Genomic DNA, 288358 nt, shown 5'->3' on the forward strand with positions numbered 1-288358 from the left:
AATCACCACAAGAAGTAAATGTCACCAGAGAGCATCATTGTAAACATATTGATTCCCTTCAGGGACTTCAAATTTGTCGTCATCAGGGACATGAACAATATCCTCAGGTGCACTGAATGACGTCAACTTTCCATCTTTTTGAAGTGTTAGGCAATTCTGAAAGATAAATCTTTGGTGAAAGTTAAAATTGGATTTCATATTTATTTCTGCACCAATATTTATGATTCTTTATTATATATGTAAAAAGTTCAAGGTATTCTTTCAACAGCTCTTTATAGGTATTACAGCAATCTCATCGATAAATGACTTGAACAGATTGTTACGAATACAAATGTGAAATGAAAATGTAAAAATATGTATTGATGGTAAAATACACAGAAGCCTTATGAATGTTCTTGAGCACAAATTACTATCTTTTGACTGTTTCACTGACAGTTTGTTGCACTTGATGTTCTTGGGTTCTGTTTCTGGGTCAGAGCTTGTTGATTTGTTGGGTCTTCCCTCCTTCGTTGAAACTTTTTAAAGCTAAGAATTCCACACCGGTTGGTTATGTCTGTTTCTCTGTTATTGTTTCACACTCTGTTTTTATTTGTGTATTGAATCAATTCCCCAGTCTCATCCATACATTTGTGGTGTGTATTGTATAATTAGACTTTGCTCCTCGATGTGCTTGTTGTTTACCGAACTGGATTGGAAACTGTCTTCCTGATGGAAAGCAAAGAGTAGTCTGAATGTCAGTATGACACAGTGCATTCAGAAAGTATTCAGACCCCTTCACTTTTTTCACATTTTGTTATGTTGCAGCCTTATGCTGTAATCGTTTAAATTCATTTTTTCCCTCATCAATCTACACTCAATACCCCATAATTGCAAAGAGAAAACAGGATTTTAGAAAGTTTTGCAAATTTATTAAAAAGAAAAAACTGAAATATCACATTGACATAAGTATTCATACCCTTTGCTATGGCACTTGAAATTTCGCTCAGGTGCCTCCCATTTCTCTTGATCATCTTTGAGATGTTTCTACACCTTGATTGGAGTCCACCTGTCGTAAATTCAATTGATTGGACATGACTTGGAAAGGCACACACCTGTCCATATAAGGTCTCACAGCTGACGATGCATATCACAGCAAAAACCAAGCCATGAGGTCGAAGGAACTGCCTACAGAGCTCAGAGACAGGATTGTGTCGAGGCACAGATCTGGGGAAGCCTACAAAAAATATCTGCTGCAATGAAGGTTCCCAAGAGCACAGTGGCCTCCATAATTCTTAAATGGAAGAAGTTTGGAACAACCAGGACTCTTCCCCGAGTTGGCCACCCGGCCAAACTGAGCAATCAGGGGAGAAGGGCTTCTGATGATTCCCATCCATCTGATGATTTGAAGTGTGCCATTGCTGCACCCACTGGCTTGGCTGCTTTCAATGTTGGTGGTGTGACCATTCACCGGCTGTTTCAGTTACCAGTAGAGCATGAAGGCAAGGAAGCAGGCTACTGGTCACTGTCTAAAGCAGCCCAGAAAGTCCTGAAGAGCACACTTCGTAGCTTGAACATTCTGATCACTGATGAAGTTTCAATGGTTTCCAGCCTCGACTTGGCATGTATTCACCTGAGGCTGGAACAACTGTTTGGGGGAGATGAGTGGTTTGGAAAGATCGGTGTCCTCTTTGTTTTTTGATTTGCTCCAACTGCAGCTAGTCAATGGCAATCCTGTGTTTGAGGTGATAGACAAGAAGGCTATGTGCCACAAACTGGGATGTGTAACATCTTTTAACATTTGGAATGACTCTGTAGTGTATGATGAGCTCACCATCAATGAACGACAGAAGAAGAATGGCAAATTCTCGTCTATGCTGGATTGTGTGAGATGTGGTTGTCTGACTGAAGAAAGCATTGCTACCCTTCAAGAACAGGTTGTTGATGGCACAGTCTTGGAAACCTTTCATGATCTCCAGAATTCAGGAATGAGTCCAGTCTGTCTCTTTCCCAATCGAAAACAGTGCATTAAGGTGAATCACGACATGCTTAATCAGTTGGACTCTGAAAAGCATGTAATACAATGCACCGACGAGGTTGACAAAACTAAAAGTACGGCCAAGTGGCATGACAAGGCAACTAAACAGCTGAAAAACCTCAATAATGACTGCAACAACAAAGCAGGACTGGAAGCTGTTTTGAACCTAGCAGATAGGACAAGAGTCAAGCTCAAGCGCAACATAACATTTCTCCATGCATGGCTGGCGGACTTCCTCTCTAGTCGTAGTCAGCGTGTGGCCCTGAATGGGTTTCTCTCATCTCCCCTTCCTGTTCAGGCTGGAGTTACCCAAGGCAGTGTTCTGGGCCCTGTTCTTTTTCTGGTCTTCATCAATGATCTCTCTGACTCTCTTGAAAATCCTCTCTATCTCTTTGCTGATGACTCCACTCTCTGCCGCTCCATTCCTCATCCCTCAGATCGGCAGGCTGCAGCCTCCTCACTCTCTGCAGACCTGGACAAAATCACAGATTGGTCAAACAAGTGGAACATGTCTTTCAATCCTGACAAATCTCACACTCTTAATATGTCTCTTCGAAAAGACCGACTGGACAACCCTCCCATCCACTTTCTGAAAAATCCTCTCCAAGAAGTTCTGTCACTCAAGCTTTTGGGTCTCACTATCTGTCATGATCTTTCCTGGGAAAACCACATTTCAAATCTGGCCTCCAAAGCCAGTCGCCGACTGGGCAGTGGGCATCCTCCGTCGTGCGAAGTCCTTCCTTGGCACACCTGAGCTCCTCACCACATACAAGGCTTTCATCCACAGCTCAATGGAATACTGCTCTCCCCTCTGGGATGGTGCTCCTGCCTCACACCTAGCTCGTCTTCACGCTGTGGAAACCAAAGCTTTCAGAATCATTGGAATCTCCCGCGATGAAGCTAACTCCGAGGGCCTTTCACTTACTCACCGTAGGCAGGTTGGTGGCCTTTCTGTCTTCTCCCGACTCCTCCCAGGCCTTCCTCCCCCAGCTCTCTCTGGGCTCTGTCCCCCAAATATTCCTGCAGGTCGCACAAGATCTGCCTGCAACCCTCTTATGGTTAAACTGCCAAAATCAAGACTCTCTGCTCAGCTTCACTCTTTCATTCCCCTTTTCTCCTGCCTCTGGAACAAACTCCCTCACTCTCTTCAATCCCAATCCTCCCCCCAAGTCTTTAAAACAGCTGTTCACCACCATCTATTATCTTCTCCCATCCAAAACCTTGATCTTTTCTACCCCCGCTAATTTCACCCCAGATCCACTTTTTGAAATACCAACTTCTTTTCTGGAAGTCCTTGCAGTGTCCTTGTGTTTTGTGCTTCTCCCACCCCCCCCCTTCCCACACCTCCTTCCCCCAAGTCCTCTCCCTCCCACCAGATCTCCTGATGTCCATGTTCTCTGCTGTTGTACTTGTGTGCTTCCCTCTCTCTCCCCATCTTGTCTCCCACTCTCTTTATTGTATGTTTTGTGTGTCCGTCTTTTTTGTGATTGATGTTAGCTCTTACACGAGCCTCGATCTTGTGCACAAAAAAAAAAAAGTGTCAAGGAGATACCCCGATTGAGGGGACTCTACAGAAAAGACCTTCCCTTGTATGACATCCCTGCTTCATCTGCCACCAAAAAGTGCAAGCTTATTGGTGTGTGCCAAAATGACGAGACAGCTGCAAAAAAGCAACGTTCTTCTGCTGCAGAGCGAAAGACTTCTAACTCTGCTCAGACTGGAATTGACAAAGGTAAATCTACGTTGCAGAATGAGAAGCCACAAGGAAACACTGAGCCTGAGCAGAGAGTTTGGCCATTTCGATTCCACTCAGTTGATGCAGAGTGGCAGCGCGATGCTTGTGCAGCTTTATGTCTTCCGTTGGAGAAACGAAATGGAGTGAGTGCTGGTGGTCGTGACTCTCCTCTCACTCGTCCAGACATGCATAAGATCAAAGGTATAATGCCAGATGGGAAATGCATGTTCCGCTCATGGTCATATGTCGTGACAGGTTCTGAAGACCACCACGAGGCAGTCCGTGATAAAATAGTCCAGCACATGAGAGATATTGCCCCCTGTATGCTGGGACATATCAAAAGCTATTTGGGACTGAGCACTTGTTCAAACAAAACCAAACTGGTTTTCCCACATCCGCTTGAACCAACTATTAGACATCTTAGTGAATTTGAAAGATTTTTATGGTTGTTAAATTTTATTTTATTTTCCCAAACAGGTAAAAAAATCATTCATTTACATATTTAGAAAACAAGTCATCTATTTTTTTTTCAGGCTTTTTTAGAAACTCTATATTTTATCCTGAGTTCAGGTTTAATTTTGAGATAATCCATTATTTTATTTATATAATATCTTGTGTTGATATATCCCTGAGAATGGCAGTCAAGAATAGCAAGTAACATCAATCCATGAAACATTACCTTAATTTTTTCTATCTCTTCCATTGTTAGAAAAGGTGTATTATCGCCCTCATACTTAACATTCATTTCTCTTATTAATCTTGTAAAGTAATTCGTTTTAGGAGTAATTTTGAAATAGTTGTTTCTTTTTATATTTTTAAATCATCATTAATTAAAAGATAATCACAGAATAAACATTGTTTATGGGCTTTCGGCTCTGTGTTTAATCCCACTCTATCACATGCCGGACAATTCTCAAATTTATCATATGGAGTGTCAGGGAATTCAAGAGACTCAACATCTGCTATATCGTTTAGCATCAACATATTTATTCAGTAAAACTTTACTTTAAATAAATTTCATCTTCACTATAATCAGTGCTTTCATCATCATCATCATTATCTATAAAACTACTTTAATAATTCTCATTTGAACACAAACTCTCAGTATCATAACTGTCTTCTGTTCCAATAGAGATACTATCATCACGATCATAATTCCCAGAATCTTTATTTGAAAAAAAATAAATAAATTATATCTCACTCCACAAACACGATATATCGCTCCACAAACACTATATCTCGCTCCACAAACACTATATCTCGCTCCACAAACACGATCTCTCGCTCCACAAACACGATTTCTCGCTCCACATTATTTGAATAATGACTCATATTTAATTAGTAGAAAAAACATTACCATCTATATCCATATACATTTTTTCATTTACAGATTCAACGACTACATTTTGAATATTAAAGGTAATTTCAAAATGGTTCTTAACTACTGCTGAAAAAAATGTCATTTCACCTGATATATTAACATCCTTCATTTCATCAAGATTTACATCTTTAGGGTTGTTAAAAAAATACTAATTTCTCCATGCTTATTATTAATGGTTTATCTTCTCTTTCTAAAGCTTCATCCATCAGGGTTTTCTTTTCTGATACTTTTACTTTTTTCATTGCTTTTTCGAGCTTTAAATATATTGCTAAAAGTAGAGGTGAAACTTTTGTTAGAGCTACTTTAATTCATGTTCTTCCAGATATATTAAAAACCCTTCCACTGAAGTAAATTGAAGAACTCAAATTATCACTCATAATTGGTTTTATCCAGTAGTTGTTATAATCATCTTTATTCAATTTTACATCCTTGACATATTTCTCAGTATATTTTACAAATGTAGAGATTGAGTGAAACTTGTCCTTTGTGTCTGAATACATTGTATTTATTAAGTAAAAAAAGTTGGTGAGTAAAATGGTCTCAATCCAACGGATTCTCCGAAGAAAATTTTAGTTTAAGCACAGATACACCTATAAATTAAACGAAATTTTCATCAAGAAAATTTTAGTTTGAGTAAAGTTTTACGATATAAATACGGTGAATACAACGTATTGTGATGTTTGCAATCGTGATTATAAATACTGTATTATAAAAAACACCTTCAAACCCACAAACACACATTCAATCTCTTTCAACAAATATCTCCACTTGAACGAGAAACAAAAGATTGTGATGTCTGCTCTAAAGATGACTTCAAGGGTAGTTATAAGAAACACCTTCAATCATGCAAACATAAGAACAATGAAGAAGGGATACTTGGATACTCAATTGAAAACAGTGATGAAGCATTTAAAGGTCATATAAAAATAAGAACTTTTCGGTTTAAAGAACGAGCACCGACATCAATAGCTGAGTCAATTGATATGGTTAAACCAACTATTGAAACAAATAAAAAACACATTAAGTGAAATAAAAACTTTTAAGTTTTATATGGGATTAGAAATGAATAATATGGTAAGAGAGGGTGATGAAAAAACATCCTATATGAGAACAAACCCTCTATTTATCACATCATTCCAAGATTTTTTAGTATGTGATGTTTATGATGAACTCAAAAGACAAGAAGTAGATGTTGATAATAGTGTGGTAGGTAGTGGATTCGTTTTTAAAAATATTATCTTTTTAGATATACACATCTTGAAATCAGACCCTCTTAGTGCTTCTTATTATATTGATTTACCAAAAGAGATGGAGCTTAAAAGGGCTGTTGTTAATATTAAAAACAATGATAATAAATGTTTTCTATACTCTGTTCTTTCTCACCTTCACCCACAGAAACTTAATCCTAACAGGGTAGGTCATTACTTACCATATATTAATGAACTTAAAAAGATTTGAACTTTCCAATGTCATTGACAGATATTCCAAAATTTGAGAAAAATAAGAATCTATCTGTTAATGTATATGGATTCATGGATACAAACAATGTTCAGATGTTTAAAATGTTAAATAACTATAAAAATGATGAAACACACATTGACCTTCTGTGTTATAGCTCGGGAGAAAATTCACATTATGCTTACATCAAAAATTTATCAAGATTAACCACTTCACAAGTAGTCAATAGAAAATGTAAAACATATCTCTGTAAGCGATGTCTCAACTTCTTTCATACGAAAAATCGATTAAACCAACATTCTAAATATTGTAGGAATCATAAATCAATGGTAATTAATATGCCAAAAGTAGGTTCAAACATATCATTCAAAGATGTCAACAAATCTATAAAACATCCATTTGTGATATATGCTGATTTTGAAAGTATCCTTGAAAAGATAGATACAGCTTCTCCAAATCCAGATCAATCATACACAAATAAATATCAAAAACATACTCCTTGTGGTTTCAGATATTATATCAAATCATCTGTTGGTGATGAATACAACAAGTTAGAACTTCATAGAGGAGAAGATGCCTCTCGTGAGTTTGTAAAAAGATTAGAAAGAGATTGTGTTTGATTAACACAGATAATGGAAAAGACACTTAAACCAATGTGCTTAACAAAAGAAGAGAAAAGGAAATTTAGGAAAAATAATATCTGTCATATTTGTGAGGAGGAAATTAGTGAAGGTCTAAAGGTCTAAAGAGACCATTGTCATCTCACTGGTAAATATAGAGGTCTGGTTCATCAAAGTTGTAATCTCAATTTTAAACTTCCCTCTTTCATTCCAGTCTTTCTTTCAACACATACTATGACACACATCTATTTATAAAAGAATTGAGATAAACACCCAGAGACATTTCATCCATTCCGAACACAAACCAGAAATACATCTCATTCATAAAAACAATTCATACATCTCCCATAACTCACATTCGATTTCTTGATACATTCAAATTTATGTCAAGTCCTTTGTCTAATTTAGCATCGAATATTAAAAGGTTTCCTAATCTTAAATCACATTTCTCAAATCAAGAAGAGATTGAACTCTTATCACAAAAGGGAATAATTTATATCCTTATGACTATATGGATTCATTTGATAGGTTTAATGAAACACGGCTTCCTTCTAAAGAGAGATTTCATAATAGATTGAATAAAACAGATATAAGTGATACAGATTATACACAAGCACAAAGTGTTGGGAAAAAGTTTAATATTAAGAACCTTGGAGAATACCATGATTTGTTTCTTAAGACATGTTCTTTTATGAGCTGATGTATTTGAAACTTTTAGAATAGTCTGTCATAATAAACGTTCTTGTGGTTTTGACCCTGCTCATTATTATACAGCACCACGATTAGCTTGGAGTGCTATGTTGAAAATGATTAAACAGGATTTGGAATTAATCGGTGATGTTGATATGCTGTTGATGATCGAGAAGGCTAAAAGAGGAGGAATATCTCAAGTATGTTCAAAGAGATATGCCAAAGCAAATAATAAATATCTTCCTAACTATGATATGAAAAAAGATAGTTCTGAATTGATCTATTATGATGCTAATAATCTTTATGGATGGGCTATGTCTCAATCTCGACCTTATGGGAAACTTATATGGGTTAAAGAAAACATCATGAAAGAGTTTTACAAAACATCATTATATCTTCTCAAAAGGAGTTAGACAAAGCAGAAGTTGGGTATTATTTTGAGGTTGATTTAAAAACGATCCAGAAGAACCACAACAAAAACAAAGACCTGCCCTATCTATGCCCCTGATAAATAAAAACCGAGAAAAGAATGGCTCAGCGGTTATCAATAATCATTATTTTAACTAAAGGAAAGCCTACAGAGAAGCTACTTACTACATTATATGATAAAGAAACTTATGTTCTACATCAAAGGAATTTGAGACAATATTTGGCTGCTGGTTTGAGAGTATGTCGATTTAACCGACATCAATAGCTCATTCATAAATGAACTTTTGTTAGAGTAAAGACAATGGAATTGAACATACTTAAGTTCTGTGTGTTTAGTCTGGTTTGTCGGTTAAGGAGTATACCTGTGAACATACCAGGAAGTTTGTGTGCTAGGTAGTTGTCGGGATTAAAGATAACAGCCCTTGTGTGTCAGACCTGGTAATCAAACCTTTGTCCCTTAAAGACGATTCATAAAGTTCTACAGTTTAGACAAAGTCATTGGTTGAAAACATATATTGATTTTAATACAAAGAGAAGAACAGAGGAAAAGACAGATTTTGAGAAGGACTTTTATAAATTGATGAATAATGCTGTATTTGGAAAGACAATGGAGAATGTTAGAAACAGACAAAATATAAGACTTTCTACATCTTGGAAGCAAGCATCTAAATTAATTAATAAACCCAGTTTTCAAAGAGTAGAGGTGTTTTCAGAGAGTTTTTGTGCCATCTATTTGGTTAAAGAAAGTATTGAAAGGGATAAACCTATTTATATAGGAACATCAATTCTTGACTTGTCAAATTTATTAATGCATGATTACTTTTACAATAATTTGAAGAGGAGATATGTGGATGATATTAATCTACTATATATGGATACAGACAGCTTTATTTTGAAAATAAATACAGAGGATATTTATCAGGATATGTCTCAGGATGTTAATATTTATGAAACAAGCAATTATAAATCAGATACCAAACTATTCTCTACAAAGAATAAAAAGGTTATTGGAAAGTTTAAAGATGAATTGGGTGGAAAGATAATGAGTGAATTTGTGGGATTGAGAGCAAAGGCTTATGCTTATAAATTTATTGATAATAATATTGAAAAGAGTGATAAAAAGTTAAAGGGAGTAAAGAAAAATGTAATCAAAGAAACAATAAACGTTGAACATTATTACAACTGTTTAACCTTTAAGAAAGAAGTGTATAGAAAACTGAATACAATAAGAAGTTATAAACATCAATTTTATATTCAGAAGAGGTAACTAAAAGGCATTGGGGGCTTTTGATGATAAGAGGTTTATTTAAGACAATGGAATTGATAGTATGCCTTATGGATATAAGCTTTAAGATTCGTGATAAGATAATATAAGTGTTAAGATAAATATAAGAGTTAAGAAAAACATAAGTGTTAAGATATTGTTATGTCGGTGGGGTAGAGCAATATCTAGAGTCAGGTAGATGTGAACAGGTAACATGCTTCGTCTGTCGCGATAAGGAATCTGCCCTGTAATAAGTTCTGTGTGTTTAGTCTGGTTTGTCGGTTAAGGAGTACACCTGTGAACATACCAGGAAGTTTGTGTGTTAGGTAGTTGTCAGGATTAAAGATAACAGCCCTTGTGTGTCACACCTGGTAATCAAACCTTTGTCCCTTATGGCAATGCATACCCATATAAACACTTAGATAGGACCTTTAGCACACACAGTAATTAAATCCCCCTCCCTTACAACGACTTTGGAAGAAGCCAGACCGGGGCACCGCCGGGTGGCCGCCATCAGCAACATCGCATGCCCAAACCACAGGGAATGTGTGATTGGAGGGAAGGAACTGGAAGGTTCGGTGGAAGGCACTGGTTGGTGGCGTGCCAAGGCTGACGTCACCACCCAGGTTAAATAAAAAAGGGCATGCCATACAACCTTTTCTCTCTTGCTCTCTTGCGCTGCATGTCTCTGGATGTCTTGGTCATTTCTGGCTGTCTTGCACTGCACGACATTTTAGCAGCTCTAGCTCTGTCTCTTGCACCCTCTTTGGTCTCTTGGCACTGCACGATATCTCTCTGAGCTTGAAGCTCTTGCGCTTCTTCTGGGTCTTGAGAGGTCCTGGTGGTCGTTGGTTCACCATCTGCATGGTGCGGAAGCGAGGCTCGGTGCTGTGAATGGGCGGGACCTCGTGTGCAAACGGCGAGGGCATTGGCTCGGGGCCTAGCGAAGCGTGCGAGGCGGACGGAGGATTTTCTCCGCCCCAGAGTTTGGAGCACCATTGGACGATACACTGCAAGGCGACGGACAGATAAGACTGCACCCTACATTCACAATTACACGGCGATTTCTTTTGTTCATTCATTCCTGTGTCCTGTTGTTGAGTCTGGTGTGTGGGATCCCAATTTAGGAGCATTATTTTATCATCATCGCGTTTCATTGTCTCGGGTTCTGGAATAAACGTGTTTCTTTTTGTGCATTGAATTGGGTTGTCATTCGTGAGTTCATTAATTCCCTGCAGGATCGAAGCTGCAGTCGGCACGCTCCAGGTAAGTGCTTTTGCCGCAGCTGCCACTTCCCTTCTTCCTCCCGCGCTACATAATTAAAATCCGTGTTTGATCGTCGCCTGCCGTAAAGCCGTTTTGGTCCATCCGTGGTCCCTGGTATTAACCGGAGGGATTCGCACTACAATATTTAAAAGATAAGTATAAGTGTTAAGATATACATAATAAGAAATAAACAAGACCAAAAGTCTAACAACACCGGGCTTGTAAAATATTATAAACCACAAACACATATGATTAGCTTTTCAAACCATCACTAATGCTGTTTATAACATTAAACAAAGAAATTTGGAGGAATCTCGACATCCGTGGGGTAAGTTTTACTTGCAGAAATGAGGGAAGATCTACTGTAATCAATATACCCCACAAGGGTTGGAGGTGTGCTCATTCACCAAGCAGCTAGCTAGCGCTTGCCAATCCAGCCGTTCCTTAACGATTTTGAGTGCTTGCTCGATTGCTTAAAACAAATTGCGATCTCTCCACAAGAAACTTGGTAAATGAACACACATCTAATGTTCTTGAGACCCGACTATAGATCGACTGTAATCTATCTGTAATCTACAGTAATCTACTGTAATTTATCTATAATCCCAAAGATGAATGGCCCTTCCTGCCACTCCCGTAGTGAGTGGGTATACTTGTAAATTCAAATGTCTGTCGGTGCAGTCAGCCATTGTAATGACCTCATAGACGTAATGACATAGCGGACACAAAACTGCCGCTGCTTTAATATGTAGAACATTGTAGGGGTTACCCCATTGGGACATAATCCACAGGCACGGGACCAGTGGGGCTATTGATTGTATGGGCGTGGCGTGCGATCGGTTGTTGGAGCCATGCCCCCTAAAGAGGGAGTTGCGTTATAAAAGATGCGTGAGTTCCGGTATGTGTGAGATCTGTTGGAATAAAGGAGCTTTGAACAGCTGAAAAGTGTCTCGTCCTCTCATCATCCACAACTCCTACATTGGTGACCTCGTCTTGCTCTCGACGTTTACGGAGCTTCAAACGAACATGGCGACAAGTGCAGTTTCGATTAAACTGCCAGAGTTTTGGGAACGACAATCGGCCGTCTGGTTCGCACAAGCTGAGGCTCAATTCGCCATTCGGAGCATTTCTGCCTATGACACGAAGTATTATTATGTCGTGTCTGTGCTCAGCTGCTCCACTGTGACCAGAGTGGTGAGCCTTCTTCAGGATCCTCCTAAGGACCGCAAGTACGAGACGCTAAAGGCGCTGCTGCTCGTAACCTTCGAGTGCACTGAGGCCGAGTGCGCCCGCGAACTACTTTCTATCCTTATGATAGAAAGTAGTTAAGGAGTATACCTGTGAATATACCAGGATGTTCGTGTGCTAGGTTGTTGTAGGTATTAAAGGGAACAGCCCTTGTGTGTCACACCTGGTAATCAAACCTTTGTCCCTTATGGCAATGCATACCCATATAAACACTTAGATAGGCCCTTTAGCACACACAGTAATTAATCCCCCTCCCTTACAACGACTTTGGAAGAAGCCAGATCGGGGCATCGCCGGGTGGCCGCCATCAGCAACATCGCGTGACCACACCACAGGGAATGTGTGATTTGGAGGGAAGGAGCTGGAAGGTTCGGTGGAAGGCACTGGTTGGTGGCGCGCCAAGGCTGACGTCACCGCCCAGGTTATAAAAGAGCGTGCCGGATGACATTTTCTCACTTGCACTCTTGTGCTGCATGTCTCTGGATCTCTTGGTTATTTCTGGCTGTCTTGCGCTGCACGAAATTTTAGCAGCTCTAGCTCTGTCTCTTGCACCCTCTTTGATCTCTTGGCGCTGCATGATATATCTCTGACCTTGAAGCTCTTGCGCTTCTTCTGGGTCTTGAGAGCTCCTGGTGGTCGTTGGTTCACTATCTGCGTGGTGCGGAAGCGAGGCTCGGTGCTGTGAACGGGCGTGACCTCGTGTGCAAACGGCAAGGGCATTGGCTCGGGGCCTAGCGAAGCGTGCGAGGCAGACGGAGGATTTTCTCCGCCCCGGAGTTTGGAGCACCATTGGACGATACACTGCAAGACGACGGACAGATAAGACTGCACCTTACATTCACAATTACACGACGATTTCTTTTCTCATTCATCCCTGTGTCCTGTTGTTGAGTCCGGTGTGTGGGATCCCAATTTAGGAGCATTATTTTATCATCATCGCGTAATTGTGAAATGAGGGTTCCGGAAATGAGGTTCCTGTGAAAAAGCTGTGAAATGAGGGTTCCGGAATAAACGTGTTGCTTTTTGTGCATTGAATTGGGTTGTCGTTCGTGAGTTCATTAATTCCCTGCAGGATCGAAGCTGCAGTCGGCGCGCTCCAGGTAAGTGCTTTTGCCGCAGCTTCCACTTCCATTCTTCCTCCCGCGCTACATAAGTAAAATCCGTGTTTGATCGTCGCCTCCAGTAAAGCCGTTTTGGTCTATCCGCGGTCCCTGGTATTAACCGGAGGGATTCGCACCACAATATTTAAAAGATAAGTATAAGTGTTAAGATATACATAATAAGAAATAAACAAGACCAAAAGTCTAACAACGCCGGGCTTGTAAAATATTATAAACCACAAACACATATGATTAGCTTTTCAAACCATCACTAATACTGTTTATAACATTAAACAAATAAATTTTGAGGAAGCTCGACATCCATGAGGTAAGTTTTACTTGCAGAAATGAGGGAAGATCTACTGTAATCAATATACCCCACAAGGGTTGGAGGTGTGCTCATTCACCAAGCAGCTAGCTAGCGCTTGCCAAGCCAGCCGTTCCTTAACGATTTTGAGTGCTTGCTTTGAGTGCTTGCTCGATTGCTTAAACCAAATTACGATCTCTCCACAAGAAACTTGGTAAATGAACACACATCCAATGTTCTTGAGACCCGACTGTATATCGACTGTAATCTATCTGTAATCTATCTATAATCCCAAAGATGAATGGCCCTTCCTGCCACTCCCGTAGTGAGTGGGTATACTTGTAAATTCAAATGTCGGTCGATGCAGTCAGCCATTGTAATGACATCATAGACGTAATGACATAGCGGACACAAAACTGCCGCTGCTTTAATATGTAGCACATTGTAGGGGTTACCCCATTGGGACATAATCCACAGGCACAGGACCAGTGTGGCTATTGATTGTATGGGCGTGGCGTGCGATCGGTTGTTGGAGCCATGCCCCCTAAAGAGGGAGTTGCATTATAAAAGATGCGTGAGTTCCGGTATGTGTGAGTTCTGTTGGAATAAAGGAACTTTGAACAGCTGAGAAGTGTCTCGTCCTCTCGTCATCCGCAACTCCTACATTGGTAACCCCGTCTTGCTCTCGACGTTTTCGGAGTTTCAAAAGAACATGGTGACAAGCGCAGTTTCGATTAAACTGCCGGAGTTTTGGGAACGACAAGCGGCCATCTGGTTCGCACAAGCTGAGGCTCAATTCGCCATTCGGAGCATTTCTGCTGACGACACGAAGTATTATTATGTCGTGTCTGCACTCAGCTGCTCCACTGCGACCAGAGTGGTGAGCCCTCTTCAGGATCCTCCGAAGGACCGCAAGTACGAGACGCTAAAGGCGCTGCTGCTCGTAACCTTCGAGCGCACTGAGGCCGAGCGCGCCCGCGAACTACTTTCTCTACCCGGGCTGGGCGATTCCAAGCCGTCGGAGCTTATGGACCACATGTTGTCTCTACTGGGCAACCACCGACCATATTTCCTCTTCAAAGAACTGTTCCTGCAACAGCTGCCAGGTCAGGTGCAGACAGCCCTGGCCAACTCATCTGTTAAGGATTTCCGCACCCTGGCCAGGGAAGCAGACAAGTATTTCTCTGCCAGCCAGCAATGTAGTGCGGCCACATGGGACCCCGGCCCCGTCGAGCCTGTGCCGCTGGCAGACACCGTCGCGGCCGCCATTACAGCCCAGTGGCAGAAGGCCCCAGGCTTGTGCTTTTACCATGCCAGGTTTGTTTCCAAGGCCAAAGCATGCCGGCCACCCTGCAGTTTCAGCGAGTCGGGAAACGGGATGGCCGGCACCCGTTAACTGCCATGAGCGTCGGCCGTTCAGGCAGTTTGTTGTTCATTTCAGACACCGACTCCGGACGTTGTTTCCTCTGCGAAACAGGGGCCCAGGTGAGCGTTCTACCTGCATCGGCGTTGGACCGGGAGGCCGGGAGTCACGGCCCCGCCCTGGAAGCCTCCAACGGCAGTGCTATTCAGACTTTTGGCAAACGGACTGTGGCACTGTGCTTGGGTGGGCAGCGGTTTACATGGGATTTTGTCACGGCGAAGGTGTCCACCCCCTTGCTGGGCGCTGATTTCCTCTGCGCCAACGGCCTATTGGTGGATGTTAAAAATCGGCGGCTCTTTAATGCAGAGACATTCAGTTCTCTTCCATGCTTGCTGAGCAGGTCCGCCTCGACGAGGCTTGCGTGCACACTCTCGACCTCTGATGAGTTCGTCCGCCTCCTCCCCGAGTTCCCGGCCCTTACACGGCCCACCTTTTTGGCCGTTGCCGTCAAGCACGGGGTGGAGCATCTCATTCCGACCACTGGCCCACCGGTCTACGCCCGGGCTCGACTCTTCGACCCGGGGAAACTCGCTATCGCAAAGGCGGAGTTCGACACGTTGGAGCGTCTTGGCACCATGCGACGGTCCGACAGCCCATGGGCCTCGCCTCTCCACATTGCGCCGAAGCCGGGTGGCGGATGGTGCCCGTGCGGGGATTATCGCCGCCATAACGACGCCACTACTCCTGACCACTACCCAATCCCGCACATCCAGGATTTTTCTGCCCACTTGGCTGGTAAAGTTTTTTTTTTCTAAGGTGGACCTTGTTCATGGTTACCACCAGGTCCCAGTCCGGCCGCAGGACGTTCCTAAGACCGCGGTGACAACACCGTTCAGGCTTTTCGAATTCCTACGTATGCCTTTTGGGCTCAAAAATGCGGCCCAGGCTTTCCAGCGCCTGATGGACAGCGTGTTGCGGGATTTGCCGTTTCTGTTCGTCTACCTGGACGATATCCTCATCGCCAGCGCTTCCAGGACGGAGCACATGCTTCACCTCCGAGTGCTCTTTGAACGCCTCAGTCAGCACGGCCTTATCATTAACCCGGCCAAGTGCTTGTTCGGGGTGGCTTCAATTGACCTTCTCGGCCACCTCATCACAAAGGAGGGGACTGTCCCACTGCCGTCTAAAATGGAGGCTGTGAAAGTTTTTCCACGCCCCCTCACCGTCAAGGCCCTGCAGGAGTTTTTGGGCATGGTGAACTTTTACCATCGTTTCGTGCCCCGTGCGGCCCAGCTGATGCGGCCCCTTTATGAGGCCCTCAAGGGCAAGCCTACCAAACGTGCCATTGACTGGACCGAGGAGATGGCCACGGCTTTCACGGATGCTAAACTGGCCCTCGCCAGTGCAACCATGCTGGCGCATCCATCGCCCGATGCACCGATTGCTCTCACCACAGACGCTTCAGACTACGCGGTTGGCGCCGTGCACGAGCAGTGGGTCAACGGGGCGTGGCAGCCGCTTGCTTTTTTTAGCCAGCAGCTCCGCCCTAACGATGAAAGTACAGTACCTTCGATGGTGAACACCTGGGCCTCTACCTAGCTGTCAGACACTTCAATTACCTGTTGGAAGCCCGCCCGTTCACAGCGTTTGTGACCACAAGCCCCTGGTTTTTGCCATGGCCAAGGTCTCGGAGCCATGGTCTGCCCGTCAACAACGCCAGCTCTCCTTCATTTCCGAGTTCACGACGGACATCCAACATATTGCTGGGAAGGATAATACGGTCGCCGATTGTCTCTCCCAGTCCATAGTCGGCGCGGTCCACCTGGGAATCGACTACGCCCACATCGTGGCTGATCCAATCGCCGACCCGGAGGTCCAGGCCTGCAGGGCGGCGGTCACGGGGCTTCGACTGTCTGACGTGCCGTTCAAGGACACGGGCACCACGCTACTGTGCCATGTTTCCTTGGGTCAGCCTTGCCCCGTCGTACCCACCAGCTGGAGACAGCTGGTGTTCGATGCCGTCCGCGGTCTATCTCACCCGGGCAGGAAGGCGTCGCAAAAGTTGGTGGCAGCGAAGTTCGTTTGGCACGGGCTCAGGAAGGATGTGCGCGACTGGGCCAACACCTGCGTCGAGTGTCAACGCTCCAAGGTGCATCGCCCTGAGCGACGGTTTGACCAGATTAATGTGGCCCTGGTGCCTTACGATGGGCCTTTCCGCGTTCTGGAGACCGGGGACAAGTCCTTCGTGGTCGACATCGGCAGCAAACCGGACTACCTTTCGGTGGACCGCCTCAAGCGTCAAGCTCAAGCCACTTGGACCTAGACCAGCCCCCTCGTTTGGCTCAACCCCCGAATACGGACATTGCCCGTGCGAGTGAATTCTGTGGGGGCGCATGTAGGGGTTACCCCATTGGGACATAATCCACAGGCACGGGACCAGTGGGGCTATTGATTGTATGGGCGTGGCGTGCGCTCGGTTGTTGGAGCCACGCCCCCTAAAGAGGGAGTTGCGTTATAAAAGATGCATGAGTTCCGATATGTGTGAGTTCTGTTGGAATAAAGGAGCTTTGAACAGCTGAGAAGTATCTCGTCCTCTCGTCATCCGCAACTCCTACAACATTATATATTTTAACCTCCAGTATGTTTGCAGTCACTATGAAGGGATTTAGTGTTATGATTAGATTTACTATAATATTAACGTTACGTTATCATTATTTCGAAAATGATATTACTATCAAATAACCGAGGTGAATTCCTCACTTCCTCGGTTATTAATCTTAGTGCCAAACAACGCTCATCACTGATCATGAACCATACACCGCTTCAATTCATTAACCTTCCATTCATAACATTGGAATTAAAGTATTATGGTTATATTTACTATATAATTATTATTATTACGAAAACGATACTACTGAAACGATACACTACTGTATTAAGAAACCTGGGCTTAATTTGTCCGAAGCGGTCCAAAGATGAGTCGTAATGCCTAAGGCCTATACATACCGTATTGCTGGAAGAGACATAACGCCGATGCTTTCGATATTTGATGGTCATTTTAACAATCGGTTTGTTTGTGTTTTACACTGAATGAAAAACGTGAAGGTAGAGCATGGCGATTGTGATATTTGACTGGTTCGACGATATGTTTGGCCTGAACGGCATATAAATCAAAATGGTGGAGTGTGGAGAGTCAGCCGCATACGCCGTAATGACATCAGACGTAATCACATCACCCTGTGATGTGACCACATCCTCAGCTCTGATTGGTATACGTTTGAGGAGACAAACATACATGCATACATACGGACAGACAAACACTATTCTAGATGGCTCTGCCTGATGGGCTATGCCGTCTAAAAAGGAATGGGGTGGGGGGGGGGGGGGGGGGTCAACAGGCTACCACGACCTTTTTTACTGGTATATAAATGATAGAACCAAGCAATAACCAAACCAAAGAGTGGTGAAAATCACAGCCTTGGTTTTTAAATGGAAAGCATAACGAATGTGAAAAATATCAAAGTCTTATTGAAGAAATAACAGGGGTAAAAGTAGATAAAACAAATAAGTGGATAAATTTAAATACGAGTAAGTTAGATGCTCCTCCCAGAGGAGTCAACATCCTTGAATGGACAGAAAGTTTTGATAGTTATCAAAAGTTCAAGGGAAAAATAATTTACTATAATCTAAAAATGATATGTGGCTCAGGTGGTGCTCATATAAGAGCAAGAAGAGAGGTTTGTAATTTCATCTCTGCCCAACAAAGAGACTTAAACAAAGAACCAAGTTCAAACATACTATTTATCAATATTCTCGATGGTGATGAGTTCAATAAGAAAATGAAGTTATTCCCTAAAATAGAACATAAACAATTATTTGTTGACTCTCTATATGAGTTCAAAAGAAAATATGGGGTCCATTGAGGATTTAACCTTTGTTAATGGTTTAGATGGGAAAGGGAGAAATAGCCGGATGTTTTTGGTTTTTCGGTGGGTGGTCCATAAGTTACAAAGCATTTTCCCCATTCACTTACATGTAAATTAGGTATGTTTTAGAACCCCCATTTCTCTACTGCCAACCCAATTCAAAACACCTCACCACTACGTAATTCAAAACACCTCACCAACACGTCATTCAAAACACCTCTGCACCACGTGATTCAAAACACCTCACAACCGCGTAATTCAAAACACCTCACCACCACGTGATTCAACACACCTCACCACCACATAATTTAAAACACCTCACCACCACGTAATTTAAAACACCTCACCACGATGTAATTCAAAACACCTCACCACCACGTAATTCAAAACACCTCACCGCCACGTAATTCAAAACACCTCACCACCACATGATTCAAAACACCTCACCACCACATTATTTAAAACACCTCACCCCCACCTAATTTTAAACACCTCACCACCAAGTAATTTAAAACACCTCACCCCCACATAATTCAAAACACCTCACCCCCACATAATTTAAAATACCTCACCCCCACATAATTTAAAACACCTCACCCCCACGTAATTTAAAGCACCTCACCCCCACCTAATTTAAAACACCTCACCACCACGTAATTCAAAACACCTCACCACCAAGTAATTCAAAACACCTCACCAGCACGTAATTCTAAACACTTCACCACCACGTAATTCTAAACACCTCACCACCAGGTATTTCAAAACACCTCACCACCATGTAATTCAAAACAGCTCACCACCAAGTTATTCAAAACACCTCACCACCACATAATTCAAAACACCTCACCACCAACTATTTCAAAACACCTCACGACCACATAATTCAAAACACCTCACCACCAAGTAATTTAAAATTCCTCACACAACAACACAACATGCATTTTAAAAGGCAATTTTCCCTGCTAGAGCGGGGGTTAGCTCACCACGTGATTACCACGTGATTTATAATTTAAAATTCCTCACCACCAAGTAATTCAAAACACCTCACCACCACGTGATTGAAAACACCTCACAGCCGAGTTATTAAAAACACTTCACAACCACGAAAACAAAAGTTTGAGGGAGTAGTTCAGTGACAACGCAGACACTGTCCAGATATGTAGATATATAGATAAATGACTGTACCTGAGTTGCTGTTTTGTCATGGTTTACACCAATCATAATTCAAACAATTATTTTGCACAAATGTATTTGTAATACACGTGATATTACATTTTATAAACAATTGAAGTTGATGACTTAAGTAAAAAAAAAAAAAAAAAAAAAAAATTCCCCAAAAAAATACAAAAATATATTTCAACATTTTTCAAAAACAAAATACCCTTAGGACATACACACCGGAGAGGTAGGTGCCTACCAGAAGTTTGGTATGATTTCACAAAAGTTTGAGGGAGTAATTCAGTGGCAACACAGGACAAGACAAACACTGCACAGATATATATATATATATATATATACAGACTTGGCATTTAATATGGAATATTTTTTTTGTGGGGGTGAACTTACTTTTCAAGATGACTTAGAACCAAAAGTTCATTGGAATTATGTTGAAATTATTCTAGATTTTGTTAATGTGCCCTTTAAAAGAAACAAAAACCACATTTGACATTTCGAAACAAATAAATTGATCCTTGAAAGTGATGTAAACTGATATCGAACTCAATTCGCGGAGAGTACTGTGTTAAACTTCTGTACGTTTTCCAGAAGTATCTCTTTATTTTGCACATTAGCCAATTTTTTTTTCAACAAAAACAAAAGCTAAATTATGACTGGGATTACGGACAGTAAAATTACGGTTCAGTACTTCGTGTAACCCCCACGAGCATTCAGGAGAGCACGTACACGTCGAGGCATGCTGTTCACGAGATTTGCCAAGGTTTGGACAGGAATCGCTTGCCATGCAGTGACAATAGTCTGCTGCAATTCACACACAGAGGCAGGCTGCTGGTCCAAGTGGTCGATTTGACGTGTTAATTCTGCCCACAAGTTCTCCATTGGATTCATATCCGGGGACATGGCAGGCCACTCCATATGCTCGACACCACGGTCAGCATGAAAGTGTTGGATCATGTGAGCATGATGAGGCCGTGCATTGTCATCTTGGAAGACAACGTTTCCTCGAAAGGCTGCACGAGCAAATGGAAGCAATGTTTCTTCCAGAATGACCCTGTACTTGAACTGGTTCAGGTTTCCATTCAGAACAACCAGGTCAGTTTTGCCCCTTGCATGAAAAGCAGCCCAAACGGTCACCCCACCACCTCCAGCTTGGACTCTTGGCACTATACCATCTTCGTTGTGGGCTTCATGCACTTGTCTGCGCACTCGGACGCGGCCATCTTGACGATAGACCAGAAATCTAGACTTGTCACTGAAAGTCCCGTGATTCCAGTGTCCTGGCTGCCATTGACGGTGCTCTCTGGCCCACTGCAATCGGTGCTGGCTGTGTTGTCTGGTCAGGCGTGGCTTTCTCAGGGGACGCCTGGCACAATAGCCTGCTTGAACCAGTCGTTGGTTGACTAGCCTTCTGGATACAGGCACATTTGTCAGATGCTGCCACTCAGCCCTAAGCCGATTAGCTGAATTGGTACGGCCATTGCAGACTAACCGGTGCAGCTGGCGATCATCTCTCCTTGTGGTTCTGCGTGGACGTCCTGGCCTCGGTATTGGAGTAGGGACACCCCTCTGAGCATTTCGTTTCAGGATCTTTGACACCTGACCTTGAGTGATGCCATACTGCCGAGCAATAACACGCTGTTTCATGCCAGAATTTCGTAAAGCCACCACTCCATGACAAACAGCATTGTCAAGTTGACGGAACATCTCCAGAGGAAGCGGCAATAACTTTTGTAGACGTGCAGCAGTTGTTTTCCACTAATACAGAATGCAACAACCCTTATATACCCGATTGTGAAGCCAATCGTCAAATGTACCTTTCCTTACATTTTGTCACGCCACCTGTGATATAATCCTGTTATTGACTTCTTGCTGCGAAAGACAATCAGTGACATGGTTCTTTCAACAAAGACATCACCGGAGGGTAAAGAAACTCACCAGATTGATATACTGAGTGCAGAAAGTAAACCCAAGTCAAGAAAATATATATATTCCATATTAAATGCCAAGTCTGTATATATATACAGACTTGGCATTTAATATGGAATATTTTTTTTGTGAGGGTGAACTTACTTTTCAAGATGACTTAGAACCAAAAGTTCATTGGAATTATGTTGAAATTATTCTAGATTTTGTTAATGTGCCCTTTAAAAGAAACAAAAACCACATTTGACATTTCGAAACAAATAAATTGATCCTTGAAAGTGATGTAAACTGATATCGAACTCAATTCATGGACAGTACTGTGTTAAACTTCTGTACGTTTTCCAGAAGTATCTCTTTATTTTGCACATTAGCCAACATTTTTTTAACAAAAACAAAAGTTAAATTACGACTGGGATTACGGAGAGTAAAATTACAGTTCAGTACTTCGTGTAACCCCCACGAGCATTCTGGAGAGCACGTACACGTTGGCGCATGCTGTTCACGAGATTTGCCAAGGTTTGGACAGGAATCGCTTGCCATGCAGTGACAATAGCCTGCTGCAATTCATGCACAGAGGTCGGCTGCTGGTCCACGTGGTCGATTTGACACGTTATTTCTGCCCACAAGTTCTCTATCGGATTCATATTCGGGGACATGGCAGGCCACTCCATATGCTCTACACCATGGTCAGCAAGAAAGCGTTGGATCATGCGAGCACGATGAGGCCGTGCATTGTCATCTTGGAAGACAAAGTTTCCTCGAAAGGCTGCACGAGCAAATGGAAGCAATGTTTCTTCCAGAATGGCCCTGTACTTGAACTGGTTCAGGTTTCCATTCAGAACAACCAGGTCAGTTTTGCCCCCTGCATGAAAAGCAGCCCAAACGGTCACCCCACCACCTCCAGCTTGGACTCTTGGCACTATACAATCTTTGTTGTAGGCTTCAGGTACTTGTCTGTGCACTCGGACGCGGCCATCTTGACGATAGACCAGAAATCTAGACTCGTCACTGAAGATCACGTGATTCCAGTGTCCTGGCTGCCATTGACGGTGCTCTCTGGCCCACTACAATTGGCGCTGGCGGTGTTGTCTGGTCAGGCATGGCTTTCTCAGGGGACGCCTGGCACGACAGCCTGCTTGAACCAGTCATTGGTCGACTAGCCTTCTGGATACAGGCACATTTGTCAGTTGCTGCCACTCAGCCCTAAGCCGATTAGCTGACTTGGTACGGCCATTGCGGACTAACCGGTGCAGCTGGCGATCATCCCTCCTTGTGGTTCTGCGGGGACGTCCTGGCATCGGTATTGGAGTAGGGACACCCCTCTGAGCATTTCGTTTCAGGATCTTTGACACCTGACTTTGAGTGATGCCATACTGCCGAGCAATAGCACGCTGTTTCATGCCGTAATTTCGTAAAGCCACCACTCCATGACAAACAGCATTGTCGAGTTGACGGACCATCTCCAGAGGAAGCGGCAATAACTTTTGGAGACGTGCTGCAGTTGTTTTCCACTAATACAGAACGCAACAACCCTTGTATACCCGACTGTGAAGCCAATCATCAAATGCACCTGTCCGTTCATTTTGCCATGCCACTTGTGATATAATCCTGTTGTTGACTTCTTGCTGCGACAGACAATCAGTGACATGGTTCTTTTAACAAATAAATCACCAAAGTGTAAAAGAAACTCACCAGATTGATATACTGAGTTAAGAAAGTAAACCCAAGTCAAGAAAAAAAAATATATTCCATATTAAATGCCAAGTCTGTATATATGTATATATATATATATATATATATATATATATATATATATATATATATATATATATATATATATATATATATATATATATATATAAATATATATATATATATATATTGTTACGGACGCGGTTTAGATGTTACTTTGGGCCGAGCGGATGGTCCACCGCGACCGTTACAGGATCCCCGATTGGCCCGACTCCCCCAACATTGACCAGATCGCACCACAGATATTCAATTTGGAAACCTCTAAAGCGACCGAAAGAGAAGGAAGAGAGAAGAAGACAGAGTACGGAGGAATAACAGGCTTTATTATACACACAAGCAAAAAGAAGGAGCGATCAAAATTATTTACAAGCAATGGATGGAAGAAGCAGTCACACAGTGCATCGTTAGCTTATACTAGTGTATTGACTTAACCCCAGGACAACGATTAGGACAGACGACGTTCACACTTACACGGGGGATATTGCAGGCAGGTATGGCTTGAGGATTGATGGTTGTTTTTGGGAGGCAATGGAGGGTCCAGCGTGGATTGCTGCCTGGCGCGTCCTTTTCGTGGCCTGCGACCCCTTAGCTGCCCCCTTAGCTGCAGCGCAGTTGGTCGCACGATGGCTCGCACACACCTGCTCGTTCAGGCGTCTTCCTTCTCCCCAGCAACAATGAGCGACAGCAAGCAAGAGGACGGGGTCAGAGCAAGAGAGGCAAGAGCAAGAGGGTGGAGCAAGAGGGTGGAGTGCGTCCCGCGGCGGCTTATATTGGTTTCCTCACCGAACCTTCGCGCACTTTCTCGGGGGTTCCCGCTCCGCCCTCTCTTAGCCAAACCCCTTGTTCTGGGTTGGATGAGCGGGGCCGACTTACTCCTCCCCCCTATGACGAGGGGGGCGACCCGTCTTCTCTAGCCACTCCCCTTGTTCGTAATGGCCGCAAATGGCGAAAACCGGTCAGCAGCTGCAGGTACTGCGCCGTCACGTTGCACAGCAGTTCAGTACTGCAATAAACGGTTGCTGTGAAAGCTCAAGTGGGGGAATCCCTGGCACTTGAGCTGCCATGGATCATCGGAGGGGCCTATGCTTTATTTCGTTTGATGCAATGCAGAGTCAATCTAGTGGGAAACACATATTTAGCCTACATAGAATAAGGAAATAAACTATTTAAAAAGATATATCGTGGCCTGTGTGTAAGGTTCATGGAATTAACTAGGAGGACGGCTGCGACCATTATTTACATTACGAGGGTGTTACACACGACAAAACCATACTTTTCACATTCGTTACACTTTCTCCAAAATTGTTACACTTCTCAAAACCGTTACACTTCTCAAATTCGTTACACTGCACCCTCCTTTCTTCAGGCCCGTACTCGGGCCTACAAAACTTTAACTGAGTGTGACACGTAGGTGTAATTCCCTCTACAATTAACCTGACCCTGAGTGTGACAATCTTAAAACACAAATAAGTATGTCCCCCTATTGCATTGCACCCTGTCTAACAGACTCAAGCCCACAGCTAACCGAATTACGGAATTGTTCTCAAACTATACATTTACGGTGGGGAGCATTATTTACAGTGACGTTATTTCTTATTTACAACGCAACCCAGGACCTGTGTTTTTTTTTTTTTTAGGGAACAAGAAAAAGAAATTCCTGTTGGGAGGGAGGAGACAACACGCATTGCATCGATGCACCAGTACCAATACCACCAAAGCACCCAAAAGCACCACCAAGCACCAAAAGCACCACTCGATGCACAGTCACCACTGTTCTTAATAAACACAACAAAACAACTGGTGGTGGTCTTCTCTTTCTCTGCTGGGCCGATGTTCTTCCCGACGTCTTCTGGCTTCATGTGGCCTACTTGGAAATAATAAAAAGCACAACTTGTGTTCATTTTTATTGAGGGCCTCAGGGCCAACGAAGGGTGGTCCACCTGTTTGGCATAGGTGCCGCCTTACCGAGGTCCGCAAGCAAGATTCCCTGGCCACTATGGCCGGTCTCCAACAGAGGTGCCCTGCCCCAGAACCTGGGGTCCATCAAGTGGTACTTGGCCGCAGAACAGCGGTCCATAAAGTGGTACATCAACGCAATGCATGCTGGTTCTGAGAATCTCGTGCGCACAATGGCCATCTCACGCACGCTCCCCTCGGCACCCAATGGTGCACAGGTCCTCAAGTGGGAGACAAAAGGGGGGAAGACAAATGAGCGAGGGGTAAGGTCACAAGGGTACACGTCCATAAAGGCAATGCAGGGTGAAGTGCGTACGGAGAGCGAAGTGAGAAAAACTCGTCCCTACCGTACGTCACCCCCCCTGTCACCTACACTACCCTTGCCCTCACCCCATATTTACAAGAATTTACACCTTTACAAATTCGTCACTACGTCTTGTCTTCCCCATCTTTCCCTTCTACACCAAATTCGTCTCCAATCCCTCTACTTCAAAATTTGCCATCACCAATTCATCATCAATCCTCATAAGGAGGGAGAGATGGAATTACACACAATGTCACACCCACGTCATGATGCGTCTCACAATCCAAACATTTGCATCATAAAAAATACTCAAAACATGGCATGGTGTGGAGGTACGTCATCTTTACTTCAGGTGAGTGCATGTAGATGGTGCGAGGAGACTTCAATCCTAACTATCCTCTAAATGACTTTAACACCCTTTACACTACCCGGGGTCTTTCCCTGCCAATTCATTGGCCACTTACTCTATGGGTTCTAACAACCAATTCCCATTGACCAAACTGTGGTGCTTCTCAATTTGGGGTCTCACTCCCCCGATTCATCTCCCGGTGCCCTTGCACAATTTCTGGGCTGTGACGTGTAGCTCTCCCAGCAGGTCTACCCACCTGCACACCTCCACCACTGTAGTTGCCACCCGAGCTTACCTAGCTCCTCACCCTAACCTAACTAACTGGGGAAGACCCCTCCTGGCTCTGTCACCCCACTCGGTGCCCTCTGGCACTGGGCTACCCGGGTCCGTCCTCCGGATCCTCGGGCCCCATCCACAACAACTACCGGCTCCCAGAGCCCACCTGCGGCCTCACCTGGCCGACATCCTCACAGTGGTGGAGTGCCCAAACCAACTACACACACTAACAGGCTACACGCCCAGCCATTTCCACAACACTAATGCACCCATCCAAACATCATTCTTCCACTCGCACCACAGATGCCAATATCCAACCACAATTTACCTATACCCTCTACCTAACACTTACACTACCCACCCCGGGTATTCGTGATGGGGGTCCACTCTTCCCCCATTCACACCTTCGCACCATCCACTCCACTCCACAATTTCCACCATACTCACTCCACGACCATCCATTCCAATACCCCATATATTCCACACTCCATGTATTCCACACAACCGTTTTCCATACCTGTTGTTGCACACCTGTGCACTCACACCTGGTGCCACCTGCACCCTCCTCCTCTTCCTGGACCATTTGGTCAGCACAATACACAATCACCTTCACTCACTCATACACTGCTCCACACACCTGTCCAGATGCACACCTGTGCAATCTCACCTGTTCAATCCTCAAACACACGGCATCATCTGAACTACCTGTTGCCCTGCTAACTTAGTGCTCCCCGTCTTCCCTTTAAACTAAGCACATACCACGTCATTATCATCCACACTAATCTACCTGCGTCCCCACTACAGGTATCCTTGTCACTAACTAATCTTAACGTCACCTAATTTCATCTTCGCTAGATCCCTACACACGATATCCTAACCCACCCGGGCTAGTTTTCACTGCCATACACCCCATAAATCTAGTGCTCCTTTGCCCCCCCTCCGTGAGGGATGGTGGATTTGCCATCCCACCACATCGGGGGTCTCTCACTATAAATTTTGTTCGTCCAAATTCAATAAATCAAAAATTTGCCAATCACTCTACCATCATCAAATTTTGCTTTTTTTCTAATTTCGGGGCCAAAACACTATCCTCATCACCCGTCTACTTATTAGATCCTCTCGGTGCGCCAATTCCCTTCTAAAGCTCGGCTTCGTACAGCCGAGCAATGAACGCGGGTTCTTTGGTGCCGGCGGCTGGATGCGTCCGGCACTCGGTGCAGGGACGGGGGCTTACCCGCGCCGAGATCCCACGCACCACCTCGGCGCGGAGCCATCCAATGTCCCGATCTCGACCTGCCGGAACATCTCAATAAAAAGTGGTCGCCATGACGACCCTTCCTATCGGGCTGCCCGCTCCGCCTAGTGGAGCCCGGACGCGGCCGTTCCAAGCGAGGCACAGCGTGGATCGCGTACGGCGGTCCTTTCGAACCCGCCGTGGCTCGGATCCCCGCTGGTTCTCGCGGCACGCGAAGCCCGGCACGCACCGAGGGCCCGATTCGGCTATAAGTCGCTCTAACCGCTAACCCGGTTACCGTCGATGCCTCACCTGCATGCTTACACGCATACGCTACCCCTTTCTTGCTCATACCTCCAGCTGTTCCCATGCTCCTCGTACCTTTCCTTACACACCTCGGTACACTCATTCCGCTCACAGACTTGGTCACACACCTGACCACCGAACACCTTGGCACACATTCGTCGCTCGCACACCTCACCAACACACCTCTTCGCGCCCCCTCCTCGGTCACCTCCTCTGTGACAATCACAGGTGTGCTCTCACTCGCACACCCAACCACATGCCTCACGACCAACTCAAGTGTGCATTCCCACACACGCTCTACCATTCCAGGTGTGCATCCTTGTCCATTCCAGGTGTACATCCTCGCTCACCTGTCACAACCAACTCACGCTCCGTGTCACTCTCCCTACTTTCACCTCCACTTTCGGTCACGCACTCACCCTTACTCTTGACAGCGCACTCTTTTCTCATGCCCCTGTCCGTTACACACCTTTCTCGCGCATCCTCTTGCGCACACTCTTTCGTTACATCCTCTGTAACTCTCACCACAGGCGTGCATTCTCCTTCACTCTTGACAGCGCACTCTTTCCCCATGCACCTGTCCGTTACACACCTTTTTCGCGCATCCTCTTGCGCACACTCTTTCGTTACTTCCTCCGTAACACTCGCCACACCGCGCTTCCATATGCTCCCTCGCACACGCGCTACGACCGACTCACTCTCGACAGCACACTCACTGGTCGGCACGCACTTTTTCCTCACACACCCCATGGTCGGACATTCTCGCACACCTCTTTTTTTCGCACACCAGACCTGTCGCACACTTCACCAACGGCCTTTCACGAACATCCGGATCCAAACCAATCCCCAAGCCGACTGAAGCTTTCCTCACATCATATACATTGCCGAATATTTCGCCACTCACCTTGGCACCTCGTCTCCGCACCTCTTTTACCACCTGCAAACTTTTTATTTGGTTAGTGAGCACGACATCACGATTTGAGCACCGACCTTGTACATATTCCATCACCTCCTCCTGTATTTCTCTCTTAGTTTCTGTCCGTCTCTTCTTAATTTCACTCACCTCTTCTTCCACTTCCTCTAATTTTTGCTTCACCTCTTTTATTTCCCGGTGCGTCTCCTCAAGTTCGTCCTCTAAGGCTACCGTGACCGTCTCTATGTGCATCCTCACCTGCCGGTCCTTTGTCTCCATTACCTCCGTCACCTCGTCCAACCTCGTTGTCAGTCCCTCACGTACCATCTGACATTGCCTCTGTGTCGCTATCAAGTCATTTTTAATTTCTTTTTGTGTCGCCTTTAACCCTCCTAGTACCGCAGTGTTCCTTTGAACCTGCTCCACTAACTCCGTTTGTCCCTCTGTCAGCTGTTCCACCTCCTCCGTCAGATCTTCTATTCCCCCTTGTACCTTTGCCGTCCCATTTCTCACCTCTTTCTCCATACGCTTCTCACCTCGCTTTACCTCCTCGCGTAGCCCCGAAACCTCCTCACTTACACCTCGTCGTATCCCCTCTTTCATCTCCTCCATCTCTTTTGTAGATGCCACCCTCATCTGTCCCAATTCATCCCTCTGAGCATCCAGTTTACTTTCTAACCCGATTTGCACCTCCTCTATCTGGTTCCCCATTCGTTTGATTTCCCTGGCAGATTGTTCCCCTATTTCCCGCAATTTGTCTTCCATCCTATTTTCTAACCCCATTAACCCATTTTTCACCCCCTCTAACTGATTCTCCTGGGCAGCCATTCTATTTTCCACCCACGTTAACCCATTCTTTACCTCTTTTATCCCATTGTCTAACCCCTCAAAATTATTGTCTAACTTCCCAAATTTCTTGTCTAACCCCTCAACGGTACCCCTCGCTTCGTCCCTCATTACCCCCATTTGGCCCTCCAATCGCTCACCCTGAGCATCCATCCCTTTGAAATTATCGTCTGTTTTTACCATAAAGGCCATCATCTGTTTCATAAACAGGTTCCAATTCATTGGCATCTCGGGTTCGGCTACCGCGACCATGGGCGCGGCTAAATTTGGTTCCGCAACAACCATGTGCGCGAGGACGCCATCTTGTGCGCCCGAAACCTCGTGCGCGAGAGCGCCATTTTGTGCGTCTGATACCCCCTCAACCACATCCTCCATATACATTTCCCCGAGGTCCTGGGTTACCCCTAACCCGTCTATCTCCCCCACCGACATCCGATCGCCTTGATTGTCCATGGCGCGATCTCGGGTTTTATAAAACAAAATTTCGGCAGCTCGTAATTTTGACCAAAATTTTTTTTTCCTACACGTTTTAAAAATTTGGTTCGGGCCTCGAATCCCACTCCTCGACACCAATTGTTACGGACGCGGTTTAGATGTTACTTTGGGCCGAGCGGATGGTCCACCGCGACCGTTACAGGATCCCCGATTGGCCCGACTCCCCCAATGTTGACCAGATCGCACCACAGATATTCAATTTGGAAACCTCTAAAGCGACCGAAAGAGAAGGAAGAGAGAAGAAGACAGAGTACGGAGGAATAACAGGATTTATTATACACACAAGCAAAAAGAAGGAGCGATCAAAATTATTTACAAGCAATGGATGGAAGAAGCAGTCACACAGTGCATCGTTAGCTTATACTAGTCTATTTACTTAACCCCAGGACAACGATTAGGACAGACGACGTTCACACTTACATGGGGGATATTGCAGGCAGGTATGGCTTGAGGATGGATGGTGGTTTTTGGGAGGCAATGGAGGGTCCAGCGTGGATTGCTGCCTGGCGCGTCCTTTTCGTGGCCTGCGGCCCCTTAGCTGCCCCCTTAGCTGCAGCGCAGCTGGTCGCACGATGGCTCGCACACACCTGCTCGTTCAGGCGTCTTCCTTCTCCCCAGCAACAACGAGCGACAGCAAGCAAGAGGACGGGGTCAGAGCAAGAGAGGCAAGAGCAAGAGGGTGGAGCAAGAGGGTGGAGTGCGTCCCGCGGCGGCTTATATTGGTTTCCTCACCGAACCTTCGCGCACTTTCTCGGGGGTTCCCGCTCCGCCCTCTCTTAGCCAAACCCCTTGTTCTGGGTTGGATGAGCGGGGCCGACTTACTCCTCCCCCCTATGACGAGGGGGGCGACCCGTCTTCTCTAGCCACTCCCCTTGTTCATAATGGCCGCAAATGGCGAAAACCGGTCAGCAGCTGCAGGTACTGCGCCGTCACGTTGCACAGCAGTTCAGTACTGCAATAAACGGTTGCTGTGAAAGCTCAAGTGGGGGAATCCCTGGCACTTGAGCTGCCATGGATCATCGGAGGGGCCTACGCTTTATTTCGTTTGATGCAATGCAGAGTCAATCTAGTGGGAAACACATATTTAGCCTACATAGAATAAGGAAATAAACTATTTAAAAAGATATATCGTGGCCTGTGTGTAAGTTTCATGGAATTAACTAGGAGGACGGCTGCGACCATTATTTACATTACGAGGGTGTTACACACAACAAAACCATACTTTTCACATTCGTTACACTTTCTCCAAAATTGTTACACTTCTCAAAACCGTTACACTTCTCAAATTCGTTACAATATATATATATATATATATATATATATATATATATATATATATATATTGTTACGGTTTTTAGAACCTTCACTAGTAGATTTAGTAAATGTATCCCTTATAAATATCCCCCTGTAAATATTCCCATCAATTGGCTTGTTAAAGATCGCTCCATAGTTAGTCCAAGAACAACACGTAGCGAACCACAGGACCTCTTCCAAGTTATCTCATTATTATGTGTTTCAGTTTAGGATCTGTTCCCAGTAGTTGAATCTGCGTTGCATTAATCAAATAAGATAGGCCCCTTTCAATTCCCCAATCGCCTCACCCACGTCTCCGCAAAGTAACAGCCAGGCAGCGTTCACTGCTCTTTGGTTTGGCTCGTTTGATTGCCCCAAGCCGCCATTAGCCATGCGGTCAAGCCGAGAAAGAAGGGGGCGGAGCCGCCAGATCACGGGTGTGGCAAGTCGACTGGTCATCGGAGGTGGAGTCAGCAAGCCCTTACCGGCCAGCCAGCACCGCGGTGAGCCAACTGGTAGGCGTGCCCTTGGAGCCCGCGGCTTGATTTCCAACACAGCAATAAAAAGGGCTGCAAGGGACTGCTTGGCGAGTTGAGTGAGGGAGTTTAGTGAGAGGGTTCCGAAGGAGTTGGGTGAGAAGGTACGAGTCGGTGAGAAGGCACGAGAGAGAGAGGTTATCCGGCGAGTGGGTCCGTGACGGCGACCACAATACAATCGTCAACTGACATTGGCCTGGCAGTGCGTGTGAAAACGAATGCGTGGAGCGGCGGCTGGCTGTTCGCCTCGAGCCGGTAGCATGGACTGGAGCCACCTTCGACGCTGCGCACTGGCCCGGACTGGCCTCCCCTCTCACCTGCACGGACCTTCTCCTTCTTCCAGTGATTCCTGCCTGCTATTCCCCTTTCGTGCGAGTCTGTGTTTGTGCTGTCTGGGAATTGGTAATTAAGACTGTTTTAAAGCTTGCCCTGTGTATCTTCTTCTTCTTCGTCCTGTATATTACTTTCGTTGCTCTTCCTTTGGTTTGTTGTAAATATTTAATAAACTAGGGCATGCCCGTACTATATATAAGCTAGGATGTGCCCGTACGTGGGTGCCCGTTCCTTGCCAAAAAAAAAAAAAAAAAAAAAAATTTGTGTAGGGGTGTGTGTGTGTAAACATCCTAGGGCGTGCCCGTACGTGGGTGCAAAAAAACATGCGTGCAAACAACAACAAAAAAAAACTTTGAAACCACGTGGCAGTAACGACCACAGAACCCCCCCCCCTCTATTTACATGAATGGTTTGGTCCATTCGCAACGACCACAGAACCCCCCCCCCCCCTCTATTTACATGCAATGGTTTGGTCCAAAGCGAACGGTTTGGTCCATTCGATGTGATTCGATGATTCGATGTGAATGGTTTGGTCCATTCGCAACGACCACAGAACCCCCCCCCTCTATTTACATGAATGGTTTGGTCCATTCGCAAAGCCAAAGCGAACGACCACAGAACCCCCCCCTCTATTTACATGAATGGTTTGGTCCATTCGCAAAGCCAAAGCGAACGACCACAGAACCCCCCCCCCCCCCCCCTCTATTTACATGAATGGTTTGGTCCATTCGCAACGCCAAAGCGAACGGCGAACGGCTAAATCGCCATAGCTCGGTAAGTACTTTCCGATTAATTACAAACCTTGAAAAGGCACATCCTCGGGTCCCCAGCAATATACCTGGCAAGTTTCAAGTATATCGGACCCGTGGTTGTCGAGAAACAGCGGTCACAGACACACAGACACACAGACAGACACACAGAGATTGCTGGAATTATAGATAGATGTCTGTTATTTCTTACCCTTTTGGTTTCATTCTTCCCCGATTGCTTTCGTCTTTTCTTTCGATTGAATACCTGTGGCACGATTTGGCCAACGCTTTATAATCGGGTTTAGTCTCTTGTTAACGGCCTGAGTCGTGGCTCGCTTTGCTCGGCGTGTCCATTACAGTCACGGCTCGGGCGGGGCTCATTTCCTCGCTTACCAGAAGGCGCTGGTACTTAGGTCATAGGAATAATTGGCCTACTACCCTATTCAGTGCTGACCGGAAGTGGCGAGATAGTTCCAGGACTCGGACGGCCAGCTTAAAAGACGAGGGGATTAAACCCCTCTCGGTAAGGGGAGTGCCGAAACCGAGATCCGTAACAATTGGTGTCAGGAGTGGGATTGGACCCGAACCAAATTTTTTCGTCCATCGGGAAAAAAAAATTTGGTCAAAATTTGGAGCGACCGAAATTTTATTTAATACCACCAAATTGAAGTCGTGCCATGGATGATCAAGGCGATCGGATGCCGGTAGGGGAGGTAGAAGAGGAGTTAGAGGCAATCCAGGACCCCAGGGGGGAGGAGAGCAATGAGGGTGCAGTAGCGTTTGTTGCAGGCGCACAAGATGGCGGCGCCTCGCACGTGGTTGGGGGAGCACAAAATGGCACCGCGCAAGTGGCCGCGGCAGCCGAGCCCTCGGCTCTAGTGAATCTGGACCTATTTATGATACAAATTAAGGCCCTCATGGTCAAGACGAGTGAAGACATAAGAAATGACATGGGAAGCCAAATTGGGGGCCTAGAAAACCAAATTGGGGGATTAAGGAAAGAGATGGGAGAAATGAGGGCTGATAGTGAGGGAATGGAAAGTAGAATGGGGGAGCGATTAGAAAGCCAAATTGGTGGCCTAGAAGTCAAATTGAGGGGTTTAGACAACAAAATTGGGGGGCTAGAAGGCAAATTAGGGGGCCAATTGGAGGACGTGGGTAGCCAAATTGGGGAAATGAAGGACGGATTAACGGGGTTGGAAAATAGAATGGCCACCCAGGAGAACCAAATGAAAAGGGTGAAGAATGGGTTAGAGGGGTTAGAAAACAATATGGAAGGCAAATTGAGGGAAATAGGGGAGCATTCCGCCCGAGAAATTAAACAGATGGGGAATCAGATAGAGGAGGTAAAAATCGGGTTAGAAACCAAATTGGACACCCACAAGGGGGATTTGGAGCAGATGAAGGCGGCATCTACGAAGGAAATAGGAGAGATGGGGGAGGATATAAGGCGCGGGGTGAGCGAAGAGGTCGCGGGGGTACACGAGGAGGTAAAGCGGGGTGAGGAGCGCATGGAGAAAGAGGTGAGGAACAGCACGGCTAGGTTACAGGGGGGCATAGAAGACCTGACGCGGGGAGTAGAGCAGCTGACAGTGGGACAAAAGGAGTTAGGGGAGCAGGTAGACAAGAACACGGTGGTAATAGGGGGGTTGAAAGCGATGCAAAAAGAGATCAAGAAAGAACTAATAGCGACAAAGAAGGAATGTCAGACGGTACATGAGGGACTGACGAGGAGGTTAGAGGAGGTGGTAGAGACAATGGAGATGAAGGAACGGGAAGTCAGGACGCCCATATAAACGACCAAGATGGCCTTAGAGGAAGAAATTGAAGGGGCGCACCGGGAAATAAAGGAGGTGAAACAGAAATTAGAGGAGGTGGAAGAAGGAGTGAGCGAAATCAAAAAGAGACGGAGGGAGACTAAGAAAGAGATATAGGAGGAGGTGATGGAATTGGTGCAAGGTCTGTGCTCACAGCGTGATGATGTGCTTACTGACCAAATAAAGAGTTTGCAGGTGGCGGAGGAGTGAAGGAGAAGAGGCGCCGAGGTGAGTGGCGATATGCTCGGAAATGTATATGGTGTGAGGGGAGATTCAGCGAGCTTGGGTGTTGGTCTAGACCCGGGCGTTCGTGAGAGGCCGCTGGTGAGGTGTGCAACTGGTGCAGAGTGCGTGGAAAGAGGATGTGTGCAAGGATGTCCGACTATGGGGAGTGCGGAAGGTATTTGTGAGCCTGGGTGTGCGGCGGTGATCGGGTGTGTGCAAGAATGCACCCTCATGAGTGGTACGGAGTATGGACCGGGAGAGGGTGCGCAAGAATGTGCGCGAGAAATGTGTGTAACAGAGGAGTGCATGATAACAGAGTGTTGTGGTGAGAGTGACACGGAGAGTGAGATGGATGAGGTGCGGGTGCGAGGAGGCACATCTGAGTTGGTGGTTAAGCGCGTGATTGGGTGTGTAAAAGAGTGCACACCCATGGTTGTCACAGAGGATGTGACCGAGGAGTGGGCGCGAGGAGGTGTGTTGATGAAGTGTGCGAACGACGAGTGTGTGCCAAGGTGTGCGGTGGTCAGGTGTGTAACGAAGTCGGTGAGCGGAATGAGTGTACCTGGGTGGTGTGTAAGAGAACGTGCAATAACAAAGTACGTGGGATGTATGAGCGGCATTGGAGCGCCGGGCTTGGTGAGTGTGAAAAGGGTTGCATATGTGTGTGAGCATGCGAGTAAGGCATCAACGTTAAACGGAGCAGCGGTTAGACCGACGTTTAGCCGACGCGAGCCCTCAGTCCGTGCCGGGCTTTGGGTACTGCGGGAACCGGCGAGGGTCGTAATCACGGTGGTTTCAAAAGAACCGCCGTGCACGATCCGGGCCGGACCCCGCCCTGCATGGTCGCATACGCGCTCTGCTAAGCGGAGCGGGCGGCCCGGTGCGAGGGAAGGTAGGAATGGTCGGGACGGCGCCCCCTTGTGGTAGCGGCGTTCCGGCCGGGCGAGATTGGGCCATCGGGCGGGAGACCGAAAGGCTCCGCGCCGAGGTGAACCTTGGAATCTCGGCCCGAGTAAACCTCCTCCCCTGAACCGAGTGCCGGACGGACCCAACCGCGGTAGACAAACCACCCGCATTCATCGCTCGGCTTTGCGAACCCGAGCTTTGAAAATGTAACGATGCACCGAGGCTCAAAGTCTAATGGACAATGGTAGGGATAGTGAATTTGATTGGCAAATTGGATTGGTAAATTTGATTGGCGAAGATGATTGGCAGTAAAGATTGGCAAATTTTGATTGGCAAGAATTGGATGGGCAAAATTGATAGTGAGAGATGCCCGATGTAGAGGGATGGTAAATCCACCATCCCTCCCATCCCCGGGCACATGAGCTATAGTTTTATGGGTTTATGGCGGTGAAAACCTAGCCAGGGAGGGTTAGGTTATTGATAGGAGTTAGAAAGATGACCATAGGTAACTGTAGGGTTAAGTAGCGACATGATACCTGTAGTGGGGACGTAGAATAGATTAGATGGATTATAACGACGAGGGAGCGCAATAGTATAAGTGGCGACTGGGAAGCGCGAGTTTCAGAAGGGGGGTAGTCAGCTTAGACGATGCAGTGTGCGTGAAGGAGGTGATTGAGCAGCGTATTGTAAAAAGTGTGAGTTGAGTATGTAGTATTGAGTGAATGGTCCTGAAGGGAAGACGGGTGCACCAGCCACCCAGTGTGTGTGAGCACAGGTGTGCAAATACAGGTGTATGGAGAATGGTAGAATGGAATAGATGGAATGGAGTATGGAATGGATGGTGTGGAGTGAGTAGTGGGGAATATGTGGAGTGGAGTAGTTGGTGCGAAAGGAGTGGATGGGGAAGATGGACCCCTTCACGAATACCCGGGGAGGGTAGTTTAAGAGTAGGTTGAGGGTATAGGTAAATTGTGGTGGATATTGGCATCTGTGGTGCATGTGGTAGAATGGTGTTTGGATGGGTGCATTAGTGAAGTGGAAATGGCTGGGCGTGTCGCCTGTTAGTGAGTGTAGTTGAATGGGCACTCCGCCACTGTCAGGATGTCGGCCAGGTGAGGCCGCAGGTGGGCTCTGGGAGCCAGTAGAGTTGTTCAGTGGGGCCCGAGGATCCGGAGGATGGACCCGGGTAGCCCAGTGCCAGAGAGGGCACCGAGTGGGGAGAGCGCCACAGGGCCTTCCCCAGGTAGATAGGTTAGGGTAAGGAGCAGGTAAGCTCGGAGGCAACAACAGTGGTGGAGGTGTGCAGGTGAGTAGACCTGCTGGTGAGCCACACGACCCAGCCTGGAAATTGTGCGAAGACACAGGGAGTTGAATCGGGGGAGTGAGACCCCAAATTGGTGAGCACCACAGTTTGGTCAATGGGAGTTCGGTTCTTAGAACCACATAGTGTAAGATGGCCAATGGTTTTGCAGGGAAAGACCCCGGGTAGAGTAAAGGTGTTAAAGTCATTTTGAGGATAGTTAGGATGGAAATCCCTTCGCACCATCTGCAGCCACTCACCTGAGGTGATGACATGACTCCACACCATGGTTGTTTTGTGATTTTTGCAAATATTTTGGAATGGTGAGACGCATCATGCCGTGGGGGTGAAATTGTGCTTGTTTGTTCCATCTCTTCCTCCTTATGAGGGATTGATGATGAATTGGTTGATGGCAAATTTGGATTGGAGGGATTGGTAACCATTTTGGTATTAGGGGAGATATGGGGAAGATGAGACGATAGTGACGGATTTGAAAATTGTGTAGAGTTTTGTGGATACGGGGTAAGGGCAAGGGTAGAGTAGGTGACAGGGGGGGTGACGGACGATAGGGACGAGCTTTCTCCGCTCACTCCCCTGCGTACCTCACCTCTGTATTACCTTGTTTGGATGTGTACCCTTGTGACCTTGCTCCGATGCTTGCTTTGTTCCTTTCCTTCCCCACTCACAGCTTGTTCATTTTGGGTCCGGGGGGGGGGGGGGTGCAGGTAGCTGCATTTGTGTACCCGAGCCGCCGCTGCATAGCCTGCCTGGATCGATACACCACCTTATGGACCGCATGACTTGTGGCCTAGCCCCACCATATGGACCACACGTTTCTGTGGCTAAGCACCACACCCTTATGGACCCCACGTGTTGGGGCCTGGCCCCTCTGCTGGGACCGGCCATGATGGCCAGATAAGTGTTGACTTGTGGACCATGGTGAGGTGGCCCCTTTTGCCCAACAGGTGGACCACCCATAGTTGGCCCCTGTGGGCTCTAAATAAAAATGGATGCGTTGTGTGCCTTTTTATTATGTCAAATAGGCAGCAAGCCACAAGAAGGACAACATCAGGAAGAAACATCGGACCGGCAGAGCAGAGGGAGCAGAAAGAAGAACCGGTCAACAGTTTTTTGTTTTTTTTTAAATGTGTGTGCAATTAGCACTGGATGGTGCTTTGTGTGTTCATGGTGCTTATTGGTGCTGATGGTGCTTTGGTGCTTTGTAATGCTCTTGTGCTCGGGGGTGCACTGCAATATCAATTGTGCATCCCCGGGCACTTGAGTATGGTGTATCGATGCAGTGCAGTGCATGCTCTTCCTCTTTTTCAGGAACATCTTTTTGTCTCCCAAAATGACAAGTCCTGGGTTGCAGTGTAAATACAAATTAGTGCTTTGTAAATAATGCTCCCCACCGTAAATGTGTAGTTTGAAAACCATTCCGTGATGCGGTTATCCTGTGGGTGTGAGTCTGTTAGGTAGGATGCAACGTAGCAGGCGGGACATACGTAGTTGTTTTAAAACTGTCGCACTCAAGGGTAAGGTTAATAGTCGAGGGTTATTACACCTGAGTGTCACATTAAGTAAAGTTAGTTCAGGTCGAGACGAACCTAGAGGAAAAACGGGTGCTGTGTTACGGTTTTTAGAACCTTCACTAGTAAATTTAGTAAATGTATCCCTTATAATTATCCCCCTGTAAATATTCCCATCAATTGGCTTGTTAAAGATCGCACCCTAGTTAGTCCATGAACAACACGTAGCGAACCATAGGACCTCTTCATAGTTATCTCATTATTATGTGTTTCAGTTAAGGATCTGTTCCCAGTCGTTGAATCTGCGTTGCATTAATCAAATAAGATAGGCCCCTTTCAATTCCCCAATCGCCTCACCCACGTCTCCGCAAAGTAACAGCCAGGCAGCGTTCGCTGCCCTTTGGTTTGGCTCGTTTGATTGCCCCAAGCCGCCATTAGCCATGCGGTCAAGCCGAGAAAGAAGGGGGCGGAGCCACCAGATCACGGGTGTGGCAAGTCGGCTCGTCATCGGAGGTGGAGTCAGCAAGAACTTACCGGCCAACCAGCACCGCGGTGAGCAAACCGGTAGGCGTGCCCTCGGAGCCCGCGGCTTGATTTCCAACACAGCAATAAAAAGGGCTGCAAGGGACTGCTTGGCGAGTTGAGTGAGGGAGTTGAGTGAGAGGGTTCCGAAGGAGTTGGGTGAGAAGGTACGAGTCGGTGAGAAGGCACGAGAGAGATAGGTGATCCGGCGAGTGGGTCCGTGACGGCGACCACAATACAATCGTTAACTGACATTGGCCTGGCAGTGCGTGTGAAAACGAATACGTGGAGGGGCGGCTGGCTGTTCGCCTCGAGCCCGTAGCGTGGACTGGAGCCACCTTCAATGCTGCGCACCGGCCCGGACCGGCCTACCCTCTCACCTGCATGGACCTTCTCCTTCTTCCAGTGATTCCTGTGCTGTCTGGGAATTGGTAATTAAGACTGTTTTAAGGCTTGCCCTGTGTATCTTCTTCTTCTTCGTCCTGTATATTACTTTCGTTGCTCTTCCTTTGGTTTGTTGTAGATCATTAATAAATGTCTGTTATTTCTTACCCTTTTGGTTTCATTCTTCCCTGATTGCTTTAGTCTTTTCTTTCGATTGAATACCTGTGGCACGATTTGGCCAACGCTTTATAATCAGGTTTAGTCTCTTGTCAACGGCCTGAGTCAGGGCTCGCTCCGCTCGGTGTGTCCATTACAGTCGCGTCTCGGGCGGGGCTCATTTCCTCGCTTACCGGAAGGCGCTGGTACTTAGGTCATAGGAATAATTGGCCTACTATCCTATTCAGCGCTGACCAGAAGTGGCGAGATAGTTCCAGGACTCGGACAGCCAGCTTAAAAGACGAGGGGATTAAACCCCCCTCGGTAAGGGGAGTGCCGAAACCGAGATCCGTAACAATATATATATATATATATTGTTACGGACACGGTTTTTGGATGTTATTTTACCGAGCGGTGGTGTATTTAACCGCGTCCGAACAGTTACTCCCCGATTAGAACCCGATTCCAACCGAACGTTGACTAATCGCGCTACAGATATTCAATTGGGAAACCTCTAAAGCGACCGAAAGAGAAGAAGAGAGAAGAAAGACAGAGTTTGGAGGAAGAACAGATTTATTATACACACACAAGCAATATTTTAGAGCGACCAATATTATTTACAGCAATAGATGGAAAAGAGCAGTCACACAGTGCATTGTTAACTTATTCTATTTCATTTACTTAATCCCCAAGACAAACGAGTAGGACAGGACGTTCACACTCACACGATGGATATTGCAGGCAGGTAATGGCTCGAGGTTGATTGCTTGAGAGGAAGGCAAGGTCGGAGGCAGCAGCTTTCAACCCCTCGCGGTTTTGGCGGGAAAACCTCCGTCGCGTATCCGCGGCCGTCACGCGCTGGCTCGGCACACCTGCTCCTCTTCCTGGGGTGGAGCCGTCTCCCTCCGTTCAGCGCGTCTCTCCAACGACAGGGGATATTGCAGGCAGGTAGGTAGGGCTTGCGGTGGATTGCGCTCCTCTTCCAGGTCATCCCCCAGCGTATCTCTCAAGGCCTCTCCTTCAAGCAGTTCCTTACATTCGCTTTTATCACCTCCGGCCGAATTAAGCCGCCGGCTCCGAGGGCACGCCTACCGGGTCACTCACCGCGGTGTTGATTGGCTGTTAGGGCCGGTTCACTCCTGCCCTCTTCTGACGAGGTGGAGCCACGCCTTTCTTCTCCAACCTTACCTCGTGGCCAATGGTGGTTGAAGAGAAAAACCGACCAAAATGCGGAAGGCAAATGGAAGGGAGGTTTTGGGGAAATTGGAAGGGCCTACGCTTATTTTGTTTGATACAATGCAAAGTCAATCTAGTGGAAAACACATACTTAGCCTACATGGAATAAGGAAATACACTATTTAAAAGATATATCGTGACCTGCGTGTATGTTCTATGAAATTAATTAGGAGGACGGCTGCGACCATTATTTACATTACCAGGATGTTACCATACCAAAACCATACTCTTCACATCCGTTACCCTTCCTCCAAAATTGTTACACTCCTCAAAACCCGTTACACTCCTCAAAACCCGTTACACTTCTCAAAACCCGTTACACTTCTCAAAATCGTTACAATATATATATATATATATATATATATATATATATATATATATATATATATATATATATATATATATATATATATTGTGTTGCGGATATGGGATTTGGCCTCCATCCATATCCGCTTGTAAATATTCCCCTATTTCCCCAATACTCCCCAACTATCCCCAATCCCCCATTCCCTAGTCCCATTGTCTGTAAACAACACTCTGTAGCCCCGACCTTCCCCTTTTTCCCCCATTAAATGTCGTGCCCAGGTTCACCGCATCTCACGTAGACAACTATAGGACATCTTGCTAGTTATTCTTAGTCTATGTCAGTTAAGGACTCGTTTCCATTAATTCTGACTCTTCGTTGCACCAGAATGTGATTGTATGGCACCAGTAGTAAGTTTAGGACCTCCCAATACCTCCACGCATCTCTTCCTCATGAAACCACAACACCAACAACAACAACAGCGGCGCGGGGAGTGCGCGTCCTCACTCCGGCTTGGTTAGCCGCCATTGACCATGTGCTCCGACGGGGTTACAACTCAGGGGCTGACTGTCAGCTCCTCGTCAAGGGCGGAGCCCGGTAACCCCCCGCACCCAATAAGAAGCGGCGGACCGATTCCATCTGGGGCGGAGCTAACGAGCCGAGGGCATGTCACTCCCCGCTGGACAAGCGCAGGAAGACGGAGGTGACGTCAGATGCGCCCCAGCCACGAAGAAGAACGGACGCCACCTCCAGCGCGACGATACCTACCCGCATCTTTGGACCGGACTGGGTCGATTCTGCCCCTGAGCCAAGGTGCACCTTGAGCCATCGATTCTGCCCTTCCTTGCCATCAATCCCTGTGTGAGTCAGTCTTGTCCCGTTTGTCTGTGGTCTGTCGGGTATAAGATAAGACCGTGTATAAGTGCCCACCTTTCTGTGCTGTACCTCTTGTGTCGTGTAATCTAAACGTTCTGCATATCCCATATTATATCCTCCTCCGGAGGTCTTGAGAACTGTACCCCTGGTGTCGTGTCATTTAACCCAGCCGTTGTGTCCTTTCCTTCATTGATCTAGCGTAGCGCGATTCGGCCAACGTTCGAGTATAATCGGGTAAACTGTGCGAACACGGCGGCCATTCCGCTCGGCCCATAATAACATCCTAATAAGTCGTGTCCGTAACAATATATATATATATATATATATATATATATATATATATATATATATATATATATATATATATATTGTAACGAATTTGAGAAGTGTAACAGTTTTGGAGAAGTGTAACAATTTTGGAGAAAGTGTAACGAATGTGAAAAGTATGGTTTTTTTGTGTGTAACACCCTCGTAATGTAAATAATGGTCGCAGCTGTCCTCCTAGTTAATTCCATGAAACTTACACACAGGCCACGATATATCTTTTTAAATAGTTTATTTCCTTATTCTATGTAGGCTAAATATGTGTTTCCCACTAGATTGACTCTGCATTGTATCAAACAAAATAAGCGTAGGCCCCTTTCAATTTCCCCAATCATCTCCGCTCTCCAAAGTTCCTTTCAAAAGCGGTGCGAGTGGTGTTCAATCCCGCAAGCCGCCATTGCCCATGTGCTCATCTCGGAGAAGAGGGGGGTAGGAGCCGCCAACTCACAGGCGTGGCACGTCGTCATGATCAAAGGAGGAATCGGACAGCCCTAACAGCCAACCAGCACCGCGGTTAGCGACCCGGTAGGCGTGCCCTCGCAGCCGGCGGCTTGATTCCGCCCCGAGTAATAAAAGCGACTGGAAGGGACTGCTTCGGGAGATGACATGAGAGAGGACATGAGAGATGAGCTGTGAGCTGTGAGCTGTGAGATGAGAGACGCTCCAAACCAAAAAGGAGAGATACTTGGAGAGGAAACGAGCTTTGAAGAGATGCGCTGAGAGGAGGGAGACGGCTCCACCAGAAGGAGAGGAGCAGGTGTGACCGAGCCAGCGCGTGACGTCTACAGCATCAGCAGCGTCGACGCGACCGAGGGTTTTCCCGCCAAAAACGCGAAGAATTGAGAGCTGCTACCTCCAGCCCTGCCGGTTGCAGGGACCTGACCCTGCCTCCCTCTCCAGCAACCCACCTCCGCCAATCCTGCCTGCAATTTCCCCCGTGTAAGTGTGAACGTCGTCTGTCTTGAATGTTGTCCTGGGGTTAAGTAAATTGAATAGTATAAGTTAACGATTCACTGTGTGACTGCTTCTTCCATCCATTGCTTGTAAATAATTTTGGTCGCTCCTTCTTTTTGCTTGTGTGTGTATAATAAATCTGTTCTTCCTCCGTACTCTGTCTTCTTCTCTTTTCCTTCTCTTTCGGTCGCTTTAGAGGTTTCCCGATTGAATATCTGTGGTGCGATCTGGTCAACGTTGGGGGAGTCGGGCCAATTGGGGATCCTGTAACGGTCGCGGTTGGACCATCCGCTCGGCCCATCATAACATCTAAACCGCGACTGTAACAATTGGTAGTCAGGAGTTGGGATTCGAACCTGGGACTAAATTTATTTAGCCCAAATTTTGGACACCAATTGTGTTATTACCGTAACAATTGGTGTCTGGGAGTGGGATTCGAGGCCCGAACCAAATTTTTAAAAGGTGTAGAAAAAAAAATTTTTTGGTCAAAATTACGAGCTGCCGAAATTTTGTTTAATAAAACCCGAATTTTGAGATCGCGCCATGGACAATCAAGGCGATCGGATGTCGGTGGGGGAGATAGACGGGTTAGGGGTAACCCAGGACTTAGGGGAAGAAAGGGAGGAGGAGAGCAATGAGGAGGCGGTTGAGGGGGTATCAGGCGCACAAAATGGCGCTCTCGCGCACGTGGTTGAGGGGGCCACGGCCGCGGAACCAATGAGCGCGGTCCAAATGCAAGCCTTCATGGCCCAATTCATGGTGGAAATGCAGAAAAAAAACGACAGTATGGAACAAATGGAAGACAGAAGGAGGGCTGATAGTGAGAAAATGGAAAGCAGAATGATAGGGGTAATGAGGGACGAAGCGAGGGGTACCGGTGAGGGATTAGACAAGAAATTTGAAGGATTAGACAAGAAATTTGAGGGGTTAGACAACGGGATAAAAGAGGTGAAAAATGGGTTAATGGGGTTAGAAAATAGGATGGAGGACAAATTGCGGGAAATAGGGGAACAATCTGCCAGGGAAATCAGACGAATGGGGAACCAGATAGAGGAGGTACAAATCGGGTTAGAAAGTAAACTGGATGCTCAGAGGGATGAATTGGGACAGATGAGGGTGGCATCTACAAAAGAGATGGAGGAGATACGACGAGGTGTAAGTGAGGAGGTCTCGGGGCTACGCGAGGAGGTAAAGCGAGGTGAGAAGCGTATGGAGAAAGAGGTGAGAAATAATACGGCTAGGTTACAGGGGGGAATAGAGGGTCTGACAGAGGAGGTGGAACAGCTGATGGAGGGACAAACGGAGTTAGTGGAGCAGGTTCAAAGGAACACTGCAGTACTCGGAGGGTTAAAGGCGACATAAAAAGAAATTAAAAACGAATTAATAGCGACACAGAGGCAATGTCAGATGGTACGTGAGGGACTGACAATGAGGTTGGACGAGGTGACAGAGATAATGGAGACGAAGGACCGAGAGGTGAGGATGCACATACAGACGGTCACGGTAGCCTTAGAGGACGAACTTGAGGAGACGCACCGGGAAATAAAAGAGGTGAAGCAAAAATTAGAGGAAGTGGAAGAAGAGGTGAGTGAAATTAAGAAGGGACGGACAGAAACTAAGAGGGAGATAAAGGAGGAAGTAATGGAATTGGTACAAGGTCTGTGCTCGAATCGTGATGTGCTGCTCACTAACCAAATAAAAAGTTTGCAGGTGGCAGAGGAGGTGCGACGACGAGGTACGGAGGTGAGTGGCAATGTATATGATGTGAGGGGAGATTCAGTCGGCTTGGGGGGTGGTGTAGACCCGGGTGTTCGTGAGGGACCAATGGTAAGATGTATGAATGGTCCGGAGTGGATGGACAGGAGAGGTGTGCGAGAATGTCCGACCATGGGGTGTGTGAGGAAAAAGTGCGCGCCGACCAGTGAGTGTGCTGTCGAGAGTGAGTCGGTCGTAGCGCGTGTGCGAGGGGGTACATGGAAGCGCGGGGTGGTAAGTGTTACGGAGGAAGTAACGAAAGAGTGTGCGCAAGAGGATGCGCGAGAAAGGTGTGTAACGGACAGGTGCATGGGGAAAGAGTGCGCTGTCAAGAGTAAGGGGGAATGCACGCCTGTGGTGAGTGTTACAGAGGATGTAACGAGAAAGTGTACGCCTGTGGTGCATGTTACAGAGGATGTAACGGGAGAGTGTGTGCAAGAGTGTGCGCGAGAAAGGTGTGTAACGGATGGGTGCATGAGGAAAGAGTGCGCTGTCGAGAGTAAGGGTGAGTGCGCGACCGAGAGTGGAGGTGAGAGTAGTGAGAGTGACACGGAGCGTGAGTTGGTTGTAACAGGTGAGCGAGGATGTACACCTGGAATGGAAGCATGCACCCCTGGAATGGTAGAGCGTGTGTGGGAATGCACACTTGAGTTGGTCGTGAGGCACGTGGTTGGGTGTGCGAGTGAAAGCACACCTGTGATTGTCACAGAGGAGGTGACCGAGGAAGGGGCGCGAAGAGGTGTGTTGGTGAGGTGTGCGAGCGACGAATGTGTGCCAAGGTGTTCGGTGGTCAGGTGTGTGACCAAGTCTGTGAGCGGAATGAGTGTACCGAGGTGTGTAAGGAAAGGTACGAGGAGCATGGAAACAGCTGGAGGTATGAGCAAGAAAGGGGTAGCGTATGCGTGTAAGCATGCAGGTGAGGCATCGACGGTAACCGGGTTAGCGGTTAGAGCGACTTTTAGCTGAATCGGGCCCTCGGTGCATGCCGGGCTTCGCGTGCCGCGAGAACCAGCGGGGATCCGAGCCACGGCGGGTTCGAAAGGACCGCCGTATGCGATCCACGCTGTGCCTCGCTTGGAACGGCCGCGTCCGGGCTCCACTAGGCGGAGCGGGCAGCCCGATAGGAAGGGTCGTCATGGCGACCACTTTCTATTGAGACGTTCCGGCAGGTCGAGATCGGGCAATTGGATGGCTCCGCGCCGAGGTGGTGCGTGGGATCTCGGCACGGGTAAGCCCCCGTCCCTGCACCGAGTGCTGGACGCATCCAGCCGCCGGCACCAAAGAACCCGCGTTCATTGCTCGGCTGTACGAAGCCGAGCTTTAGAAGGGAATTGGCGCACCGAGAGGATCTAATAAGTAGACGGGTGATGAGGTTAGTGTTTTGGACCCAAAATTAGAAAAAGGCAAAATTTGATGATTGGTACGGTGATTGGCAGATGATTGGCAAAATTTTTGATTGGCTGAAATTCGGTGTGCCAAATTGATAGTAGGACCTCCCCGATGTGGTGGGATGGCAACTCTGTCATCCCTCACAGACGGGGGGGGGGGGGGGCAAAGGAGCACTAGCTTATGGGGTTGATGGCAGTGAAAACTAGCCCGGGTGGGTTAGGATATCGTGTGTAGGGACCTAGAAGATGACATTAGGTAACGTTAAGGTTAGTTAGTGACAAGGATACCTGTAGTGGGGACGCAGGTAGATTAGTGTGGATGATAATGACGAGGGAGCGCAATAGTTTAAAGGGACGACTGGGAAGCGCAAGTTTCAGAGGGGAGTAGTTAGATGAGATGATGCCGTGTGTTTGAGAATTGAACAGGTGTGATTGCACAGGTGTGCAACTGAACAGGTGTGTGGAGCAGTGTTTGAGTGATAGTAGTGGTGATTGTGTATTGTGATGACCAAATGGTCCAGGAAGAAAGGAGGGTGCAGGTGGCACCAGGTATGAGTGCACAGGTGTGCAACAACAGGTATGGAGAATGGTTGAATGGAGGACAGGTGTATGGAATAAATGGTATGGAGTATTGGAATGGATGGTCGTGGAGTGAGTATGGTGGAAATTGTGGAGTGGAGTGGATGGTGCGAAGGTGTGAATGGGGGAAGAGTGGACCCCCATCACGGATACCCGGGGCGGGTAGAGTAAGTGTTAGGTATAGGGTACAGGTAAATTGTGGTTGGATATTGGCATCTGTGGTGCGGGTGAAAGAATGGTCTTTGGATGGGTGCATTAGTGTTGTGGAAATGGCTGGGCATGTAGCCTGTTAGTGTGTGTAGTTGGTTTGGGCACTCCACCACTGTGAGGATGTCGGCCAGGTGAGGCCGCAGGTGGGCTCTGGGAGCCGGTAGTAGTTGTTGTGGATGGGGCCCGAGGATCCGGAGGACGGACCCGGGTAGCCCAGTGCCAGAGGGCACCGAGTGGGGTGACAGAGCCAGGAGGGGCTTTCCCCAGTTAGTTAGGTTAGGGTGAGGAGCTAGGCAAGCTCGGGTGGCAACTGCAGTGGTGGAGGTGTGCAGGTGGGTAGACCTGCTGGGAGAGCTACACGTCGCAGCCCAGAAATTGTGCGAGGGCACCGGGAGATGAATCGGGGGAGTGAGACCCCAAATTGAGAAGCACCACAGTTTGGGCAATGGGAATTGGTTTTTAGAACCCATAGTGTAAGTTGGCCAATGGATTGGCAGGGAGAGACCCCGGGTAGTGTAAAGTGTGTTAAGGTCATTTAGAGGATAGTTAGGATTGGAGTCTCCTCGCACCATCTGCATCCACTCACCTGAGATGAGGTAACTCCACACCATGCCATGTTTTATTATTTTTCATTAATGCAAATGTTTTGGATTGTGAGACGCATCATGACGTGGGTGTGACATTGTGCGTAATTCCATCTCTCCCTCCTTATGAGGATGGATGATGAATTGGTGATGGCAAATTTTGAAGTAGAGGGATTGGAGACGAATTTGGTGTAGAAGGGAAAGATGGGGAAGACAAGACGTAGTGACGAATTTGTAAAGGTGTAAATTCTTGTAAATATGGGGTAAGGGCAAGGGTAGTGTAGGTGACAGGGGGGGTGACGTACGGTAGGGACGAGTTTTTCTCACTTCGCTCTCCGTACGCACTTCACCCTGCATTGCCTTTATTGACGTGTACCCTTGTGACCTTACCCCTCGCTCATTTGCCTTCCCCCCTTTTGTCTCCCACTTGAGGACCTGTGCGCCATTGGGTGCCGAGGGGAGCGTGCGTGAGGTGGCCATTGTGCGCACGAGATTCCCAGAACCAGCATGCATTGCGTTGATGTACCACTTTATGGACCGCTGTTCTGCGGCCAAGTACCACTTGATGGACCCCAGGTTCGGGGGCAGGGCACCTCTGTTGGAGACCGGCCATAGTGGCCAGGGAATCTTGCTTGTGGACCTCGGTAAGGTGGCACCTATGCCAAACAGGTGGACTACCCTTAGTTGGCCCCTGAGGCCCTAAATAAAAACGAACACAAGTTGTGCTTTTTATTATTTCCAAGTAGGCCGCATGAAGCCAGAAGACGTCGGGAAGAACATCGGCCCAGCAGAGAAAGAGAAGACCACCACCAGTGTTTTGTTGTGTTTATTATGAACCGTGGTGACTGTGCACCGAGTGGTGCTTTTGGTGCTTTGTGGTGCTTTTGGTGCTTTGTGGTGCTTTTGGGTGCTTTGGTGGTATTGGTACTGGTGCATCGATGCAATGCGTGCTGTCTCCTCCCTCCCAACAGGAATTTCTTTTTCTTGTTCCCTAAAAGAAAAAAAAAAAAAAAACACAGGTCCTGGGTTGCGTTGTAAATAAGAAATAACGTTACTGTAAATAATGCTCCCCACCGTAAATGTATAGTTTGAGAACAATTCCGTAATTCGGTTAGCTGTGGGCTTGAGTCTGTTAGACAGGGTGCAATGCAATAGGGGGACATACTTATTGGTGTTTTAAGATTGTCACACTCAGGGTCAGGTTAATTGTAGAGGGAATTACACCTACGTGTCACACTAAGTTAAAGTTTTGTAGGCCCGAGGGCGGGCCTGAAGAAAGGAGGGTGCAGTGTAACGAATTTGAGAAGTGTAACAGTTTTGGAGAAGTGTAACAATTTTGGAGAAAGTGTAACGAATGTGAAAAGTATGGTTTTGTTGTGTGTAACACCCTCGTAATGTAAATAATGGTCGCAGCTGTCCTCCTAGTTAATTCCATGAAACTTACACACAGGCCACGATATATCTTTTTAAATAGTTTATTTCCTTATTCTATGTAGGCTAAATATGTGTTTCCCACTAGATTGACTCTGCATTGTATCAAATAAAATAAGCGTAGGCCCCTTTCAATTTCCCCAATCATCTCCGCTCTCCAAAGTTCCTTTCAAAAGCGGTGCGAGTGGTGTTCAATCCCGCAAGCCGCCATTGCCCATGTGCTCATCTCGGAGAAGAGGGGGGTAGGAGCCGCCAACTCACAGGCGTGGCACGTCGTCATGATCAAAGGAGGAATCGGACAGCCCTAACAGCCAACCAGCACCGCGGTTAGCGACCCGGTAGGCGTGCCCTCGCAGCCGGCGGCTTGATTCCGCCCCGAGTAATAAAAGCGACTGGAAGGGACTGCTTCGGGAGATGACATGAGAGAGGACATGAGAGATGAGCTGTGAGCTGTGAGCTGTGAGATGAGAGACGCTCCAAACCAAAAAGGAGAGATACTTGGAGAGGAAACGAGCTTTGAAGAGACGCGCTGAGAGGAGGGAGACGGCTCCACCAGAAGGAGAGGAGCAGGTGTGACCGAGCCAGCGCGTGACGTCTACAGCATCAGCAGCGTCGACGCGACCGAGGGTTTTCCCGCCAAAAACGCGAAGAATTGAGAGCTGCTACCTCCAGCCCTGCCGGTTGCAGGGACCTGACCCTGCCTCCCTCTCCAGCAACCCACCTCCGCCAATCCTGCCTGCAATTTCCCCCGTGTAAGTGTGAACGTCGTCTGTCTTGAATGTTGTCCTGGGGTTAAGTAAATTGAATAGTATAAGTTAACGATTCACTGTGTGACTGCTTCTTCCATCCATTGCTTGTAAATAATTTTGGTCGCTCCTTCTTTTTGCTTGTGTGTGTATAATAAATCTGTTCTTCCTCCGTACTCTGTCTTCTTCTCTTTTCCTTCTCTTTCGGTCGCTTTAGAGGTTTCCCGATTGAATATCTGTGGTGCGATCTGGTCAACGTTGGGGGAGTCGGGCCAATTGGGGATCCTGTAACGGTCGCGGTTGGACCATCCGCTCGGCCCATCATAACATCTAAACCGCGATCCGTAACAATATATATATATATATATATATATATATATATATATATACACATATAGATATACATACATACATACATACATATATATATATATATATATATATATATATATATATATATATATATATATATATATATATATATATCGGCCTCACCTGGCCGACATCCTCACAGTGGTGGAGTGCCCAAACCAACTACACACACTAACAGGCTACACGCCCAGCCATTTCCACAACACTAATGCACCCATCCACAATACCATTCTGCAACCGCACCACAAATGCCAATATCCAACCACAATTTACCTATACCCTCTACCTAACACTTACACTACCCGCCCCGGGTACTCGTGAAAGGGGTCCACTCTTCCCCCATCCACACCTTCGCACCATGCACACCACTCCGTACCACTTACTCCATGTACTCCACACACCTGTACTTGCACACCTGTGCTCTCATACTTGGTGCCGCCTGCACCCTTCTCTCCCCAAGCACATTCGCGCTGATCCACCACACTCACTACTCATACACTGCTCCACACACCTGTCCAGTTCTCACACAGCATCATCTCATCTAACTACTCCCCTCTGAAACTTGCGCTTCCCAGTCGTCCCTTTAAACTATTGCGCTCCCTCGTCATTATAATCCACACTAATCTACCTGCGTCCCCACTACAGGTATCAGTCACTAACTAACCTTCACGTCACCTAATGTCATCTTCGCTAGATCCCTATCAATATCCTAACCCACCCGGGCTAGTTTTCACTGCCATACACCCCATAAACTATAGCGCATTTGCCCCACATGGGAAGGGTGGCAGGGATGCCACCCTTACCCACCGGGCCCATCGCTCATCAATCCCCCAGTCCTCTGGCACTAATAAGCCCCCCTTATTCAGAGGTACTGGGTCCCGCCTCGGCATCTAAAGCCGAGGCAATCCACGGGGGCGCCTGCTCGCCGGTGTAAGGCCTTATCCGGTCGGCGTGGACGATCCGAGGGAGGGCTCGTGGCCCCATTTTGATTTTTACTACCACGTCACAGACTTGCGACAGGACGACCCCCGGGCCTTGCCAGGGAGAGGTGAGTTTCGGGCACCTACCCTTCCTCCTCCGGGGATTGAAGAACCAAATCTTCATCCCCGGAGTGTACTGACTCCCCTGGCTCCGGTGGTCGTACCTGCGCTTCATCTTTTCCCCCGCCAGATGGAGTTGGCGGCGGGCGAAGGCATGGACTAGCTCCATGCCTACCTCTAGGTGACGTGCGTACCCCTCCATCGGCGGGTTAACCACTGTGTCTGGCACGGGACCGCATAGCAAGTCGGCGGGAGCCCGTAACTCCCGCCCATACATAAGCAACGCTGGACTGCATGCGGTGGCCCCGTGCTGGCTGGTTCGGTAGGCCATGAGCAAATAAGGGAGATGTTCGTCCCAGTCATCCTGACGGGTGGCGGTGAACAGTGCCAGTTGTTGGATTAAAGTTCGGTTGAATCTTTCCACCATCCCGTCAGATTGAGGTCTTAAAGGCGTTGTTCTGGTTTTCCGAATTGACAGGAGACTGCACACATCTTTTAGCAATTTGCTCTCAAAATTTCGTCCCTGGTCGGTGTGCAACTCCTGTGGAATCCCATGCCGGCACACAAATCCTTCCACGAAGGCCTGCGCTACCACCCCTGCTTCTTGGTTGGGGAGGGCGTAGGCCTCCGGCCACTTGGTGAAGTAGTCCATCACAAAGAGGATGTACTTATTACCTAGGCGGGTGCGGGGTAGTGGGCCTAGGATATCCATGGCCACCCGCTCTAGGGGGGCCCCCACCTGGTGTAATTGAAGGGGGGCCCTCATCCTCCGTGCTGGTCCCTTTTTGGCAGTACAGGCGTCGCATCTCCGACACCAGTCCTGTATGTCGCGCCCCATATTCACCCAATAAAACCTCCGGCGTACCTGCGATGTCGTCTTTGTCCTGCCCAAATGGCCGCCGGGGCGGGTACCATGCACCTGTTGCAATATATCGGTCTTAAATTTATTTGGGACTACCACCAGCCAGGAAGTTTTATCAGAGGGAACCTCCACCCACTTGCGATACAAGATGTTATCCTTCAATTCCAGGGTTTTCCACTGAGCCCAATACGCCTTGGTCTGTGCCCCGAGGGGGGTGACCTCTTCCCCATTAGGTCTTTGCCCCAATTTGACCCAATTGAACACTGGCCCCAGGACAGGATCCTCCTGCTGGGCCGTGCTCCATGCCAAAGTTCCGAATTCCTCATCTGCGGTTAGTGGCAAAATTGGCCCTCTCACCCGGGTTGCCCGGACAACGAGGGTCGGGTCCGAATCGCCCAATTGTTCCCTCTCCTCGTGTCTCGCACAAAATTTGCAGTTTTCCCCCAGACAAGGACGCCGAGAGAGTGCGTCCGCATTACCCTGGGCCTTCCCGGCCCTATGGGCCACATCAAAATCGTACTGCTGCAACTTTTCCAACCACCTTGCAATTTGGCCCTCTGGTTCCTTGAACCGAAGGAGCCATTGCAAAGAGGAATGGTCAGTTCTAACCAAAAATTTCCGCCCGTACAAGTACGGGTGGAAATGGTTCATGGCAGCCAGCATAGCCAATAACTCTTTGCGAGTGACGCAATAATTTCGCTCGGGCCTACTTAAGGCCCGACTATAATAACCAATCACTCTCTCCACGCCCTCCTGTGTCTGAGACAAAACTGCGCCCAATCCTTCCTGGCTCGCATCCGTGTCCAGGGTAAATGCCCCGTTGCTAGTGGGGTAAGCTAGAAGGGGTGCGGATGTTAGACACCCCTTCAATTTTTGGAAGGCCTCGTGGCACTCCCGTGTCCAATTAAATCGCGTCCCCTTCTCCGTAAGCCGGTGGAGGGGACGGGCCAACTCCGCAAATTTCGCCACAAAGCGCCGGTAGTAGGAGCAGAGTCCCAAAATTCCCCGCACCTCTTTGATGGTACGTGGTGCGGGCCACTCCTCTACCGCTTTAATTTTGTCTGGGTCCGTTTTTACCCCCTCTTAACCAATGACGTGGCCTAAATAGGCCACCTCCTTGGCAAACAAGGTGCACTTACTCGGGTTCAGCTTCAACCCTGCCTGTCTGAGGCACCCGAACACCTGGTCCAAATTAGCTACTGCCTGGGGGAACGTTTTGGCATGTACTAGGACGTCATCCAGGTACACCAGGCATGATTGCCATGGCATGCCGCCTAGTACATGCTCCATCAATCTTTCAAAGGTGGCGGGGGTGTTACACAAACCAAACGGCATCACAGTAAACTGATACAGTCCCTTACCTGTGGAAAATGCCGTTTTCTCCTTCCCTGCCCTATCCATCTCCACCTGCCAATACCCACTCTTGAGGTCCAAAGTTGAGAACCAATTTGAGCCCGCAACGGCATCGAGGGTGTCATCAATCCTTGGCAGGGGATACGAGTCCTTGAGTGTCACGTTGTTTAGCTGGCGATAGTCCATGCAGAACCGCGTGGTCCCATCCCTCTTTTTGACCAGCACAACAGGTGACATCCAAGGACTTCCCGAGGTCTCGATCACGCCTGCGTCGAGCATTTTTTCAACCTGCTCGTCAGCTTCCGCCCTCTTGCTCCAAGGGAGCCGTCGGGCGGCCTGACGAATAGGCCGGGCCTCACCGGTGTGGATCTGATGTTTCACCAGGCCCGTACGTCCAATATCCTCGGTGGACAGGGAGAAGAGGTCCAAATGGGACCCAACCAGTTTGTGTAAGGCCTCCCTCTGGGTACCTCCCAACTCTACGCTACTACGATTTACCATCTCGCAAATGGGATCGGGCCAATTCCTACTTCTTATTGAAGGCTCCCCCCGGGGCCGGCTCGGCTGGACGTTCTCGCCCCTCACTGTCGCGACTTCCTCAACTGGGATGCAGCCAGCTACCCTCGTGCCCCTTACTATAGTGCGTGGTTCTGTACTTATATTTATTACTCGGACGGCCACTACCAGTCCGTCCGTTTTTACAAGGGTGCGGCCCACGATTAGACCCGGTATGGACTGCGCTGCCACCGGTTCGACCAGGCCGCAGGACTCCTGCCATGTTGGGCGAGCTGCCCACCGGGCCGGCACTATCGCCTCGGCCCTTGGGGGGATGGTCACGGCCTCGGAAGCCTCCAGCTCCGCTCTCTCGGCCGTGCTCACTCCCCCTAACGGCAGCTCTTCTACTCCCACCTGCAGGATCCCCCGGCACAAGTCGATTTTACAACCGCTGGCAGTCAACAAATCCAACCCTATTAAACATGGGTCGCACACCTCCGCCACCCAAACATCTATCTCCCTCCTTACCGACCCTAACTTGAGGGTCACAGAACCACGCCCTATGATCGGGGCCGTTACCCCGGTAGCAAGTTGCAAACGATAATTTTGCAGGCGCTGGATCTTATCCCAGCCACCTGTGCTCGAATCAAGGACCACAGGGCTGATGATCGTGGCGCTAGCTCCTGTGTCCACTACGGCGTCTACCCCCACGCCGGCAATTTTGCATCTGATTGTCAGGCTACCGGTTCCAATTTGGCCACAATAAATGACCTGTCGCGTCAATGAGGGCTCTCCTCCATCCTCTTCTGCCGAACACCGCCCTACGTGCCCGACACCTTCTAGTTTCCCGGGGTCTGGCGGGGGGGTGTCTGGGGTCGGCTAACCCGCTCCCCCCTGGGCGGAGTTGAGGACCTCAACCGCCGGGGATCATCCCGGCGCGTGGCTCGACAGTGCCACGCCAGGTGACCCAGACGGTTGCAAGTATAGCACCTCACCTGATAAGGTGCTTGTCTCCGGAATTCCAAATTTCCCCCCCTGAAGGTCCGAATTGGATTACCCGCTCGTGGTCCACCGCGGGCCACCTCCGGGGCCGCCTGCCATGGTCCAGGTCCCGCCAGGCGCTGGTCCACCAGCCTCCGGACCATGCCCGCCAGGTCAGGACTCACGTCGGGGGCGGGCCCCCTAAGGGGTCCGCCCTCCATCGGAGGTCCCACCTGGCGGACCGCCATTGCGTGACGCTCGCTCCCCCAGGCCAGGGGCCTCGCTGCTTCCCAACGGGCCGCAGCGTCAGCCGCCTGGCTCAGAGTCTGCGGGCGCCACATGGCGAGCTGTTGCCGGAGCTCAATATCCGGGAGGACCTGGATAAAATGGTCCAGCGCCAGGCTTTCCCGGGAATCCGCTGCCATGCTAGCATGTGCGATCCCCACTGCACGGCGAATGTCGTGGGCAAGTTCCCCGATGGCTTCCTGGGGCTTGCGTTTTCGCAGCGCGAGCTGAGCTTTAACAAGCTCGCTCTGCTGTTCAATGCCGAATCGATTAATTAGGGCGTCGCGGAGGGCTGGCAGGGTGAGAGCACCCGCTGGTAATGCCGTCAGCACCTCCGCCGCTGCGCCGCGCAATGCGGCCACCAGGTGTACTCCACCTTCGTCCTCACCCCAACCGTTGCCCTTACACACACAGTCAAACTGCGCCAGGTACGCGCGTAGATCACTCTTGCCGTCATACGGCGCGAGTGGGACCTTGTGGGACCACCTCGTATGCGAGTCGTTGCCCGCCTGCCGGACCCCATGCGTCGCCCCTTGCGGGGTCAGCGCGGGGCCGAACCGGCCGGGCCCCCACAGTACATTACCCCCAAGGGGCTCTCGTGCCTCCCCTGTCCCGCTAACAACTACCCCCGTTGGTGTCGATGCATGGGTCACACTTCCGCAACCCGCTACCCATTCCATACCACCACAACCTTGCTCACCCACACCTCGCACCTCTCGTTCCATACCCTCCGGACCAGCCATACACCTCACTCTTGGCCTCTCACGAACATCCGGGTCTATCTCGACCCCCAAGCTTATTAAATCACCTGGCGCATCATACGCACGACCATATTGGTCACCACTTACACCGGGTCCTCTTTCTCTTCGCTTCTCCTCCATCACCTGCGAATCCCTCATCCGGTTAATGAGCACATCATCACGATCCGAACACAGACTTTGGACCAATTCTTTTACTTCCTCCTTTATCTCTTTCTTATCCTCTCTCCGTCGCTTCTTAATTTCGCTCACCCCTTCTTCCACTTCTTCTAATTTCTGCTTCACCTCCTTCATCTCCTCGTGCGCCCCTTTAAGTTCTTCCTCTAACTCCACTTTATTTTTTTCTATGTGCTCCCGCACCTCCCGCTCTTTAACCTCCATCACCTCTACCACCTTGTCCATTTTCCTCGTCAGGTCCTCATGTACCGCCTGACACTCTTTTTTAATTACCCCTACGTCCTTTTTCATCTCCTTCTGTGTCAATTTTAAACCCTCTATTACCGCTGTGTTCTTCTTTACCTGGTCCCCCAACTCCTTTTGTCCCACTGTCAGTTGTTCTACTCCCAGCGTCAACTCCTCTATACCACCTTGCAATTTTACAGTCCCCTTTCTCACCTCCTTCTCCATGCGCTCCTTACAGTGCCTCACCTCCTCGCGCACTCCTCCGACCTCCTCACTCACACCTCTTCTGATCTCCTCTCCCATCACTTGCATCTCCTGCCCAGATGCCACCCTCATCTGCTCCATTTCCTCCCTGTGAGCATCCAGTTTAGTTTCTACCCCCATTCTGACCCCCTCTATCTGCTGCCCCATTTGTTTAACTTCCCTTTCCGCTTGGTCCCTCATGTCCCTCAATTTGCCTTCCATACTGTTTTCTAACCCCTCTAACCCCTTTTTCATCCCTTCCATTTGATTCTCCTGAACGGCCATTCTGTTTTCTACCACCATTAACCCCTCCTGTATTTCCCCTAATCTATTGTCTAATCCCTCTATTCTACTCCCTAACCCCCCGATCTGGGCCCCCATGTCCTCCCTCAATTTCTCGCTATTGGACCCCATGTCCTCCCTCAATTTCTCGCTATTGGACCCCATCCTTTGTTCTAACCGTTGGCTATTGGCCCCCATGTCCTCCCTCAATTTCTCGCTATTGGACCCCATTTGGCCCTCCAATCGCTCACCCTGAGCATCCATCCGGTTCCCCATTACCCCCAATTGCTCACTCTGCAGTTTGAGGGATGCCTGCATTTGCACCATAAATTGCTCCATGAGGGCCTGCATTTGGGCCATCCCTCCCACTTGTGCAGCGGGTGCGGCCGCCGTAGCTATGTGCGAGGCGCCATTTTGCGCGCCCGCAACCTCGTGCGCGAGGCCGCCATTTTGCGACCCTGCCACCCTCACTGCTTCGCTCTCCTCATGTCTCTCAATTTGGTCCTGGATCGACCCTGCCTCACTCTCCTCTACCGGAACCCAGCCGTCTTGATCTGCCATAGCGCGACTTTCAAAATTCGGGTTTTTATTTTTGTAAAACACAATCAAATTTCGCCGTTATAATTTCGAGCGCGTTTCACGCGCTCGGGTCCAATCCCACTCCTGACACCAATTGTTACGGACACGACTTAGATGTTATGATGGGCCGAGCGGAATGGCCGCCGTGTTCGCACAGTTTACCCGATTACACTCGAACGTTGGCCGAATCGCGCTACGCTAGATCAATGAAGGAAAGGACACAACGGCTGGGATTAAGGCAACGACATTTAATGGGGGAAAAAGGGGAAGGTCGGGGCTACAGAGTGTTGTTTACAGACAATGGGACTAGGGAATGGGGGATTGGGGATAGTTGGGGAGTATTGGGGAAATAGGGGAATATTTACAAGCGGATATGGATGGAGGCCAAATCCCATATCCGCAACAATATATATATATATATATATATATATATATATATATATATATATATATATATATATATATATATATATATATATATATATATATATATATATATATATATACAGACTTGGCATTTAGTTTGGAATTTTTTTTTTTCTTGACTTGGGTTGACTTTCTTAACTCAGTATATCAATCTGGTGAGTTTCTTTTACACTTTGGTGATTTATTTGTTAAAAGAGCCATGTCACTGATTGTCTGTCGCAGCAAGAAGTCAACAACAGGATTATATCACAGGTGGCGTGGCAAAATGTACGGAATGGTGCATTTGACGATTGGCTTCACAGTCGGGTATACAAGGGTTGTTGCGTTCTGTATTTAAGTGGAAAACAACTGCTGCACGTCTCCAAAAGTTATTGCCGCTTCCTCTGGAGATCGTCCGTCAACTCGACAATGCTGTTTGTCATGGAGTGGTGGCTTTACGAAATTACGGTATGAAACAGTGTGCTATTGCTCGGCAGTATGGCATCACTCAAGGTCAGGTGTCAAAGATCCTGAAACGAAATGCTCAGAGGGGTGTCCCTACTCCAATACCGAGGCCAGGACGTCCCCACAGAACCACAAGGAGGGATGATCGCCAGCTGCACCGGTTAGTCCGCAATGGCCGTACCAAGTCAGCTAATCGGCTTAGGGCTGAGTGGCAGCAACTGACAAATGTGGCTGTATCCAGAAGGCTAGTCAACCAACGACTGCTTCAAGCAGGCTATCGTGCCAGGCATCCCCTGAGAAAGCCACGCCTGACCAGACAACACCGCCAGCGCCGATTGCAGTGGGCCAGAGAGCACCGTCAATGGCAGCCAGGACACTGGAATCACGTGATATTCAGTGACGAGTCTAGATTTCTGGTCTATCGTCAAGATGGCCGCGTCCGAGTGCGCAGACAAGTGCATGAAGCCTACAACAAAGATTGTATAGTGCCAAGAGTCCAAGCTGGAGGTGGTGGGGTGACCGTTTGGGCTGCTTTTCATGCAGGGGGCAAAACTGACATGGTTGTTCTGAATGGAAACCTGAACCAGTTCAAGTGCAGGGCCATTCTGGAAGAAACATTGCTTCCATTTGCTCGTGCAGCCTTTCGAGGAAACTTTGTCTTCCAAGATGACAATGCACGGCCTCATCGTGCTCGCATGATCCAACACTTTCTTGCTGACCGTGGTGTAGAGCATATGGAGTGGCCTGCCATTTCCCGGATATGAATCCGATAGAGAACTTGTGGGCAGAATTAACGCGTCAAATCGACCACTTGGACCAGCAGCCGACCTCTGTGCGTGAATTGCAGCAGGCTATTGTCACTGCATGGCAAGCGATTCCTGTCCAAACCTTGGCAAATCTCGTGAACAGCATGCCTCGACGTGTACGTGCTCTCCTGAATTCTCGTGGGGGTTACACGAAGTACTGAACTGTCATTTTACTGTCCGTAATCCCAGTCATAATTTAACTTTTGTTTTTGTTAAAAAAATTTTTGGCTAATGTGCAAAATAAAGAGATACTTCTGGAAAACGTACAGAAGTTTAACACAGCACTGTCCATGAATTGAGTTCGATATCAGTTTACATCACTTTCAAGGATCAATTTATTTGTTTCGAAATGTCAAATGTGGTTTTTGTTTCTTTTGAAGGTCACCTTAACAAAATCTAGAATAATTTCAACATAATTCCAATGAACTTTTGGTTCTAAGACATCTTGAAAAGTAAGTTCACCCCCCAAAAAAAATATTCCATATTAAATGCCAAGTCTGTATATATATATATATATAATTAGACTACTAACTCAATCATTTATGAAATAAAAAACAGCACGTCATATTATTGTCGGGTTTTAAATAAATGATGTTGGTTCGGATGTTGTGTCGTAACCGTTGTCATGATAACAGCGAATATAGCGAGTGGCAAGCTTCAGTTGTTTTTTCTGTCCCCGATCCAGCGTTTTGTGGGGTCTGGAAGCGGTTTAGGGCCGTAAAGTAGAAGTCACGAGTCCAAACGGCTGCAATGGAGTGAGATGGGATTGCTGGAGGGGAATGGTCTCTGTGCTTGTAAACAAGGCCCTTAATGCTTCCAGGAGCACCGTGGCAGCTCTTTTCCTGCATGATGCTATGTCTGTAAATGGAACCTTTTATTAAAACTTGCCGGAGCCGTATTCCATCTTTACACCGTGTGTTGCACATTTGTGCTTGTGACGTCACTGTAAAGTTGAGTAATGGTTTTGCATTCTTTGAGGACGCGTTCTTCGGGACTGTTAGTGCTCCATGTTCTCCCATCTGCGATACACTCGATTTTTATTTGTGATAGCTGCCCCAATCCTTGTTCTATTTATGACGTTGACTGTGACAACATGATGTTGTCATATTATTCACGGTTTTTCTGGCACCGAAAATAAATGTCCTTGTCTTTTTAATATATAAATATACGTCCAAACCTTTTCACAAAGCGTAATAGATGCACGATATAATACTTGGTGCATGGTGTACTGCTGCACGGCCTGCACCTGAAATTTTCACACGCTCCAGCATTCAAAAGTAAATAAAGTGACCCAACTCATGACGTCACATCGTGTGGGCGTGGCTTTGCTTTGCTGTGGGCGTGGCGCTCCGCCTCGTCTTTACGGGAGCGTCAGTTAGGTTGACGTGAGGCTCTGTTTGGGAGTGGACCTTTGGGATCGGGCTGTGCTTTAGCGCCCATGTTAACGACTTTTGTGACACCAGACGTTTCGTTGTTACTCATTACTTTTGCGATCTCGTGCTTCCGGGTCCCCATCTTTCCCTGAGCCCACCCCATGCCCAATCGCATCCTCCAGCTTGAGAGTATTTTCACACTGACATCGGATCAGGGAGGTGAGTGCGAATTGCATTTAACTTCCGCCTTTATTGTGTAAGAGTCGAGGGCCGCTTCGGCCCTTCGTTCACTCTTGACCAATTATTCCCGGTCTTGAAAATTGATATAAAGTGTCAAACGAATGTTTGGATGACGAAACCGCGATTTGTGACGCACGTGGTTGATACACGCTTGTGGAATTTGTATCACACTTCGGATAGGGAAGAGGAGGAAGGATATGGGGTGCGGGAGCGGTGAGATGGATGGATGAAGGGAGGTTAGTGAGATGGGGATAGAGGAGAAGGGAGGTAGGTGAGTTGCGGATAGAGGAAGGACAAAAGTAGGTGAGAGGGGATAGAGGAGGGACAGAGGTATGTGAGACGGGGAGAGAGGAGGGATGGAGGTAGGTGGGGATAGAGGAAGGACGGAAGTAGGTGGGGAGGGGGACAGGGGAGGGATGGAGGAAGGTGAGGGATGGATAGAGGTATTTGAGGTGGGGATAGAGGAGGGATGGAGGTAGGTGGGGATAGAGGAAGGACGGAAGTAGGTGGGGAGGGGGACAGGGGAGGGATGGAGGAAGGTGAGGGGTTGATAGAGGAGGAAAGAAGTATTTGAGGCGGGGATAGAGGAGGAAAAGAGGTATTTGAGGCGGGGATAGAGGAGGAATGGAGGTAGGTGAGGTGAGGATAGAGGAGGGATGGAGGTCGGTGAGGTGTGGATAGAGGAGGGATTGAGGTAGGTGAGGAGATAGAGGAAGGATTGAGGTAGGTGAGGTGCGGATAGAGGAGGTATTGAGGTGAGGATTGTGGAGGGATGGAGGTAGGTGAGGTGTGGATAGAGGGAGGACGGAAGTAGGTGAGGAGGGGTATAGGGGAGGGATGGAAGAAGGTGAGGGATGGATAGAGGTGGGGATAGAGGTATTTGAGGTGGGGATAGAGGAGGGACAGAGGTAGGTGAGGTGGGGATAGAGAAGGAAAAGAGGTATTTGAGGTGGGGATAGAGGAGGGATGGAAGTAGGTGAGGTGGGGATAGAGGAAGGACGGAAGTAGGTGAGGAGGGGCAGGGGAGGGATGGAGGAAGGTGAGGGGTTGATAGAGGAGGGACAGAGGTATTTGAGGCGGGGATAGAGGAGGAATGGAGGTAGGTGAGATGGTGATAGAGGAGGGATGGAAGTAGGTGAGGTGGGGATAGAGGAAGGACGGAAGTAGGTGAGGAGGGCGATAGGGGAGGGATGGAGGAAGGTGAGGCGTTGATAGAGGAGGGACAGAGGTATTTGAGGTGGGGATAGAGGAAAGACAGAGGTAGGTGAGGTGTGGATAGAGGTAAGCAGGTTGAGCGGACATAAGTGAGATGGGGATAGAGAGTGGGACGAGGGAGGTTGGTGAGACGGGTGCATGATGATATGGGTGGGTTGAAACGGGGGTAGATGATGAGGTGGGTGAACGGGGGAAGATGAAGATGATGATGATGATGATGATGTAGGTGGGTAGGTTTGAAACGGAGAGGATGATGTGGGTGGGGTGAAACATTGTTCGAGGTTGAGGGGGAACAGTGTTAGAGGTTGGGTGATGGGGGTTCAATGTTGTTGTACAATGTACATGTTGTATTTTCTTTGGGATAATGTAGCAAATATAAGGTGTTCCAGGTTGCTCAACATTACTGCTCATCAATGCCATTTTAACAATCTATAAAACCCTTATCTGTGACGTCCTGTTTCACACGCCACTTAAACATTGAGGGACGAATTTACGAAAGGAAAGGCGTTTATACTATATAGTTTACACTATAAATTATAGTGAGTGTCTTGTTAACACACGCCGACCCTAAGGCAGGCCTTTGACGCCTACCCATTAAACCCTGACAAAAACATCGTTGACTTGCAGAGCTATTCGCACGTCTAAATAGCAATTTATGAAGGGAGATAAACATCCGATTCGTTGTGCGCGTCTAAACAGCCGATTGGCCTGTTTTGGCTCCGCCCATATCTACAACATCCTATTGAAATGATGCACCTGCATAGAATCGCAACGCTACGACCAATTGCTGGAGGGGATTCAGCGTATTCCTCCTCATCGTAGGTTGATCCAGGTGGTGGTGGGTGGATCGTAGGTTGATCCAGGTGCGATGAAATGAAACTTCACCACAACCTTTACCACCTGTGATGTACCAAAGTTTGTTCACGGCATTAAAAAAATCTTCCCCTTTGGGGGACTATGGCGGGGTTGCCCCCCCAAATCGGTGTTCGCTTTCTTCTCAGAAACTACACAAGCAATTCCGATGAAACTTAACCACAACCTTCATCAGCCGTGATGTACCAACGGTTGTTCACGGCATTAAAAAGATCTGCCCCTTTGAGGATCTTCCGGTGGGGCTAGAGTAGGGTGTGTTGGGGGGGGGGGGGGGGGGTTGCCCCCCAAAATAGGTATTTTCTTTCTTCTCAGAAACTACATATGCATTTCTGCTGAAACTTGACCACAACCTTAATCACCTGTGTTCTACCAAAGTTTTTCCTGGCATTAAAAAAATCGGGGTCTAAGGTGGTCTATGGGGGGCTTGCCCCCGAAAATAGCTATTTGCTTTTTCTCAGAACCTACACATACAATTTTGATGAAACTTAACCACAACCTTCATCATCCGTGATGTACCAATGTTTGTTCAAGGCATTAGAAAAATTGGGTTCTAAGGAGGTACACGGGGTGGGAGGAGGAGGAGGTGGGGGGTGAGGGGGGGGGGTTGCCCCCCAACATAGGTATTTTTTGTTTGTTTGTTTAAAGTCTTTTGATTCTACATGCTGCCTTGTCTTCTATCAAGCATTGACATGCGTTTAAATACCTTTAGTCAGTGCAGTATACTGTTTATTCTACCACGGGGCATTGCCCCTATGTTTTTAATTTTGTCTTGTCATTTTCCCAATTTACAACCTCCACCATCTCCCTTCCGCCTACCCTGCTGTGTACTTGACACTAATATGCAGTTGTTCTTTTGAACGTTTGATATTCCAGCTATACCAAAGTACATCTCCTAACAGGTGTCTTGTATGGACTGTCAGATATAATTATTAATCTATCCTTGTGATACATTGCCACAATAATGTGATATAGAGTAAGATGCTTGATTCAATGGAGGAAGACAACTGCATTCTGTCTTAGCGACTTGCGGCTGCAATACATCATATGGTATCATTCAAAAAATTGGGTTGGCTTGTTTGGCATTCCCATCTCAGCACATTGCTCATTCCTGGAATTCTATATTACAATCCCATGATGTTTTGTCCATGTTGTTGACTAATTTGGTTTTAATTAATGTTAAAGTGTGTGTGTGTGTGTGTGTGTGTGTGTGTGTGTGTGTGTGTGTGTGTGTGTGTGTGTGTGTGTGTGTGTGTGTGTGTGTGTGTGTGTGTGTGTGTGTGTGTGTGTGTGTGTGTGTGTGTGTGTGTGTGTGTGTGTGTGTGTGTGTGTGTGTGTGTGTGTGTGTGTGTGTGTGTGTGTGTGTGTGTGTTCGTGCTGCTATAACATTAGTCCCAGATACTATTGTTGCGGATCTCGAGCCCGTCAACGTACTGAGGGGGGATTAAGCCCTGCTCCCCCTCGGGCTTTCGAGTCCACTAGGCCGCTACCCACTTTACACTCGTGGGGCGCATTGCTGAGCAATTCCAACCGCCAAACCCACAGCGAGCACGTGGAAGGGTTTGCGGTCAATTACCTGAGTACCTTCGATACACGTGTCGCTGCGAGGACGGGGGCTGGACCTCACACGAGTCACACTGGTCTGATACGCCCGAGCGGTTTGCGTGTCACGTAACTCGTGCCATTAATTACTAGGAATCCGATCGAGCAGTTTTATCTCGTGCAATTCGAGGCCAATGGTGAAAAGACGTAAACGGCCAAGTTGGGAACAACACAGGTTTATTAACAATTGTACAATGATCAGAGCAAAGAGACACAGGAGAGAAACCCTTCCGTTCTTACTTACGTTTTCCCAGACAAGGGCCCTCGGACTCACTCGGGGAAAGGGAGGAAGAAGAGGATGCGCTCAAAGCACGGCCGCTTGGTGCAGCTCGCCCCGGACGGCTCGTTGGGCGTTTCCCCTTGGTGATGTTCGCGGCAGGGACGTCGGCTTCAGCCGTGCACGTACGGGAATCCCCGCAGCATGTCCCGAAGTCAGCCAGGTGAAGCGCACGTGCACGGAGTCCAGGCAGGGAGATTGCCGGAGTACAGGGCCATGAGAAAGATTGGCCTGTGAGAGCATTTCCCAAGAGAGCGAGGGCAAAAGAGAAACCAGAGCCAGGGAGAACGGGGCAGCAGAGAGCGGGGGCAGAGAGACCTGGGCAGAGTGCTGAGAGCTTACAGCTTGCTCGGGGGTCTGGGGCAGGTCTTATATCCCCCCGGAGCCCCACTAGAATGTTCCATGGGCCTCCACTGGCCGCCGGGGGTCACGTGTCGTGATAGCCCCCCATCAGTTACTCCCCTTAGTCCTCATTGGCCGTCGTTGTTGGCCACTCCCCTTTAGCCCCATTGGCTGTTTGCTGCTTGCCAGCCACGCCCTCCGACTCCTCCCTCGGGCCTCCTCGACTTGTCCTAGGCCCAGCACATGGCATTCCAGACCCAATGAGGCCTACCCTTACTTACCTGCCTCAACGCATACTAACACTGGGAAGGAGACTATACTTCACATTTAATAAGAAATAACTGGGTAAAGCGAGGCTACATGTTGTGGTGCAACTAACTAAAAGGGGGGTTGCCTTTATTCTCAAAACCACAACACAACCCCCCTCTCTGACCAGACTCACCCCGAGTCGACCCCAGTCGGAACGACCGGTAGAGTTTGGCATGCAATTTACAATTACCATTAATGTGACACATAGATGTAATCCCCCTAACATTTATTCTAACCCATGTGTGTGACATTCCTTACCCTAGATATGTCCCTCCTGCATTGAGCACCTACTCTATCAGACTCACACCCACAACTATCCATGTATTTTCGGAATTTTCAAACTAAACACAGCCGGTGGACACATTCTTATATGTACAAGCACAGAACTTAACCTTTATTTACAATACCATGACCCAGGACCTGCACTTTGAGGAAAATAATTGGAGGAAGGAAAATCAAGGCACTTGCTGCTTGCATCTTGCATCTTCTTGTCTTGTGTGTGCGGGCTAACAAAACCGGCTGGCCCTGACCGGCATACAGGCCATGTGAAACATCAGGACCATCTAAGTCTTCACATCTTCACAAATGGCACACAATTGCACACACTCTTTTCTTTTCTTTTTTCCCCCAGCAGGGCCACTCGTCACATGGTCCAACTGCGTGGCGTCAGTGCCACTCAACAGGTGGTTCGAAGGTGCAAGATGAATTGCAGCAAGATGCTGCACAGCAGAGGTGCGGGGCCACAAGGCTTGTGGTCCATAGGTGCAAATGACTTGGCAGCAAGGTGCTGCATAGGTCGGCCTCCAAATGGTCCTGGGGTGGGGAGGGAAGACAAGGCGCAACAAGCAAACAGAAAGCACACAGTGGCACACGAAAAACAAGGTGACTAGGCACCACCATACCTGGTGCGATGCGAGGGACGCGGCAGAGCGAGCGGAGCAAGCTCGTCCCTAACTGTCCGTACCCCCCCCCCCCCACAGTTGGCTACACTACCCTAGCCCCCCTTGTATTTACAATCCGTCTCTACGTCTTGTCTCCCATATCCCCTCTAACTCCAAATTCGTCCCCAAATCCCTCCCAGGAAGGAAGGGATGGAACAAAACAACGTCTCACTCATGTCATGATGCCTCTCACGTCACAAAGAGCTTACAGAGCCCTGGTGTGAAGCACGTCCTCCTCGGTGAATGGCTGTGGATGGTGCGAAGGGATCTCACTTCCTAACTACTCTACTGACATTACACATCTTAACTACCCGGGGTCGTACCCTGCCAATCGGCCTCTTTAAACTATGTGGTTCTAAGAACCCGAATTTCCATTGCCCACACTGTGGTGGCCTCTGAATTTGGGTGTCACCCCTCAAATTTTCTCTCTGTGCCCTTGCACAATTTCGGGGCTGGGTCGTGTGGCTCCACCAGCAGGTCTACCTACCTGTGCACCTCCGTCACTGAAGCTGCCTCCCGAGCTTGCCTGCTCCTCAACTACCCTAACTGGGGAATGCCCTCCCTGGCACTTACCCCCTCGATGCCCACCTCGGCATTGGGCAACCCGGGTCCTTCCCTTGGATCCTCGGGCCCCACTCACACTCTAAACTAACCGGCTCCCAGAGCCTACCTGCGGCCTTACCTGGCCGACAAGCTACTAGCGACGGAGTGCCTCAATAATCACACTCACCAATTAAGCCACACGCCCAGGCATTCCACCGTCTCCTGCACCTCACAAAACACTACTTTCCACTCCCCGCACCACAGGTGTCAATATCCATTCAATTTACCGATGCCCTCTACCTGGCTTTAAACTACCCCCCAGGCTTTCGTGAATGGGTTCCCCCCCCCCCCCCCCCCCCCAATTCAATCCTTCGCACCATGCATTCCACAGCAAGCATTCTCACACCATTGATCTTGCACACCATTTATTTCCACACACCTTAACACAATTCCATCCACACTACTACGCAATTCCTCAAACACACAGCATCATCTATCTAACTAATTTCCCCCTATAACGCATGCTTCCCTCGTCGTCCCTTTACACTGTGCACACCCTTTGTTAACAACCACCTAAACTCTCTACGTCCCCTCTGCTGTTCAGGTGTCCTACTTTATTCTCAGTCCCTAAGGTCTTTTAAATCCCTATCATTATCCTAGCCCTCCCTCGGCTAGCTTCGGTGCCCCATGGAGGCAAACATTGCTGCCCCTCCATGGGCCTAACACTGCCATCCCCCTAAACTAATGCTCATGCCCCCCCCCCCCCCATGGGAGGAATGGTTACACTACCATTCCCCCACATGGGGTACACTACTCTCCCAGTCCTCTACACTACGAGCCCCCATCTATGGAGGTGCTTTGTCACAGCTCGGCCTCGAAGGGCCGAGCGATCCATGCGGGTGGTTGGTCGCCTGTATAGGTTTTTCGTCCAGCATTGACGATCTGAGGGGGGAGGGATTGATGGGCCCAGGTGCCGGGCTCCATCCCTGCGCGGGGCCCATCAGTCCCACGCGCGATGACCCAACCGGCCACGATCCGAGCACCTCACCCGATAAGGTGCGTGGCTCCGATAACCCATACCTCCCCTCGAACCCGGCCGACCGCCCTTGTCGCCATATGGCGCCAACCATACCGTGCGGTGCCGGAGGCACGAATCGTGCACGCCGGTCCTTGCGAGACCGACGCAGCACCGATTCCCTCCGGTCCTTGCGGCACACAACTCATTGGGGGCTCGCATACGCTACTCGTCCCGCTAAGCTCTACCCTGATCGGTGTCGATGCCTGGGCCGCGTCATCACACCTCTGACCCACTCCGCACTCGCACACCCAGGCGCACACGCGCCCCCCACACACTCAGTTATCGCACACGCATGTGCACACTCTTCTTTTGCACACTCAGTTATCGCACACGCCGGTGCGCACTCTTCTTCCACACACACCGGTGTGCACTCTCGCTCACACTCCGGTGCACATTCCCGCTCCACCCACTCCGGTATGCACACTCTCTCCCCGCACTCCGGTATGCACTCCCTCTCACACTCTGTAACACTACCACTCGCACACCGCACAATGGGCCCTTCACGACTGCCCGGGTCTCGCCTCTCTCCCAAGCTCGCCGAGCACCCGTCCGCACCAAACGCATTCCCGCCATTTTTACTCACCTAGGGGCTCTCCTTCCCCTGCTTCTCCGCCAGCACCTGCAAACTTTTTATTGGGTTAGCAAGCATGGCATCACGGCGCATACACAAACTTTGTGCATGCTCCATTACCTCCTCCCGTGATTCACTCCGTCTCTCCCGTCTTTTAAATTCCAATTATTTCTGCTTTTTCCTCTTTTATTTCCCGGTGTGCCTCCAAAATCTCCCCTTCTACGCGTTCCTCGCACCGCTTCACCTCGTCGCGTACCACCGCGACCTCTTCGCTTGGCTTACACCCAATCTCCTCCCCCATTGTGTCCATCCGAGTACTCATTTTATTCTTCTCACATCTCGCCTCCTCCCTCCTATTCATTTGATCCAATGTTTCGTTCATTTCCCGTCTTGACACTTTCATGATCGCTAAGAATTGCGTCATGAATGATTGCATGTTAAACTGAGCTTGCACAGCGGGCTCGGCTCCGCCGCCACGTGCGAGGTGCTGCCATTGTCTTTACCTACTGCCGCACCCTCATCAATTTCCCTTTCTACCAACTCTTCCTGCTGGCCCTGGGTCATTAATTCTTCCCTATCTCCTACTCCCACCGGCATTTGGTCGCCTTGGCCAGCCATTGCACGAACTCAATTAAATTTGGTTTTAAAACTAAATTTTGTACGCTCATGATTTCGAGTACGTGAAGCGCACTCCAGGTCCAAATATCCCACTCCCGGACACCAATTTGTTGCGGATCTCGAGCCCGTCGACGTACTGAGGGGGGATTAAGCTGTGCTCTCCCTCGGGCTTTCGAGTCCACAAGGCCGCTACCCACTTTACACTCGTGGGGGCGGATTGCTGAGCAATTCCTACCGCCAAACCTGCAGCGAGCACGTGGAAGGGTTTCCGGTCAATTACCCGAGTACCTTCGATACACGTGCCGCCGAGAGGACGGGGGCTGAACCTCACACGAGTCACGCTGGTCTGATACGCCCAAGCGGTTTGCGTGTCACGTAACTCGTGCCGTTAATTACTATGAACCCGATCGAGCGGTTTTATCTCGTGCAATGCGAGGCCAATGGTGAAAAGACGTAAACGGCCAAGTTAGGAACAACACAGGTTTATTAACAATTGTACAATGATCAGAGCTAAGAGACACAGGAGAGAAACTTAACTGTTCTTACTTACGGGCCCAGACAAGGGCCCTCGGACTCACTCGGGGACAGGGAGGAAGAAGAGGGCGCGCTCAAAGCACGGCCGCTTGGTGCAGCTCGCCCCGGACGGCTCGTTGGGTGTTTCCCCTTGGTGATGTTCGCGGCAGGGACGTCAGCTTCAGCCGTGCACGTACGGGAATCCCCACAGCGTGTCACAAAGTCAGCGAGGCGAAGCGCACGTGCAGGGAGTCCAGGCAGGGAGATCGCCGGAGTACAGGGCCGACGAGAGAGATCGTCATGCGAGTGCGTTTCCCAAGAGAGCGAGGGCAAAAGAGAGACCAGAGCCAGGGAGAACGGGGGCAGCAGAGAGCGGGGGCAGAACGCAGAGAGCTCAGAGACCTTCTACCTTAGAGCTTCCAGCTGAGAGCTTGCTCGAGGGTCCGGGGCGGGTCTTATATCCCCCTGGAGCCCCACTAGAATGTTCCACGGGCCTCCACTGGCCGCTGGGGGTCACGTGTCGTGATTGCACCCCATCATTTACTCCCCTTAGTCCTCATTGGCCGCTTGCTGCTGGCCGCTCCCATTGGCCGCCGTTGTTGGCCACTCCCCTTTAGCTCACATTGGCTGTTTGCCACTGGTCAGCTACGCCCTCTGACTCCTCCCTCGGGCCTCCTCAACTTGTCCTAGGCCCAGCACATGGCATTCCAGGCCCAATGAGGCCTACCCTTACTTACCTGCCTCAACGCATACTAACACTGGGAAGGAGACTATACTTCACATTTAATAAGAACTAACTGGTTAAAGCGAGGCTACATGTTGTGGTGCATCTAACTAAAAGGGGGGTTGCCTTTATTTCCAAAACCACAACACTATTAAAGAAAAAGGTAATTTGGGTCGATTATGATCCCTTAGTACATGATAGGTTTTTGTTCCTCGTCGCACCGCGGAGCGAAAGGGGGACTATGGTTTTCCCCTCCGTCCGTGTGTGCGTCTGTCCGTGCATGCGTGTGTGCGTGCGTGCGTTGAACCTTGTGAGCGGAATATCTTGAAAAATAAAGAACTACTAACTTATAATCCGGTGTGTGGGTGTATCTAGTCATAAGGAAGAATGCTATTGAAAATTGGGTCGCCACGTCAAAATCCAAGATGGCCGCCACTATATCTGAACCTTGTGAGCGGAATATCTTGAACAATAAGTGAAATACCAACTTCTAATCTGGTGTGTGGGTGTATCTCGGCATAAGGAAGAACGCTATTGAAAATTGGGTCGCCACGTCAAAATCCAAGATGGCCGCCGCTATATATAACTGAACCTTGAGCGAAATATCTTGAAAAATAAAGAACTACAAACTTCTAATCTGGTGTGCGGGTGTATCTACGCATAAGTAAGAACGCTATTGAAAATTGGGTCGCCACGTCAAAATCCAAGATGGCCGCCGCCATATATGTCTGAACCTTGTGAGCGGAATATCTTGAACAATAAGTGAAGTACCAACTTCTAATCTGGTGTGTGGGTGTATCTCGGCATAAGGAAGAACGCTATTGAAAATTGGGTCGCCACGTCAAAACCAAGATGGCCGCCGCTATATATGTTTGAACCTTGAGCGAAATATCTTGAAAAATAAACGAACTACTAACTTCTAATCTGGTGTGTGGGTGTATCTCAGCATAAGGAAGAACGCTATTGAAAATTGGGTCGCCACGTCAAAATCCAAGATGGCCACCGCCATGTATGTCTGAAGCTTGTGAGCAGAATATCTTGAACAATAAGCGAAGTACCAAGTTCTAATCTGGTGTGTGGGTGGGTGTATCTAGGCATAAGGAAGAACACTATTGAAAATTGGGTCGCCACATCAAAATCCAAGATGTCCACCACCATATATGTCTGAACCTTGTGCGCGGAATATCTTGAAAAATAAATCAACTACTAACTTCTAATCTGGTGCGTGACTGTATCTAGGCATAAGGAAGAACTCTATTGAAAATTGGGTCGTCAGGTCAAAATCCAAGATGGCCGGCACCATATATGTCTGAACCTTGTGAGCGGAATATCTTGAAAAATAAACGAACTACTTACTTCTAATCTGGTGTGTGGGTGTGTCTCCAACCCACTCGCAAATATTATCGACTCTTCCATGCTTCCTGCGTCTTCCACTTTGTCAACTCACATCACTTCACCGACGGGGGACCTAGGCGTAACGCTTGTCTTGATTGGTTGAGCTTCTGTATTGTAATCCAGTGATGGCAGGTTCAAATCTTAACTCCACTGGGAAGCCAATGGCAAACCACCCACTGTTTTTCATTTTGCATAAATATGCTTTGGCAGCATTATCATTGTCATGGGATAGTACTTGGACCTGCTTTTGGCCAGATAACAAATTATGCACTTGCAAAGAATCAAAGCACCAAATGAGATTTGTTGGATGGAATTCAGCGCATTGCTCCTCATCGTAGGTTGATCCAGGTCATCTTGCTATAGATTCAGCAGCCAATGAAATGATTCCTTTGAGAGTCTAACTCTGGCCAAATTTGATGTTGTCATGCTACTTCGTTGCATCTGTCCTCAAAGATTCTCAATGCACGTCGTGAACTTCCTTATTTCTATCTATTATAAGGGGATGTGATGACAAAATCTATTCTATTCCATGTAAATCTATTCCAAATAAAATAGGTAACTATTCTGTCTGTCATATACTCATATTTTGGATTCCGGGGTAACCTTCCTGTTTGTGAGGCATTCCAGACTGAAATGTTGCAGTAACTTCCAGATTATGCAGGAAATTTATTGTTGCTTTGCAAAGACGTTTGAAGAACGATTACATCGTCAATGAAATTGCCACAAAAGCTTTCAAAACATTTTTGGTGAAAATGTGATTTTTAAAAGGACCATAAATGTGTCATTTTGTTTTTGTAAACTGTTGAGAATAAAAGGATCATTATTGCACCCTCATGTTATTTTAATTTGGTTTATATTTATTTAATTACTTATTTGATTGTTTATGACCTCTGCCACCGAAGGTGGATGGAGGTTATGTTTTCACCCCTGTCTGCCTGTTTGTTACTTGCGAAAATCGAAGATTTTTAAAGTATATTGCTTGATCGTGGGTGTTATTCTGTCTGTTTGTTACTTAAGTATGTTGATCGGTTTGTTTGTTTGCCTGTCAGATTGCCTGTAGTTGTCTATCGGTCGCAATTTTAAAGCAATCTTCACAAAACTTCACGAAATGGTCGAGTACCGAAAGAAGCCTATTTATTTTTGAGCCCAAAAGGTCAACACAGGTCAACAACTCTCGATTTTTAAAAAATCATCAATTTTCATCTGATTGACTTGAAATTTGACCGGGATTTGCATATCAGCTCACTGAATTCAACCACCAATTATTTTTGATGTCAAATAGATCAAAAAAAGGTCAACATCAGCCAAAAGGTCAACATAGGCCGGATTTCTAAAATTGTCAATTTTCATCTGATTGACTTGAAATGTGAGGAGGATTTGCATATCACGTCACTGAATTCAACCACCAACTATTTTTGAGGTCAACATAGGCCTTATGTGGAATTTCTAAAATCCTAAATTTTCATGCAATTGCCTTGATATTTGAAGAAAATTTGCATATGAGGTCAGCACCAATTACTTTTGAGGTCAAAAGGTTAACATAGGCCTGATTTCTAAAATTGAGAGATAGGGTCAAAAACTATATACTGCATATCCATGATATCTCAAAGTTGTGACAACTTATGACAAAATTAGGCGGATTTGAGTTGGTTAGGTGACAAGAACAAGCCCATTTGATTTTAGTTCAGATCCAGCATATCAGTAGGATACAAAACATGAACTGTTCAGCGTGGCGGAGGTATGCACTCTAAAAAGTGCCGTTGTACTTTGTTCTGTTTTACCAGGCGTCATTCTGAGTCATTAAAAAAAAAATTTTGTCTGTCATTCGCCTACAGGTCACGTTTTTACTTCGGTCTTCATGAAGCTTCACCACCTGGTAGAGTTGGTCATAAGCAAAAAGCCTCTTGTTTTGAGGTCAAAAGGTCAACCTTTTCAAATTTCGAAAATCCTAAATTTTCATCCGATTGACTTGAAATTTGAACAGGATTTGCATATCAGGTCACTGAATTCAACCACCAATTATGCTTGAGGTCAACATAGGCCAAAAGGTCAATATAGGCCAAAGGTCAATAACTTAGGTGGAATTTCAAAATCATCACTTTTCATCCTATAGGTGTTGGTGAGTTGGTGTTGAATTCAATGACAAATTATGAAAAGCCTCTTCAAATTTAAAGTCAATAGATTGACTTTAAATTTGAAGAGGATTTTCATAATTTGTCATTGAATTCAACACCAAGATGAGAGCAAGGCTGAATACCAGACTGTTGAAAGCTTGCAATATGTCCAGAAAAATGGCCCTGATCTCATTACTGATATTGAGGGCCTCCATCCATTGTTGGAAGAGTAGAAGCAGCATGTCCAGGATGGCGTGACCAGGTCTGAATCCGAATTGATGATCTGAGATTAGGTTGTTGGAGAAAAGCAATGATTGTATGTCAACAGTGATTATGGATTCCATGACCTTGCTGATGATTGGAAGCAAGCTAATTGGTCTGTAGTTAACCAAGAGAAGCAAAGCTGATTTTTAGGAGAATTGAGCTGATGCCGTTCGGTCCAGTTGCAGTCAGAGTCGAGGGTTGTCAGAAACATTCCACCTTTTCAGTCGCAAAAGACACACGTTGCATAAAATCATCAATTTTCATCTGATTAACCCGAAATTTTAACAATTTGTACATTGGGTTACTGAATTGGTTCACCAATCAAAAGCTACAAGCCAATAGTTTTTTTTTATCCAAAGGTCAAGGTTGCATAAAATCGCTAATTTTCATCTGATCAACTTGAAATGTAAGCAGTATTTTTGAATATTGGGTCATTGAAGCCTATTGTTTTTGAAGTCAAGTTCACCTAAAATCGTCAATTTTTAAAATATTTTTACCTCTGCCACAGAAGGTGGATGGAGGTTATGTTTTCACCCTCGTCTGTTTGTTTGTGGACAGATTCGGATGAAATTTGGTGGGCAGGTGTTTGGGTGTGTGACATGGACGAATTGATTAGATTTTGTTGAAGATCCGGATCCGGCACTGGACGAGAATTTTTTGAAGTGATTCTTCACCACTGAGAGATACGACCAAAAACGATACGTAGCACGATATCTCAAAAAGTTGTGAATGGATTCAGATGAAACCTGGTGGACAGGTTTGGTGTGCGACGAGGACGAATTTACTCCATTTCAGTGAAAATCCGGATACGAGTTTTTGTTTACATTTTTTAAGTGTTTCTTCACCATTGAGAGACGGTGCCAAAACTATATATAGCATGATATCTCAAAACGTTGTGGATGAGATGACAAAACTTGGTGGATGAGTTGGTTCGGTGGCAAGAAGAAGCCAATGAAATTTTGGTTCAGATTTCAAATTTTTTGGTTCAGATTTTTTTTTTTTGGTAGCCAAATTTTTTTGGTTCAGATTCAAATTTTGGTTCTTGCTGGAGGTATGTGCTCTACCGAGTACCCTTCTAGTTGTTAGACGTTTTCATCATGTTTAACTAACATATGGAAGAAGAGGTCGTCTGCATACATAGCAGATGCAGATGGACTTTGCATTTTCAGAAGCTTTCTAGTTTAAGTTTGCATCCCAAATGGCTAACAAACTGATACTCGTAGTTTGTTTTCACATTGATGTCACACACTTGCATATAGATTTGTTTAGGCTATCTGTGTTTTTAAGTGCAAACAAATAGTACAACGTAATAATTTGAACCTTGTCATGTTTTACTCGAGCCATTACTTGATGCAAATTGGTCACGTTGTTGATCTCGTTATTGTGGAGGTAATGTCAAGTTCAAATTGGAATTAAGATATTTTTGCTTGTGGCCTTGATGTCCCAACCTGATAGGCATGCATGGCCTTTGTTTCATCCCTGCAAATATATTTAGATTGAAATGCGTTCCTGGGAATTATTTTCTGCAAAAATACATGGCTGAACTCTTTTATTCCTCATTTCTCCCATCTACAGAACCACCTTCCAAAGACTGTTCTGTCTCACTCTTCCCTCCTGGACTTCATGCACCACCATCTCTTGTCATCCCCAATTCTGACCAATGATCTTTATTACCCCCATTAACCTTTCCTAACTCAACCAACTTACTTGCTAGTTTTAGTTTCCTCCCTCCACTGCCTCATTTTTTTTTCCTGTTCGTTTATTCCCTTGATGTTTTTTCCCACTGTCAGTTCTGCTTTGCTCTTTCATCATCCTCACTCCTGTAAAGAAAAATAAAAAGACAGCAGGTGCTGATTTGTTGTTTGTGTATAAGAAAAAGCAAAGAAAATGCATATGAGAAATGTAATACATTAAAGTGTGTTTTTATGTGCCTTATTTGAAATATAATGTTCATGGTATATGCAGATTTACAGGCAACCTCGTTTTGCACAACTATTTCTTTGTCCGTAAATCTTCTTGCTGGGCCTCCCCTGCGCCTTCTTGCTGGGCTGTCCTGGCCATGCGTCGGGGCCAGCGGCGCTGGGCAACGCTTGGCAAGGCTGCGCTGCTGTTTGGCATCACCTGGGTTGGGTATGTTATCATTTTCTGCACAGTAGAATTGTACTTGAAAATGTTGGGAAATGAAAGGAATGTAAGATTTGAGCAATGGTCCTTCATTTCATCATTTTTCACAATTGCTTTCACAACCTTTCTTTTCACAATTGGCCATAGCACATTAATGTTAGTGAGTTAAATTTCAGTACATGTACTTCTCAAAAATGGATCAAAATTAAATGTCGTATTTGTTAATTTCCTTGCTGTGAAACGTTTTTGTTTTTTTTCCTACTTTCAAAACTATGGCATTTGCCATAGCAATATATGTGCCGTTTATTCTCTCATTTCTCACCTCAAGGCAAATATATATATATATATATATCAGCATGACATCGTCTGGACTGGATGGTGCTTAAATCAAACTTTGTTATAATAATAATGATGCGAGGTTGAATTAAATTTATCTTTCACCATCCTCTGCAATTCCTTCCTAGGTACATAGTTCTGAGTCGCACAGGGACACACAACTATATCCCACCGACGACACCTGGCTCTGTTGACCTGTCGCAACCACTCTACAAGAAACAATCACCCGACGAGCTAGCAGCCGGCGAATGGGGCCATGCTGTGAATTTGGGTTTAGGTGAAGGCTCATCGGAAAAACATCTTGAGGATGAAAGTATAGAGCAGTATGCTCTGAACGTCTACGTTAGTGACCGCATCTCCTTACATCGGCACATCGCTGATCGTCGCATGCACGAGTGAGCTCTACCTCACTTTAATTCAGTGGGAAGTTCATGGTATTGTCACGAGCAACACATTTTCAATTAGTGATGCTCAATGTATGAAACTGATATTGACATGTAATTTTTGTTTTTATTTGCAGGTGCAGAACGAAGCATTTTGACTACAGAAACTTGCCCACTACATCTGTAGTGATTGCTTTCTATAATGAGGCCTGGTCCACACTCCTTCGTACTGTGCACAGTGTTCTTGAGAACTCACCGGCCATCCTGCTTAAAGAGCTCATTCTGGTGGACGATTTCAGTGACCGACGTAAGATGCGATTCTCTATTATTATTATTATTATTTTTTTTTTTTAACAGAAGATTGAGGCTCGTGTAAGAGCGAACATTAATGACAAAAAAACAAACAAACGCCACATAAGACATAATAAAGGGAGTGGGAGACAAGATGGGGAGAGAGGGGGAAGCACACAAGTACAACATTTGAGAGCAGGGACATCGGGAGATCTGTGGGAGGGAGGGGGATTGGGGGGAGGAGGCATGGGAAGGGGGAGGGTGGGAGAGGTAAAAACCACATGGACACAGCGAGGACTTCCAGGAAAGAAGTCGGTATTTCAAAAAAGTGGATCTGGGGTGAATTAACGGGGGTAGAAAAGATCAAGGTTTTGGTTGGGGGAAGATAACAGATGGTGGTGAACAGCTGTTTTAAAGACCTGGAGGGAGGAGTGGGATTGAGGAGAGTGAGGGAGTTTGTTCCAGAGGCAGGAGAAAAGAGGAATGAAAGAGTGAATGTGAGCAGAGAGTCTTGATTTTTAGCAGTTTCCCCAGAAGAGGGTTGCTGGCAGATCTTGTCTGACCTGTAGGAGTATTTGGGGGAAAGTGCACAGACAGGGCTGGGGGGGCTAGGCCAGCTAGGCCATAGAGGCGTCGGGAGAAGACAGAAAGACCACCAACCTGCCTGCAGTGAGTGAGTGAAAGGCCCTCAGAGTTAGCTTCATCGCGGGAGACTCCAATGATTCTGAAAGCTTTGGTTTCAACAGCGTGAAGCCGAGCTAGGTGTGAGGCAGGAGCACCAGCCCAGAGTGGAGAGCAGTATTCCATTGAGCTGTGGATGAAAGCCTTGTATGTGGTGAGGAGCTCAGGTGTGCCAAGGAAGGCCTTTGAACGACAGAGGATGCCCAGCCGGGCGACTGGCTTTGGAGGCCAGCTTGGAAATGTGGTTTTCCCAGGAAAGATCATGGCAGATTGTGAGACCCAAGAGCTTCAGTGACAGAACTTCTTGGAGAGGATTGTTGAGAGAGTAGATGGGAGGGTTGTTAAGAACGGCCTTTTTGGAGAGACATAGTGAGGGTGTGAGATTTGTCAGGATTGAAAGACATGTTCCACTTTTTTTACCTGTCTGTGGTTTTGTCCAGGTCTGCAGAGAGTGAGGAGGCTGCAGACTGCCGATCAGAGGGATGAGGTGAGGTATGGAGCGGCAGAGAGTAAAGGCATCAGCAAAGAGCTAGAGAGAATTTTCCAGAGAGTCGGAGAGATCATTGATGAAGACCAGAAAAAGCACAGGGCCCAGAACACTGCCTTGGGAAACTCCAGCCTGAACAGGAAGGGGAGATGAGAGAAATCCATTCAGGGCCACACGTTGACTATGACCAAAGAGGAAGTCCGCAAGCCATGTGGGGAGATTTCCATGGATACCATAGGAGGAGAGTTTGGTGAGCAGAGCGGGGTGCCAGACCGTATCGAAGGCACGTGATATGTAAAGGGACAGCTCTAATTTCCTGTTTGACATTGAGGACCTCCATCCATTGTTGAGACAGCAGAATCAGCATGTCCAGAGTCGAGTGACCTGGTCTGAATCCAAATTGATGATCAGATATCAAGCCATTGGAGAAGAGGAAGGATATGATATCCGAAACAATGATGGATTCCATTACTTTGCTGATAATTGGGAGAAGGCTGATTGGTCTGTAGTTGCAAGGATCTGTTTGTTCACCTTTTTTGTGTAAAGCGGTAATGTTGGCTGATTTTCAAGCTGATGGCAGATGACCTTGAGCAAAAGAGAGGGTGAAGAGAATAGAGAGAGGGTATGAAAGAGCGGCAGAGCAGGATTGTAGGACCCGTGGGCTGATGCCGTCTGGTCCAGTTGCAGAATTAGAGTCGAGGTTTGACAGAAACTTCTCCATCTTGTCAGGAAAGAAGGACAAAGAGTCCAGGAGCAGCTCGGTACGACTGGGTACTGTTGGTACAGAGAGAGACGGGTTTGGGACACAAGATTTTAAGTCAACCACAGAGTTGATGCATTCAGCTTTTTCTCATGTGGAGTCAGCTGTGTAGCCATTTGATGTAATGGAGGGGGAACAAACACCAGAAACAGATTTGACAAGATGCCACCAGGATCTGGAAGAGGGAGACAGGTTTGAGAGTTCACTCTTGACAGTAGAGAGGTATTGTTTCTTGGCTCTCCTGAGGGTAGACGCACACTTGTTCCGAGCTTTGTGAAAGGAAATGAGATTGCCTTCCGTTGGATTTGCCTTCCAGGAGGCAAAAGCTAGTTGTTTCAGGGCAACTGCTTCACCACAAGATTTCGTGTACCGTGGACGGGAGGAAGGTTATGACAACTGAAGACGAGATGGGATAAATCTGTGCATGAGAGAGAGCAGTTTACTTTGGAAGAATTCCCAGGATAAGTTGATGTCAGAGGCAGTGGAGATGGGAAACCAGTCCACATGATTGATGGCTGCTTGAAGACCGTGCCAGTTGGCCTGAGTGAAATGCCAGACTTGTCGGCACTGAGGAGGCTCTCTGAGAATGGCCAGAGAGATGTCCACTTTAACAAGCACATGATCAGAAGAACCGATTGGAGCAGAAGAAGAGCAGCAGACATTTGCAGGGATGTTTGTCATAACCCAGTCTAGAAGAGAAGATGCTCCATTGACTGATATCCGGGTCGGGAAATTGACAGATTGTGTCAGTCCCAGTGAGTCGCAGAAGTCCTTTGCTGAGGTGCCATGGCTGGTGAGAGAGGTACCCACACCCACCCAGCTGGCATGATTACAGTTGAAATCACCACATATGAGGAAGAGAGAGAGAGTTGGGTTGAGTAGTTAGAAGTTGGTCCATGTTATCAGACAGCGAGATGTAGATGGAGACATCACTGTTTGGTGGACGGTACAACACACATATGAACAAAAGGTGAGAGCAAAGGGGAAGCCATAGCCAGAGGTACTCCTGGGGGTGAGGTCGAGAGAGGGCAGTGCAGGGAGAGCGAGGAAGAGAGTTTTTGATAAAGATAGCAACCCCACCACCAGGACGAGGCTCAGATATATCATACGGGAGGGAGTAACCCGGGAGAGATATTAAGGAATCGGAGACATCTTGAAGGAGGAATGTTTCTGTTAAGCAGATCAAGTCTGGTTTGTCAGAGATCCGGTTAGGGGAGAATTTATCAGGTTAGGGGAGAATTCAGATCAGGTTAGGGGAGAATTTAGGAGGAGAGGGGTGAGGGGGGAGTTTAGGAAGGGAGGGGTGAGGGGGGAGATTTGAAGTGGATGGGGGAAAGGGGAGTTTTGAAATGGAGGAGCGAGGGGGGAGTCTAGGAGGGGAGGGGTGAGGTGGGAGTTTAGGAGGGGAGGGGCGAGGGGGTCTCTGACCTGTATGGAGAGATCAGTCAAGTTTGAGCGAAGGCCCCGTCCCGTATGTTTGAGGTCCATACCATTAAGGAAGAGGAAGGGGGAGCATTGGATACAGGACAGGGGAGGGGAAGGGAGGGGAGGGGAGAGGTAGGGTAGGATGAGGAAGAGGAAGAGGAGGAGGAGGAGGAAGAGGAGGAGGAGGAAGTAGGAGGAGGAGGAAGTAGGAAGAGCTGTTCATAGTGTGTCAGAAATTTCAGAAGAGCTAGGAGAAAAGGAAGAATGAGGCGGACAAAAGGTTTGATGATGATTGGATGAGGCACAGTGAGGTGTTGTTTGAGGCGTGGGGGGAGCAGAGTGAAGAAGAAGGTTGGAGGAGATGGAGGTAAGAGTTGGAAGGGAGAGGATGATTTGAGGAGGAGGAGGAGGAGGAGGGGTGGGAGGGGAGAATTGGAGAAAAAAGGAGGTTGGGGAGATTTGAAGTGGAGGGGTTAGGGGAGAATTTAGGAGGAGAGGGGTGAGGGGGGAGTTTAGGAAGGGAGGGGTGAGGGGGGAGATTTGAAGTGGATGGGGGAAAGGGGAGTTTTGAAATGGAGGAGCGAGGGGGGAGTTTATGAGGGGAGGGGTGAGGGGTGAGGGGGGAGTCTAGGAGGGGAGGGGCGAGGTGGGAGTTTAGGAGGGGAGGAGCGAGGGGGTAGTTTAGAAGGGGAGGGGTGAGGAGGGACTTTAGGAGGGGAGGGTCGAGGAGGGATTTTAGGAGGGGAGGGGTGAGGAGGGAGTTTAGGAAGGGAGGGGTGAGGGGGGAGTTTAGGAGGGGAGGGGTGAGGGGGGAGTTTAGGATGGGAGGGGCAAGGGGGGAGATTTGAAAGGGATCGGTGAGGGGGGAGGAGTGAGGGGGTAGTGTAGAAAGTGGATGATTAATGAAAAACGAACATTTATTGCAAAATGAGTTTCTTTTGATTTTCGAGTCAGAGATCCGTTTGAAAAGTTGGAGGAGGGATGGGATGCAGTTGAGTTTAGAGAATGTCGGAAGGAAGAACTGTAATCGATTGAATTTTTATTTCAAATGAAGAGATTTGGTGTGCAAATCGAAAACAACCTTTTAAAGAAGAAGAAAAGTGTGTTATAATATACAACAGAATGCAACACTTCAGGGGAAACTTTTAACATTTTAAAACTAAATGGAGAAAACTATCTTGGGAAATTCCCTAAATGAGGGCATTAAGGATTCGGGCACAGGTTCAGAAGCAGGAACAGAAGAATAGGAGATTGACAGCCAGGAGAGCAGAGAACGAAGGAACAGGAGGTTTATAAGCAAATGTGTTGGTACAGGAGGTGAGGCCTACTTTTTAATTTTTTCGTTAATGTTTTTTTTGAAGGTTAGGTGAAAGTGGATCAGAGGAATAAGGATAAAGTTGAAGAAGTATGGTGAGAACTGGAATTGGAAAGGTGTCGGCTGGAGAGGATTGAGTTATGAGGGAAGGAGAGAAAAAAAATAACGGGTGGGGCGAAACATGTGGTCGAAGAACGAATGAACACGGGGAGAGAAGGAAATTAGATTTTTTTTTTTTTTTTTTTTTAAATTAAGACTTTAAACAAAGGGTAAGATGTTTGGGGAAGTATGGGGTGAAAAAAAGACTGGAAAAAACTGTGAGAGAACGAAAGTAAATGGACAACAAAGCTTCGAGGCCTGGTAAACCAGGCCTGAAAAACGTGGCAGGAACCAACCGCGATTATACACAGCCTCACAGAATCTTGTTTCTCACAGTCTGAGAGTCCTTTAGGTGCTTTTTTGCAAACTCCAAGTGGGTTTTCATGTGTCTTTCACTGAGGAGAGGCTTCCGTCCGGCCACTCTGCCATAAAGCCCAGATCGGTGGAGTGTTGCAGTGATAGTTGTCCTTCTGGAAGTTTCTCCCATCTCCACACAGGATCTCTGGAGCTCAGCCAGAGTGACCATCGGGTTCTTGGTCACCTCTATTACCAAGGCCCTTCTCCCCCGATTGCTCAGTTTGGCCGGGCGGCCAGCTCTAGGAAGAGTCCTGGTTGTTCCAAACTTCTTCCATTTAAGAATTATGGAGGCCACTGTGCTCTTGGGAACCTTCAATGCAGCAGAATGTTTTTTGTAGGCTTCCCCAGATCTGTGCCTCGACACAATCCTGTCTCTGAGGTCTGCGGGCAGTTCCTTCGACCTCATGGTTTGGTTTTTGCTCTGATATGCATTGTCATCTGTGAGACCTTATATAGACAGGTGTGTGCCTTTCCAAATCATGTCCAATCAATTGAATTTACCACAGGTGGACTCCAATCAAGGTGTAGAAACATCTCAAAGATGATCGAGAAATGGGAGGCACCTGAGCTAAATTTCAAGTGTCATAGCAAAGGGTATGAATACTTATGTAAATGTGATATTTCAGTTTAAAAAAAAAAAAAAATTTGCAAAACTTTCTAAAATCCTGTTTTCTCTTTGTCATTATGGGGTATTGAGTGTAGATTGATGAGGGAAAAAATGAATTTAAACGATTTCAGCATTAGGCTGCAACATAACAAAATGTGAAAAAAGTGAAGGGGTCTGAATACTTTCTGAAGGCACTGTAACTAGAAACGCACAGTAGGCACTCACACCGTAAAATAAAAATACAGTTTTGACAAAAATGGCAAAAATTCTTAACCTTGGTAGCGTGGAGAGCTTGGAAAAACACACGACCTCGCTGGCAAGACCGGAAGCCAAATTATCGGGTTAAGTTATCTAGTTAACTTGTTTATCTTTGCTGGCTTCTCTTTGTTTTTGTGCCCCCCTCCCACCCGCACTCCTCCTTCCCTTCTTCAGTATTTGTTTTCAAACTTACTCTTTCTGTTTCTACTTTTATTTCTATGTTGTGATTATTTATATCACTAGGGCATGCCCGTACTATATATATATCTAAAATTATATCCCCCCCCTCTATTTACATGAAATGGTTTGGTCCATTCGCAAAGCCAAAGCGAACGGCTTGCGAGTACGGTGACAATCCCCCCCCTCTATTTACATGAAATGGTTTGGTCCATTCGCAAAGCCAAAGCGAACGGCTTGCGAGTACGGTGACAATCCCCCCCCTCTATTTACATGAAATGGTTTGGTCCAAAGCGAACGGCTTGCGGAGTTTGGTAAAGAAATCGCCATAGCTCGGTAACTACTTGTCCGATTAATATGAAACCTTGAAAAGGCACATCCTCGGGTCCCCAGCAATATACCTGGCAAGTTTCAAGTATATCGGACCCGTGGTTGTCGAGAAACAGCGGTCACAGACAAACACACACACACACACACACACAGACATACACACAGAGATTACTGGAATTATAGATAGATTACCAACAATGTTTTATTGTGGTGTTTTCAGCTTTGAGTCACAATTTTCACAACTTGTATTTTTGTGTTGTTGATTAATCCCTGTTGCAGAAACGGTGCCATCATTGAGTGTTGAGGTCCCTGCTAATATCCTGCCTATGAGATACTTTCCTCTCCCTCTTCAATTTACTTCCTCTCTTGTCTCTCATTTAATTTTTTTCTCCAATGTTCTCTTTGCATTTTTATATCGTACTTTTTTCTTCTGTTCTCGTATATCATTTCCAAAAATAATGCAAGTGGTATAAGACTAACAACAGGGTTGAGGGGCAAAAACATGGAGACGTAGAGAAATAGGAGTTATAGGGAGGACACAGGGGGTGATCGAGAGCTGCAAACTCTCAATCACAGAACTGAAAGGAAAAACTTGAAACCTGGAGAGAGGTGGGCATGGGTAGGGTTAATATGTGAAGAAAACATAATTGTTGTGGATGGGGGTTATTTGAGATTGTGGTGGACAGCTGTCTTGAAGCTCTGGGGAGAAGAATGCAATTGAAGAGAGAGAGAGGAAGTTGATTCTATCGGTGAGAAAAAAAAAAATGAACTAGTGGAGGTGAGCAGTGAGTCTGGATTTTGTGAGTTTCATCGGAGGGGGGTTATTGCCAGACCATGTATGCCCTGCAAAAAAAACTTGGGGGTGGGGAGAAGGACAGAGCATGGAAAGCACAGAGGGTGCAAGACCAGAAAGGAGGCGGTAGAATACAGACCCCGCACCTGTCTGCAATGTGAAAGTGATCGGCCGAGGACTCTACTTAATCACAGGAGATACCAATGATTTTGAAGGCCTTGGTTTCCATGGCATCAAGCTGAGCAAGGAGTCAAACGGAGTTGCCAGCCCAGAATGGAGAGCAGTATTCTATCATTATGCATATGAAGGCCATGTAGGTAGCTAAACGGTCAGATGTACCATGGAAAGACTTTGCATGATAGAGGATACCCACTCAGTGACTGGCTTTGGAGGCCAACTTTAAAATGTGGTTTTCCCACTTTAAAATGTGGTCTGAAGACCAGGAAGAGGTTGCTGCCTGCCTATCTGAAGGGAGAAGGATGTTGTAGCTGAGGATGGAGTCATCATCAAATAGATAAGATTTTCCAGAGTCAGAAAAATAGTTGATGAACATTAGGAATCGGACTGGGCACAAGACACTGCTTTGGGAAACTCCAGCCTTTAGAGGGAGAGTAGATGAGCGGATCCCATTGAGAGCCATGCATTGGCTACAAGAGTAGAGGAAGTTTGTAAGTCATTTGTGGAGGTGCCCTTGGATGTCATAGGCAGAAAGTTTGGGGAGTAAGTTGCAGTGCAAGACTGTATCGAATTCTCTAGATATGTTTCATGTCTGAGATTGAGGGTCTCCATCCATTGTGTTAAGATAATTATAAGCAGCATGTCCAGGATGGAGTAACTGTGTCTCAAGCTGAACTGATCGTCTGAGATCAGGGCGTTGGAAAAAAGGAAGGATTTGATGTTAAATGGCATGATTGATTCCATGACCTTACTGATGATTGGAAGTCAGCCAATAGGCTTAGTAGTTAAGGGGATCAGTTTTTGTACCATGTTTATATAATGCAGTGATGTTTCCTGACTCCCAAGCCCATGGAAGATGACCTAGGACTGACTAGGCTAGGGCAAACAGAACTTTTCTCCCTCTTTTGCCTCTCTTTTTATTTGTTGGTTAGTTTGTTCCCTTTGTTTCATCCCTGCTTTCGCCTTCCATCTCTTGCAGTGCTTTGGCTTGTGTGTGACTTGTTCACCCCATGTGATCTTTTCCTCCCTCTCCTCTCTTGATTTCAGTCTCACTACTACCCTGTTGTTGGAGTTTCCCCCTTTTAATTTTGTTCCCTTCAATTCTACACTCCCTCTTCCATGAGCCTTGACCATGTATACATAAAAACAGAGCATAAAGAGGATGTGCAAGTACATCAGAGCAGGCTTTTAGGACATGTGAGCCCATGCTGTCCAGTTCAGTTGCAGAATCCGTCAATGGTTGTGAGAAACTTTTCTACCTTCTCAGGTGAAAAAGACACAGACCAGAAGCAGTCAGGTGTGACTAGGTGTGGTAGGTACATGGGGTTGAGGGGTTGGGGACACAATATTTGGAAGCAAACACAGAACATAGGCATTTGGCCTTCTCACAAGGAGGGTTTTCCGTGGTGCCAATTGAAGGGAGGGATGGGAAAGAGGTTGGGGGGCGGGGCGGGAAAGGGGCGCACTTCCGAGACAGACTTGACAAGATACAACCAGGTTTGAAAAGTAGTCTTGAGGTTGGCCAGATGGTGTTTTGGGGGAAGAGAAGAAAAGTTGTTTCAAGAGAACTGAGTCACTGCAGGATTCAATGTATCATGTACAGGAGGAAGTGTATTGATAACTGAAGACAAGATCGGATGAGTCTGTGCATAAGAGAGAGAGCTGGTTTCTGTGGAAGAATGGAAGTGTTATTATCAGGGACAGCAGATGCAAGAGACCAGTCCTGAAATGAGATGGCAGCTTGCATTCCCTGCCAGTCAGCCTGATTGGACTACCATGACTCACCGATGCTGAGGTGGCTCTCTAACATTAGCCATAGATATGTTGACACTCACAAGTATGTGATCAGACAAAGCAATTGGAGCAGAGAAAGAACAGGTGACATTGGCAGGAAAGCTTATCCTTACCAAGTCCAGAAGGGAGGGTTTTCCGTTAGCATAAATCCATGTCGGAAAGTTTACAGATAGAGTCAGACCGTTGGATTCACAGACATCCTTTGTAGCAGTGCCATTGTTGATGAGAGAAGTACCAACACCCACTAATTGGCTTAGTTCCAGTTATATTCATCACATATGAGCAAGAGAGTTGGGATGGGCAGTTAAAGGTTTGTCCATGTTTAGAGGTGGAGGTGGTGCAGTGGAGGGGTTATAATTTTACCAGCATTCTTGATGATGAAATAGGGCTTGATTCACTTCTAAGCAGCAAAATATCTGTGATGCCTTTTGGTTTTCATAGTTTATAGAATGCCTGTTAGAGAAAGGTATGCTATGAGCTGCTTCCTTTGAGGGTACATGCATATAGCAGTGTAAAGGTATTTGGTGCACATTTATAATGAGAGGTCAGGTAATCAAGAATAATCCTGTAAAGACCTTGCAAAATCTTTACGTTGGTTTGTGAGATGGCCCTCGTCTTTTTGTTTTCTTTTCCCTCTTACTACATTCTGTTTGAAATCCAGTTGCGATGTCAAGCCATTGATTCTTCCGGTGAGAAAATTGGCTCAAAGCATGTATTTCAACTCTATATTTGTGGAAAAAGCCAAGATCCCTAATCCTCCGTTTTTCTGTAGCAATCTTATCTTACCCCGACACCCTTCTTAGAATACACACTCAAAGATGTAAGTTTACCTCCCACCAAGTTAGGGAAATTTGTGGTCCAACCTTACCTCGTCTGCTGCTGTTAGGTTTGTTCATCTGCTCTGTCTACTCCTCTTTATCATGACGATTCCCAACGTGCATCACATAAAATTTACCTTATTGACTACAGACCAGTCATCCTTCTTCCTGGCACAAGCAAAACAATGGAATTGCTCATTGTAGCAGACCTCAAAACTCGTTTCTTCTCTTGTATCTTGTCTTTGCTTATACCCATGGCATTTCAACCTAGATATGCTGCTACCTTCTATTTCAACAATGGATTGATGCCTTGAATCACAAACAGGAAATTGGGGCCATCTTACTGGACATCCCCCAACCATCTGTTGCTCTTTGGCACCCTGCCCTGCTTCCTGTTAGCTAATGGTATCGAGGGTGCCCTACTGGACTGGGTTTTGCATTTTCTCTGTGCTCACAGGTGATTGATTACTTTGGATGGTGTTTTCTTTCATATTCAACTTCAAGAGCCATGTATCCATTGAGGATTTGTTCCAGGACAAATCCTTTTCTTGGTCTGCCTCAATGACCTCCATAACTGGAAAATGCCTTCTAACTTTCTCGCCAGCTGTACTTGTATATCGGACATTTACTTGCTTTTCTATCAGATTGACAGAGAGCGATGCTGCTGCAGCCAATCTGAAGAAAATGAGCAACTGGTTATTTGCTTGTAATGCCGTATTTTGTCTTTGAATGCCAGGATGTCCCACACATTCACTTGGTCACTCCTTAAGGATCTGCTGGCAAGTCCTCCAATCTGTTTCTATTGTTCTGTCATTGGTGTTCCTGAGCTTCACAATCGACAAAACCTGTTTTCAGCAGATCATATCGGAAGGCAATGGCAAACCACCCAGTATAACCCTTGCCAAGAAACTGCTTTGGCAGCACCAATGCCCTGTAACAGAGTATGGTAATCAGAATCAGAATGGGTATAAGTATGGTTTGGGTTGGTAGACATAATTTGCTTTTTCCTGCATCTTTATTTCTGATTTGAATGGCTGTGGTCCATGTGGATACATCATGAAAAGCCACAGAATCAGCAACCCCTTTCTGTTTTGTTTTGTTCCCAGAGTCTGTTCGCTGATGGAGGTATTTCCTAATGTTTTTTCATTGCAGGAAATTTTGAGTGACTTTCCTGATGGTCGATTTCTTCACCCTAACTTCTTCCTTCAGAAATATTGCATAAACTATCACTTGCATAATTATGTCGCACTTTCTTTTATGTCTTTAGCGTACTTAAAGAGCCAACTGGAGGATTACTTGAGCAAGTTTGACCGAGTCCGCCTGATTCGAGCAAAGCGCCGGGAGGGTCTTGTGCGTGCACGGCTCCTGGGTGCGATCCACGCTACGGGTCGTGTACTCACGTTTCTCGACTGCCACTGTGAATGTGCACCTGGCTGGCTCGAACCACTTTTGGAACGGTGTGTTTGCCATTCGCCGACTTGCTCATCTGATTCACTACCTATTTGTTTTCTTGTGTGTGTGTGTGTGTGTGTGTGTGTGTGTGTGTGTGTGTGTGTGTGTGTGTGTGTGTGTGTGTGTGTGTGTGTGTGTGTGTGTGTGTGTGTGTGTGTGTGTGTGTGTGTGTGTGTGTGTGTGTGTGTGTGTGTGTGTGTGTGTGTGTGTGTGTGTGTGTGTGTGTGTGTGTGTGTGTGTGTGTGTGTGTTTTTTTTTCACTATCTTAAACCGATCTTCATGAAACTTCACCAAATGGTAGAGTTCGTGGTCCGACGAAATCCTATATATATTTGAGGTCAAAAGGTCAACATAGGCCAAAGGTCAACCCACTTTTTTTCAAATTTCTAAAATCCTCAATTTTCCTCTGATTGACTAAAATTTGAATAGGATTTTCATATTAGCACACTGGATTCAACCGCCAACTATTTTTGAGATCAGCACAGGCCAAAAGGGCAACATAGGCCAAAGGTCAACAACAATTTGGAATTTCTAAAATCCTCAATTTTCATCCGATTCACTTGAAATTTGAAAGGCATTTTCATATCGGCGAACTGAATTCAACCACCAACTATTTTTGAGAGCAACATAGGCCAAAAGGTCAACATAGGCCAAAGGTCAACCACTTTTTTTAGAATTCCTAAAATCCTTAATTTTCATCCGATTGACTTGAAATTTGAATAGGATTTACATATCGGCTAACTGAATTCAACCACCAACTATTTTGAGATCAACGTAGGCCAAAAGGTCAACATAGGCCAAAGGTCAACCCACTTTTTTTCAAATTTCTAAAATCCTCAATTTTCCTCTGATTGACGATAAATTTGAATAGGATTTACATATCTGCCAACTGAATTCAACCACCAACTATTTTGAGATCAGCGTAGGCCAAAAGGTCAACATAGGCCAAAGGTAAACGACTTTTTCGAATTTCTAAAATCCTCAATTTTTATCCAATTGACTTGAAATTTGAAAAGGATTTTCAAATCAGGTTAGTGAAACAAACCAACAACTATTTTTGAGGTCAACATAGGCCAAAAGCTCAACATAGGCCAAATTTCTAAAATTGTCAATTTTCATCCGATTAATTTAAACTTTGAAGACGATTTGCATATCAGGTCACTGAATTCAATCACTAATTTATTTTTGAGGTCAAAAGTATGCTCTACCGAGTGCCATTCTACTTTGTTCTGTTTTGCCAAGTGTAACTCTATGAGTGATTTTTGATTTGTGTTTGTTTGTCTGCTCACTTATTCTTTGCTGACGACTCTACTCTCTGTCGCTCCATTCCTCATCCCTCAGATCGGCAGTCTGCAGCCTCCTCACTCTCTGCAGACCTGGACAAAATCACAGACTGGGCAAACAAATGGAACATGTCTTTCAATCCTGATAAATCTCACACTCTTACGATGTCTCTCTGAAAAGCCCGACTGGAAAACCCTCCCATCCACTTTCTGAATAATCCTCTCCAAGAAGTTCTGTCACTCAAGCTTTTGGGTCTCACTATTTGCCATGATCTTTCCTGGGAAAACCACATTTCAAATCTGGCCTCCAAAGCCAGTCGCCGACTGGGCATCCTCCGTCGTACGAAGTCCTTCCTTGGCACACCTGAGCTCCTCACCACATACAAGGCTTTCATCCGCAGCTCTATGGAATACTGCTCTCCCCTCTGGTCTGGTGCTCCTGCCTCACACCTAGCTCGTCTTCACGCTAGTTGAAACCAAAGCGTTCAGAATCATTGGAATCTCCCGCGATGAAGCTAACTCCAAGGGCCTTTCACTCACTCACCGCAGGCAGGTTGGTGGTCTTTCCGTCTTCTACCGACTCCTCTCTGGCCTTGCCCCCCCCCAGCTCTCTCTGGGCTCTGTCCCCCAAATATTCCTACAGGTCGCACAAGATCTGCCTGCAACCCTCTTATGGTTAAACTGACAAAATCAAGACTTTCTGCTCACCTTCACTCCTTCATTCCTCTTTTCTCCCGCCTCTGGAACAAACTCCCTCACTCTCTTCAATCCCACTCCACCCTCCAGGTCTTTAAAACAGCTGTTCACCACCATCTCTTATCCTCCCCCATCCAAAACCTTGATCTTTTCTACCCCCGCTAATTTCGGTCCCCTTGTGTTTTATACCTCTCCCCCCCCCCACCCCCCCCTTTCCCACGCCTCCTGCCCCCAAGCCCTCTCCCTCCCACACTTCTCCCTGCTCTCAAATGTTGTGGTTGTGTGCTTTTCCTTCTATCCCCATCTTGTCTTCCGCTCCCTCTTTTTGTATATTTTGTTTGTCTGGTTGATTTGTTTGTGAAATAAATGTTAGCTCTTTCACGAGCCTCGATTCAGTATACAAAAAAAAACTTTAAAAAAAACTTGCTTTCAGGTCACAATTTGAAACCGATCTTCACGAAACTTCACCAAATGGTAGAGTTCGTGTTCCAACAAAATCCTATATATTTTTGAGGTCAAAAGGTCAACATAGGCCAAAGGGCAACCACTTTTTTCAAGTTTCTAAAATCCTACATTTTCATCCGATTGACTTGAAATTTGAATAGGATTTTCATGTCAGATAACTGAATTCTCAAGCACCAACTATTTTTGAGGTCAACTTTGGCCAAAAGGTCAACATAGGCCAAATTTCTAAAATTGTCAATTTTCATCTGATTAACTAAACATTTGAAGACGATTTGCATTTCCAGTCACTGAATTCAACCACTCATTGTTTTTGGGGTCAAAAGGATGCTCTACTGAATGCAATCTACTTTGTTCTCTTATGCCAAGTGTCGCTCTTTGAGGGATTTTTCATCTGTCTGTCTGTCTGTTTGTGAACGAGATATCTCAAAAAGTTGTGGATGGTTTCGGACGAAATTTGGCAGTGATGTAGTGTATGTGACAAGGACGAAATTATTAGATTTTGGTGAAGATCCGGATTCGGATCTGGCTACTAATTTTTTTTTTTTTACCTGATTCTTTACCATTGGGAGATGGGGCCAAAAACGACACATAGCAGGATATCTCAAAAAGTTATAGATGGATTTGGACGAACCTTGGTTGAACGGTTGGGTGTCTGACAAGTATGGTTCGATTTGAATAAATTTTGGTGAAGATCTGAATATGATTCGGATATGAGACTTATTTAAAGCCCGCTTGCTCATCCCTCAACTTGTTGTCAACTCCATTTCTAATTCTGTTTATCAGCACTGTTTCCCATACTTTACTTGGAACGGATATTAAAGTAATTCTTCTCCAATTTCCACATTTCGAAAGATCGCCTTTCTTTGGCATCTTGACAATTAACCCCTGTTTCCATGCTTCAGGTACTTCCTCTTTATCCCAAATAGTTTCGAACAAGTTGTCAAGCCATTCCTCTGTTGTGTGTATGTCCACTTTCAATAATTCAGCAATAATTCCATCCTTGCCTCCATATTTACCTTTTTTAAAAAAAAAATTTTTTTTTTTTGTATACAGAATCGAGGCTCGTGAAAGAGCTAACATTTATCAAGCAAACAAAGTACAGTGATCCCTCGTTTATCGCGGGGGTTATGTTCCAGAACCCCCCGCGATAGCCGAAAATCCGCGAAGTAGCGACCATATTTTTTTTTTTTATATATATATATTTTAAAGCATTATGAACTCCCCACACTCTTATTAACCTTTCCCATACTCTTATAAACACTTCCTATACTCTTAAACACTTTTTACACTCTTAAACATACGTAATTTTAACAACATATAAAATTCTAATGGGTACTCACCATTGAAGATACTGTAGCTACCCATGGGTTCCCCAAGCAAGACCAGCATCAGAATCTCCTTGCTCCAGCCGGTGACGTCACCGGCGGGGATTCCCGGCGCGAGAGTGGCTGGTCACGTGACCGCTAAAGCGTGCCGCGCTTTGCGGGTATAATCAGCTACACCTGTTGATCACGTGACCACCGAAGCACGCCACGCTTGAGAGGCGTGGCTTTCGGTTTCTGGTTGTGCTTTATAATGCAGCCCGATAAATGGGCTTTTCAGTGTTCCCGAGTTGGTTTTGAGAATAAATATCTTCTCGGACGAGTTTGTGTCTTGCCCGTCATTTCGTCCGTATCAAGCAAGAGCCCCGGCTCTTCAATACTACAACTTGCGTGATGAAGATGATGATGAATTAGCTGTGCAGTACTGATGACGATGAAGGTGATGACGATGATGAATGTACTGGCGTTTTCCATACGCACGACTCTTTGTCTACCCTTCTACTGTACACTATGTACAGTATTTTATTTCTTGTAATATGTTTTAAATACTGTATTTTTCTTATTTCTTTACGTTTTTTAATTTTTTAGGCTAGAAAATGCTTATTTTACCACAAAAATATTTAAAATAATAGTATATAAAAATACATTTATACCGCAAAATCCCGCGATATAGCGAAAAATCGGCGATATAATTTTACATATACTAGCGAGAAAAACCCGCGATGTACCGAAGCCGCGAAAAGTGAACCGCGATATAGCGAGGGATGACTGTATATAAAAAGGGGAGCGGCAGACAAGATGGGGAGAGAAGGGGAGGAAGCACACAAACGCAACATTTGAGAGCAGGGACATCGGGAGATGTGTGGGAGGGAGAGGGCTTGGGGGGAGGCAGGATAGGTATAAAACGCAAGGACACCAAGGACTTCCAGGAAAGCAGTTGGTATTTAAAAAAAGTGGATTTGGGGTGAAATTAGCAGGGGTAGAAAAGATCAAGGTTTTGGATTGGGGAAGATAAGAGATGGTGGTGAACAGCCGTTTTAAAGACCTGGAGGGAGGAGTGGGATTGAAGAGAGTGAGGGAGTTTGTTCCAGAGGCGGGAGAAAAGAGGAATGAAGGAGTGAAGGTAAGCAGAGAGTCTTGATTTTGGCAGTTTAACCATAAGAGGGTTGCAGGCAGATCTTGTGCGACCTGTAGAAATATTTGGGGGACAGAGCACAGACTGGGCTGGGGGGGCTAGGCCGGAGAGGAGTCGGTAGAAGACGGAAAGACCACCAACCTGCCTGCAGTGAGTAAGTGAAAGGCCCTCGGAGATAGCGTCATCGCGGGAGATTCCAATGATTCTGAACGCTTTGGTTTCAACAGCGTGAAGACGAGCTAGGTGTGAGGCAGGAGCACCAGCCCCGAGGGGAGAGCAGTACTCCATTGAGCTGCGGATGAAAGCCTTGTATGTGGTGAGGAGCTCAGGTGTGCCAAGGAAGGACTTCGCACGACGGAGGATGCTGAGAAAGTAGATGGGAGGGTTGTCCAGTCGGTCTTTTCGGAGAGACATCGTAAGAGTGTGAGATTTGTCAGGATTGAAAGACATGTTCCACTTGTTTGCCCAGTCTGTGATTTTGTCCAGGTCTGCAGAGAGGGAGAAGGCTGCCGACTGCCGATCTGAGGGATGAGGAATGGAGCGGCAGAGAGTGGAGTCATCAGCAAAGAGATAGAGAGGATTTTCAAGCGAGTCAGAGAGATCATTGATGAAGACCAGAAAAAGCACAGGGCCCAGAACACTGCCTTGGGGAACTACAGCCTGAACAGGAAGAGGAGATGAGAGAAACCCATTCAGGGCCACACGTTGACTACGACTTGAGAGGAAGTCCGCCAGCCATGCGTGGAGATTTCCATGGATACCAAAGGAGGAGAGTTTGGTGAGCAGAGCGGGGTGCCAGACCGTATCGAAGGCACGTGATATGTCGAGGGAGACAGCTCGAATTCCCTGTTTGGCATTGAGGACCTCCATCCATTGTTGAGACAGCAGAAGCAGCATGTCCAGAGTAGTGACCTGGTCTGAAACCAAAAAATCTTCTGCATCTTCTTTATTTTTGTTCTTGTGCTGTGCTGATTTGTGCTGATTTCTTCGAAAGCGGGATCACACTCATATATATATATATATACATACATATACACACACACACACACACACACACACACACACACACACACACACACACACACACACACACACACACACACACACACACACACACACACACATATATATATACACAAAGAATTAAGTTAAGCACCCCCCCCCCGTTTTTTTACAACCTCGCACATTACAAGTTTGTTGTCGTCAAAACAGTGTAATATACCCATGATATTGCTATATTTTCTGGAGAAGTGATATTATGGTCACATAAAAACATAACAATCATGCCGTTTTCAATATTTTATTCTGAATAATTTAAGGTGAAATTTTTTGGGAATTTTAGGCATATTTTCACCTCAATTTAAGTATGGAGCTATAGGTCCATCACGGACAGTGTGGATGACGTTTATGTTTTCTAACGTACAGTCATTGTTCTGAGAAGACCTCTAGCGATCTTTGCGTCAATAACGTGTGTAGGACCCACGTGATCGGATCACTGACTCAACCCTACGTCTCATAGACCCTGTAAGCCGTCGTATGCGTTGCTGTGGCAGGTTGTTCCATTCCCGATGTAATGCACGTTCCAATTCATCCAGATTGGCTATTGGAGGGACCATCTTCGCAATTTGTCGTCCCAACATGTCCCAAACGTGCTCGAGGGGGTTCAACCTGCCACAGCAACGCATACGACGGCTTACAGGGTCTATGAGACGTAGGGTTGAGTCAGTGATCCGATCACGTGGGTCCTACACACGTTATTGACGCAAAGATCGCTAGAGGTCTTCTCAGAACAATGACTGTACGTTAGAAAACATAAACGTCATCCACACTGTCCGTGATGGACCTATAGCTCCATACTTAAATTGAGGTGAAAATATGCCTAAAATTCCCAAAAAATTTCACCTTAAATTATTCAGAATAAAATATTGAAAACGGCATGATTGTTATGTTTTTATGTGACCATAATATCACTTCTCCAGAAAATATAGCAATATCATGGGTATATTACACTGTTTTGACGACAACAAACTTGTAATGTGCGAGGTTGTAAAAAAACGGGGGGGGGGGTGCTTAACTTAATTCTTTGTGTATATATATACACACACACAGTCACGTGAAAAAGTAAGTACACCCCATGTGAAGTTTTGACGTTTTCAACATATTTCAACGTACAGCTATTTGATCTTCATTTCAACAATATTGATAGATAAAGGTGATATAATATAACAAATATCGTGAAACATTAATTTACATTTTGTAGTCCATTGTATAATTTAAATAAATGCAAATTTCGCATGTGGAAAAAGTAAGTATACCCCTACATTTTTCACTACTTCAAATACCTAAAATTAGAATCAGGTGCACCAGCTCAGGTGCAAATGATGAGAACATCGTCAGAGAGGATGGTAAATCCTCTCTAAAAAAAGGGGTGAGTTGCTTGAAGGATGAAGTGGGACAAATCGTTGTGGACCCAGATGGAATTAAAGGAAGATAGAAAAGATATATGGAAATGCTGTTGAATATAGAGAATGAATTGGATGGCAACATAGAGAGTAACCCAGTTTTAGGACCGGCAGAGAAGATAACTGAGAAGGAAGTTGAGGAAGCGATAAAAGCAATGAAGAGTTGAAAAGCGGGAGGGCCGACGGGAGTTGTGGGAGATATGTTGAAGGCAGCAGGAAGTTGGGGTGTGAAGAGAATGACAGAGATCTATAATCTGGTGGTGAAAGGGCCGCATTCCAGTGGATTGGGAACTGAGTACCCTCGTCCCTCTATACAAGGGGAAAGGTGACCCTCTAGAGTGTGGCTTGTACCGAGCGATAAAGTTATTGGAGCATGGAATGAAGGTATTGGAAAGGGTGTTGGAGAGGAGGATAAGGAAAAAAGTGAAGATCGACGAAATGCAGTTTGGATTTATGCCAGGAAGAGGAACGACAGACGTGCTTTTTATTGTGAGGCAGTTGCAGGAGAAGTACATGGAGAAGAGGAAGAAGTTGTTTCTTGGGTTTGTTGATCTGGAGAAAGCATTCGATAGGGTTCCATGCAAAGTATTGACATGGGCAATGAGGAAGTTAGGAGTGGAGGAATGGTTGATCAGAGTAGTGATGGCAATGTACAAAAGAGCGCGCACAGCTGTAAGGACGAAGGACGGGAACAGTGGTGAGTTTGAGGTGAAGGTGGGAGTGCATCAGGGGTCGGTACTAAGTCCACTACTATTTGTAGCTGTGATGGAGGTGCTGGCTCAGAACGTAAAGGAGGGTTTACCGTGGGAGTTGTTGTATGCAGATGATCTGGTGTTGATTGCGGAAAGTATGGATGGACTGAAGGAAAAGATGAACACGTGGAAGGAATGTATGGAGACAAAAGGTCTGAAGGTGAATATCGGAAAGACGAAGGTGATGGCAAGTGGTAAAGCATGTGGTGAGGTGGAAAGAACTGGGAAGTGGCCCTGTGCTGTGTGTAGGAAAGGTGTCGGAGTGAACTCCATTCAGTGTACAATGTGCGCTGAGTGGGTTCATCAAAAATGTAGTGGTCTGAGAGGGTCATTAACCAGTGTGGCAGCTACATTCAAATGTAAGGTGTGCACAGAGGGAGCTGCAGATGGAGGAAATGTTGAGTTGGATCTTGGAGACGGCGTGAAGCTGGAAGGTGTGAAAACATTTTGCTACCTCGGAGACATGCTGAATGGAGAAGGTGGGTCAGACTCGGCAATGGTTGCTAGAGTGAGATGTTCATGGAAGAAGTTTCGGGAACTGAGTGGCGTGCTGATGAGGAGGGGAGTGTCGTTGAAGCTGAAGGGAAAGGTGCATGCTGCATGTGTGAGAAGTGTTATGATTTATGGGAGCGAGACATGGGTAATGAACGTAGAGCAGCAACGAAGGTTGGAAAGGGTGGAAATGCGAATGGTTCGATGGATGTGCAGAGTATCGTTGAGAGAGAGGAAGACGAATGATGAATTGCGAAAAATGATGGGAATAGAGCCTGTGATTGATGTTGTGAAGAGGAACAGGTTGAGATGGTTTGGTCATGTGTTGAGGAAGGATTAAAGTGACTGGTTGAGAAGAGTGATGGACATGAATGTAGAAGGAAGTAGAGGATGGGGAAGACCGAGAAAGACTTGGCCAAAGATGGTGGAAGAAGAAATGCGGGCAAGGGGGTTAACAAGGAGAGATGCAGAAAATAGGGCAAGATGGAGAAGATTGTCATGGGGACCGCAAGGCTAACCCCCGCTCTAGCAGGGAAAATGGCCTTAAAATGCATGTTGTTGTTGTTGTTGTTGTTGTTGTTGTTGTTGTTGTATAAGGCACCGTCTTTCGGGGCGCGAAATGGCGTCGCTTGGAGAGGGAGGTCGCAAAATGAACAGAAGGGCCTACTCCTTATTTAATTGATGCAAGGAAGATTCAACTATTGGAAACACGGCCTAAACTAAAACACATAATAATGAAATAACTGAGTTCCTATGGTGGCCTACGTGTTGCTTGTGGACTAACTAGGGGTGCAACCTTTAACTTTTACTGTCATATTTACAAGTGATTATTATTTACAACAAGTGTGGGTTCTAAAACCACAACAATATATATATATATATATATATATATATATATATATATATATATATATATACGTATATATATATATATATATATATATATATATATATATATATATATATATATATATATATATACAGTGAAACCTTGACTTACGAGTGCACCAACTTACGAGTTTTCCGAGATACGAGCCGTCGCTCGGGCGGTTTTTTGCTTTGAGATGCGAGCCGAGATCTGAGTTACGAGCTTACGCCACCCGCCACTAGGTGGCCCAACAAGCGTTCCGGTCACGTGGTTATCTTGCCGTGCAAGCATCTCTGCCGTATATCGCTGCTGCTTTGTTTTCGCATGTTGGTTATTTTGGAAAATTTCTTAGTTTTAACCATGGGTCCTAAGAAATTGAGTGCCAAGGGCAGTACTGAGAAGAATAAGAGGATGATGTGCTTGGATATAAAACACGCAATCGTCGAAAAACATGAGCGAGGTGTGCGTGTTGTCGACTTGGCGAGGCAGTACGATCGTAGTACTTCTACGATATGTACGATTTTGAAGCAGAAGGAGTCTATAAAGGCTATAACGCCAGCCAAGGGCGTTACGATTATTTCAAAGCTCCGGACCTCTATCCATGAAGAGATGGAGAATTTTCGAAACATTTTGAAAGGGAGGAAGAAACAAACCTCGTTGGACAGGTTTTTATTGAAACGCCCTGCAAGTGAAAGCGAGGAAAGTGTTGTGAAAAGGGCAAAAGTTATCTCCTCCACCTCCGCCAGCATCTTCGTCTGGTCTTCAAGGTAAATACACTGTAGCGCGATGCTGCGCGCGCTAATGCTTACGCAAGGAGTAAGCGGACAACGCGGTTCATACAAGAGTCTTTATTCAAACTGCAGCACTAGGCTGCTCAAGGCTGCGCGCCCCGTCTATATCCTGAGGCCACGCCTCTCTCCCCGGCGTGGCCCACCCCCACTTGGTGTGCGGGGTGATGTCACCACGTCAGTGCTTTCGTGTCCGCCACAACACTTAATAAAACCAGTTTATTTCTTTACATTGAAGGAGTCTGGACTCCAGCAGAATACGGATAAAAGGATGGCAAGGCACAAACTCGTCCGAGAAGATGTTTATTCGTAAAACCAACTCGGGAACACTAAAAAGCCCGTTTATCGGGCTGCCTTATAAAGCAAAACCAAAAACCCAAACCGAAACCGAAAGCCACGCCTCAAGCGAGGCGTGCTTCGGTGGTCACGTGATCCACAGGTGTAGCTCATTATACCCGCATGCGCGGGATGCTTTGGCGGTCACGTGACCAGCCACTATGGCGCCGGGGATCCCCGCCGGTGACGTCACCGGCTGGAGCAAGGAGATTCTGATGCCGGTCTTGCTTGGGGGACCCATGGGTCGCTACAACATTCTCTTTTATTATGAACAGTATATACGAGGTCGTGCTTGTTTATACATTATTTGTTATTTATAAAGTACATTTTTCTTATTTAAAAACACGTAACTAAAAAAATTGGTGTGGTTTTTTTGGGGGGCTGGAACGGATTAATAGCATTTCAATGCCTTTTAATGGGGAAATTTAATTTGAGAAACGAGCAAATTGAGTTACGAGCTCGGTCACAGAACGAATTAAACTCGTAAGTCAAGGTTTCACTGTATATATATATATATATATATATATATATATATATATATATATATATATATATATATATATATATATATATATATATATATATATATATATATATATACGTATATATATATACGTATATATATATATATACGTATATATATATATATACGTATATATATATATATACGTATATATATATACGTATATATATATATATACGTATATATATATATATACGTATATATATATACGTATATATATATACGTATATATATATATATATATATATATATATATATATATATATATATATATATATATATATATTGTTGCGAATATGGAATTTGGCCTCCATATCCGCTTGTAAATATTCCCCTATTTCTCCAATACTCCCCAACTTTCCCCAATCCCCCATTCCCTAGTCCCATTGCATGTAAATAACACTCAGTAGAGCCGACCTTCCCCTTATTCCCCCATTAAATGTCGTGCCCAGGTCCACCGCACCACACGTAGACAACTTTCGGACATCTTGCTAGTTATTCTTAATCTATGTCAGTTAAGGACTCGTTTCCATTAATTCTGACTCTTCGTTGCACCAGAATGTGATTATATGGCATCAGTAGTGAGTTTAGGACCTTTCCCATACCTCCTCCCATCTTCTTCCCCGTCTACAACAACAGAGGGGCGCTGCGCGGGGGGGAGTGTGCGTCCTCCCACCGGCTCGGTTCGCCGCCATCGACAATGCGCTCCAGACGATGCGCTCCAGACCATGCGCTCCACGGGGTTACCACGAAGGGGCTCCTTGTCAGCTCCTCGTCAGGGGCGGAGCCGGTAACCCCCCCCCGCACGCACCCAATGAGAAGCAACGTGCCGATTCACGAGGCGGAGCTGACGAGCTGAGGGCGTGTCACTCCCCGCCGGATATACGCGGCCACGTAGCGGACGTGACGTCAGATGCGCCCCCAGCTTGAGCAGACAAGACGCCATCCGAGCGCTGCGACCTCCCCGCATCTCTAGACCGGACCGGGTCGACCCTGTCCTTGAGCCAAGAGTGCACCTTGAGCCATCGATACCCGCTTTCCTAGCCATCAAACCCCGTGTGAGTCAGCTTTGTCCCGTTTATCTGTCGTCTGTTGGGAATAATATAACATTGTGTCTAAGTGCTTGTCTTTCTATGTTGTACCTCTCGTCCCTGTAATCTGACCTTCCGAACGAATATAATCTCCTCCGGAGGTCTTGAGAACTGAACCCTGGGTGTCGTGTCATTTGAAACCCAGCCGTGTCTTCTTTTTCCTTATTGAGCCAGCGTGGCGCGGCTTCGTCAACGTTCGAGTACAATCGGGTAATTTGTGCGGACACGACGGCCATTCCGCTCGGCCCACCTTAACATCAAAGTCGTGTCGGTAACAATTGGTGTCAGGAGTGGGATTCGGACCCGGGACTAAATTAGTTAGGCCCAAATTTTGGGAGGGAAAATCGAGCCGGAGCGCGTACGGCGCTCGACCAAATCGATCCGGAGCGCGGTCCCGCGGTTACTGCGCTCGACGAAATTATAACAGCAAAATTTGGATTGGTGTTACGAAACTCGAATTTTGAAAGTCGCGCTATGGCGGATCAAGACGGCTGGGGTCCGGTAGGGGAGAGTGAAGCAGGGTCGGTCCAGGACCAAATTGAGGGACGCGAGGAGAGCGAAGCAGTGAGGGCGGCAGGGTCGCAAAATAGCGTTGTCACGCACGAGGTGGCCACGGCGTCCACGCCCGCGGCAGCGCCCCTGGTGGATTCGAACCTTTTCCTCCTGCAAATGAGGGCCCTTATGGAACAAATGGTGGGAATGAGGGCTGATAGTGAGCGGTTGGGAAACCAAATGGGGGTAATGAGGGACGAAGCGAGGGGTACTGGTGAGAAGGTAGACAAAAATTTTGAGGGGTTAGACAATGGGATAAAAGAGGTGAGAAATGGGTTAATGGGGGTAGAAAATAGAATGGCTGCCCAGGAGAATCAGATAGAGGGAGTGAAAAATGGGTTAGAGGGGTTAGAAAACAGTATGGAAGGCAAATTGAGGGACATGAGGGACCAAGCGGAAAGGGAAGTTAAACAAATGGAGCAGCAGATAGAGGGGGTCAGAATGGGGGTAGAAACGAAATTAGATGCTCACAGGGAGGAAATGGAGCAGATGAGGGTGGCATCTGGGCAGGAGATGCAAGTGATGGGAGAGGGGATCAGAAGAGGAGTGAGTGAGGAGGTCGGAGGAGTGCGCGAGGAGGTGAGGCACTGTAAGGAGCGCATGGAGAAGGAGGTGAGAAAGGGGACTGTAAAATTGCAAGGGGGTATAGAGGAGTTGACGCTGGGAGTAGAACAACTGACAGTGGGACAAAAGGAGTTGGGGGAACAGGTAAAGAAGAACACAGCGGTAATAGAGGGGTTAAAATCGACGCAGAAGGAGATGAAAAAGGACGTAGGGGTAATTAAAAAAGAGTGTCAGACGGTACATGAGGACTTGACGAAAAAAATGAACAAAGTGGTAGAGGTGATGGAGGTTAAAGAGCGGGAGGTGCGGGAGCACATAGAAAAAAATAAAGTGGAGTTAGAGGAAGAACTTAAAGGGGCGCACGAGGAGATGAAGGAGGTGAAGCAGAAATTAGAAGAAGTGGAAGAGGGGGTGAGCGAAATTAAAAAGCGACGGAGAGAGGATAAGAAAGAGATAAAAGAGGAGGTAAAAGAATTGGTCCAGAGTCTGTGTTCGGATCGTGATGATGTGCTCATTAACCGGATGAGGGATTCGCAGGTGATGGAGGAGAAGCGAAGAGAAAGAGGACCCGGTGTAAGTGGTGACCAATATGGTCGTGCGTATGATGCGCCAGGTGATTTAATAAGCTTGGGGGTCGAGATAGACCCGGATGTTCGTGAGAGGCCAAGAGTGAGGTGTATGGCTGGTCCGGAGGGTATGGAACGAGAGGTGCGAGGTGTGGGTGAGCAAGGTTGTGGTGGTATGGAATGGGTAGCGGGTTGCGGAGGTGTGACCCATGCATCGACACCAACAGGGGTAGTTGTTGGAGGGACCGGGGAGGCACGAGAGCCCCTTGGGGGTAGTGTACTGTGGGGGCCCGGCCGGTTCGGCCCCGCGCTGACCCCGCAAGGGGCGACGCACGGGGTCCGGCAGGCGGGCAACGACTCACATACGAGGTGGTCCCACAAGGTCCCACTCGCGCCGTATGACGGCAAGAGTGATCTACGCGCGTACCTGGCGCAGTTCGACTGTGTGTGTAAGGGCAACGGTTGGGGTGAGGACGAAGGTGGAGTACACCTGGTGGCCGCATTGTGCGGCGCGGCGGCGGAGGTGCTGACGGCATTACCAGCAGGTGCTCTCACCCTGCCAGCCCTCCGCGACGCCCTAATTAATCGATTCGGCATAGAACAGCAGAGCGAGCTTGTTAAAGCTCAGCTCGCGCTGTGAAAACGCAAGCCCCAGGAAGCCATCGGGGAACTTGCCCACGACATTCGCCGCGCAGTGGGGATCGCACATGCTAGCATGGCAGCGGATTCCCGGGAAAGCCTGGCGCTGGACCATTTTATCCAGGCCCTCCCGGATATTGAGCTCCGGCAACAGCTCGCCATGTGGCGCCCGCAGACTCTGAGCCAGGCGGCTGACGCTGCGGCCCGTTGGGAAGCAGCGAGGCCCCTAGCCCGAGGGGGCGAGCGTCTCGCAATGGCGGTCCGCCAGGTGGGACCCCCGATGGAGGGCGGACCCCTTAGGGGACCCGCCCCCGACGTGGGTCCTGACCTGGCGGGCATGGTCCGGAGGCTGGTGGACCAGCGCCTGGCGGGACCTGGACCATGGCAGGCGGCCCCGGAGGTGGCCCGCGGTGGACCACGAGCGGGTAATCCAATTCGGACCTACAGGGGGGGGAATTTGGAATTCCGGAGGCAAGCACCTTATCAGGTGAGGTGCTATACTTGCAACCGTCCGGGTCACCTGGCGCGGCACTGTCGAGCCATGCGCCAGGATGATCCCCGGCGGTTGAGGTCCTCAACTCCGCCCAGGGGGGAGCGGGTTAGCCGACCCCAGACACCCCCCCGCCAGACCCCGGGAAACTAGAAGGTGTCGGGCACGTAGGGCGGTGTTCGGCAACAGAGGATGGAGGAGAGCCCTCATTGACGCGACAGGTCATTTATTGTGGCCAAATTGGAACCGGTAGCCTGACAATTAGATGCAAAATTGCCGGCGTGGGGGTAGACGCCGTAGTGGACACAGGAGCTAGCGCCACGATCATCAGCCCTGTGGTCCTTGATTCGAGCGCAGGTGGCTGGGATAAGATCCAGCGCCTGCAAAATTATAGTTTGCAGCTTGCTACCGGGGTAACGGCCCCGATCATAGGGCGTGGTTCTGTGACCCTCAAGTTAGGGTCGGTAAGGAGGGAGATAGATGTTTGGGTGGCGGAGGTGTGCGACCCATGTTTAATAGGGTTGGACCTGTTGACTGCCAGCGGTTGTAAAATCGACTTGTGCCGGGGGATCCTGCAGGTGGGAGTAGAAGAGCTGCCGTTAGGGGGAGTGAGCACGGCCGAGAGAGCGGAGCTGGAGGCTTCCGAGGCCGTGACCATTCCCCCAAGGGCCGAGGCGATAGTGCCGGCCCGGTGGGCAGCTCGCCCAACATGGCAGGAGTCCTGCGGCCTGGTCGAACCGGTGGCAGCGCAGTCCATACCGGGTTTGATCGTGGGCCGCACCCTTGTAAAAACGGACGGGCCGGTAGTGGCCGTCCGAGTAGTAAATGTGAGTACAGAACCACGCACTATAGTAAGGGGCACGAGGGTAGCTGGCTGCACCCCAGTTGAGGAAGTCGCGACAGTGAGGGGCGAGAACGTCCAGCCGAGCCGACCCCGGGGGGAGCCTTCAATAAGAAGTAGGAATTGGCCCGATCCCATTTGCGAGATGGTAAATCGTAGTAGCGTAGAGTTGGGAGGTACCCAGAGGGAGGCCTTACACAAACTGGTTGGGTCCCATTTGGACCTCTTCTCCCTGTCCACCGAGGATATTGGACGTACGGGCCTGGTGAAACATCAGATCCACACCGGTGAGGCCCGGCCTATTCGTCAGGCCGCCCGACGGCTCCCTTGGAGCAAGAGGGCGGAAGCTGACGAGCAGGTTGCAAAAATGCTCGACGCAGGTGTGATCGAGCCCTCGGGAAGTCCTTGGATGTCACCTATTGTGCTGGTCAAAAAGAAGGATGGGACCACGCGGTTCTGCGTGGACTATCGCCAGCTAAACAACGTGACACTCAAGGACTCATATCCCCTGCCAAGGATTGATGACACCCTCGATGCCGTTGCGGGCTCAAATTGGTTCACAACTTTGGACCTCAAGAGTGGGTATTGGCAGGTGGAGATGCATAGGGCAGGGAAGGAGAAAACGGCATTTTCCACAGGTAAGGGACTGTATCAGTTTACTGTGATGCCGTTTGGTTTGTGTAACGCCCCCGCCACCTTTGAGAGATTGATGGAGCATGTACTAGGCGGCATGCCATGGCAATCATGCCTGGTGTACCTGGATGACGTCCTGGTACATGCCCAAACGTTCCCCCAGGCAGTAGCTAATTTGGACCAGGTGTTCGGGTGCCTCAGACAGGCAGGGTTGAAGCTGAACCCGAGTAAGTGCACTTTGTTTGCAAGAGAGGTGGCCTATCTAGGTCACGTGATCGGCCGCGAGGGGGTAAAAACGGACCCAGACAAAATTAAAGCGGTAGAGGAGTGGCCCGCACCACGTACCATCAAAGAGGTGCGGGGATTTTTGGGACTCTGCTCCTACTACCGGCGCTTTGTGGCGAAATTTGCGGAGTTGGCCCGTCCCCTCCACCGGCTTACGGAGAAGGGGACGCGATTTAATTGGACACGGGAGTGCCACGTGGCCTTCCAAAAATTGAAGGGGTGTCTGACATCCGCACCCCTTCTAGCTTACCCCACTAGCGACGGGGCATTTACCCTGGACACGGATGCGAGCCAGGAAGGATTGGGCGCAGTTTTGTCTCAGACACAGGAGGGCGTGGAGAGAGTGATTGGTTATTATAGTCGGGCCTTAAGTAGGCCCGAGCGAAATTATTGTGTCACTCGCAAAGAGTTATTGGCTATGCTGGCTGCCATGAACCATTTCCACCCGTACTTGTACGGGCGGGAATTTTTGGTTAGAACTGACCATTCCTCCTTGCAATGGCTCCTTCGGTTCAAGGAACCGGAGGGCCAAATTGCAAGGTGGTTGGAAAAGTTGCAGCAGTACGATTTTGATGTGGCCCATAGGGCCGGGAAGGCCCATGGTAATGCGGACGCACTCTCTCGGCGTCCTTGTCTGGGGGAAAACTGTAAATTTTGTGCGAGACACGAGGAGAGGGAGCAATTGGGCGATTCCGCCCCGATTCTCGTCGTCCGGGCAACCCGGGTGAGAGGGCCAATTTTGCCACTAACCGCGGACGAGGAATTTGGAGAGTTGGCTTGGAGCACGGCCCAGCAGGAGGATCCTGTTCTGGGGCCGGTGTTCCAATGGGTCAAATTGGGGCAAAGACCAAAGGGGGAAGAGGTCACCCCCCTCGGGGCGCAGACAAAGGCATATTGGGCTCAGTGGCAGACCCTGGAATTGAAAGGCAACATCTTGTATCGCAAGTGGGTGGAGGTTCCCTCTGATAGAACTTCCTGGCTGGTGATAGTCCCTGACAAATTCAAGAACGTCATATTGCAACAGGTGCATGGTACCCGCTCCGGCGGCCATTTGGGCAGGACAAAGACAATATCTCGGGTCCGCCGGAGGTTCTATTGGGTGAATATGGGGCGCGACATACAGGACTGGTGTCGGAGATGCGACGCCTGTACTGCCAAAAAGGGACCAGCACGGAGGATGAGGGCCCCCCTTCAATTACACCAGGTGGGGGCCCCCCTAGAGCGGGTGGCCATGGATATCCTAGGCCCACTACCCCGCACCCGCCTAGGTAATAAGTACATCCTCGTTGTGATGGACTACTTCACCAAGTGGCCGGAGGCCTACGCCCTCCCCAACCAAGAAGCAGGGGTGGTAGCGCAGGCCTTCGTGGAAGGATTTGTGTGCCGGCATGGGATTCCACAGGAGTTGCACACCGACCAGGGACGAAATTTTGAGAGCAAATTGCTAAAAGATGTGTGCAGTCTCCTGTCAATTCGGAAAACCAGAACAACGCCTTTAAGACCTCAATCTGACGGGATGGTGGAAAGATTCAACCGAACTCTAATCCAACAACTGGCACTGTTCACCACCACCCGTCAGGATGACTGGGACGAACATCTCCCTTATTTGCTCATGGCCTACCGAACCAGCCAGCACGGGGCCACCGCATGCAGTCCAGCGTTGCTTATGTATGGGCGGGAGTTACGGGCTCCCGCCGACTTGCTATGCGGTCCCGTGCCAGACACAGTGGTTAACCCGCCGAGGGAGGGGTACGCACGTCACCTAGAGGAAGGCATGGAGCTAGTCCATGCCTTCGCCCGCCGCCAACTCCATCTGGCGGGGGAAAAGATGAAGCGCAGGTACGACGACCGGAGCCAGGGGAGTCAATACGCTCCGGGGATGAAGATTTGGTTCTTTAATCCCCGGAGGCGGAAGGGAAGGTGCCCAAAACTCACCTCCCCCTGGCAAGGCCCAGGAGTCGTCCTGTCGCAAATCTGTGACGTGGTCTTTAAGATCAAAATGGGGCCACGAGCCCTCCCTCGGATCGTCCACGCTGACCGGATATGGCCTTACACCGGCGAGCAGGCGCCCCCGTGGATTGCCTCGGCTTTAGATGCCGAGGCGGGACCCAGTACCTCTGAATAAGGGGGGCTTATTAGTGCCAGAGGACTGGGGGATTGAGGAGCGATAGGCCCGGTGGGAGAGGGTGGCATCCCTGCCACCTTTCCCATGAGTGGGGCAAATGCGCACTAGCTTATGGGGTGTATGGCAGTGAAAACTAGCCCGGGTGGGTTAGGATATTGTGTGTAGGGATCTAGAAGATGACATTAGGTAACGTTAAGTTTAGTTAGTGACTGATACCTGTAGTGGGGACGCAGGTAGATTAGTATGGATGATAATGACGTGGGAGCGCAATAGTTTAAAGGGACGACTGGGAAGCGCAAGTTTCAGAAGGGAGTAGTTAGCTGAGATGATGCTGTGTGTGTGAGAATTGAACAGGTGTGATTGCACAGGTGTGCAACTGGACAGGTGTGTGGAGCAGTGTATGAGTAGTGAGTGTTGTGGATCAGCGCGAATGCGCTTGGGGAGAGAAGGGTGCAGGTGGCACCAGGTGTGAGAGCACAGGTGTGCAAGTACAGGTGTGTGGAGAGAGTTGGAGTAAGTGGTACGGAGTGGTGTGCATGGTGCGAAGGTGTGGATGGGGGAAGAGTGGACCCCCTTTCACGAGTACCCGGGGCGGGTAGTGTAAGTGTTAGGTAGAGGGTACAGGTAAATTGTGGTTGGATATTGGCACTTGTGGTGCGGTTGCAGAATGGTGTTGTGAATGGGTGCATTAGTGTTGTGGAAATGGCTTGGCGTGTAGCCTGTTAGTGCGTGTAGTTGGTTGGGCACTCCACCACTGTGAGGATGTCGGCCAGGTGAGGCCGCAGGTGGGCTCTGGGAGCCGGTAGAGTTGTGGATGGGGCCCGAGGATCCGGAGGACGGACCCGGGTAGCCCAGTGCCAGAGAGGGCACCGAGTGGGGAGAGTGCCAGAGGGCCTTCCCCAAGTAGTTAGGTTAGGGCAAGGAGCAGGTAAGCTCGGAGGCAACTGCAGTGGTGGAGGTGTGCAGGTGGGTAGACCCACTGGGAGAGGTACACGCCGCAGCCCAGAAATTGTGCGAGGGCACCGGGAGATGAATCGGGGGAGTGAGACCCCAAATTGAAAAGCACCACAGTCTGGCCAATGGGAATTGGTTTTTAGAACCAATAGTGTAAGAGGGCCAATGGTTTGGCCGGAGAAAGACCCCGGGTAGTGTAAAGTTGTAAAGTCATTTAGGAAATAGTTAGGATTGATGAACCTGTCGCACCATACGCAGCCACTTACCTGTGGTGATGATGATGACTCCACACCTGTGTTTTCTTTGTTTGTTGCAGGAAATGAGATTGCTGTGTGGATTTGTGAGACGCATCACGACGTGGATGAGACATTGGGGTGATTCCATCTCTCCCTCCCTAGGAGGGACTGATGATGAATTGGTAATGGCAAATTTTGATGTGCAGTTGGAGATGGCAAATTTTGATGAGAGTTGAAAATGGCAAATTTGATTGGTTAGGAGGGAGAGAAGACGAATTTGGTTTATGGGAGGAACGGGGAAGACAGTAGGGATGTTTGTTGATTTGTAAAGTAGATGTTTATGGGTAGTGTTGTGTTTTGTGGATACAGTAAGGGGTAAGGGAGGGGCCATGTAGGTTACCTGGTGGGGGGGGGGGGGCGTACGATAGGAACGTACCTGTCTCACCTGGTTCCCATGTGCCCCCAGTGTGCATCACCTTACATTGCGTGCACTTTTGCGCCCTTACCACCTTACTCACTTGTCTGCTTCTTTTGTCTCCCACCTCCGAGGATCTGGCTTTGGGGTAGAGAGAGAGGAGAGAGAGGTGCTGGCTGCGCAGTTGTGGGCCTGCACTTTCGCTGTTTGCTGCCGGGATCGATACACCATATGGACCGCAATGTTTGTGGCCACCCACAATGGACCGCAGTTCGTTTGCGGCCAAGCACCACCCGGGGATGGACCTATGGGTCAACGTGGCACCTATGCCATACAGGTGAACCACTTTTAGTTAACACCAAGTGCACCACAAGAAGAGCAAGAGACACCTGCAGGGTTAGGGGTTGTCGAATTTATTTTTATTCCAATGAACAATGGTGACTGCACCGATTGGTGGTGGGGTGGTGCTTTTGATGCTCGGGAAGGGTGCTCTGCACGTTATTAAAGGCCGTCGGCCACAGAGCACTCGTGGGTTGGTGTATCGATGCTGGCAAGCGCGCTCTCTCTATGCATAACATCTGCATGTGTTCCTCCAAAAACAGGTCCTGGATCGTAGTGTAAATAGCAGCGTAGTCGTGTAAATAATGCTCCCTACCGGCTGTATGTTTAGTTTGCGAATTCTTTCCGGATTCGGTTATCCTGTGGGTGTGTTTCTGTGAGGAGAAGGGTGCAACGTCGCAGGGGGACATATTTACTCATTTGTGAATATCTGTAAAACTGTCGCACTCAGGGTAGAGTTAATAGTAGAGGGAACTACATTGCGTGCCACACTAAAGTAGGTAAAAATTTATCGGGTCGGGACGCCCCGAGGGTAGAGAAGGGTGCAATGTTGCGAATATGGAATTTGGCCTCCATATCCGCTTGTAAATATTCCCCTATTTCTCCAATACTCCCCAACTTTCCCCAATCCCCCATTCCCTAGTCCCATTGCATGTAAATAACACTCAGTAGAGCCGACCTTCCCCTTATTCCCCCATTAAATGTCGTGCCCAGGTCCACCGCACCACACGTAGACAACTTTCGGACATCTTGCTAGTTATTCTTAATCTATGTCAGTTAAGGACTCGTTTCCATTAATTCTGACTCTTCGTTGCACCAGAATGTGATTATATGGCATCAGTAGTGAGTTTAGGACCTTTCCCATACCTCCTCCCATCTTCTTCCCCGTCTACAACAACAGAGGGGCGCTGCGCGGGGGGGAGTGTGCGTCCTCCCACCGGCTCGGTTCGCCGCCATCGACAATGCGCTCCAGACGATGCGCTCCAGACCATGCGCTCCACGGGGTTACCACGAAGGGGCTCCTTGTCAGCTCCTCGTCAGGGGCGGAGCCGGTAACCCCCCCCCCGCACGCACCCAATGAGAAGCAACGTGCCGATTCCACGAGGCGGAGCTGACGAGCTGAGGGCGTGTCACTCCCCGCCGGATATACGCGGCCACGTAGCGGACGTGACGTCAGATGCGCCCCCAGCTTGAGCAGACAAGACGCCATCCGAGCGCTGCGACCTCCCCGCATCTCTAGACCGGACCGGGTCGACCCTGTCCTTGAGCCAAGAGTGCACCTTGAGCCATCGATACCCGCTTTCCTAGCCATCAAACCCCGTGTGAGTCAGCTTTGTCCCGTTTATCTGTCGTCTGTTGGGAATAATATAAGATTGTGTCTAAGTGCTTGTCTTTCTATGTTGTACCTCTCGTCCCTGTAATCTGACCTTCCGAACGAATATAATCTCCTCCGGAGGTCTTGAGAACTGAACCCTGGGTGTCGTGTCATTTGAAACCCAGCCGTGTCTTCTTTTTCCTTATTGAGCCAGCGTGGCGCGGCTTCGTCAACGTTCGAGTACAATCGGGTAATTTGTGCGGACACGACGGCCATTCCGCTCGGCCCACCTTAACATCAAAGTCGTGTCGGTAACAATATATTGTAACGGTTTTGAGAAGTGTAACGAATTTGAGAAGTGTAACGGTTTTTGAGAAGTGTAACAATTTTGGAGGAAGTGTAACGAATGTGAAAAGTATGGTTTTGTTATGTGTAACACCCTCATAATGTAAATAATGGTCGCAGCCGTCCTCCTAGTTAATTCCATGAAACTTACACGTAGGCCATGATATATCTTTTTAAATAGTGTATTTCCTTATTCCATGTAGGCTAAATATGTGTTTCCCACTAGATTGACTCTGCATTGTATCAAACGAAATAAGTGTAGGCCCTTTCAATTTCCCCAATCATCTCCGCTCTCCCAAAGTTCCTTTCAAAAGCGGTGCGAGTGGTGTTCAATCCCGCAAGCCGCCATTGCCCATGTGCTAATCTCGGAGAAGAAAGGCGTGTCTCCACCTCGTCATAGAGGGGAGGAGTGAGCCAACCCCACTTGGCCAACCAGCACCGCGGTTAGCGACCCGGTAGGCGTGCCCTCGCAGCCGGCGGCTTGATTCCGCCCGGAGTAATAAAAGGGACTGGAAGGGACTGCTTCACCAGATGAGAGATGAGCGAAGAGGTGACATACGAAAAGGAGCTGTGAGCTGAGCTGTGAGCGGTGAGAGGCGAGACGCTCCAAGCCAAAGAGGAGAGGAAACCAGCTTTGGAGAGACGCGCTGAGAGGAGGGAGACGGCTCCACCAGAAGGAGAGGAGCAGGTGTGACCGAGCCAGCGCGTGACGTCTACAGCATCGGCAGCGGATACGCGACGGAGGGTTTTCCCACCAAAACCGCGAGGAATTGAGAGCTGCTGCCTCCGACCCTGCCTCCCTCTCCAGCAATCCACCTCAAGCCCTACCTGCCTGCAATATCCCCCGTGTAAGTGTGAACGTCGTCTGTCCTACTCGTTGTCTTGGGGTTAAGTAAAATGAATAGTTTAAGCTAACGATGCACTGTGTGACGGCTTCTTCCATCCATTGCTGTAAATAATTTTGGTCGCTCTTTCTTTTTTGCTTGTGTGTGTATAATAAATCTGTTCTTCCTCCGTACTCTGTCTTCTTCTCTTTTCATTCTCTTTCGGTCGCTTTAGAGGTTTCCCGATTGAATATCTGCGGTGCGATCTGGTCAACGTCGGGTGGAATCGGGGAGTAACTGTTCGGACGCGGTAATACCAACCGCTCGGTAAAATAACATCTTAATCCGGGATCCGTAACAATATATATATATATACACAAAGAATTAAGTTAAGCACCCCCCCCGTTTTTTTACAACCTCGCACATTACAAGTTTGTTGTCGTCAAAACAGTGTAATATACCCATGTTATTGCTATATTTTCTGGAGAAGTGATATTATGGTCACATAAAAACATAACAATCATGCCGTTTTCAATATTTTATTCTGAATAATTTAAGGTGAAATTTTTTGGGAATTTTAGGCATATTTTCACCTCAATTTAAGTATGGAGCTATAGGTCCATCACGGACAGTGTGGATGACGTTTATGTTTTCTAACGTACAGTCATTGTTCTGAGAAGACCTCTAGCGATCTTTGCGTCAATAACGTGTGTAGGACCCACGTGATCGGATCACTGACTAAACCCTACGTCTCATAGACCCTGTAAGCCGTCGTATGCGTTGCTGTGGCAGGTTGTTCCATTCCCGATGTAATGCACGTTCGGGACATGTTGGGACGACAAATTGCGAAGATGGTCCCTCCAATAGCCAATCTGGATGAATTGGAACGTGCATTACATCGGGAAGGGAACAACCTGCCACAGCAACGCATACGACGGCTTACAGGGTCTATGAGACGTAGGGTTGAGTCAGTGATCCGATCACGTGGGTCCTACACACGTTATTGACGCAAAGATCGCTAGAGGTCTTCTCAGAACAATGACTGTACGTTAGAAAACATAAACGTCATCCACACTGTCCGTGATGGACCTATAGCTCCATACTTAAATTGTGGTGAAAATATGCCTAAAATTCCCAAAAAATTTCACCTTAAATTATTCAGACTAACATATTGAAAACGGCATGATTGTTATGTTTTTATGTGACCATAATATCACTTCTCCAGAAAATATAGCAATAACATGGGTATATTACACTGTTTTGACGACAACAAACTTGTAATGTGCGAGGTTGTAAAAAAACGGGGGGGGTGCTTAACTTAATTCTTTGTGTATATATTAGGGTGGTGCTCAAAATAATTTTTTTTAAATATTTACTGGGACATGGCTTTATGTTGTTCCTTTTGTTCCAAAATGAAAAGACACCAAATATGAAAGCAATCTGATTTTATTTAGGGGTGCCACATCAGCCTTCAAACTAAAGGTGTCTACAAAACTTTTCTATATATGGATCGAAAGCAAAACCAGAAGTTTGTTTTATGAAAATCCACCCTCCACTCACTTTCTTTGTATTCTAGCAAACACAAGTTACAATAGCTGCACATATATTGCTATGAAAACTCAAATTCAATGATAACAATCCAAATGTTCAGTTCATAAAATGAAGAGACACCATATCACATAATATTAAAAAACCCAAATATAATGAGAAATGTAACTCCTATTTCTGGGCCTGTTTCACCACTGTTGCCTTCTTGGCATCGGGGTACATCTTCCTGTGAGCAGCAACAACTTGGAGCAGAGCTTGCTTTTGCTCTTCATCCTTTGTAAGGAGCTTATTGTAGTCTTGTATCAATGCGACACCCCTTTCTGCCCTGTCGTTCACCACGACTAAGCCACTGGCGGCTTTCTTTGCTTCCTGAAAGCTGGTTTCTTGCTCCCATGAACCAGGATCCTTATCCATCCAATCAGTTGGGGTCCCTAGGATGCTGAAGAAATGCTTGGTGTGTTTTGTTATGAGGCCAGCGATTGACAGGGTGGTTCCTCGTTTGATAGCTGGTCTCTTTGGAGAGGGGTTTTCACCGTCATTTTTCAATGCTTCAATCATATTGATCTTGCTTTCTTTGTCAATTCTGGTGTCAAAGAATGCAAATGCCACTAGTACTGGGCTCATGTACCACGTGTGGCGGCCAAGTGCCTTCAAGGCTGCCTGAGCCATCTTCTGATTGATTTGTTCAAACTTTTCCAACTTCTTGAAGAGGTTAATGTCATTCAGGGGAGCCTCAATAGCTTGTGGAGCCCGAAACCAAGCCTGTACATACACAAGGCAGACAAAAATGTTGAAGGCTCGGAGTTCTCTCGCCTCTCGAAGTGTCAAGTGGAACTCTGACTGAAACATGAACACCTGTAGTGAATATAGTGCTTTTGCCATCCATCTGGCTCTGTGCATTGCTCCTGGAGCCATGATCCGGATTCCACGAGGTGGGATTCCTCCCATGTAGATGACAGTCAGTTCTAGGAGTTCACGATAATCATCTCGTGGCTGCTGATCTTTCAAACACACAAGAACGTTTTTGCTTCCCACACAGTGTCTACAGATCCCATTGAAGCCTTCCTCTCTGAGAATTGATCGTGAAGAAACTTCCTGTCCTCGGGGTTGGTGATTATGGCCTCCGAATCTGCATGCCTAAGATCAAACGTCTTCTCCAAGGAGGCCTTGAAGGATACTTCCTTTTTCTCTTGGGTCGCACCACCCCGCTTTGCACCTTTTTGGAGGCTCCTCCATTCTTCATATAGCCTCTCCAAACGATGGATGCAGTGCTGCTCCGTCGTTGTAGGTAGGTGAGCTTTTTCCCAGAACTTCACAACCTCTTCAATGGTGAGGGTTGCACTCTCCCGGGCAGTGCGATTCTCCTTCTTCAGGTGATGGAAAAACAGGACAAGAGATTGATGCACAGTCGGGAGCTTGGCACCTTTGATGGCATCTCCAGAAGTGGACCCAATGAGATACACATTATCCTGAGCCCGAGTTTTCAATGAAACACTGGTACTAGCACATGCCATATCTGCAAATTAAGCAAGAATGTGGGTAAAATCCTGTTAATTCTTACTCCACAGGGTCACTCTCTACAAAAGAGCCACAGTCAATAAGTTAGGCCTACATATTACACACTAAAAAAGCGTACCCCTGACCCCGGGAACCTGTACAAAACATGCATGAAAATTGCCCAGATAGTGATCATAGGAAGTTTCAAAACTGTATGTATAATATATTGTATATATATAATGTATAATGTGTATTTATGTATATTTATTATTTAATGTATATTTACTATATATTTATTTTTAATATTATATTTAATGTATATATATAATTATGTATTTATTTTGTGTATATACAGCCAAAAAAATGGGAATTCCTATTTTTGCATGGGGGAAAATTTATCACTGATGTGGCACCCCTAAATATTATTGGATTCCATTCAAATTTGGTGTGGTTTCCTTTGACACCAAAAGGAACAATAATAGACCATGTCCCGGAGACAATCTGCATTTTGATTTTTTGAAGCCCACCCTAATATATATATATATATATATATATATATATATATATATATATATATATATATATATATATATATATAATATATATATATATATATATTTGTGTGCTCCTGTGTCCATCACGCTTTGTAAAGAGTTTCTGTTGTGCTTTTGGAACCGCTACCTTAAACTTAAAGTTTCAAATCCTGCTTCTTCCTCTTCCCTCCTGGAAAGACAGGATTTGAAAATAGGCATTTTAATGATTAATCGGATGCTATTTTTTGTTCCAAGTCACTACATTATTACCTTTCCAACCAAGTAAATGTAGTATTATTCTATTATAGCAGGAACCCTTTGCAATAAAACCACACTTATACACACATCGTCGTCATCGTCATCATCATATGTGATGATGAAATTTTATCTCTGCCTCTCAAACCTCGACTGGATTCCATAATAACATGCATTATGAATTTGAAGTTCAACAACAATTTCATATGCAACAACATGCACATGCACCAACAATTTTGCACATGCACCAACAATTTTGCACATGCAACAACAATTTTGCACATGCAACAACAATTTTGCACATGCAACAACAATTTTGCACATGCAACAACAATTTTGAACGGAATACATAAATTTAGAAAGTACACACTGTAAAAAGTTTACCGGTGCTTGTTTACACTTGGTTATTAACAATCAGTGGGCTCTCGATCACATGCCCTTTATAGGCAAAATATAATATCGTGAATTGATGTGATGCTCTTCTTGAGTGAACTACTTGGTCATTCTCTTCCATTTATATTCTCTAATTTACCTTCCTTTCTCTCCAATCCCCATTTTCTTTTCCTTTGCATGCAGAATTATGCAAAATGAGAGTTCTGTTGTTTGCCCAGTCATTGATACCATAGACTGGATGACGTTTGAATATTACATGCAGACGGGTGAGCCAGCTATTGGTGGTTTTGATTGGCGTCTCACCTTCCAGTGGCACAGTGTGCCAGAGTATGAGCGCCAGAGAAGATCATCTCGTGCTGACACCCTCAGGTAATGAGTCCAATAATTGTTTACTCAAGCACTTGGCCTATGGAAAAGTAATTGCACAAAGCATAGTTTTATTGAATGTTTTTAAACCTTCTTAGGTCTCCAACAATGGCAGGGGGTCTTTTTGCTGTAAGCAAACGCTACTTTGAACACATTGGCACATACGATGCTGGAATGGAGGTGTGGGGAGGTGAGAACCTGGAGCTGTCCTTCCGTGTGAGTAGCACCATCTGGAAGATACCCACACCCAAATCCAAATTGTATTGGTATCGAAGCCAGTGGCCATTTGTAAATGGGAGAAGGGAGGGGGAGGGGGGGAGGGGAATGGAGGGGAGGAGAGGGTGGAGGGGGAGGGGGTGGAGAGGGGGGGGGAGGGGAGGGGGAGAGGAGATGGGAGGGGGAGAGGAGTGTGGGGGAGGGGGAAGGGGAGGGGGAGGGGGGTGGGGAAGGGGTAGGGCAGAAAGGAAGGGGTAGGGGGAAAGGGAGGAGCTTGGGGGAAAGGGAGGGGAGGGATGGGGAAGGGGTGGGGCAGAAATGAAGGGGTAGGGGGGAAAGGGAGGGGCATGGGGGAAAGGGGAGGGGGTGGGGAAGGGGTAGGGCAGAAAGGAAGGGGTAGGGGGGAAAGGGAGGAGCATGGGGGAAAGGGAGGGGGAGGGGAGGGGGATGGGGAAGGGGTAGAGTGGAAAGGAAGGGGTAGGGGGGAAAGGGAGGGGCATGGGGGAAAGGGAGGGGGGGAAGGGGAGAGGGTAGGGTGGAGGGGGGAGGGGAGGGGGGAAGGGAGGGAGGGGGAGGAGGGAAGGGGAGGGGAGGGATATAGATGGTTACTGGCAATTGATCACATCCACAAATGATGTAATCCACACAATTTATGTACTTTACATAACGTTAATAGAATACATGGCCGTGTAGATGGGAAATACAGTTTGTTTGAAATAAATCACAAATATCAGATGAAAGTGAAAAAAAAACCTATGTGGTGTGAATGGCAATGTTCCTCGCTGAAAACTGAATTACGTGCGAATGCATAACTGTGAGATTATGGCGGCAAAGTTGGAACATCACGTGATCGCTCTGAGTGAATCAGCGCGCTGCTCTGCGACCAGCTGAGATTCCGTGTATAATGTTCCTCGCTGAAATGCGCTGAGGTAAATATGAATAAAAAATTCGATATATTTTCACTTTTATGTTTTGGCTAACTCGCGCGCTAGAACCTGACGAAGATCCTGAGCAAGGATCGCTACGTTATGCTAACGCTACGTTACGCTACGTTGCTACATTATGGCTAAAAATATGGATCTAAAGATGAAAGAAAAAAAACCTATGTGGTGTGAATGGCAATGTTCCTCGCTGAAATGTGAAAAAACTGTTTTTTGTTTTTTTGTATACTGAATCGAGGCTCGTGAAGGAGCTAAAAGAGGGGAGAAGAGGGGGAGGGGCGAGCGGAGAGGGAGAAGAGGGGGGAGGGGGAGAGGGGAAAAGAGGGGGGGAGGGGGAGAGGGGAGAAGAGGGGGAGAAGAGGGGGGGATGGGATGGGAGGGAGGGGAGCGGAGGGGAATGGGGGGGAGGGGAGGAGAGGAGAGGAGAGGGGGGAGGGGGAGAAGAAGAGGAGGGAGGGAGGGGAGGGGGGAGGAGAGGAGGGAGGGGGAGGTGAGGGGGAGGGATGGGAGGGGGAGAGGAGTGTGGGGGAGGGGGGATTGGGGAGGGGGGATGGGGGGAGGGGGAGGGGGGTGGGGAAGGGGTAGGGCAGAAAGGAAGGGGTAGGGGAAAGGGAGGAGCATGGGGGAAGAGGGAGGGGGATGGGAAGGGGTGGGGCAGAAAGGAAGGGGTAGGGGCGAAAGGGAGGGGCATGGGGGAAAGGGGGGGGGTGGGGAAGGGGTAGGGCAGAAAGGAAGGGGTAGGGGGAAAGGGAGGAGCATGGGGGGAAAGGGAGGGGAGGGGGAAGGGGGTTGGGTGGAAACGAAGGGGTAGGGGGGAAAGGGAGGGGCATGGGGGAGGGGGAGGGTAGGGGGGAAGGGGAGAGGGTAGGGTGGAGGGGGAAGGGAGGGGGAAGGGAGGGGAGTGGGACGGAGGGGGAGGAGGGAAGGGGAGGGGAGGGGTAGGGAGGAGGGGGGAGGGGGAGGTCCCCGCTGTACGTAGCGAACGCATAACTGTAAGATTATGGCGGCAAAGTTGGAACATCACATGATCGCTCTGAGCAAATCAGCCATGCTGCTCTGCCATTCCGGTCATTATATTCCTCGCTGAAATGCGCTGAGGTAAAAATATGGTTAAAAAATAAAAAATAAAATTATTTTAATAAATTTTTAGGTCGACCATGTTCGTACCAGGCTCAATGGCCATGTTTGTGCCAAATATCAAGTTCGTGAGCCTCTCCGTTTAGGAGTCTATCGGTAACATTACACACACACACACACACACACACACACACACACACACACACACACACACACTGTTTTATATATATATATATATATATGTATATGTATATGTATGTATATGTATATGTATATGTAATGTACTATGTATATATATGTATATGTATATATATATATATATATACATATATCGGTCTATCGGCCAGGGCCCGGGAAACTAGGCGGTGCAGGGCGGTGATCGGCAGTAGGGGATGGAGAAGAGCCCTCATTGACGCGACAGGTCATTTATTGTGGCCAAATTGGTACAGGTAGCTTGACAATTCGGTGCAAAATTGCCGGCGTGGGGGTAGACGCCGTAGTGGAAACAGGAGCTAGCGCCACGATCATCAGCCCTGTGATCCTTAATTCGAATGCAGACGGCTGGGATAAAATCCTCAGCGTCTGGAAAATCATAGTTTGCAGCTGGCTACCGGGGTAACGGCTCCGATCATAGGGCGTCGTTTGTAACCCTCAAGTTAGGGTCGGCAAAGAGGAGATAGAAGTTTGGGTGGCGGAAGTGTGCGACCCCATGCTTAATAGGGTTGGATTTGTTGACTGCCAGCGGTTGTAAATCGATTTGTGCCGGGGGACCCTGCAGGTGGGAGTAGAAGAGCTACCATTGGAGGGGGTGAGCACGACCCCGAGAGGATGGAGCTGGAGGCTTCTGAGGCCAGTGACCATCCCTCTGAGGGCCGAGGCCATAGTGCCCGGCGCCGATGGTCAGCTCGCCCCCGACATGGCAGGTGTCCTGCAGCCTGGTCGAACCGGTGGCAGCGCAGTCCATACCGGGTTTAATCGTGGCCGCACCCGCGTAAAAACGGACGGGCCGGTGGTGGCCGTCCGAGTAATTAATATTAGTGCAGAACCACGCACTATAGTAAGGGGCACGAAGGTAGCTGGCTGCACCCCAGTTAATGAAGTCGCGGCAGTGAGGACGAGAACATCCAGCCAAGCCGGCCCCTGGGGAGCCTTCAATAAATAGTAGGAATCGGCCCGAGCCCATTTGTGAGATGGTAAATCGTAGTAGCGTAGAGTTGGGAGGTACCCAGAGGGAGGCCTTCCATGAATTATTTGAATCCCATTTGATATCTTCTCCTTGTCTCCGAGGATATTGGACGTACGGGCCTGGTGAAACATCAGATCCACACAGGTGAGGCCCGGCCTATTTGTCAGCCCGCCCGACGGCTCCCTTGGAGCAAGAGGGAGGAAGCTGATGAACAGGTAGACAAGATGCTCAATGCAGGTATCATTGAGCCCTCGGGAAGTCCTTGGATGTCACCTGTTGTGCTGGTCAAAAAAAAAGATGGACCACGCATTTCTGTGTGGACTATCGCCAGCTGAACAATGTGACACTGAAAGACTCATATCCCCTGCCAAGAATTGACGATACCCTCGATGCCGTTGCGGGCTCAAATTGTTTCTCAACCTTGGACCTCAAGAGTGGGTATTGGCAGGTAACATCACATGATCTTCTGTCTGGACAGGGAAGGAGAAAACGGCATTTTCCACAGTAAGGGGCTGTATCAGTTCACTGTGATGCCGTTTGGTTTGTGTAACGCCCCCGCCACCTTTGAGAGATTAATGGAGCATGTGCTAGGCGGCATGCCATGGCAGTCCTGCCTGGTGTACCTGGATGACGTCCTGGTACATGCTAAGACATTCCCCCAGGCTATAGCTAATTTGGACCAGGTGTTTGGGTGCCTCAGACAGGCAGGGCTGAAATTAAGTCCAAGTAAGTGCACTTTGTTTGCAAGAGAGGTGGCCTATTTAGGTCACGTTATCGGTCGCGAGGGGGTAAAAACCGACCCAGGTAAAATTACAGCGGTAGAGGAGTGGCCCGGCCCGCACCACGTACCATCAAGGAGGTGCGGGGATTTTTGGGACTCTGCTCCTACGACCGGCGCTTTGTGGTGAAATTTGCAGAGTTGGCCCGGCCCCTTCACTGGCTTACGGAGAAGGGGACGAGATTTAATTGGACATGGGAGTGCCAAGAGGCCCTTCCTAGCATTGAAGGGGTGTTTGACATCTGCACCCATTCTAGCTTACCCCACTAGTGACGGGACATTTACTCTGGACACGGATGCAAGCCAGGAATGATTGGGCGCAGTTTTGTCTCAGACACAGGAGGGCGTGGAGAGTGTGATCGCTTATTATAGTCGGGCCATGAGTAGGCCCCGAACGAAATTATTGCGTCACTCGCAAAGAGTTATTGGCTATGGCTATGCTGGCTGCCATGAACCATTTCCACCCGTACTTGTACGGGCGGAAATTTTTGGTTCGAACTGACCATTCCTCCTTTCAATGGCTCCTTCGGTTCAAGGAACTGGAGGGCCAAATTGCAAGGTGGTTGGAAAGTTGCAGCAGTACGATTTTAATGTGACCCATCGGGCCGGGAAGGCCCATGGGAATGCCGATGCACTCTTCGGCATCCTTGTCTGGGGAAAACTGCAAATTTTGTGCGAGACACGAGGAGAGGAGCAATTGGGCGATTCTGCCCCTATCCTCGCCATCCGTGCAACCCGGGTGAGAGGGCCAATTTTGCCACTAACCGCAGATGAAGAATTCGGAACATTGGCTTGGAGCACGGCCCAGCGGGGAGGATCCCGTCCTGGGATGGGTGTACGAATGGGTTCGATTGGGACAAAGACCTAATGGGGAAGAGGTCACCCCCCTCGGGGCGCCAACAAGGCATATTGGGCTCAGTGGCAGACTCTGGAATTGAAGGAGAACATCTTGTATCGCAAGTGGGTGGAGGTTCCCTCTGAGAGAACTTCCTGGCTGGTGATAGTCCCTGACAAATTTAAGAACACCATATCACAGCAGGTGCATGGTATCCGCCTCCGGCGGCCATTTGGGCAGGACAAAGGCAACATCTCGGGTCCGCCGGAGGTTCTTTTGGGTAAATATGGGGCGCGACATACAGGACTGGTGTCGGAGATGCGACGCCTGTACTGCCAAAAAGGGACCAGCACAGAGGATGAGGGCCCCTCTTCAATTACACCAGGTGGGGGGCCCCCTTGAGCGGGTAGCGGTGGATATTCTTGGTCCACTACCCCGCACCCGCCAAGGTAACTAATACATCCTCGTTGTAATGGACTATTTCACCAAAGTGGCCGGAGGCCTATGCCCTCCCCAACCAAGAAGCCGGGGTGGTGGCACAGGCCTTCGTGGAAGGATTTGTATATCAGCATGGGATTCCACAGGAGCTGCACACACGATCAGGGTCGAAATTTTTAAAGTCAATTACTAAAAGATATGTGCAGACTCCTGTCAATTAGAAAGACACGAACAACGCCCCTAAGACTTCAATCTGACGGGATGGTGGAACGGTTCAATCGAACATTGGTCCAACAACTGGCCTTGTTCACCACCACCCGTCAGGACGACTGGGACGAACATCTCCCGTACTTATTGATGGCCTACCGATCTAGCCAGCATGGGGCCACCACATGCAGTCCAGCGTTGCTTATGTATGGGAGGGAGTTGTGGGCTCCCGCCGACTTGCTATGCGGTCCCGTGCCAGACACCACTAACATCCCGCCGAGGGAGGGCTATGCACATCACTTAGAGGAAGGCATGGAGAGGGTACATGCCTTCGCTCGCTACCAGCTCCAGCTGGCGGGGGCAAAGATGAAGAGCAGGTACGACCACCGGAGCCAGGGGAGTCAGTACGCTCCGGGGATGAAGATTTGGTTCTTCAATCCCCGGAGGCGGAAGGGTAGGTGCCCAAATCTCACCTCTCCCTGGCAAGGCCCGGGGGTCGTCCTGTCGCAAGTATGTGACGTGGTCATTAAGATCAAAATGGGGCCAAGAGCCCTCCCTCGGATCGTCCATGCCGACCGGATAAGACCTTACACTGGCGAGCAGGCGCCCTCGTGGATCGCCTCGGCTTTAGTTGCCGAGGCGGGACCCAGTGCCTCTAACAAAGGGGCTCTCGTAGTGCCAGAGGACTGGGGGAGATAAGGGGGGAGATGCCCGATGTAGGGGGATGGTGGCTCTACCATCCCTCACATCCATGCCCGGGCACATGAGCAATAGGTTTATGGGGTTATGGCGGTGAAAACCAAGCCAGGGAGGGTTTGGATAATGTTAGGGACTTAGAAATGACTTTAGGAGACTTGAGGTTTAAGTAGTGACATGGTACAGGTAGTAGGGGACGTAGGTAGATTAGCTGGTTGATAATGACGTGGGAGTGCTTAGTATAAGGGAAGACGGGGAGCACGAGTCTTAGAAAAAAATAGTCAGTCAGAAGATGCTGTGTGTCTGAGCCGTAGTGGTGCGCATGAAATGAGGAATTGTGAGGCAATGCTCGGAAATGGTGTGTGTGTGCGTGTGTGTGTGTGTGTGTGTGTGTGTGTGTGTGTGTGTGTGTGTGTGTGTGTGTGTGTGTGTGTGTGTGTGTGTGTGTGTGTGTGATTGTGTGTGTGTGATTGTGCATTGTATTGAGTGAATGGTCCTGGAGGAAAGGAGGGTGCAAGTGCCACCAGGTGTGTGGGAAGCAGGTGTGCAAGTGAAATACAGGTGAATGAGAATGGTTGTATGGAGTAAATGGAATGGAATGTATGGAGTAAATGGAATGGAAGGGTGTGGAGTGAGTGTGGTGGAATACGTGGAGTGGAGTGTGTGGTGCGAAGGAGTGGATGGGGGAAAGATGGACCCCCTTCACGGACACCCGGGGAGGGTAGTTTAAGAGTAGGTAGAGGGGATAGGTAAATTGTGGTGGATATTGGTATCCCTGGTGTTGGGCTAGCGGCTAGGGTGCCGGCTTAGGATCCTAGGATCCTGGGTTCGAATCCCGGTCAATCGCTGAATTAACGCCAGGGGGGTTGACTCAGCCTGTCATCCTTCCGAGGTCGGCAAATTGAGTACCAGTTCACTGGTAATTCCCTGCTTGTCGTTAAAGTCGGCAAAAAGGGTTGGCGTCAGGAAGGGCATCCGGCCGTAAAACATTGCTTCAAAAAGGGGACCGAAAAACAACAACAACCACAGTTCCTGAAAAAGGCCAACCCCCGCTTGCGGGGAAAAATGGCCTCTAAAGGTGGTTTTTTTTTTTTTATTGGCATCTGTGGTGTGAAAGTAGCAGAGGACTGCTTTGATTGGTGCGTGGGCGAAATGGAATGGCTGGGCGTGTGGCCTGTTAGAGGTGTGGTTGGTTGAGCACTCCGCCACTGTTAGTCTGTCAGCCAGGTGAGGCCGCAGGTAGGCTCTGGGAGCCAATAGTGTTCAATGGGGCCTGAGGATCCAGGGACGGACCCGGGTAGCCCGATGCCAGAGGGGGCATAGATGGGGAGAGAGCCAGAGTGCCTTCCCCAAGGTAGGTTAGGGTGAGGAGCAGGTAAGCTCGGGTGGCAACGTGCAGTGGCGGAGGTGCGCAGGTAAGTAGACCTGTTAGGGGAGCCACACGACCCAGCCCTAAAATTGTGCGAGGGCACAGGGTGCAGAATCGGGGGAGTGAGACCCCAAATTGGAGAGCACCACAGTATGTTCAATGGGAGTTCAGTTCTTAGACCCACATAGTGTAATGATGGCCAATGGTTGGCAAGGAAAAGTCCCCGGTTAGTGTACAGTGTGTTAAAGTCATTTAGGAAGTAGTTAGGATTGAAAATCTCTTCGCACCATCCGCATCCACTCACCTGAGGTGATAAGACTCCACACCGGTTTGTGCAAATGTCTGGGGTGTAAGACGCATCACGACGTGGGTGGACATTGTTTATATTCCATATCTTCCTCCTTAGGAGGGATTGATGAGGAATTGGGATTGATGGCAAATTTGGTTTAGAGGGATTGATGACGAATTTGGATTAGCGGAGATATGGGGAAGACAGGACGTTAGCGACGGATTTGTAAATTGTGTAAATACGGGGTAGGGGCAAGGGTAGGTTAGGTGACAGGGGGGGACGGGGACGTATGCTAGGGACGAGCTTTCTCCGCTCGCTCTCCAGCGCCCTTCCTGTCTGCATTACCTTGTTTGATGTGTACCCTTGCGATCTTGCCCCGCTGCTTGCTTGTCCTCCTTCCCCCACTCACGGATTTGTTCAATTTGGGCCCGGGGGGAGTGCGCAGGTAGTCGCAGTTGTGTGCCAGCACCTCCGCTGCCTGCCTGCCTGGACCGGTACACCAACTTATGGACCACACGTCTTGTGGCCTACCACCATATGGACCACATCTCTGTGGCCGAGCACCACACTTATGGACCCCACACTTTGGGGCCTGGCACCTCTGCTGGAGACCGGCCATTGTGGCCAGCGAAATCTTGCTTGCGGACCACGGTGAGGTGGCACCTAAGCCATGCAGGTGGACCACCCTAGTCGGCCCCTGCTGGCCGTAATTTTAAAAAGTGGACGCGGGTTGTGCCCTTTTATTTTTAAATAGGCAGCAAGCACGAACAAGAACATCAAGGAGCATCGGCCCAGCAGAGCAGAGAAGCAAGAAGACGCCATTGGTTATCTTTAACAAATGTGTGTTTTGTGCACTGGATGGTGCTGACTGTGGTGCTTTTGGTGCTTTTTGTTTATTGGTGCTTTTTGTTTATTGGTGCTTATGGTGTATCAGTGCAGTGCAGTGCATGACTCTTCCTCTTTTCAAAAAATCTTTTTGTCTCCCAAATGGCAGGTCCTGGGTTCGCGTTGTAAATACCAAGTAGTGTCTTTGTAAATAACATGCTCCCCACCGTCAGTGTAGTTTCAAAATTAATTCCGCAATTCGGTTATTCTGTGGGTGTGAGTCAGTTAGATAGAATGCTTCGCAGCAGGCGGGACATACTTAATTGTTTTTAAAATGTCACACTCAGAGTGAAGTTAATAGTAGAGGGTTACCACACCTAAGTGTCACATTAAGTTAATGTTTTTTCGGCCTGGGACGAGCCTGGAGGAAACGAGGGTGCTGTGTTGCAGTTTTTAGAACCCTCCAATTTGTAAATAATAATCCCTTATAAATAATCCCCTGTAAATATCCCCTCTTCTAATGTTAAAAGATAGCACCCTAGCTAGTCCATTTTGCAACACGTAGGACACCATAGGACCTCAGTTATTTCATTAGTATGTGTTTCAGGTAAGGCTCTGTTCCCAATAGTTTGAATCTACGTTGCATTAATAAAATAAGGATAGGCCCTACAGCTCCCTCAACATCAGTGCGATTGGTTTTCTGACCCGTGCGACACCATTACGCACGCAGTCATCGTGGAAAAGAAGGGGGAGGAGTCAGCCAAGCGCCAGGGCCAAGGTGTGGCCCTGTCAACGCCTCATCAAGGGGCGGGACCGGTGAGCCCTCGTGACCAACCAAGGCCGAGGCGAGCTCACCGGTGGGCGTTTCCAAAAGGTAGGTGGCTTGATACGCACACGCCCAATATAAGCGCCGCGGCGGACTACTTCAGGGAGAAGGAGAGAGGAGCCCCAGACGATCAAGCAGGAGAGAATTGTGAAGAAGGCCTTGGTGGTGTTCATGAACTTGTTGGAGGCGCGTGCCGCAAAAGAAGGGTTGGAGAGGGTTCGCTAGCACGACCATCCAGCTATTACGTACGCGAAGGATCCCAGCTTTCCCCCCGCTGTATATAATTGTCCGGTCGCGTTCAACGACACGCGGAGCTGGTTGCCGGGTTTCTCCTCGAACTCGGAGCATGGACCGGAGCGCGAGGTTGGAGCCAGACCTCGACGCCTACCATCTGCCTGGACCCTTCTCTTCCTTCCCACCATCCCTGCCATTCCATCCTTTCGTGTAAGTGTGTTTGTTCTGTCCTGGGCGTGTTAATTAAGACTGTGTAAGCTTGCCCTGTGTCCTTTTATTTCCTCTCTTGTATGTTCTTGCCCTTTCGTTTCCTCCTTAATCATTACTGTATGATTTTGTTCTTTCTATTTGTTCTTTCAAACAAATTTGTTCTGTTTCTTTCTATTTCAAACCATATTTGTTCTTTCTTTACCCCTTGGTTTCTTCTCATCTGATCACTTTCGTCCTGTCCCCAATTGATATACGTGGCACGATTTGGCCAATCGCTCGGAATCGGGTTAGTCTTATTGCTAACGGCTCGAATCGCGGATTGATAAACTGCTCGGCAAATTCCATCTTGTCCATGGTTCGAGCGGGAATTATCTCCCTGCTTTGCAGAGAGATTGGCTCAGGTATTTGGGAGATTACCCTGACCAATCACCCTGGCAAATCTCAACCCCGCAAAGGAGCGTTATAATTTCCAGGACCGGGAGGACGGCCAGCTTAAAAGGACAAGGGGATTAACCCCCCCTTGGTAACGGGAGCGCCGACCCCGGATCCACAACAATATATATACAGTCATACCCCGTTTTACGCCATTTCGGCCTACATCAAATCCGACTTTATGCCACTCTTCTGGAGTAAATTTCAGTTCGGTGAACGTCATTATGTGCGACTTTACGTCACTCCTACGGACGTGAAAAAAAATAATTTTTCCTTAAAAATATATTTAAAATAAATAAAATAGTACATACATTAACAATAAAAGAAGCTAAAAAAACAATTTAAAATACAATAAGAAGCACATTAAAATGTAAAAAAAATGTACGTACAGTATACTGTACGTACGCGTAGCTGCTGGTTGTCATTCAAAACAGAGGCGACGTACAATATTCCTTTACTGTGTCTGTGTTAGCCATGGGTCCTAAGAAGGATAGTGCTCGTGTTTCCAAGCGTAATGTGGTTACGATGGAAGATAAGTTAAATCTGATTAAAAGGTATGAAAAAGATGAAAACGTGTCGGTGATAGCGCATAGACCTTATCGCGAATCGGAACCGCAATGCGTCATGGGATCGGAAAGGGGCAATAGCGCCGCCGGCGGTCGCTGTCACTTTGACAGACTGCTTGTTTACATTGACACACTACGTGAGCCTTACCACTTTAAACTACCTTTAGGACTTTTTTACTGTGACAAATTAACAAATTAACTGTGAACTGTGATCAGCTCATGAGCCAGTATTTGCAAGCCAAGGACACCGTCGCAAAACTGAAAGCCGCCATTGCAGTATGTAACAAGAAGCTTGCTGTTTCGGACATAGCAAACTGTGATGAACTTGTGAAACTTTATACAGGTTTACCTAGTTATGACCTGTTTAAGTGGTTATTAGCAGAAGTATCCCCTCATGCACAGAACCTTCATTATTATAAGGGGAAATTATCAATGGAAGACAAGACCTGGCAAATAAACAATACTACAAAACTCGGAGTTAAGCGATCTCAATCTTTCGAGGATCAACTACTCATGACACTCATGAAGCTTCGGCTTAATCTTCGCGAGGAGGACCTCGTATTTCGCTTTGGATTAGGACAAAGCACCGTCTCCCAAGTTTTGTTCGCAAGTGTACAGCCAATATAAGTCAAGACCTACTCTCAAGTGCCTTGTTGGTATTACACCTAGCGGAACAATTTCATACATTTCCAAACCTACAGGAGGAAACACGTCGGACAAAAAAATTGTAAAGATGACGAACATTGTAGACAAGTTCCAGCCCGGCGATATTTGTATGGCCGATCGAGGTTTCAACATTCAGGAACTGTTCTTGCATAAGCAGGTTGTTTCTCTTCTCCAATGGGAACCCCCCTTTCCCTCAAATATTTATTTAAATCGCTGGATTTTAATGCCAAAAAACCGCTGAATTTCTTTCACATTAGCCATCTTCCTTTCCGTAAACACAGCGTCGATCGTAGACAGACGCTTCCTCTTCTGGGTTCGTGTTTACCTTTGCCCCCTTTTCGATCCTATCATGCTTTGTGGTGGAGCGCCCTCTGTTGATATTTACCGATTCAAGATAAGGTCTATGCCTTAGGGCTGCCACGGTCGATGGTATCGACCATCATTCATGATGGGGAACGTAATCTCGCATACGTCACTGAAAAAGCGCCGCCGGATAAGACTGCTAAAATGTGTGTTTGTGTTCAGAAGAGACGCCATGTTTAAGGTGAATAACATACTTATTAATTTTATTTATTATTCTTTACAAATTCATTTATTAATTGTGTTCATTACTCATTAAAAAATATGACTGAAATGTGTTTTTAGTGTTCTTTATGGTTTAGCGATAGTTATATACTTTCGCGAGTTATTTACTCGAGTTTTACGGTGTTTGACTTCATTTTAAGGCATTTTTAAGGCATTACGCCCGGTTTACGTCAAAAACGAGTTACGTCACGGCTTATGGAACCAATTAATGACGTAGGCCGGGGTATTACTATATATATATATATATATATATATATATATATATATATATATATATCTATCTATCTATCTATCTATATCTACCCGGGGTAATTGATTACTTGACAGCTGATTAGTTGTTCCCTCCAATTATGGGTGAGAAACTTTATCTTGATATAAAATGTAATGGTTACAGGCCTTCAATGGCCAAACATGCCCATGGGGTGGGTAGTGACACAGGAGGTCTCCATAATTTGCGTGCGTTTGGGCAGTTAAAACCGCACGACGACTGCTGGTGAAAACCGTCTGGCAAGAATAGCTGAGCAGAGCTTTGTAGGTGGTCTACTAATGGATGCGTGAATCCAAACTGCCGTTAACAAGATAATCCCCAATTCTATATGCGCTATCGAGTTCCTTCCCCATGACCAAAAAAGTGGTTCTCATTAACGAGGGTTTATTCACAAAATGGGGCGGGAAAAAGGGAGAGAGAACAGGACGGCACACATGGTAAATCAAACTGAAACAATTTAATTTTTTTTTTTAATACTCATGGTTCCTTGACTGCTTAAATACTCAACTTGCTCGCTCAAGTGGGGAAAAGCACATGACACTCAGTGGGAGATTGATTCGATAGAGATTAGAGAGGATTGAATAGAACCTGTCTGCAGCACGATGCGAGACAAAAAGCTGCGTGGAACTGCAAAGCGAGAGGCCGCAGAACCAGCCAGAGTGATCGTGCAGCCACCAGACAGACAGACAGATAGACAGTGAGCGCCATCTCTCGTCCTCTTTCATAGTATTTCATGAGACCAGATTTACCACACATGGCAATCACCCATAGATATCGTGCGAGAATCACGTGTCTGTGCTGATTGGCTTGTGGGGCTGGTAATTTTCTGATTTTTCTGACGTTGTCGGCGAGTGACACCATCTCTTATCCTTGCCACGTTCTTGTTGCAGTGTGTGGGAAAACACAAATATACAGATTATACACTGGGGATGTCGGAGTGTAAGGAAAAGGAGGATAAGGCCTTAGAACACATTTGCTTTGGAAGAAAAGAGTTCACTCAACATACTTGACACTGCCTCTTTAATTTCAGAAATTATGCTTATGCTGACATGTACTTTGAAATAGCGATTGCAAAGTGAGCCCCCAAACTAAATATGTAACAATCCCGAGTCTGGGTTAAAGACCATGTGTGGTTGACTATTTATCATAAGCACAACTCCCCCCCCCTACTCTAGCCTGCAAACATTACATGAAAATGCCCATTCATTCCCGAGTCTGTGTTGAGAAACTTTTTAATACGTTCTCAGATTAAGCACTGCACTTAAACTTTATGCCAATAATTCTAAATTAATGATTTCCAAAAGGGATGGAGAATGACTCTTAGGGGGGTAATGGCTTGAAGTAGGGGAATCATATGTCTTTATTCCAGAAGTTCGAAGTTAACCTCCCTCCCGGCAGCTCCACCAGTACGTTGCCAATCAGCCCACATAGCTGGCACAATAACTGATCGTGTTGACCGTCTGACAGGCAGGAAGTTAAGTGTTTTACATGCAGACAGCAGTAAAAGGCAGGATGGCTGGCTTCACCCTATTCTAACTAGTCCTTATCTGCCCCATTGAATGAATGAATGAATGATAGTTTTAAGGCCATTTTCCCCGCTAGAGCGGGGGTTAGCCTTGCGGGCCCCATGACAATCATGGTTCCCTGTTTGAGGCAATGTTTTTTTTATGGCCGGATGCCCTTCCTGACGCCAACCCTGAATCGCCTCTTACGATGCGCAGGGATACGGTGTACCTATTCTAAACCGGGGTACACACCGTGTTCATTCATCCCAGCAAGCTGGTACTCAATTTGCCGACCTCGGAAGGATGACAGGCTGAGTGAACCCCCCTGGTGTTAATTTAGCGATCGACCGGGATTCGAACCCAGGATCCTAGGATCCCAAGCCGGCACCCTAACCGCTAAGCCAACACCAGGCTCTTATCTGCCCCATTAATCCCTTTAATTATACCTCTAACTATCCCCTTCCCGAGAGGACGCCCAGGCATGTGCAGGGTCTAAAAGGGTTGAGTGGTGTGACCTCACCTGGCTCACTAGTGGAGTGGTTCGATAGGAGTGTACATATCCATTCGTTACTACTCATTTCGGCCTCAATGGGCCCTCACAAACACCAATTGCTCTACTCCTGTTCTCTCCAATGCCCAAAGACGTCAAATGGTGCGAAGGGGAAGCATTTCTACTCTAACCTAACATTTTGTATATCATCTGCTTCACTTTACCTTTACATCCCCCTTTAGATTGTGATTCTGACCAATTGCACCCACTACTCCACATGATGGTACCATTCGTGAAGTTTGACCTCACATTCTGTTTTGCTTACATGTGCTCCAGAACAATGTGGTTGCTGGGCAGTATGGCCTCTTCTGCAGGTTTCTTGCCTGCTCTACAATGTGGCACTGTAAACTCCTGAGTATTATCACTCTCCATAAGAATCATTGGGTGTCCTCTGTGGCACCCCATACCATGTGGTCTCTGGTACTTCCATTCCAGATCCTCTCCTGGGTACCCGGGCCTTCAACAATAATAAATAATTGGTTCAAATTCTTAGGTTCAAATTATATTCACTCATCTCATCATTCATTCTTCCATTCATCCACAACATTGTTGGGACTAGGGAAGGGAAGGGAGAAGGAGGAAGGCATTCTAATCCGGAGGGGAAGGGGAGTCGCGTTGCCACCATTCAGAGGGATCACACAGCTGCCGGGGTCACACAGCCAGCCAAAGTTTGCGGCCTCCAGGTGCTGCGGTTTGGCCATGAAAGAATACCGTACAAACACACAAACATTTGGAAATATGTTTATAGATTAGAATGCGAGTATGTCTATAAAATACATACTATAACACCACATAAAACATGTCCTTGTGTGGGACTGCAATCCTTTGCTGCTCTTTCTCCTACTTGTTGTATCATGCATTTGAGAGAGGAGGTGAGCTTCCTTGAGTTCATAAATGTATTCTTAAAGTTTATTCATTTTTCTTTATTTTTTATATTGGTGATCTAAGGTATAGCTTATGGTATAGCTAAATTTGTTAAGAATTGGTTTGTGTGTGTGTATGTATATAAGGTGGTTGCGATGAGGTGTAGAAAACACCGCATAGCTTTCCAAACTTTATTTGGTGCTTTATAAAGGTGCACCACCAATTGCGTTCATGTGCAATGAACTGAAGGGTGTTCGAAACATTTAATATTTCACCCCGTAAACCATAAGCTTAATAAACTTCATCAACTGATTTTCTTTATTGTTGTTTCATCCTCCTGTATCAGGTGTGGCAGTGTGGTGGTTCTCTTGAAATCCTGCCTTGCTCACACGTGGGACACGTGTTCCCCAAGAAGGCACCGTATGCACGCCCGCGCTTCCTGCAGAATACAGTGCGTGCTGCCGAGGTTTGGATGGATGAATACAAGCAGCACTTCTACAATCGTAATCCACCTGCACGCAAGGTAGCCGACATGTGCTGCATTCTTCCTTTGCTTCTTTATTTCCTTTAATTATGTCAAGCAAACTTTACCATACTTATTACCAAATGTTTTCCATCTTCAGTAGTTGTATGTGGAACCCAAAATGTACTTCGTATACATCAAATGGAAAAACGACTAATATAACTATGCTTATCGCACACCTCCTTCGTATTGAAATGGAATGAAACACCTTTAGAGGCCATTTTTCCCCGCAGAGCAGGGGTTGGCCTTTTTCGGGCACCGTGGTCCCCTTTTTGAAGCAATGTTTTATGGCCGGATGCCCTTCCTGCCGCCAACCCTGTTAGTCGCCTCTTGCGACACACAGGGAATTACCAGTGAACGGGTGCTCAATTTGCCGACCTCGGAAGGATGACAGGCTGAGTCAACCCCCCTGGTGTTAATTCAGCGATCGACCGGGATTCGAACCCAGGATCCTAGGATCCCAAGCCGGCACCCTAACCGCTAAGCCAACACCAGGCTTTATTTACAACATACTGAAATAAATTAAAAAATACAGATGATGATGTAAACACTGTCAAACCTTGAAAGTACCTTCATTGCTGGTAGTAAGTGCAACTCTTGCTTTTTTTGCACATTGTACACCTCCTTAATATTGGAACAGCATATTATCAATCATTTATCTCCTGAAATCTGACACATTATGTAGCATCAATCATGTGTGCTATTTAATACTGGACATTAATAAACGATGGAACATTGTTTCATCGAGATATGTAATGATTGGAGTGTTCATTTTGTCTTTGGTAAGTAGGATAGTTAATTGGCAGTGTTCTCAAATTGTATTCAACGAAACATTTTGGTTTTACCAGCAGAAGGCACTGTATCAAGAAGCACTCCATATTTCATAGTTGAGGCAGATTTTATATCCGCATTGATGAAGTTAATTATCATATGCCGTCCTCGGAAAGAGTTGGCCATGCATTTGGCTGCTACCCTGGTCAAATAATTATCATACTCTCTCTGTGTTCAAAATTTCTTGTTGGGATTATTCTTTTGGGACTCTACAGCTCACTTCACCGCCATGGCTTGCAGCCCACTGCCCAAACAGCTTGTGATGGTCCCTTTTAAATCTGTGAAGTGCTCTCTTTGTTCGTTTGTGCCCAAGTCCTCTACCTGGCCTTGTCTTAACAGAAGGTTTTGCACCATACGATCTTATCCTATTCTGCTTTAACGTTTACACTCACCACAATCTCGACACATTTTACAATATGACTTACCTCTGGCAATTCCCCGAACAAAGACGTAAATCTAAGCTACTTTATTCACATGGTCCATACTATTCTTACCATGTTCTAGCTGTGTATCCTCCTCCACCCCCCACCACATCCCCTTCCACAGAACAAGATATTGACAGGGTTGTAACACAGATACCATGTAAGGTACAGATTATAGTGTTACACAAGTTGGAATTTGATAGGCCGAAATATTATATTTTGTTTATAATCGTAAACTGAGAAGTGGAAGGATGCTGGAAAGGGGGTACAGCAGTATTAATTTCAGGTTTTAACATGCGAGGTAAAGGATTATTTGTGTTCAGGTTAAGTTCAGTATTGTTGAATGGTTCTGATGTATTGAACTTAACTTTGCCAGGAGCGTGTAGGTGATCTGTCATCCCGTAAGACCCTGCGTGAGCACCTTTCCTGCCACACCTTCAGCTGGTACCTACAGAACATCTACCCAGACTTGCATGTGCCCCAGGATAGGTCTGGTTGGCATGGTGCGGTGAGTCTCCTATTACTGCCAAAAACTTCTTTTTTTTTTTTTTTTACCTCATTACAACCACCCGCATAAAAACTACTTTTCATTGTATATGTTGGAACCCATCTGTGGATCGGTCCCATCGGCCGATGGGTCTGACCCATCTGTGGATGCACGAGAAATGACAATGCAGACCCATCGGCCGATGGGTCTGCGCCATCTGCGGATGTGTTGTTCACCTTGAAGGAATGTGTATGCATCAATGGTGGCAATGTATGCATCAATGGTGGTATGTTTATTTGAAATGTTTATTCAAATATATTTTTGAAATTATTTTTGAAATTTGAAATTTGAAATGTTTATAAAGCAGTCCGTGACATGTGGTTTGTCGATAACCGTTTGTCGATAAGATAAAAATAAGATAATGTCGCTCCATTTAAAAACGCTGGTCTACTTCGCTGGTGGCACTGGCAGACTCAGCTCTCCATTGTTTATATAGCAATTCCTGGCATTTTATATAGCAACACAAGTAGTGTAATAATGTTGCTTCTGGGACACCTCCGTTTAACATGGGAAATCCCTATCTAATGTCATTTACCCCCTTGTCTTTTTCAAAAATCATAAACACCTCTATTTCTCCCACCCTCATCTTTATGAACCTTTTGTCTGTAGTACCTATCCTTAATGTTGTTCATTAGACCACGCATAAACAAATATTTGTTTTCTCTTATAGACCTATCATCCTTCTTCTACATATCATCTGGCAGATTAATCTTTGACCCACTCAAACATTGACCCATTCACTTCCATATTAATTCTTTCCCTCCCTCATTGCCCCTAAACACCTATATTTCTCTCACCCTGTTCTTTACGAACCTTCTAACCTTTTGACATGTTATCCTTATTCATTAGACCACTTAAACACCTGTGATCCTTCTGACCTCATGGACCTTTTAACCTTTTACTCTTAATATCATCTGGTGAATATAACCCACTCAAACAACGACCCTACAAATATTTGTTTATGCGTGGGAAATAATTTAATTCTCCTACAACTCTCTTCACCATCTAATACATTAACAAAAAATATGTTTGAGTTTGGTTCTTTATTAAGATATTTTAACTGAGCTAAGATAAAATGGTAAACCTCCCTCAATGTTCTTATTTGAGCGCCTCCAGTGCCACACACTTTTTGGTAGGCTCTGCCCACCTTTTGTTAAGCTCCGTCCACTTTTTGGAAAAACCCCGCCCACTTTTTGGTAAGCCACGCCCATCTTTTACTAAGCCCCGCCCACTTTTTGTTAAGCCACGCCCACTTTTTGCTACGCCCCGCCCACTTTTGCTAAGTCCCACCCACTTTATAAACTCTTCAGCATTGTATCATTTCCAGGTAATACATAACATCATTTTCAGGGAATTTCCATCACATCATTTCCAGTTAAGACACGCCCAGGGAATTTCCACAGGAAATGACACACACCCAGCCCTTCTTATAAAAGGCACCGACCACACAGGCTTTTTCAAACACGCTTTCTGCTTCACTTGAGAATGGACTCCTATGCCGAAATGGAATGGGATAACTTTGCTATTCCTTGGAGTCCTACTACCTGTGTAGCGCTCAACCTTCAGATTGATGAACTGGACTCGAACCTCTTGTCGATGGAGGAAATTGTATCTGAGCTACGAAATGAAAATTCTACTTTTAACACAACTTGGGATAAAGTTATTTTTTTGTTTGAAGATCTTTTGAACAACCAAGACCCACAGAACGAGTTCTACCTTGATGACCCAGCCAAAGAGTTATACCTTGGAGATCCACAAAATCCTGAAAAAGAGTTCTACCATGATGATACTTATTGTGAGTTATCAAAACAAAACCCACTGAACGAGTTCTACCTTGATGACCCAGCCAAAGAGTTATACCTTGGAGACTCACTAAATTTGGGAAAAACAAATTATGAGGTCTGCCTAGATGGTTCTAACTGTGGAGCCTACCTTGGAGACTCACTAAATTTGGGAAAAACAAATTATGAGGTTTGCCTAGATGGTTCTAACTGTGGAGCCTACCTTGGAGACTCACTAAATTTGGGAAAAACTAATTATGAGGTCTGCCTAGATGGTTCTAACTGTGGAGCCTACCTTGGAGACTCACTAAATTTGGGAAAAACAAATTATGAGGTCTGCCTAGATGGTTCTAACTGTGGAGCCTACCTTGGAGACTCACTAAATTTGGGAAAAACAAATTATGAGGTCTGCCTAGATGGTTCTAACTGTGGAGCCTACCTTGGAGACTCACTAAATTTGGGAAAAACAAATTATGAGGTTTGCCTAGATGGTTCTAACTGTGGAGCCTACCTTGGAGACTCACTAAATTTGGGAAAAACAAATTATGAGGTTTGCCTAGATGGTTCTAACTGTGGAGCCTACCTTGGAGACTCACTAAATTTGGGAAAAACAAATTATGAGGTCTGCCTAGATGGTTCTAACTGTGGAGCCTACCTTGGAGACTCACTAAATTTGGGAAAAACTAATTATGAGGTCTGCCTAGATGGTTCTAACTGTGGAGCCTACCTTGGAGACTCACTAAATTTGGGAAAAACAAATTATGAGGTCTGCCTAGATGGTTCTAACTGTGGAGCCTACCTTGGAGACTCACTAAATTTCATAAAATTAGGAAAAGAGTTTTACCTTGGAGACTTTGAAAACTGGTTTCGTTTTGGAGACTCTGAATGGGGGTTTTGTTTTGATAACTCGGAATGTGATACCTATCTTGGAGACTCAACAGGATTGTGGTTATACCTTGGGAACTTGGAAAGTTGGTTTTATTTTGGAGACTCTACCTGTGGGGTACATCTTGGAGACTCTTTGCATTCTAAAGCAATGAACAATGTTCTTTGTTTAATGACGCTTGATTTAAGCAATATCAAGAAAGTTCGAGGAAGAAAATGCTGGAAAATTCTTTCTTCCCATTTCTACTTCTTCAAACTTGAAAGCCTTGAAAGACAGAATTGGAGGAAGAGGAAAAAAAATAAAAATGAAATACGTATTTAAAAAAAGAAGAAAAAAAAAGAAATACGTATTTTTAAAAAAGAAGAAAAAAAAAGATTATGTTAGGGTTAGGGTGGGATTTTGAATGTGAGGGTTAGGGATTAGGTTGGGTTAGGGATGGAGTTGGGTTAGGGATGGGGTTGGGTTAGGGTTGGGATTTTGAATGTGAGGGTTAGGGATTAGGTTGGGTTAGGGATGGAGTTGGGTTAGGGATGGGGTTGGGTTAGGGTTGGGATTTTGAATGTGAGGGTTAGGGTTGGGATTGGGTTAGGGATGGGGTTGGGTTAGGGTTGGGATTTTGAATGTGAGGGTTAGGGTTGGGGTTGGGTTAGGGATGGGGTTGGGTTAGGGATGGGGTTGGGTTAGGGATGGGGTTGGGTTAGGGATGGGGTTGGGTTAGGGATGGGGTTGGGTTAGGGATGGGGTTGGGTTAGGGATGGGGTTGGGTTGGGGATGGGGTTGGGTTAGGGATGGGGTTGGGTTAGGGATGGGGTTGGGTTAGGGATGGGGTTGGGTTGGGGATGGGGTTGGGTTAGGGATGGGGTTGGGTTAGGGATGGGTTGGGTTAGGGATGGGTTTGGGTTAGGGATGGGGTTGGGTTAGGGATGGGGTTGGGTTAGGGTTTGTATATTATTATGACTCACTCACACATACACACACACAAAAGTTAAGCCCCAACTGAAAAGTTGAGGGATTCTGTGTTTGGGGTTCACAGATTTAAAAACGTATCCCCATTATACACACACAAAAGTTAAGCCCCAACTAAAAAGTTGAGGGATTCTGTGTTTGGGGTTCACAGGTTTAAAAACGTATCCCCATTATACACACACAAAAGTTAAGCCCCAACTGAAAAGTTGAGGGATTCTGTGTTTGGGGTTCACAGATTTAAAAACGTATCCCCATTACATTTTATTTATTTATTTATTATTTTCAAGGGTATTATCTGCTTACTTGTGTTTTTTGTAATTCTTGCGAGTAAAATGAACCCAAGATTTCTTCTCCATTTAAATCATATAATTTGTAGGTCCAAGGAGCTGTATCCATTACATCAATGATTTTAAATAATTCACGAGTCCATTTTTGTGTATAACCTTTCTCAAAATGACTTTTCCATTTGTATATCCTTACAATATCACCAACTTTAAACTTGGGCTTTCTCAAATTAATCTCCTTTTCATATTCTAATTTTGTAAATGTTTCCGATGGTTTTGATTTTGTTGATGAATGAACTGTATTGTTGTAATCATCTACAATATCCTGAATTAAATACACCCATTTTTGAGAACCGAGTTCTGTGAATTTTTTATATAATTTCTCTTTCAAAGTACGATTAAAACGCTCAATAACAACTGCCTTTCCTTCATTAAAGGTGCTGTATAATTTAATACCCTTCCCCTTAAGAAATTTCATGAATATTTTGTTATAGAACTCTGTTCCCTCATCAGTCCATAACTTCTTTGGTTTCCTTTTATCCCGATCAAATATTAGCTTAAAGGCTAACATTAAAGTATCACCCCTTTTATTTTTTAAAGGGACAACCCAGGCAAATCTACTCCTCAAATCAATAACGGTTAAAGCATACCTGTATCCCCTGTCATTATTCAATTCAATTAAATCAGCGGACCATATGTGGTCGGTGTATTTAGAATAAACCTTCCTTCTTTTAAACTTTGTGATTATAGGTTTGTGTAATTCTTCAGCCAAAAGCTCCTCAGTCTTGATGACATCATTAGAGCCTAATAGTTTTTTGAGGAATAACCAAGACCAAGTTTCAATTTAGCATTTATCAAATTTCTCACAATAAACCTATCAACTTTCTCTCTCAACGTTGGATTTTGTATCAAAGACAAATTATACAACATTTCGCTGTCGGCTTTATGTTTTTCAGTCAACGTAGTGGTTTTCCCATAAGCAATATCATGCTTCATACACACTTCGTCAACCCTATTTGTAGGTTTAGACCAAGGTTTAGGATTGTCAGCCTCATCTAATCTTTTATCCAAGTTTGTTCCTGGACCACAGAAAGAATACCCTGGAAGGTGTAATTCCCCTGGAATTCCAGTTGTTGTAAATTTACTTCCTGACAGAAACTTTTGTATGTCTCCTCCTCTTTTAGGAGAGATGAATTGGCACTTTTTAGAGCCACATACTTGACATATTCCTTTTTGATAAACTCTATTATTTTTAGCTTTAACATAAGAGATATTTTTAGATTTAGTTTTCTTTTTACATTTGAGACAATAACTCATATTTATTTATCAGAAAAATTCCGACAGAGTATCAAAACCTTTTTGGTTTTCAACATATACATTTCAATCTTTATTTTTAAAACATAAAGAATCCTAAGGAATGCCTTCACTCTCTCCTCCATTTATTTACAAATAAAAACTAACTAAAGTCAATGACACCAACATCATCAATCACATAATCTTTTCCTTCTTCTTCTTCTTCTTCTTCACCACTTTCTCGTTTAAATCTCCTCCCTGAAATTGAAGACATTGACGTTCTTATTTTTGAAACTATTATCTTCATAAGAGTTGTTAATTCTTTAATTTCCTCTTCGGTGCGTTGAGATTGATTTATTTGCTTTAATACACTCAATCTTTTATGAATCTCAATGATTTCCATCTTTTTATATTTTTCCTCCCTCTCTCTTTGCTCCCTCTCCTCCTCCTCCATTTTCTCCCTCTCCTCCTTCTCCTTTTTCTCCCTTTTCTCCCTTTCCTCCTTCTCCCTTTTCTCCCTTTCCTCTTTCTCCTTTTTCTCCCTCTCCTCCTTCTCCTCCTTTTTCTCCCTCTCCTCCTTCTCCTCCCTCTCCCTTTCCTCCTTCTCCTTTTTCTCTCTTTCCTCCTTCTCTTCTTCAACTCCTTCCTCATCCCTTGCTACCCTTGAGTTTGAACCCCAAAGAATATTATACATATACTCATCTGGATTTTGAGATATTCTTGTATCTATAATTATTTTTCTCATAATAGGATACCAATAAGATTTGTTGACGATTTCTAAAAGAGTTTTATATTTCATAACTTTGAGAAGTTCATTTTTATTTAATATTTTAAACAAGTCTCTATTTGTGGGTTTAACAATATCAGTATAAGGCCAGTTTTTAATGACAAAATTCCCATGTATATGCTCCAAATCATAAGGTATGTAATACCGAGCACCCTTTTCTTGTAGGTATCCTTGAATACAAAAATTATAATTCTCTTGTAGTCTTCTTCCTGCCATTTATGTATCAGAAATATATGTGAGATTAATATTATGACAGGTAATACCACCCCATCTTCCCACTACCAAATCGGTTTGTATTCCTCGGCTTTCTATCCTTATCTCATTACCTTCCTTCTTTGTCATGCGAACCATCGCTATACTATCATATATTTTTCTTTTCTTAAAATCACGTATTTGTTGTTTACTAATTGTACTTCCACATAAATCCTTATCCTCACCAAGTGGATAATATTCTTCTTTACGAGACTGATTTAAATCATGTAGGTCTTCTATGTTTATTGAAAAAGACCAATTATACCCTAAATCAGGCATATCATACCCCCATTTATTAATTCGCATATTAACTAAATGTCCTTCTTTATAAAATTCAATTGTAAGCAGGTAGTTAAATTCAATGAGGAAAGGTGTATGGTCAGTATAACCAGGTGTTGTGGTTGTAAATTTTACTTCTTTCACAAAACGTGCTGTTTTCTTTAAAAATATATATTGTGATAAATCACTTAATCTAATTAAGTCATTCGCATCTGTAGGGTTTGGATAATTGATTAATTTATAAGTATTCTTCATATTAATATTTTTACTTACACTATATTTTTGTCGTTCAGCCTGTGCCTTTGTATAATAATTTGATAAATCAATATCCTGAGAGGATTTTCCAAAGATAGAACCATCTTTTCCAACATAAGTCATTTATATTAGATTAAAAATGATATCATAAAAATTTTCATTATTGTTGAGTTGAAATAATACATATAAACATAATTGACCACAACATTTAGAATTAATTTCTTGAACTTGAAATGTTTGATAAACACCATTCTGTAAGAATTGTATTACTTCAACAGGTGGTGGCATACCATAACTATCAAAATAATATTTATCCTGACTATTATGAATACAAACCCAATGAGAACCATTCTGTGTGTCTAAATTCATAATAATATTCTTTGTATTCTTATTTATATGTATTAATTCATCTCTCATACAAATAACCACATTATCAATTTTTAGTGTTTTACAATACTTAGCTAGTTCTATATTTGACGTTGTATTCTTTCCAAATTGTTTAAACCATTTATCCATTTATTTATGAGAAAGATACAATCCATTACCCCGTTTAGTTAGTTTAACACCCGCTTGAGCGATAGAGGAAAGCATATCTCCAACCAACAATCTAGCTTTATCAGGTAGACTTTCAAGTTTTTGAGCAAAATCTACAATTACACCACTTCCACTAATTTGTTTCTCCAACTCCTTGTTATGTCTTTCCAATTCTTTTTGAGCTTTTAGTTGTGCCTTCCTTTCGTTAGCAGTTTTTACCGCTGCTGAAATACCACCAGTCAATGCTCCCGCCGCACTTAAACCAGCAAATAAAGGAATTAGAAACGGGAGAAATCCTCCTCTTGACTCGTCTATTGAATATTTCTTTAACATAGGTTTCGTCATTTTAATTTTAAGTGATCCAACATCATTTAGTGTTTTTACTTGTGTGTGTGTGAGTAAAACATCAATTCTTACAGCTCCTTTTCTTTGAATTGTATTAACATTAATAATACAAGGCTTTTGATTTTGAATACAAGATGTTAATTTATTAAGATTGATTTGATTAACATATACCCCAACCATTTATTTATGAGAAAAAACCTATGTGATATTAATCATAACACCATTATCTGTATTAATCTGTAATTCTGTTTCCTCCAAAAGCAAACAATATGCATTAACCTCTTCACTCTCCCCTCTTTCAATGTATAGAGAAGTATCCACTCGATTAGACTTTATAGTTTCCTTTTGAGAACTCAGGTCAATTGTGTAGATTGTATAAAGTTTTTGAAACGCAACCATATCCAAAATAGGATCATTATTACCATTACTTTCACACACCTTTTGGTAGGACTTGTAGGCTTCCGCATAATCATTTTTTTCCCAATCAATTTCCAATCTATCTCGCGGATAAAATGTGCCATCAAGAGAAACCCGAAGTTGTTTCACCTTAGCATTATCACTCAGCGCATTATTCTTATTAGTACCATCCTCTCCATCTGGTTTTTTAAAAATGAGCCAGAGGTATCGTGGCTTTCCTTGAAGAACACCCAAATTCCAAGTGTAGGTAGTGTGTTCCAGTTTAACGTGTTGACATCTTCTTTTAAGGTATGATACATTTAGCGGTTTCTTTGAGTTAAGTCTTCTATTTAACATCTCTTCCGTTTTAAGATTAGGAGTATATTCACTGATATACCAACACAAATCATTAATAACAAATTTATTATTTTCTCCAAAAGCATTTTCAACCCCAAAAAGCAATCTATTTACATTATCATTCCTTTGTAGTTGAAATCTAATTTTAAGCCCATACAAAACTTTATCATAATCACAAAATCCAAATATACCTTTCAGAGGTACTGCTACGGTAAAACTATTCTCAGCTTTTGCGTCATCATTATACATTGACTTCCTTTGACTATAACCAGGGTCTGCGTTTGTACCCGTTGACATATCAGGAATAAAACCTTCAACAGCTCCCTTACCCATTCTATCACTAAACGAATATAGTGTAAATTTCATCATTTCAGATGTAGCAGAGACATAATCAACCGCTTCAACCTCTTGTGTTCCAATATACAGGCGGACACTGTCAAACATTTTCCAGAAGAAATCATTTACGAGTGTAGCATTAGTATTATTCGCAGCCTTAGTGAATTTAAATTTACACAGCAAGAAACTATCAGCTAGATTCAAGTAAGTTTGTTGATTATTTATTTCAAAACTTTTTGTTCCGTTTGAATTCCAGTCTGTTCCTGTTATAGCATTTACCTTAAAATAGTCTTCCTTTTTAGTGGAGTTTGAAATGATAATCGTATCATCCAAATCATAGATACTATCAATCGCTTCCATACTTGTATTTATATAGCATTAAAATTGTTGAAACCCTGACCCAAGTATTTTAATGATTTTTTGTCGTTCTTGTGAAGATAGTTGAGTTTTACCTTTTTTTATTTCTTTGATTGCTTGTAATTTATGAGACTCCTTTTGAGCATCTTTTATACTCTTTATAGCACCCGCAACGGAGCCCACGGCAGAAGCAGTTGAATCAATTAGGTCTTTATGTTTAAGGATGGTTGAACCAATACCCATTAGAGTATCAATTATCCCATCTCCTTTATTTCGAAATTGATGACCTACACCTCGTTGTCTCTTAGGTTTATAGTATCCTCTACCCACATACCTTGTATAGTCTGGTGAAAGGAACATGCCCTCCCCTGTAATTATTTTATATTTTCCCAACTCGTGTTTTCTCACAATAACCATTATTTATTTATTGAAAAACTTCACGTAGGTGAATTCTGATGGATATAATTTCATCATTAAAGGATATCATACGATTATCTTGGTCGGTTATCCTAAAACTTACTCTGTATATGGTTTTTCCTGACACAGGTAAATAGACAAGATTTTTTGGTTCCATATTAAATTTATAACCAATCGGGGTTGAGTATGCACTGAATGAAAATATTGTATTTGTTCTTATTCCATCGTTATAAGCACCATCAATCAAATCACAATGAATTAATACTGAATTTATACCGGAGGATATTTGGATAACATTATCACTGTAAAACGTCCCGTTAGTTTCAATCTTTTTTGAAGAGAAACCCAATAGCTCTCTAAACGAATTTTCAATCGTGAAATCAACTTTATAATTATTTTTAAGTTTAATAGTTGATTTTGAAGTGTGTGTTTGAATATCTATTACAATATTTTTTGGTTCATCACCTTTTTCTTTCATAAGGCGAGAGACTTCTGAAGATATTTGAGAAATCTCGTAAGCTCCAGGTGAAACGGTTATAGTTTTATATCCACTTCCTGGATTATAACTAAACTTGTTGTTTTTCTCTGTGATATTAAAAAGGGTATTGTAAGTTTCCATTGACAACAAAGATGCCTCATATGAGGTAAGGGGGTCAAGTTGTAGTGGGTAAGGGAATGAAGCTGTGTAATCGCTCGTTGTGAAATTAAAACTAAGAATTGTGCTTCTCATCTTATTTAATATCTAATAAAATATCTTTGTATTGACATTTATTAATTATTTTCATGTTCATCAACTGATCTAAAATGGCTGAGGATTCATTAAAACAATTGTTGTTTCCAGCCTTCTTACTACCTAACAACAATAATAGCCTATTAACTAATTGTGATGGGTCATTTGGAAGAAAACTAACACCCGAACCAAGCTTACTTAAAGCATCAATAATATGTTTCTCCTTCTCATTCTTCTTACTTTTACCAGCAACAGAAACTCCATAATCAAGTGCATTTAGCAACTCAATATATACCCTATCTTCCTCTCTTTCCATATCAAGTGGTTCCTCAAAATATTTTGAACCGCTGAATCCGGGGTTTGTTAGAAGAAACATTAATCTTGGAGTTAATTTAACATTTGGTTGAGTAGAACTCAAGAACATCAATTCATCATTAAATATCAATACCTTTTCTTCCACAAGATGAAACACTGCTGGTTCTTCTGTTGGAATGAGACCTGCTCTGGTTTTTGAACCCGCCGAATATTCATTGTTTTGAAGAGCTTCCACAACATAATTAGGGGGTTGATTTACCTCCTCAAGTTTCCGAAATAATCCCTCGTCATCATATTCTAATTCACCAAGTTCTTGTTTTGTTATCTGACTAAAATCTTTGAGCATTTGAAGTTTTTTCGGAGTAAATTCTACCGTGGGAACTGTAGGTGAGTGTTGAGTTTTCAAAAGTGGTTTAAAGAATTTCTCTTGTTTTCTTTCAAAGGCTTCTTCACCAGTTAGTTTCTGTCTCCGTTTCTTCTTTATCTCTTCCTGTTGTTTAACAACTTTTGAAACTAATTGTTGATGTTCCTTAAACTTTCTTTCTCTTTCTTCGGTATTCATTTTCTGTATTTATTTATTGAAAAATATCATTTAGTATCTCATCTTGTTTCACAACAATATATTTATATTTTCCAATCGTGTGTTTCATATAATTTTCAAATTCTTTTTTACTACATAACGTAGAGCAATTATCTCTCCAAAAATTATTTACATCTATTGAATTTAACTTAAATAAAATAAAAGTATTGGCATTGTTTCTTATTGAGCGTCGAGGGAGTTGAAAATATGATTGACTAAGATATATACAATTACAAGAAGAATGTCTCCCTCTTGTATAGTAGCTATCCATTACTGTTTGGTTTCTCTCATTAACACAATCATCAAAGATGACGAGGTTCTTTTTTGATTTATCTAAATCTTGAGGTGAAGGTATATCATCCGTATTATCACTGAGAATACAAGTTATGGGTTTCGATTTTGATTTCTGTGTATCACAAAATAGTTGTATTATATCTTCAATGTTATAATCATTTAGTTTGTTTTGAAGTTTAAATAAACCGATAATGTCTTCCTTTTTAAGACCTGCATTAAAACCCTGTGAGAGTAGTTGATACTCGGGTTGAAAACTTGACTTTGTAAAAATTATTAAATTATCATAATCTAAAAAATTAGGACCAAGGAGCATCTTTAAAAGTAAACAGGTTTTCCCACATCCGCTTGAACCAACTATTAGACATCTCAATGAATTTGGAATGTTTTTATGGTTATTAAACTTTATCTTATTTTCCCAAACGGGTAAAAAATCATTCATTTATATATTTGGAAAACAAGTCATCTAACTTTTTTTGAGCTATTTTAGAAACTCTATATTTTATCCTGAGTTCGGGTTTAATTTCAAAATAATTCATTATTTTATTTATATAGTATCTTGTATTAACATTTCCATTAAAATTATTTTGAATAATAAATATCATTAAACCCTCATACATTTCCTCAATACAAAGAGTCTCTTTCCTTGTAAGAAATGGTGTATTATCACCATAATGCTTAACATTCATCTCTCTTATTAATCTTGTAAAGTAATTCATTTTTGGTTCTAATTTAAAAGAGTTATATGTTTTTTTATATTTCTTATTATCATTAATTAGAATATAATCACAGAATAAACATTGTTTATATGAACCCTCATTATTAAGCCCTATTCTATCACAAGCCGGACAATTCTCTAATTTATCATATGGAGAGTCTGGAAATTCTAAATATCCTTCAGAACTTATCATATTTATATAGTAAATTTTTACTTAAACTAAACGCAAGTTTATTCATTAATAAATACAATGTTTCAAAGCACAAAAGACAAATTTCAATCAATCTCTACTTCGGTGGAAGATATAGAAAAATATGTCAAAGATGTTAAATTGAACAAAGATAAATATGGAAATTTTTGGGTAAAACCAGTTATGGAAAATAACATGAGCCCCTCTATTTCATTTAAAGGAAGAGCTCTAACTATACCTGGAAAGACATCCATTAAAGTAAATCTAACAAAAGTTTCTCCTCTACTCCTGGCAATTTATTCAAAGCTTGAAAAAGTGATTGACCACGATACTTTGAAAAAGAATGATAAGACCATTAATAATTCTAGAGGAGACATTTGTATTTTCTTTAATAATCCAAAGGGTGTAGATCTAAGTAAAATGAATGATGTTAATATTTCTGGTGAAATGTCATTTCGTTCTATGATAGTTAGAGATTATTTAAAGATAACTTTTGATATTAAAAATGTAGAGATTGAATCCGTTAATGAAAGAAAGTATATTGGTATAGATGGAAAGGTTTTTTCTGCTAATTAAATATGAGTCAATACAGCAGTGAAGATTTTACTATTTCATTGAACTCGGACGATAGTGATGATAGTATTTCATTGAACTCGGACGATGGTGATGATAGTATTTCATTGAACACAGATGATAGTTATGATACTAATAGTTTGTGCTCAAATGATAGTTATGAGAGTAGCTTTATTGATGACTCTGAGTATGATTCTGAGTATTCATGTGATAGTTATGACTTAGATGATTCTGAGTGAAAAAGTGTTTTAGTTTAAGCACAGCGATATATATAAAACGGAGCTGTAAAGCTCAAAAGTGTTTTATTTTAAGCACAGTGATATATATAAAACACCACGTTTTCTCACGCTATAAATATGGTTTATTGTGATACTTGCGAGAAGGAAGTAAAATATTATAAACAACATATTCTCACCGCAAAACATACATACAACATTTTTAACAAACTTTCCCCTCTTCCACCTGAAACAAAACACTGTTCTACATGTAATAAAAATATCCTCAAGAAAGGCTTCAAAATACATCTTAAAACAAATCTACATTTATCAAATTTTATCACAACTAAAAACTCTGATGGAGCATTCAAAGGACATATTAAAATAAGAGTCTTTAACTTCAAACCTCCTGAACCAGAGTCTATAGTTGATGCTGTAGAAATAGTTAAACCTGCTGTTCAAACGTTGATTGAAAAAACACTAAAGGAAATGAAACCACTTAAATTTTATATGGGAGTAAAATTAGAAATGACAAAGGATGAAGGAGTTATAGATGCACCATACATGAGAACTGAGCCACACTTTATATCTTCATATCAAGATTTTAAAACATCAGGAGTCTATGATGAACTTATTAAACAAGAGCAAGATGTGGATAATTCAATCGTAGGAAGTGGATTCAATATAGGAAAAATTATTTACATAGACATTCATATTCTTAAATCAGATCCTCTTAAAGCTTCTTCTTACATTGATTTACCCAGTGTTATCAAAAATAGAAAAGCAGTTATCAATATCAAAAATAAAGACAATAAATGTTTTCTCTGGTCTATTTTAGCACACTTACATCCTCCACATTTTCATGATGAAAGAGTATCTCATTATAAAAAATATGAGAATACATTAAATACGAAAGATCTAAAGTTTCCGATGACTTTAAATGATATTCCTAAATTTGAAAAGATGAATAATTTATCAGTTAATGTTTATGGTCTAACAGAAACAAACAACATTCAGGTTTTAAAGCTTTCTGACAATTGTAAACAAACTCATATTAATCTTCTATATTTTAATTCAGACGAAAATTCACATTATACATACATCAAAGATATTGCTAAATTAATAAAACCACAAGTCTGTAAGAGAACAAATAAAATATATATTTGTTTGCGTTGTCTTAACTTCTTCAATTCACAAGAAAGATTAGATAAACATTCAAATTATTGTGGCGAACATAAATCAACGGTAATCAATATGCCTAAAGAAGGCTCAAAGATCACATTCAAAGATGAAAATAAAAAGATCAAACATCCATTTGTTATATATGCTGATTTTGAAAGTATTTTAGAAAAAATTAATACTGCTTCTCCAGATCCAAAAGAATCATACACAAATAAATATCAAAAACATACTCCTTGTGGTTTTTGTTATTATATCAAATCATCCGTTGGTGATAAATATAACAAGTTAGAGATGTATAGAGGCTCAAATACCCCAGAGGAGTTTGTGAAACGACTAGAAAAAGACTGTGTTCGATTAACCAAGATAATGAGAGAAACCAATAAACCAATGTCCTTAACAAGTAAAGAAAAAAGGGAATTTATAAAAAACAATGTCTGTCATATTTGTGAGGAGAAAATTGGTAAAGGTCTAAAGGTTAGAGACCATTGTCATCTCACTGGTAAATATAGAGGTCCGGCTCATCAAAGTTGTAATATTAATTATCAACTCCCCTCTTTCATTCCTGTCTTTCTTCATAACAACGCTCATTATGATACACATCTATTTATCAAGGAACTCTCAAAGACTTCTGGAAGTATCTCAGCAATTCCAAACACGGATCAGAAATACATTTCATTCACAAAAACAATTCACACATCTCCTATTACTCATATCAGATTTCTTGATACATTTAAATTCATGGCAAGTCCATTGGTTAACTTGGTTCAAAATCTAAAAGAGTTTCCATGTCTTTCAGAGTATTTTTTAGATAAAGATTTTCTAACACAAAAGGGAATTTACCCCTATGACTATATGGACTCATTTGAGAGATTCAATGAAACACAACTTCCTTCAAAAGAAAATTTCTATAACAAATTAAATAATAGTCATATATCTGATAAAGATTATGTACACGCACAAAATGTTTGGGAAAAATATAACATCAAGAATCTTGGCGAGTATCACGATTTGTATCTCAAAACTGATGTGCTTTTATTGGCCGATGTATTTGAAGCCTTTAGATCTGTTTGTCGCACTGGATATGGATTGGATCCTGCTCACTACTACACAGCACCTGGATTGGCCTGGAGTGCGATGTTGAAAATGACAAAACAAGATTTGGATTTGATAACCGATGTTGATATGCTTTTGATGATTGAAAAGGCAAAAAGAGGTGGAATTTCACAAGTCTGCTCGAGTAGATACACAAAAGCAAATAACAAATATCTTCCAAATTATGATCCAACGAAAGAGAGTTCTTACTTGATGTACTATGACGCGAACAACCTGTATGGCTGGGCAATGTCTCAGGCTCTTCCTTATGGAAAACTTAGATGGGTAAAGGAAAAAGACTACAAAAACGTTTTACAAGATGTATGTATCTCTACACAAAAAGAATTGGATGAAGAAAAAGTTGGTTATTATTTTGAAATTGATTTAAAATATCCAGAGGAACTCCATAACCTACACAAAGATCTCCCATTTGCTTGTGAGAAAGCAAGTCCAAAGAAAGAATGGTTGAGTGATTATCAACGATCGTTTGATATAGGTGAATCAACAGAAAAATTACTTACTACATTATATAACAAGAAAAATTATGTTCTACACCAAAGAAATTTGCGACAATATTTATCAAAAGGTCTAAGAGTAGAGAAGATCCATAGGGTTCTAAAGTTCAATCAAAGTCATTGGTTAAAGGGGTACATTGATTTTAATACACAAAGAAGAACAGAGTCAAAAACAGATTTTGAGAAAGACTTTTATAAATTGATGAATAATGCGGTCTTTGGTAAGACTATGGAGAATGTGAGGAAAAGACAAAATATCAGACTATCAACATCTTGGGAACAAGCATCAAAATTAATTAATAGACCGAGTTTTACTCGAGCTGAGGTCTTTACTGAGAACTTTTGTGCGATCCATTTGATTAAAGAGAGTATTGAAATGAACAAACCTATTTATATTGGAACAACAATTCTTGATTTATCAAAGTCATTAATGTATGATTACTTTTATAATAACTTGAGGAAGAAATATCAAAATGATGTTAATCTACTTTATATGGATACAGATAGTTTTATTTTGAAAATTAATACCAACGATGTTTATTCAGACATGAAAAGAGACATTAATATCTATGACACGAGTAATTACAGTCCAGAGAGTGAGTTGTTCTCTTCTAAAAATAAAAAGGTGATTGGAAAGTTCAAGGATGAATTAGGAGGAAATGTTATGAGTGAATTTGTGGGATTGAGGTCAAAGGCTTATGCTTATAAATACATTGTGAATAACGTTGAAAAGACTGATAAGAAGTTAAAAGGTGTAAAGAAAAATGTTATTAAAGAAACAATAAACTTTAAGGATTATTATAACTGTTTAACAACAAAGAAAGAAGAGTTTAGAAAGATTAATGGAATAAGAAGTTATAAACATCAATTATATTCAGAAGAGATAAATAAGAAAGCATTGGGGGCTTTTGATGATAAGAGGTTTATTTTAGAAAATGGAATTGATAGTCTCCCTTATGGTTATATAAGTATATAAGTGATAAGATATATATATAAGTGATAAGATATATATAAGTGATAAGATATACATAAGTGATAAGATATATATAAGTGATAAGATATATATAAGTGATAAGTTAAAAAGGGGGGGGTTGGGGATTTTAACGGGATACCGCCGCCTTTTTTACTATTATATAAATGATAGAACCAAGTATCAACCAGACTAAAGAGTGGAGGTGTAATCAACCTTGGTATATAAATGGAAAACATAATGAATGTGAAAAATATCAAATAGGTATAATTGAAAAGGCAACTGGTAAAAAAGTTCACAAAACAAATAAGAGAATTAATTTAAATACCGGTGAATTGGGTAAAAAAGATGGAAATATTTTTGAGTGGACGGAAAACTTTGATGGTTGTCAGGAAAATATATACTTTAATTTAAAAATGGTATGTGGCACTGGAGGCGCTCAAGCAAGAACATTGAGGGAGGTTTACCATTTTATCTTAGCTCAGTTAAAATATCTTAATAAAGAACCAAACTCAAACATATTTTTTGTTAATGTATTAGATGGTGAAGAGAGTTGTAGGAGAATTAAATTATTTCCCACGCATAAACAAATATTTGTAGGGTCGTTGTTTGAGTGGGTTATATTCACCAGATGATATTAAGAGTAAAAGGTTAAAAGGTCCATGAGGTCAGAAGGATCACAGGTGTTTAAGTGGTCTAATGAATAAGGATAACATGTCAAAAGGTTAGAAGGTTCGTAAAGAACAGGGTGAGAGAAATATAGGTGTTTAGGGGCAATGAGGGAGGGAAAGAATTAATATGGAAGTGAATGGGTCAATGTTTGAGTGGGTCAAAGATTAATCTGCCAGATGATATGTAGAAGAAGGATGATAGGTCTATAAGAGAAAACAAATATTTGTTTATGCGTGGTCTAATGAACAACATTAAGGATAGGTACTACAGACAAAAGGTTCATAAAGATGAGGGTGGGAGAAATAGAGGTGTTTATGATTTTTGAAAAAGACAAGGGGGTAAATGACATTAGATAGGGATTTCCCATGTTAAACGGAGGTGTCCCAGAAGCAACATTATTACACTACTTCCTTCAAGGTGAACAACACATCCGCAGATGGCGCAGACCCATCGGCCGATGGGACCGATCCACAGATGGGTTCCAACATATATATCAGTAGGACATTTGAACCTAGTACTACTTTTGGGACATTTACACCTCGTGCAACTTGTCATTTGAGAGCAAATTTACTTTTATTCACAGCTAACCCTGCCAGCCTAAGATGTGTTAGAAGTTTGTTTGAGGACAACAATGGTGAAAATCTGTAGAGGTCTGTCCAGAGTTTCAACTGAAACCCAATCAAACTACTCTGCCAGAACTTGGAATGCTTATTGACTGACTCACAATAAGCAAACATGACCACTTGAACTTGCTCTAACCGGGTAGCTTTACATTACACATGCCTTTTATCAAACCAATTAGTGGTAGTGACAGCAACATAACATCTCATTTGAAATTGAATAAAATGTGAATTGGTTTCCTTTTTTATTAAAATATTTTTGATTATCTCAGTAATATGTAATGCATGTTAGTGCTGTTTACAACAGTCATGAGTGAACATGGCCACAGGAGATCACGCTTGCTTTTTAAAACTGGCAAAATCCAACAGACTCTGCTGAACTCCAACTATCTCAAAATGCTGGGTGAAACGCTGGGATCGGACTTTTGTTGGGATTTCGAATTTCGAGCTGTCATTGTGGTCCTAAAAGTAAAAATGAAAACTGCAGGGCAATATGAAAGAAAACCAAACTAGAACTGCTCTCGGCAGAGCGCGACCGCTGCCAGGCTGAACAGTTTGTTTTGTATCCCACTGAATGAAATGAATGAATGAATGAATGAATGATCGTTTTGAGGCCATTTTCCCCCGCTAGAGCGGGGGTTAGCCTTGCGGGCCCCATGGCAATCATGGTTCCCTGTTTGAGGCAATGTTTTTATGGCCGGATGCCCTTCCTGACGCCAACCCTTGGTCGCCTCTTAAGATGTGCAGGGATACGGTGTACCTATTCTAAACCGGGGTACACACCGGGAGCCACTGATTGGCTGGATTTTGGTTCAGACCTGAACAAAAATCTGATCGGCTTGTTCTTGTCACCTAACCAAGTCATCCACCTAATTTTGTCATAACACATCCACAACCTTAAGAAATATCATGCTATTTATCATTTTTGGTGCCATCTCTCAATGCTAAAGAATCACTTAAAAAATTATCGTATCTAGATCTTTACTGAAATCAAATCGATTCATCCTTATCAAACACCCGACCTGTCCACCAAGTTGCGTCCGAATCGGTCGACAACTCTTCGAGATATTGTGTTATATATCACTTTAGCTCTACTCAAAGGTGATGAATAACTTTAAAAATTCAGGGATCCGAATCTGGATCCAGATCTTCACCAAAGTCGGATCAATTCTTCCTTGTCACACACCCAACCTGTCCACTAAGTTTTCTCTGAATCCATCCACAACTTTTTGTGCGATGCTGTGCTATCCATTGTTTTGGCACAATCTCTCATTGGTGAAGAGATCTTTTTTGGTGAAGATCTTCTTCTTTTTTTCTTTTTTTTTTCTCATTGGTGAAATCTCATCTCACTTATTCTAGCAGCCGGATCCGGATCTTCAACAAAATTTAATCAATTTGGCCTTATTTTGTCTGAATCCGTCCACAACGTTTTGAGATATCCTGTTCGAAGACAAACAGACAGACATGTGTGAAAACATAACCTCCGTTCACCTTCAGTGGCAGAGGTAATGAAGAGAATAACATAATGTAAAAATAAAAATAATATGATTTATGAAGATTAAAAGAAAAAAATAACATGATTCATGAAATGTGACGTTAGGCTTTATGAAAGTTGGGAAACAGCCCTTTGACCTGAAGAAAAGCCAATTTATAAGTGAATGGAATTCTAAATAGCCGTAAGTAAAACTTTTGTCATATGTTGTTTTAAAACACATTAAAATGCTGCTTAAAGTAGCACCCGTTAGCCTTTTATAATGCAACGAGCAAAGCTCATGTTTCTTCACTGCAAATCTCAGCATCTCCTCAAATTCCTGAGCATATGCCACACAATATTCTCAATCCTACCAGGTATAAATTACTGGAATTTGGTTCAACTTGTTACTGCATCGACAACAACAACAACAACAACAACAACAACAACAACAAACAACATGCATTCTAAAGGCCATTTTCCCAACTAGAGCGGGGGTTAGCCTTGCGGTCCCCATGACAATCTTCTCCATTTTGCCCTATTTTCTGCATCTCTTCTTGTTAACCCCCTTGCCTGCATTTCTTCTTCCATCGTCTTTAGCCAAGTCTTTCTCGGTCTTCCCCGTCCTCTACTTCTTTCTACATTCATTTCCATCACTCTTCTCAACCAGTCACTTTCATCCTTCCTCAACACATGACCAAACCATCTCAACCTGTTCCTCTTCACAGCATCAATCACAGGCTCTATTCCCATCATCTTTCGCAATTCATCATTTGTCTTCCTCTCTCTCAACGATACTCCGCACATCCATCGAACCATTCGCATTTCCACCCTTTAAAACATTCGTTGCTGCTCTACGTTCATTACCCATGTCTCGCTCCCATAAATCATAACACTTCTCACACATGCAGCATACACCTTTCCCTTCAGCTTCAACGACACTCCCCTCATCATCAGCACGCCACTCAGTTCCCGAAACTTCTTCCATGCACATCTCACTCGAGCAACCGTTGCCGAGTCTGGTCCACCTTCTCCATTCAGCATGTCTCCGAGGTAGCAAAATGTTTTCACACCTTCCAGCTTCACGCCGTCTCCAAGATCCAACTCAACATTTCCTCCATCTGCAGCTCCCTCTGTGCACACCTTACATTTGAATGTAGCTGCCACACTGGTTAATGACCCTCTCAGACCACTACATTTTTGATGAACCCACTCAGCGCACATTGTACATTGAATGGAGTTCACTCCGACACCCTTCCTACACACAGCACAGGGCCACTTCCCAGTTCTTTCCACCTCACCACATGCTTTATCACTTGCCATCACCTTCGTCTTTCCGATATTCACCTTCAGACCTTTTGTCTCCATACATTCCTTCCACTTGTTCATCTTTTCCTTCAGTCCATCCATACTTTCCACAATCAACACCAGATCATCTGCATACAACAACTCCCATGGTAAACCCTCCTTTAGGTTCTGAGCCAGCACCTCCATCACAGCTACAAATAGTAGTGGACTTAGTACCGACCCCTGATGCACTCCCACCTTCACCTTAAACTCACCACTGTTCCCGTCCTTCGTCCTTACAGCTGTGCGTGCTCTTTTGTACATTGCCATCACTACTCTGATCAACCATTCCTCCACTCCTAACTTCCTCAATGCCCATGTCAATACTTTGCGTGGAACCCGATCGAATGCTTTCTCCAGATCAACAAACCCAAGAAACAACTTCTTCCTCTTCTCCATGTACTTCTCCTGCAACTGCCTCACAATGAAAAGCGCGTCTGTCGTTCCTCTTCCTGGCATAAATCCAAACTGCATTTCGTCGATCTTCACTTTCTTCCTTATCCTCCTCTCCAACACCCTTTCCAATACCTTCATTCCATGCTCCAATAACTTTATCGCTCGGTACGAGCCACACTCCAGAGGGTCACCTTTCCCCTTGTATAGAGGGACGAGGGTACTCAGTTCCCAACCCACTGGAATGCGGCCTTCTTTCACCACCAGATTACAGATCTCTGTCATTCTCTTCACACCCCAACTTCCTGCTGCCTTCAACATATCTCCCACAACTCCCGTCGGCCCTCCCGCTTTTCTACCCTTCATTGCTTTTATCGCTTCCTCAACTTCCTTCTCAGTTATCTTCTCTGCCGGTCCTAAAACTGGGTTACTCTCTATGTTGCCATCCCATTCATTCTCTGTATTCAACAGCATTTCCATATATCTTTTCCGTCTTCCTTTAATTCCATCTGGGTCGACAACGATTTGTCCCACTTCATCCTTCAAGCAGCTCACCCCCATCACATCACACCTCTCTTTCGCTATCTGCTTTGCAATCCTGAATACTGCTTTCTGACCCTCTTCCGAATCCAAGCGTTCTCCGAACATTTTCCTACATGCCTCCTGCGCCTTTGCTACCTCTTTCTTTGCAGCCTTCCTGGCTGCCTTATAACTTTCATGCTCTGCTGTTTCTGCTCCCGTACCCTTCGCCTTCTGCCACTCCTTGAACTTCTTCCTCTTCTCGTCAATCCTCTTTCCAACTTCATCATCCCACCACCATGTTTCCGAGTGCCTCGGTGGTCCTTTTGTCCATCCACATACCTCACCAACGGCTCCCAACAGACTAGCTTTCATTGACATCCAACCACTTTCAAGCTCAACCACATCATCCTCGACCCTACTCAGCCTCTCTTTTAATGCCTCCCTTACTGTCACCTCTTTCAACCTCCACACCTTCATTCTCGGTTGGTACTTCACCCGCTGAGCTCTCCTCGCACCTTTCACCCTTACGTTGCAGACAACCAAGTGGTGCTGTGAAACAGCCTCCTCCCCCGGGATCACCTTTGTGTCTCAGAGGTGCCCCCTATCTCGCCTACGCACCATCAGTTAGTCAACGGTTGTCGTCGACCCACCTGACGTGTATGTAACAAGCTTATTATCCTCTTTCTGGAACTGAGTATTAGAAATCAACAAATCAGCTCCATCAGCAAACTCCAAAATCCTTTCACCTTCTCCATTTCTCACACCATATCCGTAACCCCCATGAACTCCGTCAAAACCATCCATACTCCTTCCCACATGTCCATTTAGGTCTCCTCCTACCACAACAACTTCCTCATCTTTCACGTTTTCCATCAGCTTCTCTATCGCACACCAGAACTTGTCCTTCTCTTAATCGCTCCGACCAACCTGCGGAGCATATCCCGAGATCACGTTCACCAAGAGCTTTCCAATCATCATTTTCACCATCATCAACCTATCACTCACTCTAGTCACACTCACCACACTGTCTACAAACTCCTCAGAAAACAGGACACCAACACCATTCACGCCCTCTGGGCACCCTTGCCACATAAACTTGTATTTCTGTCCCTGCCTAACCTTCACCATTCTCACACCACTTCCCTTCCATCTCATCTCTTGCACACAACATATGTCCACTCTTCTTCTGACCAATACTTTCACCACTTCTCCTGATCTCCCTGTCCTTGTCCCTACATTCCATGTCCCAAACCTCAGAAACCGATCTCCACTTCGGGCTGTACCCTGCCCATATATAGTTGTAATTGTCATGGTGCTCTTTTTGAGGCAATGTTTTTATGGCCGGATGCCCTTCCTGACGCCAACCCTCTTAGTCGTCTCTTACGACACGCAGGGATACGGTGTACCTATTCTAATCCAGGGTACACACTTGGAAACGTTTAAAACATGGAAATTCTGGGGGGGGGGGGGGGGGGGGGAGGGCGTCGTCAGCATCACGGCTGCGGTTTAAACATATTTAAATTATATTTAAACAAAACCATGAAAAAACAATCTGGGAAAAGTCTCTAAGTGAGAACGTGGATTTGAGAAAGCAGGAGCAGAGGTGGAAGAAAAACGAGATATAGGGGGCGTAGCACAAGTCGAGACGAGGAGGAGAGCGAACAAGCACGTGTCCGGGTTGAGAGAAAGAATTAATATAGAATTTTTTTGTTTGTTTATTTGTTTGTTCGGTTTTCAAAACGCTGGACAAAGGGTAAGATGTTCGTGAGAGGTAGGGGGGGAGAAAAGAAAATCAAAGAAACAAGCAAATACTATGAAGGAAAGAACCCATATTCACAAAACACTGACGGGGTGGAGGGAGCCCGGAGAGACCAGGCCGCGCACGAGGCGCGAACAAAAAAAACGACTAATTACACACAAATTTGCAACAACTACAAAACCAAAACCAAATAGAAACACACAATAACACATACACAACAAAATACCCAGCGGAAATTTGACAAAGACACGAACGGGAAAACACTTAAACTTTGATGCCGTGGAGAGATCGAAGCAAGCCCCGTCACTCGAGGGACCGGAAGCTGACTCGACAAAAGTCATCATTTTAAGGGTGGATGTTAGGGAGTGTGGAGGTTTCTTTCTCCCAGCCCTTCATGCCTGCATTCTCCAGAGGCCTGTACTGATTCTGAATTTCGGTCAAAACTTCCTCCTTTTAAGTCTTAGCCATTCATGCTTTCACTTTCTATCGTCCCCCTCTTTTGGAGCTGTCATGAAGCATTGACTGATGCCTTTTTTTGTTCACAAAGCATTATTCTTCCAGTCTTGCAGGGCAGATGTTGGTTACTGCTGAAAAGGGTCGAGGCCGAAATTTATTCCCATCAGTATCCCTTTCAAAATGGTGGGATTTTTTTTGCCCTTTTTCCAAATCTTCCACAGTCCAGCCTGGCTTTAACATCGATCAAAAAGAAAACAAACTTTTTATTTTATTTATTTAGATACATTCAAAGCAATTTCACGCTTTCATTTACTGTGCATAAAAATGGAGGATAATATCTCATTGTTTTTATTTGTTGTGCAAATACAAATACAATTTTGTTGCCAACTTCACACATGTTCACTGACTTCATCGACTCTTATAGCCAACGTTTGCTTCTCAAACGAATCCTTTCATCTCTTCTCCCTGTCACTGCTCAGCTCCACTCATTCGTTCCTCTTTTTCCCAGCTGTGTAACAAACTTCCACATTCTCTTCAATATCATTCTTCCCTCCAGATCTTCAAGACAGCTGTTTGCCACCATCTCATATCATCCTCAATCCAAAACCATGATATTTTCTACCCTTGTTAACCCTCTCCACCCTCCCCAAACCACCCTCCTTCCAGATTTTCAGTTAATCCTTTTGCTTTTGCTAACACCCAAGAGTTTTCTTCTGTATCCATCTTGTCCACCCCATGTCCTTTCCCGCTCCTCATTCCTCCCTACACCCATTGTTTGTTCAAGTCTCCCTCTATCTTGTTCTTCAACTCTGCTGTTGGTGCCCCCCCCCCCCTCCCCTTCTCTCAACTGGTGCTTTTGTCATGTTATGACCTGATCCGTTCAGTGCACTCGTTCGAGCTCTTCCGTGAGCCTTGACTCTGCATTTTTTTAAAATCCTACCGTGTGTGTGTGTGTGTGTGTGTGTGTGTGTGTGTGTGTGTGTGTGTGTGTGTGTGTGTGTGTGTGTGTCAGTCAGACCTCATCATAGTAGTGGCTACCAGGAATCACGTGCCACACCAGCTATTGCTGCATGCATCCTGATCAACATGATATGCCTGCCACACATTAAGCTGTATGTGCTGCAAAAAGAACAGTTCTAGGAGCAGCTCGGAACAATTTAACTTTGAAAAAGGCTCTTCTGGTTAAAAAGTTGTATAGGCTAAGCATGAGATTAGCAGCGCTGCAGCCCCCTACATCTCCATAGGATTGTAATTCAGCCAATACCGGGAAGGTAACTTGATTGTCACTTTTATAGACTAGTCCACCTTGTGTACAGGGAGTCCCTTTATCCGTTTAAAAAAAAATTTATTATAACATTGTTGATGAATTAACACTTTTTCTGATTATAAATAGGTATATGTTTTGGTATAAAAATGGAACCCAAATGGGTACCCAAAAAACCCAAAATGAACCCAAAAAAGTGAACCCCAAAAAATGTAAAAAAAACCCCAAAATGGAACCTCTGTCTCTCTCTGCCCTGTACAGTGTGAGATCCACTGTCGGGCAGATGGTGTACAAAGATTGTTGAGCAGCTTCATTTAATTCCCTTTAGGAAGTGTATTACAGTACGAGCGACAAACGATCGTCAAGCGACTCTACTGTGTCTGTGAGCAAGAGGAGACCCAGTATAGTCACCTTTCAGACTAAATTAGATGTGTTGAAGTGGTTCGATGCTGGTGATTGTGTAGTACATATTGGTAACTCATTGGGATACCCATGATGACTGCAAGGACAATCAGGGCAAACAAGGACAAGGTGAGAGCTGCTTGGCATTGCAATACGCCACCAGGCCACTAGGTGCTTCTAGGAATGTTCGCACTCGAGGTTTGGTGATGGAGAATATGGAACGTTTATTATTATCAGTCTGGATAGATGACCAAAACCAATGTCATGTGCCAACAAGTTTGCTTGTGATCCAGGCTAAAGCGTGCAGTTTACTTAATGACCTGAAAGGCGAAGGGGGTGAGTCAAGTCAAAGTGAAACCTTTAACGCACGTGAGCAGAGGCTAGTTTGAACGGTTTAAGCAGCACATTAACTTCCATAACATCAAGATGACAGGCGAGGCAGTTTTTGATACCTTCATTTTATTTTATTCATTGTTAAAATATATTGTATGGCTTTTCTAAAAGGGAACCAAAATTTCCCAGGAATGCAACGCCCCTTATAACATGTATTCTGATGGAGAAAATATGTTCCGATATATGCTGTTTTGATATAAATAGCATTTCCCAGGAACGCATATAGGATGTATATAGAGGACTCCCTGTATATATATATGAAACATTTACATTTGTAGTCCATTGTATAATTTAAATAAACACAAATGCAAATTTCGCATGTGGAAAAAGTAAGTACACCCTTGGCTCTAATAGGTGGTATTGCCCCCTTTGGCAGAAACAACCTCAAGTAGGCGTTTCTTATACCTGTCTACCAGTCTCTGACATCGACTGGGAGAAATTTTTGCCCACTCCTCCATGCAGAATTCTTTCAGCTGTGTGATGTTTGAGGGGTTTCTTGCATGCACAGCTCGTTTCAAATCCCCCCACAACATCTCGATGGGATTTAGATCCAGGCTTTGACTTGGCCATTCCAGAACCCTCCATTTATTTCTTTTCAGCCATTCCTTGGTGGATTTACTGGTATGTTTACGGTCATTGTCATGTTGCAAGGTCCACCTTCGGTTGAGCTTATACTTGCCGACAGATGGCCTCACATTATCCTCAAGCACCCTCTGGCACAATGAAGAATTCATAGTGGATTCTATGATGGTGAGCTGCCCAGGCCCTGATGAAGCAAAGCTGCCCCAAACCATAATATTTCCACCACCATGCTTTATAGTTGGTATCAGGTTCTTGTGGTCAAATGCTGTCTTTGGTTTTCGCCAAACATGTCTTCTGGTACTGTGGCCAAATAGCTCTACCTTTGACTCATCTGTCCAGAGCACATTGTTCCAGAAGTGCTGGTATTTGCCTCGGTGTTTATTGGCAAACTTTAGTCTTGCCCTGACGTTCTTTCTGGACAGCAAAGGTTTCCTCCTGGCACACCTCCCATGTAGATCAAATTTGTGCAGCCTCTTTCTAATGGTACACTCGTGCACTTTGACATCAACAGTGGCAAGAGCTACCTGTAGGTCCCGTGATGACATTCTGGGATTCTTAGAGACTTCTTTCAGCGTCTTGTGTGTGGTCTCCTCTCGGGCTGAACTTGCTGGGGCGGCCTGGCCTGAACAAGTTGGCAGTTGTTTGGAATCTTCTCCACTTGTAGATGATCTTCCGGACTGTCGAATTATTGATTTCAAATTGTTTGGAGATCTTTTTATATCCCTTCCCAGACTCGTAGGCATCTATAACCTTCTTTCTGAAGGCCTCAGAGAGCTCTTTTGATCTAGGCATGGTGACCCCGCACACTTCAACAACAAAGAGCAAACCAAACGAAATGTCTGAGGTTCAAAGAAGACAGGTTCCTCCAAGATCCTCTCTAACGATGTTATAATCATTTGCACCTGAGTTGGTGCACCTGATTCTAATTTTAGGTATTTGAAGTAGTGATAAATGTAGGGGTGTACTTGCTTTTTCCACATACGAAATTTGCATTTATGTTTATTTAAATTATACAATGGACTACAAAATGTAAATGTTTCATGATATTTGTTATATTATGTCACCTTTATCTATCAATATTGTTGAAATGAAGATCAAATAGCTGTATGTTGAAATAAGTTGAAAAAGTCAAAACTTTACATGGGGTGTACTTACTTTTTCACGTGACTGTAGTTACCCATTATTTCTCTGAAATAGATAGAGATTTTATAAACACCCTGCATATATAAATGTGTATATGTATGTTAGGGTTGCGAAGCCATTTCTGAAGATGTTGGGCTCCACCAATCCACTGTCGGGCAGATAGTGTACAAATGGAGAAAATTCAAAACCATTGTTAATCGATCCAGGAGTGGCCGTTCAACGAAAGTCCCTCCAAAAGCAAGGCATAATCCAGGAGGTCACAAAGAACCCCAGGATAACGTCTAAGGATCTTCAGGCCTCTCTTGCATTGTCTAATGTCGGTGTTCATGGGTCCACCACCAGGAAAACGCAGAACAAGAATGGTGTGCATGTGAGGACCAAAAAACAACAACAGGCATTTTAAGGCCATTTTCCCTGCAAGAGTCGGGGGTTAGCCTTGCGGTCCCCATGACAATCTTCTCCATTTTGCCCTATTTTCTGCATCTCCCTTTGTTAACCCCCTTGCCCGCATTTCTTCGTCGACTGTCTTTAGCCAAGTCTTTCTCGGTCTTCCCTGTCCTCTACTTCCTTCTACATTCATTTCCATCACTCTTCTCAACCAGTCACTTTCATCCTTCCTCAACACATGACCCAACCATCTCAAACTGTTTCTCTTCACAGCATCCATCACAGGCTCTATTCCCATCATCTTTCGCAATTCATCATTTGTCTTCCTCTCTCTCAACGATACTCCGCACATCCATCGAACCATTCGCATTTCCACCCTTTCCAACCTTCGTTGCTGCTCTACGTTCATTACCCATGTCTCGCCCCCATAAATCATAACACTTCTCACACATGCAGCATACACCTTTCCCTTCAGCTTCAACGACACCCCTCCTCGTCAGCACGCCACTCAGTTCCCGAAACTTCTTCCATACACATCTCACTCTAGCAACCGTTGCCGAGTCTGATCCACCTTCTCCATTCAGCATGTCTCCGAGGTAGCAAAATGTTTTCACACCTTCCAACTTCACGCCATCTCCAAGATCCAACTCAACATTTCCTCCATCTGCAGCTCCCTCTGTGCACACCTTACACTTGAATGTAGCTGCCACACTGGTTAATGACCCTCTCAGACCACTACATTTTTGATGAACCCACTCAGCGCACATTGTACATTGAATGGAATTCACTCCGACACCCTTCCTGCACACAGCACACAGCCACTTCCCAGTTCTTTCCACCTCACCACATGCTTTACCACTTGCCATCACCTTCGTCTTTCCGATATTCACCTTCAGACCTTTTGTCTCCATACATTCCTTCCACTTGTTCATCTTTTCCTTCAGTCCATCCATACTTTCTGCAATCAACACCAGATCATCTGCATACAATAACTCCCACGGTAAACCCTCCTTTACGTTCCGAGCCAGCACCTCCATTACAGCTACAAATAGTAGTGGACTTAGTATCGACACCTGATGCACTCCCATCTTCACCTCAAACTCACCACTGTTCCCGTCCTTCGTCCTTACAGCTGTGCGCGCTATTTTGTACATAGCCATCACTACTCTGATCAACCATTCAACTGATCTGAACTCTGATCAACTCTGATCAAGCATGGGAGGACAGCAAGGAGGAAACCACTGCTCTCAAAGAAGAACATTGCCACCCATGTCAAGTTTACCAAAGACCATTTGGATGATCCAGAAGGCTATTGGAAGAATGTTGTGGACAGATGAGTAAAAAATGTAACTTTTTGGCTTAAATTTGAAACGTTATGTTTGGTGAAAACCAAACACTGCCTTCCAACATGAGAACCTCATCCCACCCGGGAAGCATGGTGTTTGGAGTATCATAGTTTGGGGCTGCTTTGCTGCCTCAGGACCAGGGCAGCTTTCCATCATTGATGGAACCATGAATTCTGGATTATACCAGCAAATTCTACAGGAGAATGTCAGGGTATCCATCCGTGATCTGAAGCTTAACAGAAAGTGGGCATTTATTGAGTGCCCCTCTCTATGACATTTATCCGGTTAACGAAAGCTTACGATACAGTAAAGAGACAAACCCTTTGGCATCTCTCACAGATATGGATTACATAGGAAGTTTGCTTGCATCCTTGGAAGCCTGCATGACATTATGAATGTGCTAGTGCCAATCAGGAGAGATCTGTCTGAGCCTTTTATCATCAGAAATGGGCTGCGTCACAGCTCTCATTGCCCGCTCGTCTATTCAACGTTTTCGTCACTATGGTCATGACACAGGCCTTATAGACCATGGGCCGTACCTAATTTTTCTGCTTAGTTTTTGAGTTTCATAGTCTCCTCCTGGGGACTACTTGAAACCTTCCTTAATATATTCCTCAAATGTGCCTGAACCCAAAATCAAATGTTCCCAAGCTTGAATATTGAGTGTTACTGAGAATTTCACAAAAAAAAAACAAAGAAATACATAGAAATGGTTGCTAAGGTAATTTTATCCCAGCAACGGTGACACATAGGCATTTTCTGTGGGTTTAGAGCCCAGAAATGTAACAAATGGGCAGAAGAAATACTTGTAAAAGGCTCCATTTATATAAACACATCCATAACATTCTGTTAAATGTTGATAAGAAGGTCTTTGTAGTGTCTTGCACAATGAATTACAGGAGACATCAATGGTTAAATTAGTACAGTTCATAGCGGGTAGTAAACTAATTTGGAACACCACTGCCATCATCTTTTCACCAAACAGAATAGTTTAAAATGCAAACATCTCACAACCACGTGTTTAAATGAAGAAAAAACATACCCCTTATTTATTTTATATCTCTGTTCATCCAGTTTAATGTTTGCTTGAAAAACTTACATCCAGTACCATCCTCGCTTGTGCTCATACTTTATTACAAAATATTTCCCTCTTTTTACAGTGTTTTCAATTACTACATTTTGTTTCTCCTATTTCATACCTCGTACACAGGCACTTTCTTTTCCCCTCCACTCCGCCCCCCCCCCCCCCCCCCCCTCCTCTCTTTCTCTTTCTTTTCCTTTTGTCCTTTCTCTCCGTCACTCTCCTCTCACATCTAAGTATTCGTACATGTAATGTTACAAACGAACTGCGTACAGTGCAATGAGTAACTTGTGTCTTGGTTGGTGTCTTTAATACAAGCTGAATACATTATAGAAATCATCAATTCATGATAATGTCAATCACTGAAAAGAAGCATACATCATAATATTATGTTAAAACCTGCAAAATATTTATAATGATGTGGCATTATATATTTCTCAGAACATTTAAAAGCAAGGTTTAGGTTGTAACTGGTCATCATTTACGCAATGAAGCAATCTTTGTCAATTTCATTGTCATGATGAAATGAATTCAGTAATGATCTTCAAGTCTTACCCTTTAAAGCAATTTTTAACACACGGTCCTGTTATCTAACATCACAATAAACTTTCAAGATATGTGTTTAAAGATAATAAGACATCAACAAAATGAACTATTGTCAGGTCGACCTTTTATGGCTGTTTACCACATTCCTATCTAAATATTTGTAGTTTCAAACAAACATCGTACTTGTATGGAAATAAAAGTGTACATATATACATGTACATGCAGCCACATATCTCATTTCAAATGTGCAAATTTCTTCAAAAATCGAAAGGATGTTTCAATTTTGTTTCTATTTCTTAGACACATGAGCATTAAATTTTAAGATTCAAGTGACAACATACCCACAAACATATACCAAGGCAAATTTTCCACATAATGTTATATGTGGAATGTGGGAAATGAGATTAAAACTTTGTAGTTTAAAATATGAACAATATACAATGATCCTAATAATTATACACATACAATCATAAATAATAAACACACTTAAAGAGTAACAATAATTTGATAACCTTTCACACCTTTCATAGTAGTATTCAATAAACATTAGAGTTATGCATGTCATATGCATGTCATGAAAAGCATGGCATAATTTCTCCAGGCACACATCTTCCTTCATTTTCATTCATGGCGGTATATGTATGGATAACATTATAGGTAGGCAAAGAACATACACTATGTCCTTTCATTTGGTATCTTTTTTTTTCGATTTCACTTGAGATGGTGAGAAATTATCTTCACAAACCGTTACATGTATCGCAATGCCACTATTTCAAAAAAGTACACGGTTTATCAAAATTCTAATCAAGTTATTTAGTTATACATTTATAACAGCAATTATTATAGACAAGCATCTCAAGTTGACAATATAATTCTGCATATGTGAAAGGAACTGGAAATATCCCTTGTTGACATTATGCAATCACAACCTGTTCAGGTTTGGTGTGTATCTTTACATGTACAGGGGAGCCCTGTTATACCGAGGTCGTCAGGAGTGACTCGGGACCATAATACCATAATACCATTATACCTCGTTACAACTGGTACCTCGTTATAAACACTCATATTTAATACCAGAACAGACAGAAAAAGTAAAATCAAGACAAAATCAATTACATGTGTACTTATTCTAAGAAGGATGTTATTTGTTATATATGGCCTCACTATAACATGATTCCCCTGTATTTTTTTTTTACTTTCTAATTCATCAATACATCATATATCGTACATATCATTATATTAGTCCTTGGTCCAATAAGAAGTACATTGTTATAAAATTCCAATATTTTCATCAGTCTTCTAATCAATCACACAAGTCTATTATTTTTGTTTCTACCAATCATTAACATAGTACAGGTAGCTTAGATGTTTCCACAAAAACATTGTGTTCAAAGTTGGTCACAGAACAAAGTGTTACAAATCATATACTGCTAGGAATATCATTTTTCAAGGTTTTAAATAGAATAGTACAAAATCAAATGATGAATAATAACTGAGAAAAAAATGATGTGCATAATTCATATTTTGTGTGGAATAACCAGTATGTATTAACTTTGATATTCTATTAAAAATAGCAAAAAGGAAACACCTACATGGGGCTATGCTAAATCACCTTCCTCCCTTATTTCTTTTCCCTCAGACAAAACCAAACAAAATACCAAAAGCAGTCATTGCATGGTGAAGGATGATGAAGACAAATCAAACAAACTATATCTCATCCTCTGAGTCAGGGGTGTCAGTTTCATAGTGTTCAAGTTCCTCTGCTGAAACTGAAACATTTTCACACCCTACACAAGAATAAAGGTCTGTGCAAGGAAGCTTGTTGGCCAAACAAGAACATCGCCGTTGTGAACACTGCATCTTCTTGCATGAGTATTGTGACAACTCCATAACACTTGCAAGTGCAGGGGGAAGCCCCATCCAATCGACCACTGCCACTCATCACCATCTGTCTGTTCTATCACCTGGTCACAGGCAACCTGAGCAAAGCCATATTCCTGTTGCCTCTGAACCACAAACTTTCCATTCTGCAACTCACCATGAATGTCTGGATGATCGTCGCATAGGCTATTCATTTCAAGCCAATATGCAGAAAGATACCGTGCATAGTTGACGCGGTCATAGGAGAAAAACCATGGCATCATAGAGCGAACACTCGATAGGTGAAGATTCCAACTAGCAACTCTGGTTGCTCTGATGAACAGTAGTAGTTGTTGCACCATCTCAATGTAGCTACTCCAGTACTGGAATGTCAGGTTCTGTTTGCTGTTCTTCTCCACAAAATCTGCATACCTCTGGAGGAGACAACTGATTCCTTCAGACTTTACAACGGTGTCAAACTCCCTCGGAAATGCAGCTTGCAGCTCTGTAGCATTGCAAAACACAAGGTCTTGCTCTTCATCTGGCAGAGTTTCGATGAACGCTTGCCATCGTAATCTGTGCAATGCCTCGCAAATGATCTTGTGACTCCTCACACTGCGATTGTAGTGATGGCCACTGCACACTCCATTAACAGAACCTGCTGCAACTAGCTCAGATTCAATGAGGATGTCCTGTAGACCAGCATCGTTAAATCGTTTCCCAATACAGGCCATGAATGTCATGGCTGTATGAAACTCTCCCATTCGAAGTACAAGTCTTTGCATGAAGACAGGATTTTGCCAACGGATCTCCTGAGCTTTAGCGTAAATTGCCTGGTCCATGACTACGACAATCTGCTCTAAGCCAAGCTTGTTCGCGATGCTAATATTTCGTTGCAGAATTGTATTCACTGTGCTGAGGTTAGTAGGACTAGCATCGATTACTGGAAGATATCCAATGCTTGATGTTGATGGGATAGTATCTCTCTGTAGAATGGTATTAAAGCCTGTCCATCCAGGTCGGGTGTCAATATTGGAATCTGGTACCTTGCAAAGAAAGTAGGCATCATCCAATGTTCGTGCATCTTCCTGCATCTGCACATAATGTGTGAGCTCTACCAATACACCCTCACCATACGGCTCTGGACCTGCCCTCTGTCCTCCAGTGTACAATTCAATATTTGGAGTGGGAGGCTGAAGTGATCTCTTTCTCGATCTTGCTAGAGAATGCTGTTCTGGTTCTTCTGCAGCAGGCTGGTTTCCATGCTGAATAATTACTCCATTGGTATTATGAGTAGTGCCCTTTCCCGACAAAGTCTCCTCTCCAAAATCGTTATTGTCCCAAACTAATGTAGTATGTATGTGGGGTTTGATGTTCGGTGGGATGTACTCCTCTCCTCGTTTGAGCTGCAACTCAGCAAGGGCTGTATCGTGTTCTAGGACTGTTGAATTTGAGGTACAATGTCCCAGGCCATTCAACAGCCCAATTAACTGAGCTGAACCGGTAAGATGACACACAGACATTGCCAAAGCTGAATGTTTTGGCATTAATCGCTTTCCTTTCATTCCAAGATTGATGATATCCTGACACACAGATACAATTTCTTTACTGCTGGAATCATATACATTCACACGTGAATCGTGTGGGGGGAAATCACTTGTGATGCCTGTAGTCCATGCCAGGAAATTGAACAGCTCATCTGGAACTATGTTGTGTGCTGCTTGTAGAGTCAATTCCTTGGAACTTGGTGGCCACTTCAGTGGAGGGGTGGTATCACATTTGTCTTTAATGGAATTCTTCAGTGCCAGAGCAGCGTGGTACAGGGGTCTACATTTCATCTGAGTTGTAATCCTGCTGGTTGTAGCACCCATTCTGACATCAGTGTCAGTGTCTGTATCGTCAGCACTTTCCGATGAGTCGTTCACTGCTTCCCCTGCAATCTCTGCTGTGGAAAGATCCTCAACAAACACAAGATCACTTTCATTACTTTTTGATGACTTGACAAATTTGAGGAATGGATATGACTGTAGTAATCTTCTTTTAAGGCTGTATGTCTTGTAGGATGGGATTTTCATGCCCTCCTCTTCTTCTACACACTTCTTGAACAAGTAATTTAACTTTGTTAACCTCAAAATTTCTCTATTTTTTACAATTCTCTCTTCAACAACTCTTTGGCAAAAACATTTATACCCCTTGTCATACAAAAAAAACCTCTTGGGGGTTTTTCACATAGTTTTTGCTTAGAAATCTAGTGTAAGACTTAAAACAGCTCTTATGATACCTAGCTTCTAGGGCTACTAGATCTTTCCCTCTGATGTTAATGAGGAGGGCCTCATCTTTCCTCATCTCAGCTGCAGTGACCAGCTTACCAGCTGTTATAGTCTCACAATGAACCAACTGTTCCTTTCTTCTTTTTCTGCTGTGTGGTTCTACAATGTTCTTGTCTTTCTTGCAAATGAGACAGCATACTGGCAGTAGATGGGAGGATCTTGAGCCTGCCGCCCTGGAATGGGATGTCTTTGACCGCAGAAGTCTGATCTTGGGAGCCACTTCGTCTTGTCCCAGGTCATGTTCAGCAGATGCATCAGCTGCATTAAAGAAAGGGAACCAGTAGGGAGAGCAGTGGGAAAACAAGAAAAATATGAGGAATGAGAAACAAAAAGAAATACACAGTTTACAACTTTACACACCCTTCAAAAATAATTAAATCATTTTTAGTTGTATGATAGGAAATTCTGACATCTATAGGTCTAGATTATCTAAGGCAAACAAGCGTCCTGTATCCAGATAATATTGTCAGTATGAATAATGAGGTGTACAGGATGGTCCGTGGAGCTACCTAACATGACTCGTGACAAAATTCATATTTCATTGCAGTCATACATAGAGGTGACAGTTACCAGCCTCCGTAAACATTATATGGGTTACCAGCCACCTGAAAATTTGTTCAGCTTGTTCTTTTATTCCTGCAATATGATGTCAACAATATGTGATATAAACTTCTCTATAAATACAAATTGATATGACTTATTGTTGACTTCATACATGGAGGAATAAGAGAACAAGCTGAGCAAATTTTCAGGTGGCTGGTAACCCATAGAATGTTCACGATACGGTGGCTGGTAACTGTAAACTCTACTCTCTAGCTTAACTTATGCCGTACCTAGTTAGCCATGAAATTTAAACGTAACAGGAACTAAAATTAAAATCTACAGGGTATATCCCATAAATCTTGGTAGGAACCAAAATATTTCTGAAAGATAATTTTAAAAACTAGCACAGAAGTAAGTGGGGCAGCAAAACAAAATAATCTAGGCTAGCAGTAGCACTGAACTGTACGATCAAAATAAACACTACACAGATCTCAGTACATGGGGCATGTGGGTGGATTGTGCTTTTGCATTTTGTAGACCAAACAAACCAACACTCAAAGTGGTGATATAATGCTGGATAAGCTCATTTTATTGAAAATATAACATAATCACATATAAGAATATATTTACTTACATTGGTCACTGCTTTGAGGCACGAGTGCAGGCTTCTTCCTCGCTCTCTCGATCTTGCACTTGTCAGTGTATCGCATGTAGCACTTGTGATGATACCCGGCTTGACAGGGAACGGCATCGAGTATTTCTGGTGCTCTAACCAGCTCCAATCCAAAAGTATTGATTGCATTTTGTGCAATTTCAGCTTCTCTGGTATCTGTAGATTTCCACTGATGAACACTTGTGATTAATTTTTGCCAACTAACTTCCGAAAACAAAGTAATCTTTTCTCTTGCACCAGTAATAATGTGCATGCAACATGCCATTGCTATGCCCAGGTAGCTCAGCTGCATAGGTCAAGGGCTGTGATTGGCCAATTCTGTGACACTTGCAGATACAGCATCTGTGATTGGTCTGTTAAGGCATTCAGTATGACATCATCATGCTAGATTCTGGCTGGGGAAGTGTATATTTTTGCATGCAAATTTCTCAAAAATGCTCAGTTTTTAGTGATGGGAACATTAAAATTAGTAATTAACGCCGAAACCCGTGGAACATCCACGGAAGGGAGGATGTGGTGTATGGATAGAGTGTACCATTATGGATGGCATAGGGGATTTGCTTGTCCGAGTAAGAGTTAGGAAGAAAGATGAGAATGAAGAGTGCGTATATGAACAACGATCGCCGACACCGGCACAAATGCATGCTCTGGATTGTCCACTCAGTGGACGGCTTGCTTTCGCCTTCGCCTGTCAAATCAGCAGACGGCTTGCTTCGCCTTCGCCCAGCAGACGCCAATACGATGGCGTCGTAAGATGGCGTCGTATCGGCAGTTAATCGGATGCTTTTGGGCCCCAACGTCGGCTAATTCAGATTTTTCGAGTATGCCTGTACGTGATAAACAAAGAGCGCGGTTCGTAGATCGTAAATCCATTAGTGCCGTGGGCATCGGGTCACTGGGTGCGGCGTAAAAGGGATAACAAAGTCGAGTCCTTACGCTATTATTATATAGACTAGCCGAAACCCGTGGAACATCCACGGAAGGGAGGATGTGGTGTATGGATAGAGTGTACCATTATGGATGGCATAGGGGAGCGCTCATGGGATCTTCTTCTTCCGTTACGCTCCAATTTTTTCTCTTTAAGTTAAGTCCAATCAGTCCTCTCTGCTCGAAGTGCTCAGGCCATGCCTTCCCACTCTCATACTTTTATTTCCATTCGGTGTAGAAAGAGATTGACATATCGTTCGTCTGTTTTCAGCTCGTTATCTTTAAGCTTCCTTACGTCTCACCACCTGCTACACCTCTCTGAGTTACGAGGATTTATGCAACGCACCCCGAGTATCGCAACGTCACTCCATTGAACTTTATTTAAAATGACGATAAAGACGTTTCCTTATATATCCTAATTTAAAATGTTCAAGGGAATAAAAAGACCATTTGGTTCACACCACCCATGTTCACACCACTCGACTGTCCACTCAGCGGACGGCTCGCTTCGCCTTCGCCCAGCAGACGCCAATACGATGGCGTCGTAAGATGGCGTCGTATCGGCAGTTAATCGGATGCTTTTGGGCCCCAACGTCGGCTAATTCAGATTTTTCGAGTATGGCTGTATGTGATAAACAAAGAGCGTGGTTCGTAGATCGTAAATCCATTAGTGCCGTGGGCATCGGGTCACTGGGTGCGGCGTAAAAGGGATAACAAAGTCGAGTCCTTACGCTATTATTATATAGATGACCTAATATCTATTGCTCTTGCAAATATCCAGTAGCCCCCAAGTGGGGACTACGGAAAAGTGGATTTTTGAGTCTTGGCCCATGGTCTATTATCTGAAGCTCAAATAGGTGTTGCATTGACGTTTAATATCAATGGGAAGCTGTTTGATGCTCGTTGCTCCCACAAGTCAGTTTTGTGGTCAAGGACCTGCAGTTTATTGATGCTGCTGCTCTGGTTGCAGACAATGAGGCTGGGCTGTAGCAGATCATTGACAGGCTGACTGACACAGCGTCATCTTGGGGACTTACCCTTAGCATACCAAAAACCAAGATCATGTGCCAACCTTCTCTTAACAGCCTTCCTCTGACACCACCTGTGCTTTCAATGGGCAGTGATAGACTGCAAGTAGTGGAAAAGTTTCAGTATCTGGTGAGTACCCTCTCAAAATCCTTGTCACTGGATTATGAAGTTGACCATTTACATGTCTGCAACTTTGGTATACTCTCGAGGAGAGTATGGGTGAGCAGGCACCTCACAATAAACCACGAGTTCAGAGTTTATCAAGCATTAATCCTACCTTCCCTCCTATATAGAAGCCAAACCTGGTGCACCTACATCCGCCACATCAGGAGATTGATGCATTCCACCAGAGATGCCTCAGACTCATTCTGGGTATCTGCTGGTTCCAACATATACAGTACTAAACAACACCGTCCTAGATAAGGTCCAGGTGACCAGGATTGAACTGATTAAGGGGCAACAGGATTAGGTGGCTAAGCCACCACATATGCATGGAGGACACTAGACTACCAAACAACTTGCTATTCGGGGAGTTTAAGGTGGGGAAGAGGAGGCGGTGCAAACCCAAACGGAGGTGGGAGGACTATATCTGGAGGGATGTTAATGAGCTGGCGATTGATGGAGCCTCATGTTAGAGTTAGTGACAGAGGCACACAGAGGATGACATGAAAGAGCTGAACACCAGGTTGGCCAAGACTGTAGACCAGAAACGTAGGATTAGGAATGATTGTGCCGCCTGAGATGCTCAGCTATCCCTAGCTGCCACTACACCTTGACATGAAGCGCTTCCCTGTCCCTAATTCACCAGTAACTTTGAAATCAACATGTGTGTGCTCATGCATCAGACACGAGCATACAGCCAGCAGCAGAATGCCCTTACCATTAATGAACCAGTGCAGTTGCAGCTTCACGTCACAGAGAGGCCTTTCCTAGCATGGCTCATATTGGTGTTCTCATTCTCAGGTGTTCTCGGGCACAAGTGGCAGAGCTGAGTTGACACACAATCTCAGACAACATCCCGGTCACCAACCTCTTACCTGAGTGACATGTCTACTGTGTGGGAAAACTAGTACTCGCAGTGGCATCAGTCGTCACAAATATCCTGGAAAGCCCACCGAGTAAAGCTTGTGACTGTTTCTGGTTGACTCGTTGCTGAATACGACAGGAATCTTGTATGTATTATATGTATATACTGTATCTTATATAATCGCAAACGGCCTAGCCGATCTCCACCAAATTTTGCAAGCATGCTTGGGGTACCTGTGAGCCAGTCATAGGCATGATTCAAATTGGACCCCTACTCCCCGAGGTTGGGATAGGGATGATGCGTTCAAGTCCATTGTAATTTTTATAAATGGGGATGTATCCATATTTTTTTACAAGGTATAAGGGGACACAACCAGAATATTTGCAAGACGGGAGAGGGCTGTAACCACATGTTGTTTTTTTTTTTAATGAGGGGGCGGGGGCTACTACAACGTTTTATGTGCAACCAAAAATAAGGAGTAGAGAGCAACATGTTCTTCTTGGCTATGATTTTGAATATCAGCAGAGGATGTAAGGAGATCCAGATTTGTAGTGAAATATTCCTGGTACCCAAGGAAGACTTTTTCACTTTATAAAGGAATGCGCTGTAGATGAAACATTTGGCTTTAACTTACATACCATTCATAACCAAAAGACAACTTTGCTCATTCCTTCTGTTTTTTTAACACTATAACCATATAACATAAAACTTGTCATGATGAAATACACAGCATTTGGAACCTTTCTGGAAACCGGAAAATCTATTTTGTTACACTTTTCATTTGCTTTCAGTTTCAATGCCTTAAACCTCAAATTGATATCGCACAAATCGTTTCTTACTATCACATGGCCTTTGCCTTGAAGTAAATAAAAAGAAAGACCCTCGTCGTCACTTGAATTTTGCCATACAAGGTCACACATTCGCGTGGTGGTTAACAGAGAGCGTTGGACAATTCGGTGCTCAGGTTTGTTGATTTATTTATGGGATTTATGGGATTCAACGGCAATCACGTACCCCAAAACAGCCTGTATTTGCAAGAACCGTAATCCTATGCTTGGCACTCTTTGGTGCATTTCTTTCACAGATTCACAACAAGGGGCTTTCCACGGAATGTTTGGATTACAACGCTCCGGAACACCAAGCTACTGGTGCGCATCTGTCGCTCTTCCCTTGTCATGGCCAGGGAGGAAATCAGGTGGGAATTGCAGACGAATTTTGATTCATGGTTGGACTTCATGGAAAATTGCCATTTTGATGCAATGCCAGAAGATTTGCTTTGCATTGTGGTGCATCCACCGTTCTGATACAGATGTATTGCTGGTTATCTCATCTGCATATAAATAGTGGAATTAACGTTTTCACTATCTCTTGAAAATAGTAGGCCTTTGTGGTGTTTGAAAAGGAAACAGAAATATTCGTCTTCATTAAGACGAGTGACTGACTATGCTGGCGGAGAAGACAATATCTCATTATCCCAAACAAGAGTTGGGAATGTGTGCAATTTTACCACCATGAGAAACAAGTTGAAGATGATGTTTTGGGATTTATGCTTTTTCAGCAGCAAAAAAAGAAAGATGGTCCTCTTTTGCTACAATAAAGAGCAATGCCTGAAATGTCAGCTTTACCTTGTTCAAGTTTGGTAAACTTGCACTTTCTCAGCTCTGGTTTGAGGAAAATCCATTTATATAAATGAGATGCTCATAATCATAATAGTCCAATACTTATTTTAACTTGAAAGATCTTGTAAGAGTGAAGTGACTGAGGGTATGAGTTGCTGTGGGGGAAGGACAGGGAGAGGGAGGAAAAACACAGGAAACTGCAAGTAAAAGGATTTGGCTTGGCAAGTTTAATTGGGAATGTTGTTGTTTCGTATGCGGCCTGTGACTGCTGGGTGCGTCGTTTTCTGGAAGCGGAGCTGTGCCGCTGATGCTGTGCCCCTGTTACCAGTAAGCTGCTACTCATTTTGCTGACCTCGGAAGGATAACAGGTTGAATCGACCCACCTGGTTTTATTTCAAAGGCACCACAGTGGCTCAAATCCAAGACCCTAAGATCTTAACTCAGCCACCTTAACCATTAGGCCAACATCGGGCTTTTTAATTGGGGATAAAACCACTGTGGATAAGGATGGGGGTGGGAGGGGGGGGGGGGGAGGGTGACACGAGTTGGAGGTGCACCACCTGTTTGAAGCTCCGAAGGGAAGAGCCTTGGGAAGGTGGTTCAGGAGAAGTTCAAACAAATGAGGTGTGCAATCAGCTTGGATTTTTGAATATTAACCAGGGTGGGGTTAGTGGAGCATCACATCCATCCCAAAGTTGCTGGGGAGGGATCAGAGAGCTAAGAGAGCAGAGGCAACTGGACCAAAGGAGAGGTGGTGAAAAAACAAAGGCTACTGACATTCCTGCAATAGACCTTGTACTTCGGCCTCGTCATGAGAGATACCAATAATGTTGAGCTATAGATTTTCCAAAATGTAGGAGAGACTTGATGTTGGGGCGTGAGCCCAAAGTGAAGATCATTATTCCATTGTTGCAGACAGGCCATTTGAAGGTTGAGTACTGATTTTTTCTTTTCCAAGGAAAGACTTGGACCCGAATAAAGAATCAATTCCAACTTCTTCTTTTTTTTTTAAATGCTTGGCATCTTATTCTTCTGCTTTGCTAATTTTATCACTCATTGAGGCCATGTTTGGTAGGAAAATGCTATCTTATTAGTTTGCACAGTCAATATACAGGTAGTGGACAAAAAATGGAAATACCTGTGTAAATAAGGGACACCAAGCAAGGGCTTCCATACAAGTGTGGCCCATGTACTAAGCAAATAACATCCCAGCATGCTTAGGGTCATGTACAAAAATGCTGCACAGGCCTGATTGCCTATAATTATGGCTAGCATGGCTGCAAGAGGAAACCCTCCCAATGCCTTGTCCACAGAGCACGTTTTGGTTTTAAGGGCATGACGCTGATGTTATCCATATGTCATGGCCTTCTCAATCACCAGCTCTCAACCCAATCAAGCATTTATGGGATATTCTGGAACGACGCCTGAGATAGCGTTTTCCACCTCCAATCTCCATCAAACACGTGTGAGTTGATTGAATTTCTCTTTGAAGAATGATGGTGCATCCCTCCTACAGAAATCCAGACGCTGGTGGACTCTATCCCATGGTGCATACAGGCCGTGCTGGCCACACGTGGTGGCCCAACGCCCTATTAAGTGACTTTACAATGGTGTTTCCATTTTTTGGTCCACTACTTGAAAGGTTGTTGTTGTTTTATAGCCCTGTTCACAGTTCAAGAGACAGTTCTCTTTAACAAAACCGCGACACGGAGACAGCCGATCGATCTCACCGGAGCGACCCAGAGATCCCCCACATCCAGGATGGTGTACCCCTGCCTTCATGAAGTCAGGGCCACGACGGAGGAAGAGAGAGGGAGTTAGAGAGGGAGCGTTAGAGTGGGAGCGTTAGAGAGGGAGCGTTAGAGAGGGAGAAAGAGTTAGAGAGAGACAGACAGACAGACACAGACACACAGACAGACAGACACAGACAGACAGACACACACAGACAGACAGACACACACAGACAGACAGACAGACACACACAGACAGACAGACACAGACAGACAGACACACAGACAGACAGACACAGATACAGACAGACACACAGATACAGACAGACACACAGATACAGACAGACACACAGATACAGACAGACACACAGATACAGACAGACACACAGATACAGACAGACACACAGATACAGACAGACACAAAGATACAGACAGACACACAGATACAGACAGACACACAGATACAGACAGACACACAGATACAGACAGACACACAGATACAGACAGACACACAGATACAGACAGACACACAGACACACAGATATAGACAGACACACAGATACAGACAGACACACAGATACAGACAGACACACAGATACAGACAGACACACAGATACAGACAGACACACAGATACAGACAGACACACAGATACAGACAGACACACAGATACAGACAGACACACAGATACAGACAGACACACAGATACAGACAGACACACAGATACAGACAGACACACAGATACAGACAGACACACAGATACAGACAGACACACAGATACAGACAGACACACAGATACAGACAGACACACAGATACAGACAGACACACAGATACAGACAGACACACAGATACAGACAGACACACAGATACAGACAGACACACAGATACAGACAGACACACAGATACAGACAGACACACAGATACAGACAGACACACAGATACAGACAGACACACAGATACAGACAGACACACAGATACAGACAGACACACAGATACAGACAGACACACAGATACAGACACAGATACAGACAGACACACAGACAGACACACAGATACAGACAGACACACAGAGACACACACACAGACACACAGAGACAGGAGAAAAAGGGCCAGTCCATGGGGACAGTGACCGCGCTGCCCTGACAAATCTGGGCAGCAGGGAAGGATCGGGAAGATTTGGCCCCCGACATGCATTGGGGGTACAACCACTCCCCGATAGTTGTTACCTGTAGGGTAGAATGATGTGGTGTATGGCATGACAGGAAATTATGCGGTTTAAAAATTTTTTATTATTCTTTGGTTTACTGTGGCGTAGTTTAATGTAACAAAGTTTCTCTTTGCGGAATTACCTAGTTAGTTGGAGGAATGAGTTTTTTTAATTAAAAAAAAATATTTTGACAAATAATATGCAATGAATCATGTTAAGTGTTACGTTTTAAGATTATGAAGAAGCAAGCACCAAACTAACATAATCATATTGAACAACCTTTGTCCCCAAATCACCAATCAATATATAGTTCTTTGAGATGACTCTTCAAGGTGAAGTGCGGTTCAACTCTGTGACTGAGCTATGTGCTGAGGCCGTGGCTGGCCGGTCATGGGTTGGAATGCAACATTGCCCCCGTGATGGTGATCCAACGCCCACATCCATCATCTGGATTTTCAGGCCGGTAAGTTTGGGAAGCTTTGGGCCATGAAAGACATGGCATTGATTGGATATTTCCCCTTTCCCCCCGCCTCTACCCCTTCCACCCACTCCTTCACAATCCCACTCCTCTCTCGCCGCTCCCCTCTCCCTCTTCTCTCCCCTCGCCAAACCCTCCTCCCTCCCCCCCGCCCCTTCGCCTCCTCCCTCCCCCCCGCCCCTTCGCCTCCTCCCTTCCTTCGCCTTCTCTCTTCCCCCCTCCATTCCCCCTTTCCTCTCCCCACTCTGCTCCCCTTCCTCCCTCCCCTCCTCTTTCACCCCCTTCCCTCTTTCCCCACTCTCTTACTATTTCTGTCAGGGAAGTGATGGATTGTATTTGCTCGTATATAATAAAACAACACAAGATGTTTTGGAAAGCTGGTCCACATCTTGTCAAAGATGTTGAAAACTTGCCTTACCAGAATCATTTGAGACTGAATGATCAGACATTTCCAGCCATAATACTTGCAGGGCCTATAGAAAGTCTACAGCCGCTTTCAAATTTTCACCTTTTGTTGCCTTGTAGCCTGGAATTAAATTACATCAAATCTGACTTTTTCCACCTTTATTTACACCCATAACTTACAAGTGAAAAACAAATTCTACAAATTTCAAAAAATTAATGAAAAATACAAAACTAGGATATCTTGGTTGGATAAGTGTCCACCCCCCTTATAATAGCAGTTGTAAATTAGCTCAGGTGTAACCAATTACCTTCAAAATCTCACACCAAGTTAATTGACCTCCACCTGTGTTAAATTGTAGTGATTCTGATTATTTAAGAATAAAATCGGCTATTCCTGTAGGTTTCCTCTGCTAGGTAGTGCACTTCACGGCAAAGACTCAACATGAGCCTTTTTTTTTCTTCAAATTTTTCAAATTATTATTATTATTATTTTGCCTGAAACAGTCCCAGACACTCAATGAACCTCTGAAACAACAACAACAACAACAACAACATGCATTTTAAGGCCATTTTCCCTGCTAGAGCGGGGGTTAGCCTTGCGGTCCCCATGACAATCTTCTCCATTTTGCCCTATTTTCTGCATCTCTCCTTGTTAACCCCCTTGTTAACCCTCTGAAAGTTTGACGAATATCCATTCAGCTATCTGAGAAAATTGTTTTCATTAGAAAAGTGTTGTCTTAGTATAGATTGTAATTAAAATGCAATTTGTATATATTTCTTAAGGATGGAGGTTTTCTTCATTTATTTCATGCTTTTTTTTTTTTTTCACGTTTTCATGTGAGTTGTGTTGTGAACAAGCATATGCACTTTAATGCGCAGGGTATCATGTTCTATGAACTCTCTAGTACATTTGATATGTTCTGGATTTGAACATCGGATGACTTGTGGACAAATTGCTCATCTGAAATCAGACACTGTGATTCATTTCTTACCTGGGGAGGGGGAAGAGGATGTGGAAACACCTGGGAAAAGAGGGGTTCTGGCAGAGCAAGGAGACATTCAAAATATCGGGCAGATCGATTATTAACACTTTTTGCAACTGATTTTTACCTACCTTTTACCTCCAGGATGGCACAATTGTTCACCCAGCCACGTCAAATTGCCTGACTGCATTTCGCACTTCAACTGGAGCTGCTGACGTTGAAATGCAACCCTGCAAGGAGCTGTATCCCAATCAGATATGGAACTTTCAATGAAGAGTGATGGCTGTGCCTTTTTTCTTCCTTCATTTGAGAAGATTTCAAGTCTTCTGTTTATGCATCTTCATTGGCTTATTATAATATCAACATTGATAATGATAATTATCAATGTTGTGACAGCAAGATGGAGTATAAAGTGCCTTGTAAATGCAGCACTCAAGACTATATCATGCATATTGTCAACCAGTGTTTTGCTCATGAAGACGCAAGTGGGGAAATGATTTTTCACTGTAGTTTGGTAAAATATTCTTATGCAATTATCTGTGATCATTGCGCACTGCCCAACATTTTTTTTTTTTTTTTAATTGTAGCTTATGATGGTTCCCTGTTAAAACCCATCCTCTGCCAAAAGGTGTGTGTGTGCGTGCGGGCGTGTGCGTGTGCGTGCGCGCATCGACACACAGACAGACAGAAATCAAATTTCATAGCAAATATGTTGTTTTAATTCACAACCTTTTAACTGAACTCGATTGCCTTAAGAAATGATACCTCCTCTCCCCCCATTGCTTTCAGCTGGTGGTTAATTCCAGGGATTCCCTGGGCATGAATTCTGATTATTGTTTTTCCTGTGCTTGTGATTCTTCACTGCTGTCCTTCATGATGCCGTTGCATTTGTCAGAAGGTGATTTATTCTGCCCATTACCTTAAAATTGGAATCCGTCATTGGTTTTTTGTCTCTACCACCTTCAAAAGAGTATCGGATTGGCTGGGATTGGGGCACAGCATAATGGTGCACTCACTTGAATTGGGCTTTTATACTTTGGCTTGTGATGAGGAAATACAACCTCCGAGAGAGTTTATCGAAACAAACCTACTCGACTTATCTTCGTTAAAGCTCACAGCTGTTCTGACATATTATCCATCTAATCACTCCTTAGAGTTAACCTCATAAGGGTTTCCTGAAGACACAATTAGTCCAAACTTTAGAGTGCGTTGGTAGCTTTCTCACTGAATGATATTATTTGATCATCTTTCTTATCTGCATTCACATTCGCCACTTTTATTCTGGCTGGCTGAACCTAACAAAGTCTGCACAAACTATGTTGCTGGCTCAACATGATTCTAACCCATGACATCTAAATGATCACCACTCTGCCTTATGTCAGTTATTTGCAGGAAAACAAAACAAGAGACTTCCAAGAAGTTTAGAAGAGTCTGACTGAGGAGAGTTAGCTTGGTAACTGATATAAAGAGATCTTTTCCAGCGCATGTTTAGACTGCTGTGCAGCTTGAGCTGGGCTCCTTCAGACTCTGATGTTTCTCTTGCTACAATCTGTTTACGTGAAAGGAAATCTCTATTTTTCTTTGACAGATCCATGGGAATTGCCACTTTTTTCAGGGAATAATTCTACCCAACGCCATGCAAAAACGTCTTTGTAAAAGCTCGGTTGACACTTGTCTCCATGCACTCAGGAAGCATTTGTTTGTTTGAGGCTTTAATGAATACGGAGCCTTCTTTTTCCTTCATATCATCATATGTTTTTTTTGGTTTTTTTTAACTTTGTGCCTTCACTTTGAGATGTGCCTTAAGTTATACTGCTTGGCCTAAGTCGTATTTTCAAATGTTTCTTTGTAGTCTGCTGAAGTCCATCTCTTCTACCTCCCAATTTTCTTTAATGAGCCTGACCATTGTTGCCATTCTACTGATATTTCCGTTGGCCTTTGCACTCCCCTACTGATTCCGAGTCCTCTGTCTCTCTTTCTCTTTCTAAGCATGAACGACCTTGTAGGTATATGCAATGCCAAAGTGATTCTCCAACTACAATTCCATCTAGCACTTATTTCTTCTTTCTCAGCTATCATACTGTGCTTGTTTCCTCCTTTGAGGTGTTGAGAAAATGAGGTACTGTACTTTGAAAGGGTTTTGCTTGGTCAGTATAAACTTCTCCACCAGGAAAGTTGAAATGAACTCTTGAGCACTTGTGTGATGTTGAGAAAACATCAAAATGGTGGTCACATTGAGCTGATGAAGTGAACTGAGATCAATAGTCTCAAAGGCAATTGAACAAAGTTTATTCAAGAAAATCACCACTTGGTACCAGTGTGATTGTACCTCTTAATCTGGATACCACCATACCATCGGTCAGATGAGATGGGGACTTATATCACAGAACTGCTGCTTAGATTATATTATAACTTTTTGAGGACAAATGGAGATTATATTTTATAATAAAATTTACAATGGGGTTCTACATCCTGCTCTTTGTGTAAACCAAATATAGGGATAATATTTTATGATTATTATTTCTTTAGAGAAAATAAATGTTTTGTTCTGGTAACTTTTTTGTAGACAATTACATTCTTTGATTGGAAAGTTTTTTTTTGTTAACCTCGTGAATTAAATTGATGGGAGGAAGTAGCCTTGCCGAAGCACTGACACACCATGGGTTTTGGATGTGTGTAAGAATCTCGTCTTTCGATTTGCTCCAAAGGACTTGTGCTCTGAGTCCTGGTGAAAGGGTGTTCTGGATTTCTCCGATATGGATAAAATCATCAAACAGTACCTTAGTTTCTGCATAATGAGCCACGTATTCCTTCATTGGCCGTGTAATAATGCTGCCTTGTCTACATTCCTGTTTGAGATGGCTGTACATGATGCAGTGGTAGATTAAGTCATCAAATCGCTCTCTGACTGTTGACTGTAGGTCTGTATAAAGTATTTTCATGAATAAAAATTTAAAACCAAGAGTATCGTTTTGCATTCTGGTTCATTGGGCTTCCGCTTCTGGTCCCTCGAGCAAGGAAGCGACTTCGACCTCTGCACGGCATCAAAGATTAAGTATTTTCCCATTTGTGTCTTTGTCAAATTTCCACTCGTTAGTTTATTGTGTATGTGTTTCTAGTTAGTGTTGGTTTGCAATTCGTGCAAACTTGTGTGTAATTAATCGTTTTCTGTTCGCACCGCGTGCGCGGCCTGGTAACTTGAGGCTTCCCTCCCCCGTCGGTGTTTTGTGAATTTAAGTTCTTTCCTTCACTGTATTGCTTATTTCTTAGATTTTCTCTTCTCCCCCTAACTTCCCTGAACATCTACCCTTTGTCTAATGTTTGAAATACAAAAATAAAAATAAATAATTATTATTTCCTTCTTTCCTCGGGGGCACGTGCTTGTTGTCTCGCCACGCCCCTTTTATCTCCTTTTCTTCCACCTCTTCCTTCCATCTCCAGCCGATACTCGCCTTTCCAATTCTAGTTTCCTCCATCTCATTTAACCCTTTCTCCCTTGTCTGATCCATACCCTCACTTTCAGGGATTTTTCCCAGATTTTTTTCACGGTTTTGTTTAAATATGTTTGAACTTTCCCCTGCAGTGTTTTATTCAGTGGTTTATTACAACATGCTGTTTTTCTTCCTATTTGAAAGGCTTTTTTCAATTTCCTCTTCAATTCATTCAATAAAAAAAAAATTCAATCTTAGTCATTCCTTTCTACATTCTCTAAACTCCCCTTCATTCCACCCCTCTATCGTTTTCAAACTGATCTCTGACTTGAAAATCACAATAAACCCAGTTTGTAATGTTCGTTTTTCATTAATCATCCACTTTCTAAACTTCTCCTCACCACTCTCCTCCTAAACGCCCCCCTCACCCCTCCCCTCCAAAACTCCCCCCTCACCCCTCCCTTTCAATTCTCCCCCCTCATCCCTCCCATCCTAAACTCTCCCCTCACCCCTCCCCTCCTAAACTCCCCCCTCCCCTCTATATCTCCCCACTCACCCCTCCCCATCAAAACTCCCCTTTTAATCTCCCCCCCAACTATTTTTCTCTAATTCTCCCCCATCCCCCCTCCTCAAAGATGCCTCCTGCCCACTTCTTCTCCCTCCCATCACACACCTCTTCCAACCTTCGACTTTGCCCCTCCCCCCCCCCCCCCCCCCTTCAAACCACACCTTACTGTGCCTCTTCCCATCACCATCAAAACTTTTGTCCTCCTCATCCTTCCGTTTCTCCTAACTCTTCTGCAATCTCCGACACTATCAACAACTCTCCCTACCTCCCCCTCTGACCCCTCATCTTACCCTACCCCTCCCCTCCCCTTTTCTGTACCTGATATTTCGCCTCCCTCTTCCTTAACGGTATGGACCTCAAACATCCGGGGCCTTTGCACAAACCTGATTGATCTCTCCATACAGGTTGCTTCTGACAAACCAGAGGTAATCTGCTGAACATAAACTTTCCTCCTTCAAGATGTCTCTGATTCCTTAATATCTGGACCTTGCAACTGGAACAGACGGCATCAGCCCACGGGTCCTAAAATTCTGCTCTGCTGCTCGATCTCACCCTCTCTCTGTTCTCTTCACCCTCTTTTGCTCAAGGTCATCTGCCATCTGCTTGGAAATCAGCCAACATTACCGCTTTACACAAAAAGGTGCAAAAACAGATCCTTGCAACTACAAACCAATCAGCCTGCTCCCAATTATCAAGGTCATGGAATCAGTCATAGCTTCTGACATTAAATCCTTCCTCTTCTCCAATATCTTGATCTCAGATCATCAATTTGGATTCAGACCAGGTCATTCTTCTCTGGACATGCTGCTTCTGCTGTCTCAACAATGGATGGAGGTCCTTAATGCCAAACATAAATCGGAGCTGTCTCCCTTGACATATCACGTGCCTTCGATATTGTCTGGCACCCCGCTCTGCTCACCAAACTCTCCTCCTATGGTAACCATGGAAATCTCCATGCATGGCTTGCGGACTTCCTCTCTGGTCATAGTCAATGTGTGGCCCTGAATGGATTTCTCTCATCTCCCCTTCCTGTTCAGGCTGGAGTTCCCCAATGCAGTGTTATGGGCCCTGTGCTTTTTCTGGTCTTCATCAATGATCTCTCTGACTCTCTGGAAAATCCTCTCTATCTCTTTGCTGATGACTCCACTCTCTGCCGCTCCATACCTCATCCCTCTGATCGGCAGTCTGCAGCCTCCTCACTCTCTGCAGACCTGGACAAAATCACAGACTGGTCAAACAAGTGGAACATGTCTTTCAATTCTGACAAATCTCACACTCTTTCTATCTCTCTGAAAAGACCAACTGGACAACCCTCCCATCTACTTTCTCAACAATCCTCTCCAAGAAGTTCTGTCACTCAAGCTTTTGGTTCTCACTATCTGCCATGATCATTCCTGGGAAAACCACATTTCCAAGCTGACCTCCAAAACCAGTCGCCTACTGGGCATCCTAAAGCCTAAGTCACACATAGGCGGATTTGTCGGCGACTACTGGCGACTGGAAAATATCCACCACCCGCCGACAATCATAATGAAACCGTAATGGACGGTCTTCTGTAGTCGTGGTTATCCTCCCCAGCTCGGCTGCAGTCGGCAAGAGCCGCAATGGGGCCAAATATTTTTTTAAATGTTTAAAAACGGCACGCTCAGTCGTCCTCAAAAAAGATCCGCCATGCTGTCGTGATGGAACCGTCACGCTGTCGTCGGTATCCGTAATAAGACCATAAAGCGGCCGCAACCCAGTCGCTCATAGTCTTCCGCAATCGCCCCACCAGCTAGCACGGCAGAGATGCGAATGCCATACGGCCTTCCTGCGGCATCTTCCCGACTACGGGCCGACACTGTTGCGGCTGCATATCGACTACAGAAGAACTGCCACGTCTCCCCTGCGGCTATGGGAGACTGACGACGACAGCAGTAGGACTAGTGGCGGCCGAGTTACGGCCATTGGCGACAGGGATACGACTGCCTGGCGACTGCATTACGACATACCACGATTCCATGGCAAGACAGGATGGTGTGAGGGTCTCCGTGGAGTGAGGTCCTGTGGTGCTGACAAGGATATGGCTTTATTGTTTGGACTTGGGACTTTTGGGAACTTTATTTTTGGGACTTTGGTCCTTTGGAAACTTTCTTTATGGGACTTGGGACCAGTGGAAATAATTTGTTGGACTTTATTTCCATTCTCTCTCCCTGCAGAAAAGTTTGATTATTACATTACAATGAAACATCTTTATTAACTTTCTTATTGTACAACAAACATCTTTATGCTTCATGTCATACATCATTGAAATGAATAAAGTGAAATGTAAAATAGAGAAATAAAGATTTAAAAAGTTGTGTGAATCGTCTCCAATCGCCGGCGGTCTTATTGCAGTCTTGCGGACGTCGGAGTAAACCGCCACCCGGCCCCAATGCAGTCGCCGCGATCCGCCATCGGTCGTAATCTAGCCGCCAGACTGTCGCCACGCTGCCGCCGTGCATCCGCAATGCAGTCGTCGTCGATCTTCAACAGTCGCCATCCCACTCGGGGCGTCGTCGCAATGTGGCCGCCTGCAGTCGCCATACTGCCGCCTGACCATATTTGACTGCCCGAAATCGCCAGTAGTCGCCGAAAAATCTTGATCGCCGGCAGTCGCCAAAATATCTGCCTATGTGTGACCGGGGCCTAACTGAGTGGCCTGTCAAAGCCACCCTCCCCCTAAAAAGATGTACAGTATATGTAGTATATCTTTCCCCTCCCTCTCCCCTCACCTCCCCGTCCCCTCCCCTTTCCACTCCCTCACCCCACCCTCACCTGCTTCTTCCCCCCCCCCCCCACCCACCCCTGGCAACGCCGGTACTCCTGCTAGTATAATATAATTCAGACACTTATTAGTCCCCTACCGGTGTACACCGGAGGGGAATTTAGGTTTGCACTCCGTCTGTCCGTCCGTCACGAAAAGAACAGCTTTCCGGACTCTTTTTCTAAATTCTTAATGCTAATGATTTGAAACTTGGTAAATGGTTTCCTCATGATAAGTTACAGATCAAGTTCGAACTTCAAGACGTTTCGATCATTTTTGACAAAGTTACGGCACTTTGAACTTTGGTAATTTACCCAACAGTTTTCCGGACTATAATTTGGAGTGCGGTAAGTCAAAGCTGTTAATATTCCTTGTTTTAACTCCGATTTACATTCTTTTCCCCCTTTTAGTGAGAAGTAGGGGTCTATGCAACCATTCATGAACTTTATTTGGTGCAAATCGGATAATTTTTAGCCGAGTTACCTCAGAACGTGAGTTGGTAATTATATAATTCAAACAGTGCAATACGTGCAGGCTGCCCCAACAGTTGGATGACAGACTGCCGGTAGGGGACGTATTGCAGCGCTATACTCAGAATGCTTGTTTTCATAACAATACTGTTGAAGCCAAATCTGTCGCAAGTGCAGAAAACAAATGTTGTGACATTGGTGGCAGACCCTGCATCTGCATCCATTTGTAAAATAATTTCTCACCATTTGTGCATATCATCGTCTTGCAAGTATTTCCTTATAGAATGCTTAATACAACTGAACCTTACGAAAATTGTCAGTTTTAAAGACCATTTGCAGTAATATGATCTTCGTGGGGAACAGCTGTCTCCTGACATGTTCGTGGTACCCACGTGGTTGCAGGATTTCCTCTTTCTTTCCCATGCATGAAATATATCCATGTTCCCTGTTAATGATTTTGATAATGTTGGACATCAAAGATATCATGGTGTCTTCTGTGCAGAGGTGGGTTATCACTCGCAGAACAAACAACTAACAAATTGTTGGTCTAACCTACAAGGAATCCATTAGTGCCACGGATGTCCAGTAATGATGCCAACCAGCAGATATGTGGTGTAAACAAAATGATCGATAGTATATTGTCAAATCAAAGATGTGTGTGGCACCCGCACTAGATTGAAGTTCCAAGACTCTTGTCAAGTTAGGCTTTGGATTTTTATTCCAGTCAATCCCACGCCAGTTTTTTGTTTTTTGTTTTTTTTGGCGCACAACAGGGAATTCTTAATCCAGCAGATGTCTGCACGTGGTGGTGAGCATTGAACAAGAAATTAGATTTAATTTGAAAATTACCAACAAACACATCAGCAAATACGAATTAAAACTTTTATGGAATTAGAGCGTTCATGGAACAGATTACTACGTATGGTCTTGAGAAACAAGGACGTGGTCGGAGTCTATGAGCGGAAAATTTGGTCCAGATGGTGTAAAATGCCGTAATGTTTTGTCCAAGTACAGCTAAACGGAAGTTTTGAAAATGTCAAAAAGGCGATTTGTGTTCTGCAGTGTTCGAGTATGTAATTCAATGGAAATTAAATAAAGATTGTAAAAACAGTAGAAAAAAAAAATTCTGCAAGTTTACCGATGTTGATGCAACGTCTTTTACACCACCTTGCTTAACACGTTATATTAAATCGACGACGCCACTGACGACATCTGCAACCGCTGTCAGGCCCCACACTAAATAAAACATATCATGGAAGACTGCGCAGTCTTGGCTTCACATAGGCAAGCGCACAGCATTGGATGAGAGGGATCTCTGGTTTGCTCCTTTGAGATCGATCGGCTATTCCTGTGCCGCTGGTCTGTTCAACCAGAACTGACTGGGACAACACAACAACGACAACACATTATATTAGTTATTCGTGCCTGTTGTTTGTGTCCTTTATGCCTTCCTTAAAACAGTAAGTCTCCTGTTTGGAATGATTTTCAATTTGGTTTGACTGTCAGACAGGCAGACAGTAAAATATTTATCTCACTCATCTATGCGCAGGTGTGATCGGGACAAATTCAGAGCCAAAAAAAAATTCAGAGCCGAAGTACTGAGCTATTGCTGGCACCATGGCCAAATTCCTGCTTTAACCAGGAAAGGGCCTTCACCAGCTGGATTACATCAGTGGCACAGCTGCAGGCTCAGCCAATGATGCAGTCTTGTGCTGCATACAAATGAAGAAGACAAAAGTGTGCTGGTTGTGAAATGGTGTGTTGCCATGGTTTGTGTGTAGTTACTGGGGCATGCATACACAGTGCAGTGTGTACTGGGAGAGTAAACGTGCTTTTCCGACTTGGGTGTGTTCTTGCCTTTCGCTCCTAAATGCTGATGATACGTCACAATTGTCGAGGAGTTTGACGCATCTCTCGGTATGTTTGGTGTCCATGAGGATTCTGTCACAGTGCCCAGCCAGATGAGGACTGGGAAGATTTTGCCAATTGTTTGGAACAATAGTTTAACACAAACAAGATGGCGCCAGCAGAGGATGCTGATTGGCTCCGGGCCGTTCTGTCCACCATTTGTGGCAACACAACGTATAACCTGATGAAGGAACTAATTTCCCCCTGATAAACCGAAGGACAAAACCTACGATTAACTTGTCAAGATCGTGGCCAAACACTACAAGCCGAAAACTGGGAAAATCGTATCCTGGTACAAGTTCTACGTGCACCGGAGGAAGGAAGGTTAGTGAGTGTCTGAGTTTGTTGTTGACTTGTGTCGGCTTGCTGAACATTATGAATTTGGTGCCACAATGGACAAGATGGTAAGGGATTGTTTAGTCATTGGCATCAACAAGGAAACGATCCTCCGTGAATTTTTGGGCAAACTCGATCTTGCTGAAGTTGTGTCAATCTCCGGTGCCTGTATGACTACGGATGAGGGCCTACGTGTTATAACCAGCAGGTAGCAAAACTTCCAGTCGAGTTTGTTTCATGTAAATAGACTGAACTCCTCATCGTCATTTGAGAAGCTGAGTAAACCTCAGTGTCACCCATCTGCTGAACACAACACCTCATTTCAGAGTGTGAGCTCTTCTGTGCCGAAACGTAGCAGCAGGTCATCTAGCTCTCCAACAGGAAAATCATGCTGGTGTTGTTGTGGCAGTTACTTACTCCACCTGTGTCGTTTCAAACATTGTTTTTGTCATAACTGCAGAAAACCTGGTCGCCTATGCAAGATTGCCAATTGTTTGGAACAATAGTTTAACACAAACAAGATGGCGGCAGCAGAGGATGCTGATTGGCTCCGGGCCATTCTGTCCACCATTTGTGGCAACACAACGTATAACCTGATGAAGGAACTGGCATTCCAACGTGGTCCGACTCACCACCTAATCAAATTGGCTGCACCGGTGACCGGTGGTGAAGCATCACCTACTGCTTCCGAGTATGATTTGCTCAGTATTCTGGGCAAAAGCAAACCCATTGTTCTGGATGTTGAGCTGAATGACATTCTGGTGGCTATGGAACTGGACCAGTCAATCCAGTGGGGATAGCCAGTCAATCATGAACCCAGAAACGTTCAAAAGTCTCTTTAGGCAGAAAATTAAGAGGCCAGAACTTAGACCTGTGAACGCCAAGATGTGAACTTATACCAATGAACTGATACCTGTGATTGGTAGTGCTGATGTGGAGGTCACCGACAATGATGTGCCATGGAAACTACCCATGTTGATCATACAGGGCAATGTTCCTGCACTATTTGGGCGTAATTGGCTTGAATCAATCAAGCTTGATTGGCCTGGGATGTTAATGGCAATGCCATTCTTGACAAATACCCCTCATTAGTTGAAGGTGGTGTCAGCACCTTTGAATGTGTTGAAGCCAAAATACATGTGGATGAGAGTGCTTAGCCAGTTTTCTGCAAATCTAGATCTGTAACTCACGTGATGCGTCCTGGAGTCCAGGAAGAGCTCGACCACCTGCAAAAGGAAGGTTTTATCAGACCTGTTGAGTTCAGTGATTGGGCATGCCCAATGTTCATGGCATTAGCGTCTGACGGTAGGGATAGGATTTGTGGTGATGACAAAATAACAATCACCAGGTATTCCAAGACCATTATCCTCTGCCCAGGCAGCTGACTTGTTTGCTACACTTTCTGGTGGAGAGACGTTTATCCGCCTTGATTTGGAATCTGCTTGCACTCAGGTGGCACTGGATGAGGATTCCACTACGTATACACGTTGTAACACTCACAAGGGGGTGTTTGGGTATAATCGCTGTCCTTTCAGCATCAAATCTCCCGCTGCCATATTTTGAGGTAACATGGAGAATCTGCTTCGTGCGTTGACCTTCCCTGGCTCAGGACAATTCCACTGAGTCTGAACACTTGTGTAACCTTGAGGCGGGTCTCAAACGTCTTGTCGAAGCTGTTAAGGTGAAACGTGACAAGTGTAGATTTACGTTACCGGAAGTTGAATTTACCGGTTGTATTGTCATGCTGATGGAACTTAAGGCCCAGCAAGTCCAAAACTGAGGCTATCCATGATGTTCCTACTCAAACACTACGGAGCTCCAACCTTTCCTGGGTATGTTGACCAATTACTGTAACTTTCTTCGGAATCTGAACACTGTTCTTGAATCTTTCCGCAAACTCCTTCATAAAGGTGTTGAATGGTAATGGTGCACGCAGTGTATGTAGTAAGGCATTTGCTGAGGCAAAGCGGTTGCTGTATTCATTTACAGTATTGATGTACTCAATGATCATTGATAACCATGAATATGTAAACGAAGTTTAGAAGTTTATAGACTGCTGTGACGTCATTATTTAGTTCTTAATGTCAACAAGACAAAGGAAATGATTTTGATTTTCGACGGCTAGAAGGTGATCATGAACCTCTGATCATTCACGACCATAGTATAGAACAAGTCCCTGAACACAAGTATTTGGGGACAATGATTGATAACAAATTTAAATGGAGCAAGAATTCCCAAGTGTTAGCCGAATTCCCAAGTGTTAGCCGAATTCCCAAGTGTTAGCCAAATTTCCAAGTATTGGTCAAATTCCCAAGTAGTGGCCGAGTTTCCAAGTGTTGGTGGAATTCCCAAGTGTTGGTTGAATTCCAAAGTATTGGCCATATTCCCAAGTGTTGGTGGAATTACAAAGTGATGGAATTCCCAAGTGTTGGCCAAATTCCCAAGTGTTGGTGGAATACCCAAGCATTGGCCGAATTCCCAAGTGTTGGTTGAATTCCAAAGTATTGGCCATATTCCCAAGTGTTGGTGGAATTACAAAGTGATGGAATTCCCAAGTGTTGGCCAAATTCCCAAGTGTTGGTGGAATATCCAAGCATTGGCCGAATTCCCAAGTGTTGGTTGAATTCCAAAGTATTGGCCATATTCCCAAGTGTTGGTGGAATTACAAAGTGATGGAATTACCAAGTGTTGGCCAAATTCCCAAGTGTTGGTGGAATACCCAAGCGTTGGCCGAATTCCAAAGTGTTGGTGGAATTCCCAAGTGTTGGTGGAATTCCAAAAGTGTTGATGGAATTCCCAAGCGTTGGCCGAATTCCTAAGTGTTGGCCGCTAAAGCACACCAAAGATTGTACTTTTAAAGGAAAACTAAAGAGTTTCATGTCGACAATTGCATTTTGATTCTTTTTTACCACTCCTTGGTTCAAAGTATTTTATCTTTCAATGTGATTTGGTAATTAGTCGAAGGAAAATGTGAACAAACTGGAAAGACCCATGAAGATTTCCCAGCATGTGATACGAAGAGACATCCGTCAATGTGTACCTTGTAGATGGCGCAGAAGCGCGCCATGTTGAAGATCCACAAAATAATGGAAGACCCATGACATTCACCGTTGCTTTTGTTTTAATCCATCAGACCTTCACAGGACAGCGGATAAGCTCTCATATTATGACAATTGTGCATTTCATTAGAAAAGCATGAAATTTCTAACATAGTTAGTGCATACCATAAGGTTTATTTTCAGATGTGGAGGGAAGTCAGATTTGACCTCTGAGGACCGTGAGAGGTCAAATCCAAAATGGCCGCCAGTCCACCGGGTCTGATGTTCAAACGCGCTTAATTCTGGAACCAAACAGTGTAGAAAAACATTATAGGTGTCATTTCCAACTAAATTGGGGATGCCCATTCATTTGGTGATACTTTTGAGATCGCCAGAACTCAAGAACACGCACTTAGGTCAAGGTCAAGGTCAAATTGCGTTAAATATCTATTTTTATGATACTGCAGTTGGAACTGCTATTGGAAAAAGTTCATTTGAACTTTTAAAACTTTATTTTTTCAGGTACAGGGACAGGTACAGAACACCCAAAGACCAGAAATGATGAAAAAAAGTGTTTACACTGCAAGGAATGAGGCAATAACCTCTGAAAAAATAACTGTAGTTAACCAAGTATGTCCACAAAAGCTTACATTAAATCAAGTGCAATGATGAAAATTGGTAATGATCAAAATCTAACAGTCTCTAGAACAGAAGCACAGTGCAGTGCACTTGAGTGCAGCTTTGGCACACTTGCAGCGTCCAGTGCACCCTTTCTTGCAGCCACAGTGGATCAATTCATGGCACGATTTTTATGCTTCAGGGAGAGTGGTCCAAAGAGGCTGCCACCCAGTTGTCTCCTTTGTCCAGCCCCAGTCAGATGGGTCTGGCATCTCTGGATCCATGACCAATTCCTGGTTCCAACAGTTGGCCTGGTAGCAAGTGCGCTTGATGTGCTGCTTGAGTGCTGCCTGAGTTGGAGGAATGTTCTCTAGAGTTCTACACTTCTGTGTGAAGAGCTGTTTCCTGGCATCATTCACTTCCGTGCTCTCACTGGTTCTATCGTACATCAGCACCACAAATCGCTATAGCAGTAACTTTGAGCCTTCACTGACCTCACTTGGCATGCCTAGGAGGTCATTGAAAGCATCATTCACCTCTGGGAAAGACTTCGAAGTTTCCCAGGCAGTCTTCTTTCCTCTGCCAGCGAATGCAGATACAGTATCACACCCGGTGAAAGCGTGAAAGACTGGGAGAGTCAGACACTGTGTTGGATTCCATGTGGCAACCATTTCGTGAACAGCTATGTACCGAAAACTTGACCCGACACGAAAGGCAACCCACAGCTCATCAGGTGCTGTCTGGCTGAATGAAGCCACAGCCAGTACCACCACATCAGTATCAACGGTACGTATGGTCACCTTCTTACACCCCTTTGGCACAGCATCTGTCACATGCAGAAGAAGACGTGTGTCAGCCTCCTCTTGCGAACATGGGGCAAGGTGGGCCAAGTATGACTCAGCAGGAGAGCAGAGGACTTCATTTCCATCTGTTGCATAGAGTTCCTTGCGCTCGGCTAGAGGAAGATGAACAGCTTCGCGTGACAGGAGAGCAAAGAATTCGGTTTTGTTCTCATCGACCCGAAGGAAGTCCTTCCAGTTCTTTGGCATCACAGTAGAAGGAGCCACCCTTTTCCTGGTGCCCTTTCCCCTCCTCTGTCTGGTTGAGGCTTTCAGTCTGGCAGGTAGGTATACATCCCAGACAAGGTCGATTCGGCTGCTTTTCTCGAGTTGAGCAGAGATGTATGGTGCAAACACTCTTTCTCCATACTCTTGATGTTCCAGGATTCAGCATTTGAACCACAGCTGAACCATCAATAATTGTTGCATCAGCCACAGGCGCACTATTGTTTTTGAGCAGATCTGATTCCAGGCAGTGAATATTCAGATCTGGCGATCTCAAACGTATCACCAAATGAATGGGCATCCCCAATTTAGTTTGAAATAACACCTATAATGTTTTACTACACTATTTGGTTCCAAAATTAAGCGCGTTTCAACATTAGACTCGGTGGACTGGCGGCCATTTTGGATTTGACCTTCCACGGTCCTCAGAGGTAAAATCTGACTTCCTTCCACATCCGAAAATAAACCTTATGGTATGCACTAACTATGTTAGAAATTTCATGCTTTTCTCATAAAATGCACAATTGTTGTTGTTATCCACTGTACTATGGCCCAGAGGGGGGAACAGTATTCCATTGAGCTGTGGATGAAAGCCTTGTACGTGGTGAGGAGCTCAGGTGTGCCAAGGAAGGACTTTGCACGACGGAGGATGCCCAGTCGGCGACTGGCTTTGGAGGCCAGCTTGGAAATGTGGTTTTCCCAGGAAAGATCATGGCAGATAGTGAGACCCAAAAGCTTGAGCGACAGAACTTCTTGGAGAGGATTGTTGAGAAAGTAGATGGGAGGGTTTTCCAGTCGGTCTTTTCGGAGAGACATAGTAAGAGTGTGAGATTTGTCAGATTGGAAAACATGTTCCACTTCAGGGGCGGATCCAGGAATTTCAAGACGGGGGGTGGGGGGGGCATGAAACTATAGCGCTGGGGAGGGGGGGGGGTAAAGGGGCGTCTGGGGGTCCTCCCCCAGGAAATTAAAAAAAAAAGATCGTCAGAAACGGCATTTCGTGCGTTCTTGGAAGTTGCTGCAGTTCCTTGCGTTCTTCCCTGGTCCAACAGTTCAGCAGATTCGCACCGCCTGCACCCTCATCCTGGATCGAGGGGGGGGGGGGGGGGGGTGCGCACCGCCTGCACCCTCATCTTGGATCCGCCCCTGCACTTGTTTGCCCAGTCTGTGATTTTGTCCAGTTCTGCAGAGAGTGAGGAGGCTGCAGACTGCCGATCTGAGGGATGAGGAGTGGAGCGGCAGAGAGTGGGGTCATCAGCAAAGACTTGAGACGCGTTCGTCGACCTTCGCTGGATCAAGATCATTCATTCATTCATTGAGTCATTCATTCAGTCATTCAATTCAGTCATTCATTCAAACAATCATTCAATCACGTCTGAGGGGAAAAACTTTCTGACACGCCCACGTGTTTCCATCGCAGGTGTGCGTCGTTTCCGTGCAGTTCCCACTTTGGTAGGTACAAAAAAGTCAAACGAGGAGGAAGAATCTCGAGTTATTGTATTGTTAGTGCCACGACCCGGGGCGGTTTAGGGTTCAACGTGTTGGAGTTTTTTGTAATTTGGTTTGTCCATATCGCTGATGTTCCATCATGTCGTCCATTACTTTCTGGTTCCTTTGTCTGAGTCTCTCCTGGAGTCAGTTCCAAGTAACTCTACCAGACTATCCACGTGTGTATATACCTTTGGTACTTGCTCCATGTGCGGGCGATTCAATCTCGAACCCAATTTTATTTTTATGAGCCTCGATATACGAATACGATATACACATAAATGAGCGGAATTTATTTTTTATATTACAACGTGTAATGTGATTGTAATCAGTCATAAGTGGCGCCAAAAAGTTAAATGCAACTTAGTAATGTTTGACATTCCATACAAGTTGTTAATAACAATTGTACCCTAGTTATGTTTACAGATAAACAAAGTAATGCTGAGTTTGTCAAAGTTAATAAAACTTTATAAGAATGCAGAACGTTTTGATTATTGTAAAGGTGGGACAACTGTGTGTTGTTGTTGTTTTTGTGTTCAGCTGTGAATGTGACCGGCGATGACAATTCCACGCTGAATTCCTCATCCGTGCCCCCCTCGAGTTCACCGATTGTGCTGTGCGAGCAGTTCACGTGTCGTGCGCATGCGCAGTGCGTGCCGCTCAGTGCTCTGTGTGATGGTCGCACGGATTGCTCCGATGGAAGTGACGAGCTAGAATGTAAGCACTGGCAGGTTTGATGGCGGGTATGCCCGTCAGTTCCGTTGGATCTTCGGATGCCGACCGGTTTGTTATTATTGGTTAATGTACGAAGTTGCGTTGAGGATGTGATGTTTATCCTGGTGCTTTTTGAAAATTTAAAACTGGGCGGTGTATTTTGATCTGCTGTCTGTCATATATATATATAGGTGTGAAGAAATTTGCCAAACTTGGTAGTTGTGAGTTGTGGCCACCAGGTGGCACCAAGGTGCTGTTTTGTTTAAGAATCGGGTTGGGATAAAGCGCCATATGTCGTCCCCTTCACCCGATACTTTATTGCATTGTGAAACGCCCTCATGCGTCCAAAGTACAATTGGCATGTTCGTAGTTGTACGAACAGGACACCACAGGTGCGAGACTATCATTTTTTTGACCCCGTCCGTTGGGGCCCTTTAAAAAATTTATTTATTTATTTATTCTATTTATTAATTAAACCCATCTGGGCTTTTGGCTGGTGAGCTTGTGCGATCGAGCAACGTCCATCGATAGACAGGTCGTCAGTCTGTATAAACATTTCAGCCATTATCGCTTGAACCAAACACTGTTCCCTGTTTTGATGAAACATGTCCATGAGCCAGGTGCATCCTCGCTCTCCCCCCCCCCTCCCCCACCCCCACCAAAAAAAATATTTGCCCTTTGAAACTACCCACACGATTTCGATGAAATTTCACCACAACCTTCGTACCTGTGATTAACCAAAGTTTGTTCACGACATTAAAAACAGTAGGGGCTGTGGTTAGTGTATGTATTTTGCCAAATACAATAGGTATTTCATTTCAGTTACACATTTTATGCGTCGTCCACACCTAAGTGATTCGCTGGGTCTGAGCCCAGGGCCATTGCCCCTACTTTTTAAAACTCCATTTGGTCAATCCCGGTGGAACTTTTGCCATCTTTCAACTTTGCTTTAGGTGGAAAGCACGAGTTTGACTTGCTGCAAATCAATTGAGATTAAAGAATTGTGCATGCTGCTTCCTTGCTTGACTAGGCATATAAAAAGGATTTAGTACGGACAAAAAAAAAACCCACGTTGGCAATACTTCTACAGGCTTTGTTGGGTGCATGTTCACAGTCGGAGAATGTTGATTTAATTGTAGATGAGAAGGTAACCAAAGCCATCTGCACATTTTCTTTGACCAGAGACACCATTAGGAGGCATAAGTCGTTATCTATAACCAGGTTGTACGCATTGCACTTTAACTGGTTCATTTAAATGGTTCATTGTTGACGCGAACATTTAGCATAAACCAGCGTCTCGATGCAATCTCCACTTAAATGGCGACAGTTTAGAGACTTGCAGTACTTCATAGGATTATTTATTTGAAGTACTGCAAGATTATTTGCTAACTGGTATCCTCACCCAGGTCGTACTATCCTCCAACTGAAATATCACATTCCCAGCTACGCCGATGTTAGACTTTGGGTCTTGTTTTTTCTGTTTTGTTTTTTATGTTAAGGGTACTGGTGAACTGGTATTTGGTATTTTTTTTTTTGGTATATTTGGTAACGGTACTGGTATTTTTATGTACTGGTGAACAGGTGTTTTTTTTTTTTTTTTTTAAATTTATATAGCTGAACAGTTTCCTTATAGTCTTATAAACAAGAATCATGCTATTAGAGGTCATAGAAGTACCCCTAAATATTGAAAAATTCAAATTTCAATTCAATATAATATTTTGCATGAAATTTGTTATAACTTGGGAAATGCATCATTCTTTTGGGCTGAAATTTGGACAGGATATTCAGAATGTCACTTCCTTTAAAATGATGAAGGCTTTTGTTTATAGGAGTAGCCATTGTGGATTTATTGAAGGACAACCAAGTTTTATCTGGTAATTGGCATAATTAGCTAATTAGTGAACATTTGACATAATTTCACAAAATCCTCATCAGGTAGTAGAGTAACACGTATAATACATGTACCAAGTTTTGTGTGAAAAGAATGATAGGTGACATAGAAGATAGAAGTAGAAATGTGTTGTTTTTCCTTGTTTTTTATTGACGGTCTAATTTATGCAAATTATATGCATGTAATATGACAGAAGCGTTGAAACTGGTCTGAGTTAAAGCCAAGATTATATCTTTCAAGAAAAACTGAAAATTAGATATTAACTTGACTTTGTTTTTGTGTAAAGGCCTCTCAAAGGTACCTATGTAGTTTTCTCAATTTTTCACCAGGACTACACCCTTAAACCTCCAACTTAACCACTTGATCCAGAATTTTTAGGTCATCTGACTTGTTCCATTGAAGTTTTGAAAAGTTTAATTTTTTTTGTAAACTGCTTCTGTATCCATCTTGTCTACTCCTCACTCTTCCTTCCCCACATCCCTTATTTGACGAGGTTTTCCCTCAACCCTACTGTTTGTGTCCTCGTCCCCCTCACCCATTTATTTTGTTCGGTGTTCTAGCTTTTCCACGGGCCTTGACTTTATATAGGAAAAAATAATTGTGGTTACATGGTATCTCTTCGGGCGTTTATTGGACTTGAAACTGGTTTGTGGTGGCATTATTAACGACTGGTGGGGGTGTTCCACTCTGGAATTTATCTTGAGCTAAATGGTTTTCATACATTTGCTTTTTGGATAAAGGAAAAATGCATTTTGGTTGCAGGCCCTGCTTCAACACTTGATACGACCAGCAGCCACCCCCCGACATCAACCTCGTCGGCTCCTCGTACCAAGGCTCTGACCTTTCAGTGCAGCCATAACCAGTTTGCTTGTGCTTCACGCACACATTGCATCCCTTTGAGGTGGCGCTGTGACAGCAATGTGGATTGTGCTGATGGAAGTGATGAGAGAAACTGCCGTATGTAACGTCTAATAGCACTTTTTTTCTTCCATAAATTTGTAATCCCTTTACAGACATGCCCTGTGCCGGTTGCTTATTTGGCATGTTTCCTATTTGAGTACAAAATGCCAATCAAGTGGCAGCTTTATTTGGTGAAAATTAAGGAATTGGCAAGTTATGACATTCTGCCAGCATTGGTGTGCAACCTGCCCGTTTATTGCTCGGGTGAAGATTGCTTGTGAGCATAGTCTCCAAGGCAATTCTAAATTTCATGTCAGGAAATTACCTGTATAGAGATATCCCTCTTGCAGAAGTTTCTCCAACAAAATGGTTGAGGTTGTGGGTAGAAATGCACAATCGAGGGATGCACAAAGCACCAATCCCTTTATATGGGAAGGTTTCTCTGTATGCAACTTTAACATAGGGACTGAAAACATGTTTCTCTGCCTCTCCACTGCCCCCCCCCCCCCTCATTTTAATTTATATGCCGTTCTGGCTAAACGTCGTCGAAGCAGTTGAACCTGTCATGTATCACAATCTGGATGCTCTACCTTTACATTTTTCATTCAGTATGAAACACAAACAACCTGATTGTTAAGATGACCATCAAATATCGAAAGCCAAGGCGTTACAGGTCTTCCAACGACACAGTACTTGTAGGCCTTAGGATTCATGCCTTCATGGCTCGCCTTCAGGCGGCTTCGGAAAAATTAGTCCAGGTTTCTTGATACAGTAGTATCGTTTTTGTAGTAATAATAACGTTAACAACAATATAGTAAATACTAGCATGGCACTCGGTAGAGCGCATACCTCTGCCAGGCTGAGCAGTTTGTTTTGTATCCCATTGATGGGCTGGATCTGGATGTGGACCTGAACCAAAATGTAATCTGCTTGTTCTTGTCACCTAACCAACAACTACAAAGTTTAGTCATAACTCGTCCATAACTTTTTAAAATATGTTGTATGTCGCTTTTCACCCAATCTCTCAATGGTGAAGAATCACTTGAAAATTAAATAATTCTCATATCCGAATCCATATTCATTTATTCACCAAAATCGAATCAGTTACTCCTTGTCACACACAACCTGTCCTCCAAATTTCGTCCAAATCCGTCCATAACGTTTTGAGATATCCTGCTATATGTTGGTTTTAGCCCAATCACTCAATGGTGAAGAAGCACTTAAAATATTCTAATAGCCAGATCTGGATATGATCTTCACCAAAATTGAACCAATGCGTTCGTCACAGACCCAATCTCCAAGTTTCGTCTGGACCCGTCCATAACTTTTTGAGATATCCTGCTTTATATCATTTTTGGTCCGATCTCCCAATGTTAAAGAATCATTAAAAAAATTTTTATACCAGCCGGATCCAGATCTTCACCAAAATCTAATCATTTTGTCCGTGTCACATACACTACCCCTCTGCCAAATTTCGTCGAATCCATCCACAACTTTTTGAGATCTTGCTCACAGACAGGGGTGAAAACACAACCTCCATCCACCTTCTGTGGTGGAGGTAATAACTAACACTAAAATACCAATGTCGTGACTGCAAAGATGATTAATTAATAAGTGGTGTATGGTACTGATAACAGTGGGAGTAAGGAATTGACCAATATAACACTGTATCCCTGCGCATCGTAAGAGGTAACTTAGGGTTGGCGTCGGGAAGGGCATCCGGCCATAAAAGTCTCAAACAGGGAACCATGATGATTGTCATGGGGCCCGCAAGGCTAACCCCTACACTAGCAGGGAAAATGGCCTTAAAACGATCATTCAATAAAGTAACTTTTTCGTAATAATAACAATTACGGTTTTGCGAAGCCCGTTCCCTTACCAAGGGGAGATTAAGCCCCTTGTTCTCCTTGGGTCTTTGAACCGCGAGACAGTCGCCACTTCCGGGCAGACGTGGAAAAGGGTCTCGGGACAATTTTCACATGTACCGAAGTACCCACGCCACCGCGGCAGCGGGGATAGAGTCTCGCACGAACCACGCGTAATTGAGTACACCCGTGCGGATGGCGTACCACGTTGTCTGTGCTGTTACCTTGCTATTGGCACCCAATCAGAGCGATCTAATTCGTACCATGCTAAGTCAATGATGGAAGGGACGAAACTGTCGAATCAAAGGAATAACAGATTTAATTATTATTTACACAATGTACAATGGTAGAAGAAGAAGAGACACAGGGCAGTCTTAAGCAGTCTTACTTAAAATCCCAGACAATGGGCCCACTTACACACAGGCACATGGATGGAGAATGTTCGCGCGTTGAACTCCCCTGCTTCAGTCGCTCCAGGAACAGCTCACCCGGTCGTGGCCCTCTGGCAGTCACCGCACATCCCGGCGAAGGCAGGCAGGCGGGAAAATCCTTGCGGCGCGTATCTCGGCAAAGGCAGGCAGAAGGTAATACGCACGTCTGTGGCCCGGTGCGGCTGTCTTTCACAGCGCGATTAATACAACTGATGTTCCGGTCTCAACTCGTAACTCACACAGCGCGACTCGTCTGCACTCCTCGGGGATCTGACTCCAGCTCAACTGAGAACTGAACTAAGCACATCCCTTCTCACCACTGACCTGCCGTCCCCGAACTCAACTGAGGTGGGTGCTCCGGGCACAGGGTTATATTGCCACGCCCTAGCCTGCATCGAATGTTCCAAACCCCGCCTCTTGCCGCAGCAGTAAGCCACTCCCCTTGAGCCCTGATTGGCAGCTCGTTCTTACCGTCGGCTCCTCCTCAGCCTTCCTTTGGCCTTGATCGACTTGTTCAGGCCAGCCTCGTGGTATTTCGTGCCAAAACCAAAAACAATCGAGGCATCGTAAAGGCACCTAATTTCCATTGGCCTACTCAACGCAAAACTAACACAGGAAAGGTCTACGCTTACATTTACTAAGAAATAACTGAGCTTTAAGTGAGGCTACATGTTGTAGTGTAACTAAACTAAGAGGGGAAAATTACCCTTTATTACAAAACCACAAAACCGCAACAATAACGTTAATAATTGTAGTGTAAATATATTCGTAACATTGTCACTGAAAGGTTACTGGATTGAAGCGGTTTGGTTTATGAATCTATTGTAAGCGGTGCACGGTACTGATAACCGTGGGATAAGGAATTGGCTTCTGTTTCTTATTAGTCGTATCGTTTTCATAATAATAATAACGTAACGCTAATATTATAGTAAATCTAATCCTAACAATAATCCCTTCATCGTTACTGGAGGTTAAATGTCATATCACAATCGCTATGCGATCTACCTTTGTTTTTCATTTAGTGTGAAACACAAACAACGCGAGAATGTTAAAATGTTATCGAAAGCATACGTGTCATGGGTTTTCGAACGACTACGTATAGGCCAATAATACTGTAAGTAACATTCTTTATTAAAGCGGTGTATTTCAGAACCCACAATATTATTGCCAATGGCCAAGAAGGACTTTTATCATTGAATATAATAAATTGTACCGCAATGACCTATTGATACTATACTAATTGCCTATGCACTGCCCAAACAAAGGGAGGGTTTTCCGTGGAACTCTGTTCCACGGGTCCCTGCTAGTACCATATAAAGGGGCTTCTTTTATGCCCATGGCGTTTTTCTCAAGATTACCTAAAGAATCCACTGCTCTAATTAGTACTATCGTATTTCTTCTATGACGTTTGTTTCTTATCGAAGCTGCTGCCCGGGCAACATTCCACCGGCACAAGCTGCAATGCCGTGTGGTCAGTCCCATATTAGACTCCAGAGAACTCAGTGGATGCAACCAATGTGGTGTTGACTGACTGCTCAGACTTTCTTGAAACCTCTATCAACCATCACTAGTGTTTGGCAGCAGTTGGTACCATCTGGTGTTGTGCAAATTATACATTTGTTAAAACCATTGCATATGCTGTAGGTAAATGCACCTTGAGTTTGTGCTTCCAATATTTGATCACTGCAAATTTCTGGTCAAAGGATAATCTGTTATATTGTGCTTAACGCTTCTCGAATGCAGCAACTTTAGGACTCTTCCTTTCATCGTTTATTAATATTTTGCTTTATAAATACGGCCTCGGTTTGTTTCGAGCACGTTGTTTTCAAATAGTGTCAGTTGCTATATCCTTTTTGGTGAAATGACCAGCTGATTGCATCAACTTGGTTATACAGTATCTAATCAAGAGCATTGCTTGGTTTCTTACTAATGTTGATTGAAGACTATTTTAACCCCACTTCCCCACTCTTGTATGATCAGCCCTGGTTTGCTGGACAGATGAAATTCCGTGCTTGGACAAAAGCCATTGTGTGCCACAAATTTATGTTTGTGATGGTGAGGCTGACTGCAAAGATGGTTCTGATGAAAGGGATTGCTTCATTGACTGCAACGTTGCTGGTATAGTTTCTTCTGCAGAGGGAGAGGGGTGTCATGGATTTTTCTTGTTTTTGAAAGTCTCCTATTTTTGCTTTCTCTTTTAATCTGATTTGTTTTGCCCAGAAATAAATGCTTGCATGTCACTTCGTTAACTTAAGTTTGTTTTTTTTTGGTTGCAATAAAGATAGTCTCTTAATAATAATAATAATAATAATAATAAAAAAAAGAAAAAAGAAAAAAAAAGAAAAAAGTATTGGCCGATTTTTTATATATATATTTTTTAACCTCATCTGAGTAACCAGTCTTCTCTACCAAAGTGGAATCTATCAAGTTGGCAGTTTTATTAACCAGATTTTTCTGCTAAAGCCCTGTTTTGTCCCACCCAGATGCATTCCGATGCGAAGATGGTTCAGTTTGTGTACCTTCATCACGCAGATGTGATGGTGTGGTCCAATGTGCAGATGGTTCAGATGAGGTTGATTGTGGAAATGTGGATCCCTGTGACTTCCGCTGCAATGGTGGTGATTTTTGCATTCCTGCTGAATGGCGCTGCGATGGCACACCTGATTGTGATGATGGTCAAGATGAAAAGGGCTGTGGTTAGTGAATATGTATTTCCCCCATATAGAAGTATTTTGCCAGATTATTCTGGACTGTCAGTATGGTTTGCATTTTTGAATGTTGCCATGTTAAACACCTATTCTGAGTAAGCAAATATTGTTGGACTTGTGAATAGGCTTGTAATGAGGCCCTATGTATACAGGCTTTAATGTCCCCCATTGTCCAAAAATATTTCACTTCCCACTCCTTGCCTCACAATCTTGTAATTCTCCAGGTCCCCTCCTGCGCCTGCCCCCTTGGTCAATAAAGGACGGTCAGAGGCAAATGTATCGGGTACCCAAATGGCCTTTCAGGGATAAAATGTCTGAAATGCTAATCTACTATATAAGCCGTTGGTGTGTTGCCATTTTTCTCAGAGATGGCTGAACGTATCTTCGTCAAACTTTCAGAGATTCATCACTGAGTGCCTGTGAGTGTTTTAGGCAAAAACAAAAAAAAACAATTTGAAGAAATTTTTTTTTTCGTTTTTTGGGATTTAAAAGAACAAATCGCTCTATTGTGCCGAAGCATTTTTGATTGACAGTTATATACAAGTACACATTCTAATAAATAAATACAAAACCTTTTTTTTTTTTTTTTTTTTTGTATACTGAATCGAGGCTCGTGAAAGAGCTAACATTTACTTCACAAACAAATCGACCAGACAAACAAAATACACAAAAAGAGGGAGCGGAAGACAAGATAGGGAGAAAAGGGGAAGCACACAACCACAACATCCGAGAGCAGGGAGATGTGTGGAAGGGAGAGGGCCCGGGGGGAGGAGGCATGGGAAGGGGGGGGGGGAGGGAGAAGTATAAAGGACACCAAGGACTTCCAGGACAAGTTGGTATTTCAAAAAGTGGAATTGGGGTGAAATTAGCGGGGGTAGAAAGGATCAAGGTTTTGGATGGGGGATGATAAGAGATGGTGGTGAACAGCTGTTTTAAAGACTTGAAGGGTGGAGTGGGATTGAAGAGAGTGAGGGAGTTTGTTCCAGAGGTGGGAGAAAAGAGGCATGAAGGAGTGAAGGTGAGCAGAGAGTCTTGATTTTGGCAGTTTAACCAAAAGAGGGTTGCAGGCAGATCTTGTGCGACCTGTAGGAATATTTGCGGGACAGAGCCCAGAGAGCTGGGGGGGGGGGGGGCAAGGCCAGAGGAGTCGGTAGAAGACGGAAAGACCACCAACCTGCCTGCGGTGAGTGAGTGAGAGGCCCTTGGAGTTAGCTTCATCGCGGGAGATTCCAATGATTCTGAATGCTTTGGTTTCAACAGCGTGAAGGCGAGCTTGGTGTGAGGCAGGAGCACCAGCCCAGAGGGGAGAGCAGTATTCCATTGAGCTGCGGATGAAAGCCTTGTATGTGGTGAGGAGCTCAGGTGTGCCAAGGAAGGACTTCGCACGACGGAGGATGCCCAGTCGGTGACTGGCTTTGGAGGCCAGATTTGAAATGTGGTTTTTCCAGGAAAGATCATGGCAGATAGTGAGACCCAAAAGCTTGAGTGACAGAACTTCTTGGAGAGGATTATTCAGAAAGTGGATGGGAGGGTTGTCCAGTCGGTCTTTTCGGAGAGACATCGTAAGAGTGTGAGATTTGTCAGGATTGAAAGACATGTTGCACTTGTTTGCCCAGTCTGATTTTGTCAAGGTCTGCAGAGAGTGAGGAGGCTGCAGACTGCCGATCTGAGGGATGAAGAATGGAGCGACAGAGTAGAGTCGTCAGCAAAGAGATAGAGGATTTTCAAGAGAGTCAGAGACACCATTACCAGACATTTGAACACGAGTAATAAAACAATTCCAGAAGCGGTCAAAGTTGGTGGTAGTCCTTCTTCCTGCCGTCATCGTACTTTACTGAAACGTGATCAGTGGCACATTCCGCAGCATATATTCAACAAGAAGGTAAAATGATGTTTTGACATTTGTGGTGGATTCTGATTTGGATGTAATTGCTTTTCCATTATATTTGCCTGCGTTTCAAATGTGTTAATGTTTCTATTTTTTGCTTGAGCAACGCTATAAATCAAGCTATATTCCAGCTATAAATACTTAAACTTTACTCGGGGTACAAATACAACTTTGTCTGAGGGGGGGGGGGGGGGGGGTAACACAGGCTGTGGCCGCGGGGGGGTGTTGGGGACCAGGAGAGGAGCGTAAATTATCGATGTTAATGTGTACCGTGTAGCACCACCTGGTGATGGTGGCAGAGGGTATTACAATTTCCTTTTATCCCAGGGCAACACCGAGGTTAAAGCACTCTTTGCACGGGTAAATTTTTCCTCTGTCCCTTCCCCGCTCCTCAAACGGAGGAGCTTGTCAAACCCCCCCTCCCCCCCAAATATGTATGTTGTATATATTTCATATTTCCCCTTCCTCAACCCTCTCTCTCCAGCCTCCCTCCCCCCCCCCCCCCCCCCCCCCCGTCGCCTGGCAACGCTGGTTACTCCTGCTAGTACTCGATATAGAAGGTTCACAACTCCATATATAAGGTAAAATTGATGATCTTGATCAACGTTCGGGCCAATAGGGTTAAAGATGACGATTTTTCAGATGAAAATTGATTTTGGAAGTTTGACCTTTTGACCTCAAATAGTTGGTTTTCCAATTTGGTGACGTTATACAAATGATTTTAGTCTGATGAAAAATGGCGATTTTTAGTCATTTAACCTCCAGATGACCTTTGACCAATATTGATAGGCTTAACTGTGACGACCTCTACTACTTGGTGAAGTTTCATGATGATTGGTTTAGAATTGTGACCTGAAGGCGACAGACAAACAAATGAAAAATCACAAAGCGACACTTTGCAAAACAGAACAAAATAGAATGGCACTCCTTTTGACCTCAAAAATAATTGTTGAATTCAATGACCTGCTATGCAAATAGTCTTCAAATTTGAGGTTAATCGGATGTAAATTGACAGTTTCAGAAATTTGTCCTGTATTGACCTTTTGGCCGATGTTGACCTCAAAAAATAATTGGTGGTTGGTTTCAGTAAGATGATATGCAAATCATATTCAGATTTAAAGTCAATCGGATAGAAATTGAGTATTTTAGGAATTCGTAAAAAAGTGGTTGATCTTTGCCCTATGTTTATCTCAAAAATAGTTTGTGGTTGAATTAAGTTCGCTGATATGAAATTCCCATTCAAATTCCAAATCGATCAGATGAAAATTGAGGATTGTAGAAATCTGACAAAAAGTGGTTGACCATTGGCCTATATTGACCTTTTGACCTCAAATGTATAGCATTTTGTCTGACCACAAACACTACCATTTGGTGAAGTTTTGTGAAGACCGGTTTAAAATTGTGACCTGTAGGTGGGTATAAGTGAGCGGACAAACACACACAAACATGAGTGATCAACGTACTTGTCTAAAAAATTTTTTTTGTGCCAAGTCAGAATAACAAACCCAACTGACCAATATTCTTGAAAAATCTTCGATTTTGAAAGTAATAATAAAGAAAAATTAACATTTTGAGCAATGCGACCGGCGCCAATATGCTTCCTGTTACGTGCTCCTCCCCAAACCCCGGTCACGGTGTACCTCCGAGCCCCGAAAGGAGTCACGGCAGAAAGATGTTATTCTGTATGTGAAAGATCAATGGTGAAACCACACCAATTGTTACCAACAAGTATTGTATTAAGGTCACACAAGAATAACAGTACAATAACAATAGTAATCAATTGTACAACCAATATCCTTCCTATGATGGTACCATCAGTTCGTACAAGGTAACTCGCTGTGCTCCAAGTGAGTGAAACAAGAACATTCCCAATGTCTCTATTCCGGCATCAAGCCAAAGTTGGTTCTGGCTTCAAGCCAAAGTCTATCCGCTCCGATGATCATCAGAACGATGTTGTATCGAGACCAGAATCCTGCCCGGTTGACAGTCACACTGCCAAAGATGGGCGAAGGTGTCCTCAAGAAGCGACGGAGAAATCACACCTTCAGGTTATGGACGTTCGACGGCTCCCAATCGGCGAACCACAGATTTCCCACTCAAAAGCCACATTACACACACACCAATTTAACATCTAGATGTGGTGGAAATGGTTGAAGCGAGGTGAAAAACCTGGAGTGATGCAAAAAGCGGGCGCGAGTCAAAATGGCCAACGGGCTGTACTCGAGACGTAACGGCCTCCAACGATTCTCTTCGGAATCGACCGCAAAACCTGTCACGCAGGTTTATCTGTCACAGCGATAACTCTATCGCAGGAATCCCTTTCCCAGGAAACCCAGAGTTCACTCGTGACCGTCGTTCGCCAACGTTTGCTCAAGACCTCGAAGCACCTTGGCTTTCTTGTCCGACTCACTCGCTCCGCCTTCTTTTCCTCTTCTTCCTCTTCGTCGTCCGGTTCTGGTTTCATTTAAAGCATTAACTCCTTTTACCTTTTGAAAATAGTAAACTCTATTTCACTCAAACGACAACAATAATAGTACATGCAACCAAAAATGTTTACAGTGGATGAGAACCACAACAACGGAAGTGACGAATCCGTAACGCACCACATCCATGACCGGGTATATGCCCTTGACTGTCGGAAAATAAACAAGTTTCGTTTAAATCTCCAACTGTTTTCAACTATCACATTTATTTTTACCAAACATGACAGGTTTCGCATGTATTGGTGAAGCAGTTTGAGTTTTTTTTAATTTATATTTATTTATTTATATATCTGCTTTCAAGCTTAAATATTACTGCTATAAACCACATGCCAGATGACATTTGTAAAGTATCGCATCAATAGGGTAAGCTGTTTGAGAGAGATATATATATATATATATATATATATATATATATATATATATATATATATATATATATATATATATATATATGTCCCTTCAATCCAATATGGCTGCCACTCTGACCTATGGTGTCATAAATATAATATTTCAAGCCAAATGAGTCCTTGGTCATGTGCATGCAATTTCAGATTTTTAGGATGAGGCATTCAATTAAAACATTTATGGCAGGTATACCACTTCACTGATGTCATAATTAACATGCTTTTGTTCCACATTGGGAGTACTTGACAGTGGCAAATTTCAAATTTTTCCATTCGGTGGTTTCTGAGAAATTATTTTAATTTGTATTTTATTCAAGATGGCTGCCATGCCACATGACCTTTGATGGCACAATTATCATTAGAAACGTTCTACAGGTGTCACTTAACCTGAGCCCTGAGTTTCGTCTTAATTGGGCATGTTGCTGAGAAAAATGAGGTTTGGCCCAGATGGACGGCTGGACAACCACAAAACATGCCTCTGGCCACCTTTGGGGGCGGAGGCATTAAAAAATAGCCCTTTTCTCTGCAGGCATGGATCCAGGAAAATGAAGGGAGGGAAGGATGTGAGGGATAGGGAACTCGTTCTAAACTTGACCTGCTTTTGGCAACAGGTGGGCAACGAACCTGCAAGTGACCACAATTCTGTTTTAGACCATGCAAAATATCCTCGTATCAAAATTTGGTTAAAATTCAGCATTTTAATTTCTCCGTAAAGTGTAACGACCTTTCGATACTTAGTTAACAATTACTTGCTGTTACAAATGCTGCATCAACTAGAAATTGAGTATTCCAACGATAAAGGGGAAGTTGACCTGATCGAGACTGGTTTAAAGTTTGCAAGATGTTGGTATTTAAGGCCAGTGGGGAGGTTGTGTAAGCTCGTGTGCTTGGGCGTTTTTGGTTTTAGGGTGCACCTCTCGTGTATCGAGTAGGGGTGCAGAGTAGCTTATTTGGTGGCCTGTTTTGCAATACATTTAGCAGGTTTTCTTACAACTCTACTGTAATGAGGTGGTCAAATGCTGCAGCTTAAATCTAGCTCATTTGAATGAATTGTCCAAAAGGAAGCCAATAACGTTTTATCCTTATCTTCAGAGTGTGGCTATGGTGAGTGGCGCTGTGGAGGAAGCACAGACGTGGGAAGTGGCCTTCAGGATTGCATTCATGCAGCACTAAAGTGTGATGGTATTGAGGATTGTCCTGATGGCTCTGATGAGAAGGTGGGCTTGAGATGAATATAAAATGCATCTACTTGGTGTCAGACCTGCACTATAAATGCTAGCTAGTATTTCATGGATTGTTTTTTTTTTGTTTGTTTAACCTTGCTCTGCAGGACTGTCAAGATGTTGATAAAAATTGCCGGGAAAGTGAGTGGTCTTGCATTGAACATGGTCAATGCATTCCAGAAGCTTGGTTTTGTGATGAGGAGAAAGACTGTCGTGATGGAAGTGATGAAGTCAAATGTGGTGAGGCGTTTTTTCAGTATCTAAACCTGTAATGTTAAATGAAGATTTGGTGGGCATTTTGGATGAAATAATTTTTCTTTTTCATGTTGAATTATATCGTTGAAATGCCGGGTAACAAGTGCCCTATGCCTGCTTCGCCATTTCAACTACTGAGGCCCTGCTGCCAAAATCAGAATTTTTAGCATTGAGCTTTACTCTAGGTTTTGACCCTACTTCGTCTGTCCCCTACCCTCTGACCTGCCTAATTTGGTTAGACCTGTCCAGTATAGCTCATTGGGTCATCAACGTGATTGTCAATTGGAGTGGAGCAACATTCTAACAGAAGTTTGTTATGGTTGAATATCGTTTCCTCCTCCTTACTTCCTGTAAAGTTGTACTCAGTCGTGTGGTGTCATACTTTAATCCACAATTCTGCATATTTCTCAGCTGTGTCAAGGTTAGGCCTGTTAATTGAAATAAACGGCATGCTGTTGAGTGCTGACATGCAATTGGCTTCTCTGATTGGGCAGAATAGGGTTCATCGCACTAAAGCCATGTCCGTTCGCATTCAGCAGTGGACACAGGAATTGACCCAATTGTGGTGACCAGTTTGCTTCAGGATATCTCCCATATGCTGCATATCTTTGTACTCTCTCGATTCCTTGGTTTAGAACTTTGGAAACGTTTATTTTCAGTTTTGCTTAAATTCAGAATTGGAACATCCCAAACATTTTTTGCATCCTCTTCTGGACACAATGAAGGGTTCAGTACGGCGGCTTCTTCCAGGACCCTTTAATCATCAAATCTTCTTTACATGTCAACTAAAGCTTGGAATAGCCAAGTGGAAGCTTGTGTATTTTGTTATTTGGACTTCAGATGGCTTTGCAATTGGAACCTGTTTAAATGCACTGGTTCTGGAATACTCATCTTTCATGGTGCTGCTATTTATTTCATCCCTGTTCTTCATAATACCTCCAGGGCTAATGGTGCACCATTATTCTCAAGCTTGACAGTGATACGGTGTTCAACGAAACTGATTACATGTATATATTTATACATTTAAAATGCATCTTTGGTATTGTGCCCTTCTGGATGAATGTTGAGCTTTGCGTGCATGCACAGCTTTTAAAACCATGCAAGAAATGGGGGCTCCACTCCACACCGCCATTTTGATTTCTGTGCTGTTCTGGCCAAACATATCGTTGAACCTGTCATGTATCACAATCGCCATGCTATACCTTTACATTTTTCATTTTGTGTGAAACGCAAACAATCCGATTAAAATAACCATCAAATATCGAAAGCATAGACGTTATGGCTCTTACTAAAACAACATGGTACATATAGGCCTTGAGCTTTGTGCCTTCATGCCTCACCTTCAGGCTGTTTTAGACAAAGTAGCCTAGGTTTATTAATACAGCAGTGTTTTTGTAATAATAGCGTTGATACTAATATAGTAAATATAACAAGCATTCTGAGTATTGCGCTGCAATACATGTCACCTACCAAAGTTCAAAGTGCCATAACTTTGTCAAAAATGATCGATTATGAATGGTTGATGCTGGTTTTCAAACTTTATCTGAGGTATGCTGAGACATGTCACGCCTCGCCTCGTTGATAAGCCCGCAAGGTCGCTCTGTGCAGCGGCCTGCACGTATTTCACTGTGTGAATTATATAAATTATTACCAACTCACGGTCTGAGGTACCAGCGATTCAAGAGATCCTTTTTTCTTTTTTTTCCTCTGTTTAATTAACGATATCTGCCAAACCACTTGCCCTATCGCAAATTCCAAAAGGACATTTTGATAGACTGACATGCTGAACAGATCTGTGAAGTTTCCCCTCGATTGGATCAAAAATGAGGGAGGGGCTCGGTTTTAAAGGTTCATGCTTAAAAACGTCATAACTCTGAAACCATCAGTAATTTATTATATTTTTCGGTTCACGATCAATGATCGATGTGTATATATATATATGTTGCTCGGCTTGGCTCCACCCCTCCGGAAAGCATGCACTGTCATGCTGTTGACGTTCGCGAGACTAGGCTGAGGATGCACAGTGCGCTTGAGGAGAACTCGAGAATAAACAAGAGATATCCATTAAAAAAAATTTTTTTTCGTTTAATTAACGATATCTGCCAAACCACGTGCCCTATCGCAAATTCCAAAAGGACATTTTAGTGCTGAACAGATGTGAAGTTTCCCCTCGATTGGATCAAAAATGAGGGAGGAGCTTTGCTTTTGAAGGTTCATGCCTAAAAACGTCATAACTGAAACCATGTGATGCATGACGTCATGCTCACTGACTTTTTTGTTTGTCATGGGTATGCGATTCTGCCTGCAAAGTTTGGCCTCGATCTCTTCAGCCGTTGCAGAGAAAAAGGGGTTTTTGTGTTTTCACGAAAAACAATATGGCGGCTGAACCACGTGACCTGTAACGTCATTACCATTAAAATATTCTACAGACCGAGTCCATCATATGGTGAAAATTTTATCTCAATCGGTCCTATTGCGGAGAAAATCTTTTTTAAAGGAAGTTAAAACTTAAAATGGCACTGAGTTAAGGATCATCAGAATTATAAGAATTACCAAAGTTCAAAGTGCCATAACTTTGTTAAAAATGATCGAAACGTCGAAGTTCGAACTTGACCTGTAACTTATCATGAGGAAACCATGTGCCAAGTTTGAAATCATTAGCATTAAGCGTTTAGAAAAAAAGTCCGGAAAACTGTTCTTTGCATGATGGACTGACAGACAGACTGACTGACTGACCGTGCAAACCTATACTCCCCTCCGGTGTACACCGGTAGGGGACTAATAACTCTGCAATCCCTTTGTCGTTATTGCAAAGTTTATAGGTTTAAGCAGTGTATGGTTGGTTCATTGTTGACTAAACATAGAATAAACCAGTGTCTCAACGCGATCTCACTTATATTGTGACAGCCTAGACCCGAGAGACTTGGATTACTTTAAAATAATTTAATACTTGCATTATTTGCTATCTGGTATCCCCACCCAGGTCATACTATCCTCCAACTAAAGTATCAAACAAGCCTGACTATGCCGCTGTGAGACTTTCGGTCTTTTAAAAAATAATTAAAGTAAGCAGCATTATAGGATCTACCTTTTACCCAAATTTGAGAATTCATACATTGCATAAAAACTTGCATGCTTTTATTTATTTTTTCCCACATGCTTCTATTTTTTTGTTCTCTTAATTCTGCAGTTGTACCATGTCCTGTGGATTCCTTTGAATGCAGTCCTGGCAACTGCCTGAAGTGGTCTTTTTTGTGTGACAATGTGACTGACTGCCCTGGTGATATTGATGAGGGTCAATACTGCCGGAAGAGCCAGGAAATGTGCTCTCGTGGCGTTTGCTCTCACACCTGCCATGCTACACCAACTGGAAGCGTAAGTGGTAACGTTTAAATTGAAATCTCTAGTTTGGGGATGGTACGACTACTACTAAATGCTGCTGGAGCCTATGCAGGCTTGTGGAAACAAAATGATTACTTGCAAGTTCCAAGTGATATTTTTGGTCGATGTAATTTTTTATTTTATCACAAGTAGTAAAATTTGGCATTTGCAATCCGCCAGCTCTGCACTTGCCCTTTGGGTTTTGCACTTGATGTGGACGAGTTGACATGTGCTGATGTGGATGAATGTGGGGCCAAGCTCCCAGTTTGTTCCCAGAGATGTGTTAACACACCTGGTGAATTTTTCTGCTCCTGCCAGTCTGGATATGAACTACAAAGCAACAACCGCACATGCCGTGCTACAGGTGTGCAGCCTGATTCTGCATTTTGTCTTGAGCTGTCAACAATGATGAACAATATGTTTGTGAGACCCTTCAACTGAGTGGTTTATCCAGGTGAAGTGGTAGAATTTTCTTCCTGCATATTTTGCACTCTCCTTAGGTCCTGATGCAATCCTGATGTTCTCATGTCATGAGGGTTTGCTCATGCAGCATCTTCCCAAGGGTCCTGACACAGCTTTGGTTTCTTTGGCCCATCATGTGGTTTTGGCCTTGGATTTTGACTGGCAAATTGGAATTGTGATGTGGTATGAGCAGAAAGGAGGCAGACTTGGGTGGGCAAGTATCAATGGCTCTGGCAATGGCATTGTAGCCACAGGTGGGTGTTTGTAATGGCTTGACTTGTGATTTAGTTGTTTGAACTCGCTTGATTGTCTTGTGTTGAGGTTGCATGTTATTCCAGTATCCCATATTTGATGATTCTCATCTAAGCTAGACAACAACAACAGGCATTTTAAGGCCATTTTCCCTGCTAGAGCGGGGTTTAGCCTTGCGGTCCCCATGACGATCTTCTCCATTTTGCCCTATTTTCTGCATCTCTCCTTGTTAACCCCCTTGCCCGCATTTCTTCTTCCATCTTTAGCCAAGTCTTTCTCGGTCTTCCCCGTCCTCTACTTCCTTCTACATTAATTTCTATCACTCTTCTCAACCAGTCACTTTCATCCTTCCTCAACACATGACCAAACCATCTCAACCTGTTTCTCTTCACAGCATCAATAACCGGCTCTATTCCCATCATCTTTCGCAATTCAACATGAACAGGAAATGTTGATTTTTAAATATGGTATTACAGTAAAAAAAAAATCTTTTAAACTTGGTCTTAGGTCTGGCAGAGTAGCAAATTTGAGTGGAACAGTTACTGAGGATGGTAGTCCAGAGGGGGTGGGGGGAGATGCTCTATAAAGGTGGGTGCATGAGGGATTTGTGGCAGACAGGAAATATGAAGGTAATTGAAAGGGAAAGTTCTGTCTTGATACTGGCCTACGTTTATGGTCTGAAGACAAACGGTCAGGAGGATTGCAGAAGTGGAGGGTTGATTGATGACCTGAGGGCACCTGGTATGGATGGATGGATGAACAGAATGGCAGAGTGGATGGGTTGAAGGAGGAAGAGGTAGATCTTGGCTGACATAGGAAGATTATGTGATTCATGTAAAATGGTGGAGAGTTGGCTGGGGTTATAGAGGGCAGTGGAGGAGAGTTATATAAAAGGTGTGGCAGTGGCACCATTTGGTGCTGCAAAGCTATGCAGAATCATGAAGATTAATGCTCAGGTGTAGTTTTTCATTCTAGGAAAGGAATTTGCATATACTCATATGTTGCAATTTTTAATCTTTTGAAATTTATGTAGTTCAATTAATAAATCGACAATATGCATGTTTTTGAATCCCTCCCACCACATTTCCAGGGTTGTTGGTGGAGGATATGGCAATGGACTGGGTGGGTCATAACTTGTACTGGACAAACACTGTGATGCATCGTGTAATGGTTGCCAGAGTGCATGGAAATGATTCCCAAAAAGGTTTTGTATTGGGTGAAGAATACGTGGTCCTGGAAGGAGATTTGCAACAACCGCATGCTCTGACACTTTGTGCAAACCTTGGGTAATGTATGCTTTTATATATATATATATTTCTTTTTACTTTGATGCTTATTTGGCTGCATTGCCAAATAAGATTGGAGTCGTAGTTGACTGCACAAAACACTTGGCCTTGAACTCTATTTCAAGAAGATCAATATCACAAAGCTTTGAGCTTTTACACTCTATGCCCAACAGGCAGGTGGGTGTAGTCTGAAATTACAGAAGGTGCTGTGCACAAGCCGTTACATGAAGCACCCCAGCACAGGTGTTGTACAAAGCAACTGGCTGGTGACTGGCTTTCACTGGATTTTTTTTTTCTTTTCTTTCCCCCTTTCATTTTTTTCCAGCAAAAGCCCCCTTGCTCTTAAAAAGTACTCTTAAATACTAGATGGTTCTGTCTGGACATTTCCTGAACTCTGATCTTTCCCAACAACCTGGTCTTATGATTACTTGTTGCAGCTTTTGCGAAACTGAGATTAACAAAAAAAAAAAAAAAAACTCGCCTCAACGTGTAGTACCAATATACCATTGAGGTGCAACCTTGGTCTTAAGGTAGAAATGAAATTCAGTGTTTTTATTTTGTACATTGTCAATGCTTGTGGGAGAGCTAGAGCACAGAACAAAAGGATCAAAACACATGGGAACCACATGGATATAACTAGACACATGGTAACTCTATTTATCCCATGTCACTTTAACTGTCTATTTTTAAACGGCTTTTTATTTTTTAATAAAAAGCAGTCAATTACACTGCTGTCGACTATCACCATGGCTTGCAAACATTGGTTGATGGCTGCTTGGCAAGTGATTAGAGACGTATCCAGTGATTCGTACGTATGAAGTTCTATCGTACAGAAGCAATTACAATTTGTTCCAAGGTGAGGCCTTTTTGAGCAGACAAAACAATGATTATTAAGACCCCTGTGAGGGTGAGTGGGATGACCAATGATGAAGCCTGATTTTGTTATAATTTAATAAGGCCGTTAATTACCTTCAAAACGGGGTTTAAATTTATCCAAACACTCAGTTTTCATTCATGCACTCCCGTGTAGTTTCCTTTATCTGCATGCAAAGTTTTGGGCCGCTAAGTTTCATGGTTTTGGAATTGTAGAGGAGACTCATACCAAGACTGACTTTTTTTTTTTTTGTAGATGCAAGAACTAACGAGCATTGGTCCATAAATGTTTGGCTGACCTGGATTTGGTTTTTTTATAAGTTCACCTTTCTCCACTCTCCCCACCCCATTTCCAGATTACTTTAGCATGATTGAATTAATATACTGTACTTTGCTCTGTTGCTCACATTTGTGTGCTTTTTCTTGGTCCAATTGTAATGCTGACACTTGTGGGTGTAGATTCATGGTCTTCTCAGAGTGGGGTGACAATCCCAGAATTTCTCGATCTGCAATGGATGGGGAAAACTGGGTGGTTATCGTGTCTTCTGACTTGGCTTGGCCAAATAGCCTGGTGTTTGATTTACCTGCAGTGAGGCTTTACTGGAGCGATGCCAAAATGGATCGTTTGGAGTCTTGCGACGTTAATGGCTTGATGCGCAGGGTGAGTCGTGAGTGAATTAAATTTTTCCTCCGAGTATAAGGGGATGTCGCCATCACTGAAGGATGCCTGTTGTATTGCAGACCTTAACCACTACCAACACTCGAAGTCCGTTTGCTCTCACTTTGTTTGAGGATACCTTGTTTTGGGCTGACCTTGGTCTGTCTAGCTTGCAGCAGGCTGATAAATTGACAGGAAAGCCCCGTGGTGTTGAACTCAGACAGAAATTGTATGCCTTACAGGTAGGTATCTGAAGGTAGGAGTGGTGGTATTTTTAAAGAACTTGCTGTAGTTTTTTGGCATCTTTACAAATATATTGCACCTTTGTTAATCAATTTGTTTTTATTACAGATCTAATGTGGTGTCTTTGTAAAGTGAGGTTGATCTATCTATGCCAAGGATTTGATAATGTTAGTTATCATTAGGATGGTATAACATAGTTGGGATGTAAATTTAAAAAGTCGATTCGTGAAAAAGGGCAACAGGTTATAATATTTAAATTTGCATGGATGGTTAGGCTGAAATATATCTGGTTTTTGAATGGTTTAGCAAAGTTTCCTGAATTTTCAATTTTTATTGTATTTTTTTTAGATGTACTTTTAATATTTATTTATATATATATTTTAATATTCTATTATTGTATTGTATATTTGTGAGGAGACTAATAGCTTTGTGTGCCATGCTGGGATTTTTTTTTTTTTTTGGAATTCACTACCTTGCCAGTTTGGAGTGATGCTGAATTTTTGTTTTGTGATTATCCCAGACCTATTTTAATTTCTCTTCTGCCCACCCATCCAAAATCCTGGATGTTTTAGGTGGTGCATCCTGTTCTCCAGCCAGTGGCAGTCAACAATTGTGAGAACAGTAGTTGCTCTCAAGGCTGTGTGAATACGCAATCTGGTGCAACCAGCTGCCTTTGCCATCAACCTCTAGTGTTGGCATCTGATAAGGTGTCGTGCATGTCCTCCCACCAGCTCCCTTTCCTGCTGATCGCCACAAATTCATCCATCATGCAGGTGTGTTCAGTCATGTGGATTATCCTTTTTCAATAATAATAGAGATGGTTTCTGTCTTGCATGGCACTTAATGCTTCTTGTAACTTCTTGTACTATTGCTTTGCCCCATTTCCCATTGTGTAGGTGGTTTTGCTTCAGAGCTCATCGAAGTCCTTTACACCAGGTGAAGCCACTTTGCGCTTGGCAATACCTTGGCTGGAACTTGGCAAACTCTCTTCAATGGCCTATGGCTGGAAGTCAGACCTGCTGCTATTCTCTGCTGGAGACCTGCTTAGTGCAGTGGAAGGGTTCCGAATGGATCTTGCTAATTCTGCAGCTCCTGAAGCAAAGCGCTTCCATGGTGAATGTCAGCTGGAGTAACCAACTATCTTTACATCCATGGTGTTTTGGCAATGAGCCACATTATGTTGGGGCAAAGATTGAATGCAGCTCATTGAGATGTTAAAAAAAAAAAAAAAAAATCCTTTTTATTTTATTTTTGGAAGTTTTAATTGATCATCTCAGTGGTGCTCAACAAGTTTGTTTGGTTGCAGGCCATGCAGTGAAAGACCTTGCATTTGATCAGCTCAGAGGAAATGTGTACTGGTTGCATGCTTGGCGACCGACTTTAGAAGTGGCAGCCATCCCAAGTGGACAAGCAATGGCACGGCACTCATCTGAGGTACAGAAGGCACAGCCTGTGCTGCTTGTTTCTTCAGGACTACACCATCCAATGGCCCTGGCTGTTAATGGCGATGCTGGACGACTTTGCCTGGCTGACTGGGGTCCACACCTAGATGGCAGTCGGGGTGCCTGGTTTGAATGCATGTTACTTGATGGCACGCAGAGACATGTGGTAATAAGCTGGTTGGTTGACTCTGTCCACAAACCGAGTCACCTGGCAATGGATTCTGATGGGAAGACTTTATTCTGGGCAGAGACAGGTGGGCACCTTTTTTTTTTTTTTTTTTTTTTTTTTTTTTCTTCTCCTCTTCTTCTCTCCTTTCCTTCTATTAGGGCCCTACATATATTTTTCGTTGATGATGCTTCTAAGTATCAATTGTGAAATTTGTTGATTTAGGAATGGCATATTATAGAGTATAGGCAGTTCTGTGCAAAAATTATATTTTAATGAGTGTTTACCTGCCAGAATAAAATTACCATTAGAAGCCTTAAGTGAACTTTGAGCAATTGTACCTCCAGATATGTATGGGGTTCTAGTTGTTGGGAAGTAGAGGATGTGCATTGACTATTTTTGTATTGATTGGCTCCTGCAAAATTTTCCTTTCTTCCTGGTTTATCAACTATTTCCTGTAATATAAATTTAATTGTTGAGGTAGTGTTCTGGAAACTTGTACAAAGCAGCTTTAGCTGCAGCAAATCTAAAGACAAAATTAAACTATATTTAATCTTGTGCAGAAAACTGTGTAGCACAAAAGGATGAGTTTTGGTTGCACTTTGTTTATAGTTTTGCTATTGGTATTGCCATACATGCATACATACAGTGCATTCAGAAAGTGTTCAGACCCCTTCACTTTTTTCACATTTTGTTGTGTTGCTGCCTTCTGCTGAAATCGTTTAAATTCTTTTTTTTTCCCTCATCAATCTACACTCAATACCCCATAATGACAGAGAAAACAGGATTTTAGAAAGTTTTGCACATTTCTAAAAAAGAAAAAACTGAAATATCAGATTGACAAGTATTCATACCCTTTGCTATGACACTTTAAATTTAGCTAAGGTGCCTCCCATTTCTCTTGATCATCTTTGAGATGTTTCTACACCTTGATTGGAGTCCACCTGTGGTAAATTCAATTGATTGGACATGATTTGGAAAGGCACACACCTGTCTATATAAGGTCTCACAGATGACAATGCATATCGGAGCAAAAACCAAGCCATGAGGTCGAAGGAACTGCCTGCAGAGCTCAGACAGGATTGTGTCGAGGCACAGATCTAGGGAAGCCCACAAAAAAAAAAAATCTGTTGCATTGAAGGTTCCCAAGAGCACAGTGGCCTCCATAATTCTTAAATGGGAAGTTTATAACAACCAGGACTCTTCCTAGAGCTGGCCGCCCGGCCAAACTGAGCAATCGGGGGAGAAAGGCCTTGGTAAGAGGTGACCAAGAACCCGATGGTCACGCTGGCTGAGCTCCAGAGATCCTGTGTGGAGATGGGAGAAACTTCCAGAAGGAGAACCATCACTGCAACACTCCACCGATCTGGGCTTTATGGCAGAGTGGCCAGACGGAAGCCTCTCCTCAGTGAAAGACACATGAAAGCCCGCTTGGAGTTTGCAAAAAAGAACCTAAAGGACGCTCAGACTGAGAAACAAGATTCTGTGGTCTGATGAAAACAACATTGAACTGTTTGGCTTCCGTCTGGCTACTCTGCCATAAAGCCCAGATCTGTGGAGTGTTGCAGGGATGGTTGTCCTTCTGGAAGTCTCCCATCTCCACACAGGATCTCTGGAGCTCAGCTAGAGTGACAATCGGGTTCTTGGTCACCTCTATTACCAAGGCCCTTCTCCCCCGATTGCTCAGTTTGGCCGGGCGGCCAGCTCGAGGAAGAGTCCTGGTTGTTCCAAACTTCTTCCATTTAAGAATTATGGAGGCCACTGTGCTCTTGGGAACCTTCAATGCAGCAGAATTTTTTTTTGTAGGCTTCCCCAGATCTGTGCACCGACACAATCCTGTCTATGAGCTCTGCAGGCAGTTCCTTCAACCTCATGGCCTGGTTTTTGCTCTGATATGCATTGTCAGCTGTGAGACCGTATATAGACAGGTGTGTGCCTTTCCAAATCATGTCCAATCAATTGAATTTACCACAGGTGGACTCAAATCAAGATGTAGAAACATCTTAAAGATCAAGAGAAATGGGAGGCACCTGAGCTCAATTTCAAGTGTCATAGCAAAGGGTATGAATACTTATGTCAATGTGATATTTCATTTTTTTCTTTTTAATAAATTTGCAAAACTTTCTAAAGTCATGTTTTCTTTTTGTCATTATATGGGGTATTGAGTGTAGATTGATGAGGGAAAAAATGAATTTAAACGATTTCAGCATGAGGCTGCAACATAACATGTGAAAAAAGTGAAGGGGTCTGAATACTTTCTGAATGCACTGTACATGCATGCATTGGAATTCTTGTGTATGTCCACAGCTGTCGAAGAACTTCGGTAGTTTGAAACCTCAAAGGGCTTAAATTGTCACTTTTCAATTTCTTTGGCTAGAAGTGAGTGGTGTGATTCCTGACAGCTTAGGATTGCTTTCATGTGACTCCTGACTGCTAGCAGCATTACCTGGCATTGCTTGGGGTTTTAAGGGTCTTCCAGGTCTTAAAGGGTATTGGGGGGTTTTAATGGGTCTTGGGGTTTTGGGTTTTTAATGTCTTGAGGGTGTTATGACTTTTTAGGGTCTTTGGGGTTTTAAGGGATCTGATCTCCCAAGAATGTAAAAAGGTATTGGGGAGCTTTAGTGATCTTTAAAAGCTGAGGTGGTGGATAGAAATACCCTTGGGACAATCCCTGGGTCGAACTTTGTGTGCCAAATTTGGTGGTTGCAGGCCCAGTGGCCTTTGCAAAAAAATAAAATAATAATAATAATAATAATAAAAAAACCAAAAAAAAAACCTGGACAGACATCCGATTGATTTTATTTGATTAGTGGGGCACCAGTAGGAATGCCATGGGCATAAATGTGTATGACATTGCGACATCTTGACTTTGAGGTTTTTACCGATTTTGTAAAACCCCTTTGTGCAGTATCTCTTCCCCCAACCCTCACTCCTCTCCTCTCCTCATCTCCCACAACCCCCACTCCTACTCTTCTCCTCTCCTCTCCTCTCCCGCAACCCTCACTTCTCCTCCTCTCATCTCCCGCAACCCTCACTCCTCTCCCAACCCTGTGTAGATTGTGTGTACACCAATAGGCTTGACACAAATGTTACTAACCATGTCGAGCATCTCATTTGATCCACATCAAAGCTCCACCCCTGCACAAATGTTCTGGACGTACTAGAGGATTTTTGAGGATCTTTTTGGCTTGGTCAGTATACAAAAAGGTGGGATGGAGCGCTGGATGAGCAAGTGATTCAGGCGCCATGCAGGGCGCGTTCAATAGGGCCAAGCAAATTGCTACACACAAGCATTAAGAATTCCCTCACGTGTTGTATCTCTCATCTGATAGTCCACTTTGGATGCAGGAGCTCAACGAAGGCACTGCCACAAACCCTCTTTTTCAGAAGGATACCTGCATACATGCACCTCTCCAGTTTCCTCCTTGCACCTCATCTTCCCTTCCATCTTCTTCCTATTCCTCCTTTTGACACACCCCCCCCCTCCCTCAGCGAATTAGCATGAGCTCGCTGGCTCACAGTGAGCAAAGGTCAAAACCACCTTGATCTGCTATATCTTACTTTCTTGACCTTCTGCAGATTATTCTGATTTCATGCCCTTGTAGTGTTTAGATAGATAATTGTATAAGCTAGGTAGTTTGGTGTAGTTCAGCTTTGTCTGTCCTTTTTACTGTGCATTTTAATTTCTTGCACTTTGCCCCCTTGTACACTTTATTTTTAACTTTTTCTTGATTGCCACACATTCAAGTGCTTTGAACTGCACTGTATGCTAGTTTTGGCCCCACATTCTCATTGCAAAGAAACACTGGCGTATTGAACTGTTTTCCGATCTGTCAGTGCCTGTCCTTTCCTTCATTGGTCTATCACCATCCACATAAAAGATAGCCTTGGAGTTTTTATTTCCCCAACTCATTGGCTCCAGACTGTTTGGTGTGCATTGGCAGTTTTGCTTGGCTGCATCCAATTAAATCTGAAGATGAGATTGGTGCATAAGCAAGGAAGGGTTCCCCGGCTGGGAAACCATGTGAATCCAGTTAATCGGTAAGTAGACGGAGGACCCTGGGCCACGTGGTCAAGTAATTGGCTATCCCTAACCCTAACAACTCGGTTGATTAGCAAGCCGCTGGGAGTTATCTGTGCTGGTGGCCTCGGGTCAAGAAAGAACCGAGGCAAACCCCCTCGTAGTAGATCCCAAAACCCATGGCTATAACCACATCTAATATACCCTTCAATTTTCACATGCACTTTGATTTGTAAAATATTTTGTTTATCTTGCAGAGTTGGGGATCCTCGGCTCCATTGGAGTAAATGGCAAAGGGATGCATACACTGCACTCTGGATTGCATAGATTGGTGGGGTTGGCACTGTTGGATAACAATGTTTTCTGGGTGTGCAACAAACGTGAGTTCAGGGAAAAGAAATCGAACATTTTTGTTTTTGTCATTTATTGTACTTGCTAATTTGCTGTTATAAAATCTATTGAAGTCTGTTTACCACACGGGTCTTTAGTATAGATTATTGCTCAGAACTGATGTATTTTCTATTTTCCTGTGCTAACCCTACATGTGAAGTACTTCTGTACTCGTTGATTAATCTGCTTGATGTTCAAGAATGAAATGCGAATATTTTAATTTTGACAAAAGGGAAGAATGCATGTTTGTGCAGTTAAACAACGACTGTAAATTATTCAAAACATTTTCAGTATTTAACTTTGACATGTTTTATTACCGTATTTTCCGGCGTATTAACCACACCCGTTTTTCGTGTGTGTGTGTGTGTGTGTGTGTGTGTGTGTGTGTGTGTGTGTGTGTGTGTGTGTGTGTGTGTGTGTGTGTGTGTGTGTGTGTGTGTGTGTGTGTGTGTGTGTGTGTGTGTGTGTGTGTATATATATATATGGTTTTCGCCGCCCTTCCTGCCCTTACCAAGGGGAGATTAAGCCCCTTGTCCTTTTTGGGTCGGCGCAACCGAGAGACTTGAAGCGCCCCTCCCGGGCAAACGCAAGGTAGGGTTTCGGGACAATTCTCGCACGTACATAAATACCTGCGCCGCCGCAGAAGCGGGGAATCGAGCCACGTGTAATTTGAGTACACCGAGCGGATTGCATACCACGTGGTCTGCAGTTTTCTAGTATTGGAACCCGATTAGAGCGGTTCTATTCGTACCACGCTTAGTCAATGATGGAAAGATGAGACGGTCGAATAAAGGAAGAACACAGGTTTAATTATTATTATGTACAATGATCGGTAGAAGCACAGACACTAAGCAGTCTTATACTAAATCCCAGACATGGGCCCGATCACACTCACAAGGGGGAAATGAAGGTAGGATGATGTTCAGTTGCTCTGAACGTGCCGACTTGGTCATCCAGGAACGGCCCCGCCCGGCGTGGCTCTCCCCGGTCACAGCACATCCCGCGATGAAGGCAAGCAGGCGGTGAGAGGGATCCTTGCAGTGCGTCTCTTGAACAAAGGGCACAGCAGGCAGGCGGGAAATGTACGCGTCTCGCCAGGCTTGGCGGTTTTCCACAGCGCGTTTAGCTGCCGGCGCGCTATCACTCGCGTAACCCAATAGAGGCTCTGCCTCAAGCTCAACCGAGCGTTTAATTGGTAAGAGCGCTTGTAGCTTGGTTCATGCGTGTCTTCTCTCAGAACCTGTAACTTGCTCAACACTTGCAGAACCTAGACTTGTTCAAGCTCCTCTGCCCATAACTACTCGAGCTCAACATCCAGCGCCTCTCCCATAGCTGGGGTGGGGGCTTCGCGCAACGGGTTATATTGCCAACCCCCTTAGCCCTCTCGAATGTTCTTAACCACGCCTTGTGCCGCAGCCACTCCCTTCGAGCCCTGATTGGCGGCTCTCTTACCGTCTGCTTCTCCTCCGCCCTTTGGTCTTGCCTCGATTTGCCAGGCCTGCCTCGTGTTAATTTGCGCCAAAAGTCTAAGGCGGCATAAGGCAATGAAAGACCTAACTCGTTATTCTACTCAACACAAGACTAACACAGGAAAAGGACTATGCTTACATTTACTATGAAATAACTGAACTATCGCGAGGCTACGTGTTGTAGTGTGAATAAACTATGAGGGGAAAATTAACCTTTATTGTACAAACTCAAAACCGCAACTATATATATATATATATATATATATATATATATATATATATATATATATATATATATATATATATATATATATATATTGTTGCGAATATGGAATTTGGCCTCCATATCCGCTTGTAAATATTCCCCTATTTCCCCAACTATCCCCCATTCCCTAGTCCCATTGTCTGTAAACAACACTCTGTAGAACCGACCTTCCCCTTTTTCCCCCATTAAATGTCGTGCCCAGGTCCACCGCATCTCACGTAGACAACTTTCGGACATCTTGCTAGTTATTCTTAGTCTATGTCAGTTAAGGACTCGTTTCCATTAATTATGACTCTTCGTTGCACCAGAATGTGATTGTATGGCACCAGTAGTGAGTTTAGGACCTTCCCATACCTCCCCGCATCTCTTCCCCATGAAGAAGCTACAACAACAACAACTACAACAGCAGAGGGGGGCGGCGCGGCGACGGCGCGGGGAGTGTGCGTCCTCACACCGGCTCGGTTAGCCGCCATGACCATGCGCTCCGACGGGGTTACCACGAAGGGGCTGGCTGTCAGCTCCTCGTCAAGGGCGGAGCCTGGTAACCCCCCCCGCACCCAATAAGAAGGGCGGACCGATTCCATCTGGGGCGGAGCTAACGAGCCGAGGGCGTGTCACTCCCCGCCGGATATACGAAGCGACTCACCGGACGTGACGTCAGATGCGCCCCCAGCTTGAGACGACAAGACGCCACCTCGAGCGCTGTGAAACCTCCCGCATCTCTGGACCGGACCGGGTCGATTCTGCCCTGAGCCCAGGTGCACCTGGAGCCATCGCTACCCGCCTTTCCTTGCCATCAATCCCCGTGTGAGTCAGCCTTGTCCCGTTTATCTGTCTGTTGGGGTTAATATAAGTGTGTCTAAGTGCCTGTCTTTCTATGATGTCCCTCTTGTAGTTGTAATCTAACCTTCCGCCTTAATATAATCTCCTCCGGAGGTCTTGAGAACCGTATCCCTGGTGTCGTGTCATTTTAATCCCAGCCGTGTGTCTTTTCCTTCATTGACCTAGTGTAGCGCGACTAGTCAACGTTCGAGCAGAATCGGGTAAACTGTGCAGACGTGGTCATACCAAACCGCTCGGTAAACTAACATCCACCACCGCGTCTGTAACAATATATATATATATATATATTGACCATTTTATTTTCTGAACTCTAAATACGTTTGTACATCAACTTTGCATGGACCGAAGTGATGGGTAACGCATACTTACTCCCATGTCCACTTAATTTCATCATCTTCTCGTTTTCATGAAGTTGGAGAGGGGAGGATATCAATAATTCTTGAGCTGGAGAGTGCAGTTCATGGTCTGAAGTGTGGCAAGATTTGCTGGCTTTATCATGCCTGGGTTACCTTGATCAGTTCCATGAAGTTTTCCTGTGACAAATTTTGGACTTCGAATCCTGATTGTCCACGTTTGCTGCAACCATTAATTATTCAGTGTATTGTCTGCTGTCCATTGATAGACTGCAATTTGTTAATAGTCAAAAAAAGAACTTGCCCTGCACATTTATCTCTGTATTAAAGGATGGTAATTTAGATTTTACCATGTAACGTGTATACAAGAGTGTCCAATGAATGCCATCTTGTCAGCTTTTCCCTTGTGCAGTGGATGACGATTTTCTAATTGTATGTTTCTCTCCAGGCCATAACATTTTAAACCATTTGAGCATTTTCCAACGTTTTTAAAATTTATTAATAGGCACTTGCAGAACATCTGCACAATGTAAATCCCTTAACTGTCTCCCTCCAAACCACCCCCCCCCCCAAATGCAGTAGTGAAGCTCTACTCGCTCCTAACCCTCCCCCCCCCCCCCACCCCCCTTCCCCAAAAAAACCACATTACCTCATTTCCTGTGTTGTAATCATAACATACTCATGTTTGTAGGGGAAGGCATGAATACCTTAGGAAAGTTAGAATTGTGTAGGTTTAGAATGCTCCGTATGCCATGAAGAATCTCGATGTAGTTAGTAGGGCCGTCTGTCCGGGTAAGAGTGTTTGCATGTTACCATAAGGGGCGTGGCTTTTGTGTTGACTAGTTCTAGGGCATAAGATTAATAAACCCCAGTGTAATTGACCCCTGTGGTTTTTCACTAATGTTCTTATAATACTCAGCCGGCCAGGCATTGGGCTCCATTAGCCAACCACACCGATGAACCCAGCACATTTGGCAATCGGCAAGTAAAGCCGGACGTCATCCGAAGATTCCCGAACAGAGATTGGACTCGGCTTCCCCCCGGCCCCCCCCACCCCCAACGACTTGTGATGGGGGAGGCCTCGCCTTGACCTTCGTCATTGGGCGTCAAGTGAGGCCCCGCCCTCAAGACAACGATTGGTCGTGGCCATGGATTGATGTAATGGGACGTCAGGATTGGTCGAATGACGACAGAGCTGAAAGGTTCGAGGAGGAAGAATTTGTAATATCACTCTCGTTCTGGCTCTCAGCTTGAGTGGGTGCCGTTGTCTCAGGTGCACTGGTGAAGAGACGTGCCGGGGTTTTGGCACTTTTGCAACGTTGGAGGGGGTGTTGGTTGACGGTGGTGCTCTTTGGAGATGGAGGTCGCCGCCAGCGAAACAAAGAAGGATCCTGCCTGCTTGACGCATGCTGGCAGCTGGCTACGGGTGCAATTCCGTGCCATCTTGTGCGCTTCCCGCACGGTGACTCTGGTTCGACGACCAGCAAGCCCTACCAGCCATTTGGGGACACAAAGCTGAGTGCCAGCCGATTGCAAGCGCATTTTGTTTTCTTTATCTTTCCCTGTCTGTAATTGAGTACGTATGGAGGATCCCTCACCTTAGCCTATTACTATTGGTTTTACCTCAACATTTTAATTGTCTTTGCATTTATTTTCATTTAACTTGTTGCATCTTACTTTTGTCTTGTTTAGTTTATTTGTTCTGTGGGTTCGGATGAACCCAGTGTCGGCCATCCGATCAGGTAAGGCTTCAGGCCTCTCCTGCGTGTGCAAAAAGATAATCCCACCAAGTTTGAAATACGCCTCACAGTTGAAGCTTGTTTTGGTCATCCGTCACCCAGGGGTTTTAACCCCAGGGACACACTACCTTTATTTCCTCAAAGTGCCTTTCATGATAGAAGATGCATTTTTCAGTCCTCAACTGTACACCAGAAGTCTGAGGCCTGCAAGTATTGCCTAAAATGGTGGTGATTTAATTTTTTTTTGGAGTTTAGAAGTGTGCATGTGCAACTCAACTTTACACAACATAACTTGACTCATCATTTTTGTTTGCTCAGCTGACAGCACACTATGGAGTAGTAAGCTTGATGGTACAGAAAAGAAACTCTGGAAAATGCTTCATCAGCCACTGGTGGACATTGCAGCTTTCAGCAAACCATTGACTGGTACTTGAAACGTTCAAGCCAGGTTATCACACTGACTTGGGGAAGCCTAATTTTGTCTTGTTCACCATCAGCTATTTTTATTTCATGAGTAGTATTCTGCATCTCATAAACAGCATTTTGGTGTATTTTAATAAATTAAATTTTGTTCTGGTTAAAATCAGTTGCATTTACAGCAAGAAGATTGTTATCTCGAGATTAGCTCGCCTGGAATTAGCTTGAAATCAAAATCTGATTTAAACTTGTTTTGGGCGTTATGATTGAAAATGTCTCAATACAAGACTACTGTACCTATTTGGAGATTAATATCTTGCTACGTTTTGGCCAATTTGCCGTGCAGACAATTCGACCTGTTCCTGGGACCGTGGTGGGTGCAGCCATGTGTGTCTTCCTGGAAAACATGGTCACACATGTGCATGTCCAGTTGGGATGCAACTTACTGGACTTAAAACCTGCATACCATCTTTGGGCTGCTCTGCAAATGGACCAAGGAGCAAAAATGCCACAGGCCATGAATGCTTAAATGGGATCTGCATTCCTGCTGAATTGTGGTGTGATGGTGTAGCAGATTGCACTGATGGCTCTGATGAACACTTCTGTGGTAAGTGTGAATGAAGTTCTCCCATCAGCTATATAACTTCTAAGTGTAATGTATGAGATTTCAGCTTGAAGTGTGGGCGACTTTAATATAACATTAATTATTGAGGTACATCAATTGTGGCACTATAATGTTGGTTCACAGATTATATTAAAGTTCCATGCTAGATGAAAGTTCTAGTTCACAGATTATATTGCTTTGTGGTGGGCAAAATCCCATACAACAAAATGCAGTTTTTTTTTGTTTTTTTTTTTCTGGAGGAATTTCATTCTGGGTTTATTCTGATGATTGCTATCTTTGCAGATCCCCAAGAATCCATTAATCTCCCAAAAGGAGTTAAACAAGATACATTGGTTCCATTATATGCCACAATACCTGGAATGTCAATTTTGGAAACATTGAGCATTGAATCCGATGTGAATGCCAGAAAGGCAACCAGGATTGCTACTGTTGGAATGATTTGCACTTCTACCAAGGATTTAACACGAGCAGCTGTATCAAACCCTAGAGCTGAGGAAGAGGCAGTACTTGCCAATTGTCCAAAGGACCAGTGCTCTAATCGAGGGGAGTGCTTTGTGAATGAGGGTGAATGGTCCTGCAAGTGTCATACGGGCTTTTTGGGAGAGCGCTGTCAACAACAACAACATACATACATGTCAGCCATGAAAATAGTTCTTGGGTCTGTGGGTTTTTTGGCTCTGATCGGCTTCCTGCTACTTGGAATTATTCTCATTAATCGGCGCAACGCCACAATCAGGTGTGTTTTGTTGTGGCTTTTATATGAAAATATGAAATCTTATTTTGAAGAACATTTGAAAGGAGCATAAATCTCAATTTCCTCTGCTAACAAGTTTAATGGTAACCACACAACTCTTCTGCAAATACAGCAAATCTAGAGTTCAATAACATAATCAAAGCTTGTAAAATTGAAAGCTTAAACAAGCCAAACAGATGCGACATTAAATGATTGATTTTGAGATTCTGAGTCCATGTTAAGTTAGAGTTTATACTTGAACTGCACCATGATGGCATTTAATGGATATAACGAAATGCAAATGTGAACCACATATTCTGATCCAATCCTAATGTATTTCACAATTAGAAGTCTTGGTCAATCCATCGAGCTGGAGTCGAAGCCGCAAATGTCACTTGATAGTAATGTCACAACGGGGAAGGAGAGCCAGCAATCTACGCTCGGTAATGTGGTTTAAGGAGATGGCCATTTTGGAATAATCGGAAGGGTAAGTTTACAGGATTGTAACATATTTGGATGTTTCACCATAATCGACCTGATTGGTTTATACATTGCCTGGATAATGGTTTGCTTTTGCCTTGTCATATTTGGTCTGATAACGAAATTGAGATGAACTTGAGTCATGGTGACATGTCAGCTGCTTGAAAAGTAATGTATAATTTAATCGTTTTATTGAAGATGCACAGGCTTAATCCATTTTTGTTTAAATTGCATGAATTTTCTCTGAATTTTGTTTGACCTGAAAGGATGTGAAATGAAAAAAAAAAAAAAAAAAAAAAAAAACTTTTTTTTTAACCATGAGGTTTATTTCTAAAACTAGTACACCTGCTTACCACAGGAGTGGCAGGGAGAGTTATTATCATTATTATTACTTGTATTAGATCAGGTCATTAAAAAAAAATCAGACTATGCCTCACCATTCTACTTGCCTCAAGTTAGTTTATTGAAAGTGGCCTTGGAGGGGGGGGGGGGGGGGGGGGGGAATGCTATGGAAGTGGCAGGAAGGGTCATGTTAACTCTTGTGGGCTATATAGACAACAGTAGATCTATGATCAGGTGTGATTGTCGATGTGATAAGCATAAATTGCCTCATGAATGTTGGGTATCCTCTAAATTTCTTTCACTTAAGTGTTCAACAGCATTAGCGACGTTTCGAAAGGAAATCATACGTGTTTTATAATAATTTTACTTCTGGGAGGTCGGTGCTCCCACAAAAACGCCACTATAAGCTATTTATACATGTTAACACGGTGTTTGTTCAAGGTGGGAAATGCCCCTTGGGGAGAGGATGTTAGTATTGTTTTGTAATATGAATATGATGCTATTATCCTCGGCTTTTTTCTTTTTTTTTCTGTATACTTTGTCGAGGCTCGTATGAGAGTAAACATGGCGTCAACAAAATCAGAAAACATGGCGACAACAAAATGGGCAAACATGGCGACAACAAAAGCGACAAAAATAACCATTAAGACTTCTCTTTCAGAAAGATTGCAGGGGCGAAAATCGCACATCCACAGCTGAGACCAGAACCAGAAGCCATATTACTTTTGTTGATAGAGGTGGCTTTGGAAAAAGGGCACGATAAAGCTATCTTTACACTGCTATACACCTAAACACTGAAACGCCTTTGTGGGGGAAACACCCTTGAGGGGGGGGGGGGGGGGGGCAGTTGAATCGCTACAACCTCCCTCATGTGACTTGGTCTCCATCAAGGTTGGTTGAGATTTGGACAAGTGACGACTGAATGTATCGGTCAAAAATCGTTAGACACCACACTGTATTTTAGTATGACAAATGCAGTTTGCAATCTTTTTGTTTCCCCACTTTGTTTGCAATTTGTTAGAATTTATTTGTTTTTATTCAATTTTAAGCACTCCCCGGCTGAGGAGACCAGTGGTGTATTTATGAAGTAAGTGGTCACGATGTGATTTTTTTTTCTTGCAGATTTCAAGACTGCTGGCAATGTATACCAGGATGATATTGGCAGTTTTTCTGCTTCTTGTGCTTTATTTATTGATTTCACCTCCATGCCCATTGCACATCCCCCTCTCCACACACTGCACCCCTCCCTCTCCTCCACACACTGCACCCCTACAGCCTTTGGGTGAAACTTTGGGGTTGAGGTTTTCATCCAATGAGTTTAAATTTCCTTGATGTACTTTATCAAAATGCTAATTTATCTTTTCTGATGTATCTAATGAATAGCAGCAAAAATGTCTATTTGCAGTTGATCTTTTAAAAATTAAACGATGAACTAACTGTTTATGCATCAAATCAAAATTCTATCTATTAAAGGCATAAAGAACAACGAAGTAAAACATTCTTGATGGTTTTCTCCTAATGTGAATTGCATTGTAGCCTAATTTGCAGAAATGAGGTCATTATTGTAAAATGGTTTTTGACAAACACGATTCTCCACTGTCCTCGTATTTGGATCAAATGCTTGATCTTGCATCTACCTGCTCCCTTTTGTGTTGCTGGTACTGTAGATTCACCTTCATTTCTCAAATTTATACCGACATTGCGTGTTTCCATAAACCACATGTAATTGAAAGCACCAATCACTTGGTCCTTACCTTGTTGACAATTTTTTTTTAGCTCACCTGGAACATAGTTCCGAAGAGCTTGACGGTGCATCATCGGTCCGTAAACACTTGCCACTTCTCCGAAACTTCTGACTGATTTGTGACCAAACTTAGCATAAATGATACTTGGTATGTTACAAGTTTGTTCACGGCATGAAAAAAAAAAATCGTGGAATATGGGGAGGGAGGGGGGGGGGTCAAAGGAAAAATCAAGCCCTCAGACCTCAGAGGGGGGGGGGGGGTGTTTGTCCCCCAAAAGTTTTTTTTTTTTGTTTTATTTTTTCTCAGAAACTACACGCAATTCTGATGAAACTTGACCACAACCTTAATCTCCCATGTTGTAGCAGTTTGTTCGCGGCACGAACAAACATTTGGGCCCTGAGGGGTCTACTGGTGCGTTTTCCCCCCTAAAATAGGTATTTGCACTTTTCTCTGAAACTACACACTTTCAATGAAACTTCACCACAACCTTCATCACTTGTGATGTACCAATGTTTGTTCATCGCATTAGAAAAATTGGGGTCTGAGGAGGTATATGGGGGAGGGGGGGGGAGTTACCCCCCAAAATAGGTATTTTTTTGTTTGTTTAAAGTCTTATGATTACGTTATCGTGATTGTACATGTTGCCCCCGTCTTCTAGCAACCATTGAAATAGGTTTAAAATACTGTGGTGCTGTTTAAAATATCTTTAGTCAGTGAAGTATACCGCTTTATTCTACAAGGTGAGTGCCCAGGGATGTTTCCCCTATTTTAACTAGCAAAGTCTAAGATTTTTGAAGTATATTGGTTTGTCTTGTCCGTTATTCTGTATCACCTATAGGTCACAATTTTAAACCGATCTTCACAAAACTTCACCAGATGGTAGAGTTGGTCAAAAGAAAGAAGCCTATTGATTTTGAGGTCAAATTTCTAAAGTTGCCATTTTAAATCCGATTGACTTGGAAAATTAAATAGCAATTGCACTGCCTCAATGAATTAGGAAAGCAACTATTTTAAGGTCAAAAGGTCAAACTTCTAAAATCATATTTTCATCTGAAAAATCGTCACTTTTCATCCTATTAACTCGGTAATTAAACAGCAATTACATGTTTGTTTCCCAATTCCTTGATCCACCAATTTTTGAGGTCAGTGCGATCTTGACACCTCAGTGGTATTGTCCTCGGCGTGATCTCGACACCTCAGTGGTATTGTCCTCGGCGTGATCTCGACACTTCGGGGGTATTGGCCCCGGCGTGACCTCGACACCTCAGTGGTATTGTCCTCAGCGTGATCTCGACACCTCGGTGGTATTGTCCTCGGCGTGATCTCGACACCTCGGTGGTATTGTCCTCGGTGTGATCTCGACACCTCGGTGGTATTGTCCTCGGCGTGATCTCGACACCTCGGTGGTATTGTCCTCGGCGTGATCTCGACACCTCGGTGGTATTGTCCTCGGCGTGATCTCGACACCTCGGTGGTATTGGCCCCGGCGTGATCCCGACACCTCGGTGGTATTGGCCCCGGCGTGATCTCGACACCTCGGTGGTATTGTCCCCGGCGTGATCTCGACACCGGTGGTATTGTCCTCGGCGTGATCTCGACACCTCGGTGGTATTGTCCTCGGCGTGATCTCGACACCTCGGGGGTATTGGCCCCGGCGTGATCTCGACACCTCAGTGGTATTGTCCCCGGCGTGATCTCGACACCTCGGTGGTATTGGCCCCGGCATGATCTCGACACCTCAGTGGTATTAATAATAATAATAATAATGCATTTATTTTATATAGCGCTTTTCAGGAAGCCCAAAGACGCTTTGACAGAGTGCAAAACATAATGCATAGCAAAACATAAAGACAATTGCAAAAAAAGAAGAATCAATAGGGAAATATTCAAAGCACAAAGGAGGGAGAAGGAGAGGAGATAGTCAGGGGTTAGATGCTGTGGGTTAAATGTTGAATGCAGTGTTGAACAGGTGGGTCTTGAGTGATGTTTTGAATGTGGTGAGTGAGGAGGAGTCTCTGATGGTGTGAGGTAGCGAGTTCCAGAGGGTGGGAGCAGCGATGGAGAAGGCCCTGTCCCCCCAGGATCTAAATTTGGTCTGGATGGGGGGGGGGGGGGGGGGGGTCAGGAGGTTGGTACCAGCAGAGCGGAGGTTGCGGGTGGGAGTGTGTCTGGAGAGGAGGTCAGCCAGGTAGGATGGGGCCAGGTTATGGAGGGCTTTGTAGGTCAAGAGGAGGATTTTGTACTGGATTCTCTGAGAGATGGGGAGCCAGTGAAGCTTGTAAAGGACGGGGGTGATGTGGTCACGGGTCCGGGAATGGGTGAGTAGACGGGCAGCGGAGTTCTGAATGTATTTGAGTTTATTGGTGATTGTTGAGGGTGAACCATAAAGGAGGCTATTGCAGTAGTCCAGACGGGAAGTGATGAAGGCGTGGATGAGGGTTTCTGCAGCCACGGAGGAGAGGGATGGACGGAGACGGGCGATGTTTTTCAGGTGAAAGAAGGCTGTCTTTGTGATCTGTTTAGTGTATTTGTCGAAGGAGAGGGTTTGGTCAAAGATGATGCCAAGATTCCGGATGTGAGGGGAGGTGGATACTGGGAAACCGTCGATGTTGAGGGCAAAGTTATGGGTGGACTTGGTGAGCGTTTTTGGGCCAATGATGATTATTTCAGATTTATCACAGTTAAGTTTGAGGAAGTTGATTTGAAGCCAGGATTTTATTTCAGTGATGCAGTTTGTCAGGATAGAGTGGGTGGCGGTGGAGATGGACTTGGTGGAGATGAAAAGCTGGATGTCATCGGCGAAGCAGTGGAATTGGAGACCATGACGGCGGATTAAGTGACCGAGGGGGGACAGGTAAAGGATGAAGAGGAGGGGGCCAAGAACTGAACCTTGGGGGACACCTTGGGGGAGGGGAGCAGTGGGGGATTTGCAGTTATTGATGGAGATGAACTGACGTCTGTCAGAGAGGTATGATTTAATCCAAGAGAGGGCAGTGCCGGTAATGTTAAAGGTGGTTTCAAGTCGGGTGAGGAGGATGGTGTGATCGATGGTGTCAAAGGCAGCGCTGAGGTCGAGGAGGATGAGAATGTTGAGGTTGCCAGCGTCAGAGGAGAGGAGAATGTCGTTGGTGATTTTGAGGAGAGCAGTTTCAGTACTGTGGTTGGAGCGGAATCCGAATTGGAATGTTTCATACAGGTTATTGGCAGAGAGGTGATGTTTGAGTTGAGTGGCTACAGCGCGTTCCAAAACCTTTGACAGAAAGGGTAGGTTGGAGATGGGTCTGAAGTTATTTAGGGTGTCAGGGTTTAGTCCAGGTTTTTTCAGAATGGGGGTAACAGCAGCAATTTTGAGGGATGGTGGGACGATGCCTGTAGACAGGGAGGAGTTTATTGTTGCAATGATAAGTGGAGAGAGAGCAGGAAGGGAGGCCTTGACAAAGCTGGAGGGGATGGGGTCAAGAGTGCAGGTGGCAGTTTTCATTCCGATGAGTTCAGAGAGGTCAGTAGGGGAGACTGGGGAGAATTGAGACAGGGGGGGGGGCAGGTGGTTTGAGGGGGAGTGGGTGCGACGGTGGTCAAGCTGTTGTAGATGTTTTCAATTTTGCATTGGAAGAATGAAAGGAAGGAGATGCAGTTGTCTATTGTGAATGACTGGGTGGTGGTGTTCAGGGGGCTGAGGAGTTTGTTTATTGTAGAGAAGAGTGCTTTTGGGTTTCCGGAGCCAGAGTGGATAATTTGAGAGTAGTAGGCGGAGCGGGCGTGGGAGAGGGCATCTTTATAGTGTTGTATGTGGTCCTTGTAGGCCTGGGAGTGAACTGTGAGACCTGTTTTATTGCGGAGTCTTTCAAGTTGGCGAGCACGAGTTTTCATCAGGCGGAGTTCAGGGGTAAACCAGGGAGCAGAATGGGTGAAAGAAACTGTTTTGGTTTTTATAGGCGCAAGTTGGTCAAGGCAGGAGGAGAGAGTGTGGTTGTAGTAGTCAGTGAGGTCAGAAGGGGTGTGGAGGTCAACGAAGGGAGAAGTGGACATTTTTTCAGAGAGGGTCGATGAGAATGAGGCAGGTGAAAGAGCGTTTAGCTTACGGAAGTTGATAGTGCGATAATGCCTTGGTGCTGGGGTGGGGATGTTGATGGTCAGAGTGATGGCTAGGTGGTCAGAGAGAGCGAGGTCGGAGCCAGAGAGATGGTGCAAAATTAGTCCAGTAGAGCAGACAATGTCCAAAATGTGACCACGGTTATGGGTAGGAAAGTTGACATGTTGAGTGAGGTTAAAGCAGGTGAGTAAATCAGTGAAGTCAGTGGTTAGCGTGGAGTCAGTGGAGTCCATGTGGATATTGAAATCACCAAGGAGGAGGATTGAGGGGGAGAGGGAACATAGCTGGGTCAGAAAGTAGGAGAAGTCAGACAGGAATGATGGGTGTGGTTTGGGAGGGCGGTAGACAACAGCCATGACTGACTGTGTGTGACCAGAGAGTTTAAAAGCCAGGTGTTCAAATGATGGAGCAGATGAGATGGAGATGAGGTTGGTCTTGATGTCTTGTCGGTGAATAACGGCAATTCCACCACCTCGGCCCTCTGAGCGTGGTTTATTGATGTAAGAATATCCATTGGGTGTGGTGAGGTTGAGCGTGTAGTAGTCCAGTGGTTGTTGCCAGGTCTCGGTGAGACAGAGAAAGTCCAGTTTATTTTCCAGGATGTAGTCGTATTGTCCTCGGCGTGATCTCGACACCTCAGTGGTATTGTCCTCGGCGTGATCTCGACACCTCGGTGGTATTGTCCCCGGCGTTATCTCGACATCTCTGGTATTGTCCTCGGCGTGATCTCGACACCTCGGTGGTATTGTCCTCAATGTGATCTCTGGTCAGCTGGTGTTCACCTCAACACCATTCACGCAAGGCAAGCTGTATTGTCACTGACGTGAGGTGTGTTGTGTTTGTGTTGGTATGTGAATTATTATTATTTTGTTGTTGTGGGAGTTTAAGCACAAATGTTTGAGTTTTATTTTTTATTTCGACTAGTTTCATGTTTTCTCATGTGGGTTGTTGATAGAGAAACGTTTTGTTTGAAGATAAACCCATTTGTAATTTTAAAGGTTTCATTTTTTTGAAGCAAACAACAAAAATACAAAATGTCTCGAACTAAGAAGCAAAGTTTAGAGAAACTAGAGCAATAGGATTTGCCAATATGCCTCTGCATAGACCCTGCCACTGACGATGGGTAGATGCCTCGTTCACTGTCCTAAAAATAAACAAGTTTGGTTGAAATCTTTTCAGCTGTTAGGAAGTTTCACATCGATCGGTGAAGCTTTTTAAAAATATTTTAAATAAATTAAATATTGTTGCCAAACCACGTGACGTATGACATAAAATGTACATAGATGGGTTGGGGATCACGTCGGTGAAGTTTTGTTGATCAGAAAAGGTTCGTTTTTCTACATGATGGCTGCAAAACCACGACCTACTACGTCATTTTCAAACTATGTCCTGCAATCCAAAGTCCATCCAGTCGGACAATTAGTTGACCAATGCAGATTGAATTTCAAGCTAGAGGTTCACCACATGCACATAACACTGTTGTGGATTAAAGATGCACTGAAGTTGGATGTACAAACAGATGAAGAGGTATGTGACTGTTTCTCAGCATATTTCATACAGCATTCTGGAAAATGATGATGTGCTTGCTGATTGAGTCATTAACCTACAAAAACATTGCCACACGGATTATTGTAGAAAAAAAGGAACATTGAAGCGCGGTGTTACGTGCGCTGCTTGTAAGCAAGGAGGAAGTGGGCAACGCGGTAAGTTGTAAGAGTCTTTATTCAAGAGCTCCACTAACACTGGAGCGTTCCGGGCTGCGCGCCTGGTGTATATCCCGTGGCTACGCCTACCCCTCGGGCGTGGCCGCCACCCACTTGGTGCGCGGAATGATGTCATCATGCCAGTGAGCTTTCGTGTCCGCCACACGTGCCCCCCCAAGATATTCCCGCGCACCTGGAGGGCCAGTTTGCGGGGCAAACGGATGACCCGGCCGAAGCCCCCTCTGGCGACTGGCGGCGTCCGGGGTGCAGGGATGCCAGCTGTGATGCCTCCGGCTGCACCCGGGATTGGTGCAGGCTCGGGGGGCGGCGTGCCGGTGGGGCCGGGCGGTGCCGGGGGGCGGCCCCGACACGGGGGGCCGAGCCACCGGCGGTGGGTGGTCCACGTCGAGGTGGGCCGGCTTGAGGCGGTCTATGGAGACACGGTCAGGAGTGCCACCGATGTCCAAGGTGAAATGTTTCACCCCGGTCTCCAGCACGCGGAAAGGCCCTTCGTACAGGGGCCGCAGTGGTGTCCGGTGGGCGTCGTGCCGGACGAAGATGTACCCCGCGGTGCGAAGCTCCGGGGCGACGTGCGTAGGTGGGTGCCCGTGATGCGCCGTGGGCACCGGGGCGAACCTCTGGGCGGTCTCCTTCAGTGCGGAGCGCTCCTGCGCCGCGGACCATGGTGCCGTGGAGTCGGGGAGGAACTCGCCCGGCACCCGCAGCGGTTGCCCGAAGACCAACTCCGCCGCGAATGCGCGCAGGTCGTCCTTGGGCGCCGTCCGGAGGCCCAGCAGCACCCAGGGGAGCCTGTCGACCCAGCCGCCGTCGCGGAGGGTCGCCCGGAGCACGGCCTTCAATGAGCGGTGGAACTGCTCGCACAGGCCGTTAGCCTGGGGGTGGTAGGCCGTGGTGCGGTGCAGCTGGACCCCGAGCCCCCGCGCGACCGCCCCCCAGAGCTCCGAGGTGAACTGGGGGCCGCGGTCGGACGAGATGTCCGAGGGGGCGCCGAACCGGGCGACCCAGGTGGCGTTGAACCCATGCGCGACGTCCGCCGCCGTCGTTGACGCCAAAGGCACAGCCTCCGGCCACCGGGTGGTGTGGTCCATCATGGTCAGGACATGGGTGAAACCCCGCGAGGGGGGCAGAGGTCCCACCAGATCCACGTAAACGTGGTCAAACCGATGTTCTGGCACCGCAAACGGGGCCATTGGGGCCTGGGTGTGTCGGTGCACCTTTGCGCGCTGGCACGTGAGGCACGTCCTGGCCCAGCCGCGGACGGCCTTCCAGAGGCCATGCCAGACAAACTTGTCGGCGATCAACCTCTGGGAGGCCCTCGTGCCCGGGTGGGACAGGCCGTGGATGGCATCGAAAATCTGGCACTGCCAGCCCGCGGGCAAGATGGGGCGAGGCCGCCCGAGGGAGACGTTGCACCAGAGGGCCGTGCCCGCCCCGTCAACCGGCACTTCGGTGACGCGGAGGCCCGTAACGGCGGTCTGCAAAGCCTCGGGGTCGGTGGCCTGGTCCGCCGCCATCCGGGCATAGTCGATGCCGAGGTGGACCGCGTGGGCAACGGACCGGGAAAAGCAACCGGGTTGTCCTTCCCCGCGACGTGCCGGATGTCCGTCGTGTATTCGGACACGGCCGAGAGGTGACGCTGCTGCCGGGCCGACCACGGCTCGGCGACCTTGCCCATCGCGAACACCAGTGGCTTGTGGTGGGTTCGCGTGGTCAGTGACGACTGACCAGAACGTCGGAGGTCACCAATGAAGCGCGGTGTTACGCGCGCTGCTTGTAAGCAAGGAGGAAGCGGACAACGCGGTAAGTTGTAAGAGTCTTTATTCAAGAGCTCCACTGTAACACTGGAGCGTTCCGGGCTGCGCGCCCGGTGTATATCCCGCGGCCACGCCTACCCCTCGGGTGTGGCCGCCGCCCACTTGGCGCGCGGAATGATGTCATCACGCCAGTGAGGTTTCGTGTCCGCCACAACATGCAGTTTCAATTTTCCTGACCACGCCTAGTTCACAAACAATACTGGTAAGATAACTTGTAGATGACGATGATCCCGATCAAGCAAAGGAAAATGCTCAGATTTTGAAAGCGGTACACGAGACTTTGACCAACAGCGATACCTCTTCAAATTTGCACCTAACAGCTGCTAGACAGAGCTGGTTTCAACCATCAGGAATATACAAAAGCGTTATCAATTTATCAGAAGGGTAACGTGCTTGTTTTGCAAAGGCAACCTTGTGAACAATTCATAAATCCATACAATCCCATGATTCTCAAGGCTTGGCAAGCAAAGTTTGACTTGTAGTTCATATTAGAGAGCTTCGTGAGCGAATCTTAATTAAAATACGTTAAGACCAACCTCGTTATCTTCAACGAAAATCGTCACCAAACACCAGAACCAATGAGATTCGAGCATTTGAAAAATATTTTTTTAAAGCTTATTACGCGTTTCGGATGCTGAAAACGGCATCAAATATTCTAAAATTGACGAAGAATTATTTTTTAGAAATCTCGCGGCCGTCGGGGATAGTTTTTCACGGCCAGAAATACGGTATAAGCGGTTTACATATTTAGTTTAGAAATACGGATAGTTTTTCACGGCCGGAAATATCCGAAGTTGAGACGGAATTCACCTAATTAATCACTGCAAGCGAACTTCTTCTGGTGGAAGCCGCAGTGCCCGGAGAGAACCAGCCTTGACAGTGACTGAAGTTAGAAGACTACACATATACTGTGAAAACGTATGTTAAGTCCAGTTAAAATTTCTTAAAATAGGCCCTGAGCTAGCACATCGTATAGTTACTTCCTTAAGCTTCTTGTCACATTTATTGTATGTAGGTATTGGGGAGGACTGTCTGCTCTTCTTTTACCAAGTCTTACCAGGCATGGTACCTACTACACCTACCTATTACACCTACCTACTACCAACTACCTAACCTACTGATTCCATAGTGATGGGTAAAATAGTGGCAAGAGGCTTTGGCTTCGCCGGCTCATTGCGGCTTTGCAGTCGGTACTAGTATTAGAGAGCTTCGTAAGCGAACCTCTATGGCAATTGCATGTGTATGTAAATCAATTCAACATTTCACTGTCGTTCCCCATTCCCTTGGGAACAAAATTTCATGTCATTTCAAATGTCCCTTCCATGATCCGCCATCTTGTATGCGCATTATGGCGATATATCTATTTCCGGTGACGTCAAACGTTTTATATACACTAGAATCCCACATTCTGTTAAGTTTTTATTTAATTATTATAATAGGTATTGTTTTTAATGTTTACTTCATCTCTTAGCCTTGCTGTGTTTTAATTTGTTGGGTGTAGTGACTAAGGTAGTGTAGCTGGTGGTACCTCATGAGGTGGTTCATATATCTTAAGATTTTTCATAGAGAGCTTCGTAAGCGAACCTCTATGGCAATTGCATGTATATGTAAATACATTCAAAATTTCACTGTCATTCTCCATTCCCTTGGGAACAAATGTCATTTCAAATGATCCGCCATCTTGCTCACGTGATCTTGCTTTGCTGGCCGATCTCTCAAGTGTTAAACGAAGGCCACACAATTTACACAAAGAACGTGACGTATTTCCGTTTTATTTTTCTACTTCCGGCTTTCTTCAAATTAAGGCTTAATTTCCGTTAAGCAATGACAGGAAACAATCCTGAATACACTTTAACTACCTTTAGAGTCGACACCACCACATAGCTCATCTCTAAACTAAACAATATGGAAAAGCGATCCTTATTTTGAGAGGGCTGCGTACTCTATCGACTGACCATTGTCGACGAAGCTCTCTACGCAATGCGTATTTTCAGAGCTTCGTAAGCGAACCTCTATGGCAATTGCATGTACTGTATATGTAAATCAATTCAAAATTTCACTTTCATTTCAAATTTCACATTTTTTTTCAAAATTTTCCCCATTCCCTTAGGAACAAAATTTCATGTCATTTAAAATGTCCCTTCCTTGATCCGCAATCTTGTCCCTTCCATTATCCGCCATCTTGTCCCTTCCATGATCCGTGATCTTGCTTTGGTCTGGCGCGACTGATAAATTATTTTCACCTGGTGATTAAAATCAATAAATTACAGTACTGTACAGAACGGATTTTGAATTCGAAACCGCTCATCATTTACGCCAGCTACACCGACTTCATTTAAGCCAGGTCCACCGATTTCAGTACGTACCTGGTCCAGTCGACGAAGTCTAGAATCTAGACTATATAGCCTACATGAGGTAAGTCCTGCATTCTATCCCAATCTATCCATTCAATAAAATTAATTGGAATTTTAATTCTAAGCCCAAGATCAAACAACCTAGCCTAGCTAGGCCTACAGATGTTTGCGAGGGCTGCGTACTTGATTGACTGACCATTGTCGACGAAGCTCTCACTCTACGCAATGTGTATTCATATTATATGCTTATGAATGTGTAATGTATGTCGCTGCATATATGACAAAGAAAGAGGCATGGGAGAACTGCTGAAACATGTTGAAAGAATTTGGAAGTCAGAACGAAATTGAGCCGGTTTGGATCTGTATTCCTGAACCACAGACAAGTACGTGCTCAAGAAGCCACATATTGCCCTTTGTCACTGCCAATGAAGAGATTAAGTAGATCTGTAGTTTTTGTAAACGGACAAAAAAAAATAACGTGGTGCAGGTTTGAAACAAATGAAACTGCTTCAAAATAAAGATGGTGATATCGATATCATAGTTGGATATGCATGTATCCGGCACAATGTGGCACGTGTATCTGGCCTTCAGCAAGTGTTCAACTATTGGCGCTGTTCGGAGCTGCCAGGTCCATGTGCTCACCGCGCTGTTCGGAGCTGCCTGGTCCATGTGCTCACTGCGCTGCTCGGATCTGCCTGGTCAATGTGCTCACCGCGCTGTTCGGAGCTGCCTGGTCCATGTGCTCACTGCGTTGTTCAGAGCTGCCTGGTCCATGTGCTCACTGCGCTGTTCAGAGCTGCCTGGTCCATGTGCTCACTGCGCTGTTCAGAGCTGCCTGGTCCATGTGCTCACTGCGCTGTTAAGAGCTGCCTGGTCCATGTGCTCACTGCGCTGTTCGGAGCTGCCTGATCCATGTGCTCACCGCACTATTTGGAGCTGCCTGGTCCATATGCTCACTGCGCTGTTCGGAGCTGCCTGGTACATGTGCTTACCGTGCTGTTTGGAGCTGCCTGGTCCATGTGCTCACCTCGCTGTTTGGAGCTGCCTGGTCCATGTGCTTACCGTGCTGTTTGGAGCTGCCTGGTCCATGTGCTCACCTCGCTGTTTGGAGCTGCCTGGTCCATGTGCTCACCACGCTGTTTGGAGATGCCTGCTCCATGTGCTTACCGTGCTGTTTGGAGCTGCCTGGTCCATGTGCTCACCTCGCTGTTTGGAGCTGCCTGGTCCATGTGCTCACCACGCTGTTTGGAGCTGCCTGCTCCATGTGCTCACCACGCTGTTTGGAGCTGCCTGCTCCATGTGCTCACCACGCTGTTTGGAGCTGCCTGCTCCATGTGCTTACCGTGCTGTTTGGAGCTGCCTGGTCCACGTGCTCACTGCACTGTTCGGAGCTGCCTGGTCCATGTGCTCACCGCGCTGTTTGGTGCTGCCTGGTCCATGTGCTCCCTGCGTTATTCGGAGCTGCCTGGTCCATGTGCTCACTGCACTATGCAGAGCTGCCTGGCTCATGTGCTCACTGCGCTGTTCAGAGCTGCCTGGTCCATGTGCTCACCGTGCTGTTCGGAGCTGCCTGGTTCACGTGCTCACCGCTGTTCAGAGCTGCCCTGGTCCATGTGCTCACCGCGCTGTTCGGAGCTGCCTGGTCCACGTGCTCTGCTGCGTTATTCGGAGCTGCCTGGTCCATGTGCTCGCCGCACTGTTCGGAGCTGCCTGGTCCACGTGCTCGCCGCGCTGTTCGGAGCTGCCTGGTCCATGTGCTCACCGCGCTGTTCGGAGCTGCCTAGTCCACGTGCTGGCTGCGCTGTTCGGAGCTGCCTGGTCCATGTGCTCACCGCACTGTTCGGAGCTGCCTGGTCCACGTGCTCGCCGCGCTGTTCGGAGCTGCCTGATCCATGTGCTCACTGTGCTGTTTGGAGCTGCCTGGTCCATGTGCTCACCGCACTATTTGGAGCTGCCTGGTCCATGTGCTCACTGCGCTGTTTGGTGCTACCTGGTCCATGTGCTCACTGCGCTGTTCGTAGCTGCCTGGTCCATGTGCTCACTGTGCTGTTCAGAGCCTGGTCCATGTGCTCACCGCACTATTTGGAGCTGCCTGGTCCATGTGCTCACCGCGCTGTTCGTAGCTGCCTGGTCCATGTGCTCACTGTGCTGTTCAGAGCTACCTGGTCCCTGTGCTCACCGCGCTTTTCGGAACTGCCCGGTCCATGTGCTCACCGCGCTGTTCGGAGCTGCCCGATTCATGAGCTCACCATGCTGTTCGGAGCTGCCTGGTCCATGTACTCACCGCACTGTTTGGAGCTGCCTGGTCCATGTGCTCACTGCGCTGTTTGGAGCTGCCTGAATATTCTTTGGAAATATTTCAGTCCTAGCTGTTGGTGACCTGTACCAATTATGACCTGTCACGCAAAGACCCATATTTGAACCAGTTAAAGATGCTATGGCAAGATTGAATGGGTCAATATGGAAAAATGAGTTGAAGCTCCATGAGTTGCATGAAATAACTAGAACGCCACTCAGTAGAGTGCATATTCCCGCCGTGGGTCAAGTTGGAATAGTACGAATTCACAAAAGTTTGAGGGAGTAGTTCAGTGACGAGACAAGACAAGACATTTAGAATATAATGTTGAAAAAAACAAGGCAATTTCATTTACATTTTCGGATTCAGCGTTCAATTCTATATAAGTGTGTATTTTGAGGCATGTGACTTCAAATAACATTGTAAGCCAGGCAAAACGTTCGTTTCATTCCTTAGGGATACAGCATGTAAAACTGGCCCAAACGTCAAAACAAAACTGGCTCGTTTTAAGTCGTACAAGCGAATGCGACCACTCGTTCTTCTGGTAAGAATCCCGTGCACATGCTTGTCACACTTATAACTCACCTAAGTCTTTATAAGTTCATCAAATACTGACACCGCGATTGACATTCGCTGAGGTAAATGTTGATATCTCTTCTGAGGTTAAAAAAACAAGACAGTTGTTTTTGACGCTTTAAACTTTGACACTTTAAACAGTTAAAAAAAACCAAACAGTCAAAAATGACGCTATGAACGATATGATGCTATGACGCTATGAACGATGTGACGCTATGAACGATATGACGCTATGGACGCTATGAACGCTATGACGCTATGAAAAAAAAATCGCTATGACGCTATGAACGATATGATGCTATGAAGCTATGAAAAAAAAATCAAGGGTAATTATGGAACGATATGACACGCTATGACACGCTATGACACGCTATGAAACGCTATGAACGCTATGAACGCAATGACGCTATGAAAAAAAAAAATCGCTCGCTTTACCAAGGGGCTCGCTCTCACCCCGTTCCCCTCCCCTTCCCCCTTACCCTCCCCTCCCCTTCCCCCTCCCCTTCCCCCTCCCCCTCCCCCTCCCCCTCCCCCCCCTCCCCTCCCCTCCCCTTCCCCCCTCCCCTCCCCTTCCCCCCTCCCCTCCCCTTCCCCCCTCCCCCTCCCCTCCCCTCCCCTTCCCCCCTCCCCCTCCCCTCCCCTTCCCCCCTCCCCTCCCCCCTCCCCCTTCCCCCTCCCCTCCCCCTCCCCCTTCCCTCCCCCTTCCCTCCCCTTCCCCCTCCCCCTCCCCTCCCCCGCCCGGCAATGCCGGGTACTTCTGCTAGTCTATATATATAAAACACAGTTTGTGTGTGTGTGTAATGTTACCGATAGACTCCTAAATGGAGAGGCTTACGTGCTTGATATTTGGCAAAGACATGGCCATTGAGCCTGGGACGAACATGGCCGAACTCAAAATATTTGACGATCCATATTTTTTATTCATATTTACCTCAGCACATTTCAGCGCACGGAATCAACGGAATCAGAGCAGGTGGGCGCTGATTCGCTCAGAGCGATCACGTGATGACGCTATGACACTATAACGCTATGAAAAAATAAATCGCTATGAAACGCTATGAACGCTATGACGCTATGACGCATTTTTTTTTTTTTTTTTGGTATACTGAATCGAGGCTCGTGAAAGAGCTAACATTTATTTCACAAACAAATCAACCAGACAAACAAAATATATAAAAAGAGGGAGCGGAAAACAAGATGGGGAGGGAAGGGGAAGCACACAAACACAACATTTGAGAGCAGGGAGATGTGTGGAAGGGAGAGGGCTTGGGGGGAGGAGGCATGGGAAGGGGGGGGGGGGGGGGGGAGGGAGAAGTATAAAACACAAGGACACCAAGGACTTCCAGGACAGAAGTTGGTATTTCAAAAAAGTGGAATTGGGGTGAAATTAGCGGGGGTAGAAAAGATCAAGGTTTTGGATGGGGGAAGATAAGAGATGGTGGTGAACAGCTGTTTTAAAGACCTGGAGGGTGGAGTGGGATTGAAGAGAGTGAGGGAGTTTGTTCCAGAGGCGGGAGAAAAGAGGAATGAAGGAGTGAAGGTGAGCAGAGAGTCTTGATTTTGGCAGTTTGACCATAAGAGGGTTGCAGGCAGATCTTGTGCGACCTGTAGGAATATTTGTGGGACAGAGCCCAGAGAGAGCTGGGGGGGTAAGGCCAGAGAGGAGTCGGTAGAAGACGGAAAGATCACCAACCTGCCTGCGGTGAGTGAGTGAGAGGCCCTTGGAGTTAGCTTCATCGCGGGAGATTCCAATGATTCTGAATGCTTTGGTTTCAACAGCGTGAAGACGAGCTAGGTGTGAGGCAGGAGCACCAGCCCAGAGGGGAGAGCAGTATTCCATTGAGCTGCGGATGAAAGCCTTGTATGTGGTGAGGAGCTCAGGTGTGCCAAGGAAGGACTTCGCATGACGGAGGATGCCCAGTCAGCGACTGGCTTTGGAGGCCAGATTTGAAATGTGGTTTTCCCAGGAAAGATCATGGCAGATAGTGAGACCCAAAAGCTTGAGTGACAGAACTTCTTGGAGAGGATTATTCATAAAGTGGATGGGAGGGTTTTCCAGTCGGTCTTTTTGGAGAGACATCGTAAAAGTGCAGGATTTGTCAGGATTTTTGTCAGGATAGCTATGAAACGCTATGAACGATATGACGCTATGAAACGCTATGAACGATATGACGCTATGAACGATATGACGCTATGAACGCTATGAACGATATGACGCTATGAACGATATGACGCTATGAACGCTATGACGCTATGGAAAAAAAAATCAAGGGTAATTATGAACGATATGACGCTATGACGCTATGAAACGCTATGACGCTATGACGCTATGAAAAAACAAAATCGCTCGCTTTACCAAGGGGCTCGCTCTCCCCCCGTTGCCCTCCCCTCCCCCTCCCCTCCCCCGCCCGGCAATGCCGGGTACTTCTGCTAGTAACCTATAAATGACGATGCTCCATTCAGACAGGATGTGTTGAGTGAACATCAAGAGAAACATGGTGTACACGTATGTGCCTCTTCCTGTTTTGAACCAAAGGAACTACAGTTATGTTTTTGGTTTGGAATCAAAAGTTGAAGTCTTGGAAACTGCAAAATCAACACCTGTAGTTGGTTATCTATAGAAAACCATCTAACAGTAGGAAAAAAATTGCGAAGCTGTTTGGAAAAACTGTCTAATATTGATGCCATTGCATGCCCCAACCATTGTTCTGGATGACTTCAATGAAAACTTTTACTCTCAATCAAATTTGCAACTTCTAGTACTTATGAACAAGTATGGATTCACACAACATATTACACAATCAACAACAGGTGGTGGATCTCTGTTAGATCATGTCTACTTCAACAGAAATGATAGATATGAGAGTTGATGTCCATGACATATATTATTCAGACCATGATGCTGTGGTCTTGACCACCAAGTTGACCTGATAATATAATCTCATATACTCATGTGTATACTCATCTGAAACCAAGTACTCTACATTCTACACTGAAAAACCTTCACCTGATCATAATTGATGAAATGTAACTACATCTGTTGATTTTAATCTGGTTAGCTCAGATTAGCTGAGACATGTTGTTGAATATTCACAGACTGCTTGGTAAAATTAAATGTGCATCTGGAGATATTTCTTGGAAATGTACATGTCCTAACTGTTGGTGACCTGTACCAATTATCATCTGTCGTGTAAAGAACCCATTTCTGAACCAGACAGGATATGTTTAATGACCATCACCAAGTGAAACATATGTTCCTCTGCCGATCTAAAGTTGTTACCAGTCAATTCGATTTGTCACATTATCTCATACGAGCACCGGTACCCGCCCTAAGGGTGGGGCTTCAATTGGGGGGCCCAAATGAAAAGGCAAAATATCAGAAATTGAAGGTTTTTATTTATTTATTTCAAACTGATTTATATAAACATCCGTCAAATCATATCACATCAAAATCTAAACAGTATTTGTAGAATTTCAATAAAGCCACATCACTGTTCATATCAGTAAATATTATTCCATCGTGTTTGGAAAAACTGGAAATTTGGAAAAATTGGAAAAACACAACAGGCATTTTCAGGCCATTTTCTATTCTAGAGCGGGGGTTAGCCTTAAAAAAAACAATAAAGCCTATTTTACTCTAGGGGGTCCCAGGGTTACCCACCCAAAATTTCGTTGCGATCGGTTCAGCCGTTTTTGTGGTACCTTGGAACAGACAGGCATTTGGTGAATTATAGTAAGATTAATAATCACCTGTGTCATACTTGCACATCGATATTATCAAAAATTATATAGTATTTACGTAAAATATTTATTCCAATATGTTGTTTACATCTCTAATGATTGATTTGCATTTGTTTAATTTCTTATTTTAATTGAACTCTGTCAACATAAGGAATTGCATGAGAAGATTGAGTATGTTGAGATTATAAATTATTTGTGCAATTTACAATGAAAAGACAATTTTTCGAGTGATTATTACTTGCAAAATCAGACTTGCAAGTATAATATTGTTATAGATCGCGGTTAGATGTTATAGACCGAGCGGTGGTGTAAGACCGCGACCTAACAAAACTCACCCGATTCACCCAGACTTTGGCCGTATCGCACCCTAGCTGCTCAATGAGGGAAAAGACAAAAGCGACGCAATGTAAGAGGAAAAGGAATTAAAACGAGAAGACGTACAGACGAGTAATGGGGTTTATTATTTACACACACAAGCAAAAAGGAGCAATCAAGTTTATTTACAAGCACATAAGACGCAGGTGACACAGGGAAAATACTAGCTTATACAGACTTAATTAACTACCCAGGACAAAACAAACAAAGACGACTCACACGGGGAATTGCAGAGTGGATTGGCTGGAAGGCGGTGCGTGGCTGGAGGGGGAGGACGGCACGGAGCTGGCTGGAGCTTGATCCTGCACGGGACGTCGGGCGGGACCTCGACGGCCGCTGATGCCTCCGATCCTGTCGTGTGCGTGGGATCACGGGTCGGATCACGGGTCGGATCACGGTCAGAGCCGACGCGCTGGTGGGGGGTCTGGCGTGACGGGTTCTCTCCTCTCTTCTTTTGTTTGGTCCAACCACTCCGTCTCCAACGCAACCCCTCAACGCAATCACTGAACGCAACCACTGAACGCAACCACTGACGACCAACTCAGCTCTTTGTGACCCTCCTTGTCTCGGCTCAAAAGTGCATCTCCGTTTCTGCTTCCAAGCTCGACTCTGTAAAAACGCATCTCTCTCTTGGACACGCCCTGCCTTGGGTTATATAGGCCCCCGCCCCTCAACCTTTGCGAACCTCCCCGACCGCTCTTCCTCCGCCCTCTGTAGCCAAACCCCTGGCTCATGGTTGGTCGAGCGGGGCTGGTTTACTCCTCCCCTCTCTGACGAGGTGGGGAAACGCCTTCCTTCCCCCAACCCTGCCTCGTGGTCAATGGCGGCAATTGGATCGGAGGTAATATGGGCAATCGAGGGCTCAGCGGTGACGAGAGGGGATGTAATATGGAAATGGAGGTTTTGGGGATGGGAAGGAAAGGGAATCTATTCTCTTTCACTGGTGCAATGGAGTATTTCAATTAATGGAAGACACAGCCTTACACTAATACACAGAATAAGAGATAACTATCAACAGGTATATTCTATTACTTGGCTGACGTGTATGCTTGTGGACTATGGGACGCCCTTTTGGTCTTTACACAGCTCCGGAGGCAGGAGGCACAGAATAAACAATAATCACAATAGTACAGCACACAATCCAAAAAATATACAGTCCTCATATCCACAACACTGCACCCTCCTCCTCTTAGGCACGTCCCGGGCCTACAACTTTTATTTAGTGTGACACGTAGGTGTAGTTCCCTCTACTTTTAACCTGACCCTGAGTGCGACAGTTTTAAAACATAAATAAATGTGTCCCGCTGCTCCATTGCACCCTACCTAACAGACTTACGCCCACAGTTAACCGAATTGCGGAATGGTCTTCAAACTAAACACTGACGGTGGGGAGCATTATTTACACTGACGCTATTTTTATTTACAAAACTAACCCAGGACCTGTAATTGTTCTTTCTGGGGGGGAGACAGTCTGCTCTGCATCAATGCACCATGAAAGCACCTATAACGCACCAACACACCCTCAAGCACCAATCAGTGCAGTCACCACTGTTCATCAATAAAATAAATTCAACAACCCCTAACCCTGCAGGTGTCTCTTGCTCTTCGGCTCCCTCTGCTGGTGATTATTATTTGTCTTCCAGATGTTGTCATTTTCATTTTGCTTTGCTTACTGGCGGCCTATTTTCAATAAAGTGTGCCCAATGTGTCCTTCTTATTTATTTTATTTATGGCCCACAGGGCCGACTAGTGTGGTTCACCTGTGGGGCATCGGTGCCCTGTGGCCAAGGTCCGCCAGCAAGATTTCGGGCCCTCATGGCCGGTTCCAGCAGAGGGGCCATGCCCCAACCCATGGGGTCCATAGGTGGTGCTCGGCCACAGACATGTGGTCCATAATGTGGTGCATCGATGCAGACAGCTGGTTCTGGGAATTTCGGGCGCACAATGGCCGACCCACGCACGCTCCCCTCGGCGCCCAACGGCGCACAGGTCATGTGGGAGACAAAAGAAAGACAATTGAGCGAGGGGTAAGGTCACAAGGGTACACGTCAATAAGGCAATGCAAGGCAAAATGCGTACGGAGGGCGAAGTGAGAAAGCTCGTCCCTACCGTACGTCACCCCCCTGTCACCTAGCCTACCCTTGCCCTTACCCCATATGTACAAAATCTACACATTACCAATTCGTCACTACTGTCACGTCTTCCCCATATTTCCCCTATACCAAATTCGTCACCACAATCCCTCTACTTCAAAAATTTGCCATCATCAATTCATCATCAATCCTCATAAGGAGGAAGAGATGGAATTACGCACAATGTCACACCCACGTCATGATGCGTCTCACATTCCAAACATTTGCACAGTAAAAATAATTAAACATGGCATGGTGTGGAGTACCTGTCACCTCAGGTGAGTGGATGCAGATGGTGCGAGGAGATCCTTCATCCTAACTATCCTCTAAATGACTTTAACACACTTTACACTACCCGGGGTCTTTCCCTGCCAAACCATTGGCCCTCTTACACTATGGGTTCTAAAAACCAATTCCCATTGGCCAAACTGTGGTGCTTTTCAATTTGGGGTCTCACTCCCCCGATTCATCTCCCGGTGCCCTCGCACAATTTCTGGGCTGTGGCGTGTACCTCTCCCAGTGGGTCTACCCACCTGCACACCTCCACCACTGCAGTTGCCTCCGAGCTTACCTGCTCCTCACCCTAACCTATCTAACTGGGGGCAGCCCCTCTCCTGGCTCTGTCACCCCATGGTGCCCTCTGGCACTGGGCTACCCGGGTCCGTCCTCCGGATCCTCGGGCCCCATTCACACAACTACTACCGGCTCCCAGAGCCCACCTGCGGCCTCACCTGGCCGACATCCTTACAGTGGTGGAGTGCCCAAACCAACTACACACACTAACAGGCTACACGCCCAGCCATTTCCACAACACTAATACACCCATCCAAACATCATTCTTCCAACCGCACCACAGATGCCAATATCCAACCACAATTTACCTGTACCCTCTACCTAACTCTTACACTACCCGCCCCGGGTATCCGTGATGGGGGTCCACTCTTCCCCCATTCACACCTTCGCACCATCCACTCCACTCCACAATTTCCCCCATTCTCACTCCACGACCATCCATTCCAATCCTCCATACCATTTATTCCATACATCTGTCTTTCATTTACCTGTCGTTGCACACCTGTGCAATCCTACCTGGTGCCACCTGCACCCTCCTCCTCTTCCTGGACCATTTGGTCAACACAACACGCAATCACCACTACTCCCTCATACACTGCTCCATTCACCTGTTCAGTTGCACACCTGTGCAATCACACCTGTTCCATTCTCACCTGTTCAATCCTCACACACACGGCATCATCTCAGCTAACTACTCCCCTCTGAAACTTGCGCTTCCCAGTCGTCCCTTTAAACTATTGCGCTCCCACGTCATTATCATCCACACTAATCTACCTGCGTCCCCACTACAGGTATCAGTCACTAACTAAACTTAACGTTACCTAATGTCATCTTCGCTAGATCCCTACAATTATCCAAGCCCTCCCTGGCTCGGTTGTCATAGCCACCCCATAAACTATTGCTCCTTTGCCCCCACCTGTGAGGGATGGTGGATTTGCCGTCCCACCACATCGGGGGTCTCTCACTACCAATTTCGCTCGTCCAAATCCAACAATTCAAACATTTTCCATTTACTGCCAATTCCATTCACTTTTCTAAATTTCGTTTTAAATCACTATCACTATCACCATCACCCGTCTACTTATTACATCCTCTCGGTGCGCCAATTCACATCTACAGCCCGGCTTCGTACAGCCGAGCACTGAACGCGGATTATTTTGTGCTGGCGGCTGGATGCGTCCCGCATTCGGGGCAGGGGCGGAGGCTTACCCGGGCCGAGATCCCATGCACCACCTCGGCGTGGAGCCATCCAATGTCCCGATCTCGACCTGCCGGCACGTCTCAATAGAAAGTGGTCGCCATGACGACCCTTCCTATCGGGCTGCCCACTCCGCCCAGTGGAGCCCGGACGCGGCCGTTCCACGCGAGGCCCAGCGTGGATCGCGCACGGCGGTTCTTTCGAAACCGCCGTGGTTCGGATCCCCGCCGGTTCTCGCGGCACGCGAAGCCCGGCACGCACCGAGGGCCCGAGCCGGCTATAAGTCGTTCTAACCTTTAACCCGGTTATCGTCGACGCTTCACCTGCAGGCTTACATGCATACGCTACCCCTTTCGTGCTCGTACATGCAGCCGTTCCCATTCTCCTCGTACCTTTCCTTACACACCTCGGTACACTCATTCCGCTCACCGACTTGGTCACACACCTGACCACCGAACACCTTGGCACACATTCGTCGCTCGCACACCTCACTAATACACCTCTTCGCGCCCCTGTCTCGGTCACCTCCTTTGTGACAATCACAGGTGTGCTCTCACCCGCACACCCAACCACGTGTCTCACTACCAATTCCAGCGTGCATTCCCACTCACGCTCTACCATTCCAGGTGTGCATCCTTCTATTCCAGGTGTACATCCTCGCTCACCTGCCACCACCAACTCACGCTCCGTTTCACTCTCACTACTCTCACCTCCACTCTCGGTCGCGCACTCACCCTTACTCTTGACAGCATGCGCTTTCCCCATGCACCCGTCCGTTACACACCTTTCTCGCGCATCCTCCCGCGCACACTTCTTCGTTACTTCCTCCGTAACACTCACCACAGGCATGCATTCTCCCTTACTCTTGACAGCATGCGCTTTCCCCATGCACCCGTCTGTTACACACCTTTCTCGCGCATCCTCCCGCGCACACTTCTTCGTTACTTCCTCCGTAACACTCACCACAGGCATGCATTCTCCCTTACTCTTGACAGCATGCGCTTTCCCCATGCACCCGTCCGTTACACACCTTTCTCGCGCATCCTCCCGCGCACACTTTTTCGTTACTTCCTCCGTAACACTCACCACACCGCGCTTCCCTGTGCTCCCTCGCACACGCGCTTCGACCAACTCACTCTTGACGGCACACTCACTCCTCGGCGTGCACTTTTTCCTCACACACCCCATGGTCGGACATTCTCGCACACCTCTTTTTTTGCACACCTGTCCTGTCACACACCTCACCAACGGCCTTTCACGAACACCCGGATCCAAACCAATCCCCAAGCCGACTGAATCTCCCCTCACATCATGTACATTGCCACTCACCTCCGTACCTCGTCGCACCTCCTCTGCCACCTGCAAACTTTTTATTTGGTTAGTGAGCATCTCATCATGATTTGAACACAGACTTTGTACATTATCCATTTCTCCCTGCAATTCCCGGGCTACCTCCATCATCTCTTCAATTTCAATGCCCACTTCCGCTTTTTCTGTACTCACCTCGACGACCGTTGGCTTTAATAAAATTCCCTCTACCTCATCGGTCGCCGGCTTTTCCAAGCCCCGGGTCGCGATTTCTACCCCCGTCATTGTACCCGTGCTTTCCTCCGCTTCGCTCAACCAGCGCTTTTCGACTCGCGTTACCTCCTCGTGCACCCCTGGGACCCTTTCGCCCAACTTGCGGTCTCTGTCCCTCTGCTCCCCTTCCTCCCTATCGGCCCTCATTCCGTTCGTTATTTCTTCAATTTGGTTTCCCAATTTGTTCGTTATTGCTTCCATTTGGTTTCCCAATTTGTTTAACAATCGCTCACTGTCAGCTTCCATTTGGTTTAACAATCGCTCACTGTCAGCTTCCATTTGGTTTAACAATCGCTCCCTGTTCCTGTCCAAAAGGGCCTCCATTTCAGCCATAATTAATTGCATGTCTTCCACCGTTGGTACAAAGGGCGCGGCAAAATTTGGTGCCGCTACACCCACATGCGTGAGGACGCCATTTTGTGCACCTGATACACCCTCAACCACACCTTCTTTACTCTCCTCCACCATTTTTTTTCCTAAGTCCTGGGTCGATTCTACCCCGTCTATCTCTCCCACCGGCATCCCGTCGCCTTGAACAGCCATGGCGCGATTTCAAAATTCAGGTTTTGTAAAACAAAACAAATTTCGGCCGCTCCAAATTTTGACCAAATTTTTTTTTTTTTTTTCCTCTATTCGTTTTTTTTAAAAAAAATTTGGTCGGGCCTCGAATCTCACTCCCAGACACCAATTGTTATAGATCGCGGTTAGATGTTATAGACCGAGCGGTGGTGTAAGACCGCGACCTAACAAAACTCACCCGATTCACCCAGACTTTGGCCGTATCGCACCCTAGCTGCTCAATGAGGGAAAAGACAAAAGCGACGCAATGTAAGAGGAAAAGGAATTAAAACGAGAAGACGTACAGACGAGTAATGGGGTTTATTATTTACACACACAAGCAAAAAGGAGCAATCAAGTTTATTTACAAGCACATAAGACGCAGGTGACACAGGGAAAATACTAGCTTATACAGACTTAATTAACTACCCAGGACAAAACAAACAAAGACGACTCACACGGGGAATTGCAGAGTGGATTGGCTGGAAGGCGGTGCGTGGCTGGAGGGGGAGGACGGCACGGAGCTGGCTGGAGCTTGATCCTGCACGGGACGTCGGGCGGGACCTCGACGGCCGCTGATGCCTCCGATCCTGTCGTGTGCGTGGGATCACGGGTCGGATCACGGGTCGGGTCACGGGTCGGATCACGGGTCGGATCACGGTCAGAGCCGACGCGCTGGTGGGGGGTCTGGCGTGACGGGTTCTCTCCTCTCTTCTTTTGTTTGGTCCAACCACTCCGTCTCCAACGCAACCCCTCAACGCAATCACTGAACGCAACCACTGACGACCAACTCAGCTCTTTGTGACCCTCCTTGTCTCGGCTCAAAAGTGCATCTCCGTTTCTGCTTCCAAGCTCGACTCTGTAAAAACGCATCTCTCTCTTGGACACGCCCTGCCTTGGGTTATATAGGCCCCCGCCCCTCAACCTTTGCGAACCTCCCCGACCGCTCTTCCTCCGCCCTCTGTAGCCAAACCCCTGGCTCATGGTTGGTCGAGCGGGGCTGGTTTACTCCTCCCCTCTCTGACGAGGTGGGGAAACGCCTTCCTTCCCCCAACCCTGCCTCGTGGTCAATGGCGGCAATTGGATCGGAGGTAATATGGGCAATCGAGGGCTCAGCGGTGACGAGAGGGGATGTAATATGGAAATGGAGGTTTTGGGGATGGGAAGGAAAGGGAATCTATTCTCTTTCACTGGTGCAATGGAGTATTTCAATTAATGGAAGACACAGCCTTACACTAATACACAGAATAAGAGATAACTATCAACAGGTATATTCTATTACTTGGCTGACGTGTATGCTTGTGGACTATGGGACGCCCTTTTGGTCTTTACACAGCTCCGGAGGCAGGAGGCACAGAATAAACAATAATCACAATAGTACAGCACACAATCCAAAAAATATACAGTCCTCATATCCACAACAATATATTGGTCGACTCCGTTATTGTGTTTACTCGTACTTGTCAATGGCCTTCAGGTGGCAATTCAACACCGATATTCACGATACCTAATCAAGTTGTAGAGATAGTCCCAACTTAGAAGCATATTAATTTTGAGGTCAAAGGTCAACTCAAGGTCAAAATTCTAAAATCGTAATTTTTCATCCAATTAACATCGAGTGAGAATTGCATATCGCATCAATGAAAATCGATATTTTTGGAGGGGAAAAGGTCATACATCAGCCCAAGATCAACTTTCTAAAATTGATTTTCATCTGAAAGTTTCTGATGTACCATATGCTGTTACAGAGCATAGGTGTTCGTGAAGCAGTTTTTTGGCAAGGGTTATATTGGGTAGTTTGGGATTGCCTTCCCAGCGGTATGTAGGGCAGGAATTTTGGAATTGTGCCATGATGCCGGCAATAGCTCACTTGCTCTTTGCGTGGGACACTGGGATCGTTAATGTCCACCGACTAATGCCGGCACGTGGGATGCCGAGTTTAACGTCCATTTGAGGAACAGCACACACATTGAATCAGTCTGCAAAAACACCAGGATATTCGAATGCAGACTGGACAGCGTGTTGACGTGCGTGCGTATACATATGGTCTATCCTGCCAGCCCTTCCAGTGATAGCAACCTGAAAACTGCAAAATAACTACACATTACAGGTCTTTATTACCTGTGCCACCAAAGGTGGATGGATGTTTTCACCCATGTTTATGGTCTCTTTGGTCTCTGAGCAGGGTATCTCAAGTTCTGGACAGGTTGGGTGTGTGACGAGAACGAATTGATTTTGTTGAATATTAGGATCTGGTGAGTAGAATGTATATACAGTATATTTTTTTGTTGTTTTTCACCACTTGAGATATGTGTGATAGCACGATCAAAAGTGATAGCACGATATCTTTAAGCTGTAAATGGTTTATGACGACTTGGTTGATGGGTTGGAGAGGAGACAAGAACTCTATTCGATTTTTGGCAAAGTCCAGATGTAGATGTGGCTTATCCGTGGGATACAAACCTAAACTATCCATCCCAGCTCTGTGCTCGAAGGAGTGCCGTTCTAATTTAAATGTTTTTCTGGCCCTCTGTGCAAATGCACTAATTATTGAGAAATCTATCTTTCGTGCAATGTTACAGTTGGTATTATGCAAGGTGAGCCCATTCAAACGCTCTTGTCCCACAGTTAAATGGTGTTACTTCCTTACCTGCTTCAACATGCTGCGTTCACCGAGGCCAATTGTAGAGGAAAACTAACAAAAATTCACAATGCCATTCACATCAGGAAACCCACCAGAGCAAGTTTGAGTAGTTCTTGAAGCATTTCCTTTACCTCACAATCCAATTTTAAGTAAATGAAATGCTGTATATATTAATTTGAGTTAGATGACCTTGTCACAGGTCTTTTGAGATTTATTTGTTGTTGCTGAAATTGTTCAGGTGCAGAAAGCATACCTTCATTACTCAGTCTTTTGACCTCATTCTATCCATAGGTACGTGTATTGATGTACGTATTTTCTGCTCTCGGTGATGAAAAGAAGCAAAACTAGAACGGCACTTGGTAGAGTGCAAATCCCCACTACGATGAACATTTTGTTTTGTACCCCCACTGATGGGCCTGATATTCTCATCCTTTTTTTATTTTATTTTTTCCCAAAAATTTTTTTTTTTCAATTAAATCATTTTTTTTTTCGAAAACACAACCTGTCCCTGAAGTTTCTTCCGAATCTGTCCATTCATTTTTGAGAAATCCATGTCACGAATGGGTCTATATACAACCTGCGTCCACCTTCCGTGATGGAACGATGGCATGGGATTAAAACCATCTAATCTTTGTTTATATTTTGCTCAGGCTTCCAAAGATTATTTGCTTGCAAGAACTAGCATGACTTACTCATGTTAAAGAATGAGCTTATTAATGGAGGAAACAAGTCCATACTACTGTTTCACTTAATTTGTATCTGTCCTGTGTTTAGGTGTTATGTTTGCTTGATCTTTATCCTTTGATATCCTTTGATATCCTTTGATATCCTTTTATATACTTTTATATTATTTTTGTGGTTAAACAATTGATGAAAATAATCTGATTTCAATCGATTGCAGAAATTTTTATTTTTATTTTAAAAAAACAAAAAAACATTGACATGTGACTTTAATGTTTGGGATAATTTTAAGGAAAAATAGTTTCAAATTATTTCCGATCTAAAAGCCATTTCCCAATATGTTTAATGAACAACCGACGGATCTCCATCGTCCGAAGTCCATAGATCAGAGGGTTACAAAACGATGGTATCGTGTAAAGCATCAAGTCAAAAATAGCTCGCAGGTAATTGGAGATCGGGTAACTTTTTTGGTTGCGAAGGAAGATGATATAGCATAAAACAGGCATGAAAAATACCAAGAGCGATATGAAATGCGTCACACAGGTGTGCACGGCTTTGTTCACTCCATCAGAACGTTGTCTCTGCCGCAGACAGGCCCATAGGATGCAAACATAACTCCATGCAATGACGACGAGGGACACACCTGTGTTTAATAGCGTAACGACGGTCCCGTAGACGTTATTAAATGTTGTGTCGTCACAAGCGAGTTTGAACAAACCGACGTGACTACAGAAGGAGTTTGGCAACAGTTTTTGCTCACAAAACTTTAACCGAAGCAAAAGAATAACAAACCCCAAAACCATCAACATTACAGAGGACATCATAAGAACATTTACCTTGTGCGTTCTGCTGTTTGTCATGAGAACATTGTAACGGAGCGGGCAACGGATGGCGATGTAGCGATCGATGGACATTAAAGCAAACAGGTAAATTTGTGTAGTTCCGTAAAAATGAAGGAAGAACACCTGAGCCACACAGATGGGAAACGATATCTTGTTTGTGACGACCAGGCTGTACAGGACACGAGGGACTGTCGCCGAGATGCCGACAATGTCGATCATCGCCAGATTGGACAGAAAGATGTAGACGGGTTGGTGCAGTTGCTTTTCCAAGACAATGAGGCCGATCAGAGTCAGGTTTTCTACAAGGATGAATAAATAGATGAAGAATAAGGCAATGAAGGCCCAGAGGCGATGGCTGCTCTTTTCGAGGTACGTCTGAAGGAGGAACATGTCAGGATGCTGAGACTGGTTGATTGCGAGCTTGCCAATGCCATCCATATGTTATATCCAATGGAGTGAAAAATAAAAATTAATGTAATGCAAGAATAAAATCTGTAGCTGAACATGAAGCCAACTGGAAGATCATGCCAGCACGCTTGACATTTATTTGGTAACTGCCTCCACCTTTCATCACAGAATAATAATCCCATGTGTATTGAAAATGAATTCCATTTCAGTTTGTCACCTGAGGGCAATTCCATGCAATTTTTTTTAAAATTACTCTCCTTTTGAATGTGCTTCATTAAAATCTGTTCAGTTTCTTGAAAAAAAAAAATCATCCTTCATTATCCCAAACATCTCAATTATCTTGGTCAGAATCTCCTTCTAATGTATAAAATCCTGTTGCTTTCAGCTGCTCCGCATAGCTGAGTCTAACACAGACTGGAATCCATGTCGTAACCCCATGTTGCACCATGTCTCTGGCAGCTATATGTCCTCCTTGAGATGTGGTGACCTTACAAGAACACAACGATAAGGTATTGCGGCCATGGAAATAGACCCCCAAGCATTCAGACAAACATAAAAGTTCCTAGTTTTACCTTTGTCTTTAATTTATGTACTTGCGATGAAGAGTACTTGTCCAAAGTGACGGCGAAACCGAGCCAAAGTATCCATCCACACATGTGCATGTCCAACTGGAATGCGACTCATTGGACTAAAAAAAAACCTGCATAGCATGCTTTGGCTGCTCTGCAAATGGACCAAGTAGCAAAAAAATCCACAGGCCACGAATCAAGGGAGGCGCAAAGCACAACCTCGCCTCCCTCCATTTACATGTGATGGTTTCTCTGTATGCAGCTTTAACATAGGGACTGAAAATTCTTTTCTCAGATTCTACTGGACGAAATCGGCTGCAAATTTCAGAAGTAAATGCTTTGTATGTCGAGGTAATATGGTCCAAATTTCAGCAACGTCTGTTTCCGCATTCTTGAGTTTTATTAAGAAAACCCTCAAATCCACGTTGATGTCAGAGTCCAGTCCGTCCGTCCAAAATGTTTGTGTTCGTGCTCATGTCTCAAAGGCTAAACATTGAAACTAACAAACTTGGAATATACATCGGCCAATACGTCTAATTAATTGCTTTCAAAACAAATTCCACCTTAATTCCATAGTTTCTCCTTTAAAATTATATATATATATATATATATATATATATATATATATATATATATATATATATATATATATATATATATATATTGTTGCGGAGATGAGGACTGTATATTTTTTGATTGTGTGCTGTACTATTATTACTATTGTTTATTCTGCGCCCCCCTACCTCCGGAGCTGTGTAAAGGTGAAAGGGCATCCCATAATTAGTCCACAAGCATACACATCAGCCAAGTAATAGAATACCCCTGTTGATAGTTATCTCTTATTCTGTGTTTTAGAGTAAGGCTGTGTCTCCCATTAATTGAAGTACTCCATTGCACCAGTGAAAGAGAATAGATCCCCTTTCCTTCCCATCCCCAAAATCTCCATTTCCTTTTACACCCCCTTCCGTCATTGCCGGGCCTCGATTGCCGAATTACCTCCCCTCCAATAACCGCCATTGAACCTGTGCTCTCGTCGGAGAAGAAAGGCGTGCCCGCCCGTCGTCATCAAGGGCGGAGCCAGAGGGTCGCGCGACCAACCAGGGCCGAGGTGAGCACCCCGATGGGCGTGTCCAAAAGGCCGGCGGCTTAATCGCCGGAGGCGTTATAAAGGCGCGCACGCAGGAAGCAAGTGAGTTGGTCCCCAAGAGAGAGAGTCGTGAAGAGTCAGTCAGTGGAGTCGGTGGTCAGTTGGTTGCGGTGAGGAGTCGGTGGTGGCGGTCAGTGGTTGCGTTGGTTGCGGTGAGGAGTCGGTGGTGAGGAGTGAGTGAACCAAGAAAGAGTTGAGGGTTTGGACCAGACGCGTCAGACAAGTCCTGGGAAGGCAGCGGAGGCCACAGCAGCCAAAACAGCAGCGTGGGGCCTGAACGGCGGCTGCTATACGCGCCGGTTGTGCTGCGGGACCCCCTTGGACCTCCCTCTCCCTCCAGCCATCCACCTCCTGCCTTTCCATCCTTCTTGTGTACGTGAGTTGTTCTGTTTGTTCTGTCCTGGGTTAATTAAGTCTGTATAAGCTAGTATTTTCCCTGTGTCACCTGCGTCTTATGTGCTTGTAAATAAACGTGACTGCTTTCTTTTTGCTTGTGTGTAAATAGTCAATAAATTCAGTAGTATTTCCAAACCTTTCTTTGCCTTCGTTTTCCTCTTTGCATTCGTCGTTTTTGTCTTTTCCCTCATTGAGCAGCTGCGGTGCGATCCGGCCAACGTTTGGGTGGAATCGGGTGAGTCGGGGATCCTGTCAGGTCGCGGTAATACACCACCGCTCGGTCAATATAACATCTGTCCGCGATCTGTAACAATATATACAAAGTTCAAAACACACCTGGTCACAAGTGTGCCGCACTGACCGGGTCCTCAGTCGAGGTCCTCAGCATCATCCCGTTTCGGCTCTTCAACCTCGATACGGTCAGCTAATGTGGGCCAGCAGGGGCACATCCACATGCAGCAACTGCACCTGGTTGCGTACATACCCCCACCCCCAGCCAGTGCGAACAACAACAACAACACCTCCACATCCAGAATCCACAGCACCAAACAAACATGGTGGAACACTCAAACACCCACCTTTATACCCTTCACCACTCACCTACAAAACACACCAGATCATTCATACACACCCAAACACACAATACACACACACCAACCAACCAACCACCGACCCTTACATCATACACCACTCAACACACAAAAACACACACTCATGCAAAAATTAATTCATGCAAAAACACACACCCTCACCCACTCACTCATACACACAAAATAAGAAATAATAATGGTAACAAAAAAACCCCCCAAAAAAAAACCACACACAACCAACCTACACCGTTCGACGTGCCTCCATAAACTTCCTCCATATCCAAAATGAGCCTTTCAAGGCAACCTGGGCCACCTTGTCACACATCCTCCTTCTTTCTGTCCCACACACTCCCAGCCTAGCAAGAAATGCAGAAAAGGAATTGCCAATATACCCTCTACACCCCACCTCAAATGGCTGACACGAAACTCGCCAACCCTTCTCCCGGCACTCTGCCTCCAGCTCACTGTACTTTCCTCTCTTCCTCTCGTGCACCTCCTCCATGTTCTCTTCCCAAGGTACCGACAACTCCCCTAAGATGACCTGTCTTGTTGCACTTGACCAAATGACAATGTCAGGCCGCAACCTTGTCACAGATCTCCTTTGGGAATACCAATTGTGGCTTTAGGTCTGACACCACCTGCCAATCACAAGCATCTGACACTCTGACAGCCCTCTTGCTTTCCACCTCCTCCTCTTTCCACCTCTTACCACTTGGCCCTCTTTGACAAACCACACCTCTCCCCCATCAGTCTCCTTCTCCACTCTTCTCTCTCTCTATCTCAGCACCTCTTGTTGCACCTTCTGCACCACCACCGCCAGCACCTGATCATGTCGCCATCTGTATCTTCCTGATGCCAATGCTACTGAGCATGCACTCAGCGCATGCTGCACCGTTCCCACACCTCCACACAAATAACATCTCTCCTCCTGCAACAACCCCCACAATCTCAGGTTTACTGGTGACGGAAGCACATCATACGTTGCCCGCAACAGGAAATTCAACAATATTGGCTCCATCCTCCAAATCTCTTGCCACTTCAATATCCTCACCCGCACACCTTCCCACTAAGTCCAAGCACCTTGCTGTGCCTGACCGACTGCTTTCACATATCTCCCCTCCTCTTCCTTTCTTCTCACCTCCCTCTCAACCATCTTCCTCCTCTCTTTCACACATGCCTTTCCCCATCGCTCATGCTCCATCCACCCCAAGCCATGCTTCCCATGCTGTACCATCCCCATGACCTCCTCCTGTTGCAACCGCTCCTCCATCTCGTTCACCTCTGCTCTTGCATTCCACTTCCGACTTCCCGTCTTCTCTGGGAGAGCATGCTTTACCACTGCATCACTTGAATCCCGCAACATCATGAACTCCCGCACCCTCACCACCTTAAACTCCTCGGTTAATGATGACAAGGGAAACTGGAGTTTTCCACCCTGACCATAAAAGGCAATGTTCGTCAAACAGCGTGGCACTCCCAACCACCTCCTCACAAACCCACTCACCACAACCTCCATCCTCTCTACATGCCCAATTGCAATATCATACATCATCAATGGCCACAATACTCGTGGCATCAACCCAAACTTCAAATACCATACCTTCAACTTACCTGGCAAACCACATCCATCAATCCTCTTCAAACCTCTCAAAAGCTTGTTTCTGACCTCCTCCACTCTTCCCACATCATTCAACTCCACTGTATACCATCTTCCCAAACGCTTCACAGGGGCCTCTACCAATGATGGAACCACCTCCCCTCCCAGCTCAAACTTGTGCATGTTATCCACCACTCCTCGTCTCACTACCACACTCGACTTTCTTGCTTTAAATCCCATTCTTGCCCACCGCATCAAACTTTCCAGTCGTCCCAGTACCTCTGCTGCTGCATCAGCAGACTGTTGGACAACTGTCAGGTCATCCATGAAAGCAAACATTGCTGGCAACCTCTGACCAGGGGCTAGCTCCACTTCTTTCCCATGTCCACTCACCGCATGTATCAACAACTCCATAACCAGCACAAACAAATTCGGGGAGATGGTACATCCCATCGGGATCCCCACTTCCAACTTCTGCCACTCTGTTACATAGGACTGTGTCGCAAACCGCATCCAAACTGATCGTAATATGCCATCAAAAAATCCCTAAATCTCCGCGGCACCCAAAAGAAATCCATGGCATACCTGATCAAGGCATGCGGCACTGACCCATATGCATTCTCCAAATCCAGCCATACCACTGCCACATCCTTCCTTTGCCTCTTTGCCTCCTGTAACACTTGCCAGACCATTGCCGAGTGTTCAATGCATCCTGGTGATCCTCGTATTCCTGCCTTCTGCATAGAACCATCCACAAAACCATTCCCTCTGATGAAGCCTGAGAGGCGTGCCGGAAAGATGCTCATCAATATCTTCCCATCTATACACAAAGAATTAAGTTAAGCACCCCTACACAACGAATTAAGGTAAGCACCCCCTAATATATATTCTTTGTGTATATGTATACATTGGCATATATTCTAAGGTATGTGAGATCAAATAATGATTGGTATGACATTAGCAATTATCCATTGATGAAATTGAGTGATCAAAGTGTAAAAAAGTGATTGGTTGAGTCAGTGATCCGATCACGTGGGTCCTACACACGTTATTGACGCAAAGATCGCTAGAGGTCTTCTCAGAACAATGACTGTACGTTAGAAAACATAAACGTCATCCACACTGTCCGTGATGGACCTATAGCTCCATACTTAAATTGAGGTGAAAATATGCCTAAAATTCCCAAAAAATTTCACCTTCAATTATTCAGAATAAAATATTGAAAACGGCATCATTGTTATGTTTTTATGTGACCATAATATCACTTCTCCAGAAAATATAGCAATATCATGGGTATATTACACTGTTTTGACGACAACAAACTTGTAATGTGCGAGGTTGTAAAAAAACGGGGGGGGGTGCTTAACTTAATTCTTTGTGTATACATCGAGCAATGATATTGGTCTAAACTGCTCCAGTGTCACAGCCTCCTTCTGCTTTGGAATATAAACTCATTCCGCCCTAGTCCATTGACTGGGCACCACTCCTTGCCTCCATACCACCTTCAGAGCCTTCCACAGATACTGCTTGATGCCTACACAACTCTTAAACACCTTGTATGGCACTCCACTTGGCCCTGGAGCCGATGCCGCCCGTGCCTTCCTCAAAACTGCCTCAATCTCAGACATCTTTGGCTCTGACAAATCAAATGGAACACCTGGCTGTCGGTCTCACCAATCCTTCGATGTCCTCCACCACTTCGTTCCTCCTTGTGTCTGCGTACGTGGCATGCAGGTGACCTTCCAACTCTTCCTTTGGTACCTTCAGTATACCAAATCGAGACGGCTACAACAGATCCTTCATAAACTGAAAAGGCTTCTCAAAGAACCTCTTTCTCTTCCTCTGCCTCTCCTTTCTTCGCCTCTTTATCCTTTCCACTCTCTAACTTCACCAACCTCATCCTCACCTGCTTCATCAACACCTCAAGCCCATTCCTCTCCCCTTCCACAGCCCTCTTCCATATTCCATTCAAACTCCTCAACTCCATTCTCAACTCATGGATCTCCCTCTGCCTCCTGCTCAAACATGCCTCCTTCTCACCCCTCTCGACACACTCTTTCACTCCAAACGTGACACATGCATACTCAAACACAATCTCATTCATCTTTCTCAATCTATCTTCCACCCTTCCTTTCAACCTATGAAGCGCCCCACACATCACTCCATCCATTCTCTCCCATACTTCCCTTTCTCCCATACCTGGCCATTTCACTCTCCACCTCACATCCTTTCCCTGCTGAAGTACAACCCCAGGACATACAACACTGTGGCTTGCTACCTGGCTGTTTCTCCCGGCCGTCTTACGTGTCCCCTTTTCAAAGGCACTGCGTTGCTGTACCTCTTCCTCACCCACCTTACGCGCACACCCCATTCGGCTCTGAGGGATATGCAATCCTCTCACCAACTCAAACTCACGTCCACACCCACACTTCTCTCGAACCTGCCCTGCCTCCACATGCACACCATCACCCCGTAGACATACATCTCCCACACGATCACTCCCACACCCTTTCCTGGCCTGATGGATCCTCAACCCTCTGATGGATCCGAACTCACGTCACACTGACACCTTACCAGACTTGCATCCACAATCCGTTCTCGTTTGTCAACATCAGTATGGGGGTCTTTATCCGTTTTATCTGTCCGTTTGGGCCCATCTTCCGCCCCACCTCTCAGAGCCCTTGGGGTGTTCTATATTTTTAACCAACACTGTAAATTATATGGGTGCCACACAATCTAAACTATATATACATATATACATATATATATATATATATATATATATATATATATATATATATATATATATATATAATATATACACTTTATACCCTTTCAATATATACTACTCAAAAGAAGTTAAGGGTCAAAAATATTTGTGCATATAAATATACAACGCTAACGAGCTAAAATGGTGACGACTAATGACAAAATAATTCTTTGATGGCTCAAGAACAGAAAACACAAAACCAAAACTTTTGATTCGACACTAGTTTATTACCCTGATTAAAAAAAGTCATGCACCCCCCAAAATGATGTTGACACAAGTCGCAGAAGCTTCAGTAACTGGTGTAGCCACCGTTCGCATTCACACATTCTTGACAACGTTGGCGCATGCTGTTCATCAGGCTTTGGAAATAACGTTGAGGGATCGCTTGCCATTCTGCGACTAATCGCTGAGCCAGTTGCCGGGGGTTGCCGGCAGGGACGTGATGTGATCGAACTCGCCGCCCTAGTTCATCCCACGCATGCTGAATGGGTGACAAGTCGGGTGAATATGCAGGCCAATCCATGTGCTGAACGTTCTGCTGCTGCAGGAAGTCAGTCACCACCCTGGCACGATGAGGTCTTGCGTTGTCGTCCTGGAACCAAGCTCCTGGTCCAATCCGCTGCAGAAGTGGAATTACCAGAGGTTGAACAATCTCGTTGAGATAACGCTGACCAGTCAAATTTCCGTTGACGACGTACAGAGGGGTTCTGTGGTTCATGGATATCCCTGCCCACACCATCACACTTCCTCCTCCAAATGGTAGATGTTGAGCAATGTTGAGATAAGCAAATCTCTCTCCTTGACAACGATAAACACGAGCCCGGCCATCATTGAACTGGAGCGAGAAGCGTGACTCATCTGTGAACATTGTCTCTGCCCACTAACCACGGTTCCACCGGATATGACAACAACAACATGCATTTTAAAGGCCATTTTCCCTGCTAGAGCGGGGGTTAGCCTTGCGGTCCCCATGACAATCTTCTCCATTTTGCCCTATTTTCTGCATCTCTCCTTGTTAACCCCCTTGCCCGCATTTCTTCTTCCACCATCTTTAGCCAAGTCTTTCTCGGTCTTCCCCGTCTTCTACTTCCTTCTACATTCATTTCCATCACTCTTCTCAACCAGTTACTTTCATCCTTCCTCAACACATGACCAAACCATCTCAACCTGTTCCTCTTCACAGCATCAATCACAGGCTCTATTCCCATCATCTTTCGCAATTCATCATTTGTCTTCCTCTCTCTCAACGATACTCCGCACATCCGTCGAACCATTCGCATTTCCACCCTTTCCAACCTTCTTTGCTGCTCTACGTTCATTACCCATGTCTCGCTCCCATAAATCATAACACTTCTCACACATGCAGCACACACCTTTCCCTTCAGCTTCAACGACACTCCCCTCATCATCAGCACGCCACTCAATTCCCGAAACTTCTTCCATGCACATCTCACTCGAGCAACCGTTGCTGAGTCTGATCCACCTTCTCCATTCAGCATGTCTTCGAGGTAGCAAAATGTTTTCACACCTTCCAGCTTCACGCCGTCTCCAAGATCCAACTCAACATTTCCTCCATCTGCAGCTCCCTCTGTGCACACCTTACATTTGAATGTAGCTGCCACACTGGTTAATGACCCTCTCAGACCACTACATTTTTGATGAACCCACTCAGCGCACATTGTACACTGAATGGAGTTCACTCCGACACCTTTCCTACACACAGCACAGGGCCACTTCCCAGTTCTTTCCACCTCACCACATGCTTTACCACTTGCCATCACCTTCGTCTTTCCGATATTCACCTTCAGACCTTTTGTCTCCATACATTCCTTCCACGTGTTCATCTTTTCCTTCAGTCCATCCATACTTTCCGCAATCAACACCAGATCATCTGCATACAACAACTCCCACGGTAAACCCTCCTTTACGTTCTGAGCCAGCACCTCCATCACAGCTACAAATAGTAGTGGACTTAGTACCGACCCCTGATGCACTCCCACCTTCACCTCAAACTCACCACTGTTCCCGTCCTTCGTCCTTACAGCTGTGCGCGCTCTTTTGTACATTGCCATCACTACTCTGATCAACCATTCCTCCACTCCTAACTTCCTCAATGCCCATGTCAATACTTTGCGTGGAACCCGATCGAATGCTTTCTCCAGATCAACAAACCCAAGAAACAACTTCTTCCTCTTCTCCATGTACTTCTCCTGCAACTGCCTCACAATGAAAAGCGTGTCTGTCGTTCCTCTTCCTGGCATAAATCCAAACTGCATTTCGTCGATCTTCACTTTCTTCCTTATCCTCCTCTCCAACACCCTTTCCAATACCTTCATTCCATGCTCCAATTACTTTATCGCTCGGTACGAGCCACACTCCAGAGGGTCACCTTTCCCCTTGTATAGAGGGACGAGGGTACTCAGTTCCCAATCCACTGGAATGCGGCCTTCTTTCACCACCAGATTACAGATCTCTGTCATTCTCTTCACACCCCAACTTCCTGCTGCCTTCAACATATCTCCCACAACTCCCGTCGGCCCTCCCGCTTTTCTACCCTTCATTGCTTTTATCGCTTCCTCAACTTCCTTCTCAGTTATCTTCTCTGCCGGTCCTAAAACTGGGTTACTCTCTATGTTGCCATCCCATTCATTCTCTGTATTCAACAGCATTTCCATATATCTTTTCCGTCTTCCTTTAATTCCATCTGGGTCGACAACGATTTGTCCCACTTCATCCTTCAAGCAGCTCACCCCCATCACATCACACCTCTCTTTCGCTATCTGCTTTGCAATCCTGAATACTGCTTTCTGACCCTCTTCCGAATCCAAGTGTTCTCCGAACATTTTCCTACATGCCTCCTGCGCCTTTGCTACCTCTTTCTTTGCAGCCTTCCTGGCTGCCTTATAACTTTCATGCTCTGCTGTTTCTGCTCCCGTACCCTTCGCCTTCTGCCACTCCTTGAACTTCTTCCTCTTCTCGTCAATCCTCTTTCCAACTTCATCATCCCACCACCATGTTTCCGAGTGCCTCGGTGGTCCTTTTGTCCATCCACATACCTCACCAACGGCTCCCAACAGACTAGCTTTCATTGACATCCAACCACTTTCAAGCTCAACCACATCATCCTCGACCCTACTCAGCCTCTCTTTTAATGCCTCCCTTACTGTCACCTCTTTCAACCTCCACACCTTCATTCTCGGTTGGTACTTCACCCGCTGAGCTCTCCTCGCACCTTTCACCCTTACGTTGCAGACAACCAAGTGGTGCTGTGAAACAGCCTCCTCCCCCGGGATCACCTTTGTGTCTCAGAGGTGCCCCCTATCTCGCCTACGCACCATCAGTTAGTCAACGGTTGTCGTCGACCCACCTGACGTGTATGTAACAAGCTTATTATCCTCTTTCTGGAACTGAGTATTACAAATCAACAAATCAGCTCCATCAGCAAACTCCAAAATCCTTTCACCTTCTCCATTTCTCACACCATATCCGTAACCCCCATGAACTCCGTCAAAACCATCCATACTCCTTCCCACATGTCCATTTAGGTCTCCTCCTACCACAACAACTTCCTCATCTTTCACGTTTTCCATCAGCTTCTCTATCGCACACCAGAACTTGTCCTTCTCTTAATCGCTCCGACCAACCTGCGGAGCATATCCCGAGATGACGTTCACCAAGAGCTTTCCAATCATCATTTTCACCATCATCAACCTATCACTCACTCTAGTCACACTCACCACACTGTCTACAAACTCCTCAGAAAACAGGACACCAACACCATTCACACCCTCCAGGCACCCTTGCCACACAAACTTGTATTTCTGTCCCTGCCTACCCTTCACCATTCTCACACCACTTCCCTTCCATCTCGTCTCTTGCACACAACATATGTCCACTCTTCTTCTGACCAATACTTCCACCACTTCTCCTGATCTCCCTGTCATTGTCCCTACATTCCATGTCCCAAACCTCAGAAACCGATCTCCACTTCGGGCTGTACCCTGCCCACATGTAGTTGTAATTGTCATGGTTCTCTTTTTTGAGGCAATGTTTTTTTTTTCATGGCCGGATGCGCTTCCTGACGCCAACCCTCTTAGTCGCCTCCTACGACACGCAGGGATACGGCGTACCTATTCTTATCCAGGGTAGACACTGGGAAACGTTTAAAACATGGAAATCCTGGGGGGGGGGGGGGGGGGGGGGGGATCACCGCTGCGGTTTAAACATATTTCAATAAATATTTAAAAACAAAACCATGAAAACAATCTGGGAAAAGTCTCTAAGTGAGAACGTGGATTTGAGAAAGCAGGATCAGAGGTGAAAGAACAAACGAGAATATAGGGGGCGGGGCACAAGTCGAGACGAGGAGGCCGCACGAGACACCAGGCCGCACGAGGCGCGGACAAAGAAACGACTAATTACACACAAATTTGCAACAAAACCAAAACCAAATAGAAACACACAATAACACATACACAACAAAATACGCAGCGGAAATTTGACAAAGAAACGAACGGGAAAACACTCAAACATTGATGCCGTGGAGAGATCAAAGCAAGCCCCGTCGTCTGGTCCATTCCACCGGATATGACGTCTGCACCAATCTCGGCGAGCCCTTCTGTGACTGTCAAGTTGCGGTGGTCGGACTGCAGGACGGTGGCATCGCAAGCCTCGGTCTCGCAGACGATTCCTAATGGTCTGGTTCATTACGTTGGTGCCTCTGGCAGCTCTAAGTTGATGCCGAAGATGCCGTGCGGTCACAAAGCGCTGTCGCAATGCCGTTATCATCAGGAAGCGGTCTTCTCGTGCTGTTGTTGATCGGGGTCTTCCAGAACGGGGGCGAGTCTGAACAGCATTAGTTGTCCTGAACCTCTGCCAGAGTCTGCCGATAATGCCTCGGCTTACATTTAGACGCTGAGCCACAGTTCTCCGAGTTTGGTCATCTTGTAGCCAGCCAATGGCCCTTCCCCTGTCTTGGATGCTGAGTTGTCGAACCATCTTCAAATTTCAAGTGATGATGAATGGAAAATGCTCAGCCATTTTATTGCTAAAATTGGCATGCATGGAATGACACTCCTGCAAAACACGTGCAAATGGTGCATGAGGTGTCACAATGGGTGTTTCGAGGCAGTTTGTCAGTTTAGTCTGACAAAGTTCGTGCTTCAAATTCATGAAAAGGAAATCTGGGTTAACTAAAAAAGTTTCTAAAGATAAGTGCAATGATTGCATGTCCCATAATAACGTCATGTCTGTAGTCCAAATGACAACCCAAAGGGGGATATTCTAACCCGATCTGGCTTAAAAAGACATACTTACAAAAATGATCAAAAAATTTCCTTTGACCCTTAAATTATTTTGAGTAGTATATTACAAAAATGTAAAGTGCAGGCCACATGGCCTATTGGATAATGCATCAGATGCCAGAGCTGGGGATTGTGAGTTTGTGTCCCATCTGGGTTGCATATTTTTTTCCAAGTCTTTTATATTGTCTAGTCTTGCACAAAGTAATGTACGATGAACAAATGCATTTTGTTGGATTTAAAACGTAATTATTCTTAAACCTGATCTTCAGTGTCATTGAGTATTGTACCATATCAAACTGTTTATTGTATGGGTATAAATATCAACCAATCAACCGATCTTTCGTTCACAGCAGATCAATTACCATTGAAGATATTTTACTTATTTGTTTTGACCTTGTTTAAAACATTGGAAATTCAATTCATGTTTACTACAATAAATTCAAACATATTTGAAGTCACAGGAAGATGTAAATCATAAGAGCCCCAATTAGTCCTGTGTATTCGCTGGCTGGATGGCCTAGACCAGACGAAGGCACACACGTCTTTGAATTGTCTAGTCTGGGTTCAAATCCTGACCCAGTTACAAACTGCCATCCTGGTTTTTTACAGGCAGGGTGATTCATCAGTCTGTGTGCCGTCCCTCGGACGGACGTTAAACAGGCACCTCGCCTCCGGTGGATGTCAAAGATCCAAAACGCACGTCACTATAATGGGAATGGGAACAAACATTTGAGAACGCATCCCCCCAATTTATTATACTAGTACACCCGCTCACTACGGGAGCGGCACGAAGGGTCATTCCTCTTTGGAGTATACAGATTACAGTCGATCTAAGGTCGGGTCTCAAGAACATTGGTTGTGTTCATGTGCCAAGTTTCTTGGGAGAGAGATCGCCAAGTGGTTTAAGCATTCGAGCAAGCATTGCATTCAAAAGCGTTAAGGAACGGCTGGCTTGGCAAGAGCAAGCTATCTGCTTGGTAAATGAGCACACCCCGGTATACCTCCCTTTCAGTTCCGTATGTCAAACAGCAGGACCGAGTTTCAAAAGTTCGCTACGAAAAATGCCACGGTAGTGGCAAAGCCATGTATTAACCCAACATTTGTGGGTTATATAGAATTCAGTAGATCTTCACTCAGTTCTGTAAGTAAACCTGACCTCACGGATGTTGATTCCTACAGATTTTTTCATTTAGTGTTATAAAGAGCATTAGCAACTGTTTAAAAAGCTAAGCATATGTGTTTGTGGTTTATAATATTTTTACTTCCTGTAGAAGCCGTTGCTCCCATGGAAACGCCATTATAACTTTAATAGTAAGGGCATTTTATGAGATATTTCACAAATCTGTTAACTAAATTGTTACCAAAAAATTTCTTCACCAATATGTTTGTAAAGGTGTGTATTAACATGTGTTAAATTGTTGAAGTTCAACTCCAGTGGGAAACCCAGAAAAAAAGCTGTTGAATTCGGGTACCAAAAAATTATTTTCGAGAATTTTTATTTTTTTTAATCGGCCCTTAAGTAACTTATGAGGGGTCAAATAAGGGTTTTTCATGATTCTGAGTTGATTGTTAACATTTATATTTTCACTTTTACATTTACACACAAAGTAGCTTTTATTTCACATACATATATAATACTCAAGAGTTATTTCTCATTCACAATGTCAGAAGTTTCAACAGTCATTGTCTATGTCTTCTTCAGACTCAACAACATCATGACTGCAGTTTCTGCATGTAATGCCATTACAGACTCCACAGGCCGAGATACACGTGACCCCATTCTTCTTGCAGCTGCATCGCCGGTTGCTGCAATCTCCATGACAATTACAGCTCGTGAACTGCAATAGCTCCTCAGGAGCCGTGGGGTCCAGTGTTGGAACTGGCTCATACCCATGCACACCTATTGTCCATCCATAGTCACTGGGGTTCAGAGACATGCTCCTCAGGAGGAAAGCTCAGCGAGGGGGAGAAACATGATCGCGTTCGTTCCTATCTGTTTACTGTTCGTAAATGGAATAATCTTTACTTCAGTTCCTCTCAGGATCTTAGCTTTGTCGAGTGCCTTCAACTTCACCCGGGGGAAAGCTGCTGTTGTCTGTGGATCTGGCAAAGGTGGTGCCGGAGAGGTGACTTCGATCCAACCCATTGAGTGAAAGGGAGTGTTTCCGTGAATAGAGACAATGTTTAAATCTATATTGTCTCCAACAAACTGAGTGACTGCATTGTTTGTTTCCCAAACCTCCATAAAGACCACCTGATCATTACTTGACAATTCACTTTCACTGGCTGGCACTTTGGCTGTCATCACTGATTGATCCTCAAGCGCAGCATCAACCGCAACCTCATCATTGATCTGTTCATCGGTTTCCTCCACAATGGTGTCAAGAGTGCCAGAAGTATCTGGAACATCATCTCCACTCCTACTATTAAGGAAGCAGTATTTGTAGTTTTGTTGCTCCATGTAAGACTCAGTGTATCCCAGCCGGTGGAACTTGTTGAGCATCCATTTTGACCCAAATCTATGATCAAGTTGTATGGCAAGCCCCATTTGGTGTGGCAATACTCCAGACCGAGGTCGACAGGCCTTAATAAAATTCTGCCCCCAAACGGCAACTCTTTCGTCTGTCTTGACAATCGGTCTCAAGAACATCTGAAGGCTTGCAGGAACAAGTGTCAGCTGACTATCGATGTCAGTCATACTGTGTGTGGTGGGGTATGACTTTGGACCTAAATCAATCAAGGCAATATCATTGGATATGAACTTGAGTGCCGTCTTTATGATCTGAGTCTTCTCATCTCCATGGTCAAGATTAGCATGATGCCCTCGCAGAATATTGTCGGTGCCATCTTTGAGACAGAGTACATCTGCCCTTCTTTCCTGTGTTGTGAAATACAAGGTGTCTTCGTATTTCTCTAGAAGTTTTATCTTTAGCCAATGCTTTGAATAAGAAAGGCTCTTCTCTGGTGACTGATCAAACTCCTGCAGCTTTTCATGGACTTGGTCCATGTTCATTACCCCATGCTCTAATTCTGAGTCTAACCATTCGCAGAATTCAATAAAAACTGCCTCTCGCTCCTCATCAATACTCCTCTGTCCTCTCTTCCTTTTTCCTTCCTCATCAGTCTTGGACAAACTGTCACCTCTCGCAAACATATGTTTGCATCGCAAATGGTACAGTGTTTCTTCTGCTACCAAGTCGTTGATCCCTTCCAGGCGTCCAGTGACTTCAGTGCCCCAGTCATCCCCGCGACTCCGTGCTGTCTTCAGCAAGCTTGCCTTCAGTGTATCTGCAGTCAAATTATCTGGCACTCTGTATTTCTTTCTAGCTTGTGCTGGATTATTTTTGTAGAGCTGGGCTGGTTGGTTGCAAAGAATGCATACATCCTTATACAGGAGGTCAACTGACTGTGATCTTCTAGAACTGCAGCCAGTTGATGAACTGAACTCACAAGTAGTGCGTCTTCTCTTCAACTTTGATGACTCTTTCTCTGCCTTTGATGCTTGAGCTGACTTCTTGGTGGTTGCAACAAAGTTGTTGTACAGATCATTTTTACACTTCTGGTGGTACCTCAGTTTTCCTTCCTTTTGAGCCTCCTTCATACGTTCCACAACAGTAACATTTTCGACAGTTTCTGCTTGTTTCAATAAAGTTGAGTATCCCTTTGGAGTTGCCTGTATGAGCCTTTCAGCTGGTGTATCCGAGCGTGCACAGATGAAGCAATTGAGCACAGTTGGAGTAACGTCTTCATCCATATTGCTAGACTCCATGTCCTGCAAAGTAGAAAATGAGATATATTTAGAAATTATTTTTCCACAAAGGAGCGTCTGTGGTGAAATATAAATGTTAACAATCAACTCAGAATCATGAAAAACCCTTATTTGACCCCTCATAAGTTACTTAAGGGCCGATTAAAAAAAATAAAAATTCTCGAAAATAATTTTTCGGTACCCGAATTCAACAGCTTTTTTTCTGGGGTTCCCACGGGAGTTGACCTTCAACATTTTAACACATGTTATTACACACCTTTACAAACATATTGGTGAAGAAATTTTTTGGTAACAATTTAGTTAACAGATTTTCATATGTTTCCCTTACTATAAGCTATTTATACACGTTATCACTGCAGGAAAAATGCCTTGGGGAAGTGGGACATCATCTTACTATAATTCACCAAATGTCCATCTCTGTCTGTCTGTCCGTTCCCAGGTACCGCAAAAACGGCCGAATCGATTGCAACGATATTTTGGGTAGGTAATTCTGGGACCCCCTGGAGTAAAATAGGCTTTATTGTTTTTCCAATTTTCCAGTTTTTCCAAACACAATGGAATAATATTATGTCAGGTGGGGTAGTGATGTGTAGGTAACGTGCTTCGTCTGTCGCGGTAAGGAATCGACCCAGTAAATTATGTGTAGGCGTTTTGTCGGGTAAGAGTATACTTGTGAGCATACCAGGATGTTCGTGTGTTAAGTAGAGTGAGGGATTAAAGAGTAGCGCCCCTGTGTCTCACCTGGTCAGCCAAACCTTTGTCCCTTATGGCAATGCACACCTGTAGACACAATATATAGGTCCCTAGCGCAACACTAAATGATTCCCTTCCCCTGACATGACTTCGGAAGGAAACCAGGCCGGGACACTGCCGATGGGCGCCGCCGCCAGTTACACCTCCGACAGGCCTATCCAACCTCGAGTGCCACGCGCTATGACCACGGAACGGGACGAGAGTTGGGGGGGCGCGGTAGGCGTGAACCTCCAGCCGGTGAGTCAGTGGGGGGGCACTGATTCGGTAGCGCGCCAAGGCTGATGTGACGTCACCAGCAAGGTTATTTAAGAGAACGCCATTTAAGAAAAGAGAGAGAGAGAGAGAGAGAGAGATAGATAGATAGAGATAGATATATATGGTCTGGTCAGTCTCTTGCGGTTCATGCTCTTGTTTGCGCAGCTAGCCCTTTTGGACATCCGGCGCTTGGCCTTGCGCAGCCCGAGTTGAGTTGAGATATAGCCCGAGTGGAGTTCGCTTGTTCTTGCACGTTCGCTTCGGGAGAGCTGACTGGGACGTGGCAGGCCGATCGCGTGTGAAGATCGACCTCGCTTGGAGCCGCTAGCCTGCGTTGGACTCGTGGTGCTTGGAGCGAGGCCTTGTGGTACTTGGAGCGAGGCCTGGTGGTGCTCGGAGGTGGTCAGAGGGCCGCGTGGGATGCCGAACGGAGCCGTGTTGGACGGCAAACAACGCAAGACGACAGACAGATAAGCTCACACCACATTTCACAATTACATGACGTGTTCTTTTCCTTAATTCAGATTCCCTCGTCTCGTTTCTGAAATCTGTCGTGTGGGGACGTCCCGATTAGGATATTTATTACCGGCGCGTGCTTTTCCCTGTCCCGATTTTCTTTGCAATAAACCCTTGTATTATTTTCCTTTCCCATTTCAACCTGTGCCCGGTTGAATTAATTACCTTGCAGGATCGAAGCTGCAGTCGGCGCACAAGGTAAGCGCTTGCACTGCTTCCATTTTCCTCCTTCCACCCGCGCTACGTATAGCCGAATCCGTGTTTGGTTGTTGCCTCCGAATACACCGTTTAGGCCTATCCGCTATCTTCTGGTGTTAACCGGGAGTCGCACGACAACTGGTAGTCAGTAGGAGGATTTGAACCCCGTAGTAAAATTTGGTGTCGAGGAGTGTGGAGAATTTGGAAAGAATTTTTTTTGTAGTCGGAGGGGAAAATTTGTATAGTCGATTGGGCTACGAGACGCTGACTGCGCGTCATTAAATTTAATTTTATTCCGGTTGGAAAAGCCGCGTGGGAAAGCGACCTCCTTTACGGAGGAGGAGGTGAGCGGTATGGAAGGAGGGATGGAAGATGTGGGAAGCAGACAGAGTGAGTCGGAAGTAGCTGGGGTAGAGGGTAGCGGTGGAACCTCCCCCGCTATCAAGACGGGCCCCCATAGACAACCAGGCCTTAATGGAATTTAGGCGGGGAATTGGTGAGCGATTAGGAAATCAAATTGGGGGATTGGAAAACAAAATGGAGGCTCAGAGTGAGCGCAGTGAGCGACTTGAAAATAAAATGGGAAAAATGAAAAACAAAATGGATGCCGAAAAGGACGATATGAAGGCTCAGGGTGAGCGATTGGGAAATCAAATTGAGGGAATGAATAACAAAATGGAGTCCCAGGGGAATGAATGTAGGGAAGGAATGAAGGGAATGAGTGAACGATTGGAGGGCCACATTGAAGGAATGGGAAATAAAATTGATGGGTTGAAAGGGGGAACTGAATGCCCAGAGATAAAATTGAGGGAATAAAGGAAGAATTGGAGGGGCAAATTGAAGGATTAAAGGAGGAGTTGAAAGAACAAATCGAAGGGATGGACAGCAAAATTGATGGGTTGGAGGGAAAAATGGAGTCCCAAGGGAATGAAATGAGGAAAGGAATGAACAATTGGAAGGAAAAATTTGGGAAATGGCACAGCAGCTGGGGGAACGAATTGATGGCATAGAAAGGAGAGTGAAAAACCAAATTATGGACAGACTGGGGGAATTTGAGGGTAAAGTAGAAACTAAAATTGGGGAGATGGAAAAATCCATGGGGGTGGAAATTGAATTGAAACGGGAAGAATTAGTGTTGAAAATAGAGGAGGGCATGACCCAGACTGTCCGAATGGGGGAAAAGTTGGAGGATTGGATTGGTGCCACAAATGCCCGAATTGATAAAGCAAATGGAGACCTGGAAGGCTATCGGGGCCGGGTGGATGCCAGAATGCGACAACAGAGTGAGGAATGGGGACTGCTCAAACAACGGGGGCGAATTGGCTGAGGAGGTAAAAGGGTTGGAAACCCGCATAAGAGCAGGAGCGGGGGTTAATTGAGAAAGGCATGTGGGGGACGCAATTGGATAATGAAAGGGTGAGTGATTTGATGCATGAGCGACTGGAGACCTGGGACAATACCATCAAAGCGGAGGTTGTGCGGGTTCAAGAAAGCCTAAGGGAAGAGGTGAGTCGGTGTTACGTGCTTCTCCCCAAACCCCGGTCACGGTGTACTTCCGAGCCCCGAGAGGAGTCACGGCAGAAAGATGTGTAATACTGTATGTCTCAGATCAATGGTGAAACCACACCAATTGTTACCAACAAACAAGTATTGTATTAAGATCACACAGGAATAACAGTACAAAAAACAATAGTAATCAATAAATATTGTTCAACCAATATATCTTTCCTATGATGGTACCATCAGTTTCGTACAATATAACTCACTGTGCTCCAAGTGAGTGAAATAGGAACATTCCCAATGTCTCTATTCCCGCATCAAGCCAAAGTCTATCTGCTACAGTGATCGTCAGAACGATGTCTAATCGAGACCAGAATCCCGTTCGGTTGAGTGAGTCACGCTGCCAAAGATGCGTAAAGGTGCCCTCCAGGCGACTGGGAAATCACACCTTCGGGTATGGACGTCCCACGGCTCCTAATCGGCGAACCGCAGATTTCCCACTCAAAAGCCACATTACACACACACCAGGTTAACGTCTAGATGTGGTGAAAATGGTTGAAGCGAGGTGAAAAACCTGGAGCGATGCGAAAATCGGGCGCGAGTCAAAATGGCTAACGGCCCGTTCTCGAGACGCAATGGCACTCCAACGATTCTCTTCGGAATCGACCGCAAAACCTGTCACGCAGGTTTATCTGTCACAGCGATGACAACTCTGTCGCAGGAATCCCTTTCCCGGAAAACCCAAAGTTCACTCGTGACACACGTTCGCTCCAGACCTCGAAGCAGCTAGGCTTCTTGTCCGACTCGCTCCCTCCGCCTTCTCTCCTGTTCCTCCTTCGTCGTCGCCCGGTTCCGGTTTCATTTAAAACATTAACTTTTTTACCTTTTGAAAATAGTAATCTCTATTTCCCTTAAACGACAACAATAGTAGTACATGCAACCAAAAATGTTTACAGTGAATGAGAACCACAACAACGGAAGTGACGAATCCGTAACAGTCGGTCTGTTAAACATCTCCAGGATCAGATTAAGGTGACCCAGGAGACCCTCACCACGAGCCACATTTGGAGGCTCCGAAGCTGAATACCCAGTTGGGGGGGGGGGTGTTTTGGCCCCGGGCTGGATTTGGACAGAGAGGAATCGGGGAATAGAGTCTCTGGAAAAACAATCCCCCTCGTGCATTTTGATGGATCAGGGAGCGTCGAGGCTTTCCTGACACAATTTGAGTGCGTGTCTCAGCTCAATGGTTGGGGAGAGCGGGAGCGCATGGGGAATCTGGTGGCGACACTGCGGGGGTCAGCCGCAGACGTGTTAAATGTTGTCCCAGTGGGAATATTGACCAGCAAGGCCATCTGTGAGGCCTTGAATCACAGGTATGGGACAGGTGCAAGGTGCGACCTGGTCAAGGCACAGCTGCTGCATCGCAGGCAAAAGCCTAATGAGACATTGCAGGAGCTGGCCCAGGATATTTACCAATCTGTGAGGATAGCATACAGAGACCTACCAGCACAGGCGTGGGACAAGCTGGCGATCGAAAAATTAATGGCTGCTCTTCCTGATCTCGAGGTCCGGACGTTGGTGGAGTTTCAGGACCCACCCACAGTGCACCGGGCGGTGGAATCCGTGGTGAGACTGACCTTTTTGAGGTGGTCGAACCGCGCATCCGAGAGGGTACCTGTGACGGTACGGCAGGCCGAGGTGCGGTATCAGGAGAAGCCAGAGGATGATATTGGCCGAATGTTAAGGGAAATCGGTCACCAGCTGACAAATATGACCGAGGGCAAATTTGCAAGGAGTGAGTCACGGCAATTTGGTCCAGGTTTGCCATCAGGACGGCCTGATTTTCATCGGGGTGGGCCAGGAGAAAGGGGTGCTCCGCCTGGGTACCAGAGGGGTCTGTTCTTGGGGACTTGTTTTAGATGTGGGAGAAGAGGGCACAGTCAGAGGAATTGTCGGCAACCATATGGGCCTCCACCTCCTAACAGGCTTTGCAGCCCGGAAAGGAGGGTGCCCCCAGTAGGTCCACAGGCACCAGAAAGAGGATCACCACCTCGGACTAGGCCTGTAGCAATAGAGTGTGCGGGAAACTAGAACAAGCTGAGCATACGGGGCCATGCTCGGCTGGCAAGTGTGTGGAGAAGCGCCCTCCTTTGGTGAAAGTAGTGAATTGCGGAAAAATTGGCATGGGTAATCGAAGGGTTAGATGCAAAATTGAGGGAGAATTTTGTGAGGTTGTGGTAGACACGAGCCAGTGACGCCATTATCAATCCGAGTGTGCTAGACCAGAGTGTTGGAGGCTGGGACAAAATTGATAGGGTAGAAGGACACAGCCTTCAACTGGCTACGGGGGCAACAGCGCCAATATTGGGACACGGAGTGGTGAGGATGGAGTCCGGTGGTCTGGAGGTCAGCGTGGTTGCATGGGTGGCGGAGGTGTGCGTTCAGTGTCTATTGGGACTGAGTTTCCTGGTGGAACACGACTGCCAACTAGACCTTGGGCATGGTCATATGTGGTTGGGCACAGAGGCTGCAGTTAGTGGGACTGGGGGATGACGAGGTGCAGGGGACGTGGCTGGAGGTGCCACGCACTGTGACTGTGCCTCCCATGTCTGAGAGAGTGGTGATGGAGGAGTTAGCAGCAGGTGCTCAACCCATTGGCCAGCTGGGGCTAGTGGAGTCGTGGTCCTCGCGGGGGACGGAGGGATTGATGGTGGGTCGCACCCTCGTGGACGCCCGTGGGCCTATGCTGGCAGTTAGGCTGCTCAACTTGTCCGATAGCCCCCGCACTGTAAGGTGTGGAGCCATCGTAGCCAAATGCAGTAGTGTAGTAGAGGTCACCGGAGTAAGTGGATCCACATGCTTGCCAGTACAGCCGGAAAGAGGGGAAAATTTGGGGAAATGTGATTGGCCGGAGGGAGTGCGGGACATGATGACATGCTCTGAAGAGGGCCGAACATCGGAGCAGGTAGCGACATTTCACAATTTGGTTGGTAAGAACTTGGATGTTTTTTCTCTCTCCCCCGAGGATGTTGGACGCACGTGTCTCGTCAGGCACCAAATTGGTACTGACGAGGCTCGGCCTGTTCGCCAACCGCCAAGGCGGCTCCCTTTCGTTAAAGAGGAGGCAGAAGAACAGGTGAGCAAAATGGAAAGAGCCGGATTTATCGAGCCCTCGGTGAGTCCTTGGGTGTCACCCATTGTGCTGGTGAAAAAGGATGGGACCACTCGGTTCTGTGTGGACTACCGCAAGCTCAATCATGTGACACTCAGACTCGTATCCCCTGCCAAGGATTGACACCCTCGATGCCGTTTCAGGCTCAAAATGGTTTTCTACATTGGACTTGAAGAGTGTTTATTGGCAGGTGGAGATGGGCAAAGAGGCTAGAGAGAAAACAGCGTTCACCACAGTAAAAGGTCTCTGGCAGTTTGTTGTCATGACTTTTGGATTGTGCAATGCCCCTGCCACGTTTGAGCGTCTGATGGAAGGTGTTTTAATTGGCTTAACATGGCAGACTTGCCTTGTCTATCTGGATGATATATTGGTCCACGCTCCCCCATTTGAACAGGCTGCTAAAAATTTGTCAGAGGTATTTGGGAGATTAAGGGGTGCTGGGTTGAAATTGAATCCGAGCAAGTGTGAAATTTTCAGGAGAGAGGTGACTTACCTGGGTCACGTGATTAGTGAAAGCGGCGTGGCCACTGACCCTGGGAAAAGTAAAATCAGTAAAAGAGTGGCCCGCCCCCAAAAATGTAAGGGAGGTCAGAGGATTTTTGGGCCTCTGCTCTTGCTACACGAGATTTGTGGCAAATTTCGCAGAAATTGCAAGACCCCTGCACAAATTGACAGAGAAAGGAGCCAAATTTATATGGTCAGAGCTGCATCGAGGCATTCAATCACTTAAAACAACGTCTGGTGGAGGCCCCAGTTTTGGCATACCCGACGGATGATGGCAATTACATCCTGGACACAGATGCGAGCCAGGAAGGATTGGGAGCTGTGTTGTCACAAATGCAACATGGAGTCGAGAGGGTTATTGCGTATTACAGTCGGGCACTTTCGAGGCCCGAACGAAATTATTGCGTTACCCGTAAAGAACTATTGGCCCTACTGTCTGCAGTTGGACACTTTCACCCTTACCTTTATGGGAGGGAGTTTGTGATCTGAGTGGATCATGCCTCCTTGCAATGGCTTCTTCGGTTCAAAGAGCCGGAGGGACAAATTGCAAGGTGGCTTGAGAGGCTGCAGCAGTATAATTTCACTGTGCAACACCGGCCCGGCAAAGCATATGCCAATGCAGATGCTCTCTCTCGGCGCCCCTGTTGGGAGGCACAGTGCAAATTTTATGACAGACAGGAAGCCAAGGATCCAATTGGGCAGGACCAAATTGATGCATGCCAAAATGCAGCGAGAGTGACCATGCGAACTTTGCTACAACCCCCACCTGAATTGGGTGATGTGAATTGGCGAGAGAGTCAAAGGGAGGATCCTGTTTGGGGCCCCGTTTTCATTGGCTAGAGGAGGACAAAAGACCTTATTGGGATGAGATTGCTCCACACGGGGCCCAGGTAAAGGCCTATTGGGCACAGTGGCAGATGTTGGGGTTGAAAGATGGCTATTTGTTTAGAAAGTGGGTAACACCAACGGGCAATGTAGCTTCCTGGTTGATAATTGTACCAAACAAATTGAAGGACGTGGTTATGGGGGACGTGCATGGGACTAGGACAATGGGACATTTGGGCGTGGCCAAAACTTTGTCCAAAGATGCGGCAGAGGTTCTACTGGGTGAATTCGGGCAGGGACATTCAAAATTGGGTGAGATCCTGTGACCTCTGCCGCAGTAAGAAGGGACCCCCAAGTGCGCGCAAGGCCCCGCTCCAGGTATACAATGTCGGAGCACCACTTTAGCGGGTGGCAGTAGATGTGGTGGGGCCCCTGCCAGCCACCCGCCGAGGGAACCGGTACATTATGGTGGCAATGGATTACTTCACCAAGTGGCCAGAAGCCTACCCATTGCCCAACAAGGAAGCCCGGCTGGTAGCTCAAGTTTTAGTTGAGGGATTCTTCTCCCGGTTTGGCATTCCAAAGGAGCTACACACCGACTATGAATCCGCCCTCCTGCGGTCGGTGTGCGAGCTCCTCCAAATTCATAAGACCAGGACGACCCCCCTTAGGCCCCAATCGGATGGGATGGTAGAGAGGTTCAACCGGACATTGTTGACACAATTGGCCCTCTTTACTTCCGAAAACCAGCAGTATTGAGACAAGCACCTCCCCTTTATATTGATGGCTTACCGGACCGCACAGCATGCGACCACTTGGTGCACCCCCTCCTTGTTGATGTTCGGTAGGGAGATGCGAGTCCCCACAGATTTGTTGATGGGACCGTCACCAGAGGAAGCGGATGAAGCATCTGTGGAAAGCTATGCAACCAATTTGAAAGCGAGCATAGAAAAGGCTCATGAGTTTGCGAGGAAGAAAATTGGCTTGGCTTCCTCGCATATGAAAACTCGGTACGACGCTCGGGCACACACACCTCGTTTCCTTCTTGGAGACCTTGTTTGGCTCTACTGGCCCCGGAGAAGGAAAGGGGTGTGCCCAAAGCTCACCTCACCTTGGAAGGGCTCCGGGGTGATGCTTCGGCAGGTGACTGATGTGGTGTTCAAAATTCAGATGGGCCCGCATATCCTTCCACAGATAGTTCACGGGGATAGATTGAGCTCCTACTTGGGTCGGGAGGCTCCTGGGTGGATTGGAAGGGTGAGGGGGAAATTATGTGTGGTGGATGGCACTCTTGGACCCGACCAACCTACATCTACCTGCGCTTGAGGTGTACTGTCCCAGGCTTCAGGAGTTGCTTGTGGAAATTTTGGGGACATGTAATTTGGAGTTGGAGGCGGGTGAGAGTGATGACATGGCCGGTGAGGGGGATGGATTGTGTGCCACAGAGTCTTGTGGGTGGCGTTTGTTTATGTGTAGAGGTGATGTGTTTCTATGTGGTCGTGAGGTTGGAGGAAATGGATGAGTGATGATTAGTGGGTGATTATTGTGTTGGAAATGGAATTGTATTGGTTAAATGTGAACTGGGGGATTTCACATGCAGCAGGCCATGGCAACACTTGTAACATCTTTTACACCATCTTTGGAATTGTGCTGAGTTGTGTTGAGAATTGTATGGCAGCGGGGGAGGAAGTGTGTTTTGGGATCTTGTGGGTGAGGAAGGTGTGTGTGTGTCCGCAGGTACGGATCAAGCTCTGAGGAGCGATACCTGCAGCCCCCCTCTGCGGCAATAACCCCTGGCAGCCAGTGGTATCTGGAAATTGGAGCTCGTCGGTGGAGGGTCTGGTTGGGCGCTCTGGGGTAAAGGAGACCCCCGGCGACCCGTGGAGCTGCGTGGCAGCAGGAGGCAACGGAGCCTGGTGTGTGGAGACCCTCACTGGTGAGGTCATGGCGGAAAGGGGCTGTTGGGCTGTCACAGGGCCAAGAGGTAAAGGGGGGGGGGGGGCAATGAACTTATAAGTTGGTTGACTTGTTTTGGGAGTGCGGCCACCACAGCCTGAAGCGCCCCCACCATCTTGTAGTGCGGTACCTCCCCGCTGCCTTGTTGAGGAATGCACACACGAATGACAATGCCATGGTCCTGCAGGGGGGTGAAGTAAGTGCTTTGTTGACTTTTGAAATGCCTTGAGGAGATTTGGAATGAGTATGCGTGGATAAGGGGTTTGTGTTGAGTGAATGTGGGCGAAATCCACCGAGCCATGTCACTCACCTGTAACACCTGGACAGGGCCCGCTGAAATTTAGGGGTGCATTGGGGATGGCCCCGCAGGTAAGGTTGCGTCTTGTGGCATCCACCGGGGGACGCGGTCTGTCGACCGGGGTTGTACAAATGTTTTATAGAGTTTTGAATTTCTGGGTAAGGTTAAGTTTTGTGGTTAAGTTAGATTTTTGGTGTTTGTTTCCTCCCACCACAGGAACAACGGCTGAAATCGTTGTACATATTTGCATGACTGTTAAGGGGATTAGAATGTTAAGGAGTGTAGGTAGGAAGTCTGACTCACTTCCCACAGCCCTCCTGATTTATTTCATAGGTTAATTAAGTGTGTGACAGTAAGTGTTAAGACTGGAATGGTAGCGCCTGCAGTGAACCTTGCAGGAGCTATGGTTCCGGGGGGGGTGGGGGGGGGGTGGGGGGGGCTGTGTTATGTCAGGTGGGGTAGTGATATGTAGAGCCAGATAGATCTGTGTAGGTAACGTGTTTCGTCTGTCGTGGTAAGGAATCTACCCTGTAATTTCTGTGTAGGCATTTTGTCAGGTAAGAGTATACTTTTGAGCATACCAGGATGTTCGTGTGTTAAGTAGAGTTAGGGATTAAAGAGTAGCACCCCTGTGTGTCTCACCT

At 45.4% G+C, this 288358-nt stretch overlaps 3 protein-coding genes across 5 annotated transcripts; 2 read left to right on the plus strand and 1 right to left on the minus strand.

The window, feature by feature from the left end:
* The first annotated feature begins 61152 nt into the window (after nt 1–61152).
* Nucleotides 61153–184315, plus strand: LOC137433945 (polypeptide N-acetylgalactosaminyltransferase 4). Of its 2 annotated transcripts, XR_013624780.1 has the most exons (13): nt 61159–61388; nt 76751–76915; nt 77374–77640; nt 77766–77935; nt 89265–89454; nt 117195–117380; nt 117476–117593; nt 125855–126060; nt 133287–133463; nt 135093–135224; nt 176017–176127; nt 179798–179950; nt 181498–184315. XR_013624780.1 is itself a non-coding variant. In XM_068126455.2 (12 exons), the coding sequence occupies exons 2-12, from the start codon at nt 76845–76847 to the stop codon at nt 181624–181626; spliced, it is 1704 nt and encodes a 567-aa protein (XP_067982556.1). In that variant the 5' UTR covers nt 61153–61388; nt 76751–76844; the 3' UTR covers nt 181627–184315. The 2 variants fall into 2 exon arrangements, 1 of the variants encoding a protein (XP_067982556.1); XM_068126455.2 differs by lacking the exon at nt 125855–126060 and having other exon boundaries at nt 61153–61388.
* A 12764-nt stretch (nt 184316–197079) lies between these two features.
* On the plus strand, nt 197080–233965 carry LOC137433413 (vitellogenin receptor-like). Of its 2 annotated transcripts, none has more exons than XR_013624781.1 (22): nt 197080–197238; nt 197600–197776; nt 200427–200621; nt 204841–204978; nt 205344–205556; nt 211436–211560; nt 211674–211806; nt 215012–215196; nt 215383–215566; nt 215703–215918; nt 217007–217202; nt 218535–218736; nt 218817–218975; nt 219549–219749; nt 219873–220089; nt 220283–220672; nt 224863–224985; nt 229199–230090; nt 230428–230688; nt 230989–231442; nt 231788–231926; nt 233384–233965. XR_013624781.1 is itself a non-coding variant. In XM_078785913.1 (22 exons), exons 1-21 carry the CDS (start codon nt 197160–197162, stop codon nt 231894–231896), a joined length of 4065 nt encoding a protein of 1354 aa, XP_078642039.1. In that variant the 5' UTR covers nt 197080–197159; the 3' UTR covers nt 231897–231926; nt 233384–233965. The 2 variants fall into 2 exon arrangements, 1 of the variants encoding a protein (XP_078642039.1); XM_078785913.1 differs by having other exon boundaries at nt 229983–230090.
* A 12452-nt stretch (nt 233966–246417) lies between these two features.
* On the minus strand, nt 246418–266106 carry LOC137433411 (putative olfactory receptor 52L2). The gene is made up of 3 exons (XM_078785216.1): nt 265659–266106; nt 260862–261563; nt 246418–246426 (listed from the first exon to the last, which is right to left on the minus strand). Exons 1-3 carry the CDS (start codon nt 266076–266078, stop codon nt 246418–246420), a joined length of 1131 nt encoding a protein of 376 aa, XP_078641342.1. The 5' UTR covers nt 266079–266106.
* Between the last annotated feature and the right edge of the window lie 22252 nt (nt 266107–288358).

Source organism: Myxine glutinosa, chromosome 10 (assembly GCF_964187855.1).
Source record: "Myxine glutinosa chromosome 10, kmMyxGlut1.1, whole genome shotgun sequence".
NCBI lineage: Eukaryota > Metazoa > Chordata > Myxini > Myxiniformes > Myxinidae > Myxine > Myxine glutinosa.

What these genes read in the sequence shown, in the direction of transcription:
- LOC137433413 (XM_078785913.1), top strand. Translation starts at nt 197,160, where the DNA reads ATGTCGTCCATTACTTTCTGGTTCCTTTGTCTGAGTCTCTCCTGGAGT. An exon ending in TCAAGATGAAAAGGGCTGTG is followed by an intron (nt 205,557 to 211,435) that starts GTTAGTGAATAT and finishes CCTTATCTTCAG; the next exon opens with AGTGTGGCTATGGTGAGTGG. An exon ending in ACACTTTGTGCAAACCTTGG is followed by an intron (nt 217,203 to 218,534) that starts GTAATGTATGCT and finishes TTGTGGGTGTAG; the next exon opens with ATTCATGGTCTTCTCAGAGT.
- LOC137433411 (XM_078785216.1), bottom strand. Translation starts at nt 266,078, where the DNA reads ATGCACAAGTTTGAGCTGGGAGGGGAGGTGGTTCCATCATTGGTAGAG. An exon ending in GGGTGCGGGAGTTCATGATG is followed by an intron (nt 261,564 to 265,658) that starts TTGCGGGATTCA and finishes TTCCTCCTTCAG; the next exon opens with ACGTACCTCGAAAAGAGCAG.
- LOC137433945 (XM_068126455.2), top strand. Translation starts at nt 76,845, where the DNA reads ATGCGTCGGGGCCAGCGGCGCTGGGCAACGCTTGGCAAGGCTGCGCTG. An exon ending in TTTGGCATCACCTGGGTTGG is followed by an intron (nt 76,916 to 77,373) that starts GTATGTTATCAT and finishes ATTCCTTCCTAG; the next exon opens with GTACATAGTTCTGAGTCGCA. An exon ending in CTCGAACCACTTTTGGAACG is followed by an intron (nt 89,455 to 117,194) that starts GTGTGTTTGCCA and finishes CTTTGCATGCAG; the next exon opens with AATTATGCAAAATGAGAGTT.